Source organism: Dama dama, chromosome 27 (genome assembly GCF_033118175.1).
Source record: "Dama dama isolate Ldn47 chromosome 27, ASM3311817v1, whole genome shotgun sequence".
Taxonomy (NCBI): Eukaryota; Metazoa; Chordata; class Mammalia; order Artiodactyla; family Cervidae; genus Dama; species Dama dama.
In genome coordinates, this window is record NC_083707.1 from 4,663,270 (window position 1) to 4,951,627 (window position 288,358).

A 288,358-nucleotide genomic window follows, 5' to 3' on the forward strand; every position below is an offset into this window, starting at 1 on the left:
CAACAAGCAGAAGCGTGCACAGTTTGTTTAGATGAGACAGCAGCAAGGCAGAGATGACACTCGCAGAGGAAGGGTGCAGGCGTCCTCCCCAATGTGGAGGAGCCAGGGAAGAGGCAGTTAAGTCGTTTATATTCATCAGTTCTTCCAGGTCTTTGTTGATCGCTGATCGTTTGCCAATTATTTGGTTTCTTTTTCCACACCTGACCTAACCTGGAACCCTCCCCAAAATGTGTGCAAAACTTTTTTCAAAGATGGGTTCCAGCCCAGAGGCCTGTGGGATCACATATGGAGCGGTGTCCCCTCCATTCTGACCCCTAAGGAACCTTCCTGTGCATGTGAAATGTCTCTGTTGCCCCAGTGATGGGAGATACATGACCTCCTGATCCTTTTCTCAAAGTTTAGCCTCTCTCTGTTCCTACCATGTTGTTGCTCAGTCGCTCAGTCATGTCTGACTCTTAGGCGACCCTGTGGACTGCAGCACGCCAGGCTTCCCTGTCCTTCACCACCTCCCAGAGATTGCTCAAACTCATGGGCATTGAGTCGGTGATGCCATCCAACCGTCTCACCCTCTGTCGTCCCCTTCTCCTCCTGCCCTCCATCTTTGCCAGCATCCTACCACTGTTATCTTCAAAGTGTCCTCAGCAGACAAAGCCTGGCTATTTACCCTGTTCCTGTTGTCACTTCCTTTTCAGTGAGCAGACAGGAGGCTGGCTGTAAATACCTATCCTGGAGCCCACCTAGCCCATTTCAGGAAATGCAAACAGGAGGCTGGCTGTAACTGTCAAGCCTGAAGCCCATCTTTTCTTGCCCCGGGAAATGTAAGCAGGAGGCCAGTTGTAAACACCTAGCCTGTGTCCGTCTCTGGCCTCGCTCCTACACCTGCACCTCACTGCACAACACTGGTCCAGTGCTCTGTTTCTTAAAAAGTGAAAGTCGCTCAGTCGTGTCTGACTCTCTGTGACCCCAGGGACTATACAGTCCATGGAATTCTCCAGGAGTGGGTTGTCTTTCCCTTCTCCAGGGGATCTTCCCAACCCAGCGGTCGAACCCAGGTCTCCCACATTGCACGCGGATTCTTTACCAGCTGAGCCACAGGGAAACCCTTCTTAAAAAGGACTGCCAAATTTTATAGGCTTTGGGTCCCGTTGACCTTGGGGACACCCTTGTGCCCATAAGCATAAAAGAAAGTTAAAGGGTAGATGTTAATTTTAAAAGTTTACTGTCTTTGGTTGGTGGTGGTTTAGTCGATCAGTCATGTCCGACTCTGCGACCCTGTGACCTGTAGCCCACCAGGTTCCTCTGTCTATGGGATTTCCCAGGGAGCAATATTGGAATGGGTTGCCATTTCTTCCTCCAAAGGATCTTCCCAACCCAGAGATGGAACCTGCATCTCCTGCTTTGCAGGCAGTCTCCTGCATCACAAGCAGATCTTTTACCAATTGAGTCACCAGGGAAGCCAAGAAACACTTTCAAATGTGAACAAGGATAACAAGGGATCCTTCTTTCTGGACGATTCCAACCAGTGTTCAAGTATACTGTCCTTTCTCTCATCCTAAAATATAACCCTATCTTTCTTCCCCTTTACACAGACTCCCAGAGGGGGTGCCAGCCCCCACTGGGGTCAGGCTGTCAGCGCTGGGTTTGGGGGAGGTGCAGCGACCCTCACCTGCCCTAAAGGCCTATCGCCCAGGCAGCCCTCCGCCACCCCTTCTCCAGAGTCCCCTCCCAGACATCCTTCCCGCCCCCTGGCTGGTCCCCCCTGGGCCTGGTCTTCATCCTGGTGGGGTGAGTCCTCAGTCCTTTGATCTCCAGCTTATTCCCACCCCAAGTGACCTCAGCCAGTCTCCAGATTCATGAGGCACCCACAGAAGGGACAACCCCCGCAAACCGTACGTCCCACCCTGACTGCCGACTCAAACACACGCACCCACATCTGCCTGGACACCTAAGAAGCATGAGTGAAAGACAGCGTCTGACCTCCCCTCGTCAGGGCGACATCACCCTTCCTGCTGATCAGACCAGTCATCCTGGCCCTCCTGTTACACAAGTCCACGTGCCCCCCACGCACACTGAGGCCAGACAAACCGAAACATCGGAGCCTGGAGCGGAGAGAGGTTTACCGCAGGGCCATGCAAGGGGATGGGTGGCTCAAGCCCTAAAGAGCCTCCAGCTCCCCGAGGGTTTCAGCAAAGCATTTTTAAAAGCCAGTAAAGTGTGTGTGCTGGGGGCGGGGGTGGTCTCAGCGTTTGTGATCAGATAGGCACAAACCTCTGCTTGGCTGATGGTGAGTGAGCAGGGTGGTTGAGCTCAGTCCTCAGGCTCCAGGAGGCCTGGGGCTGTGTGCTCACTGTCAACCAGCAGTTACGATCTCCTGTTTGGTGGGGGGTTTCATGTCCGGGAAACCACTCAGGAGATGTGCGTCAGATAGTAGAGGAGCTGAGCCGAGGCCATGGGGGAGGGTCTGTCCCCGGAAGGCCCACCGTCCTGCTCCTCCCCTGCCCTCACCCCACCTCCTGCCTCTCAGCCTGCCCCTGCTCTCCCTGAAGGAACACCCCCCCACCCAGCATCTCAGCGCCGGTCAGTCTCCACCCTGGACCACCGCACTGGTTTCTAACTGGCTTCCTGCTTCTGCTTCTCCCCACTCCAGTCTCCCTCCAAACGTCTTCTCCCTGAGTGGCCGCAGTGGATGGTAAGGCCCTCTGTGTACCTGCCCCCGCCCTCTGCCCAATTCGAATCTCTAACCTGTTTCCTAACATTTTCCCCCTAGTTCTCCTCCCTCCAGCACAGTGGCTCCCGTGGTTCTCTGAACACGCAGGCATCCGGCCACCCCAGGGCCTTTGCACTTGCCGCTGAGTGTCCTGGAAGGCACGTCCCCTGCCCCGAGACGGGCACAGTGACTCCCTTCCTTCCACGCTGAACTGCACGCCTTCCCCTCCAGCACTCGCTGCCCTGGTCCCCGCCTCCCCACCCTGTCACCCCTCGCCCACACTTCCTGTGTCTTTCTGGGCCGACTCCCACTGGCTGTTATTAACTGACACAGAGGCAAGGCCTTATCTCCAGGCAGACCTCCCTCCTGTGGTCTTTCTGCCTGGCTCCCCACCCATCCTGGCACACACACACAGCAGTGAGGCCATCACGGGGACGATGGGCACCAGGGAGACAAGTCCTCGCAGGGGGACTGGGGGGGCTGGCACTGTGCAAGGGATCCCGGAGCTTCACTGAGTTCCCACAGCCAGCGCTAGAGCAGGGAGGGCGAGGTGGGGGGAGGCAGCGGGCAGAGGCTGTGCCTGGGGGCTGGAGAAGGTGGCTGTTATCTGGGCTGTCCAGACCCCTGCGTGCAGCCTGACCTCCCTGCTGTCTCCATCAAACCTGCACATCATCTGCCATCCCTCATCTCGGCCAGCATCCATCAGCCTCCCTGCCAGAGGCCTGAGTGTCCCCGGGACCCCTCCCTCTTCCTCAGCACCCCTCCCTGCCTTACCCATCCAATGGGCACCGCCTGCCCTCTGTGGTCAGCAAAGAGGGAAGCACATGGGGTCTGCAACCTCCGAATTCTGACTCCAGCCCTTTCGACAAAGGCAGCAAATATTAATCAGGGGCCCACCAGCCGGGCACCCCTCCAAGTGCCTGATGGGCAGGTAGTCATTTGTCATAACAGAGGTGCAGGTCAAGTGCCCCGCCCCGTCCACTCCAGCTGGTGCCTCAGGCCTCCCCAGACCCTGGGAGCTGCAGGGATCGGGATCTCATCCCAGAGCTGTCGTGAGGACCAGGGCTAAGGCAGGAGTTCCCTGCGTGTCGCCAGCAGCAGGTGATGCCAGCACCAGGACCAGTGGCCATGCCGCCTCGCCCCCCAGCGCAGGCCCTGCTGGGCCCGCATTGGCTCCAGGGGCAGTCTGCATTGTCCCCTCGGGCTCGGGGCAGCTCTGTCCCTGCCACACGTGTCACATGTGCGTGCTCAGCACACACTGCCCCGTCCTGGCTCCTCCGTCCTCACCCCCTCTGTCAGGCCAAGCCCTACAGCCATCAGGCCGCTCCCTTCAGAAAGCCTCCCAGACCCCCACCTCTGGGGGCGCTGCCCTCCTCGGAGCTCAGCCCCTCTGATCTCCTCCTTTGGCTTTAAGGACACAGATGATTTAAGTGCATCGTAAATAGTCCTGAAAACGTAAAAGGGGTGAAATGCTTGATCCATAAGTGTTGCTCAGTGAGACGCTGGCCTTCCTGGAGAAGGAGCCCGTGCTCAGCTCCTAGGGGCGAAGTAAGCTGCAGGCTGGCCGGTGGCCCCCATCGCTCACCCCTCATCTCCCCTGGGCCCTGCCTTCCATCTGTCATTCTGACCAGTCTTCCACGTACCACTGAAGCACCGCGACTTCCCAACCCAGTGGAGCAAAGCCACGGGGTCGATGTGCTCCCCGATTCGGGGTCAGGTGTTTGGGGAGCACATGGGGAGGATGGCTGCTTCCTGCTCTATGAGGCCTGGGAGCTCGGCCAGGGGGGCCCAGAGGCCAAGGGGACCCAGGTTGGTTCCCCGCTGAAGGCGCTGGCCGTGTCCCTGGGCCGCCCTTGCAGGACAGGGGCTGGGCTCCGAGAACGCTGGCCTGGGAGAGGGATGCACACGGGCTCAGCATGGCTGGGACCTCACCCCAGAGGTGCAGGGGCTCCTAGGGCGGGACATCACAGGAGTGCGCCAGGGTCAAGGGCAGGGACACACATCCAAGTCACAGTGGAAGGAGAGCGTGGGTTTTGAGGGTTTGCAATGGCTGGGGGCCATGTGCGGAAAAGACACTTGCCACACGGACCCACAGCTCAAAAAGCATCTCCCTGTCAGCACGCTTGAGCCCCAAGAGCTCAACAGGGTGTTGAAAACACGCCATTCAAGGTTGAGATCTCACCAGAGAACAGAAACTCTTGAAGCAATTAGAGTGGGAGGATGATACCTATTGTGTGTGTACACATTTCCTTCAAAAATACGCTGAATCCAGAATATCCTTCTGTAGTTCAAGATTGACTGGGTCTTATGGAAAGCAGTTTGCTTTTATTTTTATTAATAAAATTAAGGAGCTATAGTTAAAGAAAAATGCTAGATACATATGCGTATACATATATATATACACACTTTTTGTATAACTACAAAATCAACAAATTGATGGTAGAAAAAGGCATGAAAGATTTTTTTTTGTTTTTTCCCACACAACCAAAGTTGTACAAATCTCCTTGCCTTTCTTTTTTCTTGGATAAAAAGTGAAGTGACAGGTGGCCTCTGTGTGTGTGTGCATGTAGTCAAGAGATCTCTTTCAAATATTTTCCTTGTTTACATAACTTTTTATGTTGCACGTTGTGGAATTCATGCACCTAATTTTCTGGCACTCACAGCTACAGTGGAGCCTGTTCGGTTATTAACTGGAATTTACGGCAGAACGATCAAGCCTCAATATGTACGAGTAGATTATCTACTTTGTGGGTATCGCCAGCAACTATTCATTACAAACCAGAGATGAAAGTGATTCCAGGTCTTTCCTAAGCAAAAATATAATTCCAAAGATACATCTATTGATGAAGGGAATTTTTTTAAAAAACTCATGCAGTCTGGTCTCCTGGACATTATTTAGATTATTTTCCTGACTTCCTTCAGTGTGGGTAATTTGGAGATTTAACTGGACTGAATAAGAATGTACTGAGGGTGTACCATGCAGTAAACTTTGTGCTCACTGCTCCAACATGAAATGCTGAAGGCTGCTTCCTCTCATTATACAAAGAACAGTGGGAGATAGGTGGAATGGTCATATAACTTGCTCAGAAATATCAGAGACAATGAGGGTTGGATAGTTTATCTTTTACCTGTCAAAAGACCCATTTCAATTTTATTGAAATGAATAACATGAACCTCTGTCACTGTGCTCACAGATGCAGGATCATCTTCATGTGAAGTGTGACCCCACAGAACCACAGCTGGTGGTTCCTCCCACCAGCACGAGGGGCCCTCCAAACACCCATTCATCACTTTATCGTGTTCCTTGCTCCCTCACATACACTGTCCTTGAAGTTCCCATGAATCTGGGGGCATTACATCCCCAAATACATGCATGGTGGGATTTTATAAACACTATAAGGACAGTTTTAACTGGAACTTGGTAGGTCTGCCATTTGCAGAGACGGCCGCTGGCATCTGTGAAGTTTCTAAACAGCAGAAAGCAGGGCAAACATTGCTGTTTCCCTGTGGCCTGGACTCTCCGGTGTCCAGCCTTCACTGACATCTGTAGGTCAGAAGGCCGTCCTCCTGTTTCCTGGTCACCCCAGGAAGACATCTGGGGGAAGAAGATGAGATGCGGTTTGTGATGCTAAAGTGAAAGTCACTCAGTCGTGTCCAACTCTTTGCAACCCCATGGACTGTAGCCCAGCCAGGCTCCTCTGTCCATGGGATTCTCCAGGAAAGAATACTGGAGTGGGTTGCCGTTCCCTTCTCAAGGGGAACTTCCAGACCCAGGGATCGAACCGGGGTCTCCTGCATTGCAGGCGGATTCTTCACCATCTGAGCCACCTAAAACTGTCTTCCACGTGGAACCCAGTATATATGGAGGGGGGAGGTTTAAGAGTGACTGGAGTCAGGGACCTGGGAGTCAGGGAGCTTCCAGGGTCAGTCAGTGCCCTGAGCATCCTTGGATTCCTCCGGCTCCTCTACCCGCACCCGGCCACCCTCTACTGCAAGGAGGGAAGGCCCCAGGGAAAACCGGGAAACAGGCAAACTTCTTCAGCACAGCCAGCGTCGCTGCTCAGCTGTCTTCCTGACCTCCCCTGTCCAACTCCAGAAACCCCCAGACGAATCTTTTCCGAGGAAAGAAGCAAATATTTCTGTGACGGTGCACACAGTCCTGTTGACATCACCGGCACTGGAGCGCGCGGCTCACAGACCCCCGGTTTGTGAGGGCTGCTGGGACAGGTGGTCCCGAAGCCACACTGGGAGCTGGCTCTCCTCGCGGCGCAGCCGGCCCAGGAGACCCGGGCTGAGCCTCGCCAGGGGTCAGACTTCCGCTCCCCAGGGTGAACAGTGAAGGGTCCCCGCCGGGTCCGGGAAGCATCAGATCCGACCCCCGACCCGGAAGCCAAGTCGTGAGGACTCCAGCATCTCCGCCAGCGTCTCTCCCCAGGCCTCCTACTTTTCCACCATCAGGAGGTCGAGAATCCGGGGGGAAGGGCCATCTGACCGTGCAGGTGACTGATGTCCAAAGGACAGTCTTCCTTCGGACCAAGAGGATGACACTGACCACAAGCCAACAGATGCTCAGGCCGCAGACCCCAGGGCGCCCCCTCCCACTGGGACGCCTCTCTCCTGCCGAGAACCTGTCTGTAGGCTGGGTGCACGAGGACCCCCGGGAGTTCTCAACCCCAAGCAGGAGAGTCAGCCGGGGCAGCAGAGTCGGCCGGGCGGCCGCGCTCGGCCCCTCGCCGCCCGCGGAAAGGGGCGTGGAGCAGATGCTATCGCAGGTCCCTCCCCGCGCTCGGGCGGGGTGGTTCGAGGCTCAGCCGCGAGCGGAGGCTCTAGAGCCGCAGTTCAGCCCGGGCCGGAGTCCGCGCCGCCCAGGGCAGCCCCGCGCGGGGCCCGCGTGCACACGGAGCCCGCGAGGCGGAGCCGCCGGGGGGTGGTCGGCGCGCGGGCGGCAGGTGGGCGGCCCGGCTCCCGTCGGCCGTGTTTACCTGGCTCGCAGGAAGCCCGGGAGGCGGGGGAGGAGCGGCGGGCGCGCCCGGCCCTCGGAGCAGCCGCCAGACTGCGCCGCCGCGCCGGCGAGGACGAGCCTGCGGCCCCGGCGACCCGCAGCCCCGACCCCGAAGGCGGCGCCGGCGCTCCGGGACCCCGCGCGCTTGGGGCCCGGGCGGCGGGAGGCGGCCCGGACCCCGCGGCGCCCTCGGCCTTGGAGAGAGGATCGCCGCGCGGTGGGTGACCTCGCCGGGGGGGCGGGGGGCGGGGTGGCTTTGTCTGCGCCCCCGGAGCGGGGACGCGGGGACGGGGCGCGGGGCTCCCCCGGGGCGGCCGCGCAGGTGGCGGCAGGTGGCACCCCGGCGGCCACTGTGCGAGGGGTGGACGCGGGTGTAGACGCCGATCCGGAGCGGCGGGGCTGTCCCCGACGGGTGTCCAGGTGTGGGCAAGGCCGGGCCGGGGCCGGGGTCGCGGGCAGAGCGTGGAAGGCGCTCGGGGTGGAGTTTTGGGTGGGAGGTGGCAAAGGTCAAGGAAGCCACACTGGGCGGTGCGGGACCGCTGCGGGGACGAGTTTTAGGGCAGGCCGGGATCCCCGCCGCTTAACGTGCTCCGTAAGGATACGTCTGGGGCTTACCGCCGACTCCTGCCTACCCCCTCCCCCAGCCCGGGCGAAAACCAGTTTCCCTTTGAGTGCCGAGGGCGGCGACAGGCGACTCTCCCGGCTTCCGCCTTCCGGAGGCCGGGCCCGGCCCCGCCACGCCGCCCGCGCCCACCTGCGCGCCTGGCGCCCGAGTGTGAAGCCCCTCTGGGCCCGGAGACTGGCCGGGCGTCCAGGGGGTGCCGCGTGCTCTGCACGATTCCCGGGCACCCCGTGGCTCTGGCTCCTCTGGGCTGCTGGGGGCACTGTCTCTTTTCTCCCAGGGTCTCCTTTCTCCTCTCCTTTAGGAAGGCAGAGGGGGGTTTGGAGAAGCCTTAGAGATTCTCTGGGGATCTCAGTAGGTCTCTGGCAGGAAACAAGCGCCTTTGGGTTACTGGTTCTCCCTTTTCCAGTCGCAACAGGGTGAGAATCTACACCGTGAGTTCAGTTAACCTCTGCGGCCAGGGCTGGAGTGTGTCTGGGGAGACGCAGACCCGGTTCCGGGGCGCTGGTTGTTCTGACAGGGAGGCCACACCTGGCCTGGAGAGATTCTCAGAGGAAGGGCGCTTTAGGGTGTGTCCGATTTAAGACCTGTGGCTTTTGGACAAGACCCCCAGCTCAGGGAACGGTTTGCAGAGTGTGGCCCAGGAGTCTGGGACACCCCGAGTCAGGCTCAGTCCTGCCCCCTGCTCCCTGGGGGAGCCGCTGCAAAGTGCCGGGGGCCTTCGTGGTCCTGGGGAGCTGAGTGGGGTGCAGACCCAGCCGGAGCCAGGGCTGAGCAGCCCTTCAGGAAGGGATAGTCAGCACAGGGACGCAGCCTCACAGCTGTGTTTCTCCCAGTTCAGGGGAGTGGCCATCAGTCCTCCTATCTTTTTTTTTGCCCCCCAAATAGGATAAACCAAAACCTGAAAGGAGGGAATCCAGTTAAATATGTAAAATGGTGGCTAATAGTAGCTCCAATGGTTTAACTGTTCTGAAATGACTACCTTTACTAACTCAGGGTTAAACAAAAGCTATTTGGTTCAAATTCACTTTAAAAACTTTCCAAAGTATCCCATTTCTGCCCAAAGACAAGAATACTTTGAGTCACTTGTGCTGTGATTTGGTGTTGAATCTCTCTGGCCCGGTTTGGGTCAGGAATGGCTCTGGCCACATGCCCTGAGGAAAGGCATCTGTGAACTTGGAAAAGGGCAGAGACCAAGCTTTCTGGTGATTTTTCTTTTGCCTCCTGAATTCTTAAATGTTAATGGGAGGTTATGTTGTTTGACTTTTAGTTTCTCTCTCGAGTCTTTAAAAATCTGACACTGGATCAGCAGCTGTCCCTGGGCCTTTTCTCCCCAGGTATCCAGGTAGCATTTCTGACTACTTCCCAGTGGCCAGGCTGCCTTCTGGGAGCCACATATCATTGCATTAACAGCTGTGATACCCTGCGATGCCCTCATTTGATGTAACTACCTACTAGAACCCTCATTTTCACTGAGTAGGAAACCCAGGCACAGAGACACCCGGGGGCGCCCAGGACTCAGCTCCAGAAATCTGCCACCAGCCCCTGTTGCTGCCCTGCAGGGCGAAGAGGGCACCGTGCAACACCCACTGAGCTGCTTTCCTCTTCTCTGTCTTTAGCGTTCCACCGCTGAAGAGTGGCTACACCCAGCAAAGCGTGCATCCTCTTCAGATGGTGGGACTGGACGGCTGCTGTCCCATCTCTGTTAGTCACCTTCTCCCTAACTTCCTCAGTAAAGTTGTCAATAAAGAGGGAAAGACAGTTCTCTAATGCCGCAGCACGGCTTTTAGTAAGTCGTCCCTAAGCAGTGAATCACTTCACTAGTCCTTTAGAGCCACCCAAGGAAGCTTAAGTCAGCCTGAGCTTGGGGGCCGCTGGAGGTGGGTTTAATCAACAGTAAGTGTACAGTAATTTAACCAACAGTTAATTGTAAAGATGCTGAAGCGCCAGTATTTTGATCACCTGATGAGACGAAATGACTCATTGGAAAAGACCCTGATGCTGGGAAAGACTGAGGGTAGGAGGAGAAGGGGACAATAGAGGATGAGATGACTGGATGGAATCATTGACTTAATGGACAGGAGTTTGAGTAAGCTCCAGGAGATGGTGAAGGACAGGGAAGCCTGGCGTGCTGCAGTCCGTGGGGTCGCAAAGAGTCGGACACGACTGAGCGACTGAGCAACAGCCACAGTTATGCACAGGCAGACCCTGCTGCTCTCACGCCACGGATGCTCAGTGAGCGCAGTGCAAATGTCCCTAAATGCGTGGCCCTAGGCTTCAGCCCCAGAAACGGAACCAGCAGAGACACACACGCATGACTTAACGTGAGGAACTGGGGCCAGAGGCCTGCAGGCCGCAGGCTGGTGCTATCGGGTGTGAGCTGAGGCCGCCCTTGGAGAAAGAGCCGCCCTCACCTCACAGCCAGGCATGGATAACCAGCAGTGCATATTATGAAGCTTTCAGCAGTATCTGAGAGTCAATAACTGTTAAAAATTCATAAATATGGATTGGAACTCTGAGCATCACTAGTGTGAGGCTCTATTATAATAATAATAAAAAAGATGGATGCCTGGAGAGTGATAGACAGATAGACAGACTCTGGTGAAGTATCTGGAATGTACCAAGCATTCTAAGACTCAGCAACATAAAACAAACCACCCAAGAGGAGAAGTAACTAAGCAGGCTGGCCCAGAAGAGAAAGCCCAGGGGGCTAGGAAAATGGGAAGGGATGTTTAACCCACCAGTTCTCAGAAGCAGAAATCACATCAATGGGATAACTTTTCATAACCATCTGTGAAGATCTTACCGTCTATGCCAAGTATTGAGGAAGATAAGGAGAACTGAGAACTCATATGATTGTGAGTAGGAGTATAAATAAAAACAGACACTTTAGACAAGAACCCAGAAAAGCTGAAGACAGATGTTCCCTGTGACCCGGTGATCGCAGTTCTGAGTGCACCCTCTAGGGAGAACCTGGGCTCAGTGCACAGGGCACACACAAAGGTTACACCCAGAAGCGATTTTTTAAAATATATATATCTATTTTTTTATTTGGCTGTGCAGAGTCTTAGTTGCAGCCGGCAGGACTTTTAGCTGTGGCATGTGGGGTCTAGTTTCTCAATCAGGGATCGAACCCAGGCCCCTGCATTGAGAGTGCAGAGTCTCAGCCACTGGACTGCCAGCAAAGTCCCCTGGAAGCACTTTTAAAAACCTTGTATTTTGAGATCATTGTAGATTCACATGCAACTGTGAGAAATAATCGAGCTCCACATATCTTGCAAAACTATAGAGGACATTGTGACCAGGAAGTAAACGTTGGTGCGACTGATTGGAGGGGCTGAGATGTCAGATTTCACAGGTGACATGCTCCCATGCGCCTGTGTGTAGTTCTGTGTAATTTTATGGCACATGGATCATCGCGTGACCACACACGCAGGTGGGACCGTTCCATCACAAGGTCTGCAGGCTGCCCGTTGTGGCCACAGCCAACTTCCCCTTCCTCCACCCTACGCCCTTCGCAGCCGCTGCTCTGTTCCCCATTTTCTGTAATTCGTCATTTTGACAATGCTATTTAGGCGGAGTCATACAATGTGCCCCCTTCTTTTTGGCTGGCTTTTTTTTCAGTAAGTGCAGTGCTCTCGAGATTCTCCAAGTTGTTCAGTGTCTGGACAGCTCGTTCTTTTTTATCACTGAGTAGCATTCTGTGGAATGGATGTCCCCCACCTGCTGCTTCTCTAGTTTTTTGGTTTTAACCGTCCATCCTTCGAGGGTTTCCAGCTTGTGGCTATTTGAGGGCACCTACTATGATGTACAGGTTTTTGCGAGAACACGGTTTTCGATTTTCGCTTCTCTGGGATAAATGCCATCGCTGAGTCAAACAGCGAAGGTGTGTTTCAGTTCACAAGACCCTGCACTCTCTTTTCCCAGAAAGTCTGCAGTGTTTACATCCCACCAGCCAGGTGTGCGTGGCCCTGGGTCTCCGTGGCAGCATTTGCACAGCCATGCTTGGTATCTGAGCTGTTCTGACAGGTGTGCGCTGACCCTTCACCGTGGCTGCAGTCTGCGTCTCCATCACAGACAGCGATGCCTGTCTCTCCACGAGCGTGTCTGCCATCTGCACATCCTCCCAGGGAGCAGCCCGGTCTTGCCTTTGCCTGCTTTCTGATTGGCTTGCTTGGTCTCATTAGTTCCTTGTAGATATGCTCTGGAGACAGAGCTGGTGGTTTGCAGTTCCTGTCAGGGTAGCTTGTCTTCAGCCTAACCGCGGGTGCTTATGCAGGGAGGCGCTTTTTCATTTTGATGAGATCCATCTAATAATTTTTTTCTTTGTGTCTTGTGCAGAATCTCAGGCTACTGAGACCCACTGAATTGAAACCTGCATTGTTTGTTTATTTAATTTTGGCTGTGATGGTTCTTTGTTGCTGCGAGAGCTTCCTCTAACTGTAGTGAGCAGGGCCCTACTCTCTTAGATGCAGGGTGCAGGCTTCTCACTTTGGAGGTTTCTCTTGTTGCGGAGCATGGGCTCCAAAGCACAGACTCAGTAGCTGTGTTACACAACTTAGTGTAAGCCTAAGTTACACAACAGGCTTATTTGTTCCACAACATGTGGAATCTTCTTGGACCAGGTATCAAATCCATGTCCCCTGCTTTGGCAGGCAGATTCTTAACCACTGGACCACAAGGGAAGTCCTAATTTTTTTCCTTTTATGGATTGTGATTTGGGTGAACCCTTTGCCTAGTCTGGAAGATTTTCTCCTGGCTTCTTTCTTTCCCACAAGTTTTATACTTACAGTTTACACTGAAGTCAGTTGTCCATTTCCAGTTAGTTTTTATATGATAAGTGAGGTTTAGGTGGAGGGTTTTGGTTTTGGGTGGTTTTTGTTCCTACATAGGAATGCCACCTTGCCCCAGTACTGTTTGTTGAAAAGATGATCCTTCCTCCATAGACTTTTTTTTTCCATCTTCATCTTAAATTGTGTCCACATTTTTGTGTGGGTCTATTTCTGGGTTCCCTGCTCGGTTCCCGTGATCGTGATGTCTGTCCTGCCACTGGGATCACACTGTCCTGCTTACCAGGGCTGAAGGGTGACCCTGACCATCAGGTAACGTGAGCCCTCCCACTTCCTTCTTCTTTATCGGAGTCCTGTTAGGTGGGCTGGCTCCTGTACCGTTCTGCACATTTTAGAGTAAGCTTTATCGTGCCTACAGAACCCCTGCTGGAATATTTATAGAGTGTGTGTGTGTGCGTGCCTAGGCATGTCAAACTCTTTGTGACCCCGTGGACTGTAGCCCACCAGACTCCTCTGTCCATGGCATTTCCCAGGCAAGGACACTGGAGTGGGTTGCCATTTCCTTCTCCAGGGAATCTTCCCGACCCAGGGATCTAACCCACGTCTTCTGCATTGACAGGTGGATTCTTTACCGTCTGAGCCACAGGGAAGCCCCTGCTATTTCATATGTGTGTGTGTATATGTATACACTTTTATGATGTATCTAAAATCCACTGAGTGTTAACTGCTCAGTCGTGTCTGACTCTTTGCAACCCCATGAACTGTAATTCTCCAGGCAAGAATACTGCAGTGGGTTGCCATTCCCTTCTCCAGGGGATCTTCCCGACCCAGGGGTTGAACCTGGGTCTCCTGCATGGCAGACAGATTCTTTACCGTCTGAGCCACCAGGGAAGCCCCCAAACCGCTAAGAAGCCTAACTAATCTGCCCCGCCGCCCAGGCAGACTTACTATCTTTCTTTCTCTTTTTATAGTTTTCGATTTTCTTTTTTTGTTTTAATTGAAGTATAGTTGATTTACAATGTTACGTTCATTTCTGGTGCACTACAAGGCAATTTACTTTTATATTCTGTTCCATGTTCTTTTCCATTATAGTTTATCACAGGATATTGAATGTCATCCCTGGTGCTATACAGGAGGACCTTGTTGTTTATTTTATATACAGCAGTTGGTATCTGCTAATCCCAAGCTCCTAATTTATTTCCCCACTCCCTTCCCCCTTGGGAACCGTGAGTTTGTTTTCTGTGTCTGTGAATCTGTTTCTAGGCAGACTTATTTTCTGTAAGGACACAGGAAAACGAAGTGATGGTGTCCAGACAGGCTCCGTCAGCATCCTGGGGTCAGACCATCCCCCCAGAGGTGGGGGCCCTCCCCCCGCCACACCAATGGGGAGCCAGGTGTAGTCTGTGGCTCATCGCTGTCCCTCAGCGATGCTCTGATTACAGGCGAGGAGATGCGAATTCTCGGGGGTCAGCAGACCCTGGAGGTCCTGTGAAGCCCAGGGCGTCCTCTGCTCTGTCCAGCGTCTGTGTGATGGCCAGCGATGCCACGCTGTGCTCCTGAGGGCTCGGTAGCACATTTCCAAACCCAGGCATCCCTACACCCACATCTGACCACGTGTACCCAAGTCACTGTCCCCAGAGTGGGAGGGACGGTGGGCCACCTCCTGGCCCCCGCCGGCCCCAGGCCCCGTCCCCACGCTGCTCACGAGTGTCGGAGACCATCCAGAAACCAGGGGCTGCTATTTTAAAAGGGGCCACTTTTGAAGGAAAGAGTCAGTATGAAGACATGCAAGAGCAGCGTCTCTCTCAGCGGTGACGTGACGGCCCACCTCAGAACTGCTGCCGGCTTTGAAAAGGGGTCAGTGGCTGAGAGCTGGTGACAAGGGGGCGCCGCCCTCTGGGGTGCGAGGCAGCTTCTCCGAGTCCAGAAGCCACAGCCTTTCACAGGAAACGAGCTTCTGCTTGGAGCCCCGGCCGTTGTTCTTGGGGAGTGACACTTCTCCACGGGTCTGTGAATTTCAAGACCCGGGAGGCAGGAGCCGTTCGGCGTGTTTTAGTGAACACACTGGATTTTCGCATTGTACTGATTCTAATTACATGGTAACTAGGCTTGGATTTGGTTTATGCCTCCGAGGTGTTAAAAGTCTAGAAAACAGTGAGTGGTGGTGATGCTTCTTCTGAAAGTTGAGTTGGCCTGGTGGCTCATTGCATCAGGTTTTGCTTTGATTGGTGGCCGACGTTCATTGCGGACTGCCCCGCGGACAGCTCTGAGGGACACCCTGGGATGCCAGGTCCCGCCCCGGGACCCGCAGATGATGGCTGAGCGCTGAGGTCCCAGCTGCCGGGAGCCCCTCGGCCAGCGGCCCCCCAGCTGGAATGAGACTTCCTGTGTGTGGCGGTCGAAAAAGCAGGCAGAGATGCTAGGTGACATGCCCCGCTGTCATGGGGTTTTCTGAAATATTTATTTCAGAGCATGACTTCTGCAGTCAACTTCCCCTTGTTTCATGGGACGAGGGGGTTGGGAGGTGGAAGCTGGCAAGGGTTTGACTTTTGTCAGAGAGTGAGGATCCTCGTGGCCCCATCCTCGAGGTTTTCAGTCACGAGAGGGCGCCCACTGGCCCCCTCACCACTAATAACTGCGCCCGCAAATGTGGGCCCCGCCTTTGGGGTGTGTCAGCGGCAGAGGGTCTCCCCCAAACACGTCCGGCACCCTCTGCTGCAGCTTGCGGCCCCGCTGGGCAGGGGCAGAGAGCCAGGGGCAGAGACAGCTCCTCCAGCAAAGATGCCAGAGCCCCAGCCTCCCCAGAGACGGAGGGCCTCCCCCCGGAGCCCGCGGAGACAGTGGGCGGGGGCCGGGATTGGCTGGGAACAGGATGCGTGCGCCGCAACAGAGCCTGCAGTGGCCGGAGCCGGACCCCGAGTCTCCTCGGGGGCTGTGGACGAGGATGACGCCAACAACCACCCCCGCCTGGCAGCCACTTGCCTGCATGTCGGCCAGAGCACTCATTAAGTGCAGAGTCCTAGGCCCAAGGGTCTGGACACCACTTCGAGTCTTGGGGTCTCGGCCTAGAAATGTGCATTTCTAGTGATCACGAGGACCATTGCTCAGTGAGAGGCAGAAACGGGTGAGGAGGGCCCCAGGTGTGTCTCGGCGACACAGGTTCACCTGAACACACCTACACGAGCTCCCACTCATCCACTTTACACAATCAAGAAAGTCTACTTCCTGGTAAATGACTTTCTGTTCAAAGAATGATTCATGGAAAATCACATCCTATACTGGTGATGTGTTCTCGTGCGTATCGTTTATTTTTGATACTCTCTCCATTTAGGGGGTGGCATTCTCTTTCGTGCCTCTGAGCGCTGGCGTATCTGACAAGGAATATTTATGGATATTCATCCTCTCCATCCGGTTTCTTGGAGAGTTGGAACCTAACATTTTTGCTAAACTTGCTCTGAGACAAAAGCTCCAGAGCTGCGTTGCAGGCGCCCAGACGGGGCAGCTGCACAGTCGTTTAAATTCCCTGATTCTCCAGGACACTCGGAGGCCACACCGTGCCGTTCCAGAGGCCCTGCATGAAAGAGACGCGGCTCTGGCCCTGAAGACCATATCATAGTGTATGTCATCAGGGAGCTTGGGGTCCTAAGACAGGTTTCCCGAGGCATTGCGTTTGCTGAGCACTTTGCAAGATGAGCAAACAAAACCTGTACAGGATTCCTGACGGTTGCGGGGGGGTGGGGTGGGGGGGGTGCTGTACCAGCAGAGGGCGGGGACTCAACGGCCACTTCTGACCCTCCCAGCAGCCATGCGCCCCCTGCCTGCAGCCTGGCTGGGGGTGAGTTGGGGTGAGTTAGGTTGAGGGCCGGGGTGAGGATCTGCGGCTTCTCCAGGGATCTTTCCAGGATGCCCACTTGCCCTGCCCGGCTGTTCGCAGCAGCAGCTCCGTCCCCTGGTTCTGATCACGTTTAGTTTATAAGGGGCTCAGCACTCCATCCCGCACTTACTTTCTGGGAAATTTAGACGTTTTCCTCGTCTCCCGTCATCTGCGTGGAGGTCAGGGTGGTGTCTGCTGCGTCCCCGATGGTCAGTTTCACTAACCCTGATCATCATCATCCAGTTAACACACAGCAGAGTCTGAATTCTGCCCAAGTCACCTCCGATTCTTTGGTCACCTGATGCAAAGAGCCAACTCACTGGAAAAGACCCTGATGCTGGGGAAGATTGAGGGAAGAAGGAGAAGGGGACGACAGAGGATGAGATGGTTGGATGGCATCACTGACTCAATGGACATGAGCTTGAGCAAGCTCTGGGAGATGGTGAAGGACAGGGAAGCTTGGCATGCTGCAGTCCATGGGGTCGCAGGGAGTCGGACACAATTTAACAACTGAACAACAGCAACCACCACCACTGTCCAAGTCTATTCTTTACCAGTCAGGACATGGGACATGGTTTATTCAGCTCACTGTGTTGCCTTAAAAAACCACATCAAGCTGGAACTTAGACACAAATGATTCTCTGAGTGTGGTGGGGGTCAGGGTGTGCTTCAGTTGTTTTTATTCTGGTCCTTTTGAATGTCTGAAAATGAAATAACCCTGGACTGACGAGCTGAGACCAGGGGTTTACGAGATGGGCTGCCATCCGGCGCTGTCTTCCTCCTGGAAACAGGATAAATTATATCTCAGACTCGAGCCCAAAGCATCACTGGTTTTGAAGGATCATTTATACGGCTGTATGGAAGATGCTGTCTGTTTTAAAAGGCAGATGATGATTACTTTATTCTGTCATTATCTCTGTATGTCAAGACTCATTTTTGAAGAGAGAAGGATTTGAACCAGGTGTTAAAAGCTGGCCTTGTTCATTTCAGACAGTGTTTGGAAATTGGAATGTGAAGAGGAAAAGGACACAGCGGTGCTGACTTGGCAGACGGCCTTTCTGAAAGGGCAGTGAAGTGTCGTGTTTAAAGCCACATTAAGTAACAGTCCCAACAGTAAAACATGTGTGTTTATGTGGAAATTTTTACATAGGATTAGCAACACCAAAATAAAGTGTGTGATGGGAACTTAAAGCAGATTTTAACGTGAGGATAGATGAAAACCCGTGCAAATATTTATACTCTTTTTTAATAAAACCTCATTCTTTCATGAAGACAGGGAAGGCCCCGGCTGTCATATTTGTGGGCTCATGTGGCACAGTCACCTCAGAGCCTGGAATCTCTGAGGCTTAACTTTATTGCTTTCACAACATACGGGCTTCCCAGGTGACTCAGTGGTAGAGAATCTGCCTGCCGATGCAGGAGACACAGGAGATGCACGTTCTATCCCTGGGTCAGGAAGATGCCCTGGAGGAGGGCATGGATACCCACCGCAGTATTCTTGCCTGGAGAATCCCATGGACAGGAGCCTGGAGGGCTGCAGTCTATGGGATCGCGAAGAGTTGCACACGACTTAGCATTCATGTGGGCTTCCCTAGTGGCTCAGCTGTAAAGAATCCGCCTGCAACGCCGAAGACCTGGGTTCGGTCCCTGGGTTGGGTAGAGCCCCTGGAGAAGGGAAAGGCTGCCCACTCCAGTATTCTGGCCTGGAGAATTCCATGGACTCTATAGTCCATGGGGTTGCAAAGAGTCAGACACGACTGTGCGACTTTCACTTCACTAGCTTACATATACACACACACACAGACAACATGCGTTGAAGAAGAATTTGACAAATGTGCCCTGGACTCAATGCAGCATTTGTTCCTGGCTTTTTCTTCCTGGAGCCGCCCTCGGTGACATGAGGTCTGTGATCTGTCGGAGCTCTGCAGGGTGACGGTCCCAAACGCCACTGTTTCCCCATCCATTTCTCAGGTTAGCCTGCCCATTGTGGAGTTTTCTGCAGGCAGCTCATGTGGGTTTCATGACTAATTACAGATGTTCCGGGGTGCATAATGCAGAGTCTGGGAGGCAGGTGTAAAAACCCAGCGAGGAAGGAGACAGGGGTGTCTTTCATCCCTCACAGCAGGTGAACCCGGACCCAAATGGGTGCCGCGGACCACCAGGCTGAGGTCTCTGCACTGCATAGGCCTGGCTGCCTGTTGAGACCCTGTGTGTGTAGCCTGTCTGCACAGCTAACCAGCTGGTAACCAGGTAACCGGGCTGGTAACCAGGTAACCAGGCTGGAAACCAGGTAACCTAAAGGCCAGGCACTGCACCAGATGCAGTATGGACTGCCCTGGATTCAGCAGTTTCTATTCCAGCCCTCAGTCGCTACTCCCATTAGAGTGTGGTTCACAGCCCTTTGGAAAGGTGACTGGCGGCCAGGAGACCCTCGGGTGACAGAGCTTGTCCTGTCTCGTTTGGACCCGGCCCCCAGCTTCGGGAACCCAGCTGTCTGCGTGTCCGACATGGTGCAACAGCTTCACTCAAACCTTGTCTGGAAAGGCTCGGTTTTCAAAGCTCCCGGGGTTACCTGGCAGACGTGGGGTGCCATCCCTGCAGAAGTCAGTGCAGCCCACCCCCCACCCTGCCCCCTCGCTTCCCCAGAAGGACAGCAGAGCAGGTGACCTGTCCAGGGCCGCCCGCTGCTGGTGGTGGAGGAGACTAGACTCGGGCTTCCTGCCCCGTACTCCCCACTTCAGTCACCCTCTTGAGCTCTTCAAGTGGGTCCTGAACTGTCTTTGGATGTTATCCCCTTTTTACCCCCTCTCGGCATCAAATCAGAAATCGTTTATTCACAGAAACCATGCTTTGGGGGGAGTGTGAGTGATTAAGACCTTGAGTACAGTGTCAGCGTGTCACAGTTGATCAGATAAACACGGTATTGTAAATGCTCTCTGCCAAGATGCTTTCAGTTTGCATTTATTTCCTATAAAAGGCTTCTGAATAATCTTGATTGTGATGGAGAAATAAAGCCATGAGGTCTCCACCTTGTGGCGATAAAGCATCCTTCTTAAAAGAAATGGCAACCCACTCCAGTATTCTTGCCTGGAAAATCCTACGGACAGAGGAGCCTGGTGGGCTACAGTCCATGGGGTCGCAAAGAGTCAGACACGACTGAGCGCGCGCACACACACACACACACACACACACACACACACTCTCTGAAAGGATGCTGATCCTTTTAGGCCTTAAAGATGACACTTTAAAAAGCAGGCAGAGCCAGGTGAGAAGCTCAGGTTCAAGCTGCAAGCATACTGGCAGCCTCACGTCTGCCGTGTCTGTTGCTCTGTAGATACTTGTTGTTTATTCACTTACGTAAGTCAGCACAGGTTTTCGATAACAGAATTTTTAAAAAAGATTGACCTGTGGGCCTCCGTGGTGCCTCAGTGATGGAGAATCCGCCTGCCAGTGTGGAGACATGGGTTCCATCCCTCGACCGGGAAGATCCCGCATGCGGCGGGGCAGCGATGCCTGGTGCCACGGCTTCTGAGCTGAGCTCTAGAGGCCTGAGCACCTGGAGCCCATGCTCTGCAGCCAGAGAAGCTGCTGTGCTGAGAAGCCCGAGCTCCACAATGAAGAGCAGGCCCCCCTTGCTGAAACTGGAGCGAGCCCACACTCAGCAACAAAGGCCCAGTGCAGCCGAAAATAAATAGTTAATTTAAAAAAAGATTCACTTGTAGGACGTACTGCTATAATGCTCCATCTTTCACTGCTGCTCTGCAGCGGGGAGTGACGTCGTGGGAAACGACGGTCAAGGCTCCGCCCAGGCTGCAGTTCGTGAGTTTTGAGCTGTCAGAACGTACATTAAAACGTGTGAAATGAAGAAGAAGCTGCCCCTCTAACCCCCAGGCAGCTCTGATCCCTAATAAACCTGAGACTGCACGCACTGAGGGTCCTTTTCCTGCAGAAATTCAGCGCCCTGCCCAAGTCACCGGGTCAGCCTTGAACCTGTGACTGTGAACTTGTGTCACGCGGACTTTCCAAACCTCGTGCGTCTCATCGTCTGTGGAAGGAGGAGCGTTGGAACAGCACCCACCTCGGCCTGGACGGGAGCAGGTTGGGAGGATGGACGTCTGGAGAGGTCCCTCCCGCCCGGCGCGCGGGCAGCACCGCCAGGCTGGCCGCCCTCTGGGGCCTCCCGCCTCAGTCGAGCCCTGTCCGTTGAGTCCTGCTCTCCCGGGACAGGTCCGCCTCCCTCTGCTTTGTCTGTACCTGCCGCCGGCTCATGTTCCTCACCCTCTACAGTCCCACATGCCCCAGTGACCATGCAGAGCCCTGACATCAGCTCTGAGCCCCGTGCCTGCAGGGCCGTGATGGGGTGATGACCACACCTGCCTTCTTTTCCCCGCTCAGCATCTGGAAGCTTGCGGGAGGAGCTCGCCTGGGAAGAAGGTGCCAGGTGGGAGACTGACCCTCTCCCTGGCACGGCCGTGGGGCTGCTGGTCGGAAGCCGGAGCGGTGAGATCGGCAGTCCCAGGATTCACGTGTCCTCTGTGTTTTCAGGAAGATGAGGACTCGGGCTGTAGGTCTCTTGACCACAGACCTCACGCCAGCCTGTGGCCTGAGCAACATGTTCCTTCCCCACGCACAGTTATCAGGAACTGTCAGGTCTGACGCCAGGGAACATGTGAGTTGTTCTGGAGGTGAATTAAATACATGAGTTCCTTCCCCATGCAGTTATCAGGAGCCATCACGTCTGACGCCAGGGAACATGTGAGTTGTTCTGGAGGTGGATTAAATACACGAGTTCGACACGCCTCCTGCCCTTTGATTACTGGCTCTGACCTTGTACGAGGCCCACAACATCTTTGTTTCCTCTGTCTCCAGCGCCAGTGTCCTGGTTATGGGCACACCGGTACCTGTGATAACAGCACGCATGTGACCCCCACTGCACTGGGCTAGTGAAATATTAACTGGTCATTTCCACAACCGCTCCTGGAGTAAACATGTACAGTCCGGTACCAAAGCCTCAGAGCAAGCGGCAGAGAGCCTACGAGAAGGGGCACCCCAGAGACTGGAGCTCTGGGACTGGCTCTCTGGAAGCCCCGCCCGCTGGCCCCCAGGTGGACAGCCTGGCCAGGGGGTGCAGTGTGGCCATGGGGCCAGCGGGCGGGGCCGAGCCTGCACGCCCACGACCTAGTGAGGTCACAGGACGGGCTGTCTGCGGACGCCCCACCTACTGCGGGAGGTGTGTGTCCTGCATGTGCCTGAGTCCACTTCCCGACCATCAGAGAGCCTGTGACTGTGGGCCTGGCCGGCCAGGGACCCAACACCCCAGCTTCCTGGGAGCTGCTGTTTTCACGCAGAGTTTCATGTCTTTCTGTTGTTGTTCAGTCACAAAGTCATGTCCAACTCTGCGACCCCATGGACTGTGGCACACCATGCTTCCCTGTCCTTCACCAACTCCTGGAGCTTGCTCAGACTCATGTCCATTGAATCAGTGATGCCATCCAACCATCTCATCCTCTGTCGCCCCCTTCTTCTGCCCTCAGTCTTTCCCAGCATCAGGGTCTTTTACAACAAGTTGGCTCTTCACATCATGTGGCCAAAGTATTGTCTCCCTGTGAGAGCTATGAAAAGCTAAACATGTTGGCTAATGATATATGTATGACTATATTTACAAGGCTTTCTAAAAGTCATCCTAACTTAAGCATTAATGAACTACCGTTTGGTTTGCTGCTTTTTTCCTTCAAGGAAATGCTTTGTTGTCACTGAGAAAGGTGATGTTATGGTAGCACCTGGAGCAGAGGACTCCACTTGCGTCCTGTTCTGGTGACGACTTTCCTGCAGAGTCAGCTGATGCCCAGGGAACAGGCACAAGGGACCACAGTCAGACTCCACAATGCCGTCCTCTTGGCGTTCTGTGATTTTTGTTTTTAGTGGTTTTTGAGAACTTTTAGGCAGTGTTCTTCCGTGCTGTAAATCTGATAAGCCTGGAGAAGATAGTCGCTCAGTCATGTCCAACTCTTTGCAACCCCATGGACTATAGCCTGCCAGGCTCCTCTGTCCATGGGATTTCCCAGGCAAGAATACTGGAGTCGGTTGCCACTTCCTTCTCCAGGGGATCTTCCTGACCCAGGGATCGAACCCGGGTCTTCTGCATTGCAGGCAGAATCTTTACCGTCTCTCAGACTCGGATCACTAGTTGTGGATATTATGTGATAACCCAGTGCAAAGTGTCCCATCCCCTCAAATCTAGAAGCTGGTTTCTTCTGATACTTCCTACGTGAGACTACAGGTGGTCTCGTGCTGGAAGCTTTAGGGCGCGAGAGAGTCTGGGGGGAGCCCGAGGATCTCAGAGGTCAGCATCACATGTGTTCCTGAAACACAGGGTGGTTTCTTGGGCGTCCCGCCCCTGTTCCCACCCTAAAATGGTCTTTCCTTTTGTCTCCTGCACATGAGCGTGTGGGGGTGGTTGTTCTGGTGATGGTGGTAACTGTTTGCTATGTTCCGAGCACAGGGTGTTACAGGAATGTTTTTGACCTGAGAAATAAAAATGACTGTCTGCAGAAAGCAGGCATGAGCACTGGGGTCCTGGTGGAGAGGGGAGGCAGACGGATGGGGGTGGGAGGGGAGGAGGAGGACAGAACCCGACGGGGTAGAAGCCCTTGGTTTTGTCTCCTTCTCTGTTAGGCCCTTTGATTTTCTATGTGAGTTCCTTGCTCTTTCACACTTGCTCTCTGGGTTTTCCTTTGAAGGTCAAAGGAGCAGGCCTGTTCAGACTCCTTGCAGCCTCCGCCCACCTCTTCAGGGGCTGGGATCTGTGTGGTCTGTCAGGGTCCACACCCCAAGACAGGCTGTGCCCAGCACAGAAGGGCGGCTGGGAGCAAGCCAGCAGCTGCCGTTTGTGGGGTCCCAGGCGGATGCAGGGGGTGTGGGGGAGGCGGAGGGCCCGCCTTCAGCGCTGCAGCGTGTTCAGCCCGCCTCGCATTAGCGGCTCCCAGAAAGGAAACGTGGCGCCCCTTTGGCACCTCGAAGCCCCTTCAGCGTGTGGTTCACAGGAGCTAGGGGCCGAGAGTCATCTGGATCAGCTCAGAGGCTAGGCTCACAGTGTGGCAGCAGGGATAGCAGTAAAGGTATCACTTTACAGTAAACCTTAAAGCCTAATAAAAAGCTGAGGCTCTGACACTTTGGCCACCTGGTGCGAAGAGCCGACTCACTGGAAAAGACCCTGATGCTGGGAAAGATTGAAAGTAAAGAGAAGGGGGCGACAGAGGATGAGATGGTTGGATGGCATCACTGACTCAGTGGACATGAATTTGAGCAAACCCCGGGAGATAGTGGAGGACATAGAAGCCTGTCGTGCTACAGGCCACGGGGTCACAAAGAGTCAGACACGATTGAGCAACTGAACAGCGACAACAAAAACGCTAGGACTCCATTAAGGGTTAATACCAAAGTACATGGAACTTTGAAAACGTTGCTTTAATGATGTTGAAAAGCAGAGAGAGCAGAAGTTAGCCCCCTGGTGGGGTTTTAATCCTGCTGCCAAAGCCCATGTTAATCCTCTCCCTGCAGGGCCGGCTGTACGCGGATTCCAGTGGGTAGATGTTAAAAAACATTGACTGTGGATTCAGGGCTTCTGCGTTTTCACACCTGACCTAAGTCTGTGATCCCAGGCGACCTCAGCCTCTGGGTCCTTTGCAGCCCCTCCCTGCAGACGACATCCTGCTGCTGCTTGTACCATCAGCATTCACACGTATGCAAGTGCAAACAGGACAGAGAAAAGCTATGAATACTCTGAGCTACTGTACGTGAAAAATTGCACCCAAGTCAGTTGAGAAAGACAAATGGCCTTTGGCTCTCTCCTGATTATGAAGCAATGTATTCATTGAACATCTTTATTACAAGGAAGTTGAACTTTGACAGTTAAGATATCTGCGGATGATTGACCCTTCAGGGTCATAATATTAACTCCTTATTTGTCTCATTCTGCTGCCGGCGTCTTATGTAACATACAAGCCATTCTCTTAGGGAGAGAAGAGAGGCAGTTATGTTGTCGATGGATATATTATGCTGTCGATGTCAGGGGCCCAGGGAATTCGAGTCTGTTACCTTATTGAATCCTCTATAGATGCACTACAGGTATCTGATTTGACAGTTGAGAAATCGGGAGCTCGGAGAACCAAATTTCTAAGCTCTGCAGTAAATAGTAATTGGCGGGCGGGCATGGAATTAAAACCCAAATAATTCCTTGCACATACTTTTCGCCAGCTGTTGTTGCAAGATATTCGACAGGAAATTAAGAAAGGCGCTATCATTTTCCTCATTAAGCTTGAGGATCCACGTACAGGTGTTCATGAGGACTGCAAACAGGTGTTGTGTAATTCAGCCGTTTTCTCAAGATGACTTGCTAGAGCAAAGTCTTCTCTTTATCCTGTTGATGAACAGTCTAGAAATGGATGATATCGCAGACCGTCCAGAACACTTTGGATTGAGGCCTCGTCTCTCCCGCAGTGAATCTATGGAGACGATGATTTCATGACAGTCCCATCGCCTGTGAAAATTCACTCAGAACTGCTTCAGAAACAACCAGCTCAGCCTTTTGGTGTCCGCAGCCTCCCCTGGGTCTCAGTCTCCCCTGCTTCTCTCTTCCTGCCGCCCTCCGTCACCCCCCGTCTGGTCTGGACCCAGGAGAAGTCATGCCATGTCCTGTGCGGGGCCGTCCGTGATGGAGAAGGGCCAGGGTTAGGACTGAGCAGGAGCGTCGCTTCTGGGTCCCTGAGCTTCTCACCTCTTTCTCCTCCCTGACCTCGGAGTTTCAGCGCAGACGGCCACACACGCGGGAGCCCATGTCAAGGGCTCTGCGGAAGGTGTGCGATCGTAGACAGCTAGACGGCTGGAAGATGTTTTCTCAACCAGTCAGCACCCACCCTGGGCAGCCAGGCCACCTCCCCCACCAGAACGACACAAAGCGTGCATGGGCATGAAAACATTAAGGAAATTTTCAGTCATCCCAGTGGCTGCTTAGAAATCTCGTGTGGGCCTGAATTTGCACCTAAGGAATATGGGCAGCCGCTGTCACCTGGAGTCCTCCCTGCTCCCAGCCCTGACCCTCCTCTCCCCCTCCCACTGTGTTCCTTTCATAGTATGTCACAAAAAGCTTCCTAATAACCCAGTGATGCTTCTGACCTGAGTTCCAAGTGCATTCCTCATGAATTTTCCTTTTTCTATCTGTTTGATTAATTGCAAAAATGGAATGGAATAGAGATGACCTCACACATCCAGCTCTTCCATTCGCAGATGGCTCTTTTCAGTGTGTTACGGAGACCAGCTGCAGGGCGCCTCCATAAGCCCACCACCCTCTGTCCCCGGCGGGGTGGGGCCAGTCACCTGGAGTCAGGTCCATGACCCATCATCGGGGCTGCGCCACACGCCTCACATCCCGATGGCCTCACTGATGAGGGACCCTGAGCTGAGAACGGTCACATGGCTTTTCCTGTCTTTCTTTTCCTGCCAGTGCGAATTATGCTTTTAAGGCTAGAATCTGCCTACTCGAAATGACGCATAAATGCTCTTTCTGTTCATCTGAGACCGAGGGGAAGTTTGTACATACTCAGAAGTCTGACCTGGAATGTTTGTTTTTATCTTTTCTGTGCCCAGTAGTCTTGAGTTTTAAAAGTACTGATTAATGTATTTCGCAGACAGCCCTCCCAAGGACAACCTAAAGTTATGCTCCGAGGGGTGATGAAGCTCTGGTCAGAACACATGGCCTGGAGGAAGCCTCCCATCTGCAAGGGGCAGTGCAGGCGTCTTGTGTTTGGATCAGCTGTGCTTCAGAGCATTTGGTCCAAAGTCTGTGTCCACAAGCAACGCTCCTTGCCCCCCTGCCCCCATACTGACACATCGTACAGTATCCTGTTAGGTTAAATCTTGAGGTTTGTGTTCTGGAAGGAGGGGACAGGGTGTCAGGATTTGCCTAATACCTGCAGGGGAGGTGACTGAGGAGGTGAGGGAAAGACGGAGGCCGGGGGAGGTGCTGCCAGGGGAGAACGTGGATGGCAGAGGGCGGTTCTCTACACCAGGGCGGGGAACCCCAAAGTCCAGGCTGTCAGCTTGAGAAGAAGTTAACTACTTTTGCCTGTGATTAGTTTCAAATACAACAACTCTGTTCTTTTTTGATTTTGGAAATAACTATTTATATGTAATTGAAAAAGTTTTTATATTTATATTTTATCACTTTTATATTTGTATAAACTGAATAGTTGAAAATACATAACTATTTATGTATAATTATATAAATTGAAGTATAATTGTTTACACTGTTTTAGTTTCAGGTATACAGCACAGTGATTCAGATATATAGATATAGATAGATTCCTTTTCAGGTTCTTTTTCTTTGTAGGCTCTTACAGAATTTTGAGGGCACTCCCTGGCAGCCTCCGCACTCTCACTGCTGAGGGCCCGGGCGCCACACTTGGGCAGGGAACGAAGATCCCATAAGCTGCATGATATGGCCAAAAAATACATATTGAATAAAGTTATCCGTGCTATACAGCAGGCCCTTGCCCTCTGTCTATTTTGTACGTAGCAGTGAGTATCTGTTAATGCCAGCCTCCTAATTTATCCGTCTCCCATCAAACACACCAGTTGTTATTTGTTAAACAGAGAAATGGATGCACAGATGTTTGATGCGTTGTATTCTGTGTGTTACATACACTGTGCCCATCATCATTAATCACAGCCCTGCATGGGGGCACAGAGAGCTGGAAGTTCAGAATGACCCCCGCTCCACTTCTGGGGTTCAGACCGTCATCCTGCTCCGAGGACACACAGCCCTGTTCTCCCACTGCAGTTCAGGCCCCACGGGGACGAAAGCGAGTCCCTCCTCCCTGTTTGTGCCCGTCTTATCAAGCAAACTGCTGTGTGTGCCTCAGACCTCCATTTCCCCAATGAGATGACCCCCATAGAGGTTTTTTGGGGGGGTGATCCATGTAAGTAAATTGGGAAGGTGGATGATAGAATAGTGAAATTATCTGCAAAGGTCAACTTGCATTTTTAAAAGCATCCATTTTATTTATTTTTTAAAAGCATCATTTTTTAAATTTAAAAATACTTCATTGCTAAAAAATGCCAACCATCATCTGACAATGCAGTTTCCACAAACCTTCAATTTATAAAAAATGCAGCAGCCACAAATAGCAATAAAGCAAAGCACAATAAAACAAGGTCCGCCTGTCTACATTATAGTGCTCTTAACTGTAGCCACCACATAAACACATACATTTGAAGCACAGGTTTTTCCACGCACATGTCTTTATACATGACGCATTCGTGTGGTTCCTCTAAGTCAGCAGTGTTTTTATTGCCACTAGAGCCCCAGCTTTGATTTACGAGAGCATGCTGTCCCCACTTGGATTTACGTCATTTGAAGTTCAGCACTTAATCTGAAATTCAGATCTTGAAAGATCTGCCCCGGGTTCCACTTAGAAAATATGAAGGCAGGAAGGGTTTCCACTCCGCAGGGGCTTGGTTGTCTGTGGCCTCCCCCGGCGACAACCCACTGCACCCCACACACAGGAGGTGACGCTGTCAGATGCTATTGCCCCCTTTCTTGCCAGTTGACCTGGGGAAGAGCATCCAGCGTCCTTTACAGTCACTGAAGAGACACCCAGACATACAAGAGGTTTTGGGGGAGTTCAGATACTGGGCAATCCCCTCTTCTCTAATGAGTGTCTTTGCAGGGATGAAACTTGCCTTTCATTGGGTGTATGAAATATTTTAGAAACCCTCTCCATGTTTAGAGGACGATTCATTTTGTTGCCTTTCAAGAAGAGCTGTTCCTTGTTCAGCTGGGAGCTGGTCCTCACATGTTCTTTGAATCATCACATGATGAGGGTGACAGAGGTTGAGATGGTTGGATGGCATCACTGACACAATGGACATGAGTTTGAGCAAGCTCCGGGAGATAGTGAAGGACAGGGAAGTCTGGCTGCTGCAGTCCATGGGGTGGCAAAGAGTCAGACACAACTTAGCGACCGAACAAAGCAAACTGATGATTGAATTTTGCAAAGGTTCTTCAAGACTGGTCACCTGAGCCAGGTGACAGATCTAAGGTGATGGTGCAAGTGGTCCTCGTGGTTCCTGCAGGTCCAAGGATGCGAGCAGGAGAAGGGATCTGTGTGGGACGAGTTTGGCTGAATTCTTCAGTTACGTGCCTTTCTGGGGGAGAAAAACAGTACATTTTCTGCAAAAGTTTGGGCTAGAAAATACAAACGAGTCACATGTGCTTTTTTTTTTTTTTAAATACAACTTTATCTTCCTACAAATTCTGCAGATTTTGGGGATGCTTGTCGGATAAGCAGCCCTTGGTCGGGTCTGCTGTTTCTGTGCTTGCGGGATTCTCAAACCCACAAGCGTCCTGTGTGTGTCTGTCGAGCGTCCGAAGCTTCTCCCCGTGTCTGTCCATCTCCTTACGTCACCGACCGTGAAGTGTGACTCCATCTGGTTGTCGGGTGCACACGGTCTGTGGGCGCTCTAGAGATGGGCTGATCGAGGACGAGGAAACTCACTGAACTGTGCGTGTCCCTGGACAGAATCCGGGTCTGGGTTTTTGCAGGGATTAGAGGACAGCGACACTCCCTCGGAGACTTCAGGTGCCCCTTGAGTTTGGGGGCTTTCGTTTTCTTTCTTCAGAAATATGTGTCGAATTTGGAATGGGATTGTTGTTCTGATTGAAAAACCATGTTGGAAACTCTGAAAGTGCCAATTCCAAGACTAACGGCCTCTCTTTTCTTTCAGCATCTGAAGACCTCGGGCCTCAGGATGGGGAACCACTCAGGGAAGCGGGACTTTGGTGCCGAGAAGGGCAATAAGGTAAGGAGTGAGCCGAGCCCAAATCCTTCAGGTGCTCACACTTCCTGTGGCCACCAGGGTTTTCCCCTAAAGCCACTGGCTTGTTACCCTCCTTCCTTAGAAACTTCTAGGGCTGAGAATTCTAGTCCTGCACAGACCAAGACCCGAATTCCTCGGCCAGGACGCCAGGCCCACCGCAGTCTCACTGTGGCTGGTCGTCCGGGGGCACCTGCCCCCACGTCCCTTTCTGTGCTGTTGTTTAGGGTGTTTGGGAGATGCAGGAGAGCAAACGGGAAAAGATGCAAGTAAAAACCGTCAGAATCCCCCCAGCGACTCAGAATGAATCCTCTGTGGATTTTTAGGCTCAGATTTCCCATTCTCCACCTTATTCCATAGGCATTGGCTTCCCCGTGTGGTGAGGAGCCTCTAGGGATGACCTCTGGATCCCCAGAGGGACTGAGCCCCTCAAACCGATGATCCATCACCAGGGCACCTCCTAGTCTCGTTCTCTGTCCACTGAGGAATCGTCTCAGATCATGAGGAAATAGTCTGATGTGTGTGTGTGTGTTTCCCCCTCCTTTGTGGGGGGAAAGGTTAATTCTCCCCTGTCTTTGGTCCTTTAACTCAAAACTAGTGACAGTTCACAGAATGTCATGATGCTGAGGATGGACCGCATGTGCACACAAGTGTTTCATAAACGCCCACTGGACTGAGTTACGTCATGCTGCAGCCCCCAGACCTCTCTGCTGAGGATCTGTAGTCAGGTTTCATTTAAGAATAATGAACTTTCTGCCATGGGTGCTTCTCTGATCTATATTTGGACTCAAACATTTCTGTATCAGCCAAGTGGGTAATTTTCCATAGTCTGCTTCCATGCCATTCATGTAAATACGTGATTACATTACTGTTTTTGTTCATGTTTTATAAAGTGTTTCAAACACTTGAGAGAAAACATTGCTTTCAGGCCCAAGGCAACTAGAGGGGTTCACGTTTCTACAGGGTTGTTGGTTTGGAATTCTCCCCTCCCTGTTGACAGGAGGGCCCGTGTTCTCACTGTGTAAACGTCCTAGTGGGTACTAGTCACTGGGGACTCCTGGTATTTCTTGTAACTCGCGCTAGAACTGATGCTCTCCCTGTGAAGACAGCGGTGACTCTGAATGTTCAGTTACTGTGGTCTGGGCAGTATCTGCCCCAGGAGCACAGAGGCCCCGCTGACAGTGAAAGTGGAAAAGCAGCTCTTCTCAAGAGAGCCCCATCCTGTTAGTACCTGGTATTTTAAGGCTCAGAGCAACTGATTTGCAAGTCTGCTTCTGAAAACCTCACTGTGGCTTGCAGTTTCTTTCCTGTTGTTAGACATTGTAAAACAGCAAAACATCCTTCTCGTTGGTTTAATTTTTACCAGTCAGATTTCTGAGCAATAGGAGAGCCCATACTTAGGCTTTTGTTATCTGAAAGCTAAATTTTAACATTCTGATAATTAAAAAAAAAAAAAAATTGGTCATTTTAGACCAATCAATGGCTTCTGTGGGAAGTTGTTACATGTAACAGCCCTCTTCATTGTTGTTGTTCAGTCGCCAAGTCCTTGGATTCTGTGACCCCATGGACTGCAGCATGCCAAGCTTCCCTGTCCTTCACCATCTCCCAGAGCTTGCTCAAACTCATGTCCATTGAGTCAGTGATGCCCTCCAACCGTCTCATCCTCTGTTGTCCCCTTCTCCTCCTGCCTTCAATCTTTCCCAGCATCAGGGTCTTTTCCAGTGAGTTGGCTCTTTGTGTCAGGTGGCCAAAGTGTTGGAGCTTTAACATCATTCATTCCAGTAAGTATTCAAGACTGATTTCCTTAGGATTGGCTGGTTTGATCTCCTTGCAGCCCAAGGGACTCTCAAGAGTCTTCTCCAACACCACAGTTTGAAAGCATCAGTTCTTCGGTACTCAGCTTTCTTTATGGTCCAGCTCTCACATCTGTACATGACTCTTCTTTTAATTTTTTGTAACTTGATAGAAAATGTCTGAGGCCTTTTAGGGGGAGTGGTCTGTGGTGTTACTTGGAGTTTCAGCTTAGAACAGAAAAGATCACATGCACTCATGCCCCACTGTTTACCATCCTGCATGTTTCTGCAGCCACTCTGGGAGGCTTTCTTTTCACTTACGAGACAGTGGGTGGAGGAGAGCTTGTCCTGGGAGCAGTTGTTGACCTGTTAACAGGCAGGGGGCTGCAGGGAGAGTCACCCTGTGCATCCCCCCAGCTCTGGCTTCTTTGCTGCCCCTCTCCCCGCTGGCGTCGCCTCCACCATCAGCCCCACGTCCTCAGGCCCTCGCGGGCTGCCTTCCTGGACCCGCAGGCCTGTGCTGGGCGAAAGAGGCAGCGGTTCTGTGTAGTGACCCTCTGCCCTGTCGGGCACCCACCACCACCCACGGGGGCTCCCTGCCAGGAACACACGACCTCTGCCCCCAGGCTCCTCCCCGTGACACCCCACTCTTGGCTCACTGGCTTCTCTCTCCTGACAAAGCTGTGCCAGGATGCAGGGAGGAGCACATGAGGGAAGGGGCTCCGGCCTTTCGGTCCCTGTTCCAGTCTCACGTGTCCACGTGTGGCTCACGTCTGGCAGCGAGGCGGTTGTGAGTGCCCTTCTGGCCCGTCAGGAGCAGAGTGAGGCTGGTGGGGGGAGACCTGTCCACCAGGGGGACCAGAGGCCTTCAGGCAGGAAGGCTGCCTGCTCGCCTTCGGGTCCTTGTTTTCCTGTGTGTCCTGCAGGATTTGGTTTCCAGAAAGCCCCCCTCGCTAACTCACCGGCTCTTTCTCGGGCAGAGCATATTTACAAGGTCCTTCAGCAGAACTGGGGAAGAACTTGGCCCGGATGACCTGTCCCAGGGGACACACAGTTCTCGGCGGCCCTGCCCGCAGTCTCCAGGAGGAAAAACCGGTTCCGCAAACTAAAAATAGCACTGCCTACCCCCTTGGGAAGGCTGTGCCTGGCAGCCCAGGGCCCGTGTGCAGGTGGACGAGACTCCGGGCCCCTCTGGGTCCTGGGGGACGGGCGCCATCCGAGCCAGCCCACTTGACCCTCGGCAGAGCCCGCCAGTGCTCAGGTCCAGGTCGGTCCCTGAGGCTGCTCTGCGGTCTCCAGTGTGGCTCTGACCGCGGTCAGTCTCTCCCCTGTGGGTCTTAAGCTTTGTTTAACTTTCTTTTTTGAACATTGACCCCGGTCCATGTGGGGATCAACTTGAAGAAAGGAGCTCTAAAATCTCATTGTGTCTTTTTCTCATATGAAACTCGTGAGGCTGTTCACTGGTTACAAGCATTGTTCTTCAGTCGCCCAGTTGTGTCCGACTCTTGTGACCCCGTGGACTGTAGCCCGCCAGGCTCCTCCGTCCATGGGATTTCCCAGGCAAGAACACTGCAGTGGGTTGCCATTTCCTCCTCCAGGGGATCTTCCCAACCCAGGGATCAAACCTGAGTCTCCTGAATTGGCAGGTGGATTCTTTACCCCTGAGCCACCAGGGAGGCCTAGTTAGAAACATTATAACCCAGAAACGAGAGAAATAAAAGAGCACTTTATCTTGGCATTCCCACACGTTTTCCAAAATGATGGAATCAAATGATGACCCATTCCAACTCTGGAAAATCTAACAATAATAACTTTGAAAGCCTGCTCTTCACCTGTGGGACCTCCTTACTATTCCTGGCAGTGGGATCTGGCCCACAAAAGTTCCCCAAAGGTGCCCGGCCATGTGTCTGGGTTTTTCCATTTAATCAACTTAAGAAAAAAGATACCACGCTGAGAAACAAGGTCGAGAGCAATTGCAGAATTCAGATGCCTGTCTGAATTTTACAGCAGGGAATAACTGGTTAGTCTGTTTTGTGTTTCCAATTAAACTGATTAGCTCTTTGAACTGTTCCTCCAAGCCCAGTGGGTGCTGGCTGCCCCTCCAGGGATAATCATAGCCCTGGGGAAGCCGTTCGATATTTAATCAGCAAACCCCACTGTCTGATGCGCCCCCGGGGCGCTGTGCCTGCGACACTCTGAGAAGTGAGAGGTGGAGTTTGCAAATACACACAGAAGCACCAAGCAGCTCAGCCCTCCCCACCAGTGCGGAGATGAAAATGTAGATTTGCCAGGAAAATAGCTTTCCTGCAAACCGGCGGACATCCGGCTCTCTCCCCCGGGGGGTTCGTGCCTCAGTGCATTCCTCTATAGACCGTGACCCAGCATCATCTTGGCCGAAGTGCTGGATGCCGTCAGCGGTCTCTCTGCTGCAGAAGGCCTGTACTTGCCACCCCGGCCTCCAGAGGAGGAAGCTGCCGGTCCCGCTGTCCTTTCTCCACCCACACGGAAACTAAGAGCCCTGAGGCTCCGCTCACCGATGTGTGCGTCCTTGCCCCTCCTCAGTGCTGCTCTTGGGGGGATCCCATGCGCCCCCCGCCCACACTGCCAGCCCCAGGCCGGCACTGTTCACCAGGGGGTCCCAGCCCCGGGGCAGGGTATCATCCCTGCCACCTGCTGAGGACAGCACAAGTGGGGCTTTTAAAACCCCAAGCCAGGGTGTTTTCTCCCCACATCAGGCTTCCTCCTGTGGTTCCTCCTGAACCAACCACCGTTGCCATGACTACCGCACAGCACGGGAAGCAGGTTTGCTAAGAGACTCTTCCGTCGGGTCGGGTCGCCCAGACCCACATGATGGGGCTGCCGTGTCTTCGAACAGGGAGTCATTGCGCCGTGCTGGCAGCTGTTAGACCCATATTCAGGTAATTCCATTGTCTTAGGTGAGAATTGAATAATTATTTTTGGAAAACTCAAGTAGTTACTAAGCTAAATAAGAGACGTTTTAAAGTTTAGAGGGCAGAAAAATAGAAAGTATTTCCCTGCAGACACTTACCAATCTGATAAGCCAATAAGTCAATCTGGTAAGTCTGATACTCAGATATGCAGAAACACCTAGTAAACGTCTAGTAAAGCCTTAGATTGTGAGATGCGGGCACAGTTGCACTCTGATCTGTCTTCAACAGTCCCAGAGTCCTTTGTCTGTCTGTCTCCCTCCATCTCTGTTGGTGTGTCCATCTGTGTCACACACACACGTACACCTGTCAAGAATCCCCCTTTACCTCAACGGTGAAGCATTAAACCCCCTTCCAGGCTTCCCTGGTGCCTCGCATGGTTAAGAGTCTGCCCGCAATGCGGGAGACCCAGGTTTGAGCTCTGGGCTGGAAGATCCCCTGGAGAAGGGAATGGCTACCTGCTCCAGCATTCTTGCCTGGAGAATCCCGTGGACAGAGGAGCCTGGCGGGCTACAGTCCATGGGGTCACACAGAGTCGAGCGACCAGCACCCCACTTCCCACACTTCCCTCCCGGTGGGCAGACTGTCCGGTAGCTGCCTCGCGTCGGTTCCTCGCTGTGCAGACCTACAGGCGGGCAGTCACATGACATGCGTGGCTGAGAAGCACGTGAAATGTGGTTGGTAAACCCAAGAGCCAACTCTTTGATGTTACTGATTTTGAAAGGACTTAGATTTTAAGATCCGCATGTCTCCAGGGGCAGTGTGGTCCCACCGTGCTTGACGTGCCTACCCTTGGTTCCAGCATCCCCAGAACCTGGCAGACTCACAGGAGCTCCTTCTTTCTCAAAGTCATACGATTTCGTACAACTGTGAATATGGAGTTCAGAAGGTAAAGTCCTCTGAAAACACACCTTCATGAGTACCAGCAGCTGCAGAGGTCAGCGCTGCGAGCTCCAGCCGCAGACCTCGGCCGGGAGGGTCCCCTGTTCCCGCCCAAGGGGGCCGCCTGCTGCAGGACTGGGATACGCACATGGCAAACAGCATCCGTGCGGCTAACCGCTTCTGAGTTTCCTGCACTTCCTGCAGAGGCCTGCCCACCTGACTTGCTTAGTGCTAGGACTTCAGTGAGCTCTTGAAAAGAGAAGTAAAATCATGTAGAAAACATGCCCTTTCAAGGAGGCCTTCCAAAATCTGTGAGTGATCAATAGTCTCTGATTACAGTCATGGAGAAATCAGCGTGGGATCTGTACCTGACTTGAGGAGGAACCACAGGAGTATAAAATGAAAGACCTCGTCCAGGCTGAGCTTGTGAAATGGGCACTGAAGGAGCCAGAGCCGCCTCTGAAGGGGTGCAGTCTCCCAGCCGTCCTCTGGGCCCCAAGGGATGGCGGTGTCCCCGGGGAGGGTGACAAGCATTGCATTTGAGAGGCAGCCCTTCTCTGCAGCAGGAGAGCGCAGCCTTATGGAGTCTTCTGAGCTCGCATTTCACAGCCAGGCCCCCGACGCGCGCGGTCAGCACCCATCTGCGCTCCGAGGGGACTGAAGACCGTCTGTCGTCACAGTCTTGGGTGCAGAGCACAAGCCTACACTTGATTCTGATTCGTAAGGACTGTGAGTGGGCATTTTGTTGCCTCTGAAGAACTGAGGACACGTACACCTTTGTCAGTCAGGCAGCCACGGGCCTCACAAACAGACCTGAGTGAGGAGTGAGACACGGGTATCATTAGCGAGCAAACTGCCCCCTCAACAGCCCTCATAAAAATAATGAGGCAGCAATGAGGTGGTGCCCCGGGGAGCGTAAACCAGCAGGAGGCAGCCCAGCAGCCCTGATTCATGACCCCGCCTGGCTGCGCTCCACCCGCCCTCAGCCAGCCCTGCTCCTCCTAGCGATGGCCTCGTGGACCCCCGCCCGGGGCCCTCCCTTCAGTTCAGTTCAGTCGCTCAGTTGTGTCCAACTCTTTGCAACCCCATGGACTGCAGCACGCCAGGCCTCCCTGTCCATCACCAACTCCCAGAGTTTACTCACACTCATGTCCACTGAGTCAGTGATGCCATCCAACCATCTCATCCTCTGTCGTCCCCTTCTCCTGCCCTCAATCTTTCCCAGCATCAGGGTCTTTTCTAATGAGTCAGTTCTTCGCATCAGGTGGCCAAAGTATTGGAGTTTCAGCTTCAGCATCAGTCCTTCCAATGAACACCCAGGACTGATCTCCTTTAGGATGGACTGGTTGGATCTCCTTGCAGTCCAAGGGACTCTCAAGAGTCTTCTCCAACACCACAGTTCAGTTCAAAAGCATCAATTCTTTGGCATTCAGCTTTCTTTATAGTCCAACTCTCACATCCATACATGTGTTTTGTTTTGCAAAATGGAAAAACTACTGGAAAAACCATAGATTTGTCTAGGCGGACCCTTGTTGGCAAAGTAATGTCCCTGTCCACCTGCTAAGCTTAGGGTTTAGGGCTTGAAAGCCCAGGGGCGTGAAGTCCCCTGCAGTGCACATCTTTTGTGTCCTGTCACCCTACCATTGGGCTTATTAGGGTTGAGCAAACTTAGTTTTTTTAAGAAACTCTGAACAAATTTGTAAAGAACTTACTGAACTCATGTAAACAACATGAGTCGTTGAGTAGAAGTGACATATTGTCAGACGTTTCTCAGATGGATCATAGATTCTGTATTGCTTCTCCTCCAACTTGCCCTGCCCTCAACACACACACACACACACACACACACACACACACACACACACACACACACTCCTAAATGGAAACAAATAAACTGGGAAGCTATTAAGAAAAAAGAAAAGTGACACATTGAACACCGGTCATTAACTATAAATGACATGACAATAAACTTGTCCTCTGGATGAAGCTACAGCAGAGCACGCCCCCCGAATGGACGGCTCTCAGATGTTCAGTCCCCCGCACCCCACCCCGCCATGAGCTTTCTCTCCTCACAGTCATGTTCTTGGGCCCCCAGTAGCTGACCACACAGGATCGGGAGCCGGGTGACCTACGACGCACCTGTTTATCGTCTTGTTTTCAGCTGGTCTCACAGGCGTTCCTTCCACATTCCTTCCCTCCCCATCCCAGCCCCTAACTCCTCTGTTCCTGTGTCTGTGATGCTAAATCATTTCTGAGAGCTGACGGGACGGGACGAGGAGGCCAGAGACGTTGGCCTGTCATCAGACACGCAGCGCAGAACAAGATGAGGCAATGCTGACTTCAGTGAATAGTTTGTTTTCTTTTAAATTGGGGAAGTATTTGAGCTCAAGATGGATCCACTTGACATGAAATACCATTCAGGTTCAGTTTGGGGTTTGCATTTGATTGAGAACATGGTTGCAAGCATGGCACTGCAGATAAGATTTCATGAATTGTTAGTGACTTCATTCAAGCATGAAGCGGGTGGAAGAGTTACATTTCCCAAGAACGGAGAGTGTACTGAGCGCCCTCCTTTAGGGGGTCCGGGTGGACCAGCTGGGGAGAGGGTGTGGGTGGTGGATGGTTTTAATCTCCAGTCTCTTTCCAACTCGCCGCTTGGGGTGCCCATGGGCAGCTCCCAAGCTGCTGTTTCTGACCTTCTGCCAGGTAATTTCAGAAAGGCCACCGTGTTATTTTATCTTTGAGGACAAGTTTATTTCCAACTCTGACAGTGAAAAGTGTGTCCTTTCGTATGAAAAACTCTGGACTTGCTTTGTTATTAAGGAAAAGCTTTTTTAAAAATTAATCAAACACTCTTGCAATGTTTTAAATGAAACAAAACTTAAAAATCCAGATTTCAAAGTGATGCTTCCTGTCCTTTTCACTCATGACTAAGGCAATGTGGCTTTAAAAGTTTAAATTTGAGAGATTTTAGAGACTGGAATACATTAATGAAAATTTATCTTTCTGTGTATGTGTGTGTGTGTGTGTGTGTTGTGTGTGTGTGTTTGTGTGAGGGTGGGGGATATTTTCTTGTCCACCAGCCTCCAAACTGTAAAATACCCTTTGGCAGTTGTGTGGACATCTTCTCAGGCTCAGCCCAAGCTCTGCACTTGGACGAATCTAACACATGATGGTCCTAATTGAGATTTGATATGCACGTTAATTTAATTGTCATATGGTTAAACAGAAGTGTAGATAAACTTCATTATTGTTTCTGTGACTTTCGATACTTGAAAAACAAAGTCTTTTATTTACTACATCCTAAATTATGCTGTTGCACACATCCTATGTAACCAAATGTAAGTCGTGAGTTACAAGGCAAGTTAAATAAGGCAAGTTGTTAATTACTCTAATTCCCCTTGGAGAGTGAGGGTGGCTGCAGCCCCGGCTATTCAAAGACATGTGTGTGTTCACACTTGACCTTCTCCGAGCTGCACTAAATCACAAAAAAAAAAAGCGTCTCAGAATTTAAAAATAAAATGTTTTTGAGTGTGTTGGTGGGACGGTGCCTCTTTCAGACTCAGTCGGCACAGTGTCCTTGCCGGCACACCAGCGGCCTGGCCCCCACCCCCATCCCCCCCACCTGCACCCGCCGCTCCCCCCGCCTTCCGCCTTTGCTGCAGACCCCCTCTTCCAGCTGCTCGTCGTGTGCCCCTTGAGCTGGCGTCCGCCCACACCCCCGGGCTCATTCTCTTTCCCTGGCTGGCTCCCCTCCACCCTGCAATGCACACCCTGTGGGAACGAAGACCAGCCCACCTGTGCCCGGGCTTCCCGGGCCCCTGGGCACTGGCACGGCCAGCAAGTCAGCAGGCGCTTCACCCCCTGGTCGGCTTGGGTGCGGTCTGGTCAGTGGGAAGCATCCAAGCTGACCTCGGTAGTGAACTTCAAACCCTTCAGGGGCCCTTATTTGTGCTGGAAATATCTGACTGCGTTTGCAGAGAGTGTCCAGCACACACTTTAGATGGAGCGAGGCGTTGACCCCAGTGGTCCTGGTGATTGGCACCCGTCAGCCATGTGTGTGTCAAGTTCTTGAGAGACACTTGGTTTCTTCATCAAGTTCAGGTGACTCATCTTGCTCTTGATCGGGTGGAAACCAGCTTTGGCCTGACTGTTTCTCTGATTCCTGGAGCGAGTCTGAGCAGGTTTTCTGTTTCGGGGATTTGCCTGGATGATCGTGCATACGAAACTCAGCTACAAAGAAAAGCACCGCAGAGGCAAGTGGCAATTCCATTTTGCAAAACAAGTACGTTCCTTTCGAGCAAGGGAACCAGAACACAGGCGCAATCTGAGTTGTCTGTGAAATCTTTCTTCCTTTTATTTCTCAATCTTATTGCATTAACAGGCACATTAAAGCCTGATTTTTACTTACGAAGATTTTAGTTCCACCTTTACTAAAATGTGGGAAAAACCCAGAAAATGCATGTAGTAAAATCAGTAGTGATGAAGTCCAGCAGTGACCGTACTAGCTGAGGGTCAGACTCTGTTACAGTCACGACACGTATGGACTATTTCGTGTTCAGAATAATCTAGGAACTAGATTCTACGTGGTGTCATTATGCCCATTTTGTGTGGAAGGAGGAAACAGAGGAGGCAGAGGTGAGGCTTATATTCAGAAAAACGGTTGGAACCTGATACATCAGCCTGTTTGTCCTTTGAGCAAAGATGCCTCTTCCAGTACCAGCCTTCTGCTCTTCATCGTGTCTGCATCAAGGAAGCAGTTGAATACCCACATGCAGGCTCAGAGCAACAAGTTCAAGGAAAGTAGGTAGGAGAGGTTTTCATTCTACAAAACTAAAGGACGTGAATTCACCTTCAGATGAAGAAAGTTAGAATTTTCCATTACCTTATTCTGTTTTCAGTGATGTAGAATATCCGTTTGTGCTAAATGAATGCCCTTCTGTGAATTAGCTTTAAGTGAATTTTAATTAAACTTTCGAGTCACCCGACCATCAAACTCTTTCAGTAAAAGAGCTCCACTGAAACTCACTTCCCTCTCCCCCCACCCCATGCCCTTCCTGTGTCAGCATCCTTTTTATTCTACTTAACCAGCTGATAGAGCAGTGACTTACAGAAATAAATAGCAGGATATTTGCATTCCTAAAATAGATGTTAGAATGTCCAGTTACATAACAGGCCTCAATAGACAGTTTTACTGTGACACTAGTTAAGATTTATGTTGCTCTGACTTCTGAAAATCGGTGATGAAATAAAGTCCTGAGCTCCTTTCTTTGCATAGCTTATTTACAGAGCACTGCGATATTAATTCGGAGAAGGCAATGGCGCCCCACTCCAGTACTGATGCCTAGAAAATCCCAGGGATGGAGGAGCCTTGTAGGCTGCAGTCCGTGGGGTTGCTAAGAGTCAGACATGACTGAGTAACTTGACTTTCACTTTTCACTTTCATTTGCTGGAGAAGGAAATGGCAACCCACTCCAGTGTTCTTGCCTGGAGAATCCCAGGGGCGGGGGAGCCTGGTGGGCTGCCGTCTATGGGGTCACACAGAGTCAGACACGACTGAAGTGACTTAGCAGCAGCAGCAGCAGCAACGATGTTAGTTATACTATTAAATGGTCTTCCAGAGAGGGTGGCTTTAAAAGTAAGTAGTAAAAGGATCATTTCCTAATCCAAGATAATAGGGTCGCGAGTACCTCAGATGTGTAGTGCTAAATTCCTTTTAGTGATGCTACAGCGTTTCATTTAAACTGCCTGCAAACTAAGTGTTTATGCTTTCTAAAATATCTCTATTGAGATGTGATGCACATGCCATACAATTCACCTGTATAATGTGTACAATTCAGTGATATTTTTTAGTTTAGACATAGATGCGTGGAACTCTCACAGCAGTTGATTTTAGAACCTGTTTATCACTTCAGAAAAGAATTGTACCCTTCAGATGTCACTCATCCCCGCAGCCTCCCAGACCCTAGTCGTAAGTGACCAGTGCTTCTAGATTTCTGTACTCTGGACATTTTGTCTGAATGTCTGACTGTAACCATGTAATATGTGGTCTTTTCTCCCTGGCTTCCTTCGGGTAGTATGACATTTTCAGTGGTCATCCATATTGTAGCCTGTCGTTCTTTTTAAGGTCAATAGTATCTCTTGTATGGATATCTCACATTTTGTGTGTCCATTCATCCATTGATGGACAATTGGGTCGGTTCCACCTTTTGGCTACTATAAATAACAACCATTAAAAACAAAAACTCACAGACAAGTTTTAGTGTGGACATATGTTTTCATTTTTCTCACATAGCTTCTTAATTTTGAAAAATCCTAGATTTTTCATGTACTCATATTATCAAAAATTCTTCTTATGTTTTCCAGACAAATCTAGAAAAGGGGCCCTGGATTTGGAAGCTCATCTCATTGAGAGTCATAATGTCATCATTCTTTTCCTCTGGAGTCCACAGTATTGAGTAGGAAGCATTTTTGGTGGCTTTAGTCATAACTTTATTCAAGTTAATCACTCTAGCTATCCCTCAACCCCCCACGCCCCAGCCCCAGGCTACCACTAATGTACTTTCAGTCCCTGTAGATTTGTCTCTTCTGGACATTTCTTGTGTATGTAATCATACAACGCGTGTGTGTGTCTCACTTCTTTCACTGACATAATGCTTTTCAAGGCTCATCTGTTTTGTAACACGTGTCAGTATGTCATCCTGTTTATTACTGAATAATATTCCACTGCAGGAAAAGCCTTGTTTTACTTATCCAGTCATTGGTTGGTGGGCATTTGGGTTGTTCCCACCCATTGGGATTGTGCGTCGTGCTGCTGTGAACGTGGGTGTGTTTTTGCACAGACACATGTTTTCATTTCTCCTGGGTGTATACAGAGGACGCGCGTGCTGAATCAAATGGCAGCTCTGCTTTGGAGGGGCCAGCCAAGTCTCCCACAGCAGCTGGGCCACTTTATTACCAGAGTAAGCAGTTTTCATTTTTCTTCCTATTCTTTACTTTGATCCCATAAGCTTTCGGTGTGTTACTAGTATCTGCTGTTACTTGTCCAAATCCAGCCAAGAGCAAGAATAAGACTATGATCCTTGTTTATTTTAAGAAATAAGCCAAAAATGCTGCGTAATAAGTGCAGAGTAATCAGAAGTATTTTATGTACTTCTTAATAGTTTACAAATAATATACACTTACGCATCCAGGCACACACACACTCAGACACACACATGTACAAATGCACAGATGATTTTTTTCTGGCGCTTGTACTTTAGTACTTTAATGGTTTCAAACCATGTTTATCACCAGACTTAAGTAACAGGAATGTGTGATGGTGGTTTAGTCGCTAAGTCATGTCTGACTCTTTGCACCCCATAAACTGTAGCCCGCCAGGCTCCTCTGTTCATGGGATTCTCCAGGCAAGAATGCTGGAGTGGGTGGCCATTTCCTTCTCCAGGGGATCTTCCCAACCCAGGGATCAAACCCAAGTCTCCTGCATTGCAGGAGGATTCTTTACTGACTGAGCCCCCAGGGAAGCCAGAAGGAACACACAGGGCTTTTTCACCCACAGCAAACACCTGTAGATTCGATCCTCCTCACCATACTCTGGTCCCTGAAGCCCCCGCATGGCCCTGGCTGACTGGTCATTGGCCAGGACGGTTTCCTCGCTTCCCTGGTAGCTGAGGTCTCTGAGAAGTGACTGAAAGCACACGATGGGAATTGAAGCTAAACACATACACGGCCAGCCCTACGGGGCCTCAGTTTATTCTGAGTGTGAGAGGAATGATTTGCTTCTTGAAACAGAGAGAGGGAGTTTCCCTTAGATTCCTCAATTTTCCTTGAAAACACAGTGTTTCTGGAGCCTGGGCCTGCCTGGTTAGCACCCTGGCTTCCGCCCCAGGTGCCCGCCCGACCCCCTCCGCAGGTCGCAGCTCCACAGGCTCCTCTCTCCACCAGCAGAGTGCCTTTCTGGGAGGATCCTGGGCCGGGGGGTGTCCTGGGTGACCCCAGTGGCCAAGCCCGCACCAGCTCCCGGGAGTCACGGGCAGGGACGGGAGCTCAGGGGTGTCAGAGGACGACCACCCTGGAGCGGGGTGACATCCCAGCTCCGGGGAGGCGAGTCAGCCCCTCAGGATTCCCACCAGGGACGCTCTGCCTTCTGACCCCGGAGCTGTGCCCAACCTCTGCTTGAGGCCCCACTCGGCATCCAGGGAGAAAAGAGTGGGAAAAAACCTCGTGTCAGAAAGCGCATGTGAGATCAGTGGCCCCAACGGAAGACGGTGTGCAAGTACGCTCCCTTGTTGCCCTCGCTCTTTCTGTCTCTGGGAGTTATCACCCCGGCATTTTAGGAAGTCCTCTCTACCTTTCCTCTGATGAAACCAGAACATTTTTAAAAGTCCTCACTTCACAGGAATTTTCCAATCACACAGCTAGAAACCTCTGCGTTATGATGTTCCTTCCACACTCAGGCAAACGAAGCAGAGGGAACTTCAATTGTTTTCCAAAGGTGCCCATCTTGGGGGTGAGGGGGCTGGATTCAGGTACAAGAAATGGTCCTCAGAGACCCGGTTCTTAGCTCTTGTGCAAATCATGATTTGGTACAATCAAGACCCGACTCACTGGAAAAGACCCTGATGCTGGGAAAGACAGGGCAATAGGAGAAGGGAGCGGCGGAGGGCGAGAGGTCGGATGGCATCGCTGACTCAATGGACGTGAATTTGAGCAAGCTCTGGGAGATAGTGGAGGACAGGGGAGCCTGGCGTGCTGCAGTCTATGAGGCCAGACGGAGTCAGACATGACTTAGTGACCAAACAACAACACCCCCTCCATGATAACTAAGGTCAAAGATGTGTGTGGCACCCTGAGATTTCTCTGATGAGGGTTATAATGCTGGACGGTGCCTGGTACCCAGAGCTCTGTGGGTCCAAACCAGGCTGTGTTCTGTCAGGCAAGCCCAAGAGGCTGAATGTGGATTTGGAGTGGGTGAATGTGCCGCTGCTGAACCTGTAATGAAATCTCTGCTGGGTTTCTTCTTTCTGTTTAAGACGATGATGTCAGTCAAGCCTAAGATACGGAGGGAGCATCTGGGGGAGGGAGGGGGGTGACCAGTGAAACTTACCTTGCTCAACATCCGAGGAACTGAGTGTGGTGGATCACACCTTACATTTTTCTTAGGGTATCTCAGAAAAAGTAAATGTGATGCTCACTCAGCAAGCTGGCTCTCCCCACCCGGGACTAGTTTAAATGGAACTGATCTGGTAGTGACTGGTTGCAAAAACGTCCATTTTGTCTACAACACGGGAGCTCCCCAAGGAGGCCCACGTCATCACATTCCTCACATCGTCAGCTCCTGTGACAAGGTCCTCATGGGAATCAATGAGTGAATGGAAAGAGAATTGAGGAAATAGAACCAGATAAAACTTCCCCTGCATCTAAACCCATGATTCACACTCAAGTGTTATGGCAGTTCATGAAATGCCTTTTTTAAGGTACTGCACACCTCTCAAAACCAATCCTCACTTCTTTTTTTTTTTTTTGAAGCAATCTATAGTGTACCACGTCTCCAAGTCTAACATTTACCTGGTTTTGCAGTTTAGAATGTCACTTTTTAAATGTTTCAACACCTTTCCTTTCCTGATATGTGTTTTCTAGTTTGAATCAGAAGTTTTGTAAGCTTTTTAGCTTCTAAAAAATGTGACTGCAGTGGGTTTTTTTTTTTTTTTTTTTTACCCCTCCCCCAGAGCTTTCTTGTTATTTGTCAAAAGTTTCTATAATGATCAGCAACATATCCTCCGGGTCATTCCTCCTAAAATTGCCACCCTGAGACTATCAGTCTTATAAAAAGGCTGGGCTGACAAAAAGCATCTTTTTCTCCATAATTGTATGTGTGTGTGTCGGTAGCTGTACCAAGTAGAAGAAAATCTCTAAAATTAACAGTGATGCACTTGAAAGGACAGGGTCTGTTGCCAGGGGATTGGACATGATGGTTAGAATTATGATGAACATTGTGCCAATGTTGTTGAATAATGAATCTCATTGATAATTATGGGGAGTTTGTTTGTTGTATTTTCCCCTGAAATTCACAGGGGAAAGTAAGTGGAATCTTACACAGCTAGGCTGATGGAAGGGAAAACTGCCACAAATATTAAATGCACTCAGAGACTTACAGTCACGGACACAATATAAGCACCAGGACACACTGGGACAAGGACACTCAGGGTCTCCATGTCCCGGGCCTGACCCTCTTACCGGCTGAGCCCTTTATCACATTTTATAACTCACAGGAAGCTCTTCTTATCATAGAAATTCCATTCTATTTGAGACACATCACCTTTATTTTCTTTGTATCACTTGTGGGCATTTTGCTTATTGAAAATGTGTTCTTTATTAGGGATGTTTTTTATACTCACGAATAGTAACACTATCAGGTCTCAGAAACAAGTTTTTTCCTTTGGACAGAAATTAGTCAGTAAATTTCCCAGGGCAGCATGTACTTTCCACACACCCTGGTGCTCCATGGTGTGGGGGAGAGATGTTTACTCAAGTAGAGGGTTGGTACGGAGAAGGGAGAAGATGGGGGAGGAGGGGGAGGTACCTCTGTGGTCCTGCCTGTATCACTGCCCGGGGCTGCACCTGTGGGCGCTCTGATGGAAGGGAGCCCTCTTACCAGAGCCCAGAGGCTGCGTGAGGCATGGTGTGAGACACGAAGCTTCTCTTCACCACGATGCCACTCCAGCCTCACCCATGGATGTGAGGAAGCTGTGTGACCATATCATAAACCTCCATTCACTGAAAGCACAGTGATTTGCTTGAAATATCAGGCTTTTCCTCTGAACCATCATCCCTGCCCCTCAGCACTGTTTTACTGAGAAGGAAAACACTGTCCATTCTAGTTAGAAGACATTGATTTTGCAGGAGCATCCTGACTTTAAAACTTGGGAAAAAATATCCACAATGATTTACAGTAGCAGCTAGATTGTATTTAATTAACCACTTCTCCAATAAAGCTTATTATTTTGTAGTTAGTGAAAGATATGATATTGATGGGTTTCCCAGATGGCGCTAGTGGTAAAGAACCCACCAGCCAATGCAGGAGAGATTTGGGTTCCAACGCTGGGTGGGGAAGATCCCCTGGAGGAGAAATGGCAACCCACCCCAGTATTCTTGCCTGGGGGACCCCATGGACAGAGGAGCCTGGCGGGCTACAGCCCATAGGGTCACAAAGGGGCGGACATGACTGGGATGACTTAGCACAGCACCCGATGTTGGTACCAGCATAGAAGGGAGACGTGAAACCAACACAGGTAACAGGGATTTATAGCTGATGAAAGAATCTGTCACAAAATTCTTTCTGTTCCAGGCTTTACTCTCTTCTAAAAATAAATAGGTAGATACGAAAAAATACATACTACATTACCCTTGGCTCCCTCTGCCAAAACAGAACTTAGCCATTTAAAACTAGTCTTCAGTTCAGTCGCTCAGTCATGTCCAACTCTTTGTGACCCCATGGACTGCCGCACACCAGGCTTCCCTGTCCATCCCCAACTCCCAGAGCTTGCTCAAACTCATGTCCATCAAGTCGGTGATGCTGTCCAACCGTCTCATCCTCTGTCATCATCCCCTTGTCCTCCTGCCCTCAAGCTATTCTTAAACAGCATAAAATTGAAGCTTTCTCTCCAGCACTTGTGGGGGACCAGGCACTGTGCCAGGTTTGGGGCTTGAAAGATTTATCAGGCAAGGTCCCCATTCTCAAAATTTTACAGTGTTGGTGGGGAGACAGGGATGGGGCATATTGGTCTACAGTAGAGACCAGCTCAGATCTACAGCATGGGGGGAGGGGGGACACAAGAAGGGGACTGGAGGCAGGGAAGCCACTGGCATTGGGGTGGGGCTCGGTGAGAGCCTGAAGCCCCAGGCCAGGCGGAGGGGATGATCTGACAGATAGCGATGTGAAGTGTGCATGGAGCCCAGAGAGTGAAGCAGCAGGGAGGGGAGCTCAGCGAGGCAGGCTGCCCACGGTGTGGCCAGAAGCCAAGTTAGGCACTGTCTTTAAAAGATTATGGTTTGACTCATTCAGCCTCCAGAAATGTGTCTTGTGCAACGTTGAGCAAGCAAGCAAGGATTAAGGCAGCATCAGTCATAACAGGTCACAGGGTCCTGGGCAGGAGCCTGATCACCTGGGAGGAGTGACACTGTGATGAGGGGCTGGGTCCCTGCTGACCAGGACAGCGTGTCCTCAGGGACACCCTCTCCAGGACTCTTGGTTCAGTGACAGAGCAAGAAGCAGAGCCATATCCAGAGTGTGGCCGTATTTACATAAAGACAAAAAGGAGGAACAAGGGAGTGAACCTGGGCAATGGCTGAAATGAGCCCAGGCTGTTTTGAGGAAGACAGAGGCTAGAAGTTAGAAGTTCACCCACAGGCGGGGTTGCAGCTGGGAGGTGCCCAGGGAGCCTACCCATCTCCCTGTGACCTTTTCAGTGCCTTTTGAATTTGATGTCAAGTACAGGCTTTCCATAGGAAAATAATTAAATACAATAAAATTGATTTAAAATAGAAACTGAACCACATCTATTCTGTGCACTTAAATTTTTAAATTCAAAAAGCACCCTGGGGGGAAAAAATTGACATAAACAAGAAAAAAGACAAGGGGTACCCCCAAGCCCCCCAAAAAAGCACCTTGGTCTCCATAAAAGAGCAGAGGGAGTAGGGGAGGGGAGGGAAGAAACTCCAGCTCTGAGGGTGCATGTTCCCAGAGGAGACAGGGCAGAGACCCAGCCAGTCCAGCCCCTCCCCTCAGAAGTCCAGGTGGGCCAAGGACGTTAGTATCAGTACTTCCCCCTGGAAGGGGCTCTCCCCCAGGGCTGCCGCTGTTGTCCAGTCATTCAGTCATGTCCGTCTCTGTGACCCCATGGACTGCAGCATACCAGGCCTCCCTGTCCATCACCAACTCACGGAGTTTACCCAAACTCATGTCCATTGAGTCGGTGATGCCATCCAACCATCTCATCCTCTGTCATCCCCTTCTCCTCCTGCCCTCAATCTTTCCCGGCATCAGGGTCTTTTCTAATGAGTCAGTTCTTTGCATCAGGTGGCCAAAGTATTGGAGCTTTAGCTTCAGCATCAGTCCTTCCAATGAATATTCAGGACTGATTTCCTTTAGGATGGACTGGTTGGATCGCCTTGCAGTCCAAGGGACTCAAGAGTCTTCTCCAACACCACAGTTCAAAAGCATCAATTCTTCGGTGCTCAGCTTTCTTTATAGTCCAACTCTCACATCCATACATGACTACTGGTAAAACCACAGCTTTGACTAAACAGACCTTTGTTGGCAAAGTAATGTCTCTGCTTTTTAATATGCTGCCTAGGTTGGTCATAGCTATTCTTCCATGGAGCAAGCATCTTTTAATTTCATGGCTGCAGTCACCATCTGCAGTGATTTTGGAGCCCCCAAAAATAAAGTCTGTCACTGTTTCCATTGTATCCCCATCTATTTGCCATGAAGTGATGGGACTGGATGCCATGATCTTAGTTTTCTGAATGTTGACTTTAAGCCAGCCTATTCACCCTCCTCTCTCACTTTCATCAAGAGATTCTTTAGTTCCTCTTCACTTTCTTCCATTAGAATGGTATCATGTGCATAATTTGAGGTTCTTGATACTTCTCCCAGCAGTCTTGATTCCAGCTTGTGACTCATCCAGCCCAGCGTTTCTCATGATGTACTCTGCATATAAGTTAAATAGGCAGGGTGACAATAGGCAGCCTTGACGTACTCCCTTCCCAGTTTTGAACTAGTCAGTAGTTCCATGTCCTTTTCTCTCCCAGGGCTACCACTGGAAGAAAGTTAGAACCCAAGGGAATCAGGTTTGGTATCAATTCCATCCCATGCTTTCAGCTCACAATCCAAAACAGCGACCAAGTAGTCATGTTCCTGAGATACATGGGATGATGTCTAGCTTGTTTAATTTAATCATTTCAGTTTCTTCTGTATGAAAATACATCCTCCAGATGCTTGCATGCTCAGGCAGAGAAAACAAAGCAGAATTCCACATCCTGTACAGAAATCCACACCCTGAACTGAAATTCCATCTGACTTTGAGGATGGATGTGAATTTGTTTATCAGTTTCAAACTGTGTCAGTAAGAAGACATTTTAGAGTATTTTAAGAGTTTATGTTGTGTTGTTTTTTTTTTCTTCCCCCTTCCCAGGATAGTGAAACTAACAGAGGAGAATATGAAAAGAAGAGAAACACTCGTGACCTTTCCCGGGAGATCTCAGAAGACAGTGATGTGTTTGGTACGTAACATGAAAATGAGAAGATGTGATTTCCTATGGTGATCGTGGGCAAACACATGCTCATTTGGAGAAGGTCTTAATTTTTTAATTACATGAGTGAACTGTGAATCCGTTCTCACTGTTAGAAGAGCAGGCTGTACAGAAACCTGGAGGCTAAGTCCCCTCCATCCACCTCCTGAGAACACCCTTGCATTCTCCGCCCCTATGAGACTGCCCTGGCCACCCTCAGTCCCCGTCTCCATCTTGCTTGTGCTCTTGGTTGGGTTTCACGTGCTGTTTCATGCCCACAGACGCCAGAAATTTCCCAGGTTTCCCCTTGCTATGCGATGTTTTTCTGATCATTTATTTGATCAATTGGGTGTGGACATTAGAAGTGGTAACAGTGCACGTTAAAAATATCTAATGAGGAAGGGCAGTAGTCCCAGGGCCTGGACACGCTGGTGTTTATTTTAAATACCAAGAGTGACTCAGGAGGTGTTGGGAAATATGTTTTCTGTAAAAGTTTACTTACTCGTCGCCCTGGAGATGGAGGTTGCCTCTCACCCCAGGAGTGAACGGGCAGGTTCCCACCAATTTTTGTATATTCACTCTTGGGTCCCCCTCTGCCGCGTGATGGTGACCCTGGGTGACTCGCCCAGAGCCACAGGACAAGCTGGGGTTCGCGCAGACCTGCCCGTAGGTATCGCTCCTTTCTCCACGTGTTTGTATTCCTAGAGGCCAGCTCCTGGTGGCTCGCTTGTCAAAACGGAGGGGCTGTTCTCTGGCTGCTAAGACATACCTTAGCCACTGTCAGCCCTGCCTGCAGGTCTGCAGTCACAGAACCAGGCCTCCCCACAGGGTCTGGCCAGGTCTCTGCTTATTTCTAAGAAGAGTCTCTTCACACTTCACTTGTCAGGCAGGAAAATCCACCCCAGTTTTTTTAATTTTGCTCCTAATCTATCTGCTGTTTTTAAAAAATCCTTTCTTTTTCTGTAATCCCATCCTGTTGAGCAGCACACAAGAAGGATGGAACTAGACAGAGTACCGCTGCCCACTTTCTCAGTGTCTTAAGCTTCCATGAAAATCAACCCAAAGGCCCAGAGATGAAGCCCTGAGGATTAGCATGGTGGAGTCAAGATAGGCAGTTGGGAGAGGAGCCACTGCTTTTTGCTGATTTCCATGGGGGTTTTCTTGGGGCCTGAGCAGCCCAGTGCCTCTTGGTGGTGGGGTTTGCGCTCTATGGGGGCAGAGGAAGTGGGGGGGCAGCCTGCCTGGAGAGCAGCCTGCTTTCCTTAGGGTCTAGAGGGGGGCACAGTCTGTGAGTCTGTACAGAGCCTCTGAGTGTCAGTGACTTTAACACTAAAGCTGCCTGTAATCCTCTAGATTAAAAGGTGTCTTTAGTCTTCTATTCCAACTGCATACGTGTATAAACACATAAAAGAAAATGACAAAACAGAAACGTCCATTTTAGGTTCTACATACGAAGAAGAGCGAGTTTTTAGAGCTGTTTTGGCTAAGCTCACTTATTTTTAAAGTAGGCATCATCTTTATCATTATTCTCCAGGTTAGCTGCTTTTAGGATTATTCGTAACAACATCAGCCTTTTCTTTTGCTATCAGCATGCCCACACACAGTTCTTTTGATATATACATGTGTATAATGTCTGTATGACATGAAAACAATCTATTATAAGCCTTTTCCTTAAGTTATAAATGTGGTATAATTCCTGAAGTACTTTGAAAGGTAGCCCTCTTTAACCTTCTCAGATCCCTCTGCAATTTGGAGAATTTTTTATTATCTAGAGTTGAATGTGAAAACCAATGGAAGCGCAAACATCCCAGTCCAAAGCTAGGTCTGCTTTTTACTGGGAAGAATCGGGCCATCAGCCAGCTTCTGCCTGTCTTGTCGACTGCGCGCGCCCGGTGACTTGAACAGTAAGACCAGCTCAAATATCTGCTGATCTGAGGTTCTGCTCACAGCCCGGGCTCTCAGCCTGTCAGGGTGACCGGGGAGCAGTTCCCTGCTCGTCACCCTCAGGGCAAGAGCCGCTGTCACGGCTGAGTCACGGCCGGGGGTAAGTGTGACCGCAGAGGGGGTGGCCTGGGACAGGACCCTCCCAGGCTCCCCTGCCTCGTGCTCCGCCGTCCTGAGTCACGCAGATGTGGGCCCCGCAGGGCTGTCAGACGTCTGCTTTTGAACTTCATATAACCTCCCGATCCGAATGCCTTCCTGGGGGTCCAAAGACACCCGGCCTAAAGGCTTGGAGTGATGAGGAAGAAAGAGGCTGAAATAATCTTGGCTATCAGTCTTGACTATCTACTCTTGGGGGAAGTATATGTGAATTCTTGTCAAATTTCTGAAGTGTATACAAATGCCATTCCAACGAAATCAGCAACTGGGTCTTTCCCTGACCAGACAGAAACTCCCTAAACACAAGAAGAAACTGTGCTCCCATGATGCACCATGAGCCACGAGTCACCAGCAGCCCCTTAACCACGCTCCTCAGGCTCCTGGGCATCATTCTGTCCACGTGTCAGAGAACTCCGGGGTGGGTGAGGGGTGCGGAGAGGTCATCAGCCTTTTCCTAACCCGAGTCTGCGGAATGCGTGTCCTCGGGGTCGCGGCGGAGGTCAAGGCAGCTCTGTGAGAGTCCTACTTAGAGGCCCGATGGAGAGTTTACAGGCTCTGACTGGTGCTGACCCCACACAGGTGCTGAGTGCCGGGCTCACATGCCTGAAGCCATGAGTTGCACAGCTCCAACCAGAGGGACTTCCTCCGTGTCTGGGGAACACCTGCAGGCTTTCCTGGGCTCAGGCATGTCAGACTCTGTGACCCCATGGACTGTAGCCTGCCAGGCTCCTCTGTCCATGGGATTCTCCAGGCAAGAATACTGAAGGGGGTTGCCATGCCCTCTCCAGGGGATCTTCCCGACCCATGAATCGAACCTGGGTCCCCTGCATTTACCACTGTGCCACCTGGGAAGCCCCAGACTTACTCATCAGTTATATGTACTTTTTCATTTCCTGGGAAATTTTTACTGAATGATTTAGATCTAAGTTAATAACTCATTGGCACGCTCTTGGAAATCTTTGTGTAATTTGTCTTTGGGCCGCAGGTGGCTACACTTGGGACTGTTTTGCCTGGTCACCCAGAGAGGAAGAAACAGTTTAGGACTCAGTCACCCTATGAGAACCATGTGCTGCCTGGGCTTTGGGGAACCAGGGTGTTCTGCGGTGGGACAGTTACCAGGCTTTTTTTGAACCTCATATCCACACACTTGGCACAAACTAGCCTTGTGGTTGGAAATCCAGGCAGGAAAGAAGGTAGATGCTCACCCAACCTCCTCCACCAGCGCTCACTAGTCAGGGGGCTAAAGTAGGGCAGGTGGTTCAGCTGAGGTGGGCAGAAGACTCGGGTCTCCCTGACATGCCCAGAGGACAGAAGTCTCCAAGAGAGGGCAGCCCTGCTCTTTCCAGAGTGACCGTGGTCCCTTCCAGACATGCTGCTCGTCTCAGAGGTCAGAGCAGACGGAGTCCTGTCACGCTGGATGGACACTAGTGCAGCTCACAGGGTCGTGGGATCCTGAGAACGCACCGAGTCAGGTCAGATAATGGAGGTAGAATTGTCCAGGTTCAATGTCTAGGGGGAAAGTACTCATATTAGAAACATCTGAGTATATGCATATAAGTATAAGGACTTCCCTGGTAGCTCAGCTGGTAAAGAATCCGCCTGCAATGCAGAAGACACAGGTTTGATCCCTGGGTCAGGAAGATCTCCTGGAGGAGGGCGTGACAACCCACTCCAGTACTCTTGCCTAGAGAATCCCATGGACAGGGGAACCTGGTGGGCTACAGTCCATGGGGTCACAAAGAGCTGGTCATGACTAAGCAACTAAGGACAGCACAGCACACAGAAGAAAAAAGTTACAAAGCATATACATTGTATATTACTGAGATATATATATATATATATATATTTTTTAAGTGGCATGCGTGCGTGCTAAGTTGCTTCAGTTGTGTCCAATTCTCTGTGACCCATGGACTATAGCCCACCAGGCTCCTCTGTCCATGGGGTTCTCCAGGCAAGAATACTGAAGTGGATTGTCCTCCTCCAGGGGATCTTCCTGACCCAGGGATTGAACCGACATCTCTCACGTCTGCTGCACTGGCAAGCGGGTCCTTTACCACTATTTCAAGTGGATGGAAGCATATACACACATATGTGTAATATATACGTATATATGTGTGTTTTTATTTTACAAGGCCAGAGTTAATTTACTCTGAGAAAGCACACAAAGAAATGAAACATAAAAAAATCAGATGGAGATGAAGTAAGGCCCCACGTACATTTCTTGACTGTACAGCAGTTGCTACAGTTGAATTTGACATTTAACCTAGAGCTTCCCAGCTGCCTGATGGAAGTGAGACCTCGTCAGCTTCTCCTTTTACACAGGAGGTGGCGTCGACTCCCCGCCCCCACCTTTTAGCCGTGTGTTTGGGGCAGTGTCCGTCCTCATCTGTCTGTGTGTCGGCCTCCTCGCCAGCGCGTGGAGATGACAACAGAGCCGCCGCGAGTGAACGCCCCGGGGCTTGCAGGTCCCCCCACCCCGTCTGCCGCAGTGACAGCTGTTGTTTTCAGACAGACGTCTGTGTGTGCTCCTCAAAGGAAGCAGAGCTGTAGTTAGCACACTGCGAGGGTGTTTTCCTGTTTAAACTGTTGTCGCAGGCGATCAGGTGGCAGTCAGCGACCTCAAGGTATTTTTACGGCTTGTTGGTGATTCGTTTCATATGCAAATAGTGATCAGCTGGATAATGAGTTTCCTCTCGGCTCAAGTTGCCCTTGGTGCCAGAGCCCAGGGCCGCTCTGCATCAGGGAGCAGTAGCGGGCTCCCCACTGGACGGGGAGGACTTGTGAGCTCTGTGCAGCCCGAGATAACACCCGGCCGTTTGTCTACTCTGCCGCAGACAGATATTGCCCTAAGAATTTTCATGTAGCATTAAAAAAAAAAGTTGCACTTTTTTTTTAATTTCCAAGAATCTTCCACAAGGAAATCTTTTTGATATGCTATTTAAGTGATATTTAATATATTATGATAATTGGATTGAGTTACAAAATCCATAAGTAGCAGGCATTACTGATCTGAAATTCTGTCTCAGTTCAGTAACGAATGCAGGTGAGGGAGCCTACTCTTTCCTGCCCAGCAGACTCAGCTCAGTCCCTCCCAGACAGCATCTGTGTCCTTCAGAAACAATCACTGCACAACTTCTTCCCCGAAATATTTGAGGGCAGCCTTAATGAGCTGCTGACTATGAGCCTGACTATGACTTCGTATCTAGACAAGCGATAGAATCAGTATCCTGTGAGTGCATCTCTGGGGTAGATAAAAACCACAGAATCAAAGTCACAAGTGAAGAGAAGAGTGAAGAAGAAAATTGAAGAAGAAAAGAAGTGAAGAGAACTCAAAGGAATGTTAGAAATCATCCTGTCCACCCGCTCACTGTGTCCATAAGAGTCTGACTGCCCGGACAGGGAAGACAGAGGTGGAGCGAGACACAGGATGGCAGCCCAGGGATCCGCCCTGCTCTGAGCCCCACCAGGAGAACAGGGGCTTATCCGGGATGGTCCTTAGGGAAAGAGGCACCACTCATTTGACAGATTTGTTAGAGCAGTGAAACATCGTAGGTTATCACTTCTCTGTGCATTTGACTGAATATGATGATACCTTGTGTCTTTAAAGTACTCAGTTGTGTTCAATTCTTTGCAACCCCATGGACTGTCACGGGCCAGGCTCCTTTGGCCATGGGATTCTCCAGGCAAGGATATTGGAGCAGGTTGCCATGCCCTCCTTCAAGGAATCTTCCCAACCCAGAGATCAAACCAGGATCTCCTGCACTGCCAGGCGGATTCTCTACCACTGAGCCACCTGGGGGAGAAGGCCATGGCACCCCACTCCAGTCCTCTTGCCTAGAAAATCCCATGGACGGAGGAGCCTGGTAGGTTGCAGTCCATGGGGTCGCAAAGAGTCGGACACGACTGAGCGACTTCACTTTCACTTTTCACTTTCATGCATTGGAGAAGGAAATGGCAACCCACTCCATTGTTCTTGCCTGGAAAAGCCCAGGGACGGCGGAGCCTAGAGGGCTGCCGTCTAAGGGGTCACATAGAGTCAGATGCGACTGAAGTGACAGCAGCAGCAGCAGAGCCACCTGGGAAGCCCTGTCTTTTAAGTACATTTCTCCTTGTAGTTCCCAGGCAGTCCTCTGGGGGCACTCTCCCCACTCTCAGTTGTGTTTATTTCTGGCTGAGGCCCCCCATTGGAAAAGACCCTGATGCTGGGAAAGATTGAAGGCGGGAGAAGGGGACGGCAGAGGTTGAGATGGCTGGATGGCATCACCAATGCGATGGACATGAGTGTGAGTAAACTCGGGAGTTGGTGATGGACAGGGAGGCCTGGCGTGCTGCGGTCCATGGGGTTGCAAAGAGTCGGACATGACTGAGCGACTGAACTGAACTGAGGCCCGCAGCTCCCAGAGGTGCTCGGGTGACGCCCTCAACGTGAGCGGAGGTTCGTTTTCTGTCTGTAGGGTGTCAGGTCTGCTCTGCCGCCTCCACCCAAGCTGCTGGACCGATGTCCTGGCCTCTGGGATCATCTTGTTTCTTGAGTGAGGCTGCATCACCTGGCAGCTGGGAGTGTGGAGCAGACCTCTGGGCGGGGGGGTCAGCCTCTATGCGCTCCGGTTACCGTGTGGAAGGGACTCCGAGCACCTCAGAGCTCCAGGCTGTCGTGAGGGGTCATCAAAGTTAAACAGTCAGAAAGAGGCCGGATCAGTGCCCAGGGCAGATGCTGAGCCAGGCAGGCAGTGGCCCTCAGCCCGTCCATCCGGGCAGCCTACCTGAAGCCCCCATGACCTTTAACTAGTCCACATAAAAACGTGATATTCAATCACATGTATAGTATTTAAGTTAAGTGGGTGTGGCTGTGTGTCCGCTCCCTGTTTCTGGGTTTTCTGCTCTGAGCCTCGTTTTCCTAAAGATGAAGTAGATCATCAGAGGAAAACAACAGAAGAGAAAGGGGCGTCTAGCAATAACTCACCGAGGTCTCCAGGAGTCTGAGCACCAACTTATTCCTTTGTCCCTTTCCTTCGAGGACAGGGTGGGCCATGTTGCTGTTGTGTTCTCTGCTGACAGTGCTGGTCTACAGCCTCCAGCATCCGCATAAGCTCGTCTTGCTTACTCACCATGCTGGGTGTAAGTCACTCAGTCGTGTCTGACTCTTTGCAACCCTATGGACCATAGCCCGCCAGGCTCCTCTGTCCATGGGATCCTCCAGGCAAGAGGATTTCCATGCTCCTTCTGGAGTGGGCTTCCATGCCCTCCTCCAGGGGATCTTCCCCACCCAGGGATCGAAGCTGTGTCTCTTGTGTCTCCTGTATTAGCAACAGGTTCTTTACCACTAGCACCACCTGGGAAGCACTTACTGGCTGGCCAGCACTGACTTGGCACCTGTCAGGGCACGTGGTTCAGGCCGCCAGCACGCTCACCTGGATCCCTCCAGGAGCCCGGCCTCCATCCTCAGCGCTCATCACCCCTGCTCGCAGCCCTCCAGCCTCCCCATACCCCTGGGGCCCTGCAGGCCGGCACTCCCTGCCCCACCCCCACCTACTCCTGGCTTCTGGGGCTCAGGACCTTTGCCCGGGCAGCCCTTCCCCAGGCCTCCGCACCCAGGTGACCAGCCCCCTCAGAAGAGAGCGGCACGGGGACGGGGGCTGTGCCAGCCCCGGAAACGAGCCCTCAGCCCTCAGAGCTCGGTGTCATCACTTGAGCTGTGTCACAGCCCACCGAGGGTGGGCTCCCTGTCTGCAGTGACTCAGGGGCGGCAGGCAGCTTCCACCCGAGGGCTGGGACCCGGGGCCACGTCCCTGAGGGGACAGCGCCCTTCATGGGTACTGAGGGTCCGTGGGCCCGCTCTGGCTGCAACCGTCCAGTGGGGGTTGGCATCTCATGTGTCATCTGCCTCCCAGAGCCTGACCAGTGGCCCTCGGAAGAGCTCGGTCACCTGGTGGATGACGGAGGGGTGGGTGGGACCCAGAACCCTGCCCCCCGCCCCTCCTCTCTCTAAGGCACCTTTGCAAACTGCGGCTTTTCACCAAGGACGCCGCCGCCAGTGTGACCGCCAGCCTGAGCCCTTTACTCCTGAGGCTTTCTGCCCGTGGTGGGTGGCGGCTGAGTGAGTGGCTACCGAAGTGGGCCAGGGTGTGGGCAGGGCCGGGGGGACCTGGACGTGGGAGGGGCTGGGGGGGGGGGGGCTGGATGTGGGCGGAGCCGGGGGGGGGGCCTGGACGTGGGAGGGGCTGTGAGGGACCTGGACGTGGGAGGGGCCGGGGGGGGGGGCTGGATGTGGGCGGAGCCAGGGGGGACTGGACGTGGGCGGGGCCGGGGGGGGGCCTGGACGTGGGAGGGGCTGTGAGGGACCTGGACGTGGGAGGGGCCGGGGGGGGGGGGGCCTGGATGTGGGCGGAGCCAGGGGGGACTGGACGTGGGAGGGGCTGTGAGGGACCTGGACGTAGGAGGGGTCGTGGGGCGGCCTGGATGTGGGCGGAGCCGGGGGGGGGGCCTGGACGTGGGAGGGGCTGTGAGGGACCTGGACGTGGGAGGGGCCGGGGGGGGGGGGCCTGGATGTGGGCGGAGCCAGGGGGGACTGGACGTGGGAGGGGCTGTGAGGGACCTGGACGTGGGAGGGGCCGGGGGGGGGGGGCCTGGACGTGGGCGGGGCCGGGGGGGGCCTGGACGTGGGAGGGGCTGTGAGGGACCTGGACGTGGGAGGGGCCGGGGGGGGGGGGGCCTGGATGTGGGCGGAGCCAGGGGGGACTGGACGTGGGAGGGGCTGTGAGGGACCTGGACGTGGGAGGGGCCGGGGGGAGGGGGCCTGGATGTGGGCGGAGCCAGGGGGGGGGCCTGGACGTGGGAGGGGCTGTGAGGGACCTGGACGTGGGAGGGGCCGGGGGGGGGGGGGCCTGGATGTGGGCGGAGCCAGGGGGGGACTGGACGTGGGAGGGGCTGTGAGGGACCTGGACGTGGGAGGGGCCGGGGAGGGGGGGCCTGGACGTGGGAGGGGCTGTGAGGGACCTGGACGTAGGAGGGGTCGTGGGGCGGCCTGGATGTGGGCGGAGCCGGGGGGGGACTGGACATGGGCGGAGCCAGGGGGGGACTGGACGTGGGAGGGGCTGTGAGGGACCTGGACGTAGGAGGGGTCGTGGGGCGGCCTGGATGTGGGCGGAGCCGGGGGACTGGACGTGGGAGGGGCCGGGGTCCTGGATGTGGGAGGGGGCGGGGGGACTGGACGTGGGCGGAGCCGGGGGGCAGGTGACTGCCTGTTTGCTGGGATGTCCGAGCACGCCCCCTGGGGGCCCTCAGCGCCATGCCTCCCGTGCCGACTGTGGTCCAGGCGGGAGTGAGGCCCCCTGTGCCCCGCGGCGAGCTGGCGGGGCCTCGGCCCGCACCAGTGGTCAGATGGGCAAAGGCCCGCAGCCGGCTGCCCGGGCGCTCCCCCGCTGGCCCTGGCTTGTGGAATAGCATGTGCTGCTCAGAGTCACTTGAGGCCATCAGACTCACAAAAGGACAACGGAACCATTTCCAGAACAAAAGGGGACACAGGCCACACTGGCACAAATAGCCGCTGTGAGGGGCTGGCGGGTGGACGGCCCCGCATCCAGCCGAGGTCGGGGGCCTCAGAAGTCCCGCACCTCCTCGTGGCCCCTTTCCCCTCATCCACACCACTCTTGTGACTGGTGAGCCTGGTGGGTCTCGGGTCCCTACCTCGAAAGTACCCACGTTTGGTTTCCATCAGGAAAAGGGATCATGTCCAATCACCACCTCAAGCTGACCTGAACTCGCAACGTGGCCTCAGGAGCTGGCATGTGGCTGGGGTGCTGTCGCCTCCGGTTCTGGGGTTAACTGGAGACCCTCCTCCTCAAGGCCGAGTTACTGGCAGGGCAGGGCAAGTTCGCCTGTCTGGGCGGGTGGTCCTCCTCCCGCCAGTTCGGGAGGTGGCCATGGCCTTGTCTGTTCTTATTCCCGTGTAGGAAGGGCTCCGTGTCCTCCAGGAATCTCTGAGGGGTGGGTCCACCTTCCCTCGTTCTCACGAAGGCTGTTATGTTCAGTTCGGTCGCTGGGTCCTGTTGGACTCTTTGTGACTCCATGGACTGTAGTCCCCCAGGCTCCTCTGTCCATGGGATCCTCCAGGCAAGAGTACTGGGTAGCCATTCCCTTCTCTAGGGGATCTTCCCGACCCAGGGTTGGAACTCGCATCTCTTATGTCTCCTGCACTGGGGAGAAGGGTGGTGGGTGCTCGCACACACTTTCGCAGGAGTGTCTGTTTTGCTCGCGCACAAGCGCGGTTCCATCTCTGCAAACGTTCATGAGGAGCCATTACATCAGCCTCACTAGCAGACAGCTCCGAGGCTCCTAGACACCAAGGGACCCTGGATTTTTATTTCATATAAATGAAGTATGATATTTAGGAGATACACACACATTATCATCTGTAGTTAACGTGCAATCTGGCCCAGCAAATTGAATGTGCAGATCATTAAGTATTTTGAATATTTTGTTAACAGCGTGTATCAATAAAGTGCTGTATGTCCCTGACATGAATGTTAGATCTGTGCACAGGCTGGCCACAAACTCCTGCTTCAACTTTGCTGCTGGATTTTCCAAGCGGTACCTTCCTGCCCCATGCACTTTTAGTAACGTGTTCTGTTGCTACCTCAGAACAAATATGTTTCAGTCCTTGCAGTTGTTGGGGAACGTGGGTCTCCTGTTTCCTACATTTCACCCACTTGCCATCACTCAAGCAATTTCTCTGTGTTTTTTTCTAATAGAAAAAGAGATTAAATTCATGAGAGTAATTTTTTAAGCTGACAGTGGCCTTGCTACAGAAGAAGGAATGTATTGAAAAGTATGGGATTTTGTGATTGTTTATCCCAGTGATCCTAGTCCTTGTAGGAACACTCTAACCTGCAGAGGTTGGCAGAAGTGACCCCAGAGGTCGGAGGTCCGTGGTCGTGGTGCAGGCGCTTTCTGTTAGGAAACCTGTCTTTTAAATGTCTCCATGGGGTGGCTGTCCTCAAGCCTCGCTGCTAGCTTGCTGTAGTCAGATACTGCCAAAACTGATCAGTTAATGCCGTGATCAGGGTTGCCTTGTCCGTGGTCTCTGCTGTTTGTGTGGAGGTTGGGGAGGCCAGGCCAGGGTCCTCTGTCTGCCTGCTGCTCTCAGAGACTGCTTTATCCCCACCTGTCACCTGTTTCCTCCAGCCATCACTGTGTCCCTTCTCTAATGAGAAAGAATAAGCAGATTAACTCCCGACACGTGAGCTGATTACTTAGGACACACGATTGTAATATATCAAGAGCATATCCATCCACTGATCAATATATCCAAAGGTATCTTGTTACAAAGGGCATCCTTTAACCTTGGGAGTGCGTGTGAACACCTACACACCTACAGACACACACACATACACACACACAGATGACAACAACAGCAACAAAAATACAACCATCATAACCACTGTTGTTAAGGAAACAGACATTTCCATTTCTTCGAAGCACATTTACTTAAAAAGAAAAAATTAGAACTCTATTTAATGAATGTTTTTCTTCTCTTCTTTTAGTTTAACTTGATTTTAGCATTTCAGATCTGATCTTGTCTATTGACACATCACATAATCCTGGGTTTCCTAAGGTGTGAGCAAGAACCCCCTCAGTGGAGATGCTGCAGGCCAGGTGGGGAGGTGAGCACAGCGCAGCAGTAGGGAGGCCGCCCCCCACTCCAGGGAGGGTCCAAGCAGGGGTCTGGCCTCTATGGGGGCCTCCATGAGTCCTGGGGTCTCTCTGAGCCATCCCTGCAATGTCAGACCAACATGACCATTACCAGGTGTCGCCTCTGAGCAGCCTGGTGCCAGGAGGCCGTGCACGGCACGGGGCTGGTGGCTGGATGCTGCGAGCAGGGTTCTCGGGGGGGTGGGAGGCTGACACTTGGAGCGCAATAGAAAGGGGAGTCTGCACACAGTTTTTGTTTGGCCTTTGGCTCATCAATAGTGAGTGGGCGCCGAGGTCTCCTCTGTCCTTGAGGATCAGAGAGGCCAGCCCTGGAGGATGCCACAGGTCCGTGACAAGGCTGCAGAGCTGCCGGCTGCAGGTGTGGAGGAGCTGTGAGGGCAGGGCTGGCCCTGGCTCCTCGCACTTGCCTTTCCAGACGTTCCCTGGGTCACAGCTCCTCGCTCTGGGGCCTCACAGAACCACGTCCCAGGATCTCGCCTCCCTCTCTGCATCCTCCAGTTGCCCTCTCTGTCGGCCCCCTGGGCATCGCCCCGGGTCAGCGAGGTGCTGGCCCTGCGACGTCCACGGGGCCAAGGGGCGGGCAACTTGTCCTGAGAGGTCAGGGTCAGCTCATCAAGGTGAAGAGCCTGAAATACCTCCGTCACCTCGACTTGAAACTGGGCAGCATAGCAGGTACCGTTGGCATCTGCTGGTGTCCAGGGAGGGGACTCACACCCTGGCGGGGTGGGGTTTTCATGGGGAGGGGACTCACACCCTGGCAGGGTGGGACTTGCAGGGCCACAAGGGTGGCTCGAGGATCAGCAGAGCCGGGAATTCAGAAGCTCGGACGCTCCTGATGCCAGCAGTGCCAGGCAGTGGTGGGAGTCAGGGTCAGGGAACGTTCGGGTGGTGACTGGGCAGGGTCCAGACCCGGGAGCCCACAGGAATGGCGCTGGTTGACCTGAGGGATCCTTGGCCCAAAGGTCTGGACGTGACAGTGATGCAGGTTAACGCAGGGTCTAGACAGATGTGGACAGATCAGCCCCCAGGGGATCCGAGTCCCTCCTCCCTCTGCTGAGGGTCCCCCTGGAAAGTGCTCGGATGAGCTCACATCCCTCACACCACAGCACGGGCAGCAGCTCAGTGCTCACCAGGTACAGAGCATTCACAGAGACTAAACGCTTCGTCCCTAGCAGCCACTTTCTAAGGATGACATTTCATGCACTGCATTTAGACACATGTAGAGATTCAGGCCAGAAAGTACATTGCAGCCTGCTCCAGACCTGCTTGAGCAGTGCTGGCCTGGGTGATCACAGGTGAGCACAGGTGCTGGCCTGGGTGATCACAGGGGAGCGAGGGTGCTGGCCTGGGTGGCCACAAGTGATGAGATTGCTGGCCTGGGTGATCACAGGGGAGCGAGGGTGCTGGCCTGGGTGATCACAAGTGATGAGGACACTGGCCTAGGTGACCACAGGTGAGCGCAGGTGCTGGCCTGGGTGATCACTGGTGATGAGGACGCTTGCCTGGGTAACCACAGGTGAGCACGGGTGCTGGCCTGAGTGATCACAGGTGAGTGTGGGTGCTGTCCAGGTTGAGCACAGGTGACTGGGTGATCACAGGTGAGCGAGGGTGCTGGCCTGGGTGATCACAGGTGATGAGGACGCTTGCCTGGGTGACCACAGGTGAGCACGGGTGCTGGCCTGAGTGATCACAGGTGAGTGTGGGTGCTGTCCAGGTTGAGCACAGGTGATGAGATGCTGGGTGATCACAGGTGAGTGAGGGTGCTGGCCTGGGTGATCACAGGTGATGAGGATGCTGGGTTATCACAGGTGAGTGAGGGTGCTGGCCTGGGTGATCACAGGTGAGCATGGGTGCTGGCCTGCGTGACCACAGGAGTGAGCGTGGGTGCTGGCCTGGGTGACCACAGGTGATGAGGATGCTGGATGATCACAGGTGAGCAGGGGTGCTGGCCTGGGTGATCACAGGTGATCGCGGGTGCTGGCCTGGGTGACCACAGGTGAGCATGGGTGCTGGCCTGGGTGACCACAGGTGAGCATGGGTGCTGGCCTGGGTGACCACAGGTGAGTGTGGGTGCTGGCCTGGGTGATCACAGGTGATGAGGATGCTGGGTGATCACAGGTGAGCGTGGGTGCTGGCCTGGGTGACCACAGGTGAGTGTGGGTGCTGGCCAGGGTGACCACAGGTGATGAGATGCTGGGTGACCACAGGTGAGCGTGGGTGCTGGCCTGGGTGATCACAGGTGATGAGGATGCTGGGTGACCACAGGTGATGAGGATGCTGGGTGACCACAGGTGATGAGATGCTGGGTGACCACAGGTGAGCGAGGTAATGACAGCACCTTGCTCCCCAGGACTCGCCTCCCTGCCTGGCAGGTTGCACTGTTCATTGTTCTTCCAACTCCTCAGAAACCAGGGTCCCTCAAAAGTAGTCCAGGACTTGTAACAAATGATGCCAGATTGTATCTGAAATGAAAATGTTAAATGTCACAGTGAGATTAAGGGAGATCAATTTTTCTTCAATTTTGCAGAACTTCATAATACACCCATGTGTATTGTGTATGAATTTATTTTCATGATATGGAAATATTGACTTTCTACATATGGTAATTTCCTTATGAAATTATCAAATTATTCAAAGTTATACCACACAATATAGATTATCATAAGCAGCCATTTTGTTTAATTTCAGAATTTTCAGAAATAAGTGTTTTCATGTGTCTACCTTTATTGCATGAGTAGACAGGGAATATTTTCTATTTCTTCAGTCAGATACTTGATAAAATGTACATGGTGTCTGATTATATGGTCATGATAAATTGTTTAAAAACAATTTGTGAAAAAGGAGCTAAACAAACCAAAAAACCATGAAACTGTCAGCACACCCTTAACTAAAACAATGTGTATATGGGGACAGTTAAAGCAGCAGATAAAGACAGTTTACCTGAGACCATTTTTATAACTGGTATCTTGGAATGTTTCCTTTATTTCCAGTTATCTGTTGCATCACTTTTCTTCATCTGAAAAATCATGTCTTACTGCCTGAGAGTTTTTTTAAAGTATTTCGCTGACCATTTCTTCCCTTGCAGAGTGTTCAAGTTATTTTTATCCTTAAAAAGAGCAGTGGCTGACACTGGCTGGCACCAGACTGGCGCTGGGAGGTGCTGGGAGGCGCCTGTGAAAGGCAGACGTTGTGCGAGGCACTGCCATCTCTGCCGCTAGACGTTTGACACCATTGTTCCCTAGGCTCCCGGGGACCGACAGGGCAGCGGGGCAGATCTGTGCCCGAGGGGAGACCTCTGCATCGCGCTCTCAGTTACTGAAACGCCCGAGAGAAAACCTATCGATTGTGTTTTGCAGAGTGAGCCGTGGACAATGCTGGGCCCCTAGGCTCTTAGAGGCCACTCACTGGACCCTGCAGGTGGTCCTTTCGTTTCTAAAGCCAGCGACATGATCCCCATCCTTCCTGTACCTAGATCTCTCTCCCTGGCCTCAGTCTGTGTCTCCAGATGGAGAAGACTCTGCCTTCCAGAGGCTCCTGTGGTTAGTGAAATAGTCCAGAGAACCTCTGCTTTGCCATAAATACACCTTATCATGTTCACGGGTTCCACACACACAGAGAGGAGGGATTATACAAGGGATTATATTCACGATTATCTTCACGATTGGGACCCATTCTTAGCATTCTGCCCGCACAGGCATGAAATGAATATTGGATGGATGGATCGATAGATGTGTGGATGCGTGGACGGATGGATGGATGGATGGGTGGGTGAATGTATGGACGTGTGCATGGATGGATGGATAGATGGATGGATGAGTGCACGTCTGGATGGATGGGTGGGTGGATGTGTGGATGAGTGGATGGATGGATAGATAGATGGATGGATGTGTGGATGGATGGACTGATGGATAGATAGATGGATGGATGGATGGATGTGTGGATGAGTGGATGTGTGGATGGCTGGATGTGCAGATGGGTGGTTGGGTAGGTGGATGGATGGTGGATGGAAAACTGGGATTTTCCACAAGGTATTCCCAAGCTAGTTTTGCAACATAAAAATAGTAACAGTGACAAAATCCCCTGGCATTAACAACATGTTGTTTTATGCTCCTCGCGTGTTGTCAGAACAATGACATGAGAGGGCACCACATATTTGTTCAGTGTTGCAAATGAGATGCCCAAGGCTTTAGGAGCTTAAATCACGTGGTCAAGGTCACATAGAAAGTGGTGGTACCATCAGTCAGAGCCTGTTGGCTTTGACCCCAGCAGACTCTAGCCCTGCCGTCCAAGTTCAGTTTACCCCTACCAGCGTTAGGGGGCCTTTGCCAGCTAGTTTGCTCCCAGCCGACATGGCAGTGGTGCAGCCGCAGGGGTCTGCTCGGGGTCACCGTGAGACCCCCCAGGAGGCTGCACAAGGGACGGAGCCCTGTGAACACCAGGCCCTTCGGAATCACTGTCTTGACAGCAGCTGGATTTGGGGAGCCGGGCGTTCGATGCAGGTTTGGGGAGGAGGGCGGGTGGCCTCCCACCCGCCCCGCTTCTGCTCCGGCTCTGCGTGGGGCTCCCTCACCCATGACCCCATCCCCGCCGTGGGAGGGTTCCAGGGGCCAGCTATTTAGAGTAAATAAAAACTGTATGTTCTGTGTCTACAAAGGAGGCATTCGTGTGAGGTGGGTGGGCTGATAAGACGCGTCTGTGGCAGAGTTGTCAAGAAACCTCTGCGGGCGGCCGCATGCCTCTCATAGAAGCAGAGTCTGCCCCTGCATGACCACGGCCACAACCATGGGCCTTCTTGTTCCTCCGCCCTCCCTGGTGACCCTGAGCGCTAAGTGCCAGGGACAGAAGTATTCCACAAACAAGGGGAGTCCTCTTCGCCCTGGCCCACACTAGCAAATTCCAGGCTCCTTGGGCCCCGCCGGCCCCCCTGCAGGAGCAGCCCAGTCCCATCAGAGACACGCAGGTGCCCGGGCCCGCCTGCTCGGGTGGGCGGCTTGGCACGCATGGCCACTGCCTGTGAGGGGCGGCTCCCTCCTGCCCTTCATCCCTCTGGACCACGCGCTGTCCCCGTCGTTTTCACCTGAGGTTCCGTCCAAGGCCTTGAGCTCACAGCCTGGTTTGTGGCCATTGGTTTAAGGCAGCCCCTGGCAGGACAGGGACTGAGTGCCTGGGCCGAACTCTGGTCCAGCCTGGCGGTCTCTCGGGCAGAGCCCGCGGGCTGCTCTGTGAGGCCAGCACCTGGGGCCCGTCTCAGGGAGGAAGGGCACGGCATCTGTGTTTAACCCAAACCCGGCAGGCCCCATGCCTGGTGGCAGGGAGGTGCCTTCACTCCCACCGGGATGGAGAGAGACTGGCAGCCCACAGACAGGGTGGGCAGGATGCTTTCTTGTGTGGGCAGTCCCGTGAGATGAGACGAGATGTTCTTCTGTTGGATCACGTGTATCGGCAGGCCCGGTGTTAGCCCCACTAAGAGCAAAGTGACCTGGGCATTTGAGCAGTTTCACACCATCAACCATCATCTGGCCAGGGCCCAGGTCCACCAGACAAAACCACATCTGCCTCCTTTACAGTCGCTTCCCTGGACTCTGTTCTGGGGGGACAGATGCCTGCGGAAGGAGGCTGGGGTTCTGAGTGGTCTCTGCTGGACCGGGAAGGGGTGGGTGGGGTGAGACCACGCGTCTGCAAAGCTCTGCAGTGAGACTCCTGCAACAGCACGTCCAACCCATCCTCCCACCACAGAAGCCAGTGGAGAATCCAAATCTACAAAGACCACTTGAGAAAGTCATGTTGTCCATCAGTTTCGAGTTCTGAGCTTCTGCTTGGTTTTTTCTGGGCTGTGGGATACCTAGTCACCTTCTCTTGGTTTTTTTGGACCTAAGATCTCTTCTGCAACAGGCTGGAGTGTTGGATAACTTCTTAGGTTCCTCACCGTCTCTGTCTCCCTTAAGGTTTTCTTGACTCTCCAGAACGGTCTATGACCTCAAATGGCCTGCCCCCACCTTCTGATCCAGGTTGCCCACCCTGAAGGACCTGCTCTAGGGGTCACACATTCAGCAGGTCACTTGTCCGAGAGAAAGAGGGCCTAGAACCGTGATCTTTGTGCTAACCTGCATTGTACAGGGGCGTGGATGGTCTCAGTAATCTTTAAGAGAACATTGACGGAGGAAATATGGATGGGAAGTGTAAGTTGTAAAGCATGAGTGTAAAAGCAGCAAGTGGAAGACCAGGTCCCTAAAGATTTCCTCTGCTTTTGTGGGTTCCACGCTGGTCCTCTTAGTGAGAAACAAAGGATCTGTATGAACAGTTACAACAGCAGCGCCTTGCGGTCCACTGGGGCCTTGGATTCCTTTCTGGAGAACACTTCCTAATGCGACTGTGAGTGGGAAACCAGATGGCGAATCAGTACAGGAGAAACGGCCGCGCGCCAGGCCAGGGGCCTCCAGCCGCTCTGAAGCCCGCCTTCGTGCATTTACAGGAAAGTGCCCAAGTGCCCCAGAGCCCCGTGCCCACCCCGGCCCGGGAAGGAGAGGGCCCCATTCCATGCAGGGTCACTGTGTGACCCGTCTCCAGGTAGTTTCTGCCTTGGGTACCATGGACGTTACAGCAGGGCGGGGATGGCAGAGCGGGGCCCCGTGACCTCAGTGGGCCTCCTAAGCGCTGCCTGAGCTTCTGAGAACCTTGGTGCCAGCAGCTCGAATGTGAACTGTGTGGGCCTCAACAGCTCCTTAGACAGTGGTCTGCACTCGCCGGCACTCAGGCCCTGGGAGAGATACCAGGGAACGATTGGGGGTGGCTCCCTGTGGGCCGTCCACAGGAGACTGCACGGGAACGTGTGTCAGACCCGCCAGGGAGAGACGGCAGAGACGGTGGGAACCCATGGCCCTGAGCCAGAAAAGAACCTGTGCTGGGGCACACGCCTAGCAAGGCAATTCAATTGTGACTTTGGTTTGGGATTTTTTCCTGTAATTTAACACACGACCCCATGGACTGTATTGCGCCAGGCTCCTCTGTCCCTGGGATTCTCCAGGCAAGAACACTGAAATGGGTTGCCGTGCCCTCCTCCAGGGGATCTTCCTGACTCAGGGATCAAACCCTGGTCTCCTGCACTACAGGCAGACTTTTTTTTTCCTTCTTTTTCTTTTCTTTCTTTCTTTTTTTTTTTTTACTATCTGAGCCACCAGGGAAGCCCTAGAATAAGAAAGTAAAGTTACAGTCTGGGCTGTAAACTTAATTAGATATGCCACCCAAAGCTACTGTTTTAAAAACCAAGGTGAAAATGTAGGTACAACCATGAGGTCTGATCCCTCAAAATGAAGAAACAAATTTTATTTTCTATCTAAATATCTGAGAGATGTCATATGGGGGGGGGGGGGGAAGTACATGTATATTATAGGTACCAAAAGCTCCTCCGTGGGAAGCTGCTGGAGGTTAGTGGCAAAATGACGACTGTGAGTTCAGAGTGGAGTTCGGGGTTTGGGACTCTTGCACGGCAGTAGGGAGGGTTGTTGGAACTCTGGGGCTTCCTGGTATGTCCAGGTCCTGCCCAGAGGACCAGCAGCAAGGCTGGACTACAAGCCTCCCCTCGGTGAAGGCATGAGTGGACAGATGCAGGCTCTCGGCAAGAGGGTCAGAAAGTGACCTGAATTCATCCCTTTAATTCTGAGATGATGCCTTTCTTGTTCTTTTCTTGTACTTTCCCAAATTCCCTTTCTTCCATTTGTGTAGGCTAGTACATGATAATTTCTTGTTTTCTCTTAATGTCTTGTTCATTTCCTAAGTTATGTCTGACTCTTTGTGACCCCGTGGACTACACCACGCCAGCCTTCTCTGTCTATCTCCTGGAGCCTGCTCAAACTCATGTCCATGAAGTCAGTGATGCCATCCAACCATCTCATCCTCTGTCGTCCCCTTCTCCTGCCGTCAATCTTTCCCAGCATCAGGGTCTTTTCTAATGAGTTGGCTCTTCCCATCAGGTGGCCAAAGTATTGGAGTTTCAGCTTCAACATCAGTCCTTCCAGTGAGTATTCAGAGTTGATTTCCTTTAGGATGGACTGGTTGGATCTCCTTGCTTTCCAAGGGACTCTCAAGAGTCTTCTCCAGCAGCACAGTTTGAAAGCATCAGTTCCTCGGTGCTCAGCCTTCTTTATGATCTGACTCTCAGAGCCATACATGACTACTGGAAAGACCATAGATTTGACTAGACGGATCTTTGTGTCTTAGCAAAGATGAAAGCTTCCCAGAGTTCTGAAAATGCCAGTCTGAAGACTTCACTTCTCATTTTTGCTATTTGACTGCTCCTTGAAGCCTGGGAACCTCCCTTTATATGAGAGTGATGCACATGAATGAGCCAGCAATGATGATGTGCGGTGGACTAAGCCTCTACCATGCAGTTTTAAAGTGTATTGTTGGCAAAACCTCTAATTAGCTGAGTGATGATCATTTTTATTGTCTCTAGCTTCATTAAAGATCTGGTCAGCCGTGAATATGAAATTTTATTAAACTTCCCTGATGAAATTATAGTTGCATGATCCCTTAGGTCTTATGTTTCAAGCTATCTATTCACAGGAATAAAAAAGATTAAATTAATTATCGTGAAAAGAAGTCCACCATGACTTAGATCTTGTCAATAGAAGGTTTTCATTTTGTTGTTAAATTTAATAGACGGACTCGCCTTCACAGAGGGGGTGTCTGTATGTGTGCTAGTCTAGTTGGAGGAGGGATGCAGTCCCGCTCTGACAAACAGCAGGCACTTTCTACTCGTGTGAGCCTGAGCTGTTGCGCAGTCACCGAGTCGTGTCCGACTCCTTGCATCCCCGTGGACTGCAGCACTCCAGCATTCCCTGTCCTTCACTATCTCCTGAAGCTTCCTCACACGTCCCTTGAGTCGGTGATACCCTCCAACTGTATCACCCTCTGTGACCTTTGGAGAAATAGGAAAACTCAGAGGTGAAGCCGCAGCCGTCCTCACACTGGCCTCTCCTGGACTCAGGAGGCCGTGAGCAGCTCCCGGGGGGTGGGAACAGAGCCGCCACCACGTCGGCCCAAACCTGGGAAAAGCCGTGAGTCCCAGCCAGACCAGCACTCTCCTGGCAGAGGAGGCAGGTGCAGCCTTCCCTGAGAGCCCAGAGGTGGGAAACAGCAATACCTCCAGGGGCTCAAGCTTGTCAGCGTCTCTGACACTGACCTTCCCAGGTAGTTACTGGGCGTGGGTGAATAGCAGGTGTCACTGGACACATGCGGTGCTGGGTTAAAGGGTCAACCTGGTTATCTGGAGAAGGAATAGTTCGCTGGCCACTCCTCCCCAGCCTGTCAAAAAGAAAAGCAGAATTGGGGGCCACCCTGCACATTCTGCCTCTGGGTCTGGGGTGTGGCTTGGCATCTGTATTGTTTCTTGGATGTTTACACACACACACTCACACATATGGTTTTGATGCAAGTCAGTGATGGAATATGATTTCCAGGGATGTGATGGAAAACAGCAAAAGGTATATACAGTCTAGGTAAAAACAGTCATTTAAACATAGAACAGCACTCACTGAGTCATCACGGTTTATCTGAGACCATCTGGTATGAATACGTGATGTGTGTCATTTTCTGCTTACAGTGAGATGATGGGTAAGTGGCAGTTTTATAAACGAGCCAGGACTCAGAGCTTCCGCGTGGTCTCAGGGTGACATGTCCACTGTCAGAGCTGCAATGTGATTTTCAGGATCCCTCAACTCGGCCTTTCTGGGTGTTCAACAGGCATTAGCACATTCTGCCAAGGACAGCTGGTGTAGTAAATTGTGAGTGGATGGTTATGCATACCTGTGGGGTGAGCAGGATGGGGGTGCGGGGGTTGGCAAGGCAGCCACTCCCACCCAGCAGAGCGTTGGGGGATCCGGGGCCCTGTTGCTCGCAGAGGAGGCCCTGGCTGGGCTCCGGGAAGTCCTTGCATCTCTCCCGGTCAGTGCCTGTCTGTTAAACAGAAATGTCTCAGCCGTCGGTCATCTGCAGTTAATGTCACCCTGAGAGGCAAAACCTAGGGCCAGTTAAAGGCAGTGGGGGCCCGCATGGAGCACCCAGAACCAGGGGTGGTCTGCAGTTGGGGCCTGAGTGAGCATCACCTCCTCCGTGGAGTCCTGCTTCACCTTGCTCTGCCTCAGTTTGCTCACCTGAGTAAATGGGCTTGTAAATGACCTCTGTATGGTTGCTGGTCATACTTACAATACTTCCGGCAAGAGCTCAGCTTTCCCTCCTGGACACTGATCTATGGAAAGGGCGGCCCGGGGGGACCCCCAACATGCCCAGTCCCCGCGTGTGCCGCTACAGGAGCCTCAAGGTACTAGAGACAAGCATGTGGCCCCACCTCCCTGTTCATGACCACAGACACCACCGGAGGCTCAGGGCCCTCGGCTGGTGGGCAGGGGGTCAAGGTCAGCCTCTGGAGACCCTCCTGGTGACACCTTGCAGGCCCTGACCCTGCAGACGTGGCAGCCATGGGCCTTCCTCTGCGGTCCACATGGTCCGGTTTGCTGCAGACAGTGCAGCGCACAGGTGGACAAAACGACCTGGGAGATGAGCCCCACTTGGCAGCCGAGCTCCATGTGAGTGACTCACCCAGCACCTGTGCTCAGCTTTGCACTTGGAGAAAGGCAGGGCAGGGATGCTAAGGGCTTTATCCAGAACCTCAAAGCCGCGCTGAGGGGTTTCTCTGAACCTCTGCAAATTGCCAGAAAGAATTCAGTTGTGCAGGTGAATCCATTTCTAAGCCAGAGCTCTCTAGACCCTGGCATCCAGCCTTTTGGGATGGAAAGAATTTCTCTGTTAAAAATGGTGAAACAGTTGCCATGCTGGGAACTAAGTTCTTCCAGCCGAGAAGAGAGCAGGGTATGGGTTCTGTTGCTTGCTGCTGGAGTCTGGCCTGGGAGACAGCACTTCCAGGTTTAGTACCTCATGCCAGCCCAGTGACCCAAGGGGACAAGTCCGGCAGGGTCCCCTCCTTCAGGGACAGCACTGCCAGCTGGGAACAATTAAGGGGGACCTGAGGTGGTCCCTCTGTGAGGCTGACCATGTAGAAGCTGCGTTGAGAGAAGCTCGGCCCAGTTGCCCTGAGCAGACCTCCCGGTGGGTGGGGGCTGGGGGGGCAGGTGTCAAGGTCGGGGGGACAGGGGGTGGAGCAGGGCACACAGCGGGGCCTGGGGGAGAACTGAGAGGCCAGAGCAGCCCGTCCTGGAGGGCGAGGGAGCATGCTCCTGAGGGCTGAAGCGGGGTCGGTCCTGGGAATGGTCAAGGTCACGGTCACAGTCAAGGTCATGGTCACGCCAGAGCTGAGCGCCCAGCAGCTCCCGCTCCATAAGCTGCAGGGCCCAGCAGGGCCGTGAGCAAACCCGGCTCAGGGCTCAGTAAAGGGAGAGACGCTGGTCAGGGGCGTCGGGAGGAACCAGGGAGAAACTGACCCCGGCCTGCTGGCGGTAGGTGGGGGAGGGGAGGGGCGGGATGCCAAGGACCCACAGGCCAGGTGGTCACAGCGAGACTCTGGGCTGGAGCCTTCCCGGGGCGTGTGACATGGATGAGTTGCTCCAAACAGTCATCACTGCCCCGATGTCACTGTCCTGGTCTGTGGGGTGGGGGATAGGGGGTGTGGGCGGGGGGTCTCTGTGCCCCAGAAACCACCATCCAACTTACTAGGTCCTCAGCTTCTCAAAGACATTCGTGATTTTAATACCACCACCCCCAAAAGTGCACTTCCCTAAGTTTCCTGGAGTGGGTTTACCCATTAGATGGAGGTGTGATTTTTTTTAAAGATGTTTTCTTGCAATTTCCTGTAGAATCTGAACAGAAACTGAGAAAAGATTATAAATGCCTGTTGGGGTCCGGCCAGATCCGAGCCACTCACGTTGTGCACCAGAGTTCTGCTCCAGAATTACTGTCTAAATAAGAACTCTGCCCCTTTGATGAAAGCTGTTATGAATTGACAAATTAACACTGCACTTGTCCTTACCCAAAACGCTGCAGATCCACAGATTTTAGCTTCTCCCTGGGCTCCTTGCGTCCCGGGAGAAGCAACTTCCAGGACACAAACGCCCTTCTCTGTTGCCTCACAAATAACCATATTCAGGGACACAAAGGCCAACTGTTGTAAAAATATTAGTATTCAGATGCGCTTGTGTTTCGTTAATGCATTTAACCATGTACAATATAGCGATTGTTTCCTGTTCACATTTGCATTAATTTATATTAGCCACAGAATCTAAAGCACAGCAAGAAAAGCAGACCCTTTCTGTTGCAACCTATAAATTAGCGCTGAGTCCCTGTAAAAACGTACAGCCTGGTGCTGGCCACAGCATTCTGCAGGGTGCTTTCTCAGGACGGTGCGAGGCAGTGAGGGACCTGATACATGATAAATTTGAGTGCTTTCGTGTGGTTCATTTAATCAGTGCCATAAATGATGTGCCACATTTTAAGTGGTGGATTTGTAAGGCTTGTAGCGTGGCTGGTATAAGGCACACCCTCTTAGGAGCAGGCAAAAGACCCCAGGACCCCGGGACCTGCTGTTTGCCTGGTACTTGGTCTCCGACAGACATTTATGATGTCTGTACTCCGCTTTGGGAGCAAAGGTCAATATGTTGACTGCAGGACGAATGTCACCCATGGGACAGTCTCTTGACCCCTCTGATTTTGTTAAAGGAGTGTGCAACCATTCAGTTTTTGTTATTTATATATTTGTGGAAGTAGATGTTGTAGATGTAAAGCCTCCCCTGAATACGTGTGATGAAAGGAGAGGCCCTCCATGCAACCAGCACCCAGACTGGACGACCCTTCCTGACGCCCCGGACAGGACCTTGTCGCTGCCTTGGCTCCGCCCCTCCTACCTGTGCTTGCCCACACCTGAGCTCAGGCTGAGTCTTCTTCTCCCTTGATGTCTTGTCCTGCCCGCACCCTGTTCCTTGACTGTCTCAGCAATTTCTGGGGAAAAAAAAAAAATCCCTTCACCTCAACCCCTGAAGCCCTGCACAGGCTGGCTGGCCTGTCTCTCGAAGCATCCTCCCCTCAGCCCCTCCTCCCACCAGCCCCCCTCCCCGCCCCCCTCCACCGCATCCTGCCCCACCATCACCCCTCCTGGCCCCCACTAGCCAGCCCCGTCTCCCTCAGGCTGCACACCTGCCCCCCGGGGCTCCAAGCCTCCTTGCTCCCAGGTGAACATGCCAAGCTCCTTCCCAAGGACTGTCTTCCGGGTGTCCTTCTCTGCAGAAGCACATTGCCCCCCACCCCCAGCCCCCGAGCGGCCCACACTCTCACACTGTCCCCTCAGTAGGTCTTCCTGACACCCGTGTCCTGCTTCCTTTGCCATCATCACTCGTGTCTATGTCCTATGGCAGCCACAGCGAACGACCGCTAACAGGGACTTGACACAACAGGGATCTCTTCTCTCCCGGCTCTGGAGGCCAGAAACCTGCACCCGGATGCTTTCCCTGGCGTCTCTGGGGAGGGTCTGCCCTGGGTGTCCTACCTCCCTGTGTCCTGGAGACCCTATGTTGTGGACACGCCAGGCCACGGTCTGCTTCCACACCACGTGGCCTCATCTCCATGTGTCTGCATCCAGATGCCCTCTACTCACAGGGACACCGGTCACTGGGTCAGGGCCCACCCTACTCTAGTGTGACCCCATCTTGACCTGATAACATCTGTGAAGACCTAAGGTCCAGAGAAGTTCACATCCAGGGGTGCTGGGGCTAGGGTGTGGACACACCATCTGGAGGACACTATCCAACTCGTGTTGTTCATTTTCATCTCTGTTCATGAGACAAGGACCACATTTCTGTTGAACTAGTGTAGGACATCACGTTTGCTAGGTACTCGGTAAGGCTGGGTGGATGGATGGATGGGTCGATAAGTGGATGGATGGATGGATAAGTGGATGCGTCGCGGGGTGGATGCTGTTGGTAAATGTCAGTGAATAGGTTGCTGGGCAGTTAGATGGATGGATGCTGTTACAGGAAAGTGTGAGTATACCCACATTTTTTGTCAATGCGTCATAAACTTTGGAGAGGAAACAAACCCCAGGCTGTTCAATTATACCCACCTTTGTAATTGAGGGCAAGATGAGGGCCTGCCATGGTTGAGAGAAATGCTGTGTATTTTTGTGTAAAGGTAAGGGAGAGTGGTGTGCAACATGAGACCCCCCTTCCCACTCAAGTTCTCTGATCGTCACGGCTTACAGAGAAACCCAACAAAAACGTCCCGAATGAGTGGCTCTCTCCTGCAAGAGGCTTCTTGTGGACTCCGGGAAGTAAAGAATTCTAAACACCCCGTTTCTTTAAGGCATGAATTGGAAAAGATATGGGAGGTTCCATTTTTACTGAGAACACTAAAGATACTTTTTGCCAAACACACGCTCCCAACACCCTTGGCTTGGGCACCAGTGGCCGCTTAGATGATAAATGGGCCGTCAAGGTGCCAAGAACCCTGGAGCCTCCCAGGACAGGAGTGGCAGCACCCAGGGGCGATGTTGTGCACGGCCATGTCTGCTCCGGGAGGCCAGGTGCCCAGTCTGGAGCCCCTGAGATGATCCCCAGGGCCCCTAAGATGCAGAGCCACCACCGAGAGAGAGGCTCGGGCCGGGCGGGCCCTTCCCAGGGCAGTCAGGGGCCACACAGAGCTGCATGGCGCCCACACCCTCCGTGGATTTTGTAGGAGACGGCCAGTTCGCCAGCCGGGAAGAAAGGGGCATTGTCCATGGTCCGCTCTGCACAGCCGCATTCACATCTCGCTGTTGTTTGCAGGAGCGGCAGATGTGGTCCCGAACAATGGGGCCCCCTCGCAGGACACAGCGGTGACAGACTCCAAGCGCACAGCGGACCCGAAGAATGCCTGGCCCGAGGCCAGCCCAGCTGACCCGGGGGGCCGCCCCCACCTGGTCCGCCTCTTTTCCCGAGATGCCCCGGGCCGGGAGGACAACACCTTCAAAGACCGGCCCTCGGAATCAGACGAGCTCCAGACCATCCAGGAAGACAGTGCGGCCGCTCCCGGGGCGGTGGACGCGATGGCGGCCCAAAAGAGACCCTCCCAGAGATCCAAGTACCTGGCTTCAGCGAGCACCATGGACCACGCCAGGCACGGCTTCCTCCCCAGACACAGAGACACGGGCATCCTCGACTCCCTTGGCCGCTTCTTTGGCACGGACAGGGGTGCGCCCAAGCGGGGCTCAGGCAAGGTGAGCTCCGAGGAGTAGAGGCGCACGACACGGGCGTCCCCGGAGGAGTGAGTGGGGCGGGAAGGGGACCCACGGGTGGACTCAGCCCTGAGAGGAGGTGCAGCGTCTTGCTGGAGATGCTTACGAGCCCCTTGGTCGCGGCTTTTGAAGTTCCCACCCTCCTCCCCCCACTCACCAGGGATGCAGTCAGAACGTGGCTCCGGGTGGAGAACATTCTGAGTTCGCATCTCTGGGGTGGCGTGGGTGTGGGCGCTGCAGAAAGGGTGCCCTGTGCTGGGGTCTCCTGTGTCTCGTGCCTGGGGCTTGAGTGCCGGTTCCGCTTCTGCTCCCGCGCCCCGGGGTCAACACTGGGCTGAGCTGGTTTGTTCTTGGACTCAGTGCCGCCAGCGTCGTGTTGCTTTGTAACAATACTGCAATTGAGGACTTTGGGACAAATTTAAATTTGCCTTGAGCAGAAGTTGTCTTTTGTCTGAGTCGCAGAGGGGAATAGATGAAGTGTGTCTGTGAATCAAAACTGTATGATTTTGTTACTCTGTTCGTTTGAATATAGAATTTGCGCTTTAATTATTTAAATGTTCTGTAGATAAAAATGTATCACAAGAGAAAATTGCTCCTATTGTGGTCTGGGTTGCAGCAGGAGCTACTGGACTTGGTGAATAGATCTTTTATGGTTGACATTTCATTGAAGAGCTAATCCCCAAGTGACAATCGCATAGAAAATACATGGCATGTGTGGCACCTGATTTTAGAGTGTTGGATAGCTGGGGGATTTTGGAAAGAGTGAGGCTTTCCATAAAAGCCCCTGGTTTACTGGGTGTGCTCACAAAACTCCTAAGATGCCCCTTGCTTCTGGCTGTGTCCTGTGCTTATCCTGAAAGGCCCAGGGAGGCAAGAGGCTTCTGAGCCAAGTGTGGGCAGAGGCCCTGGACGTCTGGGGCCTGGGAGCGCGGGAATTTCTCAGATTTGCTTTAGTCTCTAGCTACAGTTCTTAAAATGACTGACGATCCTGATGTTGTTGAAGATAAAACAGATGTCAGCTGTGCCTGTATGGTGTCATGGTGTGTTGAGGTTTTCAGGCACCTGCTTGGAGCTAAGATCTGTCACGTGGCTTTCTAGTGAATAACTCAGTGTACCTTCCAGGCTTCTAGAGTTTATTTCCTGATGGTTTCCTTCTGCGTCCTGTACTTTGGGGCAGTCTTACCTCCCCCAGAAACGTGGGTCAGCTGATCCGTTTCTAATGCTAGTTTCAATCCAAGACGCTATCAAACCACACCGGATCCTGACTGCCTAACCCAGTCTTGCTATTATGCAAAGCACCCCACATGCATGCAGTGTCACCAGTTTCGAAACTTTAAACTATTCTGTTTAACCCAAAGGAAAAATACAGTTGCAGGAGACTAAACAGCTGGAGAGCATCTATTATGAAACAAGTTTCATTTCAGGGCAACAGGTTAAGCTAAAATCAGACTGTGAAAGCATTTATGTCAATTGTTGTGACCTTATCTCAAAATGACTCTATTAGACATACATGTTTTTCTTCCTTTGTGTAAAAGTTCAACATTGATTGCATAAAGTCTCATATTCCTCAACATTTTCAAAGAAAAGATGCCTCAGAAGTAGACATCCATGTCGCAAACTAGCCTTGCTAGATTATCAAGGATCTAGATTAAAACATTTCACAGGATTTAAAAACTAGAAACAATGCTGAAATAACTGATATAGTACTTTATACTATTGATACTTTAAAGTATCACTTCTGTTCACCCCTGGGTCTTGAATAAAGAAGATTTTTAAATGAACAGCTTTGCCCTTTGATGCCAATGAAATCCATTAGAATTTGAATGTAAAATCATATCCATGGTTGCTTATTACAAACACTGGCTAGGATACATTCCTGTCAAGTATCTTTGCTGAAAATATGCAGTGGGCCTTCCTGGAAATAGGCAGTGGGGCTTCCTGGACATACTTTTTAGCTCACCTGTTTTCCTGTGGATACTTTTGTTCACTTTTAAACACTGGAGGTGTGAGCATAATACACTCTATACCCACTGACACGCCTGCAGTGCCTAGAAGCCTGCAGTTTTTATTGGTGTGGGTTTGTTTCTTGGTTTTGATTTTATTTTTGCTTTGCTCTGTTGATAAACCAGGAGAGCCCTCATTTTATTAGATGCTAGAAAGGTCTTTTGGACTGAAGCATGTGAAGCCGAATGGAGCTCTTGGCTCCTGGGAAAGGGGCTGTCTGTCGCCTGTCTCCCTCCTCCAAGGACACGTGGGGGCCCCGGGGTGAGCAGCGCCCCCAGTCCTGGGAATGCACCAACACACCCACCCTTTGTGTGGCCGGGAGTTGGCATTCAGGGAAAGCACACACAAATTCCTTGAGGAGGCATATTCTTTTGAGAGCCTTAAATGAAAAGTGCATTCATGGAGACCATGCGCCTTTGTTGCGGGAGGAAAGAAAGACGGAGTTGTTGCCTTTAAGGAGCAGGTTTCCAAGTCCCTGGACCGCGGGGCCCTGTGAGGGCCAGCACTGTACCCTCAGGCTTCACCCCAAAATCACGACCCGTTAGCTTGGACAATAACCGAGGTGGCCTCAATGACCTGGGCTGCCCCCTAGAGGGACTCGAGGAGAAGGTCTGTGTCGCCTTCCTCCAGCGAGCCCGCCCTCCTGCAGGCGCTGTAAAGCTGGCTTGGGTCCTGGCGGCTATACCTGTTTCCCGCTGCTGACTTCGTAGTCAGAGCTGCGTCTGTGCACCGCCGGTCTCAGCACCCATGGCCGTCCGTGTCCAGCCTCCCCTCCCTGCCAACGGTCTTGACTGTGGGGGGTGAGAACCTTTGCTGCCATTTAGGACCCTGGGGACAAGCAGTCTTGAAAATTAGTCACAGTGTTCTATTTCCTGCCTTTTCCCTTCACTCACATTTTAGTTGTACGGTAACTGCTAACTCCTCATTGTTAACATGGTACCCTAATGCTGGAGATGTCTTCTGTAGCCCCCGGCGAGGGTGACATTTGAGGGTGACGTGAAGGACACGGCAGGAAGGGCCTGCATAAGGTGCCCCACTCCATGTGAGTCTGGCCCCGGGCTGGGGGCCAGTAGAGCTGCACTCACCTCTGCCGGGAGTGAGTCCGCTCACATCACACGAACCGTGAATCTCAGTGTCAGTTTTCCTGGCACCCACCCAGCCACTCAGCACATCGGTTTGCCGAGAGATTTGGCTGGAGACCTTTCTAGAGAAAAACCTCTTTATGCTGGGGTACTTGTTTCCGCACTCAAAGAAACACTTGCTGAGATTCACTACAGGAATTCCTTCCGAAGTATTCATGTCATTCCTCTGATCGATTATGGATCAGTTATTGATTGGCTCCCAGTGCTTCGCCGTGTCCTCCTGCGGCCTCCACACCCTCAGCGCTCCGCTGTCTCTAACCAGAGGAGAGGTCAATCAGAATGTGACGCCCTGTGTGGGTGGCGATGTGCTGGTCCTCCGAGCAAAATGTTTGTAAATTGTGTTGATGTATTTAATGCTGATTGCCTTCTGCTGTCTGTATTCCGATTTGATTTTGTGATGACCTTTTGCTTTTTATATATCTCTCCCTTTTTATGCATTTATTAAACATTTTAACAGACTAATTCATTGCACGTGAGTTTTTTAAGTTGTCTTTTTTAATGTCCCTCCCTTATTAAGCATGTGTGACTGGTACTTCCAAGGCTTCCTAACACAGCATCAGAGTGACAGGTGAGTCTGGGGCCTGCGCACCCCTTCTGCGCTCATCTTTCAAGCATCAGCTTTACACATAGCTTTCTGTTCTCTGATCCTTCAGTGAGGACGGTTCTCATTCTGCCTGATGTTGTTAGTGTTTCTCAAAAACACCAACCTGAACATGTGGGGGGAATGTCTCTACCCTCCTGTATGTCTGGGACATGGAACCCTCAACAGCATTTATTGAGCGAGTGAGCACAGAAAAACAGCCTCCAGCTGGACTCCCCGGAGGGCGCAGACCAGGCGGTCAGAGCAACACTGGAGATTCTGAGGTTGGAGTGTGAGGCAGACAGTGACTGTGTGAGGGGGAGGGCAAGCTGGGAGTCTTGGTAAGCCAGAAATAAACATGTATGCTGTGCTAGGGTGCTTCAGTGTCCCACTCGTTTTGCGACCCCATGAACTGTAGCCCGCCAGGCTCCTCTGTCTGTGGAATTCTCCAGGCACAAATACTGGAGTGGGTTGCCATTTCCTCCTCCAGGGGATCTTCCTGACCCAGGGATCGAACCTGAGTCTCCTACATTGCAGGCAGATTTTTTACTGAAGGAGACACCAGGGAAGCCCCAGAAATAAGCATAAAGGCATGGAATTAATTTTGATTTGTCTTCCATTCATCTGTACCCATACCCTACCACCAGACCCTCTTCTTAACTCATCTCCTGTTAAACTCACTTCCACTTTCTGGTGTTGATTTCCATCATCGATTTTCCTTTTGGCAAAAGGAACGGCCAATTCTTATTGGTTGACAGAGAGCTTCGCTTCACATCTGAGGGACTATCTCATCAGTAGGAAGAAAACACACCCTCAGTCTCTCGTGCGAATCACTAAGGTGCAGAACTAGAGAAGCCTCTTGTCACACTCTGGTTAATAGGTTATCTTTGAGTTTTTCCATCACGGACGTCAGCACACTTTGAAGTGCCCAGAAATCATCCTGCTTCATTAAAAGCAGTAAAAGGCGGGGAGGGGTGACACGTGATGCCTTCCTGCCTCTTCTCCTCCTACCCAGGCTTGCACCCCCACTTCTTCCGCTGGAGATAACCTCCCCTTGACCCTGAGTGTATCTGGACAAGAGGCAGAGAACCCTCCTCGGCTATCATCGTCCCTCCTGCTGCTGCAGGAGGGGCCGGTCACTGGGGGGTCACCCAGGGGGCCGTCCTGTCTCAGAGCCTCTGGCCAGTCCCAGGCTCTGTGACCAACACCCAGGAGTCCAGGCACGGCAGTGCGGGGGCTCACCACAGCCCCCAGAGCTGCCCGAAAGTGCTGCAGAGACAGCATGGTCATGGAGAAGGGACGCGGTCTGAAACAGAGGACCAGAAAGTTCCCTTTGTCTGTGGACCGGGTGCCAGCATGGACTTGTCCACAGGCCGTTCTGGGGGGTTTCACCCTCGGTGGGAGCAGCCACGCCACAGAGAGGCAGAGAGCCCTCCCGCTCACCCACCAAGGCGCGCTTCTAAACAGACACTCAGTGTCTCGCTTGTTAAGCACCCAGCGCCCAGCACTGCTTGCTAGCACAGAGCATGCCTCTTGCCTGTGCAGAAGACTGAACACGAGGTACCCAGCCAAGCACAGGCTCACCACGGACTTGCCTCTGGGAATTCTACTCTGTTCACTTTGCAATGATATTTCTAGAACACCATAGCGCTTCCCCGTGTCACAACTACCGCTTATTTCCGTGCATAACCAGCTATTCACGTCATTTTTAAAAAATCCATTTCATCTGTCGTCAGTATAAGACATCTCTTGACATCTACTACACTGACTTCATCTCTCGACCTCTGTAAGGCATCCGCTGTCTGTTTTTCTCTCTCTCTCTCTCACCATTTTGCCATCACCATCAGAGGCCCTTCCTGCAGGCCCTGTCCTTAGTCCTATCACATCCCTCAAAGCTGCTCAATTCGGCAACTGTCTCATAGGTAATAGAATAGGAAAAATGCACTCAGAGCAAATACCATTGAGGAAGATTTATAATAAAGTTTACATTGAGTCATACTCATGAAGGACTATTAAGTTCCTATTAATATTAGGCTCCTAAATGTCACCAACAGCAGAGAAGAATATGCAAGTGGTCTGCCGGAGGGACACTCTGTTGCCCTTACGATGACCTCTGTTTACTCCAGAGCAAACCAAGAGGGTCCAGCGTGACAGTCACGGTGACCCCCACATAGCGGAAAAGATGTGTCAGTCCCCGGCAGAAGCTAACACACTCACTCTGAAAGGAAAAGAATAATAAAGTAAAACTCAGCGGCATGTCAAATCCATTCCTCTGCGGTCTTGGAAAGGCCCTTTCAGCTCTTGGCCTGGAGCTGTCTTGGAAATCCCATTGAGCCTGGTGCCAGCGGCCTGTTTAAGAGAAGGTGGCCACAAAGCTACCTACGGAGTAGGTGCTAGGGCAGAACGCTCCCCTGAGCCTCCCTCTCCTCCGGTCTGTCTGTGGTCCTGTCGGTCCTCGGGGGCCGCCCCCTGCTGTCTTCTCGCTCCGCGTGCCCCCTGACACCCAGCCCCGGCTGGCCCGCCTCCCATCCTCTCACCAGGCCGCGCCCTCCCATCCTCACCCGCGCCAGCCCTCCTCCCCGCCCGGGTCCGCCCCGCGGTCAGGAGCACGCGGCCGGAGGACGTGGGGCCCGGCCCGGGCCCGCGCGGACTCAGGCGCCACTCTGTCCCTCTGGCAGGTCCCGAGGCTCAGGCAGAGCAAGAGCCCCCCGGGCCCGCAGGCCCGCAGCCCGCCCGGGCTGTGCAACATGTACCAGGTAAGACGGCTCCTCCCCGCCCGCGGCCGCACGGCCGGCTGGCTGCCGCCCCGGAGCCTCGGAGAGGCACGCGGGCCTCACCCGCAGGGCGGCTCCTGGGGACGCGGCAAAGGAACACGTGGAGACCGAGAGGCGGGGCCTCGCGAGGGAGGCGGGGCCTCGATTCTGGGTGGGCGCCCTGCAGGGCCGCGGGCGCATGAGGGCCGGGAGACGCCCGCCGCAGGCCTGGCCCAGCCTGGGGCGGCCTGTGGCTGTGGCCCATCTGCTGTAAGAACCAGCGCCAAACAGACTCTGCGTGCGCAGCAAATGCCAGGTGGATGAGCCCTTCCAGGCACGAGCCCAGTGAGCATCCTTGGGCGGAGGAGGAGGAGCCTGTGGTCGGTCCTCTGTCTCAGCTGACCCTCAGAGCGCAGGATGGGGGGCACAGGGACCTTGGGGTGACCCTGGGGAGGCGCGGGGTGCCATGTGGCTCAGACCCGCTCCCGGGGGCCCCACCCGCTGCCAGCCTGCAGGTCCCAGCAAGCACCATGTCCCAGCACTGGGCTCTCCGCCCTGGGATGACACAGGAGGAGGACGCCTGGTGCTGGAACAGGACGCGGGGTGGGGCTCAGGGACCCTCTACAGATGCAGAGGGGAGGGGCAGGAGTGGGGCGGAGGCAGGTGGGAGGGGCGCCCACTGCTGAGACCCCAGAGCCAGAAGACAGGTTGTCACCCCGTGTGATGGTGGGGCCACGGGACCCCAGACCCGGCAAGCCCCAGAGGAGGAGCAGGCGTGCCTGACAGACAGCTCCAGAAAGCCGGTCCAGGAAGGCGGGCAGGGTGGCCGTGGAGGCCCAGGACAGGAGGCTCGGAGGCGCTGGGACCCTTGGCAGACACTGGGCTGCAGGCTATGTGGGAGTCACCGTTGTCAAGCCCCCGGGGGTGAATGGAACCTCCACTCCAGGCTGCAGGGGGTTGGAGGGGTGCTGCCCCCAGAGTAAGGGGAACCGTGTTTCAGGAGTGGTCACCATGCTCCCTGCACAGAGAGCCCCCTCAATGGCTCCTCAAAGCAGCAGCCCTGCCCCCAGGAAGGCAGTTTGGGCCCAGCCCCCTGGAGGCACATGTTCTCTGCAGCACTTGGGCCTCAGCTGATTCAGACTCAGCCAGGAGGAAGCCAAGGCTGGCCCCAAACTCCTTCCTGGGGCGATGGCATGGGGGCTGAGGTACACAGTCACCCTGCGGCAGGGATGTGGGGGCAGACAGGGACCCCCTTGCACCCTGAGCCCTGAAGCCACCTGGAGCCCTGCCCTCGCTTCCACGGGTCACATCACCATCAGCAAGCAGACACACTCCGCCAACAGGCAGAGACTTTGCCAGAAATCCCAGACCCAGCACAGAGCCTGGGGGGCGAGAGGCCAGGGCTTCGGTGTTCAGGGGATAAGTAGAAACTTTCAGCAGCGTTTGGCTTTTCTCTTTTGGTGGAACAAAGGCAGCAGGACCGCCCTCCACATCTTCTTGCTAGATGCACTCAGCCCATGTGTACAAGCGGGACAGAAATGCATGCTCCCTCACCTGCAGGGGGCGCCATCCCTGGGCTCTGCAGACAGCCCCGGGGCTGAGCGTTGGGGCCTCCAGTGACAGGCCTCTGCCTTTGCTGTGTCTTCACTATGTCTCCCCCGGCACGTCAAATTCTTCATTATTTCAAGAAAGAGGTTAGATCAAATTTAAAAAAACCCAAAGGTTTACTGACTTCTCTTTATTCCCTTAAGAAACATTAATATAGCAATTACTTTCTTGACCTAAAAAAGAAAGAGGCTATGTTTATTTGAGAGAAAACAGCACCAGCCAGGAGAAAGGGCCAAAGCGCCCAGTGGCACTAAATGCTTTTCAGATACAAGAAAGGGCCGTGAAATAAAGCTTGAAGGAGACAGGGCTGCCCGCTGCGGCCACGCTGGGAACCGTGGTGCCAGGCCCAGCAACTCAGCACCGAAACGTTCCTCATCCTCCCCCCGAGGCTCAGAAACTCAGCTGGTGAGCGATGCCAGACTGACGGCCTGCAGCCAGACCTGCCGGAACATTCCACCTTCTGTCTGTCTCTGCACAAACTCTGCAGGAAGGGTGAGAAACCCCCACTCGCTGTTTGTCAAGAAACAAGCGGGCTCAGTGCCTTGGAGGCCCTTCCAGAACGGGGCTCCCATGAGGAACCCTTCGATTCCAGGAGACACATCGCTTCTCTTATTTCCACCCCAGCCTGACTCGAGGGCTGACCTGAAGGTGGCGGGGAGCCCAAGTCCATGCAGGAGCTGACCCAAAATGAGTCGGAAAAGCACAGGCTCCAAGGACAAACGAGGAGCAGGTGCACATACAGCACAGAAGACGGCTCCGTGGGGGACACGGGCCTCCTCCTCCCAGCCCCCCATCGGGTCTCCTGGTCCCTCACGCTGGGCCTCCAAAAGCCGCATCACCCATAGGTCATTTGGACTAAGGAGGCGGAAGGGCTCCTGGAGCGGGCAGCAGGGAGCCGTGCCTGGCCCCGGCCCTGTCCCGCCCGCACCTGCATGTCCAGGCCTGGAGACGCAGGCAGGGCCAGCCACGCCTCGCTCCCACGCCCGGCAGCTGCTCTTACCGGCTTCCTTAAGCCCCCGCCTGCCCCTCGCAGCCCCTGGGGAGCTGGTCGTTACGAGCCTGCAGAGGCCACTGTGGGGCCACCCACCTGAGGAGTGGAAGAGCACCCAGAGGCCTGTCCAGAGCCGCCCTCCCCACTCTGAACTTGCACCAACCGTCCCAGGGGCTGGGGCTTGTGAAGTCAGACTCCTGGCGCCTGGAAAAGCACAGAGTGTGCATGGAAGCTGAGGGTCTGCTCTCACCCTCCACCTGCGAGTGTCTGCTCTGAGCCTCCCTCCCCAGCCACTGGCAGCGACATCAGAAACAGCCATCTGTCCTGCCGATGCCCCGCGACCCCGGGCTGATGGAGGGAAATGGGGGCACCGCCCTGGTGCCGGTAAACCGGGCGCATCACGGGTGCAGCAGGCCCCCTCCTTGCGGGCCCCACGAGCCCTCCCCACAGCCCAGCTCTGGCTGCAGCCCCTGAGCTGCCCTCAGGCCTCAGCATCTCAACAGGAGAGTCAGAGTCGAGGACTGTGAGCATCTCTGTGGGCACCGACCCACGGCCATTTCCTCCCGTCTCAGGGCCCTTTCGTTACCGCGTGAGCAGCACAGCCCCTTCCAGCCCTGAGGCAGGTGCTCGGGGGCGACTCCGCGTGCCTGAGGCTTATACGACCTTGTTCTGCTCAGGGGACAGACCTCAGTCTGTCAGCCCCCAGCCCCAGGCATTGTGCTCACACGGAAAGCCTCCCAGACACTTCCCTTGTACTCAGTCTCCAGGTTTTCTGAAGCGATTTCTTCCTCATTTCCAAGGAATGGCTTGGACCAGAGTTGGTGGTTTTGACAGGCCCTGACGGTCTGGCCGTGGGGACCCAGAGCAGATTGAGCTCCCTGGGGGCCATGCTGACTTGGGGCAGGCGATCTGGCTGTCCTGGGGCTGGCCCTCTCAAGGGCTCGGGCCGGGGTCATGCCTGGGGTCTAGTCCGTGCTCCCCACCCTGAGGGGCCGCCTCCCAGCACGGCTGCCCAGGGGCCCGTGGCCTTCAGTTTCAGGAAAGCATGTTGCAACTTGGCTTTTTCTCCCAAAATAAGCCTTCCAGACTGTGCATCCGTCACACCGCCCGCTGTCGTTCTGCGTAAGGAGACGATTGAGTTCTAAGCCAAGGAAAGGTGTCCTGGGAGGCTGTTTGGTTTACGCCGCTACCAAGGCGTTAACTGGATCTTTACCCTAGGAAGTCATGTGCGTACTATAGACACACTGAGGTCTTCCAAAATGGGAGCAAAGAGAAAAGTTGGAGCAGTTAATGCCAACTTCCAGCCCTGCCTCCCGCGGACAGGAGACAAGGATGCTTGCGCGCCCACATTCAGGAGCGTCGTTGTCAGCACCAGCCCGCCGCCCTGTTTGAGAAGCAGCGCTGAGCCCCTCCTCTGGGGACCGTGAACTCCCCAGCACTGCCCGAGACAGGAATGAGATCTGGCTCCCGGGACAGTGAGGGTGGCCCAGGCATGGCAGAGGGACTCTCCTGGAGGCTGCTGGGCAGGAAGGCCCTGGGCAGCTACATATCAGGCGGTATGAGATGGCGGAGCTGCGGGTAGAAATCACAGCCATGGGCAACATCCTCATGGACCTGACGGCAGCTCCCAGCTCCGGCCGGGAGCCCTACATGGCCACCTCCTCCACCTCCCGGTCCACTCCCCGGGGTAAGGCCAGGCTGGAAGGCCTCCACCTGAGGTTAAGCCCCCGTCAGAAGCCAGCAGCCACTGCGTGTTCACAGAGCCAGTGAACACATAGACTGTGACGTGTGACACTGACTTCCCTCCAGGGTGGCCTCACACCCACAGCCTGGAGATTTCGTTCCGTCCTTGCCCGGAGGCCTCTAGTCCAGTCCTTGCATGGCCATCGACGGAGGCAAAGAATTGGTCCAGAAGAGGCCGGGGGCTTTGATTCCCTCGTTTCAGGGAAACATCTCAGAGGGAAACAGGCTGATGTGCCCCCCCGCCACCCGCTGCCTTCAGCTTCAGGACTTGCTGAGAGTCGAAACTCTCCAGCTTGGAAGCCAGGCCCTCCTATCTCGGCCCAAGCAACAACTCCCACAAAGACAGGCCACCTGCCAGCCTCCCCACTCTCTAATGGCCAAGAAGAAGCTGTCATGAGAACAGGCAGCAGGCCACCTAAAATCTCCACCTAAACCCAAGCGCTGCCTGTGCTCCTCCTGCGACTGAGAAAAGCCCACTGCTGACACGGCACGGTTTTCTCTAAGGCCAGAGAGTCCACTGCTTCAAGAAAGAGAGAGTCCACTGCTTTAATTCAACTCCATCAAGTTGATGATTCAGGAGCAAGCATATTCTTAAACTTGCCGAGGGTGAAAACACAGGGGCAGACTGCATGGATCATTCAGACTGACAAGAATTCTCTCCCCAGATTGCACAATCGAAATGCAGCAACCTTGCCAGAACGCATCTAACGCCTCCCCTGAGGCGTACCGGGGGGCTGGTTGACCAGAAGTGGAGCAATCACTTCCTCTGAAAAACTTACATAAACAAGATCGGCCTCGTTGTCCAGGGGTTTCTGGGAACGGCCGGAGCATCACGGGGTCAGGGTGTTGGAGCAAAAACACGCCGTGGTCATTGGGGCCAGCTCTGAAAGGGGGCGCGTTGCAGCTCCGACATTTTCCAGCAGATGTGTTATCTCTTCTGCAGGCTGTGACCTTCAGTTCACATGCTCTCGGAGATAATATTTTACCGGCAGCTAGCTCAAAGCCAGATGCCACAGGGGCACGTATCTGCCACAACCCTGCCTTCCAAAGACGGGCCAAGAGACGGGACAGCTGCAGATTAGTCTTTCAGCACAAGATGTTCACAACACTGCTTTTTCGGAAAGTCCTTGAGAAGGACTTCCTTAAGTCCTCCACTCCCTTCAGTCACCAAAACAAGATTTCTGGGGGAGTTTTATAAACCGCCCAGAGAAGTGTGAGGCAAGAGGAAAAGGGCAGGAAAAGAATAGCCGTTCCACCATGACTACATTTCTGGTTCTCAAATATAAAGACGACAATGTGGAAGAAGCATTTTTAGTTTTCTTAACACTTTCCCAAGAAGCAACTCTTTTACTGATCCCAAGTCTCACTCTGCTGTTCTGCCTTATCGTTGGCAGTTCAGGAAGACACCTCCACTGTTGGAGCATGTGGTTCCAAATGGGTGAAAGAGACGAGCCGCTGAATCTGGGCTTCCTAGGGTGCCATAAAGCCTAAGATTTTTATTTTGGAAAAATCAAAATGCAAATTGCAGTTTGAAAAAAGCAAAAGGCAAATTCCTTCACTCTCTAGACCACTGGTGGAACCATCTACCTTATGTATCCTTATGTTTTCTTTTGTATCCTTAATGCCGCTCTGTGGATGCAAGTGGAATTCTACCAGATTCATCCTGTAAATTGAAACACCAAGCTGTGTGTTTGTTGGACGGCTGCTTCGTTGGATGCTTTTCACCACTTCACACAGCCCCTTCAAGCAGCGATGTCCACATTTGTAAAATGAGGTGGACACAACCACGCGTCCACCCTGTAAAACACAGTGGAACCGCTTTCCTTGCTCCTTTTTTACATTGGCTCTGTCCTGGGGACACAGAGAGAAGCATGCATTCCTAGAATTCACAGGATCGACTTGACTAAGAAAGTGCCAGAAAGAAAACAGTCCTGCTTTTAGCCACTGGACAACCATCTGGACACGTCTGAGGCTGATCCACAGAGAGGTCACGTCGGGCTGCATCCTTCTGACACGGCGCCTCGACCTGTCCCTGAGTGAGGCGGGCTGCAGGGCGCGGGCCTGGGTCACCTCAAGGTCCCCGTCACAGCGTTAGGTGCTTGCTGACAGGCAGACCCGGGGCGCCTCGGAGGCACCCACCATCACAGCAGCCCCGCAGATGGTGGGTGAGGCAGCCTGGCATGGGGGCACCTGCACTGGTGACCTCCATGAAAGTGCCCGATTTCACGTTGTGCAAAGGGCAGCAGTTTCCAAGCAGCAGCCGCACACAGGGCCCACGATGCAGAAAAGATGGAGCGGGTGTCACCGCCGCGCGCCACCGGACGCTTTGTGACTGAAGGGCCGAGCTCCCCACCTCCAGCGCCCAGCGAAAGAAAGGAAAAGCGCAGGAACCGAAGTGCCTCTCACTACCGCCTGTGGCCTGAGGGGAGTTGGTGCACACTTCTGAGGGTCAAACCCGTGCTCCCCTCGCAACACACCGCAGGTCAGAGCCTTGGGCTCTACAGTAGCAGGCAGAGAGCAGGGCCTCTGAAGGCTCGTCTCTCCTGTGTGACCGCTCCAAGCCGTGAGTCTGCATCTGGGCGGTCCTCAGACGCCTGTGCGCCTGGCCTTTATCACTACTCTCCTGGCCCCTCCTCGGCACCCAGCCAGTGTCACCCATCCGGAGAAGAGAGGCCAGCAAACTGAAGCCTGGGCAGAGAGAGGGGAGGGAGCCAGGCTCTAGGGTCCAGTTGTCCTCAGGACTAACTGGTTTGACTGCGTCTAGGGTGCAGAGCTCAAGTAGGGTGGACGCAGAGGGGAGAGGTGTCCCAGACCCAAGATTCACTCATATTTCCGCCACTGGCATTCTAATGGTGGATCCAGGCTGTTATTGCTCTTCAGTCGCTCAGTCGTGTCTAGTTCCTTGTGACCCCGTGGACTGCAGCACGCCAGGCTTCCCTGTCCTTCACCGTCTCCTGGAATTTGTTCAAACTCATGTACACTGAGTTGATAATGCCATCCAACCGTCTCATCCTCTGTCGTCCCCTTCTCCTCCTGCCCTCAATCTTTCCCAGCATCAGGGTCTTTTCCAATGAGTCAGCTCTTTGCATCAGGCGGCCAAAATATTGGAGCTTCAGCTTCAGCATCAGTCCTTCCAATGAGTATTCAGGGTTAATTTCTTTTAGAATTGACTGGTTTGGTCTCCTTGATGTCCAAGGGACTCTCAAGAGTCTTCTTCAGCAACACAATTTAAAAGAATCAATTCTTCAGGAAAGATTTTAAATTCTTCTTGCAGACAAGAACTGAATCAAGATCTAGGACTCTGTTTTCCCCTGAGCACAAACCCCAGACACAGTGAGTGTTCATTTTTTCAAGCTGCAGCATTTTCTTCTGAGGGAACAATTCTATCCCTTAGTCTCTAATCAAATCCAAATGCAAATGATGATGCAGACAAATGCCTCGACCCTATTTTCATAAAATAGCCATCAGAGTCGAGGGAAGAATCTTTACCCAATCTGATGACCATTGATCTTCACTGTGTCAGGTGAAAACTAATCTCCTGTTATTACTTGCAAGTTTGAGCAAATTGGAAAATAGTGAAAAATCCTTCATGGTGTCTAAAGATGGGACTGGCAAGCCCAGTGCACGCGCTCCCCCTGCTGGTGAAGCACACATTATCACAAGTGGGGGGGAAATAAACCATAATTTTTCAAACAGGCTAATGGAAAAAGCAATTTATGTTAAACATTAATGACCGGTTGTCCTTTATCCCATGGCTTTCCTTCCATAGTATTTAGATTTTTAGCATAATATTATTTTATTTGCCAACCAAGAAGTTTGTTGTTGTTTTGTTAATTGTTACGTCAAGAAAGAGTAACATGTCAGTGGCATGTAACCCTGGTGTGCTGTGATCACTGCCAAGGTCCTGCATGGCTCACATGTCCTATGTACAGAAGGCCAGGGCTGCCTGTGGTTCGTCTGCGTGTGAACAAAGCACAGCCCTGGGTGGTAGGATTTCTTCTACAAACTTCTCTACTTTATTAGAAATCCCTGTGTAATAAGTGCTATTTTTCTGAACAACTGAAGCTTTTATTTTTTAAAAGCAGGACTAATTTTCTAACTTCGTTTCCCAAATATTCAGCTCCGTGTACTTTGGAGAGAATGTGTTGACATCCTAACCTCACATGTAGACTAGTGTGGTGTGGGGTGGGGTCCCCATCTCTGGCCCTTTTTCCTTTTCTGATCTCTCAGGGTCAGGGGTGACTGCTGCTTGCCCCTCCCCACCTCCTCTGCCCTGGCCCGGCTCTTATTTTACGGCAGGATCGCCCTTCAAGTTCCTCCTTTGCCTTTCCATCGCTGGCAAAGTGGGCGAGCTACTTGGAGCAGGATCAGTTCAGTTCAATTCAGTCACTCAGTCGTGTCCGACTGTTTTCAAGCCCATGGACTGTAGCACGCCAGGCCTCCCTATCTATCATCGACTCCCAGAGTTTACTCAAACTCATGTCCATGGAGTCGGTGGTGCCATCCAACCATCTCATCCTCTGTCGTCCCCTTCTCCTCCCGCCTTCGATCTTTCCCAGCATCAGGGTCTTTCCCAGTGAGTCGGCTCCTCACACCAGGAAGCAGGACAGCTGTGGACAAAGAGACGCCAGTTCTGGCAAATAACTGAAAGTGTGAGTGGTTCTGGCTTTTCTCTGCTTTCTGAGCAGAGAGGAGGAGCGTTCACCCATTGGGGAGTGACTAACCCATCCTGAGTCAGGAGCCGAGTCCAGGGGTCTCCCGAGGGGGATACGTGTGCACCACAAGCTCAGAGGCAGAGGCTGGGGTCCCCAGGATGGGGGCAGAGGTGGGGTCAGGGGACCGGCTGAGGCTGCGGGGCGTCAGCAGCCAGGCCGTGCCCCGGCGTCCCTGCGGGGCTGTAAGGCTGCGGAGCCCCCTGGGCGCCTGGATGGCCCCACCGTCTTGCCTACTCCTTGGCCTCCCCTCCCCTCCTCCCGCAGGACAGAAACAGACCCCCTTGTTTACCGCAAGGCATAAGGAAAGCAGTACCCGCTCCCCGCAAATTGTGAAATCTAACAAGCCAAACCATGCTGCCTTTAAAGCACGCCTCCAGCACCACCAGGGGCTCCTGCCTGCCTGGGTGACGAGGGCCGGCCCTGCCCTGACCGCGCACTGACTGCCGATGGCACAGACTGACTGCTGGTGGCCTGGCCGGAGCCTCCCCGCCCAGCACCCCCGGGCTGGACGTGAACCCCTTTCCCCAGCACAGGCGGGCCTTCAGTGCGGCCTCGGGGTCTCGGCCGCCCGGCTCACACAGAGTCAGCAGTGCTCTTCAGGCCATGGGGGAAGGAGGCTGGGCCGCACCCCCAGAGCCGCCAGCACCGCAGGGGCCACACCCAGCCAGGCTGGAAACAACCGCGTGTCAGTCAGGGGACGATGAGTGAACAGAATGCGGTTTACACGGGCCCCAGGGGATGGCATTTGAGCAGGAAGGAAGTTCGGACGCAAGCCACGGCGTGGCAGAAAGGATCCAGTCCCCACAGGACAAGCACTGCGTGACCCCACTGGTCAGGGGTCCCTGGCACGGTCAGTCACAGGGGGCATAGGGTGGGGCTTTCCAGGAGGCCAGGACCGGTGATGGGACCCGGTGTCTGCTGGGTGTAGCATTGGTTTGGGAACATGGGAAAGGGCTGGAGCTGGATGCTGTGATGGATACACAACATCGCAAATGTACGTAATGCCACCAAAATGTGCAACTAAAAATGACAAAATGGTAGGTTTCATGTTAGGTCAGTTCAGTTCAGTTGCTCAGTCGTGTCCGACTCTTTGCAACCCCATGAACCGCAACACACCAGGCCTCCCTGTCCATCACCATCTCCCGGAATTTACTCAAACTCATGTCCATCAAGTCGGTGATGCCATCCAGCCATCTCATCCTCTGTCGTCCCCTTCTCTTCCTGCCCTCAATCTTTCCCAGCATCAGGGTCTTTTCAAATGAGTCAGCTCTTCGCATCAGGTGGCCAAAGTATTGGAGTTTCAGCTTCAGCATCAGTCCTTCCAATGAACACCCAGGGCTGATCTCCTTTAGGATGGACTGGTTGGACCTCCCTGCAGTCCAAGGGACTCTCAAGAGTCTTCTCCAACACCACAGTTCAAAAGCATCAATTCTTGGGCACTCGGCTTTCTTTATAGGCCAACTCTCACATCCATACATGACTACTGGAAAAGCCATAGTCTTGACTAGACAGACCTTTGTTGACAAAGTAATGTCTCTGCTTTTTAATATGCTGTCTAGGTTGGTCATAACTTTCCTTCCAAGGAGTAAGAGTCTTTTAATTTCATGGCTGCAGTCACCATCTGCAGTGATTTTGGAGCCCCCAAAATAAAGTCGGCCACTGTTTCCACTGTTTCCCCATCTATTTGCCATGAAGTGATGGGACCAGATGCCATGATCTTAGTTTTCTGAATGTTGAGCTTTAAGCCAACTTTTTTAATCTCCTCTTTCACCTTCATCAAGAGGCTCTTTAGTTCTTCTTCACTTTCTGCCATAAGGGTGGTGTCATCTGCATATCTGAGGTTATTGATATTTCTCCCAGCAATCTTGATTCCAGCCTGTGCTTCCTCCAGCCCAGCGTTTCTCATGATGTACTCTGCATATAAGTTAAATAAGCAGGGTGACAATATACAGCCTTGACTTTCTCCTTTCCCTGTTTGGAACCAGTCTGTTGTTCCATGTCCAGTTCTAACTGTTGCTTCCTGACCTGCATACAGATTTCTCAGGAGGCAGGTCAGGTGGTCTGGTATTCCCATCTCTTTCAGAATTTTCCACAGTTTATTGTAATCCACACAGTCAAAGGCTTTGGCATAGTCAATAAAGCAGAAATAGATGTTTTCTGGAGCTCTCTTGCTTTTTCAATGATCCAACAGATGTTGGCAATTTGATCTCTGGTTCATGTTAAGTATGTTTTACCAAAATTTTTTTTAAAATGTAAAGGTGACTCAGACACTGCATGCCCCTCCCTGCCTCTGCGTGAGGGCGTCATTGCCAGCAACCAGGCGAGTTCTTAGTGCTTCTTCCTGTGTTCACCACAGAACCTTCTAGTGATGCGTAAACAGGGTCAGGACCAGCCCCAGGGTCTCAGCAAACAAACACCGGATACAGAAACCCCTTTGGAGAACTGGCTTGCTTCCCTCAGCTGCTGCTCTGATGGGTTCAGGTCAGTTCAGTTCAGTCACGTCTGACTCTTTGCGATCCCATGGTCTGCAGCACGCAAGACCTCCCTGCCCACCATGAACTCCCCGAGTTTACTCAAACTCGTGTCCATTGAGTCAGTGATGCCATCCGCACATCTTATCCTCTGCCGTCCCCTTCTCCTCCTGTCCTCAATCTTTCCCAGCATCAGGGTATTTTCCAAGGGGTCAGTTCTTTGTATCAGGTGACCAAAGTATTGGAGTTTCAGCTTCAGCATCAAGCCTTCCAATGAATATTCAGGACAGATTTCTTTTAGGATGGACTGGTTTGATGTCCTTGCAGTCCAAGGGGCTCTCAAGCGTCTTCTCCCACACCACAGTGCAAAAGCATCAATTCTTCGGCACTCAGCTTTCTTTATAGTCCAACTCTCACATCCATACATGACCACTGGAAAAACCATAGCTTTGACTAGATGGACCTTTGTTGGCAAAATAATGTCTCTGCTTTTTAATATGCTGCTTAGGTTGGTCATAACTTTTCTTCCAAGGAGCAAGCGTCTTTTAATTTCATGGCTGCAGTCACCATCCATAGTGATTTTGGAGCCGAAGAAAATAAAGTCTCTCACTGTTTCCATTGTTTCCGCATCTATTTTCCGTGAAGTGATGGGAACACACACAGTGAGACTGGCTTGTTTATGGTGTGCAGGTCTGTGAATTCTCAGACGCACATGGCTGCCACCACCATAGGGATGCATCACCCTCAAACCTCCCTTCCAGTTCTCACCACACTTCCCTCCCCATCCCTGACCCCGGCCAACCCCTGCTGTCCTCACCCTCCTCGTAGTGCAGTCTTTTGAAGCCTGTCATGTGTGTGTGAGATCGTACAGTATGCAGGCTTTTTGGAATGTCTTCTTTCACCGAGCACAATGCCTTGGAGATGCCTCTGAGTTGTCAAGTGTATCAAAATCGGCTCCTTCTTACCGCTGCGCAGTATTGCTTCGCATGGACATACTACAGTCTATCACCTCACTCAGTGAGGAACATTTGGGTCATTTACAGAGTTAGTGATTATGAGTTGATCTGCTATAAACATTATTGGGCAAGTGTTGTGTGATTGTAAGTTTTAAGGTTTAAATTACTTCCATCAAAAGAGCAGAGAAGAATACATTAATTATAAAAATGACTTCAAAAAACATGTAACTTTTCTTTTATCATTCAAAGCAGGAAGTGGGATTGCTGAGTCATATAGTAAGTGCATGGTTAACTTTATATGAGACTCAAATTGTGTTACAGAGTGAGGATACCATTTTGCATTCCCACCAGCAATGCATGTGAAGTTCAGGTGCTTTACATCCTGGCCAACACTTAATATTGTCAGTATTCTTTACTTCAGCAATCCTAATAGGGGGATAGTGGTGTCTTTGGGTGGTTTTGATTTACATCTTACTAATGGCTAATGATGTTAGGCATCTCTTCATGTGCTCGCTTGCCTTCTGCTCATCCTTTGCAATGAAGTGTTTAGTCGAGCATTTTGTCCAATTTCTAAACCTGGTTGTTTGTTCTTTTCTACCATTGATTTTTTAGAGTTCTTTACATATTGCGGTTTCAAGTCCCACATCATATATGTGATTACAAATATTTTCTCAGTCTGTAGCTTCTTTTCATTCTCTTAAAAGTGACCTGCTGGGGTCCAGCCTCGGTATGATCCAGGGGATACCCTCAGGATGAACGGTGTCGGCGAGAGAGAGAGAAGACACGTGAGACCAGCCTTGATAGGGCCAAGTCTGCGAGGGAGACAGAGAGAAAGAGAGAGAGAGTGTGTGACCAGATCGGGGGGTGCAGCTGGCAGAGTCTGGCAATCCTTTATTTTTTACTGTGGCTTTTATACCCTAAGTTAGTACATTTCTAAGGGGAAGATAGTTTAACATTACGTCAGCTTGTCCTTCACGAAACCAGGGTGTTTTCTGCATACTTCTTTGTTTATGAGGGTCTTGTACATTATCTTCTGGCCTTGGGGCCTATTAACATTTTATGCAAGTCAGGTGAATGTAAACCTATTTTCCGTTTCTGTGGTAACCTTAACTGAAAGGTAGCAGTCTCATAGGGCAACAGTACAGAGTAGAAATATAACCTTGTTAACACAAAAATTAATCCTTCTGCAGAAGTTGTCATTTGCGTTTATCTAAGAAGTTTACCCCACACTGACTCTGCAACTTTGGTGAGGCAGCTTCTGCCTAGCACTCCTGGCTGACAATTAACAACCATTTCATTGTTACCACACTAGGGCTAAGTTCTTATTTCTCTAGATCTTTAACTATATTAACAATGGTTTCTATAACACAACCTTAGCACATTAAAAGCGAAAACACAGCAAGCAAAACACAGCAAGCAAACGTCAACCCAATAACCACCTTTAGAATAATTTTTCTTATGTTTTCTAATAGGACTCTTTCACCCCTCAAAAATGCTCTATGTCTATTAGGGCTTTTATATAATCAGGTTCTTTATGCTATTTTATGATTAGGATATTATAAGCAATCATGCATATTGGTACCAAGGGCATAAATGCATTTGGCTAACAAACTACCAGCAAAGGAGTTTAAATTAAAACACTCCTTTCACCCTGGATAATCTCATAAAATACCACCACCCAGGAAACTTATTGATTAAAGTTCTAAATTGATTCTTATTTGGGAAGAGATCGGAGAAGGCCTTCTGCCTGTGTCACAGAAATTAGGGAGTAGTCTATTGAGGCAGGCATCAGAAAGACAGATATCATCTTTAAGGTGAGCGCCAGGGGCAGCTTTTCAAAATCCCTGAAAACCTGATCTGCCTTGCCTGTCAGGCTTTCTCCTCGTGACCTTGTCATGGGTGGGATCTCGTGAGCTGGCCTTTTCAAAACCCCTGAAAACTTGATCCGCCTTGCCTGTCAGGTTTTTTCCCTCATGACCTTGTCATGGGTGGGATCTCGTGTGCCGGCTCCCGGCAGTGAGCTTTGCAAAAGTTGTAAATATTGATCAGGTCCAATTTATCAATTTTGTTCCTTTTATGGATTATGCTTACAGTGTCAGGTCTGTAAACTTATTGACTACCCTCATATCATGGAGGTTTTCTTCTCCAGTGCACTCATTATAAAAATCACCAAAGTAGACACTCTGTCTCTTTTAGCGCTAGAAGCTGGTGTGTGGGGGTCAGGCATGAAACATTGTTATTGTCCACACAGCACTTCACTAACTACATCACAGCAGAAATACGTTTAATAATATCAAATCTGCGTGATACTACTGAACATTTATTTAAAACCTTTTTGTAAAGTTTAAGAAATTTTCTTAATCACAGAATGGGCCAATCGAAGTACACAATGTTTCTGTAACAAAAATTCCAACACATCCTGCAGAAAAGTGGTGTATAAACACCAAAGTAAGCCTGCATTCATTAGCTCAGTGGTGTCCAACTCTCTGCGACAGCATGGACTAAAGCCCACCAGGCTCCTCTGTCCATGGAATTCTCCAGGCAAGAATACTGGAGTGGACTGCCATTTCTTACCCCAAAATAAGCATTAGTTGTGCAAAATTCTGAGCTGTTTTCATTATTTTGGACCATTAAGGTGCTACCTAATAAATAACTTCACTTGCCAGATACATTGGATATTTAGACACAAAGATATTTTTGTGTCTAAACACAAAAGATATTTTTCTTGAAGTGAGTAACTTAAGGAAGATCTCCTGGAGGAGGGCACAGCAACCCACCCCAGTATTCTTGCCTGGAGAATCTCATGGACAGAGGAGCCTGGCGGGCTACAGTCCATGGGGTCACAAAGAGTTGAACAAGACTGAAGCAACTCAGCACATATGCACAAGTAACTTAAACAGTTTCCTAGCTCATCTGTTTTCTTTTTTAATTCTTGGTTTCACATTCTCCTTCGCTGGAGAAGAATGTGTAGGGTTGGCCAGCGGTGACAGAATCTGATTGGCCCTGGGTGACAGACAACACAACACAAGGGAGAACCAGATTACTTGCTTTCTGGCAGCATCCAGAGAGAGGATAAGCTAGAGTCAGGAGGGCGGGGGTGTTTCAGCAGTTCCTGAAATGCTCCAGTTCGCCCCTGTGGCCGACGTCTTCAATTCAAATGCCCACTACATCAGCTTCCACCCACACCATCATGCACATGTGCTTGAGTGCTGAGTTGCTCAGTCGTGTCCAGCTCTTTGCGACCCCATGGACCGTAGCCTGTCAGGTTCTTCTGTCCACGGGACTCCCCAGGCAAGGATACTGGAGTGGGTTGCCATTTCCTTCTCCAGGGGAACTTCCCGACCCAGGGATCAAACCTGAGTCCCTTACATCTTCTGCACTGGCAGGCAGGTTCTTTACCACGAGCGCCGCCTGGCAGAACACAACTCCCTGGGTTTCCTGCACAGGGAACCTGAACACCATGAAGCTCCCGGCCCCATGGGGGGAGGGAGGCTCAGCTCGTGACCCCCAGGCCTGGCTCCACCCTCTGAGGGAGGCTGTGACTGAGCTGCACAGGAAACAGGTCACTTGCTGAGCCTGCCCGGGGGAAACTGAGAACTGCAGCCTTTAGAACGCATGGCCGGGGCATACAGGAGGTGGGGTCTGGGCACAGTGGGGAGAGGCTGGGGGAGCAGGGAGCCTGGGCCCCCGCAGGACCCACAGAAGGAGGGACTTTGAACCTGAGGAGTGAGCAAGGCGCAGAGCCACAGAAGGGGGACTGGAGGGCACGTGGACACCGTTCAAAGGACAGAGAGGGACTGGACCACTCACAGCCAAGACAAGTTCTCAGAAAGTGGAGAAAGCCTGCACATGCTGTGTGGTGTGAGCTCTCAGCCGCTCCTTCTGCCCCCAGGGCTGGAGAGAAGGGGTCCAGTTTGTGAGCAGACATAGGGGGTGACTGTGGAGGGGGGACAGGAGGTGCAGAGCATCCTCTCTTTGCAAATGAATCCGGCGGGAAAGGGCGGGGCCCGGCAGGGCTGTCCCAGTCTCGGCTTTGCTGTCAACGTGGGGTGGAGACTATGTTAAATGCACAGACTATTTTAAAGAAAAACCTATAAGGGTTGTGAATGGACCCAAAGGGGGAAATAGAGCAGAGAGAGAGGCCAGGATAACGGCAGGGCTTCCGACCTGGTGGATGGTGGTGGGAGGACCATCTGCAGAGAGTCATAGACACTGATGGTGACGCGTGTGGGAACATGCCCCTGTAACTAGTGCCAGTAACACCAGTGACAATCCAGACAAGAGTCAAGTCCCAGCAGTGACACTGAGCCCATTAAATGCACTAAACTCCCGAGAAGCACACCCTAGACTTGGTGACAACAGCATCTCGTGAGCAGGAAGGGTCCTTCTGAACCGCGCCCTGAGCTGGGGATGGAGGAGGCGTCCAAGAGGCTGCGGCTCACTGTCCCGGTGGCTTTCAGGAGATCCCTGTAAGATCTCCTCTGACCTTCCAGACGTCTCCCCCTGTCTTTCAGGATGGACACCACGCGGCCAGAACCACCCACTATGGCTCCCTGCCCCAGAAGGCGCAGCACGGCCGGCCCCAAGACGAAAATCCCGTAGTGCACTTCTTCAAGAACATCGTGAGTGTTGGCGTGGGGTGGGGGAGTGGAGGCGTGTGAGCTGGAGATGGGGGCGCGGAGGGGTGAGGGGTGCCTGGCTGTGCCCCCGCCTAGAAGAGCCTAAGTATGTCCCCAGGTGACGCAGCTCCAATCCAGGGGAGAGTGATCTGAGTATATCCCCGGGGACTCTAAGCTCTGATCCATGAGGGGTCTGAGTACATCCCCAGGTGACAGCTCTAATCCGTGGGAGGCGGGGTCTGAGAATATCCCCATGGGACACAGTTATAACCCTCGGAGGGTGATAGATGGGCTCACCAGTTGTAACAAATGGACCACACAGAATCCAGGGGGTGGGCTGTGCAGAGGACAGTAGGTCATGACAATGCTTTGCAATTGCTGCACAATTTTTCTAGAAACCTAGAACTGGCTCTAAAAAAAATAGTTGCAAAAGCACAGGCTCTAGTTATAGACCTCCTTTTTCATGTTGATGGGGGCTTTAGGGACCACACACCTGAAGGTTTCCTTTCCAGGCTCCTAGTATCTGGGGCCCTTCTGCCGACCCCAGAGAGGGTCTCTGACAATCAACGTGTGACAGGGACTGTCACCAGCATGCCGGCCACAAGGGCTCGCCTCGCTGAGCGCAGAGCCCTGGGCGTGTTTCACATCCTCCCAAACACTTTCCGAGTGCTCTGGACGATCTGGGTGCCACTGGGTGATTTCAGATCCTCAAATCCTATGTTTCTCCCTCACCTGGGGCAGAATAGGGTCCCGAGCAGAGACCGAGTGGGTGGCTTCTTATACCATTGGTGCCAGACCCTCCCAGCAAGCAGCTCCCTCTAGCTGGGTGAACACAGCGGTGACAGGTGACCACAGGAGGCCCTCTCGAGGTGGTCAGGGCCGCTGTGAAGGAGGGACCCACCCCCCAGCTCACCATTCTCCTGTGTCTCTGCAGGTGACACCCCGCACACCTCCTCCATCGCAAGGAAAGGTAAGAGCTCTCAATGTGCTGAGTTGACATCGCTTGACACCCCTGGAATCCCTAAATGGGCCAGACAGGGCGCTGGACTCAGAGCTCCCTCACTTCCCCCCAAAATGTTTTGCCACGTGGAGCCCACGTAGACCTAGAACAGGCTGAGAAGCGCCTGGCCCCAGGCAGACAGCATTCCTTTCCCCTCCCTTCCTGGATCGGAAGTCCTCCGGGGCGGCGCAGGGATGCGCTGAATCTGACAAAACCTACTTCCTGCCTCAGCTCGGTGCTGTTCTGACTGCGTGTCCTGCTGTATGAAAGAGCGCCGTGCCTGCACTGATCCCTGTGTGACTTTCTCTTTCTCTTCCTCACGCAGGGGCGAGGACTGTCCCTCAGCAGATTTAGCTGGGTAGGTGCCGCGCGCCCCGCCCTCCCCTCGCCTCCCCTCCCCATCCTCTCCGCTGCTCCGCTTGCCCAGTCTCGGAGGCTCTCGAGTCCACGTTCCTTCCATCCTCCCGGCTTGTGCCCCAGCTGCTTCCCCCGAAGCAGGCCTTTCTTTCTAGCTGAGCTCACCCTCCTGTTTGCTCGCCCCAGGGGCCCACGCACCGAGGGGCTCCTAGGAGACTCTGCTGGACTCCCCAGGGAAGGAGGACCCCCGTCTTTGAGAAAGTTCCTGACTTCCTTCCAAAACGGCAGATGAGGAAGTCCAGTCCTGCAGTCTGCCTGTGCACCTGTCGGAATAGCTAACCCCACCCCCTCCAGGTGTTGACATTCTGTTGAGAAACAGCGATTCTGCTAACAAGACAAAAGGATGCTGAATTCACTTATTCAGTTTATAATAACCTAAGTGGCCCAAAAGATTTTGGTTTGGGTTTTGATGTAGTAATAACTAAAGCTTAGATATCGAGCCATCCAGAAAAACCTTTTTAGGAATTTCTGAGAACAAAGTGTCCGTGAAAATTTTAAAGGGCTGACTTGTTCAGCTTCTAGTAAAATTTGGTGTCTACACCAAATTCTAATGCTGATCTGTACTTTAACCAAATTACCTTCCAGTAAGGGCTTCCCTGGTGGTTCAGTGGTAAGAACCTGCCTGCCATTGCAGGAGCCACAGGAGACTTGGGTTGGATCCCTGGGGCGGGACGATCCCCTGGGGGAAGGCATGGCAACCCACTCCAGTATTCTTGCCTGGAGAACCCCATGGACAGAGGAGCCTGGTGGGCTACAGTCCATGGGGTCTCAAAGAGTTGGATATGACTAAGCAATCAAACAGCAGTATTTACTTGTAAATATTAGATACAGTCTTTACTTGATCAAATTTCCAGAATAAAAGGAGACCCACTAACCTCTAGGCCAGGAACTGTGTCTGTCTTGGAGACAGAAACACATTCTCCAGTGTCCTCTCTCTAGCACAGAGCCTACATCTCACTGATGCACAGTTAGTAGGCAACATAGAAATGAATGCATGAATTTAGACAGAAGGAAAGAAAGAAGGAAGGGAAGAGGGAGGAAGAAAGAAGGAAGAGAGGAAAGAGAGAGGGGAAGACAGAGGGGGGAGGGAGCGGAAGGAAGGAAGAGGGACTGCTTCATGTTGATGTTTGGCAGAAACCAACACAATACTGTAAAGCAATTATCCTTCAATTAAAAATAAGTACATTTTTAAAAAAGAAGGAAGGAGGGAGGGAGGGAGGCATCCGCCCTCAGAGAAAAGGCAGAGGAAGCTTCCGGGAACCGCTCCAACACATGATTACTGTAGTGTGAACTGAGATGTTGCTGGGACATTCATACAGATACACGTGAGCCTTTTTCTGATCTGATGGATTTGCAAAAAGTGCTGATAATGTAGAGAAATGACACAGGCCAGCAGTCACAGCCAATTAATGACGGACTTCTTGTGCCAGCAGGAGAAAAAGATGATACTGAAGAATGAAATCCATTTCTGACCCAGAAATCTTACTTCAGTGACCGCTCAACCTGCCTCTTAACTTTCTAGGCGTGGGGGAGCAGGGCAGAGCCGCTGATGACTGGGAGTGATGGGGGGAGGAGACCTTCTTTCTTCCTGTTGTTTAAGGCCCTTCCAACCCGGCAGCTAATAGAATGCCTTTGCATGCCTCTCCATGTCTCCATTTTTGTTCCCACCAATCCGTTAATTTTCTCTTTTTTCCAAAGCAAAATTCTGCTCTGTGTTCCGTGAGCCGGTCTATTGGTTTCCGAGATCCGCATGACTGTCTTCCACTTGGAGATCCTGAAAATCTCACTAGTTTTCTAAACTATGTTGTATGTTTTTCTGGCAAATTTTAGGTTGTCCAAAGATAAAAGTGACCACAAATTTGAAAGAATAATTAAGCAGATTATCAATCTGAAAACCAATCCTTGAATTTTATTCTCAGAAGCACTTTATTCTGGAGAAAATCAGCAGAGTCAGAGCATGACAGGCTCACGTGGGACCGCGCGGCTTTCTCCCATGCTGGTCCATCCTTCATCGGCTCTCTTTAACCGTCCTTGGCCCCTGCGCCCGTGACGGAGGGAGTGTGTCCGTGGAAACTGTGGGATGCGAGGGCAGCAATAGGCCTCCCTTGCGTGTAGTCCCTGAGACTCACGCACTCGACACCCCTTGAAACCAGATTTTCACGTGAAAGTGGCTGCCTCGTTCTGAGTGGCCAGCATCTATTCCCAGCGTCTATTTCTGGCTGAAAGTGAAGGAACCCACAGAAGTAGGGCTGGGGCGGGGTGGGGGGAGGGTGGGGGCCTAGACAGGTGGCCCTGGTCCAGCTCCAGTCCAAACACAAGAGAGCTGGCCCGCAAGATCCTTGAAGCCCACCTGCAGCACCTCTGGACTGGAGGGATGGACTCCACACTTCCCAAGCCCCACAACACCCTCTTGAAACCGAAAAGGACCACAAGCTGAGGCCAAGGGCTCTAGAGCTCGATCAGAGATGGTTTTACTTCATTTGTAGAATTCTCAGGAGAGGCCCGGACAAAGAGAGTCCCGCTTCTTGTTGGCAAAATGTGAAGTGAGATCCCAGAGCCTGTCCGTGGCACAAGATCTGTGCAAGGGACATGCACCCCAAGACACTGACACTCACTGTGTCTGAGCCCCAGAGCCCCCCTTCCTTCTCATGCTCACAGGGCAAGGGCCCTTTGAAACTAGAGCTTATGGGAATGCAAACTGGCCCCAGAGACACACGCCTTTACATTTCAGTAACTGTGTGTCGTTGCTACCTGCAGGAAGCCAGCTTTCTCCATCTTCCCTGAAGTGAGAGGGGTCCCCCCAGAGAAGCTGGAGGCAGAGGTGGGGCTGCCTGAGGAGCCCCCTCCCATAACAACAGCAAGCTTGAGAATTAAGAGCCACAAGCTCTGGTCTCAGAGCAGGTTGTCCATTATCTCCATGTTACAGAAAAGGAAACTGAAGCTCAGAGAGCTTCCGACAGTTGCCCAAGGTCACATAGCCAGGGAGCCGGGTTGCTGAGACCCACCCTGGTTGCCGGCCCTGGGACTGTGCCCAGGTGCACACCTGAGGATGCGGCTTTCCAGCCCGCCCCCGCTCCCTCTACAGTCACCAGCTAGCAGCCCAGAGCCCCTGGAATAACCCTGGTCCATCCACACTCAGGGCACCCACAGCGCAGCCAGAGGAGCTGGTTCTGGCCTTCGAGAGGCCCCTCCAGGCTGGAGAGTTGGGAATTGTGTCTTTGCCCTTTAAAAATGGATGAGCCCCCAGTGCCCCAAGTGTGAAGGCTGCTGAGCCCCAGGGGAGCCAATGTGAAGGGTCCGTGCCAATGGCCAGAACAGTCCCGGGGCCGGGCATTGTCTCCTGGGCTCCCGTCAGGGGCACGGCCTCACCCATCCTTCTCCAGCGTGGTCCAGGCGCCCCTTCCCCCGACGTGTGCGAGCAAAGACTCTGGAGCATGTGTGTGTGACTCTGGCTGATCCACCCTGGGACCCGCTCGGCCAGGAGAACGGCGGCCACAGCCACAGGGAAGGTCCCACCCCTGGCCAGAGGCGCCGGGCACCCAGTTTGTGGCTGAGCAGCCACTGAGGCCAGATGGACATGGACCGGGGTGGGCTGCGGGCTGTGGGCACAGACCGCGAGCCTCACCCTCTATTGCAGGGGGCTGAGGGCCAGAAGCCAGGATTCGGCTATGGAGGCAGAGCATCTGACTACAAATCGGCTCACAAGGGACTCAAGGGGCACGACGCCCAGGGCACGCTTTCCAAAATCTTCAAGCTGGTAATGTACCTTCTCCACGTGGGAGGCGCTGGGAGGGGTCCGGGGACGAGTCTGGGACGGTCTGGGGATGCCAGTCTCCAGCCCCTCCACCCGCTGCTTCTCCGGAGTTGCTCCTGCCCAGCCCTTGGGGGCGAGCATTTCTGCAGAACTCACCCGAGCAGCTGCTGCACCAGATGCCAGGCCAGGGTGCCCCAGGAAGCCTGAGGACAAGACGGGTCGCAGTGGGGCCCGAGAGGCTCGGGGGCCTGGAGGGCACCCCGTCTGGAAGGACAGGTGGCTTCCTGACCGGGGCAGCAGCGCCTTGGTCCCTGAGGGTGATGAGAGGGCAGATGGTTGCATGGGGAGACACCCCACAGACCTCGGGCATCTGCCTTCCCGGCTCACATCTGAGCCACACGCCCAGGTCCCCCGGCCTCCCTGAGGCTCGGTCTCTCCTCTGTGAGACGGGGGGATGTGTGAGGAGCTGCTCTGACAGGAGGGGTACCGTGCCGTCTGCCCGGCTCCCTGCCCAGACCCCCTCGAAACAGCCCGGCATCGCCAGTGACACGTCAGCCCTGCTCGGAAACCTGAGATCTCAGGAGGGCTCTGATGGGACAAGGCACAGCCACCCCAGGCCTGAGCCGGATGGAAGAGGGAAGGGAAGGTTCTGGACTCGGGAGGGCCAGGCCCTGGGCAGTGACCCCTCACACCAGGCCCCTCAGACTCCTTCCTTCCACAGCTGCAAGCAGGCAGAGCTTTCTTGGGGTGAGAGGGGTGGGTGCCCAGGTCCAGAGACCAAGCTCACCTGTGAGGAGATGGAACACCCTGGAGCCAGGACGCCCGAGGGCTGGGCCAGGCTGTTGTCTCCTCAGACAGAGGGGACGCGGCTGGTCCCGACCGGCAGGGCCCAGATGCCTGGACAGGCCTCGAGAAGATGGAACAGGGCAGCAGGCTCAGAGCTGGAGGGGCTCGGGAGCGGAGATGAGCCTGTGGAGCCACAGCGAGCCTCTCGAGCAGTTGGGGCCATTTCCACAAAGATTCGAGGCTCCCGGGGGTGCCTTTCATCCCTGATAATGGAACCACATTCGCACGGCGGCCTGGCAGGAACAAACGTCACCAAATCCCGGTCCCGCTGGTTTTCTCATTAGAGCGTCAGTGCAGCTGCCACCTTCACTGACTCTTGACCCAAATGAGGCCATGACTTCCCTGCTGACGTCCAGCTACAACTGCAGGCCTGACTCTTACAAAGATCTGGTCAACTCCCCTTCCAGCCAGAAGAAATGTCGTGAGGAAGACAGACGCCAGCAAGGAAGGGCAGAGTCCCCCTGTTACGGCAGGAGCAGCCTCTTGAGGACGTGGTGCTCAGGACGCCCTCAGGGCCGGGGGACCGTCCTGCACCCTCGGGCATCGCGGTGCCAGCATCGCAGCCCTGCTCTCACCCCTGTGCAGCTTCTTCCAACCGTGCCCCCAGGCCAGCGGCCCCCCGGGGGAGACCTGCGCTTCCACAGACCCCTTTCCCAGGTGTCCGTGGTCTCGGATGAGACCAGGAGTGTCTCCCAAGGCTCACCCGCTGGGTTACGGCAGGTCACGGCGAGATTTCACCCGAGAAGCTCCTGCAGTCTGTGGCGAGGCTGTGTCACCAGGAGACCGACAGCCCCACGCACCCCGTCCAAGGGCTCAGTCCCCACCAGCAAAGCGTGATGGCTCCTCAACCCCAATCACCTGCGGAAGTGTGCTTCCTGCTAAGCTCATTGAAATGTTGCGATTTTACAATTTTTGGTGAAATGCTTTGGTCAGGAACACAGACACTGTAGGTTAGTCACCTAACCTTTAATTCCATGTCCAGTCCCGTGTGTGCGGCACATCCAGTGGTCGGGATACACAGACACAACGACCTAGGCTCTGAAAGGTGCTGGACTCTGAAGGGTGCTGAGAAGCAGGACTCGGCTTTGAGGAGACTCAGTCTCTTCAGGAAGATGTTTAAATACATGAAGTGAGTGGTGGGTGACCCATTGCTAAGTTGGCTGGTGTCAGATTCAATGTGGGCAGGACTCAGTCTTCAAAATGTTGATCCTGAGGCAAATCTGATAAGGAGATAAATACTACCTCAAATGTCCAAGAAACAGAGAGCCTTACGATATGTGTCTTGATTCTGAAGTGAGAAGGTGACGACGCATATCCTGGCAGGGCTCTGGGTCTAAACCCGGAGCTGCAGTGTTTCCATCAGGTCACCTGCAGTGTCCAGACCATTTCTGAGTCCCCCAAGACTTCCGGACCAGAGCGACCAAGGGCAAAACCCAGATGTCTGCAGTTGGGAAGATGCCCGTCCTCATCAGAGTTTCTAATGCGAGCTCCCCTCTGTTGGCTGACTTTGGGGAAATGACTCAACCTCTCTGAGGAGCTTCAGCTCCTTCAACTATCAAACGGGAATGCTAAGAACACCCCCACCCCTCCAGGCTGGATTTGTTCACAAGAGGAAACAGATGTCAGAGATTTAGCTCACAGCAGATAATGAATTGTAGGCACAGTAATCAAAAAGAAAAGCCATAAACCTGCCATCTTTCATTCAAAGTTGCCCTTGGGGTGTTCAGTGGTGTCTCACGTAAGCTGCTCGGCAAGCAGGGTAGGAGGGGCACTGAGCCCGTCTCAGCACAGACTTGCTTGGTCAGATGGGGCGGCGGTCTGCTCCTGTGCACGACTAAATCACACTTTCCAGGAGGCCCTAAGGTTAATCTCGCTGAAATTCAGGACAAGAAGGGGCCAGTGCTGCCAGGCTCAGGGCTACTCCAGGACTGGCTCTGAGGATCAAGTACCCAAAGCCCAGCCAGACTCACCCGGGACCAGACCCAGGTCCACACTGAAGGGCTCGGCCCCGAGGCAGGGGGAGCATCTCTGAATGATGCCCAACACCTCCAGAGGCTAGAGTTCCACAGACTTCCCCACATGTGAAAACAAAATGCCTACAGTGAGTCAGCAATGGAGGAATGTTTTGGGGAGAAAGCAAAATTGCAAGAAATCAGAGCCATCATCTCTCTGTTGACCAAGTTAGCTATAAGACCCAGGGCCTCGTGCTTCTATTGCCTAATCTCTGGGTCACCTGGGGGATGCAAGACATGGACGAGGCCTATCTGTCATTGGATCAATAGCATATTTCACAATCATCTTTTTTTCCAGGGGCTCATAGTCTCAAGGGGATCTTTGAGAGATCAAGTTTTCATTCATAACCTACGAGAAAAGGGAAATCCAAAAAGAGACTAAAATTTGAATAAGAATTTAAATGCAAAAAAAAAAAAAAACAACCCTCCTCCGAGTTCATCTAAGTGGCGCCTGGGGTGACAGCTGCCTTCTCGAATGGACGCCTGGACAAGCTCCCTCATCTCCGTCATCCCCACCCACTTCTCCACCTCCACCACTGCCAGCTCTTCTGCAAATTGTATTTGTCCAGAAAACATGTCAACTCTTGTTTTTTTAAGACCCTGTGGTCACAGTTTGTGGACAGCTCATCTGGGAGGCTGGTTTCCTTGATGACGCAGGAGAGGGCTTGCAGGTGGGGCGGGGGCCACTCCCTGGTGGACCAAGTGGGGCTGTGCTTTCGGCATCTCGGCCTCATGCAGATGAGCCCGTCCCGGGCATCATTCATGGACCACTTCCTGCAGCCCCTGGGAATCTCTAGTCTAGATGTCAGGGGACTGTGTAATTTCCTAGGTTCTGTCTCCTCACAACAAAAATTTGAAGTGACGGACATTAAAGCCCTCGGCGTATCACAGCTAGTGTTACAGTGCCATGTTACAGCTCGGTTTTATTTAGAAAGTAAAGGAAAATACATCCTTGAGATGTGAGGGCATGCCGACACAAAAGACGCAAAGAGGAGAGAGTGCGTGTGTGCCCCGGCCCTTTGGCTCTCCTTTTTATATGCTTTTTCCTCCCCCTGGGCCTGCCCTGTGTAAACTGGGCTAGCCAGGAGTGCTGTTTGTTCTACCTGAGGTCCTCACTCTGGTCCTCAGACCTTCCTTTGTTCTATTTTTGCAGTCTTTTCCCTTCCTTGTCTTTTAGCTACCACCATTCTGGACTCCTGTTTCCTATTCTAACTACCTAACGTTCCCCCCTCAAGAGATGGGAGGCCCAATTCTTTGGGAATAGGGGCATCGAGGTCTTTCTGGCTACTTCCTGCTGAGCTGGGAGGCGAGGGGCATTGGGCCTCCCATCTCTTGAGGGTAGGATGTTAGGAGAAAACAAGCCCTCCTTTGAGACATAATAATGTATCAGTTGAGCTTTTCACCCTCAGAAACACAGTGCCCACATGCCCTGTCCTGTTTGTACTTGGATGTGCAGTGAGATAAAGGATGCTGTGAGGCTCAGAGTCAGAGACCAGCCCCATGCAGCTTCATTCCTAGGACAGACCCCGAGGAGAAAGGCCCTGCATCTGGTGACCACTGACCACAGGGCCCCAGCCCTCCTAACTCTCCATCATCTCTCTCTCTCTCACAGGGAGGACGAGACAGCCGTTCTGGGTCCCCGATGGCTAGACGCTGAAGCCCAGCTCCCCTCCCGGAACCCCGTCCCCAGCTTCTTAATACAACCGCCTCAACGCTAACCATTGTCTAAACTACCTAGTGCAGCCGGCGTCCCCCCCAACCCTGGCCACACGTGCGTCCTGCGGGCTCCTGGCCAGCAGCTCAATAGCGAAGACGGTGCAGCTGTCAGCTCCCCCTTGGAGACCAGCGAGGTCCCCGAGCGTCCAGGACGGGCGACCCTCCACGCCCGCTTTCTGCCCTGGGACCCTGCTGGGGGACGTGGCCGCCGGACCCCCACCCAGGGTGTGGAGACCGACCTGTGGCTCTGAGCTTCCTTTGGTTTCTTTCCCGCCTCCTCTCACCTCCTAAAGCGCTTCCTTTCCTAACCCATCTCAGTGGAGCGGCTTCGCGGCGGAGCTTTGGTACGTGGCAGGCGGGCGGGCAGCTGGGAGTGTCCCATGTGGTGGCCGCGGCTCACACCCCGGAGGAGCCGGATCGGCGCGTGCGGAGAAGGGACGCGGGGCGGACTCGGCCGGGCCTCGGGGGTCCCGCGACGGCGCAGGCGCGCGGGGACCGCAGCGGCCCCCCGACGACCTACTTCCTACGGAGCCCGGCTGGAGGGCGGAGGCGGCGCAGCTCAGAGCGGTGGCAGGACGTTCCGGGAGCCTCGCGGTGGCCGCAGCCATCGCGAGCGCGAAGGTGACAGGTGGCGTGCTCGGCACGGCGGTGCGCACAGCGAACACTAACCCCAGGGGAGAGAGAACCACCCCACCCGCTTCCTCCCCGAAACCCACTGACCCATACACGCGCTTTTCCCGAATCACTGCCGGACTGGGCGCCGGCCCCAGCGAGGACCGGGAGGGGTCCTCCATCCCACTCTTTTCTAACCCGAGCTGACATCTCCCGTGCTCCCCCCATAACCTACTGATTCCCACCTTTTGATTTCAGCATCTCTCCCACCAGCCCCCCACGAAGTCCCCACACTGGCGTCACAACCCCCCTTAGGATGAAAATGAGGAATAGTCAATATAATACCCAAATGCGGCCCTTTAATCCTCTTCTAATTCTGAATATTTCGCGTGGGTTTAATATAATGTCTATTAATACATAGCCTCAATGATGAGAGGGTAAGAAAAAAAATTCAGAAACAAAATCTCCAAATTGCTCGACACACACACTGCGTCTTTGAGCTGGTTGTGACTGAGTGACCTCCATTCGTGGCCACACCCAACAATGAGAGCTGTGACCATGGGTCTCAAGGAAAGTATGCACTGTTCTTGAATATTGAAATAAAGTAATACACTTTTAATGATATCTGCATGACTCGTATTCCGTGACTTTTATTCTGGTCTGCAGAATGTGAATGTGTATGCCAAGTCACGTCAGTTGTGCCCAACTCTTTGCGACCCTATGGACTGTACCCACCAGGCTCCTCTGTCCATGGGATTCTCCAGGCAAGAATACTGGAGTGCGTTGTCATTTCCTTCTTCAGGGGATCTTCCCAACCTAGGGATTGAACCCGCGTCTCTTAGGTCTCCTGCATTGGCAGGCAGGTTTTTCACCTGTAGCCACTGGGAAGCCCAAGAGGTCTGCATCACCCCAAAGCTGCAGGAAAGTTCGTTTCCAGGTGGAGCTCTGAGCGGGGGGTATGCTAGACCCCCAGCCACACCGCTCCTTCATCTCTCTGTGCTCACCTGTGGACCGTCCCACTGAGTCCAGAGGTGCTGGGAGGGTCTATCTGATGAAGGAAGCCTCTTCCCACCAGAACAGAACACTAGGGTGATCATGTTTTCTCAGACACCATGTCGATCTGCCCAGCTGCCTCTGCACCGCGTGGTCCAGACTGAGAACGATCTGTGGGCTCCTGTCTGCCCGCCCCGGGCAGAGGACAGGACGGTCGAGGGGCCCCAGCACCAAGCTCTGGGAGAGCAGGCCAGGTCAGAGATCAGGAGCGGGTCAGAGGTTAGCAGAGAGGATGTCGGCTCCATCTAGCGGGCTGGCTTTATAAACCAGGTGTGGGCTATGAACTGGGTTTGGGGTTTATGATGACAGAAAAGGGCCTGAGAAAAACACTGAAATGGGGCGGTGAGGGGGGAAGCCTCTGAAAACAAGAGCGCCAAGCCTTCCATGACCCCTTGGTGCTGTGTTAAGTTGGGGCTGTCATAACATGACCCCAGGACGGGGGGGCTGAAACAATACAAGTTTTATCTTCTCAGGCTCTGGAGGCTGGACGCTCACTGCCAAGGCGCCGGCAGGGAGTTTCCGGGGAGGCCCCCCTCCTTGGCCTGCACACACTGCCTGCTGACCAGGGCTCACGACACCCCGTGGTGTCTCTCCTTCCTTGTAAGGGCCCAGTCTCACCCTCATGACTGCATTTAAGCTGTACTTAGCTCCTGGAAGTCCTGTCACATCAGGAGTTAACACTCCAGCAAATGGATCTGGGGCACCAGGCAGCCCACAGCAGGGATGTGTTTCTCTTGCAATGACAAAGGTTTCCTAGACCTCCCAGTTGGCAAGAGTTTAATTAAATTGCAGAGCTGAGGAGAAGGGGGTGTTGCTCCAGGGTGAAGAGGAGGCTGGGCAGGAGGGCTGGGTGCCTGCACTGGGTCTGCTGCATGGAGGTCTTAGGCTTCACACTTTGGGGAACGCTGGAAAGCAGTCTCTAGAGAAGAGTCTAGGAGGGCTTCTTTGTCCTACTCTTGCAACTTCACTAAAAGTTTGAAACCACTTCACGGAGTTTGCACAAAAAGCATCAAGAGTTCAGATTACTAAACTTGAGAAAGGTAATTCAAAGCGAGCCTAGAAAAAGTGCGTGGTGAGGAGTATCTTGGGGAAGACAGCCAGCTGCTGTCCATCCTTCTCCAGGATGATGGAGGAGCCGGCTGAGGGCACTCGAAGAAGAGCTGTTTTGTGTTAATTTATAAGAATTTCTCCCCCTGGAGCTCGTTACCACGGTAACCTACAATTACTTTGTTCTGATGCTAAAATAGTGGCATAGAACCATCTCTCTTGCTTGAGTCAGGATTTAAAAATCAGGGAAGTATCTGTATATCCGCAGAAAGGAGAGTGTAGGGCTGTGAGTGTGGGCATAGAAACTGCCGTTTCTCCATTTTTCCTTAGAGACTAAAGGGATTTAACACTTTCACGGTACTTGTTTTAGTCGCTCAGTCGTGTCTGACTCTGCGACCCCATGGATTGTAGCCCATCAGGCTCCTCTGTCCATGGGATTTCCCAGGCAAGAATACTGGAGTGGGTTGCTATTTCCTTCTTGAGGGCATCTTCCTGGCCCAGGGATTGAACTCATGTCTCTTGTTTTTCAGGCAGATTCTTTACCACTTAGCCATCTGGGAGGCTCCTTTAAAGTTACATGGCAATAAAATCTCCTCAGTGATAGAAATAACATTATGGATGATACCAAATAAATTAATTATTGGCGTTTGTAAAAAATACTTCTATTCATTTGATGGTGGTGGTGGTTTAGCTGCTAAGTTGTGTCCAAATCTTTGTGATCCCATGGCCTGCAGCACGCCAGGCTTCCCTGTCCTTCATCATCTCCCGGAGTTTGTTCAAACTCATGTCCATTGAGTCAGTGATACCATCCAACCATCTCAACCTCTGTCGTCCCCTTCTCCTCCTGCCCTCAATGTTTCCCAGCATCAGGATCTTTTCCAATGATTCGTCTCTTTACATCAGGTGGCCAAAGTAGTGGAGCTTCAGCATCAGTCCTTCCAATGAATATTCAGAGTTGATTTCCTTTAAGATTGACTGGTTTGATCTCCTTGATGTCCATAGGACTCTCAAGTCTCCTCCAGCACCACAGTTTTAAAGTATCAATTCTAAGATGCTCATTCTTCTTTATGGTCCAACTCTCATGTTTCCCAGGTCTGCCCATGCACAAAATGGATTGTAAACTCACGCCCTTAACTGTGTTTAAATATCAGCAATCCTACATCATCAGAAAACCAAACATTTTGGAAAAACTCAGCTGGGCCATTTTAAGTAGCTGAGGCAATCGGTGGTAGAGGCAGCAGATGAGCCATAATCTGGTAATTTCTAGAGAACAGCCCCCTCTCCCCACCTGCCCTACTTTAAACACCAAAAGAACAATATTCCTCCTACAGACAAGGAGGAAGGAACAGCAGATTCTTTATCATTGCCTCTAAGCAAAGCCCAGGAGAAAATAAAAACCACCTTAGCTATTTCAGGCAGTATAATTGCATGAAGTGCCTACTCTGTTCTAGGAGTAAGGTGAACAAAGAAAAAGTTATCTTCAATTCACTACTTTAACAGGACAATGACTATAAACTATGAATTTCTGAAAGTTTGGAGATGCATCTTTAAAAGGGACCAGATGCTGTAGTATCAACTAACTCCATCAGTATTTCTGGGAAAACCCAAAGTCCTACATGTCTACATGAATAGAGAAGTTGGTATTATGACTGATTTTCATTTAAGTCACCTTAAAATACCTTACTAACAAGGGAAAAGTGGAAAATACCCTCAAGGATGGCATCAAGATGTCCTCAGAGTGTTTGAGCCCCATGGATCTGAACTCACTGCAAATTCAGCATTGCATTTTGTTAACCTATGCCGAAAATGTTGCCTAGAGAAAACGTCTACTTTTAAATGCTTATAACTCATCTCAAACCCAAATAAGTAAATATATAGGAGTTTTAAGATTATACAAAACTAACTTTATTATTCTTAAAGCCAGCACAGTGACTTTTGGAGTAACTATGCATTCCTAACACAAAACTGTATTAAATAAATGTTATCCAATGCAGAAATAGACCATGGGACAATTTTGAAGATTGAAAAAAAGGACTCTCCTGTAAATTAAAAACAATTAACTTTAAAAATGTCCATTAGTGGTGAATCAAGAGTGAATCACTGTCATTTTAGAAATTTGCCAAATGGATTATAAATCTTGATTTAACACAAAAGCCTTCATGCTGTGAGGCACTGCACATAAAAAAGATTAAATAGAATATTTTATGATCACTGCCTATTGTTCCTGTCACTTACTCTTTACTTTTTCATGCTTTAAGTATTTTATTAGCCCTCCATACAAAAATCTGCTGCACCCCTCCATGTAAGTGAGGGGCATCGGGTATGAGAGGAACGGGGGCTGAGACGGGGGGTGAGCTCAGATGGGACAAATGTGGCGGGTTTAGGGGCCTCATCCAGGAAAGGCTCCAGGAGGCTGAGGCACGGCTCTCGCTTCAGCACGGTGTTCGCCTCCACTGTTACAAACAATGAGATGGTTTAAAAACACTGCTTTTCAGGAGTATTAGGTAGAGACATAGAGGCTCCAAATGTGTACCAAGGCACTTTTGAAATTCCTTTCTAAAAACTCCAAAATGCCTACATTACATGAATAGAGATTAGGTGGCAAAAAGTGGTCTAAAAGTATCAGTTGTGTAATTTCATCTTTGCCTCACTGTATACAACAGATTTTAGAAAAAGAACAAATTAGCAACAGTTGGATTAACTGTGGAGGTGGGAGGAGCAGGGAAGAGAGGTCACAGTACTGACTTTGAAATAATCTGAAAAAATTAGGTAAAAAGCAGGTATAAGATATTGCTAAGAACTGGAAGGCAGTTCTGTATGTATCTTATATATGTGTGTCCAGTCACCACTGTGCGACTCCGTGGACTGTAGCCCGCCAGGCTCCTCTGTCCATGGGATTCTCCAGGCAAGAACACTGGAGTGGGCTGCCATGCCCTCCTCCAGGGGATCTTCCCCACCCAGGGACGCAACCTGTCTCCCCTGCACCTTCTGCATTGGCAGATGGCTTCTTTATTGCTGAGCCACGGGGGAAGCCCCATGTCTTACACATTTTCTTAAGATCATGTTATTTACATAAATTGGAGTGACGATTAAAAAATGTTTGTGAGTTATCAATGTCTTCTGCAAAGAGGAAAATCCACAGGAAGAAGAGAAGCCCACCTCCTTTTTAGAATCTCACCCTGTACTAGCGTGTGCCCCTCCTGCCCATGAATTCTGCTGTGACTGTACAACTCAGGCTCACATTTCCTTACAGATGGTTACGGGCGCTGGTACAAAGCCCTGTTGTGAAGAGACACTCGCTGGTTAAACACTGAGATCGGATGAAATGGAAATTCGAGGGAAGACAGGAATTGCGTTAGGCCGGGTTTGTCTCGTTCTGTCGGTGACTGGTGGTCAGAGCTCGAGGAGCTCCTATCCACTGGACCAACAGCGCAAGCTCCCTCCGTGCTGGATTCTCCGACCACAGGCCTGTCCAAGCTGCCAAGTCCTTGAGGGGCCGAGGGGAGCGGGTGGGGAGAGGCGCTGCAAAAGCTGCCCCATTTTCACCTGCTGCCCTTTGTGCAGACGTGCCTGCCTGTGCAGCGGGCATGGATGGGGCTCCACACACACCCTGACAGGAAAGAGTCCGCCTGCCACGTGGGAGACCCGGCTCCGGCTCTGACCCCTGGGTCGGGAAGAGCCCCTGGAGGAGGGCACGGCAGTCCCCTGCAGTATTCCTGCGGGAGAACTCCAGGGACAGAGGCCACAGTCCATCGGGTCACGAAGGGTTGGACACCACTGAGCACTAACCCTTCCCCTCTCCACACCCTCCAGCTTCCCCACCCCAGCTCCCGGGAACTATGCCCAGCTCCCAGGGCAGCGTCCGAGGGAAGGGGACTCGTCCTGCAGCTGCCCAGAGCTGCCCAGCTCTTTACCACGGGACTCAGCTACAGGCGGCTGCAGCCTTTCTGCAGGCACCTAAGTGACTGGGGTGGCGTTCGTTACGGTCAACAGTGGCAGCAAGGCAGGAGCTTGCAGCAAACACAGGCGGCAGGCCGGCCTCGAGGCACAGCCTGATTTTTAAGCCAGAAGCTCCTCGCGTGGGCCTCACGAGGGTGGTGCTCGTGTGCGCTGCACGGAGGCGCAGGAAAACACCACTGAAGTTCTCTGTGAAAACATATCTGAATGCATATGCCAAACTATCTTACAGTAAATATTTTAAAAGAAAAAAAATAATCACATTTCCTAACTTCATTTTTTTATTTATTGTTATTCCAAAGCAGATATGCTATGATAGATATTTTTAAAAAATACAATTATCTATCCTCAAAACCCTGGTTATGCAGGAGACTAGAAATCTCTTGTCAGAAGACTTTTTATCAACCGGTAAAGTATAAAGATCAACTTGTACTCCACTCCACCAAAAGTTCAAGTGAAATTATGTCTTTACAAAACCTTATTTTTCAAGGAATGTTTTGCAAAGAAGCAGCTTTTATAATTAGGAAGTAAATAAAAATAATACATTAATGTCTTGTGTTTGCCTGATAATAAACTGAGAAGACTCACAAAATGGATTACTGATAGGTTTTTTTTTTCTTTAACCAAAATAAAAGTAGGCTTTAGATTCACCTGGTAAGGCCTTACTTAAACAGGCTGTGCACCAATACAATTCACTGAACTATGCTTTCTATACAACTAGGAATTAAACAAACCCCTTGCAGAGACTGACCTGAGATGACATTTAATGCTAAAACCAAAATAAATAACCTAGCAAGAACAAAATTTTTAAAATTTCAATAATTTCAACTTTGGAGATATTTGTTCACCAAAATTAATCAACATTTCTAAAATATTTTAATACAAAATTATAAAAGAAAAGTGCATTAAAAGCAGAACCTTTAAAACTCTGGCACAATTACAGTTATTCTGAATATACGGACTCCAGCCAGGTACACACACTGACATTCAAGAAAAACCTCAGGATACAGAAGTCCAGTATCACAAGTCAAATAAGGCTTTTTTTTTTTTTCTTTAAAAAAATATACAATACACAAAGCAGTTTGAAAAAAAAAGTAATATTTAACAGTTTTTAGACTTAAATATTTTCACATAACAAAAGTTTTTATATCACCATCAATACTACTTATATACATATGCCAAAAGTGTGAACAAAAAAATCAAAAGATGCCCCTTCAAAAATTAACAGTGAAATGTCTTTCTTCAGGAATCTGAAATGAGCTCCTCTCTTAATATACAAAGTCCATACAATATTTATAATAAAACTGCTCTCTTCTGAAACCAGTGAGGCAATGAGAAAAAATAAAGGCAATTATTCTTAGGAAAAACAAACACAAAAAAAGCAACCCCAGCTTTATGTCACAATGACGAGGGTGTCCGTTTCTTTATTAACAAAATGAATGCAATACTGATCTGAAGTGCTCGTTGGAGGTAAAAATGCTGTCGCTCTCTCTGTAACAGGGATAGTGCTTATTTACAAAATATACTATTCAGCCACACAGAGGCCCATATATCTGCATATGTACATACGTATTTATATATAGAACATATAAATAATTTCCAAGGAGAGAGTCACGTGGAGTAAGAAGTTTCTGTCTTTGGAATGCCGTGGGACCGACGTGCGCTCTGCCCCAGCAAGGGCGGGATTTGGTTGGTTTGGGGCATGTTCAACGTGGCACCATTGATGATACTAAAGGATTCCCTGAAATAAAAAGTACACCTGCTTATGGACGAAGAGAACACCACGGGGCTCGGACCGGCTCCTATCTTCTGGGTCGCTGGGGCGCACCGGCAGCAGCATCTCCGCTCGCGGGAGCCGGCACTGCGGTCTGCCATCTGCAGTGTGGCCTGTGCTTGCTGCTGACCTGGCGGTGGGCCCGGCAGGGACTCAGGCGCGGGGCCGCCTCCAGCGGGGACAGCCGAGTCCTCACTCATGGGTCAGGCTGACTCTGTCCTCACGTCCATGCCCCAGGTGCTGCCTTCTCCTGACTGACGGGTAAGCTCTTTGTCGTGGAGAGAAGTGGTCCAGCCATCTCTCACGGTCCCAGTATACTAACATATGGTAGGCTTTAAAAAAAAAAAAAAAAAAAAGAGTACATTTCTACTCATCTCGAAACGCACACAGAAAAAAATGGAAAAAAGTTCCCTGTGTGTCGTGTTTCCTCTGAACTTCATGCACCTAGCTTATGTTGGTTTCATGAGCTACGCTTTTGTCATGGGAAGCATGAAGGAAAAGAGAACCCTCTGCCTTCCCTCACACTGACACCTGTCTTGCTGATCACACCACGATGACAGTAAGATCCGGCGGATGTCCAGCTGGCTGCACTGGCCACGGGAAGGGTGAGACTGCTGACATGGACCTGAGTTTAGTGGCTTGCAGAGACATGAGAACGCTGTGCTTCCACCTTGCCCAGCTCCTTCCTGGAAGTCGCTGAAAGTCAGTGATCTCTAGACCATTTTATAGCTAAAAAAACTACTGTGGTGACATTTATAACACTTGAGGCTTCAAAAGAGAAATCCCAAACGCTCTGTTCTCCACACTTGACTCTGGGACGTCCTCGGGGCGGCGCCCGTCAGAACACGTTGGCCAGGGCCTGCCACTCGCTCGCGGGCTCTGGGACCACCTCGTCCAGGTGCAGCGCGTGGGTCAGCGCCTCTGCGCCCTGGTCCTGCTGGCCCACAGGCTCCGGCACCACCCCTGCCGTGGGACAAAGAGCGACATGAGATGACGCACATGTAAACAAGGACAACACAGAGACGAGGCATTCCCAAACTGCTTTCTTCTCCATCCCAGTGAAGAACCGTTTGAGCTGCAGGTTTCATGGTTCTAACAATTACTGTTACTTAACATGAAGCCACACAGCTCTTGTTTGGTACACTCTCAAACTCTATGTATCGTCAAGGTTATGTTGATATGACATTGATGAGCCATCACTAATACCACTGACAAGACTTTTCTAACAGAAAGAAAAGCAAGAAGCACTAGCGTGCAGACACTAGGATGGATTTTCTCTTCCTCCAAAGCTGACCAGCATGAAGGGTCCTGCCCTGTGGCTCCCGGAGACCCTGGGGTACTCACCCCTGCACTCAGGCCTGACTGCATGCCTGGCCGCAGAACCTGAACCGGAGACACAGGCTGCGGGTCCAGCCCCTCCCAGCACAGCCCCCGCCAGGCGACTGGCCAGCACGCCCACCTCCCAGAGCCTCCAGGCACTCTGAGATGGCACGGGAAGAGGTAGACGGGGGGACACAGCAGGGCCCCACCGAGACGCCCTCACTCTGCCAGCGAGTCAGCATGGGAACAAGGTCGCCCATCTGCAAGACTACAGGGCGCAGACCCTACAGCAGCTCCCCAGCCCTCGGGACAGCGTCCAGGCCGCCGCCGCGAGGAAGGGGCCTCCCGACGCCTGCGGTGGCTGCGGGCCGCCTCACCTGCGTAGCTGTGGGCCCGCTTCATGTGCAGCTTCATGTTGCTCTTCTGCGTGAAGCCCATGACGCAGTAGTCACACTTGTACGGCCGCTCCCCCGTGTGCTTCTTCATGTGCACCTGCAGCGCGCTCTTCTGGTTGAAGGCCTTCTCGCAGAGCGTGCAGTGGAACGGCCGCTCGCCTGCGGACAGACGGCTCGGTCAGCGCCCCGAGGGACGGCCGCAAGGAGTGTACACACACACATACACACACACACACGCTCCCAGGGACACACACACATACACACTCACACGAGCTCTCAGGGACACACACACACAAGCTCCCACAGACACATAAACACACACTCATACAAGAGCTCCCAGGGACACACGCACATACACACACACACTCACACAAGCTCCCAGGGACACACACACACGCTCCCAGGGACACACACACACATGAGCTCCCAGGGACACACACACACACACACGAGCTCCCAGGGACACACACACACACACACACACACACACAAGCTCCCAGGGACACACACACACGAGCTCCCAGGAAGGGATGTGAGTTCTATAGGACCCTAGTGATGTCCCCCTGCTGTGTCACTCAGGCGGCTAACCCAGGGTCTAGCAAGGCTGCTCTGCAGGGAGACAGAAGACAAAGCTACGCAAAGTCCCGAAGTATCCAGAAATAAACAAACATGGTTCAAACAACACGCTTCCAAAAGAAAAGCTGAACAATGTTGAGAACATAGGAATAACAAATCCACTTGATTAAAGTATGGTTTATACAGTATCTTTTAAATGTTAATTGCTTTCAAGTTGATACATAAACTTACAAATGGAAGAAAAAGCTGCCAAAAATGACCTCTGCAGGGAGCCTACCTCGGTGAGCACCTGTCCTGGTGAGGATCTATCCAGGTGAGGACCTGCCCAGGAAAGCATCAGCCCAGGTGAGCACTACCTGGTAAGCACCCGCCCAGGTGAGCACCTGCCCAGGAGACCACTGTTCCAGTGAGCACTACCCACGAGAGCACTGTCCAGATGAGCACCACCCTGGGGAGCAGTGCCCAGGTGAGCACCACCCTGGGGAGCACTTTCCAGGTGAGCACCACCCTGGGGAGCACTGTCCCAGTGAGCACTACCCTGGAGAGCACTGTCCAGGTGAGCACCACCCAGGTGAGCACTGTCCAGGTGAGCACCACCCTGGGGAGCACCTACTGCACAGCCACTCTGGTCCTGGCGGCCCCGCCTCCCCAGCTGTCACACACTTCTCAGCCCCAAGACCGGGTCCTCACTTGTCCAGGGCACAAGCCTTCACTCGGCCTAGAAAGTTCTTTCCCACATGCCCTGCTTGGCTGCCTCTCATCCCCATGAGGCCCCCCGGATCAGGTGCCAGAACCCCAAAGCTACTCTGGAGGCAGTGGGTCACCGTGCTCCAGGCGGACCTCCTCAGCGATGATGAAGGAGGTCTCAGGACTGCTCTCAATGGCAGGCAGAGTCCTCGAAACCGGTCGGGATCTCTGTCCTCATCCCTGGACTGGGACCGCGACATCACACCCGAGGAAAAGAACAGCCACGGGTGAGCTGAGGGCCCTGTCAGATGAGCAGGGTGATGGAAAGGGAGACGACCCCGTGGGCGGCTCTCCCTACTAGCAGCACCGGCACAAGCAGGGCGCCCCCTGCAGACAGAGGCGGAGCTGAGGAGAGGTGGGCCGGGACTGAGGACAGGCACCCCCGCAGGCAGGGAAGTGGCCCCAGCGAGGTGACGAGGTGCCTGCGAAGGTGTGCAAACCCTGCCCGTGCGTGTGTGCCATTACACAAGGCAGTCATTTCCAGCCCTGAGTTACGGTTTTGAAGAGACGCACTATGGAGCAGCAGCACGGTGGTCTGTCACTCGAGCTCCTGGCTGGTACCCAGCAGGCTCCAGGATCTGTGCTGACAAGCAAGGGCATCTCTGAGAACACACAGCCCATGAAGGCTGACAGGCACCTGCTGACGACACACGAGGCCCAGGTGCCAGTCAGGGGCACCAGGGAGGAGGAACCCTCTGAGAGTGAGTTGGAGGCAGCCGCCAACGGGGCACCAGGGCTGGGAGAACCGTGAGAAGGCTGGGCACCAGACAGGTGGGCAGGAGCACCTGAGACCTCCACGTGCAAACAGCAACAGCCTCCATCTGGGGAAGTCAGCTACATGGTAAACTGGTGAAAAGTCAGGAGGAGACCTGAGCGGGTGGGTTGTGCTTCATGAACTGGGTGCTGTGTCACAAATGAACACAGACACGTTGCATGTGACCTTCCTGTCACGAGCGGTGGGTGGCAGGACTTCTCACCCGGGGCCCTCCCTGAGGTTACCTGTGTGGATGCGGCTATGGCGCTCCAGCTGGCTGGGCTTGGCAAAGGCCTTCTCACACGTGTCACACTTGAACACCCGCGGCTTCTGAGAGCTTAAGGAGGGACCAGCCTGATGCGTCTGCATATGCTCCTGGGGAAGACACACACACACACACACACACATGAAGGACACTGACGATCGTTAACAAAGCCTTACAGACCTGAAACGGGACAGGAAAACCAGCGCAGAAAGGCCAGTCGGCAGGAGGAGGACCCCAGGCTCACCTCCAGTCAGGACCCCGTGGAGCAGAGTCGGGGGTGGGTGAGTGCTGGGTCGTGGCCTGCCAGGGAGACCCAGGCCCCCTGAGCCCGGGGCCTCATCCTGGCCTGCCTGTCGGCCACCGTGACCCAGGGCCTCATCCTGGCCGGCCTGTCGGCCACCGTGACAGGTTTGAGAAGGCTGGCTGGGTACTTTGCAGGATGTTCCTTAACTGACTCATCTGATGTTTTCCTCACAGACCAGGGTGTGTGTGTGTGTATGTGTGTGTGTGTGTGTGGCGGGGGGTAGTGCCACTGCCATCCCATCACACCACCACACGTCCACTGCTGCACCGACTCTGATGGAGCGGTCAGGGGAAGGTGGTCTGTCTGTAACACGCGTACGTGTATGATTTTAAGTACCTTAAATTTTCTTTAATCATTTTTGTTCTTTTACTTCTTTAAAAATATTTATTCTCTATCAGACTATAACGTCCGTACTCTCTACTATGGGTGTAAAGCTAAGCACTTTATACTCCTCTGAGAAACATGAGTATTTTATTAGGAAAGTGGAGCTGCTGGTGTCACATGACCTGAGCAAGAGCACAGACAGTCTGACTGACAGGGTCAAATTCAGACAGTCATGGGCAGCACCCCAACCTCACCAACCTCCTGGCCGTGGCCTCTGCAAGGAGAGCTGCTATGATGGTCAGTGTTTCGTTTTTAAAAACAAATGTGGAGTTCTCTTTTTCAAAGCATATTAATTAATACTGGGATTTCCCATCTCAGGAAACACGGCAGGAATGGAGGTGAGAGGTGTAGCAAGCTGCAGGCCTGGAAAACGGAAGCTGGTGTGCTGCCCGAGCGACTCCTCGGCAGGCCCTGAGGAAGGAGGCTTGGGCCCTGCGTGCACCTGGGCGTCTGGGGGCCCGGTGCCCCAGTAACCGAGCACAGAGGAGGCGCCGCGGGCCAGACACACAGCCCTGCGCTGTGCCCCCACCAGGTGTCCTGGGGGCCACGTCCCAGTGCCGGGCCCGCCTCGCCCTCTCCTCTGTGCGTGTCCACAGGGGACCCGACCCTTCCCCGCAGGAGGGAGCGCACACACCCTGCCCCCACCCGAAGCGCAGCACGGGCACCTCTGTGCTCTGGCAGCAGGGCCGTACCTTGAGGTGCGTGGCGCGCTTGAAGGCCTTCCTGCACACGGGGCAGACGTGGATGCGCTCGCGCCCGTGGGCCGCCTTGCTGTGCTGCAGCAGCAGGCCGGCCGAGGTGAAGCTGCAGCCGCACTCCAGACACGCGTGCAGCCGGGCCTCCTTCTCGGGCGCGCCGCCTGGGGCCAGGCTGGCGGAGACGTCCGTTACCTGCAACAGGGCAGAATCCCAACCGAGCTGCTGAGACCCGGCTCCCAGACAACAGCCGGCGGCCACTGCAGGCTCCCGCCAACTGCTCTCACTAATCTGGGCCGCGGTTTATTAAAAAAAAGGGATGAAACAAGCGATCGAATAGTTCCGACGATGCAAGGACGCCACACGCCATGGGAAAGTGATTGGCCTGTGCCTCCTGTGTGAGGTGGGCCTGCGTCTACACAGGAGCGTCTGTGTGAGCCAAGAAAAGGAACGACAGACACTCCTGTGCTCAGCTCCCCACAAAATTGCATCTCTCCTGAGTCTTTTTAAAAAGGCCGAAAACCACTGGGAATAAATGACACTCAAGGCTGTTCTGTTACTGCAGGAAACAGCCCACCCGATACAACAAATGACACGCAGGGAAGGACACCCACTAAAAACCCTGGGGGCCCCGACACTCGTTCATCAACAGTTACAGAAACTAAGACGCACACAGGACATGTTTCTGAGTCAGACATTCCGTTCAGGGAATGTCGCCTTTACTGTAACCACAGGGACAACAGACCTTTCTGAGTCCTGAGACCTGTGAGTGCACCCCTGAACTTGAAAGTGCTCTTGTGTTAACAGCTACACAAGCCAAAAGCTAGCTAAATGGGCTCTGGTTACTCAGGCCAGATGGGGAGAAATTCCCATTGCTGATTACATTTAATTTCTATTTGAAAGAAATCCTAGTCTCACCGAAATACCAAAAACTAATTACCTTAAAATCCAATTGCTAAAACTGCTTAAGCATAAAATTTAATTCTTCAAAAAAAAAATTCAGAGATTTATTATCGGTATTTTACTTTTCTGAAAAGTTTTAGGCATTTTTAGACTCTTTATATTTAGAACTATCATTTACTAAGTGTTTTGTCCACCCCCTCCAAAAAATGCATTTTAAGAAAAGAGACTAGTCAGATGACAAACAGTTCACGTACAGACACGTGAAAATCCCTATGAAAATGTATAACAACGTGAAAGAAACATCAAAGGTATCACAGGAAATCCAACAAAAAAAACTAAACGCAAGGGAATGACCACATGCAATCTGATCAGTGGGCAAATCAAGGAGACACTGCTAAACTGAAAACCAGGTCTCACAGCTTTGGTTATGACATCTCCTTCTGACCCCGAGTCATGGAGAGAAGGAGACCCCGTGTCCACCCGGGTCCCTGCATTCGGCGCCTGCTCCTCCTTGGAAGACACGCAGCCCCAGGCGCACCGAGCCCCAGTTGGCGGCTCTCCCCACCCTCTGCAGACACGCGGCCCCAGGCACACCGAGCCCTGGCCGAAGGCTCTCCCCAGTACCCTCCAGGCCGCCCCTTCTGAAGTGAGGTGCTCTGAAAACCCTAAGAGACTGCAGACGACACGTGTGCTGTACCTGGTAGGTGATCTCCTCACAGGCAGACGCCGGCTGTGCAGGGGGGCTCACCAGGATGACCTGGGGTGAGCCCGCGCCCCCGGGGCCCGAGAGAGAAGGGTCCGTGAGTAAGGCTGGGAACTGCTGACCCTGCGGAGAAGATTACTGCTTCAGAAGCTGCGACATGACCCCACCCAGCTGTCACTAAACACGGGGACACCTGCTGGGTGCTCTGCCCCGGTTTCATAAGATGCTGTCACTGGGGGAACTGAGTAAAGGGACGGTCCACAGGATCTGTGCTACTTCTTTTAATTTCTGCAAATTCACAATTATCTCAAAAAAAAAAAAAAAAAAGCTTGATAAAAACAAACAAACAAAACCCTGGGGCTTCCCTGGCGGTCCACTGATTAAGACTCTGCACTTCAACTGTAGCCGGCTGGGGTTCGATCCCTTACGGGGAAGTAAGATCCGGCATGCTAAAAAAAAAAAAAAAAAAAAAAAGATCCAGCATGCTGCACAGCGCAGTCAAAAAAAAAAGCAACAAGAACAACAATAAAAAATTCTGAATACAATGGCGTTTACTAGCTTATTACTGGTATATCAATGGCTAATTTAAGTATCCTCAATGCAAATGCCCTGATTTAAAAGTCAACTGCCCGATAAAATAAATGCTCGACAATTAGTGATACTCACAAAAGTAGTGACTTGAATCCACTAAAAGGGCATCACATTTTTGGTTCGTATTCTTACTTGCAGACTATTGCTTTCTTTGCTGTATTTTGATTACACTGATGTGGAAGTCACACTAGTTCTCACTCCTCAAGCGCACATGCATTCTGTAAGTGCCTGAGCACTGGCTGAGGGCAGTGGGGTCTCCTCAACTGCTCAGGGGGCCTGGGGGCTGAGCGCTCTCGTGGGCCGGAACGAAGCCCCTCGCGTGCACTGTGTCCCGAGTCCCCTCAGGAGGGCTGGGCTTGCCGGCGGGGACCTCAGAGAGCACAGGGTGTGCGTCACGGCCGCGCCTGCCGTGCGGACGGACCAGGAGCAGGCCGAGGTGGCATCACCGGTGTGCACGGGGAGGAACCGAGTCGCCCCCAGGGCAGAGAGCCCGCGGGCAGCGCAGAGCCCGGAGGCGGAGGCGGGGCTCAGACAAGAGTCGGGGGAGCCTCGCCCTGCCACCTGCCGGCCACAGCCTCCGCGCAGCAGGGTGTGCATGTGGGGGCCAGCAGGCGCAGCCCCTGTCGGAACTCCACACGGCTGCCTCACAAGAGCTAATCACTGCTTCTCAGGATTTTCCCAACGGGGCTCTGGAAGGTCTGTCAGCATCTTAACCTTCAACCCAGCACACCTACTGCAGGGGTTCATCTAAGAACCTAAGTAGCAAGGAGTACTGGAATTCCCACACCACTGACAACAGCCAGGGTGCCTAGAAGCCCGCCGGTGCCCTCAGCCACAGGGCGCACAGCCTGGAAGCCCCCCGGCGCCCTCCTCTACAGGGCGCACAGGCACTGAAACGCCTGCACAGCCAGAATCACTGAAGCGAACGCAATCACAGTAAAATTAACTATGGGGGAAGAGTTTACACTCCACGATACACACGAGCTTGTTTCTGTAAAAGCGAGAACACGTGCACCCGTGTGTGCGTACAAAGGTCCAGAAGCATGTACACATGCAGACGTTCACTGCAGTTCTGTCTAGGGGGGTGGACTACTTATGCTTCTCTGCACTGTTTGGATTTTCTTATATTTCCCATTTGGCATCAAAAAATTACTTTTTAAACTTATTTGGAAAACAACCAGTTGTGTTTTGAACAGATACCTAGGAAAGAAGGTGTTTCCTGTGAGGACCCCATCGGCGGGGCCATGGCACCCACCTGAGAAGCGATGTTGAGCGTGACGGTGTCCAGCCCCCCGGACAGCAAGCCCTGGGTGTCCGCCAGGGTCAGCGTGACGCTGGCCTCGGCCCCCACTGCGGACGAGGACATGACCAGGCTCTGCGCAGAGACGGCAGACGGCGACAGCGGCGTCGTGGGAGGCAGGCTTCCAGCTGTGGCGTTAAGTTCTACGAGAGAGGCGAAGCGAGTAGATGAGTGGAGAAGCCGGTGAGTGCACGCAGGGATCGGCGCAGGAAGACAGCTCTCACGGAGGAAGAAGTCGGCCACGGTCAGCATCTACACCCCTAGGCTCACGAGACTGCACCACCAAGACCACTGCCTCTCAGATTCCAAAGCTACCTCAAGGCCTTCGTGAATACCCACGTATCTCTGAACGCAGACTCTGCCCCTCCAGCGTCACACACAGGAACAAGCAGGGAAAAGAAGAGCGGAAAGGTGACCCCACAGTCCCGCCCCTGCGGCCAGCGCAGAAGGACACTCAGACAAGCACTTCCAGGGTCCTGTCCTCATCAGGACCCTGAGTGATGACCCGCTCCGGAGTGGATGTCTGGCGACCCCACTCACGTTCACGACCCCACTGCCCTGCACGTCTGCCTAGCCTGAGACACGGGCGGTCCAAACAGCCCTCGCGGCACCCCCTGAGCCCTGACTCATGCTGCGCGGCACGCCAGCTCCCTCTGCAGAACAGAGCGCTGCTCCTCTCCCTCTGCAGCCCACGGCACGAGAAAGGCCACTGGGGCAGGCGGGGCAGAGACGGGCCTTCTCTCCACACGACAGAGACTCATGCACCTGCTGGCAAACGAGACGGCTCGGCGTGGGTTCAGGGCCCAGATCCTGGGGGGCTCCAACCAAGACACGTGTGAGCGTGACACACATGCACATGCGCGTGTACACACACAGGCCATCCTTCCGCCAGCCTGATGGCGACTCAGCGCCCACTGGCCGCAGCCACGGTGCCAGGGCCCGGGACTGGCCCTCCCGCAGAGCGCCACACGCTGCTGCCTGGGGACGCCTGGGTACGGACACCGCGCGGCCGCGGGGCCTGGCTGACCCCGGGCCTGCTCCGAGGCACGGCAGGGGCCAGGCTACTTACTTGTGGCCGGCGTCCTCCACAGATCCACACTCCCGGACTCGCACACTGTGCCGCGCAGACCTGGAACCTTCAAAAGCAGTACAACCATTAGGAGGCTGCGTGCGTCCGCTCTGAAGCACCACGCGGCTCCCGAGAACCTCGCCAGCCCCCCCCACGCGCAGCCCCGCCGGGACGGAGGGGAGTGTGGATCTGCGGAGGGGCGGCACCCTGCGCCGCCGTGCCCTCCACACGCCCGGACGCTCACACGCGGCGTGCAGGAGCGAGTCTAATGGGAGGGCGACGTGGACAGGGACCGCAGCCTCTGGCCGGGTCCAGCCAGCGGAGCGGGGGCTCCATCGGCATCACTCAGGAGAGAGCCACAGCTGGGAGAAAAAGAGCCAACCGCTCACGGCAGGTGCACCCGGGGCAGACGGCCGGGATGCCACACTTCGCCCTGACTCCCGAGACAAAGCTGACCCAGGAGCAACAGCTGACCTTCTGCCGACTGTCGGAGCAGGCGACGGGTCAAGGACGGGTAGCCCAGGAGAGCAGAGACAGCGCAAGCAGGGCCACTAACCACGCGGCACCCCAACCCCGGGCCCGGAGAGGACACCGAGCAACTGCAGGGAGGGCTGGAGTCCACACTGCAACCAGACACTGTGGTGAGCAAGCCCCAAGGAACACTCAAGACATTTCCCACAAGGAGGACGATCCTGGCTCAAGCACCGCAAGCCTCCATATGACTGAAAAGAGCCTGGTAAAGGGGTAAAGAATCCACCTGCAATGCAGGAGACACAGATTCGATCCCTGGGCTGGGAAGATCCCCTGGAGGAGGAAATGGCAACCCACTCCAGTATGCTGGCCTGGAGAATTCCATGGACAGACGAGCCTGGTGGGCTACGGTCCATGGGGTCACAAAGAATCGGACATGACTGAGTACACACATAACTGTACTTAAGTCTAGGAGAAACAAGGGCTAAACTAAAATAACCTCACAGAGAACTAGTAAATAAAAAAACGACCTCTTCTCTCACTGAAAGAAGAATTTGATTTCTTCACCAAAATTATCTTAAAAATGGACTAATGGAAGAACAAAAAGGTAATACCCACTTAAGATAAATTCCTTAAAAAGCTGTGCTAAAAAGAGGTACTGATAGTTACCTCTATCAGTAACGACTTTCTGCCTCCCAAAGGGTACTGACAACACATTCTGACTGTTCTGTAGGAAAACCCTTCACCAGGGGTGTAACCTGGAACTGACTCAAAAACAGCCTCTTTCAAAGCCAGGCACACAGCAGAACAATTGCACGTGCTTCACTCCAGACGTGAAGCTGACTCACGGTCACACTTCAGATCATGTGTAACCCCTAAACGGCGGTACCAGCTGTCTCCCCACTAAGACGCGAGGAGCCCACGCTGCTCCGGAAGCCGACCAGCCCCGACCACGTTCCATTCACACAGAGTATGAAGACCGACGCCCACCGCGTCACCCTCCTCCCACGGAGATGATGGGTCTGCAGCGTAACTGTCACAGGGTCACACTGAGCATCTGTATTCTGGTGCTCATCCTACAAGAGGCACGTTTAATCTCCAAGTCATTTCCATTTCAGCTCTTACTTGTGTGGCCTGAAGCTGGGTCCGGGACTGACTGACTCGAAGGTTAATGTTACCCATTAGGACACAGTCTCTTGACAATAAGGTATAGATGAGATCGGGTACTTAATGAGCTCTAGTGGAATGTGCAAACCTCACTAAAAACATCTGCTTGGCACCACAGATCGAGTGGTTCAACCTGTGAAGAATCTTTGCCTACAGTCAGGATTATCCAAAGGGGCCGAAGGTATTTAACAGTGCAACTAAGTGCTTATATGAAATTAATCCTGTATTTATAATAACTGATACAAATATCCTTTAATTATGAGCATGTCTTTTATTTTATAATATTAAACTCCTGAAAAAAAAATTTTTTTAAATGAGACACCAAATTAAACTAAAGGGGAATTGAAGAGAAGGAGAAAGAAAAGCTCTCAGGTGGCTCTAAAACAGTCTAAACAAAAGAAAAACTAAACCAGGAGAAAGGGGCATGCTCGCCGCTTCTACAGAAACATTCGGGCATGCGTTGGGGCCCGCGCACCGCCGTTCTGGCCCGCGCAGCATCGCCCAGCCCCCCACAGGGGGCGCTCCAGCCGGGACGCCTGAGGACCAACAGCACACAGGCCTGAAGACGCGCCGGCGCCAGGGCAGAGGCCTCCGCACGAGGCTTCCCCGACCCCCTGCGCCTCCTGATCAGAACGTCACCAACTTGAAGGAACTGCTCTCTCAACGAATGCCAGTGTCAGCAAGCCACGCAAGACGCCACTCCGTTTAGATGGACGCACCCAAGACTCTCCTTGTCCTTCCACTGATTGGCCCGAGACTCGCTAAAGACACCCAGCAGAGCCCCCAAGGGGACGGACAGTCCCTGCAGAGCCCCCGAGGGGGTGGACGGTCCCACCAGCTGCAGCAGGCTGCTCCTCAGGGAAGCAGGAGGCCCAACCCCGGAATGTTCTGGAACAGAAACCGCCACCAGAGCGTGACAGCAGGCACTGGGGCCAAACAGGAGACTCAGAGCCTCCTGTCGCTTGTCGCTTCACGTAAGCGCTCCACAGGGCGGGAGAGATGTCAGAGCCCTGGAGGCAGTGAGAACTGGTCCTTTATAGTCAGACACAAATCACGACTGTCAGGAAACATTTCCAGAAACAAGTATGCTATGTGACTTTAGCAGCATATGACATACTGCAGACGTCTTACCCATCACAGACGAAATCAGAACTGAAAACTCCCCTTAACTGAAAGCTAAACATGAAGCTTCTCACTTTAAATTAATAGGTGAAAGAATGCAGTTCTATGACACAACTCTTAGCACCCCAAAATTAAACAACAAACCAACGAAGGAGGGACAGAGTGAGTCCAAAGGAGAGACAGGAAAACAGAGGGCAGAGGTGGAAATGACTGTCAGAAGCCCGGGCTGTGGACCCGCCCCAGTCCACCAACACGAGATGCTGACGAGGCTCTCAGGCACCCCTTCAGCAGAGGGGAGGGCAGTCGGGAGGGCCCTCGGGGTCCTGAGTGGACCCTGACCGCACGCAGCCCTCGGCTCACCGCCCGACCCAGCACGGACGGCTCCTGGAGCCTCCCTGGCGGGGGACGCACCTCCCTGCAGGATACCACCTGGCCCGGGTCAGCCCGCCGGCCCCGTGACCTGCACTCGGGGCGGCCTTCCCTCCCGTGTGGCACTGGCTGTCACCCTGTACCGCCATGCGGACTCTGCGATCAATGCCGGCGCCCTGCTAGTTCCTGGGCTCCAAAACGCAGGGGCCCGCGGCTGCCTTGCCAGGTGCCCCCCCTCAGGCGCGCTCAGCATGCAGCAGGCACCGCGCTCTGCGGGGAATGGACCACCACCTGGTAAAAAGGCACGCCAAGCGAGCAGGAAAGCAAGTCTGCTCTGGGTACTGAGAAGAGCCACACAGACCTAAAGATGAAGCCTGACCCTCTAAAAGAAAAAAAATACAGGGCTGTCAAACAAGAGGGCTGAGGAGGGAATGGACACTCTGTCAGGTCCAGAAAATAGGGGCATCACCTGTGAGGCGAGGCCTCGTGGCACTGAAGCTCTGGCACTTTGATTTGGATGGAGCCCATTTACTTTTACTTTTTATTAAAGTCGACACTTTGAAACCTTAGAAAGAAGCCTTTTATGAATAATTCTGCCATCGTACGCTCAGGACAATGTAGCACAGGGTTCACCCCGCAGAGCACAGAGCACGGAGCCCGAGAGCCGTTCGGAGCCTGGGTGTGATGGAGCCATCCGGGCCGGCCTGCAGACACACACGATGCCTCGCACGCTTGCCTGAGACCATTTACCCTTACTCTGCAGAAGGTAGGAACAACCCTGAAAGGTCAGTAATGCTTGAGAGAGTTCTGGGTCCCAGAATTACACAGGAGCCTCTAATCGTCAGGAATTACACCAAACGCATGAGAACAGGAAGCCGACACAGCTGTCACCTGGAAGGACAAGTGGCCCTTCCCACTGAGGACGCACACAGCCCTTCGACGGACACGTTAAGAAGCCTTTCGGTTGTTCACTGCGTACCTGAAGAGTTCAACGTTGCGCTCTGCGAGAGAAGCTGATCATTGCTTATCGTCAAGGTGGCACCTGTGGATTGATTATTGATTGTAGGTGCTGACAATCTTATGCTTCCATTTAGTTCACTACTTCCATTAGAACTGTGTTGAATAAGATCTTGACCTAAACAGAAATTAACATTGTGATATCTGAAAGTAACATGTTAATTTACACACTGCTAAGTGTGCTAAACATATAACAACATCCCTCTAAAAATGAAAGCTATCTCATTTTTAACATTTATACAAAAAAATGAAAACAAGACTGTGAAATGCATTGCCCTCAATGAAAGTATCTGTCCACATGTTTTAACCTATGAAGTTTCTAGTAACTCTTAACAGCTCTACTTTAACTCCGTGTTTAAGCACTCATGGCTACATGCTTTGTTGAATACGACTTAAACAGAATTGGGACTATTTCCTAACATGGCGGATGACCAGCTGGAGCCTCGGGGGCCTGATGGAGGGACAGGAGGGCGGTGGCCACGGCGGCTCTGCTTCGGGAGGCTCTCTGCCCCGCAGCACCCCAGGCACACACAGTAGGCTTGCACACACCGTGACATCCTCCCACCAAGAGACTCAGGCTCCCACCAGCCTCATTAGTTTCATAATCTCATAACATGATCAGGCAGTGAGCAAATAGAGGAACAGGAACATCAAAAACCTGTTGCCTTTTCAATGAAAACCAGGCTGAATGCTTTGAAAAGACTTGGCAAAGACAAGCTGTTTTAAAAAAAATCTATTGTCAAGCCAGGTGGAAGCAAAACAAATATACGAAACTGGAGGGCAAAAAGACAGAACGGATGCTGCACTAGGCTGTACCAGCGCCGGCAGCCCTGCGCCACACGGGCGCACATCTGCAAGCGCAGACTGCTGAGCAACGCCGGAGGTGTGAGCGAGACGGGAAACGCAGCTACCACCAGCAGAGCAGACTGCAGTCAGAGGCCTGCGGGGAAAGGCTCAAAACCACGTGGCATCGCTCTCCTCTCTGCTCGACAAGGCTCTTTGTGAATAACTGGACTAGAGCTGCCAGGTAGGAGCGCTCTTACTGTGTAAGAGAGTTGGGGAGACTGACCACAGTCCTCATCTTCACCCAATGTTTACTTCTCTTCTTATGAATTGCTGAGAGGTCTACACAACTTAACTGAAGTAATATTTGTATTCTAGCATTCATAAGCATGTATAATTCCATGTACTCATGGAAAAAAAGAACATTCTACAAAATAACTGAAAATCTCTGTAAGTGGCCACAAATTAAAAGCTCTTCCAGACTTCTCAGAGTGGGCTAAGAAACTGCTGGCTTAGGAGTCCTCAGAGCCCATACTCGACACACACAATAATGAGGAGACAGGAGATAAATCTTAGGCCTTTAAAGTTTGGGCAAACTTCATCAGTTTCATCAACTAATTAAGATTTCTCCTATGATAAACCTTTTAAGCTAATTTTTAAAAAAAATTATATTCATCAAATACACTAGAAAGCAATAAAACTGAATGATCAATATAGGAAAAGACAGGAGAAACAGATGCACAATCCACAAACAAACAAAAAACCAAATTTTCTGAACCAGAAGCAAGAATTCCACACTTTGTGCTCTTTGTTTAGGACTAGCAAAACACCTCTAAAACTGAGATTACTCAAAAAAAGTTAATTTGATCAACAAAATAGCTTTCTTAAAGTAACTCTTCCATTTCCAACACTAAAATTCAAATACACACACACACACACACACACACACACATATATACAGACAGAAGAAGGTTGCTGGATTAGATAAGTTAATTTTTGCTGCATGTTAGAACCTAAAAATCAGTGCTTGTCACTAAAGAGCTCCATCTAGGAACAGTTCCTCCAATTTCTCTCACAAATTGAAAGGAATAAAGACACCTCTTAAAAGAGAAAGCTTTTGGTTTCCTTCTCAATAACTGCGCTATGCCAATAATGGTTTCTGCAGAAGCCTCGTGGAACAGAGGCGACACTCTGCGGACCTCTCTTGGGGCTGGGCCCAGGGTCTGGCCACCACACCCCCAGCGCTGTCAGGGAAAACACAGTGCTTCCGGCAATCACACCGGAACTCCAGGGAGGCTACTCTGACTCCCAGCAAGATGCTTTTTTAAAAAAAAAAAAAGAAAGAAAAGAAAAAAACAAAAGCTCACAAGGTTATTTCTATAAGACTTAAATGAGTTAATATTTATCAAAGTTACTAGAATAGGACCTGGGGCACAATAAGGGTCAAAAAAGCTGTTGCTAAATTTAAGAATTGCTCAGTTAACACGGAGTTCATAGCTAAGAAGTACGTGGACAAAGCACACCTGTAAACTGCGCTCCAAGCTAACTCAGACGAGACGAGGGGGCGGTCTGACGGCGAGCATCACAGGCCTGGTGACCGACACGGAGGCTCAGCAGGCCGGCCCAGAGGCCTGCGCTGCCAAAGGGTGTTTTCTACCCACTTACCTATTTTTCTATCGTTATTTTCTACATGATCCGAGAAGAATTCTGAAAGGTAAGGAGAGTGGGTATCTGTAATGCTCTGGGGTACCAAAAGTATACACTTAAACCAATTACACTCCTTCAGTTCAAAGGAGCATGACAAGCATTTATGAAGTACGGTTTTCTGCTCTTGATTAAACAAAAAACACGTAACCAAACTAACTGGCTCAAACTAGAAGTGGCATGGGGAACCACCATGTTTAATTCCTGCCATGAGATATGAACCGCAGGAACATTTCACTAAATGGAGTTTCCCAGATAAATTACAAACACTTCCTGAAGCACAGGATTTATGCAAAGCTGTCTCACAGGAAAAAAAAAATAAAATAAAAAATAAACAGATAAGATTTACTTAAACTGCAGGTGAACAGATTTTAAAAACTTGAAGACTCACCAGAGATGGTCAGCGTGATCTCCTGTGGAGGCCCCGAGGACGACGCGGCAGCTGGCCCGGCAGCCTGGGCCAACACCTGGCTCAGGCTCGAGTTGTTAATGGTCAGGGTGATCTCATGGGGGCCGCCGGAGGTGGAGACCAGGCCTTGTGAGGTCATCACCTGAGAGAGGTCTTGTGTCCCTGGTCACAGTTATAAAACAGAACAAAGCTGGGCTTAAAAAATCATAATGCTCTCCTTTCTCCTATTAAAACTTTAGCGAAACTAAGACTTTGTAAGATTCGAAACACAGTATCAGTCATCTCTAGGTCCTTTATCTAAAATGATTTAAAAAAAAAAAAAGAGAGAGAAAACTCTTATGTTGAAATAGGAAGCCAGTTCTATGAATGCAATAATCTCTGTGCATGTATTGGTTAAACATCATTCATCCTTAAAAAAAAAAGCTTACTGCATTCTTAGGACATGTGATGCATTTGTTAAGCTTCACACAGAGAAGAAAACAGCATCTTAGGGTCAGGTGCATGACTGTGAGCAGCGAGCTGGAGCCCAGCTGCCGGGACCAGCCGCGCGTAAGCTCTCACCGCTGCTGCTGGTGGTCAGCACCGAGTCCTGCTCCGAAAGCGGGCCTATGGTCAGGTTGGCAGAAGTCACCGTGGGCTGCAGGGACAGGCCTGAGATGGGCTGGATGACCACGCTAGCCGGGACCGTACTGTCTGGCGTCTGCAGGGAGCTGCCCTGCGGGGTCAGGCCGGTCTCCGAGGTCAGCTGCTGAGCAAGCAGGTTGCCCTGCTGTAGGGTCTGCTGCAGGACACTCGGGTCAATCTGAAAGCACAGAGGGCCTTGTAACGGAAAAGTCGCGCGGAGTGTGACTCCGACTTGGGAAGTGCAGAGGCGCTGAGCAGGCATCATACCTGCAGCGTGATGTTATTGACAGTGGAGGCGTCGATCCCGGAGATCTGGACGTTGGGCCCCACCAAGTTAGCTGCCAGCTGTAGCTGTATGCCCTCCAGGGTGGCCAAGCTCCCGTCCGTCAAAGACACCGTCCAGTCACCACCAGCTGCAAGAGACAGCAGGGATGACTGGGTGCCAGAAACCTCCTTAAACACAAAAACTCAATGCTATACAAGGATTTCCAAGTATGTTTACACACATATCAGTATGATCCAGTTAACAAATGCTAGTACTTACTTTATATCATACATATATAAATACATGATGGGAAAGATGGAGGGCAGGAGAAGGGGGTGAGACAGAGGATGAGATGGCTGGATGGTATCACCAACTCAATGGACATGAGTTTGAGTAAACTCTGGGAGATGGTGAAGGACAGGGAAGCCTGCCATGCTGCAGTCCGTGGGGTCGCAAGGAGTCGGACACAACTGAGTGAACGTCTGAACAGCATCACTAACATGTGTCCAACTTAACTGTCACAAAACAAACCCTGTGAAACAGGTAACATCCATCTTTAACACATCAGGAAATGAGGCTCAGAGAGATCACCCTGATTAAGTCCACAATGGAAAACAATGCTATCATTCTACTGGGCTTTAACTGTGCCATGGGTCATTAGACAGAGAGACAGCCACTTAAGACATCCAGTAAATATGAACATTTGCTTCACTCTTTGTAAGTACACAAAAGATAATGTTTATTTAATATTATTAGTAAATATTACCTGACTAAAATGTAATGCTTTTCAAACACTATTGTGATCGAAGAGCAATTCAATAATTGCAGTGTATTAAAAATAAGGCTTAAGAGAAGTAATATATTATGTCTGTTAAGTTTTGAGAATACCTAGAAACAGACAGGTTTAAGCCCAACAGACCAAACAGCTGAAGGATAAAATGCAGAAAGGATGGTAGAGAGAATGGGAAACGGAAAGACAGCACGTCTGAAAGATGGAATTCCATCTTCCCACTGCTTCCTGGGAAAACCTCAGGGAGGGCAGCGTGGGAGTCGGCTGGGTGGACACAGCGCATGAGTCCCCCGGGGCCTCAACCCGCGCCTCCAGCATGCGCGGCCCACCTGACACTGAGGCTGGCAGGACGGCCTGGCCCAGCAGGCTCGGCTGCAGCAGACTCTGGTCCAGCTGCCCGGTCAGCACCGGGCTGTTCATGATGAACACGCCGGGGTCGGTGGAGGGTGCGGGGGGCGCGCTCACGGGCTGCGGGCCCTCAGCCGCCGCCCGGGTCGCAGGCTTCCGGGCCTTGGGGTCCGGCTTGTAATGGAACTGCATGTGCGTCTTCCGCCGCCCCGACGTGCGGAAGCGCAGCTCGCAGTGCGGGCACTTGAAGGGCTTGGCGCCCGTGTGCAGGCGCATGTGCACCTTCAGGCTGCCCTTGGTGGAGAAGGCGTTGCTGCACACGTGGCAGCTGAAGAGCTTCTGGCCTGGAGGAAGAGAACAGAGTCAGCCCCCAGAGGACTCAGCCCTGCCTCCCCGCCCCCGCCCCTCCCCCTCCCCCCAGCCCCGGCCGGCCCCGGGCCCCGCCCCCCGCCCCGCCTCCGCTCCCGCCTAGGACCCAAGTGCTGCATCCATCTACCCCCCAACACCCCCGTGCTCCCAGGACCCCCGCTCCTGCAGGACATGTGGCTGGGAAACTTAAAAGTGAGTCAAGGTCACTGTTTAGGACCTGAGTTCGGAGTTCCATCTTTCACAACACAGAGGCACACTGCACCCTGCATCAGGGTCTCTGCTCCCCACTTTTAGAAAGGGTGAATTTGCCTATCACCATCCTCTTCTCAGCCTGAACCAGACCAGGAGGTAATCTTTCTAACTAACACAGGTATTTAAGTCTGAATGACGGCCGGTAACTCCACACTGGAGACCCAGATCCATTCCTTCAGTGCTAGATCAGGAATCTCAAATCTTTTACATTCATTTCTTCATGATTCCTGATTTTTAAGCTTTCTATAATCTTGACAAGTCTGTGTGTGCAAAATGCACAGGAACAAGCGTAAGATGCTGTTGGGAGGCACGGAGCAACATGCAGGCGTCTGCTCCTACCTGTGTGAGTCTTCACGTGGCAGTCTAGGGTGGACTTCACTGTGAAGCTCTTCCCACATTCCTCACATCTATATGGCTTTTCTCCAGTGTGGATTCGAACATGCCTAGCCGGGAAGCATTTGCAATTAGATGTTACAAACCACCTAATGCTTTTAAATTTATAGCTATCAATATGGCTTCCCTGGTGGCTCAGTGGTAAAGAATCTGCCAGCAACGCAGGAGACGAGGGTTCAATCCCTGGGTTGGAAGGATCCCCTGGAGAAGGGAATGGCAACCCAGTCCAGTATTCTTGCTTGAAGAATTCCATGGACAGAGGAGCCTGGCAGGCTACAGTTCAAAGAGTGGCTTGCAAAGAATGGGACACAACTGATCAACTAAACACCATCAGTGTACTAAATAAATTCAGCAAAATAAAAATTTTCATAAAAAACAAAAATTTTCAGCTTTACTCTACATACCACCAACAAAAAAGTAACTGCAAGACCAATGATAACAAGGCTGATTTTCTTAAAAACCAAAGAGCTCTTACAGATCAGCAGTAAGACAACAAATATCACAGGAGAAACGCAGGCAACAGACAGGCAGCTTAGAAAAGAAACACATGCATCCAAAGGCCACATGAAAAGGTATTTTCCCAGACTCAGAATCAAAGGGAGCCAGTTAAGATAACAAGATGCTGCTGTCTCGCCCGTCTGATGACCCACTGTTGGCAGGTGGCCAGGGGGCAGGCATTCAGGGACTAGGGGCCGGAAACAGCACCGGCCTGAGGCCTGTGGCGGCGGGCATCAGCCCTGACCCCGCACCCACACAGGTGCCCGCAGAGCACAGGGCGGTGGGACTCAGCGCCAAGAACTAGGCGTTCATCAACAGGGATCTGGAGGCTGCTGGCCACGCTCAGATGGGCACTTCCAACCCAGCAGCACCTCAAGTCCCCCAGCCCTCCTGACCCACAGAAGGTCCTGTGTGAAGAGGACGGGAGGACACCTGCTGGAGCTCCCAAAGCAGCCGGCTCTATCACCACCCATCCTCAACCCCGACAGCACTTCCTCTCCGTCACCCTCTACCCTCCCTGTTAGTTCCATCTCCTTAAGCGGAGGCAAGTGTCCGCCGTGCTGTCTGTAAGGAGCTTTCCAAGGTCTGGGAGCACTGCACAGTGGCCTTCCTCCTGGGAGCCCCTCCCCAGCCGTCTCCCCTGAGCTGCCAGACCTCAGTCAATCACCGCCCCGCCCCGGGGCCCTCCCTCTGGGCTATGGGCAGGTGGCACCCGGGGCCCTCATCTCAGGGCTTGATGTCCTCGGTAACGCTTAACTTTTTTCACTGCCACCACAGTCACACAGAAAAAAGCGCAGGGAAGAACCTACAGCGTAAGCGGGCTTTGGACTAACACGCTGGAGAAGCTTGAGGGAAGCCTCTAACACGCCCCAGCCCGGAACGCAGCTGGAGAAAGCGGGGTGCTCCTCAGGGCACCGGGTTCAGACGGTGCAGCAGGGGGAGCGAGGGGGCCCAGGCACCCCCGCCCCCCGGAGCCGCTGGCCACCGCACCTGACAAGGTCACTGGGCTTCTTGAAGCTCTTGGGGCAGTAGGAGCAGCAGTTGGCGTGCTTGGGCTCCGCCTCCAGCTCGGCCTGCCGGTCCTTCATCTCGCTGATGCGGTCCTTCTCGGCAGCCGACTGCACCAGCACCTGCTCCGAGACCGTGGCGCTCTCCTGCGGCGGGATCTTAGCCAGCTGCGCCGTCTCCTCCTCAGTGAAGGTGATGACCTCGGGACGTGCCTTCCTGGACGTGCTTCTTTCGGAGCCGTCCTCCTCCTCCTCCAGACCCATCTCTAAACAACACACGGGACAAAGGACCAGCTCCTAAGGGACACTGAGTCATGGCAGACCCACCGAAAATGAACATGGACCTTTAATGTAGGTGGTTAGAATCTGCAGCTCAGTTATCTGTGGGATGGAAAAGGGTTTCTTCTCACCACTGCCTATGGAGAAGGGGGCCACAGTCCCTGGTAAAGGAGCGGTACAGGGAAGGCGGCGCCCAGGCAGAGGGATCACTGACGGGGAGGATGCCGAGGCCACGGCGCCCCCACCCCTGCGGCCATGGCCCCCACCTCTGTAGCCAGGCCAGTGGTGAGCTCTGACACCAGCATCCACATGATTCAACATGTTCACACTCACAGACGTGCGTTCACCAGTATGGCACAAAGGGAGTTAGCCTGAGAAAACAAGCAGCCCAAACAGAGAGACCGAACTGATAATCAGCAAACAGCTCTCAATTAAAAAGACTTACTGAAAGGAAAAAAAAACACACACTTAAAAACATGTGTGTTTGAGTATTCTCTCAGTGAAATGTAAGGACATGTTTACGTTCATTAAAAATAGGAATAAGCTGCTGTTAAAATGTCACTGAGAAGGAAAAAAGCTTTGGCTGGGGGAGAGAAGGGACATCATTTCTGCACAGATGGCTAAAACATGTTTAAAAGAACAAGAGAAACACTAAATAGCCAAGTGGACGGTGGGCAGAGCCAGAGGAGGGAGCTTCCAACCCACTCACGGTCCTCCCGTCGTGCCCCCCGCACAGCACGTCCATGCCACAGACATCAGGCGCCGGCACTGTAAACACACAGCACAGACAGGAGCCCAGGCCCAGGACACCGTGCAAAACGGCACGACTCTCACTGTGCGCGGGACAACGTCAGTTACAAAAGTTAAAACGCCGTGCCCTGGCGTCACGTCAACATGTCAAAATACATGCACGCTGCACATGCCTATCACTGTAATTTCACTCATGGAATTGCTCAGAAGAAATCATCTGGTAAGAACACAAAGTGTAAGCATGAAATAACACTCTCAGGATTACTGCACTCGGCATGGGGACGGGGTAAAGCCTCGTCTAAGGCTGACTGAGCTGCACATGGTGTCGTGTCCCTCAGGCTGAGAGCACACACGCAGTGGGCACAGTGTCGCGGGGGGGGGGGGGCTCTCCCTGCCACACGGAAACTCTGGGCACTTGCTGCGCCTCCGTAACAGGCACTCATGTCGTGAACCACAATGCAGTCAGTGCAGCTGTGCAAACTAAGGCAGGCCTGTGCCCCCCAATGACCAGTGTGTCTGCAGTGAACATCAGTGGGACAAGGTGAAGTGGACGCCAGCACTGCATGGGGTCTGACTCCCTGTGGGTTAAGGAACTGAGACCCACCTACACGTGTGTGTGTGCACAGAAGGGAGACTGTGCCCTGCGCGACGCTGGCATTGTGGTGCAACGTGACCAGTGAGATAAACAATGTCCTGTTCGTGCCTTCCCAAACCTTTCTTTCAAACAGCATGTACTGCTTCCATAATCGGAAAGGGAAATGCTCGTGCACCAATCACCTTTGAAGTGAGCGAGCCACTAAAGCTCAGGTTAATAAACCAGAATCAGCCAAGGGGCAGTACCTCCTCCGTCCGCGTCTCCTGGCGCTGACCCGCCCGAGGCGGCTGTCTGGTGCCTCTTCATGTGCTTCTTACAGTGCACTGTGGTCCGGAAGCCCTGCTCACAGAACGGACACCTGTAGGGCTTTGCGCTCACATGCGTGGCCATGTGCCTGGTGAGGCTGCCGTTGGTAGTGAAGGCGGTGCTGCACACGCTGCAGCTGAAGGCCTTGACTCCTGCGACGACAAACGACGTGAAGACACACTTCACTACCTGAAGCCACATGTCAGAGCAAACGAGGATGCACTCAGTCAGCATAGAACTAAAGGCCACTTGCTTGCTGTGGCCTCCAATCTCCTAGGGACCGAGCGTGTCTTAGGAGGAGGTTACTTTAAAGGATGGAAGCTGATGTCATGTGTTCTAAGGATGGTCATCATGAAGCAGACAGACCACAGGATGTGCTGACAAGATGTGAAATCAGTGCTGGTGGGCAAGGAAAATGGCACAGCTCCTCTGGAAAGTGGTTTTGATCAAGCCCAGGCTTTAAACAAGTTTGAGAGCCAAACAATGGCAACAGCTCAGCTGTCCAACAATGATGAGTGGACGAGCAGGAGGTGGTCTCCCCACACAGTGGACTCTGACTCGGCCATAACGTGACTGGAGTGGGACACAAGCTACAACACACGAACCCTGAGCGCCTGCTGAGGGACGAAAGCCAGCAACAAAAGGCCGCGGGTCGCCTGGCTCCTCTGATGGGAAACGCCTGGAGGAGGCCAGTCCACAGATAGGAAGCTGGCGGCGGCTGCCAGGGGCTGGGCGTGGAGGCAATCAGGGGGTTCCTCTGGGGTGTGACGAGAATGCTCTAGAATGGGGCTGGGGGATGACAACACAACCTGTGAACACACGGAACTGCACTGTGCCCAGTGTGAGGCAGACTGACCGGTGTGCGTCTTCTCGTGGGACTTGAGGACCCCGGAGGAGACGAAGCCGCGTCCGCAGAGCTTGCACTTGTAGGGCTTCTCCCCCGTGTGTGAGCGCACGTGCTGCTTCAGGTGGCTGGACTTCTTAAAGCCTTTGCTGCAGTAGTCACACCTGGGCACAACAGAGACCACATCAGTGCACGGCGGAACCATGAGTGAGACACCCCAGGCTGGAGGAAGAGCAAGCACTTTCCACCAACAGTTATACACAGTCAGGCAGAGCTGTCAGAGAGAGGAGGTGTGCACACCAACAGTTATACACAGTCAGGCAGAGCTGTCAGAGAGAGGAGGTGTGCACACCAACAGTTATACACAGTCAGGCAGAGCTGTCAGAGACAGGAGGTGTGCACACCAACAGTTATACACAGTCAGGCAGAGCTGTCAGAGAGAGGAGGTGTGCACACCAACAGTTATACACAGTCAGGCAGAGCTGTCAGAGAGAGGAGGTGTGCACACCAACAGTTATACACAATCAGGCAGAGCTGTCAGAGAGAGGAGGTGTGCACACCAACAGTTATACACAGTCAGGCAGAGCTGTCAGAGACAGGAGGTGTGCACACCAACAGTTATACACAGTCAGGCAGAGCTGTCAGTGAGAGGAGGTGTGCACACCAACAGTTATACACAGTCAGGCAGAGCTGTCAGAGACAGGAGGTGTGCACACCAACAGTTATACACAGTCAGGCAGAGCTGTCAGAGAGAGGAGGTGTGCACACCAACAGTTATACACAGTCAGGCAGAACTGTCAGAGAGAGGAGGTATGTGCACCAACAGTTATACACAGTCAGGCAGAGCTGTCAGAGAGAGGAGGTGTGCACACCGACAGTTATACACAGTCAGGCAGAGCTGTCAGAGACAGGAGGTGTGCACACCAACAGTTATACACAGTCAGGCAGAGCTGTCAGAGAGAGGAGGTGTGCACACCAACAGTTATACACAGTCAGGCAGAGCTGTCAGAGAGAGGAGGTATGTGCACCAACAGTTATACACAGTCAGGCAGAGCTGTCAGAGAGAGGAGGTGTGCACACCAACAGTTATACACAGTCAGGCAGAACTGTCAGAGAGGAGGTGTGTGCACCAACAGTTATACACAGTCAGGCAGAGCTATCAGTGAGAGGAGGTGTGCACACCGACAGTTATACACAGTCAGGCAGAGCTGTCAGAGACAGGAGGTGTGCACACCAACAGCTATACACAGTCAGGCAGAGCTGTTCAGAGAGAGGAGGTGTGCACACCAACAGTTATACACAGTCAGGCAGAGCTGTCAGAGACAGGAGGTGTGCACACCAACAGTTATACACAGTCAGGCAGAGCTGTCAGAGAGAGGAGGTGTGCACACCAACAGTTATAAACAGTCAGGCAGAGCTGTCAGTGAGAAGAGGTGTACACAACAAGCTATACACAGTCAGGCAGAGCTGTCAGAGACAGGAGGTGTGTGCACCGACAGTTATACACAGTCAGGCAGAGCTGTCAGAGAGAGGAGGTGTGCACACCGACAGTTATACACAGTCAGGCAGAGCTCTCAGAGAGAGGAGGTGTGTGTACCGACAGTTATACACAGTCAGGCAGAGCTGTCAGAGACAGGAGGTGTGCGCACCAAGTTATACACAGTCAGGCAGAGCTGTCAGAGACAGGAGGTGTGCACACCGACAGTTATACACAGTCAGGCAGAACTGTCAGAGACAGGAGGTGTGTACACCGACAGTTACACACAGTCAGGCAGAACTGTCAGAGACAGGAGGTGTGCACACCAACAGTTATACACAGTCAGGCAGAGCTGTCAGTGAGAGGAGGTGTGTGCAACAACAGTTATACACAGTCAGGCAGAGCTTTCAGAGAGGAGGTGTGCACACCCACAGTTATACACAGTCAGGCAGAGCTGTCAGAGACAGGAGGTGTGTGCACCGACAGTTATACACAGTCAGGCAGAGCTGTCAGAGAGAGGAGGTGTGCACACCGACAGTTATACACAGTCAGGCAGAACTGTCAGCGACAGGAGGTGTGCGCACCAACAGTTATACACAGTCAGGCAGAGCTGTCAGAGAGAGGAGGTGTGGGCACCAAGTTATACACAGTCAGGCAGAGCTGTCAGAGAGAGGAGGTGTGCACACCGACAGTTATACACAGTCAGGCAGAGCTGTCAGAGACAGGACTTGTGTGCACCGACAGTTATACACAGTCAGGCAGAACTGTCAGAGAGAGGAGGTGTGTGCAACAACGGTTATACACAGTCAGGCAGAACTGTCAGAGAGAGGAGGTGTGTGCACCAACAGTTATACACAGTCAGGCAGAGCTGTCAGAGAGAGGAGGTGTGCACACCGACAGTTATACACAGTCAGGCAGAACTGTCAGCGACAGGAGGTGTGCGCACCAACAGTTATACACAGTCAGGCAGAGCTGTCAGAGAGAGGAGGTGTGGGCACCAAGTTATACACAGTCAGGCAGAGCTGTCAGAGAGAGGAGGTGTGCACACCGACAGTTATACACAGTCAGGCAGAGCTGTCAGAGACAGGACTTGTGTGCACCGACAGTTATACACAGTCAGGCAGAACTGTCAGAGAGAGGAGGTGTGTGCAACAACGGTTATACACAGTCAGGCAGAACTGTCAGAGAGAGGAGGTGTGTGCACCAACAGTTATACACAGTCAGGCAGAGCTGTCAGAGAGAGGAGGTGTGCACACCGACAGTTATACACAGTCAGGCAGAGCTGTCAGAGACAGGAGGTGTGCACAGCGACAGTTATACACAGTCAGGCAGAGCTGTCAGAGACAGGAGGTGTGCACAGCGACAGTTATACACAGTCAGGCAGAGCTGTCAGAGACAGGAGGTGTGTGCACCAAGTTATACACAGTCAGGCAGAGCTGTCAGAGAGAGGAGGTGTGCACACCGACAGTTATACACAGTCAGGCAGAGCTGTCAGAGACAGGAGGTGTGTGCACCGACAGTTATACACAGTCAGGCAGAGCTGTCAGTGAGAGGAGGTGTGCGCACCAATAGTTATACACAGTCAGGCAGAGCTGTCAGAGACAGGAGGTGTGTGCACTGACAGTTATACACAGTCAGGCAGAGCTGTCAGTGAGAGGAGGTGTGTGCAACAACGGTTATACACAGTCAGGCAGAACTGTCAGAGAGAGGAGGTGTGTGCACCGACAGTTATACACAGTCAGGCAGAGCTGTCAGAGAGAGGAGGTGTGTGCACCGACAGTTATACAGAGTCACGCAGAGCTGTCAGAGACAGGAGGTGTGTGCACCGACAGTTATACACAGTCAGGCAGAACTGTCAGAGAGAGGAGGTGTGCGCACCAATAGTTATACACAGTCAGGCAGAGCTGTCAGAGACAGGAGGTGTGTGCACCGACAGTTATACACAGTCAGGCAGAGCTGTCAGTGAGAGGAGGTCTGTGCAACAACAGTTATACACAGTCAGGCAGAACTGTCAGAGAGGAGGTGTGTGCACCAACAGTTATACACAGTCAGGCAGAGCTGTCAGAGAGAGGAGGTGTGCAAACCGACAGTTATACACAGTCAGGCAGAGTTGTCAGAGACAGGAGGTGTGTGCACCGACAGTTATACACAGTCAGGCAGAGCTGTCAGAGAGAGGAGGTGTGCACACCGACAGTTATACACAGTCAGGCAGAGCTGTCAGAAAGAGGATGTGTGCGCACCGACAGTTATACACAGTCAGGCAGAACTGTCAGAGAGAGGAGGTGTGCGCACCAATAGTTATACACAGTCAGGCAGAGCTGTCAGAGACAGGAGGTGTGTGCACTGACAGTTATACACAGTCAGGCAGAGCTGTCAGAGACAGGAGGTGTGTGCACCGACAGTTATACACAGTCAGGCAGAGCTGTGAGAGGAGGTGTGTGCAACAACGGTTATACACAGTCAGGCAGAACTGTCAGAGAGGAGGTGTGTGCACCAACAGTTATACACAGTCAGGCAGAGCTATCAGAGAGAGGAGGTGTGCACACCGACAGTTATACACAGTCAGGCAGAGCTGTCAGAGACAGGAGGTATGTGCACCGACAGTTATACAGTCAGGCAGAGCTGTCAGAGAGAGGAGGTGTGCACACCGACAGTTATACACAGTCAGGCAGAGCTGTCAGAGACAGGAGGTGTGTGCACCGACAGTTATACACAGTCAGGCAGAACTGTCAGAGAGAGGAGGTGTGCGCACCAATAGTTATACACAGTCAGGCAGAGCTGTCAGAGACAGGAGGTGTGTGCACTGACAGTTATACACAGTCAGGCAGAGCTGTCAGAGACAGGAGGTGTGTGCACCGACAGTTATACACAGTCAGGCAGAGCTGTCAGTGAGAGGAGGTGTGTGCAACAACGGTTATACACAGTCAGGCAGAACTGTCAGAGAGGAGGTGTGTGCACCAACAGTTATACACAGTCAGGCAGAACTGTCAGAGAGGAGGTGTGTGCACCGACAGTTATACACAGTCAGGCAGAACTGTCAGAGAGAGGAGGTGTGCGCACCAATAGTTATACACAGTCAGGCAGAGCTGTCAGAGACAGGAGGTGTGTGCACCGACAGTTATACACAGTCAGGCAGAACTGTCAGAGAGAGGAGGTGTGCACACCAACAGTTATACACAGTCAGGCAGAGCTGTCACAGAAAGGAGATATATACCAATGTTTAAACAAAACTGTAAGATGCTAGCAATAAAAATGTGTCAGATCAAATTCTACTTATACCCACAATGATTTTATTTCAAAGTCAGTAAAACCTATAGCAATCCTACAGCAAAACAGTTGATTAATTAGAAACTATTCCTTTAAGCATAACAGGAAACTCACTATGTTCTGTTTTCTTTATGAAGTCATAAAACTCTGCAAACCCTTCTGCTGCATTAGGGTCAGAATCACCTGAGTATCTAGACACCTGGAAATGTCAATTAATACACTGGTTGGTAAAATATTTCACGAAACAGAGCTGTTCTGAATAATATATAAACATCCAGTGTTTTTCTCCTCTCAGGTGTTGTGAAACATATTAAGGATGAAATAATTATAAATATCAAAATTCCCATTCATATATTATTAAAAACAAAATTTTAGAAAAATTATTTTATTTTATTTCCCTATTTTCTCTCTTTCCAGGCTTCCATCTGTGACAGGAAGGAACACAAAGCAGACAGCTTGGCACACAGCAGTTCTTGGAAAGTGCTGACTGTCAGGAAAGCCTAGGGAGATGTCACAGAGGAATCACAAGTAAACACTTCACTAGTCTCACCTGAAGATGTCAATGCAAAATCCCAAATTAAACATTAACAAATACTTGTTAATGTTTAAATCAGAGTGTGAATAAAATGTCCGCAGACAAAAAGGCACATTAGAAATTTAAGCCATTTCTGAAAACGAGGCAGCAGCCGCCTGCAGTGGGGACAGGAAGCCGAGAGCCTGCTGCGTGCTGACTCTGGCCACATCGCTTATTAGCCGCACAAGCTTTGGCAAGCCAGTCTCTCCGCAGAGCTTTTGTGACGCCGCAGGAATGGTGCAGTGGGCACGAGGCACAGCGGGGTGGCTGCAAGTGCAACAGCGGGAGCCTGGGCGCCTCGAGGGGCCCACGTACCTGTAGGAGCGTCGGCTCTGCTCTTCCGTCTCTTCCAGGAATGGGGGGCGCGGAGGCTGTAGGTCCATCTCCTCCTGGGGGGACTCCTGAATCAAACGAGTTGTCTAAAACGTAACGGAAGCACAGAGTGGACTACTTGAATATCTATGAATGAACATGAACACCTAACAACCAAGGATAAGCATAATCATAAATGTGGATTTAATAATGGAGAAAGCCCAATCAGGCCACTGCAATCATTTGGGCGATATAAAACAACAAAAATCATTTATACCAGTTTTATTAAAGAAATATTTATCTTCCATTAACTTGTGTAATACAAAGTTTTCCAAGAATGAAACTGATCTTTCCATATTTTCCATGTATATTAAGAGATCACTCTTGCACTTGCTCTGCTCTTACTGAGAGTGAACAAAAAGCCCCACTTTCTTAAAACATTCAGTCTCGCTTGCTACAAAGTCACAGGGTTGGGGGAAGCACTTTCCCAGTCCAGGAGCAGCAGCTAGGAAAATAGGCCCTGAAAATTTCACTGGAGGATCCAGGTCTTCCACTTGACAAAAGCTTCCCACAGAGGCTTTTAAAGAGGGAAACAACTGACGGGCCCATCACCCCACCACTACGGAAAGATCTCCGAGAACGGCAAAATCAACACCAGGACAAAAACCTACATGCCTCCAACTCAGTGAATGGTGAAAGTCGCTCAGTCGTGTCCAACTCTTTGCGACCCCATGGACTATACAGTCCACAGAATTCTCCAGGCCAGAATACTGGAGTGGGTAGCCTTTCCCTTCTCCAGGGGATCTTCCCAACCCAGGGATCAAGTCCAAGTCTCCCACATTGCAAGTGGATTCTTTACCAGCTGAGCCACAAGGGAAACCCAAGAATACTGGAGTGGGTAGCCTATCCCTTCTCCAGCAGATCTTCCTGGCTTAAGAATCAAACCAGGGTTTCCTGCATTACAGGTGGATTCTTTACCAACTGAGCTATCAGGGAAGCCCGACTTGACTAAGAAATAAAATCTCAAATGATGCATCTCAATATTTATATTCAGTCTGTTAGCATGCATTCTAACATATTTCTTTCAAGATCCCACAGATTAAAATGTTCAGGTTTGACTGCTAAAGCACCATGATATCCTTCAGATGTTACCAAAGTCCGTTCCACTATCCTGACTTCCCTGACTTTCAACTGAAAATATAAAGCCATGTGATGGGAATGAAATCTTAAAGTTATACAAAAATGTTTCAAGGGAAAAGAAGTCCTATATGACAAACATTCAACTTTTCACAGGTGATGCAACAGTGTTAAAGTTGTAATGAGCATGCATACGCTCTTAAGTGAATTTTAAAAAATTACAGTGAAGAATAAGCTAGAATTAGCTTATTCTTGTTTAACTACATTAATGGTGTCGGTGCCAGGTACCTAAAAAATTACAGTGAAGAATAAGCTAGAATCTGCTCATGAGGACACTTCTGTAACACTCACTACATTAATGGTGTCGGTGCCAGGCACGGGAAGGAGGTTCTGCTGGTGGAAGCTCGTGGAGAGGGCCTGGGACTCCAGTGTGCTAGAATCTTGTAACTGCTGGACAGGGGGGAACGGGGTCTGCTGACTGTACGTATCAGTCACTGTAAAACCTGAAACAAGTCAAAAAACATGAATTCCACCAAAAATGTTAAAGCTACACACACACACAAGAAAAACAAAAAAGACTGGTTTTACAAATTAAACTAATGGAAGTAACACGTGTGCTTTCTGAGCTAGAACCAGGGTCGTCAGTCTTATCAGCAGGCTCTGAAGTGACTTGTGTACAGGCTTGCATCCTCGCAGGGCCGGCAGACAGACCAGCCACAAGGACGCACTTACCTCTAAGTCCCAATTGCTACTCAATTTCCTTTCCTTGGCTAGAAACCACATGTAGCGTGGCTAATAAAATCACTTTCTGGAAAACCTGAACAGACTACAAAATAATGTGTGCATACACACAATATCCATGTAAGATAGCATGTGGCTTGAAATCATACATTCCAGAAGAGCATTAACACACACACAAAATCCATGCAAGAAAGCATGTGGACTGAAACCATACATTCCAGAAGAGTGTTAAAGGAAGCTCTCGAGGCTGCTGTAAAGTTAAGCCCAGCCAGGCACCGCTCATTGTTAAGCCCCAGGTGAGACCCACTACTGACCCTGAGACAAGCCGGCCGATTCGAAGGACTGCTGAGGGGGTGCCTGCTCATGAAGCTGGTCCACGTGCCCCTGCAGGGCCTGCTGTGGGGCCACGAACCTGTCTGAAGACAGAAGTAAGAGGGGCTCACAGACCTGGAAGTTACCGCAGGCCTACCAGTCTGTCCAAAGGGATAGGTTTCTTTTTTTCCAAAACTTAGCTTCCTTATTTTGAAAAGACAGTAGGAAGACAACGCAAACATAGTGTATATAAATTTATATATTTTGGGGTAAAAACTACAAAGTTCTAATCATAGACCAAACATGTTTTGGGACTGTAACAAAACAGTCAGCCAGCTGGCCAATCATCCGTTAGGCCTGTAGGAGACCCTGGGCTGGGCTCTGTCACTAAGCTCGGTGTCCCCAGGGGAGCGGACGTCTTTCTGAGTGAGACCTTCCTGCAGGAGGCAGCGGGCTGGATGAGGAGCCGAGGCTCCAGGGACAGACAGCTGGCAGCCTCACCCTGTGGAGTCTGGGAGTCGCTGGAACATAGCACACGTAATCACACAGATGAAGACGAATGAAGACCAAAGGCTTCTCGGTGTCCTCGGGGTAACAGTGAGCTACAAAGAGTACGTATTGGAAGGTCCTATGTCTACAGCTCCAGATGCCTCGCAAACGCTCACACGTACACACACAGCACAGGTCGTGACCACAACAGTCAGAGATGAGAGGACCAAGGAGGACTGGGGGATGCAGGCTGCAAACTCTTAGGAGGTAAAGCTCACCTTCCTCTGCCTCCAAAGGCTGCCCCGCCATCTGCGGGCCCAGCCCCGCCTCCTCGGCGCTCACGCCGTGCGGCGGCCCCAGCTCCAGCATGGCCCCGGGGTTGGCGGCCACAGCCTCGGCGCTGGGCTGCAGCGCCTCGCTTTCAATCTCCACCTGCATTGGGGTAGACACGTGCATGCCCTGCTGGTCCACGGTGCTGTCGTCCATGGAGGAGGCCTGCTGATGCTGCTGGAGCTGCTGGGCGAGCTCATATCTTCAAAAGGAACCAACAGTCCATGGTGTCAGGTGCGGTCAAAAACCAGGGGCATGGGCTACTAGTGCCCAAGATATAATTTACTCAGTAAATTTACTTTATCTCATTTTGAAGTCATGATGGCAATCCAGTTGAAAGTTAAATACTATTAATAATTCTGAAAGAAAAATCATGTCCCCTTATTCTTAAACACACTTTCACAGACTATATGGACTTGAAGGCAATAAGAAATTTTTTAAAGCTTAAAAAAATTCAAGAGAGGCCACGTTTCAAAGTAAAACCCTCCCGACCCAAATGGTGCAATGAACCCAAGTGCTGGGAAGAAGACCTGCATGAAATGAGGCGGAGCCGTCAGACTGCTTTCAGCACTATACACACATGCGTGGGAGACGCGCTAAGTCCTGGGACCTGCCAGGTTGTGCTCGGCCCGGTGACCAGGTCCGCAGGCTACAGCATCTGGACGGCGAGGCATGTGGCCAAGTTCATTTTCTGCAGGAGCCTTATTCCTGTTAATATCACTTTTCCATATACAAAATATACCCAGCATATTTTCAAGGCCAACAACTTTTCTTTCAAAGAGAAGAATGAGCAATGAATTCAGTGAGTGAATCAAAAAACTGAAAAAAAAAAAAAAAAAAAAAAAACCCAGGTCAAATATAGATCTGATGTGGTCAGAAATGCATTTCTGCAAGAAATGCAGATGAGACGAGATAGCCCTCTACTCAAGCAAAAATCTAAGTCAGCGGCAATGACAGATGACCTGATAGCTAAAATATATGTTCCCTTTATCGACAACTTAGAATAATTACCATGCAGGCAACACTGATGATATGCCTAGAAGTCACAGAGTCGACCAAGATTTCCTTTTTTGCAATCCTCATTACCTAATTACAGTAGACATGGTCTATCTAGCATTTTATCTACTACTGATGGTCAGTTTTAAGAGAGTTTACATTTAGCCTAACACAGACTACTTCAATATTATATTAAAAATAAAAATGTTATGATTACTCTATGGTTCTTAATAGATCCTTAAACACAGATATAGAAGCTTCACTAGATCAAGCTAGAAGTAATAATATAGGAGAACAAAGACAACTATTTCCTAAAAACACTCCCACCAAAGTCGTGGAACTACGCAGACGATTAGAAGGTGCCCAGCAGAGCCGAACCTACCTGTGGGTTTTCATGTGTTTCTTGCAGTTGAGCGAGGTCTTAAACGTCTTCTGGCAGTAGGGGCACATGTAGGGGCGGAGGTCGTTGTGGATGCCCATGTGCCGCCGGAGGCTCCCCCCCGTCGTGAAAGCGCCATTACAGATCAGACACTTGAAAGACTTCAGGCCTGTGTGCGTTCGCACATGCGCTTTGAGCACGCCTGCAGAAACAAAGCCTCTTCCACACTGAGAGCATTTAAAGGGCTTTTCGCCTGTATGGGACCTAAAAAGAATAAAGACAGTAATGAATGAGTACCTCATGCTTTCATGGTGCCTTATACTTTAGAATGCACTCTCGTAACTATCGCACTTGACACCCCCTGCCCTGAACTTCCTGATTCCAACAGGACCCCTGAGACTCTACACCAGGTGACCCATATAAAGTCCTGGGGCTCGTACATGCCTGACACAAACCCAGACCCCATGTCCTCGTCCACGCTCCATCCTCTCCTCATGACCCCTCACTGTCTCTTATGACCAGGTTTCTACTTCCTTTTCACTGTTGCTAGTGACGATAATTAATCTAAACTGATGAACATACCTGAAAAACTGTGAAAGAACATTAACCCTAATGAAACAAACCGATACTTCTCTGACAAGTTCTAGAAACTGCAAAAACTGAAAAATAATAGTGTAAATAAAATTCAGGGGCAATTTGTGGGTAAAATATTTTGGTCAAGACACTAAAGGATGAAAATGTGTGTGTGTGTCTTAGTCCCTCAGTCACATCCAACTCTTTGAGACCCCATGGGCTGCAGCCCACCAGGCTCCTCTGTCCCTGCAATTCTCCAGGCAAGAGTACTGGAGTGGATAGAATACCAATGATCAATAAACATTTGGGGGTCAAAAGTGACATTTTAAATAACAAGAGTTAACACTACCATTCTCAGTATTTCTACAAGTCACCAGGTCACTAAATCACTTTCCATCTCTGAATCTGTCACCTTACCTGATGTGTTGTTTAAGATGGCAAGATTTTTTATAGGCACGATGACAGTAAAAACACTTGTATGGTCTATCTGCTTCATTTACAAAACTGTTATTAAAATAATTTTGAAATAACTGGTTCCTTGGAATGGGCTGGATAAGACCTACAAACCAAAGGAAAATCAGGAATAATTCGCTGTCAATGTACCAAAAAAAGTTAAATGTCAAGAGGCACCTGTTACCCAGAAGATAGGAATCCTGAGAAGCTAGATTCCAATGTGGCAACTAAATGCTATTTTCATTGTGTTAGGAACTGGCTATTGAAAGAACACCTATCAGGAAACACAAAGTTAACATAAGGCAGATTTTTTTTCCCCAACATAAAGGAATATTTATGTTATCACAGTTACTTCTCTTTGTTCTAGAGCCAGTTTTTCACGGATTTCTACATTTACTTTCTATGTAAGCATCTACTGGCATCAAATTTCTACAACTATATCAACATGTAGGATAGTCCGAGTTCTCAGTCCCTTGTTTGTTCAGTATGAAGACTGTACCCTAGGTACTACAACAAACTCAAGACAGAAATAATTCCAGCATCATTTCTGTGTTCTAAAAAAGTCAGGGTTTTCATAGGAATTTTATTAAAGGAGTATCTGCAAACAGAAAAATGACCACCTTATATATTTCAGGTTTTACATACTTTCAAGGAATAAAGAATTCCCTTAGCCTGACCGTGTGATAAGTATGTCTTCATCAAGCAGCAACTTATGCAATTCAGGACAAGAATACACTGAACCCTCTGAATTATTTAATATCTACCTGGAATGACAAGGGGAAGACACACATAGTCAGCACTGGCTGGGCTGTGCCTCCTCTGTCCCAGAACAGGCCCCTGCCACACCCTCTGCCCCCTCCGCAGCCCTGGGCACTTCCACGCGAGGGTGCGCAGGCTCCTCTGACACACGGCTCTCTGGACTGCCCCTGACGGTGCAGGCTACAGCTCAACCCTGTGCCCTAAAACCCATTTCTTCCTCCCGGCTCTCCGAGGGTGCGCAGCCCATCCTCCCAGTCACGCAGGGGCCAGGACTTTGAGCATCTCTGAGCCACTTGTTAGGTTTTGCCATTCGCCAGTCCTGGAGATCACGTTAGTGAAGATTAAATACATACTATGTGAAACTGGTCTTTTGTGCTGTTTGGTTTTGTGAGCTGCTGAAACTGTGTAACAGCATCAAAGTATTCTCACCTACCACAGGCACTTCGATCAGTGTCTGTACACTAAACAACTGAACACCCCAGGGATGACAGTCCTAGGAAGCTTGGCAGAAATCATACATAAAGTCATTGCAGACTGGTGTCTGGGGGAGGATGCTCCTAAACTTGTCTTCTGAGGCTTTCCATTTCTTCTAGAGTCAATTCTGATAAGTATACTACTCTAGAAAAAATACATTTCATGTATACTTTCAAATGTATTAGCAAAAAGTTGCGGAGTATCTGCAAAGTGTTTATCTCATCTGTACCTGTGCTTATAGATTGAGTCTCACTCCTAATACTACAGACATTTTCTCAGTCTTCAGTTTACCAGAGACATGTCAAATTATCTTATTTTCTAAAAGTTGTAAAATTATGTTCACTACAATTTCATTTTGTCTTAAACTGTTATACTTATTAATTCCTTTTTGTTACTTGTTTTTCATTTTTCTACCTTTTTGAGTTATATATTTATTTTCATTCTTCTTTAATAAGAAATAATTCTTAAAAGGCTTAATTTCCCTGATAGCAGCTTTGGCCCATTCAACCTGCTTATAAAATGTTCTATTTCTTGTTTGTAATTGCAGTTTTGAGTCTTTCTTTTCCATATAATGAAAATTTAGATAGTTATTTTCTATTATGTTTTCACTGAACTATAATAAAAGATTGTTTCCTTTACAATTTCTACTTTTGAAAACCTGAAATTTCTTTATACCCCAGAATTTGATCAACTTCTTCATGCACATTTAAAAGAGCATGTACTTTGAAGTAAGTAGTTTTAAAGGTATTAAAACTGTTTTAGTATACACCCTTTTATATGTGTGCTTCAAATTCTCTTCAGTCTTGCTGTGTCTAAATTAATCTAATTGAAGACGTCTCACAATGGTGCAGAATTTGAATATTTCTCCTTTCTTCTGTTTCTGGTTTATATATTTTCATGCACCTGCTGCTGCTCCTGCTAAGTCACTTCAGTCGTGTCCGACTCTGTGTGACCCCACAGACGGCAGCCCACCAGGCTCCCCCGTCCCTGGGATTCTCCAGGCAAGAATACTGGAGTGGGTCGCCATTTCCTTCTCCAGTGCATGAAAGTGAAAAGTGAAAGTGAGGCCGCTCAGTCGTGCCCGACTCTTTGTAACCCCATGGACTGCAGCCCACCAGGCTCCTCCATCCATGGGATTTTCCAGGCAAGAGGACTGGAGTGGGGTGCCATCACCTTTTCCGGCTATGCACCTAGATACATAAAAGCTCATGACTGTTGATCATCTGATCAGTGGACTACCACTGACATTAATCCACAATATCTCTCTTTATATCATTTAAGCTTTATTTATACCAAATCATATTTTGTTTGATACTAATTTTGTTCACAGACTAGATTATCTTGCCTAAGATGACGAAATACAGGAACTGCATAAAAACGTAAATTCTTGCACAGAATTTAATGAATTTAACTTTGCTCTAAGACCTACATTTTCCCGAAAATTCTCATAAGCAGTGTTTTCTTTTTAGTTAACAAAATCATAATTTCCCTTCATTATAACATCAAGCCTAAAAAGAATTTAAAAGCTGGCAGACTTTTGTTTTCATCAGAAGGTGAAAGCTGCCCAAAGGATGATCTGTGATGCAGACGACACAGCACTCCAGGCGCCCCACCCGACAGGTTCCCCGAGGAACAGTCCTCCTCGGCGAGGACTCGGATGCCAACACCCTCACTCACACACCACTTCCTCTCACCAGGAACATAATCTGAGCAGCAGGTTAAGGGACTGACAGAACTAGGATTTTAATTTCTCTGTGGGACATACTGGCCCACAGAGCAAAACAAACTTTGCAACAACTCCCCCTGCCCCACGCGAACAGCTATCTAACCGTGCAGACCACAACACTCCCCACCTGCAAGGTACCCAAGCAGGGGACTCTTACCTACGTCTGTTATGAGAATCGGTTCCTGCAAAGGAATGTCGGGGACTGGGACATTCGCCTTGCCCACACGAACCTTGGCAGGTTTACGCTGGTGCCTCATCTTTCTCAACTCCGTGTGTTTAAAGTGAGAGGCAACGTGAGTCTTCCTGTGGCCTGAGGTTCGGAACTTCTTGTCACAGTGAGGACAAGCAAAAGGTCTGACTCCTAAACAAATGACAGTGGAATTATTCCAGACACATACATCTCAGTTAAGGTCAGCATAAAATTCTAGTATTGCAATATTGATTTGAATACTCAATTTGTCATTTCATGTTATATGTATGTATTATCTCATGGATATTATCAATTATTTCCCTTGTCTGTGTACAGTGCACTTCATAGATGTGAAGGCACATAATAAGAGCATTTTATGTATAAAAGAGCCTTTACTATTTTCAGGAGAAAGCCTAAAACGGTAAACTGGGTGTTCAAACCACCAGGAGTCCTTCAGACACTAAGACGCTAAGGGTCTGCTCTCATGTGGCCCACCACCTGTGACCGCAGTCACAGCACAGCCCCAGGCCTGTGGCCGGCATTCCACATGCGCGGGCCTCAACAGCACTTAGCCGGCCCAGCGCCGAGCAATCCAGCAGCAGGTGCTGGCGTCAGAGGCACGCGATCCTGGTCTGCGTCTGAACCCGCTGCCACGGCGGCTCCCTCCTCACTCCTAAGAGGGCGGGAAAGGCTCCCTCTTTGGGCCGTGGGCTCCATGAGGACCCGCTCATGTGGAGGTGGCTTGGCCTACAGAAGGTCACGCGGCCCCGTGACCGTCACAGGCACGAGCCCCCGTGCCCCACTGTCCCCACGCACCTGTGTGCAGGCGAATGTGCACCTTGAGGCTCCCCGAGGTGGAGAAGCTCTTCATGCAGTACTGGCACTTGAAGGCCTTGATGCCCGTGTGCGTCTTGATGTGGGCGGTCAGCGTGCTCTTCACGGCGAAGGCCCGGAAGCACTGGGGGCACTTGAAGGGCTTCTCATGGGTGTGGATGCGGATATGGCGCACCAGGTCGCTGGGCTTGCGGAACTCCTTGGTGCAGTAGGGGCACACGTGCCAGCGCACGCCGTTCTCCTCGCGGATCGACCCTGGGGAGGGCGACAGACGGGCCCAGCCTGGCTCAGAACCGTGCTAAGCCAAGCGTGGACATCCTGCTGGGGGTCGGGGGACACTCAGACCACACGCCACACGTCTGTGTGCTTTCTGCCACAGCAGAGGGTATGTGCAGTCAACTGTGGGGAAGGCAGAAATCTCCACAATAACTGAAATTTGACTGACACCCTGCTGGCGGCCGGGGGGACACTCAGACCACACGCCACACTCTGTGTGCTTTCTGCCACGGCAGAGAGTATGTGCGATCAACTACGGGGAAGGCGAAATCTCCATAATAACTGAAACGAATGACGACTATGACTGAATCCTGCAGACAATCCTAAGAGGCTCAGGAAGACACAAATCATTGGCTGAGAGAGAGAAGAACTCTAACGAGACAGGTGCTATAGCATAAATCAAGAATGAGCAGTACAGACTCATCTGCTGGAAATGCAAAGAACAGCAGATCTCATCCAAAGGCTATAAAATTAACTCAAGGAACAAGAAGAGAAGGAGTGAAGAAGTTATAGTAAGTCTTGTCTGAGCCAATCTGTTGTCACTAATAAAAAAATACAAATAAAAAAATAAAAATACTAATAAAAATGCAAATAAAATACTAGGAAATGCTAAGTTCTCATGTTATAGAAAGGAACTAGACAGTTAAAACAAAGTTAAAACTCATTTGAATGAGTTCATGATTCATGAACAAATATAGAAAATTCTTCAAATACAAAAAAACACTTTTATTCAACATTGAACCAGGCTTAAAACTATTTCCACCAGAAGAAAAATCACAAGTAGAATTTGTGGAAATATAATAAGTAAAATAATATCTAAACTGGCAAATTTCTAATTTGACAGAATCATCTTTTAAAATTTCAATTAGATTTATTCATCAGAAATGAAACAGATGCCTACAATAAGAATCCACTTGAAATCAAAAAGGTCTGGGCCATGTTGAGGAAATTCATCAGAAAATTTTCACTGTTTATTGAACTGTGTCTGTACAGACATTATTTTATTAGGGGAAGAGAAAAAGTTGTTTCCTTCTCTTTGATATCAGTAAATACAAGGAATTTTCTTTATGCGCAAGTGAATTTGCAAGGAGAGAAAATGTATATTCCTGAAAATAATCCTCTTTGCAGGAATAACACAGGAAAGGAGGTTAAGTAAAAGAATCCAAAATAATATTTTTTCTGAAAACAAGAACAAAGAAGAACATACACAAACCATGGCAGGTGGCGGGGAGAAGAGCAGGAAACAAGCGAAATATGTTTTTAAAATGAGAAAAAGATATTTATTTTATGGTGATATTTCTCATATTGAGAAAATCTAAAACTTAAGACTGCTTAAACTAATAGACAAAAACTAATTTAGAAAAGTGCAATAATTAACTAAATGTCTTACCATGACAAATCAGAAAAGCAAGGAACAAAAAGGAAGTCTCTGTTAGCTAAAGTCTGGAAATCACCTCCCTCAATCAGATTTTTTTTCAAGCAAAAATGAAAATATATCTTTAATTACGTAAGATGACACACAACTGTCACCAGGTTCTAATTATTTCTAGGAATAAAGGAGAACAGAGACACAGACTGGCAGCTGGAGCTTTGAGCCTGACTCTCTCCAAATGCACCCTGCAAGTATTTTGCTTGGCCCAGGCAGTGTTAGAAAGAGAAAACTGAATCCAAATTTCTGACCCTGTGACAAAATGTAAGATCCGGAAAACCAGTTCTTCATTCCCACATGGCAATCCTTCCTGGAGTTGGGCAATAGCTCTTCTCTTCAAACACATCAATAAATTTTAAAAGAAAAAAATATATATAGTCATCCTCAAGATGAAAAGGCATTTACTAAAATTCAACATCTAGTTTTAAGTTTTAAAAAAACTACCTAAAAACAGGAGGAGGTGAATAAAATCTATCAAGACAATGTTTGACTTATTAGGAAAATACGAAAAGCAGTCCTACTAAATTAGGTCAGGAAAAAGTTCACTATCACACTGCCATTAATTTCTCACATTTGACAGATGCTAGCCAATGTAACTAGTCAAGATACAAAAACACACAGTATACAGGAAAAGGTAAAATTATTGTTTACAAATGATATGGCTATATACCTAAAAAACTAAAACTCAGAAAAAGGCCCACATTTTAATCTATGGAAATCAATATCCTTCCTATCTACAGTCAAAATCCAGAAGAAAATTTTAAACTATTACTAAAATACAGAAGAAAAGAAAAGAAGATCTAAGTAAGTGGAAATGCATACCCTATTCTTTTTTAATTTTTTTTTACTGAATGATTCTTTAAGTTATACAGTGCTTTACAATTTTCAAAAGTTTCACATACATGATTCCATATAATCCCACACTAACCCTATTCTTCGGTACAAAGACAAAAAGTTACAGAGGCATCAGTTCACTCTGATTAAGTCACTTACATACGAATACCAGGGATTCCCAGGTGGTGCTAGAGATAAAGAACCTGCCTGCCAATGAGGAGATGCAAGAGAAGTGGGTTCCATCCCTGAGTTGGGAAGACCTCCCAGAGGAGGGCAGGGCGACCTGCTCCAGTGTTCTTGCTTGGAGAATCCCATGGACAGAGGGGCCTGGTGGGCTATGGACCACAGGGTCTCAAAGAGTCAGACACAACTAACGCGACTTAGCACAGTACATACAAATACCAATAGGAGTTTTTCAGAACTAGTTCTGGAAGTTTAGTAGATGTTTTTAAAGTACATATGAAAAAAAAACATATGGGAAAATAGTTTTTTAAAAAAAACAAAAAACTTTAAAACAAGTGAAGTGAGAAAGGACCAGATGTCCTAGTTATAAAACACACGATAAAGCTAAAACCATTTGGTATTACAACACATGAATAAAAAGACAGATTACTGGAATAAAGTCCAGAGAAGACCCACACAGGTTTGAGAGTGTAACGTATGATGAAGGTGATGCTGCATTTCAGCAGGGAAAGCACGACTTACTCAACAAATGGTGTCTGGGTAACTGAGTGCCCATCGAAACAAAAAATAAAACTAAGTCAGAGATTTGGTTTAAAATACAAAAGTATACAGATGGTAAATGGGTATATGGTGGTGATCATTTTTAGTGTAAAAAAAAAAAAAATCTAAGTGTAAAAGTGTTAGGTAAAAGGCACTTTTTCCATAATGTCAGTGTTGAAGTCTAACTGTTAACCAAATCCAAAAGTCATAAATCACTGACAAATTTGGCTATACAAAAATAAAACCTATCTCTCCCTTCTGCTATATGAAAACAAAAAATACTTCTCCCTTTTAACTCAAAAGCCAAGCAAACTAGAGAAGAACACATGCTACAGAGAATACTGTTCAGGCATCTTGCACATGTAAGACACCATGGCAAGAGAGTAAAAATCACACAGATAGCATTGCATACATCTCACCAAGAACAATAATATATAATACATAATAACATGCCTGTGCTTGCTGGGAGACACAAGACCATCGTGAGGCAGCGGCCTGGAGGGCGGACGGGGCGCACGGAGCCCGGCAGGAGCAGAAAGGTGCGTGCCCCACCGCCCACCAGTGTGTGCCATGAGGAGTTCCACCTAGTCTCAGAAAAACTTAAAAATACATGTATCTATTACATACTTACTATCTGTCAGGCACTACTGGATTCTCTTTTATTTATCCTATCACTGGCCCTTTTACAGATGAGAAAGTCGAAAGGTTAACTGACTTTATTAGAACTTCATAATGAAGATGGTTGGATGGCATCATCGACTCAATGGACATGAGTTTGAACAAACTCCAGGAGATAGTGAAGGACAGGGAAGCCTGGCATGCTGCAGTCCATGGGGTCGCAAAGAGTCAGACACAACTTAACGACTGAACAATAGCAAGTAATGATTTACATGGCACAAGTGTTATGATAAATATAAAAGTATTTGTTAAATATTTAACTCATACATAAAATACTTCTTAAAATAACAAAGCAAATTCTACTAAAAATATTCATTCTCGCAAAACTGAGTAAATCACAGTGATAGCTTTAGATGGCTGCATATGTTCAACTTGGAAATGTAATTAAGGTTAATTATCAGCTGTTAAGAAAATGTTATGACTTATGAGACAAGAATAGTTTGCTCAAGATTTTCTTAGGGTACCAGATGGTATCAACTACCCTTGAAGAAGTGTTTTTGTTTTTGGAAATGATCATTACATTAAAAGTATACTGGTTCCTGTAAGAGGAGGGACTTCTTTTAATCAAAAGGACTGTCTTTATATATAGACATGCCCCCAGTAATTTTCTCATCACAACATCAGAGATGATTAAAACCAAAAAAGCTTGCTCCAACCTATATTAAGGATCACATTTAATCTAAAATTTACTAGAACTACATAAACTTGCTCAGTACTCTAAATATTTAATGTAGTCAAGTATTTCAAAAATTAAAATTTGCATAATCTTTACAAACTCTTTAAGTACAACATTCTATATTAAAATAACGTACAACAGAGTTAACTGCAGTTCCATTCTGGAATCTCCATATCTTTATAAACTCGGTAAGTACAACACCCCACATTAAAATAATGTACAATAGGGTTAACTGCAGTTCCATTTTGAAATCTTCAGCTGATGCTCATTGCAGAAGAGAAAGCTGTTTCTAACCCTGAAGACGGAGGACAACGTGGGATGAAGTCTCCCCTTCAGCACGTCCCGGAGGCCAGCCTGGCCTGCCCTCAGCCACGTCCGAGCATCTCCGGACGTTCACGGCAACATGCAGCAACTTGTTTCACAGGGACCGTGGGCTTTCATCACTTTATCAGGTGTATGAAAAGGAAGTGTTCAAGAATGCACGGCTAACATGGGACCTTCAAGGCCACCACACAGCTGACAAAAATGTGTGGCAATGGCCCTTATTTCCTTCTTGCCTCTCCAGATCCCAGGAAAACCCAGACAATAAACTGCTTGGGTTCCATCATCCTGTTTTTCACTTGGGGAGGAAGGGTCAGATCAAAAGAGGAGGGAGAAGAAGGAGAGTAGGGCCAAGATGTTTTGTGGGCTGAAATTCAAAGATTTCACAACCACATGTTAGCAATGAGACAATACAGTCTGAGAAAGAAGTGTTAACACAGATCACAGGGTTAGTCCATGCCTCCCAAGAACAGTTAGTGCATTAAGCAAACATTTTTATAGGACCACTTCTCCCAGAAGGCAGGGATCTATCTTAACCATGAAAGACACAGTAAGGCCTGCTCCGGCATGGTGAGCCATACCGAGCCCCGTGGGATGTTCGGAAACGCACAGAACGCATTCCAGCTGCACATGAGTGACCCAGGGGACCAGGGGTCCTGCTTGTCTTCGGCACTGAGGAAGGAAGACCCCTGCTCCTACGAGGCAGCAACGTGAGCTGGCCTCCAACAACCACCCGAGTCCCCCAGAGAACGAGAGGAGGGAGAGGAAGGAGACACGTGTGATGCAGTCACGTCTGTGGGAACACACGCCGCTCAGCAGACACGAGAGTGCTGAGGGGACAGCAGGCACCCAGCTTCACCATGACATGTGCTTGTGTCCAGACGCCCGGAAGGAAGGCAGAAACGCAGGTGGGGCGGGCTTCCGAGGGCCAGGAGCCGGGGAACAGACGGCGCCATTGGGAAAGGGCCAAGGGGGGCGCAGGGGGGGCTTCAGGAGCATCAGGTGGGGGCAACAGGGTACGACGGGGCAGACACTGGCGGGAAGGACTGGCAGGAAGGAGGGTTCAATCATGGGACATCGGCCGCCCGCGGAAAAGGGGCAAGTCCAACAAGGCTCACCACAAACAAATGCTATTGGGTCGAGACGATCGGGGCCTTCAACAACACATCCCCTTCAGAAGGAAAAAGGAGGGCACGACTCTTAAATAGCAACTGACCACCCAAATGTCGGAACCTTAAGGCATGTTAAAATTACCTGGTAGGAACGGTGATTTCTTCTTTATAATCTTTTTCTCCTTTTTATCCAGCTTCTCTGGGCTTTCCTGCTCTTTCTCTTGCTCTGTGTCTGTAGGGTCAGCTGGCTCACTTGAAACGCTCGTAGCGTCTGGGGTCTGGCCCTGAGCTGCTGCGGCCTTGGTGTGGCTGGGGTCGCTCGGATGCGCTGCAACTGGAATTGAAGACAGCCCACTGTTTTCTAAGGCTTGCTGAGACAGAACAGAACTAGGAGGTTAGGAGGGGTGACGCCCGCACCTGCCCACCAAAGTCAATCACAAAGACACGAGCAAGCCTGACCTGCGGAATTCTGACTCAACCCCACCAGGAGGAAAGCCTCCATCGCCAAGCAGTCCTCTATTAACATAAGCGAAACGTCCAGCTCTGGAGGTGGAAACGTCCCTTTTGAAATCTGACATCTTACCCCTACCCAAAATCTGGTATGGCAAGCATTTGCGTTCCAAAATTAAAGGGGATTAAAATTAATTTCACTGCCTGGTAGAATTGTTGTATCAGACAACCCTGGTTGTCTATAGCACATCTGGGAATCACTGTTAAGAGACGAGAGGGGCTTCGCCCTCAGGACACCAGCTGTCACGGGGTCCTGACAGCCTGACTCTTCACCCCCCAGCCAATTTGTCACCACGAAGGTGGAGCACACAGGTCAGCGTTAACCATCAGCAAGGAAACGGAGGGGCGCGGGGGTGAGGGCCGCGGCCGTGGAATGGGCCTGGGGGAGAGCGAGAGAGGCCCCGTGCGCCCTCCTCCGCCAGCTCCATGCAAGCAGAGATGCTCACACATGGTCAGAACACGGGGCGCTGTCTCCAAGGAGCTCGGGCAAGAATCAAATAGTCCTCACCCTCTGTCACCAGGGACAGATACAAGAAAGCCCTGAAAAGCCTGTTCTTTTCCAGGAAACTCACAGAGAAAAAAGTTAGGTTTTTTAAACTTTTTGTTTATAGATTAATAAATCATTTCAAAATCTGCACTTTCCATAAGTAATCAAATAAGCATGCTTTGTTCCAATATAATCGTTTCAGTTAGGACACATCTTTCGTGAAGACGTCTTTACTGCGACAAGCCCTGAACACTGACTCCCAGCGGTGACCCTGGCCCTGGCGGACACGGACAGCAGGGGCAGCGCGTCTCACCTGCAGGATGTCCTGGTTGATGCCCACAGTGATGCTCAGCTGCTGGGCGGCCTGGGGCGGCTGGCTGGCCTCCACCGGCCCCGGCTCCGACAGCTCCAGCAACTGCTGGATGACGTCGGTCACCACCTGCGAGCTCTGCTGACCGGGAGCCGACGGGACCTGGGCGTCCGTCTGCTGGAGAGGTAAAGTCTGAAACAACGTGGCCTGAAACACACCGATGTTTCATTAAAAATGGTAAACAAGTATGCTAATTCGTACACCAATTTTTTTAAAAAAAGAAACTAGTATTATCTTCATTATGAGCATGAAAATCTAACAATATTCCAAATATGCCTCACTGACTTTTTAAGTTAGACCAAAACTGGCTCTTAAAAAAATGTATTCAATGAATTTTTCTGTAACTCTTTTAAAGTCTTTTACATGGTAGTAGAGACTATCACTTCAAGATGAGGGATTAAGCACACAAACCTCATCCCCCTGTTGGTCACTAAAATGAAGGAGAAAAAAGTTACCAAATAGAGAAAATAAGAAAGAAATCACTGTGGTCTAAAAGTTTTTTTGGTTCCTAAAAAATAGGGGCATTGGAGGAATATTAGGTCTGTAAAGCCACAGCCAAGAGTATGTAAGGGGAGAGCTGATCTGATTCCTCAGAAACCCAGAAATCTGAAAAACACACACGTAAGACGTGGGGTCAGAGAACCTGCAAGACACTGTCATGGCAGATATCAGGACAAACCCCTGCATGACATTCTCAGTGTTTTATTGAGAATGTAGATTTTTTTTAATGACTTGGATTATCATTCCAGGTAATTCACTCCACCTACATGGCTGGATTTGCCTACTGCCAAAAGAAAAGGGAAAAAAACTCTAACATTTGCTTGATTTATATATTGAAAATTTTATTTAAAACTACTCAGTCCAAAATAAAATTGAAGACCTAACTACAAGACTGATTACTCTCCAGTTTTAGAACTTCTTCACAACAGTTTCCCTAATCAAGAGTAAGCTGAGGACTCATCACAAGCCACAAATATTGTGAGAAAGGAAAAAGCCAACCCTAAATGGGAGCCCCACGCTTGCAGACTAAATACCAACTGGGCCTGCGCTGTCCACACTAAGAGGCAGCTGCCGACCTGACACCAGCTACTGGCTGGCTGCACTCATGAGGCCCCTCTGCACTCACGAGACTAGTCTGCTGTGGTCAGGACACCACGCTCCACACTTAAGACGCCGCCAGGCAGCTCAGCTGAGAGGGCAGGAGAAGAAGCAGACGGAGGCTGAGCTACCACAGTCTACAGGAAGGAGTCAAGTGGGCGTGCTGAGTCACAACCTTAACTGCATGTTAAACTGGAAAATACAACTTAGTTTCCCAAAAGTGCAAGGTTTCAGGAGAAAGAATCACCATCACATCAGACCCGGGGAAATATCACTTTAAAAAGAGAAGTGATTCTTCAATGATAACACAAGCATAAAGAATATTCAATAATCATCATCAGTTAACACTGACTGTAGGAATTACAACTTCATAACAGTGATGACGTTTGACCTTATTTCTAACTGGTTCAGATGACACCCCATAAATCAGAATCACATAAAAATTATTTTAAAGTTTCCAAAAATTTGATTTTCTTTAATTAAGCAAACAAATTAAGTAGGACCCATACTTCCATAGCGGAAACTTTCATAGCACCTTTATGATACTACTATTCAATTTTAAAGGTCATAATTAAGATGACAGATTTTGGTAAAAGAATATCTTCTGTCAATCAGCTGGCCAAGCTTACCGTTAAGACGTGAGCAGTCTCTGTAGCGCCTGCTGAATTCTGTGGTCCACCCATATGCATCTTGCTGATGTGAGTGTTCAAGCTACCTAAACTTTTAAATACACAACTACATTCTGTACAATTATAGGTAGGGCCATTCTTGACCTTAAAGAACAAAAAAGAAAAAACAATGTTTCACAATTAATTGTTAGATTAAAATATTTAAATGATGGCAAATTATAACTAACCATTCAATTAAAATGACAGAAATAACGTAACTCTTTATTATACCTTTTAAGTTAGAGAGGTCTAGAATCAATGACCTGACTCTGTAATCAATATTTTCAGTCTGGGATTAATTGAAATTTCAGTCTTTTCTATAAATCAGAACTGGCTCGGGAGTGAAAAACCACAATTTTCAGTTACGGTGCTCTAGTTAAAAAAAAAAAAAGTCTGACCTGTTCTCGATTTCTTAAATGGTTAGCGTTCAATAAAATGGTTTAACTGTTCAACAACCAAGGCCAAACAGTTAGACTTTTACTCTGAGTCTTAAACACACAAGTCAGGAGGGCAGCTGCCAGTTCCAACAGTCATGTCACATCATTGACCACTTTCTAAAACTCTGACGGAGCAGAAGTGGAGCATGGAGCAGTGATGGGAACAGGGGCCGGCATGGAGGCGGCGCCCGCCGGTCCTCGCCCAGCCCTCAGGCCCCACACCAGCCCTGTCAGCTGTGCCTGCCAGCCCTGCGCTCAGGGGAGACTCCATCCTCCCAGCACCTCGAGAAGAGCAAGTCCAGGCTTTAGGCTCGCCACAGGATTAGATAACACTCCAAGCAACCTTTAGGGGTTGTTCCCGGAACACCAGAGTCGGTCCCACTACAGGCCCCGGGGGTCTCTGGCTGGGGGTGGGCGGCCCTGGCCTTCCCTGCAGGGCTCCCGTAAGCCGGGCGGTGCTCAGCCTCCTTTCCCGGTGCTGTGTGTGCAGACACAGACCCTCGGCGATCGCCTCCACATGGAGCGGCTCCAGGAGGCTCCGACGCGGGCCAAAAGGCACCCTCACCAGTGCTCTCCCCAGGGCCCCTGGGTCTTCCACAGTGAACAGTCTTCAAAAGCAGCTTCACTGCATGAGTTCTCAGTCTGCTTGTAAACTATCAGAACTGTGTAAGCTTTTCTTCATTTTACTGTTACGTAAGGATTTACTGTTACCTAAGGATTTACCAAGGGAAAAATTAAAAGACATACACCTGCTTTTAGGACTGTGATATTTTTCATCCTCCAAAGCAATTACATAAAATAAATGATCCATGGTAAGAGTTTTGTGTTGCTTAAATACGTCTTCATCTCCAACTAGACTAAATAAGACACCAAATCACGACAGTTAACAAGAGCAAACATGAATGGGATGAAGAGAGCTACCTCCAGAAGCTGACAAATCAGTATTATCTGGAGACAATAGAACACTGGAACATCAGTTTGGCTGAAATGATCAGTTAATGTGCAGTATGGAGGGAAATCCACTGGCCAGGACTCTACTGGCAGAAAAGCTGAGTGGGGATGCACACGAGGGCAGCAATACCAGCACAGAAAAACACTGCCTCCTCAGTTCATCTCTTGTCTCTCAGTTCCTTACACTTGGAAGCATCCGTGTTTCAGGTTCACTAAAGGCATGACGTGACACAGATTGATAGACGTAACTAGCAACAGTATTATGATTATTTTCAAATGTTTATTCATCAAAGCTATAATATTGTTGGTAAAAAGACAAAAAATAGTATTTTATATTTCCATACAAGCCAAAAAGGTTCATATGTTATATATATATATAGACATATATTATTCATGTGTATGTATGTACTTGTGCATATATATACATATGTATGTATTTTGGGGAGCTTCTTAGGTGGCTCAGTGGTAAAGAATCTACCTGCAATGCAGGAGAAGTGGGTTCAATCCTTGGATAGGGAAAATCCCCTGGAGGAGGGCATGGCAACCCACTCCAGTATTCTTGCCTGGAGAATCCCATGTGAGGAGCCTGGCGGGCCAGTCCATGGGGTCGCAAAAAGCCGGACCTGACTGAGCCTGCACTGCACACACGTACTTTTTTAAACAGGGTTTGCTCCGCACAAACCCTTCATCTACATTTAGCAAGTGGCTCACCCTTCACTCTGGGGGCACCTGTGCAGCCTGTGACGTCTGCACCCCCATGAGGACCTTCCCGCTCCACCCCAGCCCGCCCACCACACGCCTACAGCCCGGGGACATGCTCACCTCAGAGTGAACCCTCTGCACGTGGGACTGGAGGTTCCCTTTCTGAGAAAAGGCGGCGGGACAGAAGGCACAGGCGTGGGGCTTCTCACCCGTATGCTTAATCATGTGAGTCTGCAGCGCTCCTTTCTGGTTAAAAGCTTTTCCACATTCGCTACACTTAAATGGCCTTTCACCTGGAGAGGGAGAAAGATGATCAAAATAAGATTCTGCACTGTGTGAGCACCTGATGGGTTAAGAGAAATACTTCTTAAGTTACCCAAACTCAAGACCGCACATCTACCCCCTCCAGGCAGAACGCCTCCCTGTGGCCGCAGACCCACACTCCCACCACCTCCTCAACATCGCAAAGGAGCACCGCGGGCCCCAGCAAGCGGTGGGAAAGCCGAGACCCCGGTCCAGGCCGGCCGGCTCCAGTGCAGAGTCTGGCCCCGAGGCCCCATCAGGGGTCCTCCAGGAGCCAGTGCGCCCCACACCTGTGTGTATCCGGACATGCCGCGTCAGCTGGCTTGGCTTCTGGAACGTCTTTCCGCAGTGCGGGCAGGAGTATGTGAAGCTGCTCCTGTCGATGTTCCTGTTGTACGACCTGGTGCCGGCCACCCTGGGATCCCGGAGGGAAAGCACGCGGTAAGTGGGGGTCCCTGTGTCCCCACTGCTTCAAAGCCAGAGACAGCTTTAAGGAGAGATCAAGCGCACACACAGGAGCGAGGAGGCTCCCGCCTCCCCGGTCCGCAGCTGCCGCCCTGCGCCCTGGCTCTCCCTGCTCCAGCCCCCACAAGCAGCCTCGCCGCATCCTGAAGGCTGGGCAGGAACCTCCAGCCTAGGCTTTCTCATCTGCAAAACAGAGACCACAGCAGTATCCTGGCCTGAAGGGTGGTCTGTTAACGATTAAATGAAGTTTTAATTATCTGTTTGCAGACACATGAAGCAGTGTTGGATACGTGCAAGCTCCAGTTAGTACAAATAAACCAACTCACTAAAAAGGATGCTACTCTGGCCCTGTGAGTTCACTCTACACACCTTCTTACCTGCCCATTACAAGTGTACTGCCAATACCTTGTTCTACAGCTGTTATTGTAATACAGCTAAAAACTTCTACCCTCAGTCTGATGTTTCATTTTTTACCTTATCTGCCTTACTGCAGACACGACACGGAACACAGGTTATAAAAGCCATCCCAGTACCACACTCCCGAGTCGCCCTGCTCCTGTTCCTAAAGCAGCGTGCCAATTTTTCATACATGGTGTAATCTTCTTTAGCTGGGAAAGGCTCCCCACCTGATCTTGTAATGTGTCTTCATGTGCTCCTTGAGCTGTGAGGACGTCTCGAACTCCTTCCTGCAGGCCTTGCAGGTGTGACTGCGGCTCCCAGCCAGCTCCTGGCGGTGCTCCTCCATGTGGATGGCCAGCTGGCTCTGCAGGGTGAACTCATCCCCGCACTCGGAGCAGATGAGGTTCTAAGGGGGAGAGGCCACCTGTGAGCACGTGGACGCGCCGGAGCATGGCTGCTTAAACCGCTGACGCACGGAGTGCGCCCTCCTGGGGAACAAACACTGCCTTGCCTCTCAAAAGATACACCGTGGGGTCCAAACACGAGGATACAAGAAATCACTTCTTTGTTGACAGAAACACAGGGAAAATGATGAGAGAACACTACAGCTTTTGAGCAAAGTGAGCTGCTTCAAACTGACTGCTGGGTAACAGCACTTTGTCCATCTACGCTGTGAAAACTCTGAAGCAGGACTTGGATGCCACAAAAAGGTCAGGAAAGAATTTAAATTAAGATGATAGTTTAACAGACTTCCTTAAAACAAGCTGACAGCTGGTAAGTTCTTAAATGGAAACACCTATCATTCTTTCCGTCTGGTTTATGTGGAAGGTCGATTATAGAACAGTCAGCGATTCCGTCCAGATGTGCCTGGCTGAGCACCTGTGGGGCTAACATAAGATACACACAGGATTTCAAAGGCTTACTGAAAAGAAGGCAAGGTGTAAAACAGCACAGTAACTTTTAATGTGCGACTTACAACATTTTGGATATATTTTCATAAATAAAATAAAATTTATTTCATCTGTTTTGTTTTGACTTCTGAAAATACAGCCACGGTAAATTTTAAATTACTCGTGTCTCAGTTAGGACAGCGCAGGTCCAATGTTCCAAAGCTGGGCCTTGGTTCACGTTAAGGCTCCTAATCACTAGCCATGTGCACCTGAGTGTGCTGACCGCCCAAGGGGTGTGAAACAGTGGTGACAGCAACACCTGCCTCACGGGGCACTCACGGGGCTGCCACAGTTAAGTCCAGAGATACACGTAAGATGCTGGACAGCTCAGCACACAGAGGCAGTGCTCAGTAATGAACTGCCGACACGGTACAAAGTGAGGCGTCCCATAATACAACTATTTATTTAAAAGATCCAAACGTGGAAAAGAACGAGCATAACCTGTCAGTGAGCCTAAACTGCTAGTTCTAAACAAAGAATACAAAGCTATCTCTTCCCACCAGACTTTCTTCTAATTACTGCACCTGATGGTCTTGTGAATGCACAGAAACCTCACTGAATGCGGCTGCTGACTGATGCTAGTCAGCGCATCCTTCGCGGAATGGATGAAGTTGAATGGGATACTTGGAGCAATCCAATGAATTCAACTTAAATAACTTTAAGTTAGTGTTAGTATTTAAAAATGTAAGGAAATAACGAACTGCTGTTTTGGTAGTATCTTGCTGATAATAAAGAAATTTCTTTCTTGCGAACTGTCAAAAATTTTTTAAAAACACCTCACAACAAAACTTGCTGCCCACCTCGAATGCAGCGGTAGGGCCACGTGTACCCTGACTCTGCAGGCAAAATACTCACCCTGCGCTGACAACTTACAGTCATGACGCAAACCATGACTTGTATCCCCCACTCCCAGCCCTGTTTATTTGCTCTGGCTCAGATCCACCCTCTTTTTTGCGTACTTTTTTTTTTTTTTTTTAACCAAATGAGCAGGTGAGTACATTTCAGGAGATATCTACATGGCTATTCCTCTGAAACTTGTCCGAACTTTCTGAGTAAACCCTGGCTTGTGTACAATTAGTTCACATGGTGAAAGCAGGATGGAGTACACACTGAACCACAACTGACATGGGCTATCGGGCGGGAGGTTTTGTAGCTGCCGCGACGTCACACCCGCCAACCCCAAGGGGCCTGGATGGGCCTCCCATCCCTCTGGGCCCCAGCAGCCTGGGTCCCGGGCACATCCCGGTGGCAGCGTGAGGCCTGGAGGGCAGCAGGCAGCCTGTCCACTGCACTGCGTTTCCTGCAGCCGGAGCTCCTGCTCATGCCTCCTGAAGAGGCAGGTGGTCCTGGGTGATGTCAGTGACTGCTGAGTGGCCAGCAGACCGTCAAGGAAACGTGTGCCTTTCTTATCAGTCCCCATCTGGCTTAAGATGAAATTTTTAAAGTCAGAGTATGCGACACGATAAACAGCAACCACCTTCAGGCTCCTTGCCTGTAACACCTGCCCTTTCTGCCCCCTCCCGGGGGCCACCGTGGCCCTTCTTTCGCGCCCCCGGGGCACCCCTCCCAAGCTGTCTCAGGAGCTCTCTGCCCTGCCCACAGGAATCTGCCTCAAGGTGCTGCTCAGTGTTCGGGAGACGCCCCAGCCGCCCCCGCAGACCCCGCCCTCCTGAGCCCAGCACAGCCCCCCCCCCCCCACCCTCCTGAGCCCAGCACAGTCACCCCCACCCCCCGCCCCGGCCCTGGGCATGGTTTCCCTGGCTCACCGCAGGGCCAGCAGGCGCCCTGTGCCGCAGATGCACGCAGAACCGGGGGAGTGGAGGCCCAACTCACAGGGCCCCCGCCGTCAGGCTTCCCCGCACGGCTGCCGGCCTCGAGCACGTCACAGCACTGCAGCCCTCCGCCGACACCCAACTCCCCCCTCCCATCACACAGGTGTCCCCAAACCAAACCTCAATGCGGACCGCCACCGAGCTGACGGGCGCTGCGGGCACATCCCACACTCCCCTCCCACCGAACACACGCACATCAGTTCGCAGCAGTGATCCCAGCATTCCATTCACACGATCCCTGTGTATGTGTGTGTGTGTCTGCGCGCGCGCCCACGCGCACCCCTGGTCAGCTCAGCCCCTGTCCCGAGGGTAGGCTTCCCGCAGCCCCCCAGCCCCTCACAGAGCAACGCAAGGCTGCGCTGGCCACGCCCAGCCCAAGGGCAACCCCACGGGCCAGGGCAGCGGATGCCACATAGCACCGCAGGGCCGAAACAGCACCCGAGACTCAGTGAGCTGAAGAGGACAGCACAGAACGCCAGCACTCGGCTGCCTTCGTGGGGCGCACAGGTCTGTGCACGCACTGCCACCCCCAGACAAGCTGCTCCTGGGAGAACTGAGGTCCAGGGCCGAAGGGGGCTTAACTCTCTACCCCTCTCTCTACTGTTTGAGTCTCACTATGTGAACTGACTCCCAGATATTTTAAAATACCATATTAAACACTTTCTGCCTTTTCAAAAGAACACATTGTCCATTTCTGGACAGTGCTACAGCTGTCCAGATTACAGCCAGGCCTACAGTCTGCAGAAGGTACAGAGGGGCACATGCTTTCTAGAATACAAGGTGGCACTCTACAAAGAGCCTGAAGAAGCCTTGTCAATTCAGTAAATCCAAATGCAGGAGTCTATTTCAGTGAAACGATGAAAGACACATCCGTTATCTGCATCGTTTATAGTAATGAAGGAGAACAAACAATTTAAATGTTAAAATAAAGGAAATGGTAGAAATATCATGACTCTATCCAGGTGCTGAAGGCTTTAGTAAAGTGGTTTAGAATAGCGATGTGGGGGAAACACTCATGGTTGACTCAGTGAACGAGGGAAAGAGGCATTCACAAATATGAAAGGAACAGAGCAGATGACATAATAGTATATAACTATATTTGCACTAAAAACACTATTCTTAAACAAACTATTATGGAAATAGATGTACACCCCCCCCCCCCCCAAAAAAAAGCCAGAAACGGCACAACTGACCCTTGAAAAGCATGGAAGGCTAGGGCCATCGACCCCACAGGTAAAAATCTGAGCATAACTTTACAGCGGGCCCTCCATGTCCACGGCTCCCCATCCTTGGTCCTGGAACCACCCAGTCCTGTCGGACGTGTTTACCTAAAAGTTCTACCCACGCTGCTCAAGGGTCAACTGTATATGCATTCTCTCCCACTGGTGTGACTATTGGTTCTTTTACTTTTGTTAATCTTCAGTTTCTAACTTTTTCCAAAATGAAAATGTATTACTTATATAATAAGATTTTAAAAGATAAAAATTATTTTATACAAAAAAATTAAAGACGTAAAAAGAGGACACAAACCTATACATGATGTACAAACTCAGTTTTCAGGATGCAGATTTTACACGTGCAATTAAATGTTGTATGTTTTTCTGTCTCAGGAGAAAACCACACCAAATAGTTACCTGTAATCACCCCTGGGTAGCTGAATTAGAGGTGACTGCTATTTTCTCTTTGCTACATTTGCATGTTCCTGACTGTCTACGGTAACAGTGAGGGGTGATATTTTACACTTCACGCGCACCCACCCAGCAGCAGGCAGGCCTCTCTGGGCAGCGTGCCCCCAACACTCTCTACTCCATCTCAAGACTGTCCCCTTTCAGACTATTACTGGGGGGCATAAACTGCTTTGTGTCTTCATGAATTTCCTCTCTTCTCCCAAATGCCCATGTGTCAGGGGATGCAGGAGCCAGGCAAGGAGACTCTACCATCTTCAGAGGCAGAAAGTTTACCTTTGGCCACTCAGAATTCTACAGAAGCTAACTTCTGTTAAGGAGAAAACAGGGGTCACCTCCGCCAGCCACTGTGGACGAACTTTGATCCTCCGAATACACCACACATTAAAAAGTCTCGCCCTAAGCTGCTGACACGACCCAAAAACAGATGCTTTACCAGGGTACCTGGAGACTGGCTGAGGCGAGTTTCAGGATAATGGGCTCCATGACACCTATACAAAAGACTTTTTCTAACTAAAAGCCTCCTGACCCAAGATGAGATGCATTTTAAAAATCAGCGAACAAAGTATAGGCCGAAATAATTACCTCTTCCTTTTCATGCAGCATAACATGTGCTTTGAGACTAGCCACTCTGGAGAATTTCTTGTTACACACGGGACAAGTAGGATCCTCCCCATTGTGGGTACATTTGTGAAGGGTCAGGTTGAACTCAACATTAAAGGTTTGGGGGCACTGGTCGCATCGATGTGGCTAGGTGGAGAGAAAAGTCGAAAAGCTACTGAAACACAATCTTTCCACAATAAACGTCATTCAAACATTAGCAAGCACCACAATCCACAGATAAGCTTTAGAAGCAACTTCTGAAGTCCTTCTGGACCTGAAGTCAATAAATCCAAAATGGACACAGGAAAGCTCCTTACAGAATTTCTCAAAGCAGTATACAGAGACATCACATTTTCATAGAAAATTATTTCTAATAAGAAATGCTGCATATAAATCTAACAGAATGAAACCTCTATGAAAGCAAAAGTGAGAGACTTCAACTTATTGGGTGGGACTTTCCCCTTCTTTTTATGACAACTCCATTGCTGTAAACAAAATCACTTCCAACGAAGTAACCATAAAACTCTCACTGGATTGTCACACGGCTGCCTAGCCCCACCTAAAATTCCCCAAATGGAAGGTGTTCTGCCACTTACTTGTACAAAGAAAATCCCTGGTATTTCTCTTGGAAATAAACAGACCCTAATGGGTCAGGATTTTCAGATTTTCCACCTGGGAGGTTAACGCCCAGTGGGTTCTGGTGTTAGCAACATATGGTCACAGCTACAACATCATCACTCGCGCCCAGAGTGAGGCTGGAGCTGCTCACACCCCGCCCTCCAGAAAAGAGCGCCCGGGCGCAAGTCCCATCCCAGAAGACTCACTGGCTCACGCTGCGCTAGCCCAGAGGGCTCGGCACTCACTCTCTTCACGGGGCTCAGCTGCCAAGTTCTAGCCACCCTGACACATCCCACCAGAGGCACTAGAGTTCAACCCCTGTGTACCAGAGGGATGCTGCCTGCGGAAACATGATCTAAAATACCTCAAATTCCTTAAGATGCAAGACCACTTGAGGGTAACACTGCCTGCCAGAGAAAAACACATCGAGACACGGGAAATTGAAAGAAAGTCATATTTTAAGATTATGTCTCTGTCCACTCACAAATAGTTTCATTAGATTCACTAGACAAGCTCTCACTTTCTCTCATCACCTAACCATGGCTAGAAATACTACAGCTAAAAACAAAACGTCAAAATCTTCATTTACATAATAAGCAATGTAGGAATAAGAAAGAATGCTGATTTGACAGTTCCTCCAGTTTCAACGCTCACATTTCCGACATCCTTCTTATAAATACATACCTTGTCATTTCGCTCGTGATCCCGCATGTGGCGTTGAAACTGGGACTCTTTTGGAAAAGATAGCAGACAGATTTCACATTTATGGAAGTTTGGAACTTGATAGTCATAATTAGTGTTCTCCGCATTCAATGTTAAAACTCCATCTATAAAATTGCATAAGTATAAACAATAAATACCAGTTGTTATTCTCAGCACATAAATGAAACTAAATTATCCTGTTACTGTTTCAAAACCAAATTATGTCAGATTTATGAGAAATTTCAGATGAAATTAATGATACCTTAAATTTCTTAAATGGACATGTTTTTCCATTAGAAATGAGACATGCTGTGATGACTGAAACAGAGATGACTATGCCCAGGGTTTTTAGAAACCTGAAACTAAACTCCTGAGGCTTGATACCCACTCAGCAACATACAAAAGCCATCATATTTCTTAACCTTGCCTGCCAGCTCAATACTGTTTCTAACTCACAACAAATCAGGAGGCACTTCTCCACTTAGTCACTGTGAGAGTTCATCAACAATCCAGTTTCTTAAATCACTCAGTAAACAAAATGCTAGTAGAAATATAAAAGCTAATTCACTAATTCAATCTACCTCTGAAAGCTGCTGCAAAGCAAGATGAAGTCAAGAGGTAAAAACTTCTGTTCTCTTTCACAGCTGTAGTTCGTGAGGTTTTAAAGGACTGAAGCACTATGGACAGCCCTCAGGCTCTACTGCATGCTTTCATAAACCCATTTAGGTTAATAGCTATAAATTTAAAGCGTTTAGTCCCTCAGTCTTGTCCAACCCTTTGCAACCCCGTGGACTATAGTCCGTTAGGCTCCTCTGTCCATGGGATTTCCCAGGCAAGAATAGTGGAATGGGTTCAGTTCAGTTCAGTCGCTGAGTCGTGTCCAACTCTTTGCAACCCCATGAATCGCAGGCCTCCCTGTCCATCACCAACTCCAGGGGTTTACTCAAACTCATGTCCATCGAGTTGGTGATGCCATCCAGCCATCTCATCCTCTGTCGTCCCCTTCTCCTCCTGCCCCCAATCCCTCCCAGCATCAGGGTCTCTTCCAATGAGTCAACTCTTCGCATGAGGTGGCCAAAGTATTGGAGTTTCAACTTCAGCATCAGTCCTTCCAATGAACACCCAGGACTGATCTCCTTTAGGATGAACTGGTTGGATCTCCTTAGCCATTCCCTTCTCCAGGGGAATTCCCCAACCCAGGGATCAAACCCGGGTCTCCTGCATTGCAGGCCAAATAAGAATAAACATGCAACAATCACAAAAATTTACCAAGAATGTCATGAAATAAAGATGTCCTGCTGCTGCTGCTAAGTCGCTGTCTGACTCTGTGCGACCCTGCAGACGGCAGCCCACCAGGCTCCCCAGTCCCTGGGATTCTCCAGGCAAGGATACTGGAGTGGGTTGCCATTTCCTTCTCCAAAAGATGTCCTAAATCTCTTCAAATCTTGAGAGTAAGTACTCTAAGTCTTATAATTTGGGCACAAATACATAATACATATTAACTATACAGAAACAGAAACATGGCACATATAACTCTCTATATCCAACTTGACCTCAAATAGTAGAATTCAGAAATTTGGAGGTAGGGTAACGGGTTAATTTTAAGATTGAAAGAAGCTCAGGAAAGTCTCCTATGTGGTGAACACAGCACTCGAGTATTTTCTCTAGACTTTTATGTCCCTATCTGAGCAGACAGCCTGGAGCTCCTGCCTTGGCCAACAGTCCCCGGGGGAAACAGCAAAATCTGCCTGAAAGCAAGAGCCATGAAACGCCCATGAATGGGAGGTGGGGTGAATCAATGCTGGAGACAGAGCAGAAGGGGAGAGAGAAGGTGGACAACAGCTTCAAAAATTCTCCTGGCAGATCCTCAAGTAAAGCAAATTCCAGCTTCAAGAAATTCTAATGTTAATTCAAGAGACTGTAACTTCATTCATAAGCAAAATGGATTGACTAAGGGCAAGATATTCATAACTTCTATTTATTCTTAACTCTATCCACATCCTATCCAAAGCCCATACACTCAAAATCTCTATACTAAACTAATGACAAATGTTCTATGACTCCTCAGGTCCAAATAAAATGATTGCTGGGACCACATTAATATGCTGTTTCCTTTGGAAAAGTCTGTTATGGGAAGAAACACTGAAGGCATGAGTGAAATACGTGTTGACAAACATGTTGTAAGAACTCAGGAGCCAAGTCTTTTAACCTAAAGGCTGAAAATGGTATTTAAAAAGCCTCTCAACTTAATTTCTAAAATGCAAAATTAAAATGCTATTTGAGGACACAGAGTAAAATAGTTTTCATAGCCTCTATGTTGAAACTACATTTAATATGCTATCTAAAATTGAGAATTAAATTGACTGCGATTGATAGATAAAACCCTAAGGGACAAAAAAAAAGGTATATTTAAAACTGAAAAATGATGTCATTTTGCTTATTGATTACGACTTTTCTAGAATTCCAGGCAGTGCACCCAGATGCTCCCCTCACACAGACACGCCCACCACTCTTCAACTGCTCACCCACCTCCTCCAACTCTCTAGCAAAAGGAAACAAAAACTGATCAAGGAAGATCAGAAACTGAGCACTTCACTTTCTTGAGAAAAACCTGGAGACCAGTTTGAAGATCAGTTTAACTCTATGTACACAGAGACCCTAAAGAGCACATGAAAACAGCTCTCTCTCCACTGCCCCAAGTAACAGAAGGTCACAGAGTCCTGCAGATTAAGTAAGACGCTGCCTCCTGCGGCTGCCGCGACAGAAGTGTAGGGACCACCCAGGAGCGCGGCCATCTCTCTAACAGGCACCCGTGCTCCTCGACACCCTATCCGTCACCCCATAATCATGCCATGCTATGACTACCCAGAGTCAGGCCCGGCTTGTGACGAAGGGGACAGAGAGCTGGCTTACACGCTGCTCTTCCCTGGAACAGGCCTGCACATCAGGCAGGTCCGCTCACCTTTCCAGCAAAGGTGGTCCACATCCCCAACCTGAAGGACCAAGGTCGATCTCTTCTACACAAAATGCCTATGATGTGACACCAGATTCCAGCAAGGCCTACTGCATTCATAGCGTTCCCGGGATTTAACTCATATATTTGCATCCCCTGACTAAAACTATTCGGTACTGTGCATTTAAGATCTCAGCTACCCATAAATTCTGATGAGGCATTTTCAATTTCTAAAGTAACTTTGCCCCAAACTTTTAACCTGATTTTATTTTGTTTTGAATAAGAATTTTCCCAAAATAGAGCTGAGCTCCCTATCTTCTGCTCTCAACAGGCACCTGCCCTACTTCCCTTTTTCCATCTTTCCCTACATTCCTCCAAGAACTAGCCCTCTAGCCATCAACTGCATGCCCTCACCGCGTCAGCCTCTGACCCCACAATGCTCTGTGACATCATCAACAGGCCTCTGTGAAGTCTGACAGTCATCACCCCTACTTCAAACCTCTAACACCTTGGCTACTCTCTACCATTCTTTCCCTCTTGTTTCCTTTAATAAAACGAAAAATTCTGTTTTCTTTTCTCCAATTTTCTACTGCTCCTCCCATCTATGTCATCATTCCTTTGGGCTTTTTCAGGTAAAACTCTGTGAAGCGTTTGGGCCCATGGACCCTTTCTGCTTTGTCACTGCATCTCCAAATCTTTGCACAGGGCCTGGTGTATAATGTGTGCCTTATAAATACTTGCTAAACACGTGGAGATGAGAGCAAAGCTAATGACTTTTTGGTCTCTTCACATTAGTTTGAGGCTCCCAGGACCAGTATGCCTATTTCCACTTTTAGCCTCATTGACTCACGCCCTCCACTCGTACCTAACTTAGCTTTAACACCCTTCCAGCTTGTCATGTATCCACCAACTGCTCTTCTTCTGCTTATATACTGTTGACCCTTGAATACCTCAGGGGTCAGGGGCGCAGATCCTCCAACAGGTGAAAACCCAGGTAACTTACAGGTGGCCGTCTATATCCATGGTTCCTCTGAATCCATGGATTCACCAACCACGAATATATGGTACTGGAGTATTTACTACTGAAAACAATCCGGTCCATGTATAAGTGGACCCACGAGCTCAGACCCACCTGTAAACTTTGCTTCTAAAGAAAGGATTTAAATTCATGTAGATGTACATTCAGACATACATGTACATTATCCAAATTTAACAAAACTACAGAACATTAAAATCATAGCAAAATAAAGCCCTAGTTATCTACAGCCTCGCCTTCCAGCTAACACACCGAACTCTAGGCTCAGGGTCTGAATACAACCCAGCTTTTCTGAGAAGGATTCAGCCCTGCTCAGTGCAACGGCTCCTATGACAATGGAAAATGTTAATTTCTGCACATATACAGAATCATCTCTGGTTATCTGTCTGCCGTTCTGCTTTTCATCTCCGCAAACGTACAGCTGATGGCAGCGCTGCAACAGCACTACGCAGGCCACAGAGCGCTGTGCAGACCCGCGAGAGCTCAGCCCGAGAGGAGTTCCGGGTTCCGACGGGCGGTGCCTGCCCGGTGCACGCCCTCTCTACTCTAAGGATCCTACAACACAGGCGTCCACAGAAGGCATGGGCCACAGGGTACAGGTCATGGAAAAGCAAAGAATGCCGGACTGGGGGTCATGAGAGCGGTCTCGAGGCAGCCGACCATCGGTGAGGGTCTCTGCAAACCAGACCACCATATGTTTGCCTGCGGCCCACTCTCAGGGCTGCTGTGAAGATCCAAGTTACAAAACATGAGAAAGAAAAAACAGCTTTCAAAAAGGTGAAATGCATGTCCAAGAGGACAGTTAAAATTAAAAAGTCAGACAAAACCAAGGACTGATGAGGATATGGAGCAGCTGGAGTTTCATATACTGTGACAAAGACTGAAATTGGAAAACTGACCAAAAGACGTCAGGCCTGAGAAGATATTACCAATGACTTCACCTAAAAAAGTTCGATAAATGGGCAAGACTAATCTAGGTTGTGCAATACCAGGACAGTAGTCAGTCTTACAGGGGTACTGATCAGATGGAGATTTCTAGAGTGCTGTAATATCCCATTTCTTAATCTAAGAAATTACATTTATAATCATATGAATTATTATTATAACCTATATAAGCTGGGTGCTGATTATATGAGAAAGCTCATGTTGTGAAAATTCACTGAACATAATTTTCATTCTTCTCTGTATGTTATATACCAACATGAAGTTTACTCAAAGTAAAGTGACAGAATATGCAACTTTCCTTTGTATTCCTGTCTTTCCTTCCAGATTGGGGTCTACTAACCAGTGTCTAGCCTTTCGGGTAAACTCAGCTTCACAGAACACAGCCACGCTCATGGGTTTACATATGACTGTGGCAGTTTTCTGGCTGCAACAGCAATTCTGACTTACAATAAAGACCTTAACGCCCACAAGGCCTAAAATATTTACCATATGGCCCTACAGAAAAAGTTTGCCAGCCCTTGTCCTGGCCAGGAAACCAGGACTCCACGCCCGCCAGCCATTACTACTGCAATCCCTGGAATGGCTGTGACCTTCCAAGCTCTGAAGCACCACAGTGACGTTCTAGAGTGATAGAGGCATTCAGGGCTGGTATACACTATCCCTTACCTTCTACAGTAAGCAGCCTTCATATTTACTTAGGTATAATCTCTTTAAAACTAAGACCTCTATCTTAGTCACTGCATAGAAAGACTGGATGTTCCCCTAAATAACAATTTTCAGATATTAACACAATAAAAGCAGTTATCTCTACATTTCACCATTCTGCCAGATACCTATGTATGTACTTCATGCCTTTTTACCCCACCTGCTAAATGTTCTCTGCCAAGCATTTTCAATCAACGCAACAATGAGCATTAGGAAATAATGATTAGCAATCACCTATTTCCTAAAAGCATGCAGAGATAGTGTTTTCTAAGTATGACAAGCATACCACCAGCAGTTTGTAAGGCGATCTGAGGCAGCATAACAAGAACTCACAATTTTCCTGGCTAGGTATTTACAAAGTCTTAAAGTATACTTGAAATTTAGATGAGGTTCTAGCACACAGACAGACATATGGACCAATGGAACAGAATTAAAGAGTCCAGAAATAAACCCACACCACTCATCACCAACTGATTTTCAAAATGGGGGTCAAGACCATTCACTGAAAGAACAGTCTCTTCAACAAATGGTTATGGGGACAAATGGACATCCACATGTAAAAGAATGTATGCGGACTCTTACTCCATACCACACACAAAATAACTTAAAATGGATCAAAGACTTCAATTTAAGGAACTAAAGCTATAAAACTCTCAGGAGATAAGAGGGAAAAGTTCAGTGACTATGTAGTGACGATAAGGCTTACTTCTTTACTTATGGCCTGTGCAGTGCTTAGTCGCTCAGTCGAGTCCAACTCTCTGTGACCCCAAGGACAGTAGCCTGCTAGGCTCCTCTGTCCATGGGGATTCCCCAGGCAAGAATACTGGAGTGGGTTGCCATGTCCTCCTCCAGGGGATCATCCCGACCCAGGGATCAAACCCAGGTCTCCCACACCGCAGGCCGATTCTTTACTGTCTGAGCCACCAGTGAAGCGCACTTACGGCCTAAAGCTAAGTATTACTTTAAGAAACATTTTTTTGCTACCAACAAGGGATTAATCTCCAAAGCATGCAAATAGCTCATACAGTTTAATATAGGAAAAACACAAAACAAAAAAAACTCAATCAAAAAATGGGCAGAAGACATAAACAGACATTTCTCCAAAGACATAGAGATGGCCAACAGGCACATGTAGAGATGTTCCATATTGCTAATGATCAGAGAAATGAAAATCAAAACTACAGTGAGCTATCACCTCATACCAGCCAGAATGACCATCATCAAAAAGTCTACAATTGCTGGAGAGGGTGTAGAGAAAAGGGAACCCTCTTACACTGTTGGTGGGAATATAAACTATAGAGAAAGTATGAAGGTTCCTTAAAAAACTAAAAACAGAGTTGCCATATGATCTTGCAATCCCACTCCTGGATGTATATCCAGAGAAAACTCTAATTTGAAAAGATATATGCACCCCAGTGTTCACTGCAGCACTATTTACAATAGCCAGATGGCCATTAACAGGGGAATGGATAAAGATGATGTGGTACATATATATATGTATATATAATGGAATATTGTTGTGTTGTGTTAGTCACTAAGTCGTGCCCGATTCTTTGCGACCCCATGGACTGCAGTCCACCAGGCTCCTCTGTCCATGAGATTTTCCAGGCAAGGATACTGGAGTGGGTTGCCATTTCCTTTTCCAGGGGATCTTCCCAACCCAGGGATCGAACCTGGATCTCCTGCACTGCAGGCAGATTCTTTACCAACTGAGCTATAAAGGAAGCCCTAGTGGAATATTCCTCAGTCATAAAAAAGAATGAAAGAATGCCATCTGCAGCAACATGGATGGACCAAGAGATTATTAACACTAAGTGAAGTAAGTTGGAAAAAGACAAATATCACATGATATCATTTATATGTGGAATCTAAAAAAAAAAAAAAGATACAAATGAGCTCATTTACAAAACAGAAATAGACTCACATTGAAAACAAACTTATGACTATTAAAGGGAATGGATGGGGGAATAAATCAGGAATTTGGGATTAACATATACACACTACTATATATAAAATAAACCACAAGGACCTACCGTGTAGCACAGAGAATTCTACCCAGTATCTTGTAATAAACTATAATGGAAAAGAACTAGAAAAATAATGTGTATAATAATCACTTTGCTGTACACACGAACCTAACACAACATCATAAATTAGCTATAGTTCAATTTTTAAAAACTGTTATCAAATTGCATTTTAACAAAAAAGGAAACATTTTTGAGCAGGCCTCCTCCCGGTCATTTTTGGAGGTTTCAGCTCTGACATCACTTTCCCTGGGAAGCCTGACTTCTAGTGGTTGTCATCTGCTGCCATAAAGTGTTCCTGCCATCAGAGAACACACACTGTCCTGGGAGCCAAGGCAGAGACTTTGTCTCTGTTGTTAACCCTTGCACCCCTAGCCATCAGCACAGCGCCCACCTATGACAAGAAGTGCTTTAAAATACTTGTTGCAGAAATGAGTTAACCCACATGCAGGGCTTTATACTGATCACAGCAGAACAATGTACTGCACACTTTGGACTCAAATGTAAATTCAAACTCAACTCTGACACTTACCAGCTGGGTACACCTTCCACATCACTTAACCTGTCTGAGCCTCATTTCTCTATCTGTAAAAATCCCCACCCTACCTTCCAGGTTTTTCTTAGTATAAAATTCACAATGTGTGACACCAAAAAACAAACAAAATAATTTCAGATCATGAAAAACATTAAAATCGTAAATTGTTAGTGCAATGGTCCCCACATCTTTTCGTTTCAAGACATTCTTAAATATCAATGAGGACCCCCCCAAATCCTAACTTTATATGGACTATACATATTGACAGCTGCCCTACTAGAAATCAAAACCAAACAACTTTTAAAACACTTATTCACTGACAAAATATGTTAACAAATATTTTTATGAAAAACATACTCTTCAAAAACAATAGGAAGAAGTTTTCACTTTTGTGAATGCTTTTCAATGTCCGGTTTAAGAGAAGGCAGGTGGCTCCTCACATCTGCCTGGACATTCTCTCGTTGTCTCCGAGTGAAATTCAGAATGGGTGGCCTCGGCCACCTTGACTCCTGCTGAGTCAGCAGTTTTGCCCCCAACGGCCTGTTTATGATCAGGGCAAATGATAGCCGAGAGAAGAAGTCCAACAGTCTTAGCACTACTAAGAAAACAGCTACCTTGCAGACCTCTAAAAGTGTCTCCAGGAATGCCCAGGGGTCGGTGAATCACATTTCCAGAACCACTGTGGTAGAGAATGGCTGATGGGGGTGGGATTAACCTTCAGAAAGGTCTGAGGAGGCTACTCCTAGGAAGCCGAAGCACAGGATCCAAAGACTGAGCCAGGGTTGGGTGCTCAGAATAGGGGTGCGGAGACACACCAGCACCGTCAACGAACAAAGGGCTGAGTGCAAGGGTAGAGAAAGTAGAGTTGGACAAAGGCCCGGGCAATGAGGGTCCTGCCCGGCGGGGATCTTAAGTTAAAGGGGTGAGACCCCCTTCGGATAGTTTGAATCCGGGTGTGGCCATCTCATTTACGTTTTAGAGCGCTGCCTCGGGCTGACAGGGGATGGATTTACTGGACAGGACAAGCAGAGACCAGTCACAAGGCTCCCACAGAAGCCGAGGCGATAACTAGTGGGCCAAGGACTCACCCTGGAGAGGGGAAAGAGGAAGGCCAACTGAAAACGCGTTTCTGAGGAGAAGCTACAGAGCCATGGGCCGTCACGGAGAATAGGAAAATTATTTTTTTTTTTAGTTTGGGACTTGAAAAGCCAGGTGAACAGGGCGTGATGTCACTAGTTTGACGGAAAAGACTGTTGGAACAGGAGGTCCCAGCCTTATCCCAATGCAAACTTTTTTCTCCACCGTCAACCTTCTTCCAAGTAGACAGTTGAAAGACACTGCACTTTTTATTTTCTGCAGAAGTCGTTATCAACAAGAAGAATCAATAAACTGCACAGAACAAGTCCTGAAGACCTCCTTCCAGACTGCATCCGCCACGCGCACGAGCTCCGAGCAGTCAGGACCCGCCCCGCACCTGTGCGGGGGCCGGCCCCGCGGGTCTCGGCCGAGGGGTTGCGCCCGCCGCCGCCCTGAGGGTGCGCCCGGCCTGCTCTCGGCCCCTGGGGCTGCGGCGGGCACAGCGGGACCCACGGCTCGGCCGTACTTCCAGAACCCCGTACCCCCGCTCCTCAAGCCCGGGCCCCCGGGCAGCGCGGGCCCGGAAGGCAGCGCCCCCGGACGCCGGCCCCGCCGCCTCGGCCCCACGTGTCAGCGGGGGGGCCCCCGCACCGGGCCCCCCCGCCGCCGGGGCCGCCCGCCGCCCCAGGGCCGGCGCTTTCTCCTCAAAAAGGCCTCCCACGACCCGCGGGAGCCTGGCCGGGCGGGCGGGGACGCGCGAGGAGGACGCGGGAGGGGGAGGGGAGGGCGGCGGCGCGCGCCTCGCCCCCGGCCCCGCCGCCCGCGCGGCCCAGGAAAGTAGGCCCAGCCCGGCGGAGGGGCCGGCCGCGCCGCGCCGGTATCATTCCGCCCGCGCCCTTCGGCCCGGCAGTCGGGCGGCGGCGGCGGCGGCGGCTGGCGGCTGGCGCCTGACGCCGAGGGGCGTCCCCCAGGGGCCCCGGGCCCCGACCCCAGCCCGCCCTGCCGCCCCCGGCCCGGCCCGCTCCCGGCCCGGCCCGCTCCCGGCGCACCCCGCGCCGCATCCGGGAACTATATTCGCGCGGAGCGGCACAGCGCGGCTGGCCGGGCCGGGGCCACTTACCGGTGTCGCCGCGCGCCTTGCTCTCCTTGGGCTTCGGGGGGCGGCCCCGCGGCATCGTCGACGGCGGCGGCGGCCCACCCCTCGGCCGCACACACACTCACACACATACACTCGGCGGAGCGCGCACGCGCGGGGACCGGCCGCGGAGGCGCGGCGCGCGCCCGGCCGGGTGAGGGCGGCGGGCGGGGCGGCCCGGGCGGCCGCCGAGCCCCGGGCGAGCGCCCGCGGGCCTCACGGCGGGAAGACGCCCGAGCGAGCTGACGGGAGAGCTCGACCCGCGCCAACTTCGGCGGGTTCCATGGCCCGGCGGGCCGCGCTAGGGGCGTTGGGCGCGGGCGCGCGGTGGGGGCGGGGAGCGGCGCCCTGCGCATGCGCGCTCTGCCGCTCGGGCCTGGGCGGACGGAGGGCGAACGGCCGCGGGCGCCGGGCGGCGGGGCCTCGGCGCGGGCGGATGGACACCCTGGCGGGCGGGTCTGCCGAGGTGCTGGGCAGCCGAACTCACCCGGCTGGTACAGCCATGGGTAAAGTAAGTGGGGAAAAGTGTGTTGGTCGCTCTGTCTTGTCCGACTCTCTGCGGCCCCCTGGACTGTAGCCCGCCAGGCTCCTGTGTCCATGGGACTCCCCAGGCAAGGATACTGGAGTGGGTTGTCATGTCCTCCTGCCGGGAATCTTCGATCCAAGGATCGAACCCGGGTCTTCCGCATCGCAGGCTGATTCTTGATCTTTTGAGCCAGCGGGGAAAGCCACAGTAGGGAAGGTGCACTTTTAAAGGGCAGAGGTGCTGAGAAGGAGCTTTTCAGGTGCAGGCAGGTAAAAGAAACCAGCCCGCCAGGGCTTCTGCCTGTGCCTCTTGCTTGATCTCCGTCCTGTGTGTTTATGTGCTTTTCTAGTTCCAGGAAAACAGCGCTTCATGTCCCGGGTTGTTTCAGGAAGGCTCTTGAAAGCATACACGTGCGATCCACAGGGGCAAAAAGCCTGGGAGCCTAAATTTACCCAAAACATCCATCTTGGGCCCAGGAAGACATACCCAGAAATCATTGATGTTCCTTTGGTGTAAGCCACTAAAATTGTGCAATTCCAAATATGTCGATCTTTTATTTTTGTTGTTGCCCACATTTTCACAAAACCCTAACAAGAAGGTGACAGCTAAGTGTTAAGTGAGGCCAAGTAAGCGGAAAGAAAGTAGTCTGACATTATCTTAGTATCCTCCGAAAAATTAATTCAACGCCGTAACTAATGACCACCAACTACATGCAGGGTATTTTGAGGGAATACCAAAACAGCCTGTCTCCCAAAATACTTGGAACCTTAAGACAAGGAGGACACAGGCCTAGTAAAAAAAAATCCACAGTGCCTTGAAAAGGACAGGACAATTAATTTCAAAAATAAATAGGAAAGACCCTCTTAATTAAAACTTAGTAAATGGTTGGGTACTAACGGATGGAAAGGGTTGGGTTTTCTATGTGGAGGCAACAGGATAAAGCAGGAAAAAACTTAAATGAAGAATTGTATCTGTTAGGTGCTTTGTTTTACATCCCACTCCTGGAAAAACTAGACATAATTGTGTAAAAGGAAACAGGCTCAGGGTATTCAACCTCCCAACGTCAGCTAGCAAGCAAATGGCAAATGGAATTTAGCAATTATTAACATTTCCTGTTATTCAGCTTCTTAGTATGTTCTATCCCTGGGTCAGGAAGATCTGGAGGAGGAAATGGCAACCTGCTCCAGTAGTCTTACTTTTGAAATCCCAAGAACAGAGGAGCCTGGTGGGCTACAGTCCATAGGGTCAAGAAAGAGACAAGATTTAGCAACACTAAACAACAAAAATATGTTTTACTGCCTTAAGTAAAATACTTCTAATCTTTACAACATTCCTTCAAGGTATTATTTTACAGATGAGATTCAGAGGAGTTAAGTAATTTGCCTAAGGCCACATAAACTTTTTTAGCTAACTTTTGTGTGTGTGTACTCAGTCAGTCATGTCCAACTCTTTGCCACCCCATGGACTTTAGTCTCCTCTGTCCATGGAATTTTTCAGGCGAGAATACTAGAATGGATTGCCATTTCCTCCTCCTGGGGATCTTCCCAACCTAAGGATCAAACCAGCATCTCTTGTGTCTCCTGCATTTGCAGGCAGATTCTTTACCACTGCACCACGGGGAAATTCTGGGGCCACATAGCCTTAGGCAAATCCAAGACCCAAATCAAATCTGCTGATCTGTTAATCCTGTGCTCCTAGCTGCATCCAATCAAAGATGTACACAAGTTTAGCCAAAATATAACAGTTCTTCCATATGAATATTAAGATTGGAGTTCTATGGAAGGGTGAGAAAATAGATTGGAGGCAGATGATAAGAATCCTTGGCCTTTTTTGTAAATCAATTTGGGTAATGATGTGTTTGTAAACGTATACCCTACAAAAAGGATTTGAAGCTCTTTATACCAGGACAAAATAAATAGATGAGGAAATTAGGATAATAGAAAAAAAATTAGAAAATCAAAGTAAAGCACCTGAACTAATAAAATCTTGTGTAGTTGTAAAAGGTAAATAGAAAATCAAACTCTTGATTTTTAGTGCAAGTAGAGATGATGAATTACAATTAGTTATTCATAAAAGAGAGCAGTATCCCTGTCACTGTGCCCCCTGTGGGATGCCACTTTCACCACACATGTATATTTACACGTACCATATTTGAGATCTTATCATCTGCGGAGACAATCTTACTTCTTCCCTTCTCATTCGGATGCCTGTTATTTTTCTTGTCTAATTGCACTGGCTAGGTCTTTCTAGCACAATGCTGAATGGAAGTGGTGAGAGTGGGTACCCTTGTCCTATTCCTGGTCGCAGTGGGAAAGCTTTGAACGTCTCACCAAGAGTATGATGTTTAACTTTCTCTTTGTCACATTCTTTCTGTACTCAATTTGTTGAGAACTTTTACCATGAAAGGTGTTGAATTTTGTCAAATGCTTTTTCTATATCTATTGAACATACAATTTCTACCTTTCATTCTGTTAACGTGGTATATCCCATTTATTGCTTTTCATTGCTTTCCAGGGATAAATTCTGCATGATCATGGTTACATGATCCTCTTACTATGCTGTTGCAATCAGTTTGCTAGTATTTTTTTAAAACATTTATTTGGCCTTGCTGGGTCTTAGTTGTGGCACTCAGGATTCTTAGTTGCAACATGTGGGATCTAGTTCCTTCACCAGGGATTAAACTCAGGCCCCCTGCATTGGGAGCATAGAGTCTTAGCCACTGGACCACCAGGGAAGTCCCAGTTTGCTAGTATTTTGTTGAAAATGTTTGCATCTATGTTCATCAGGGGTATTGGCCGATAGTCTTCTTTAATGTTCTTATCTGGCTTCAGTTTCAGGATAATCCTGGCCTTGTAAAATGAATTGGAGTGTTCCGCTCTTCAGTATTTTCCATGAGTTTGAGAAGGATTGGTCTTAATTCTTCTTTAAGTGTTTGGTAGAATTCACCAGTGAAACCATCTAGTCCTGCCCTTTTTTTTGGTGGAAGATTTTTGATTACTGTTTGAATTTTGTTACTTGTCATTTTCTCCAGATTTTCTGTTTATTCATGACTCAGCCCTGGTAGGTTGTATGTAGGTTGGTTTTCTAGACTCAGCCACTTGGATGTCTCAGTTCAATGGAGCACTGGTCTTTTCTTTTCAAGTTGATAACTGTATCAGGTATTAAAACAAGGATGTAAAACATATGCTCCCCAGAACTACCACATAGGCACAGCTAGAAAACAAGACCAGTACCATGAACGATCCCGAGAATGGCCTCCCCCTACAGACACCTGGGGTTTCCAAGGTGGCTCACTGATAAAGAATCCACCTGTCAGTGCAGGAGATGTGGGTTTGATCCCTGGGTTGGGAAGATCCCCTGGAAAAGGAAATGCAACCCACCTTAGTATTCTTTCCTGGGAAATCCCAAGGACAGAGGAGCCTGGAGGGCTACAGTCCATGGGGTCACAAGAGTAAGACATGACTTAGCAATTAAACAATTCTAGGGAATACAAAAAAAGCTGAAAGAATGGTCAAATGAACACATAACACTGACACCTAGATTCAAGAGTCAATATTGTGCCATATTTGATTTATCCATTTTTTTTTTCTTTCTTTGAAACTACCCAACAAATTGAACTTGACTCTGAAATCCGCCTGAAACAAACTGCCTGGAGTACTTCCAGAAGCAAATGGACTTAGTTTGCCACCTAAGAAATAATAACAATAACATTATAAGTAGATAAATGGTTACTGGGTACATAGTTTGGCACCTAAGAAAATTGAAATAATATGATAACAGAAATAATAATTTGTTCAGTTGCTAAGTTGTGTTAGACTCTTTGCAACCCCACAGACAGTAGCCCACCAGACATCTGTGTCCATGGGATTCTCCAGGCAAGATTACTGGAGTGCGTTGTGTTTCTTCCAGGAGATCTTCCTGACCCAGGGATCAAAGCTGCATCTCCTGCTTCCCCTGCATTGCAGGCAAATTCTTCACTGCTGAGCCACTGGGGAAGCCCTTATAACAGCTTATAACAAGTAGATTTAAAAAACGGTTACTAGCTATAAGCTAGAACTGCAGTAACACCAATCCGCCTCCTCTCATGAATTTCTCAAGAAACACTCAGTAACCCAAGAAAATGAGCACAGGCCCACACAGATGAGACAGTGTGAGGACAAGCAGGAAGCTGGGGTGAGCGGATGTTGTTGTTCAGTCTCTTAAGTCATGTCCACCTCTATGTGCCCCCATGAACTGCAGCACGCCAGGCTTCCGTGTCCTTCACCATCTCCCGGGGTCACTCCAGGACTGGTGTGCTGCAGCTGATGTGGTGAGGGGATGGGGTTTGGTAAACTAGACTGATGCCAAGAGCATGGCTGCAGCAAGCACAAGCCGCTGACGTGAAGGAGTGAAAGCATTCAGGCACCGCTCACGTAGGGAAGCAAGTGGTGCGTGGCGGGCTGCTGTCTGATAATACGGGAAGCGCGGCTCTGGGTGCAGGGATGGGGACTTGGGGGGCGGTGGTTGAGTGGCAGCTATGATGGAGTTGGGCGGCGTCACTGCAGAAGGATGAACGATTGCCTAAGAACTTCCGGTGCTTTCCTCCCAGAGCCCTCAGCGTGCTGACGGAAAACAAGAGGACTCAGGTCGCGTGAGCCCAGGAAGAGCGCCTTGCCTTTCTAGGTCTCAGACCAAACAAAGAGAAGGCCGAACGATCTGAGGTCCCGAGCAGTATTAACTCTGTGACTGCACTGTGCTTCAGCCGTAAACCATCAAACACTGTTTTTTCAGGGAGGGGCCAGGGGGTGGGGTGGCCAGTGATGACAGGTGTAAGCAGTACTCTGGACTGTAAGAAAAACAAAAGTGGGCTGGTGATTCACTGGCACACTCAATCCCCAGCGTCACTGAGGTGGCTCAGTGACACCCTGCCCCTCTCTGGGGAGACCAGGAGCACCCTACCCGCATGCCCTCAGTCCTAGACAGCCAGCCCCAAGGCTGTGCCTCTCTATGTGTGTTATCTTTCCAGTTTTTTTCTCTTGTGTATATTGTGGCAAGATACATGCATTGTTCATTTTCACTTCTGTAAACAGTTCTGTGACCATGTTACAATTTTTTAATCTCTTCTCCTGTTGGTAAAATGTAGGCTATCTCTGCATATATATATTTTTGTTATTACACATAATATGGCTCTGAACACCCTTATACATGTGTATAAATAAATATGCTGTGGTGTAGGAGTGAAGTTACTGAGATTTAAAATAATTTTCCAAAAAATAAATAATTTTCAACTCTGATTACAATAATTTACATTCTTACCAGCAGTGTGTGAAAATACCCTTATCACCATCTGGTACGACCAGACTTATTCATTTTTGTCAACCTGTGGGGTCTTATTTGAGTTTTTCTAATTTCTAGTGAGGTTGAACTTTTAATTTGTTTTTCCTCTTCACTGATTTGGCTATCCATATTTTTGCCAATTTTAAACATTAGGTTTATATTTACTATAAAATCTATAGTAACTGTATCCTGAACACTAATATTTAATGGATAAATGTCTTTCCATTCTGTGACCTGTTTGGTTTGTCATTTGAGAAATTCAAGTTTTCATTTTAACATAATTCCGTGGACCAGCCTTTTCCTCTTTCCCAAGGAGAATGCACGCTGTCCATCGTGATTCTTTCTAATTCCCTCGGAGACCTCCCCCAGCCCGAGCCTGGATCCCCCGCCTCGCGGTGAGGGGACCTGGGCGTCCATCCATGCTCTGGGCCCTCCAGTTGCCTTCCATCTGCCGAATTCAGCGTGTCCCCCAACCCTGCCTGCACCCATCACCTCGATACTGTCTGGGCTGTCTTCCCCACTAGATTTTAAATGTTTTAATCCGTTCTCCATCCAGGTGGGGAGGTTTGTAGGGGAGGCAAGGCCGCTGAGACGGGACCAGCACCGGGGTGGGCCAGGTGTGAACGCACCACCGGGGCTGCGGGGCTGTGGCTAGGCGGGGTCTAGAGACTCATCACGCAGGAGCTGCTGGGAGGGAGGGACGGGTCACCTTCAGCATCACCTGCGCCAGCATCCCAAGGCTGCCAAGCGCTGCCCCGGGCGCCTGAGCTCCCCGTGCCTGGCTCTGTCTCCAGGTCAGTACATGCGGGGAGAACAGCGTACACTTGGAGAGGAAAGAAGGAAGAGGACCGAATAGAGAAAACGCGGGAGACAGAGTTGAGGAGGAGGCGCGCCACCTGGTGGCCCATGAGGCCGCCTGCACTGCGTCCCGGCGACCCGGGCCGTCTCGGATCCAGGCCCGACCTCCAGCGTGAAGCCGAGATTGGCACATACTGGCCGCTGATGATACCAATACTCATTAAGCAACGAGTCTGAGGGTTTAATTAGCAGGTTTTGGTGTTTTGTTTTTTTTTTTTACAGTTTTACATTTTCAGAACTGAGCAGCTGATACAGGGAGCTCCCATGCACCCTTGCCCCAATATACACGTTTTTCCTATTAACACCTTGCATTAGTGTCACCTGTTGCAATTAATGAACCAATACTGACACAGTAGTATTAGCCAAATTTCATACTTTACGGCCCATTTTTGTACAGTTCTGTGGGTTTTGACAAATGCTTGTAATGAATCCATCATTATAATATCAGAGGACAGTTTCACTGATTTTGAATTTCTCAGTGTTATCCGTAATCACCCCTCTCTCCACCCCCGAATTGAATCTCTGGCAGTCACTGATCTTTTACTGTCTGTCACCTTTTCCGGAATGTCACACAGTCAGAACCATACAGTATGTGTCCTGTTTCAGATTGGCTTCTGTTCAGTTCAGTCGCTCAGTCATGTCCGACTCTTTGCAACCCCATGAATCGCAGCACGCCAGGCCTCCCTGTCCATCACCAACTTCCAGAGTCCACCCAAACCCATGCCCATTGAGTCGGTGATGCCACCCAGCCATCTCATCCTCTGTCATCCCCTTCTCCTCCTGCCCCCAATCCCTCCCAGCATCAGGGTCTTTTCCAATGAGTCAGCTCTTCACATGAGGTGGCCAAAGTACTGGAGTTTCAGCTTCAGCATCAGTCCTTCCAATGAACACCCAGGACTGATCTCCTTTAGGATGGACTGGTTGGATCTCCTTGCAGTCCAAGGGACTCTCAAGAGTCTTCTCCAACACCATAGTTCAAAAGCATCAATAGCAATGTGCATTTAAGATTTCTCCATGTCTTTTTTTTTCCCCCCAGCTTGCTAGCTCATTTCTTTTTATTGCTGAGCTGAATAACATCCCAAAGTCTGGATGAACCACAGTTTATTTACCCATTCATCTACTGAAGTGCATCTTGTTTGTTTCCAAGTTTTCATGACTATGAATAAAGCTGCTTTTAAACATCCATTCACATTTCTGTGGGGACATAAGTTTTCATTCCCTTGGGTAAATACCAAGGGGTGTGCTTGCTGGATCACATAAGGCTATATTTAGTTTGATGAGAAGCCGCCAAACCAGCTTCCAAAGTGGCTGCACTGTTTTGCATCCCCACCAACGACGAATGGAGCTCCTGTTGCCTTGCATCCTCCCAGATTCTCGTCGCTAATAGGTGTGTCCTGGTTCCTCAGTGCTGTTGTGATTTGCAATTCTCTAGCAATGTATGATTCGGAGCATGTTTTCCTATACTTATTTGTCATCTGTATATCTTCTTTGCCCATTTTTTTAAATTGGGTTGCTTGTCTTCTTGTTGAGTTTTAACTTTATTTTGGGTACCAGTTTTTTAACCAATACGTGTTTTGCAATGTATTTTAATACATACGGGCTTCCCTAGCGGCTCAGATGGTAAAGAATCTGCCTGCAATGAAGGAGACACAGGTTTGATCCCTGGGTTGGGAATACCCCTCAGAGAAGGAAACAGCAACCCACTCCAGTATTCTTGTCTGGAAAATCCTAAGAACAGAGGACCTAGCAGGCTACAGTCCATGGGGTCGCAAAGAGTCAGACACAACTTAGTGACTAATATTTAATATGTATGAAATAAATAGAGATATTTAAATAAAACACTTGATGTATCACTTAAAATAATTTGCTATACTGTTGTATGCATACATTTTCATTTATATTATTTAAATCTCTGAAAGAGAAATAGCAATCACACAGAATCATTTTTGTAGACATATGATTAAAGATAAACAACCCTCGCAGCATCCATGGAAGCTCACTTATAGACTGCAGCCTCGGTTAGGCATCTCCTTTCAAAGAGATGGGCGATTGCAACCCATGGTGCAGGGGGCTTAACACACGCTGATGTTCGTTTAGCACTGTCTGCCTGGAAGCCCACTCGTGCAGATTTAAATTATATTGATTTCTTAGTTTTTAAATACCTTAGTCCATTCAGGCTGCTATAACAGAGTACCACAGGCTGTGTGTATCATAAACAGCAGACATCTCTTTCTCATGGCTCGAGGCTGGGAGCCTGAGGTCAGGTGCTAGTGTGGCTGGGCTCTGAGGAGGCTCTCCTCTGAGTTGCAAATGACCGCCTTCCTGCTGAGCCCTCATGTGAGAGAAGGGGCAGGGGAGTGCTCTGGGGCCACGTTAACAAGGGCACTAATCCCACCACAAGGGCTCCACCTTCATGACCGAATCACCTCCAACAAGCCTCACCTCCTAACACCATCACATGGCGGGTTAGCTTTCAACACATGAACTTGGGGGAGGGACACACATGTTCAGCCCATGTGCTAAGTCGCCTTAGTCGTGTCTGACTATTTGCGATCCCATGGATTGTATCCTCTGTCCAGGCAAAAATACTGAAGTGGATTGCCATTTCTTCCCCCAGGGAATCTTCCCAACCCAGAGATAAAACCCGAATCTCATGTTTCATACACTGGCAGGCGGGTTCTTTACCACTGAGCCACCAGGTCCACCCATGTTACTGCAAACGGCATTCTTTCATTCTTTTTTATGACTAAGTAATATTCCATTGCATATATGTACCACATCTTCTTTTGATATAAAGCAAGTGATTGCTAGTGTTCTCTCTAGTTTTAACACTTACCTTTAGGTCACAGGAAATTGCTACATTAAACAGTCTGCAAAAGTTACAGGATATGTCTGACATTTTGCCACAAAAGGAAGGAAACTGAAGCTTTTGCTTTATCTTCAGCTAAGATCTCAAACAAACAAGTAGAAAATCATAAACCCACCCAAGGAGATTGTGACAACCATGTAAGGAACATGTTGTGTGCTGGTGTCTGGCCAAACACATTTAACAAGAAGTGAATATGAGTAAAATATGATGATGAAAAATATCAACAAAAGCTTCAGTCTAGGGTGAGACAACTGCCTTCACTTCAGACGAGTAACAGCAACAACCCAAGGGTGACCCAGGAGCGCGGCCTCCGGAGCGTGAGTCGCGCCCCAGAAAGCATGGCCCACTGGCACTGCCACCCCAGCGCAGCCACAAGACTGCTTCCCAAAGCTTCAGGAACAGCCGCACCACCACCTCGGAGAGAGCCATCCTTACCGCCGGTACGGCCCACAAGGCACAGGTCACCATGTTCTCATTCCACATTTCTTTAGCAGCTTGTGAGGCTGGACTTCGGTTTGCTCACTGCCCTTTCCAGTTTGTGTTTCGTGAACACTTGCTTGGATCTCTGGCCATTTTCTGTGGGGGCAGAGTCACAGGGCTGCCTTCTTCTAGTTGATCTGAAGGGTATTTTATATATTTACCATGATAACACTGCTAGGGCGATTAATCAGTAAGTCCTTCCACGCACTCCATGGTCTGTGACTGTGCACTTGGTAGAACACGTCTGGCCCCTGGAGGATGCCGGGCCCGGCACCCTCACTTTGGGAGACGCTGTGTGCGGCAGGTGTACCTGCTAGCTCTGGGGGCTGCGGGACCAACACGAGGGGGGGGGCACTCCGGACAGATGCCCCTCACTACCCCCAGCTCCTGCTGCATCTTCCCCAGCACACAAAGAGCACAAAGACGTCGTCAGGGTTAACAAGCCACACATTATGCTTCCAGAATTATTTGACATTTCGACTGCCCTGAAGTGTGAAAGGCCCTCATTGTGTCCGGACTCACATGCGCCATGACCCTCATGGGGTCCTGGTTAGACGCCTGCTTCTCCATCCTGACAGCACAAGCGCTGTCCTCTGGGAGTTTGAGGACAATGTTCCAGTTATACGCCCAGAAAAGAGCAATGTGTGCCCAGGAATCAACTCACTGAATCACTAACCTCCTACATCGTCTTTAGAGCCTGAAGGAAGATTCCTCAAAGGCGTCTTTCCCCACCCATGTGAGAGCATGGGTGGGCAGATGGAGCACCGAGCCGAGCAGGAAAGAAAGGGAAGGGTGGAACAGAGAACATGCCCTACTCCCTGGAGGCCGACATAGGACCCCCTCAAAAGACAAAGCCATAAATGTTCATTTCCACCCAAGTCATTTTTATCACATCCTGATGAAGAGCTATTTGGTGGAAACACTTGTTATTTTTCAAGGTCTTAAGGATGTGGCCGCATCCTTAGAACACGCTTCATGTCTGTTCAGGGGTGTACCCCCTTCTGCAGGTGGTTCTTTCTCCCCCATGTCAGAGCGTCCTTGACATTTTACTACTACTTCTTGTTTCGACCAATTCACTGAGCCAAACAGGAAAGAACATAGGTTTCTCCAGTTACACTAATCCAGCCTTGGGTGAAAGGGTCTCCAGAGGACACCTGGGGGGTGGGTGGGACTGAGGATGCTGTGGAAGGAGACATTGGTGGGTGGGGGGAGCTCCACGTGTGGGGGCAGGACCTGGGAGGGGGCAGTGGTAGGGAAGCATTCTCCCCCCACCCTACCCAGAGCTCCCAGTGCCCCATCATGACCGGAGCACAGAGGCGTAACTGGCAAGGGCATGATGGTGGGTGCTGGCTCACCCAGGCACACAGCCGAGGGGGACCCAAGATTCTAAGCGACCCCGCCCCCTCCCACAGACATATGGAGACTGCTGACCCTCCACCTCGAGGAGTGCTTGGCTCTCTTAAGTTGCTGCAAAAGTCAAGTCGGGCTGGCACCCATGTGCTTCAGCATCTTCCTGACTCTGGATGCATCTGTATATTTGTACATTTTCTCTTGCTTCCCCGGCAAGAGTAAACAAGAGCAGAGAGGATCCCACATCAGCTGTTCACTCACTGGTCTGCGCGTCCCCTGAAGGGGCGGGGCACAGGCCTGTCTCTCCCTCCCCATGTAAGATCCCTGTGTTCTGAAGGCAGAAGTGTTTTTAAAAATGTATTCTGGATATTCAGCATCCAGAAGCAAGATTCGATGCTGTAAAGGGCAACATTGCATAGGAACCTGGAATGTTAGGTCCATGAATCAAGGCAAATTGGAAGTGGTCAAACATGAAATGGCAAGAGTGAACATCGACATTCTAGGAATCAGTGAACTAAGATGGACTGGAATGGGTGACTTTAACTCAGATGACCATTATAACCACTACTGTGGGCAGGAATCCCTTAGAAGAAATGGAGTAGCCATCATAATCAACAAAAGAATCTGAAATGCAGTACGTGGATGCAATCTCAAAAACGACAGAATGATCTTTGCTCATTTCCAAGGCAAACCATTCAATATCACGGTAATCCAAGCCTATGCCCCAACCAGTAATGCTGAAGAAGCTGAAGTTGAACGGTTCTATGAAGACCTACAAGACCTTCTAGAACTAACACCCAAAAAAGATGTCCTTTTCATTATACGGGACTGGAATGCAAAAGTAGGAAGTCAAGAAACACCTGGAATAACAGGCAAATTTGGCCTTGGAGTACCGAATGAAGCAGGGCAAAGGCTAACAGAGTTTTGCCAAGAGAACGCACTGGTCATAGCAAAAACCCTCTTCCAACAACACAAGAGAAGACTCTACACATGGACATCACCAGATGGTCAACACCGAAATAAGACTGATTATGTCCTTTGCAGCCAAAGATGGAGAGGTCTATACAGTCAGCAAAAACAAGACTGGGAGCTGACTGTGGCTCAGATCATGAACTCCTTATTGCCAAATTTAGACTTAAATTGAAGAAAGTGGGGAAAACTGCTAGACTATTCAGGTATGAGCTAAATAGAATCCCTTATGACTGTAGAATGGAAGTGAGAAATAGATTTAAGGGACTAGATCTGATAGACAGAGTGCCTGATGAACTACGGACAAAGGTTCGTGACATTGTACAGGAGACAGAGAGCAAGACCATCCCCAAGAAAAACAAATGCAAAAAAGCAAAATGGCTGTCTGAGGAGGCCTTACAAATAGCTGTGAAAAGAAGAGAAGTGAAAAGCAAAGGAGAAAAGGAAAGACACATCCATTTGAGTGCAGAGTTCCAAAGAATAGCAAGGAGAGAGAAGAAAGCGTTCCTCAGCGATCAATGCAAAGAAATGGAGGAAAACAATAGAATGGGAAAGACTAGAGATCTTGTCAAGAAAATTAGAGATACCAAGGGAACATTTCATGCAAAGATGGGCTCGATAAAGGACAGAAATGGTATGGACCTAACAGAAGCAGAAGATATTAAGAACAGGTGGCAAGAATACACAGAAGAACTGTACAAGAACTGTCGTGTACATCTTCACGACCCAGATAATCACAAAGGTGTGATCACTCACACTGACCTAGAGCTGGACATCCTGGAATGTGAAGTCAGGTCGGCCTTAGAAAGCGTCACTATGAACAAAGCTAGTGGAGGTGATGAATTCCAGTTGAGCTATTTCAAATTCTGAAAGATGATGCTGTGAAAGTGCTGTACTCAATATGCCAGCAAATTTGGAGAACTCAGCAGTGGCCACAGGACTGGAATAGGTCAGTTTTCATTCCAATCCCAAAGAAAGGTAATACCAAAGAAAGTTCAAACTACTGCACAATTGCACTCATCTCACATGCTAGTAAAGTAATGCTCAAAATTCTACAAGCCAGGCTTCAGCAATATGTTAACCATGAACTTCCAGATGTTCAAACTGGTTTTAGAAAAGGCAGAGGAACCAGAGATCAAATTGCCAACATCCACTGGATCATTGAAAAAGCAAGAGAGTTCCAGAAAAACATCTATTTCTGCTTTATTGACTATGCCAAAGCCTTTGACTGTGGATCACAATAAACTGTGGAAAATTCTGAAAGAGATGGGAATACCAGACCACCTGACCTGCCTCTTGAGAAACCTGTATGCAGGTCAGGAAGCAACAGTTAGAACTGGACATGGAACAACAGACTGGTTCCAAATAGGGAAAGGAGTACGTGAAGGCTGTATATTGTCACCCTGCTTATTTAACTTACATGCAGAGTACATCATGAGAAATGCTGGGCTGGAAGAAGCACAAGCTGGAATCAAGATTGCCGGGAGAAATATCAATAACCTCAGATATGCAGATGACGCCACCCTTATGGCAGAAAGTGAAGAAGAACTAAAGAGCCTCTTGATGAAAGCGAAAGAGGAGAGTGAAAAAGTTGGCTTAAAGCTCAACATTCAGAAAACTAAGATCATGGCATCCGGTCCCATCACTTCATGGCAAATAGATGGGGAAACAGTGGAAACAGTGGCTGACTTCATTTTTCGGGGCTCCAAAATCACTGCAGATGGTGATTGCAGCCATGAAATAAAAAGATGCTTACTCCTTTGGAGGAAAGTTATGATCAACCTAGACAGCATATTAAAAAGCAGAGACATCACTTTGTCAACAAATGTCCGCTTAGTCAAGGCTATGGTTTTTCCAGGGGTCATGTATGGATGTGAGAGTTGGACTATAAAGAAAGCTGAGCACTGAAGAATTGATGCTTTTGAAGTGTGGTGTTGGAGAAGACTGTTGAGAGTCCCTTGGACTGCAAGGAGATACAACCAATCCATTCTAAAGGAGATCAATCCTGGGTGTTCATTGGAGGGCCGGATGCTGAAGCTGAAACTCCAATACTTTGGCCACCTGATGCGAAGAGCTGACTCATTTGAAAAGACCCTGATGCTGGGAAAGATTGAGGGCAGGAGGAGAACGGGACGACAGAAGATGAGATGGTTCAACGTATCACCAACTCAATGGGCATGGGTTTGGGTGGACTCCGGGAGTTGGTGATGGACAGGGAGGCCTGGCATGCTATGGTCCATGGGGTCGCAAAGAGTTGGACATGACTGAGCGACTGAACTGAACTAAATTCTGGATATTAATTACTTATCAGATATATGATTTGCAAACATTTTTTCTCTCATTCTGTAGGTTTTCATTTCACTTTCTTAATAATGTCCTTTTGTTATACAAGTTTTTAATTCTAATCATCTAATTTATCTAGTTTTTCTTTTATTGCTCATGTGTTTGTGCTACATCTAAGAATCAACCACAAAATCCAAGGTTGTGAATATTCATCCCTGTATTTTCTTCTAAGAGTTTCACATTCAGGTCACTGATTCACTGTGGTTTAATTTTTGAATATAGTGGAAAGTAGGGTCCAAATTCATTCCTTTGCATGTGGATGTCCATTTATTGAAGAGACCATTCTCTCTGTTGAATAATCTTGGTCCTCTTGTCAAAACCACCTGGCCACAGATATGTGCTTATTTCAGGATTCCAAAGCCCATTCTGTTGATCCACATGTCTATCCTCATGCCAGTACCACAGTGTTTTGATTACTGTAGCTTTGTAGCAGGTTTTGAAATCATAAAATGTGAGTCCTCCAACTTTGTTCTTCTTTTTTAAAATTGCTTTGGCTCCTCGGGGTCCCCTGCAATGCTATTCGAATTTTATTCGGGACTGCACTTGAATTTGTAGATAGCTTTGTCATCTTAACAACACTGAGTCTTTCAACTCATGATATGAAACATATTTCACACTATTTAGGTCTTCCTAAATTTCTTTCAGCAAAGTTTTGCAGTCTTCAGTGTACAAGTCTGTTACCTACTTGATTAAATTTATTGCTGTCTTGTATTCTTTTTGATGCAATTGTAAAAGGAATTGTTTTCTCAAGTTCCTTTTTAAATTACTCATTGGTGGTGTATATAAAAACAACTGGTTTCTGTGTGTGGTCTCTTTGCAACTTTGCTGAATTTACTATCTGTAGTAGGATATGTGTGTTTTTGTTCTTTAGGATTTTATGTATAGGATCATGTAATCTGCAGTAGAGATAGTTTTACTTCTTTCTTTCCAATTTGGGTATCTTTTTTTTTTTCTCTTGTCTAATTGCTCTGGCTAGAACTTCCAATACAACACTGAATAGCAGAGGTGAAAGCTGGCATCCTTGACTTGTTCCTTATCTTAGGGGCAAAGCTTTCAGTCTTTTTAGCTATTTAAAACAAAAAAAAAAACTTCATTTTTCCCAATTATGTACAGGATTCATGAGAGCTTTGAAATCAGATCCACACAGTTTTAATCATCAAGGACACAGGTTTTGATTTAAAAATAGCATTGTCTTCTTCTTATTCCATTTTATAAATATTTATCAACAATGTTCATAATTGTCCCATCTCTGTTTCCTGAGCCTTGCAGTAAATGAGAAGGCCTGACTCACGTGGCTCCTGCTCATTGCATTTATGGGCTTCCCCTGACAGAGACAAGGCAGCTAGTTGGCCCCAGTTCATATTCTAAATAACTAAGTACTGATCAGTGTCATAGTTAAGAGTTCCACCCATGTGAATTCTATCTAATTATCTTCCATCCAAGTTCTCATTTTTCAGATCAGTGACATCTTCCAAACACAGATATTTTAGTGAAAAGTTGAGCCATAAATTTAGTCAGTTCTGTTTCAGTTATCCATGCTTCCAAATTTTCTTTGACATAAATTGCCAAAATTGCAGTGTTTAGAACACACTGGGATCTTTTATTGCCTGGCTCTTATCGCAAAAGTCTGCCCAAAACGTGCTTATAAAGGGCATTTCCAAGGAACAAATTAATGTTGCTCTAGCCCTCCCCAGATTTGGTACATCTGTTTTGGATTCCATTATAATTTTAAAATGTTAGGGTAGGCAATGTTCTGGTGCAGTGAAATTGCCAGGGGACTCCACACAGCCCTGAAGGCTGCCAGACCATTTGAAATAACATGTCAGTGAGTTCAGAAAGACCTACTTTTAGAATACAGATGGAATGAAGGACACTTCATTCACTCTTGAGTCAAGTCCAACAAACAAGGCAAAAGATGACCATCAAAGACAGAGGGTACCAGGACATTAGAGCACTTATAGCTGGTCTACCCCAAGAACCTGTCAGTATTACAATGGGAAGCCTTATGTTTATGGAACACTCACTCTGTGCCACGTGGTGTGCTAGGAGCTCTGCACACATTATCACAACTCTAGGAGGGAGATAAGGTAAGGTAAACCTTACCAAAGAACTGATGCTAAAATTGAAGCTCCAATACTTTGGCCACTTGATGCAAAGAGCTGACTGACTGGAAAAGACCCTGATGCTGGGAAAGATTGAGGGCAGGAGGAGAAGTGGACAACTGAGGACAAGATGGTTGGATGGCATCACCGACTCAATGAACATGAGTTTGAGCAAACTCTGGGAGATAGTGAAGAACAGGGAAGCCTGGCATGCTGCAGCCCATGGGGTTGTAGAGTTGGGCATGCCTTAGCGACTGAAGATAAACCTTCTTACTAATAAGGAAACAGGCTCAGATACAATTTGCCTAGGGTCTGATTACGGCAGAACAGGGATTAGGTTTGGGGTCTTATGGCAACATCTCTCCTCCTTCCCCTACCCCAGGGGCCAGCAAACAAGGAAGGACTGAAGTGCAGGCCTGGCCTCTCCCCATCGTGTTCTGTAATTAAAGTTTTACTGGAACATTAGCCAGTCTACTCATCAAGTCATGTGGGTGAGGCTTCTGTGACATGGAGAAGCTGAGCAGTTGAAACAGGCTGTGTAGCCCCGAAAGCCTGAGACATTTACACTCTGGCCCCTTTCAGGGGAAAAAAAAATTGCAGGCCTGTACCCTCCACAGTGAGACCTACTCTTACGTCGGAGCTTCTCCTCCATCTGCCCCACGCCCATCTGACAAGAAGCCTAGAAACGCCTGCCATGTGTGCTAAGACAGAGGCTCTTGCAGCCCCACAGTTGGCAGAAACAGTCTTTCTTCCCACATTTGGTCACCATCACTAATGCACAAGTGCCTGCACATGGCCACTTCCACTTTCCAAGGTCTCCAGCAGCGACCACAGCCTCACCACAGCCACCCTCAGAGGACCTGCACTGCGGAAGCACTGAGACCGAGAGCAGGCCCCCAGTGCCAGGCAGTTCTGTATCCCCCTGAGCGTCCCTCTCCACCAAGGTCTCCGTGACCAGCACATGCAGCCCTCTGCCTCAGACACCCAGGCCATTCCTGCATCTGGATGGATAGAGAACCTGAACACCTGAGGTTTAAGCGGGCACCTTATAAAGGGTCATGAGCTCCCTGTCTGTTCTGGTACCAACTCGCCACTGGTGGGCAGGATCGTTTACGTGTGAATTTGGAGACCAGCAGCCTGGAAATTTATGGCACTGAGTAGTCAGGAGAGGAAGCTGTAAAGTGCCTGACAGAATGGCTCTAAAAATTAAGATCTCTGCTTCCTGAATCCCTGGGCTGAAAATCCTCAAATCCGGCCGTCTGGCTTAGCTCTCCTTCTGCACCACACTTATTCTTACAAGACACAGGGAAAAAAGACCAGGATGACTTTAATGCAATCCTGTCTGGGAACCTTCCTCACTCTTAGTTCCTGAGCTGAAGTAGGCTCTTCCAGTTTCCCAGGAAGTCCATCAGGAACCCATGAGAGGGGAGCCGGGCCACAGGAGAGAAGTCAGGTGTCTGGACAGCAGCCCAGCACCTCAACAGGCCATGTCCATGCTTTGCAAGAGCCCGCTCTCTTAATTCAGACAGCTCTAGGCTCACACTCTGCCCTTGCCCTGTACTGGCTGGCTAACTCAGGCCACGTACTGAATTCTCTCCATCTTGGTTTTTTACTTCAGAGCATTTGATGGAGGAACTTTTGTAAATCAAACAGCATGAGGCCCAACCTGCAGTGGACGCAGTTCTTTCTTTTTTCACCCTTTGTTCTTATCTTCCCCTAACCTGGCTTAGCAAAGTGTAAGGCCAAAGGCCTTAGAAAATCTGAAGCAATAAAGTACAAATGGGGGAGTGCAAGGCTCTGAAGAGCAAAAGGACATTTATTTAGACACCATAGGCTATTCAGCTTCATTAATCATTGTCTAACCTGATTTTCTGAAACACAGATGACACTGATGTGGACAGCTGTTATTTTCCAGAGTCAGAGAAAGTATCATATTCTTTGCTAGGTTATTTCTGCTCAGTTGGGCTCCCTCCAGACTTTTTCTGAGTTCACAGGTGGCCATGTGGAATCAGGTCATTGTCATCTGCACTTTATTTATTTTGGCCACAAGGTGTGGCTTGCAGGATCTTAGTTCTCTGCCCAGGAACCGAACCCATGCCCCCTGCATTCCCAACCACAGAGGGAAGTCCCTCATCCACACTTCAGACTGAATAAATGGGCTCAGTGACAGCAACCTGATATCTGAATAGAGAGAAAGAGTAAAACAGACAACCCCAAATGTATACAACACAAGTAATTTATAGCTTGACTTTGGCGTACCCTGTGGTTCTTTCATTGTGAGTACATCTGATTCTGTGGGAAGTCCAAACACTTCACAGAAGTGACTGCCGGCCTCTGAAGCCCACTATCAGGAAGCCCTGGAAACGGTCCAGGCTGTGACCTGACACTCAGTTTCCGCCCCCTGCCTTGGAGGTCTGATGCGTCGGACCTGAAGGCTCCCATCTTCAGCTTCAGAGGGCATTTCCTTCATCCTTCAAAAAAAAAAGAAAAACAGAACCAGAGAAATAAGCCGTGGCGTTAGAACGCGGGCGTGTCTCCACCAGGTGGCAGCGGCGCCTAATTCACCAGCTTCGGCCATTGGCTACACAGGACAGCGGACAGGGCCCCAGCCTGGAGTTTACACGTCTATGCACAGGCTTCACAGTACGTTTCCGAGGAACAGACCCTGGGCTCTGAGCCATTGGTGCTGAGTTCCGCGAGTCGGGCTGTGGCCGCGCGCCTGCGGAGGCCCAGGCCGCCGAGGTCCAGCCTGACCCGTCCCCGCATGACCGCGCCCCAGACGCCAGGTTCTCACCCAGGTCGGGTCGCCACACGCCTAGGGCACCTCGAAACTGCCCCCAGGTGTGGGCCTCCTGCCCTTCCAGTTCAGTCAGCAGACAGCCGGTGATGGCAGGTCCCAGTGACGAGAAAGGGCGGAGGGGCAGTCTCCTGTTAGCCAAACGAAATGCTAGCGTTACACTCGTACTAGAGACACTAGTAACTAATGTTACCAGAGCTCATGGCATACGCAGTCCAGCAGAGGCTTCCTCCCAGCCGCTCCCGCTCCACCGGGCACCTGGGTCCACGCAGAGCCGATCCCACTAGAGATAACCGCGTTACTCCTGTACGCCCGGGTGCACCCCTACACTTCCGGGGTGGGGCAGCGGTGAGCACACGACCTCTTGTGAGACCAGGGCTGCGGCCTTCGCGGCAACTACATCCACGGGTTCTTCCACATCATCATCGCCTCTGTGCTCCTGGGCGCTGAGGAGCGAGCCCGTGGCCTCGCGCCTCCGCCGTGAGCGCCCCCGCGCAGCCTGCTGATTGGAGGACATGAACTCTCACGTGACCCATGCCAGCCAGTCACGCGGCCGCACGTCAGCAGCCGTCAGCACGTGGCTGTCCTGAGCACCGTCGGTAAACATGGCGCCAGCCTGATACCCTCTGCCGCGGTGCGCAGCGAGTCTTCTGTTTGCTTTTGTTTCAAAGCCTTTCCCCGCCAGTTTCACCCCCAGGCGGTCCTGAATGGAGTCGAGGTGAACAAGGGGATGCTGCCCAGAGCGTTCGGGTGAACGGAGGAGTGTATCAGTGCAGTATGGTGGATAAAGCGCGTCACTGCAGGAGAGAGAAGTGGCAGGACCGGCAGACGGACACGTAAGAAGAGAAGGACGTGGAGGCCGGCCCTCCTGGCCAATGCACAGGCGGAGGGAGGCGATGGCAAAGGAGTGGGCTTGTCACTTTTAAAGAATAAATATCACCTTTGGGAATTCCCACTTTGAAACTTCAAGTCGACATGCAACCTTTTAACTCTTCAAGTCCGTCCCCCACCCCCACCACCCACTCTGTGTATTTCAGTGTTCTCGGAGCTTTCCTGGTGGCCCAGGGGGTAAAGAATCAGCCTGAGGTGCCAGAGACCCGGGATTGATCCCTGGGGTTTTCCTTTGCCATCTTATGTTGAAAACAATGCTGTAAAAGGGAGACAGCTGTGATTTCTTTAAGGCCAGTTTCATATCAGATTTCTCACCGGCAAGGAATAGGGCATATGAGCCCCCCCTTTTTGGGCAGAAGCTGACAGTGTGACTTTAGTCCAGGCTGTTCTTTATTGAAAAGCTGTACATCCTCCTCATGGCCAGAGCACAGCTATTCTGAGGCCACAGCGTTTAGCGTGAGGGAAGAGGAAAGAAGGCAGCCAGGGTGAATGGCTATGATGTTATCTAAATATTTCAGCCCCGGTCCTTATCAGCTCCAGACCTCCAAGCTCACTGTGCTGCAGAGATTGCTCTTTAAATACTTTAGCACAGAAATCTGGAATTTTAAAAAGTGAACGCCCATTGAAAAGGACCCAAGCAGGGAAGGAAATTTAAATTCCAGTCCGCGAAGCAACGTTTTGCAAAGAAGCCCTCTTTCCCAAGCCAGCTTGTTTCCAGGAGCAACCTCCCCCAGCCTGCTTGTCCCCCACATCCTTGCTGGAGGTGCTGGGTCCCAGGCAGAGTCCTCACCCACTGCCCTGGGAGGGCCCTTGCCATGTGCTCCTAAGGTCACAGAGTTTGTAAAAGTTGGAAAAGTAATGTTTGTGTTTGACTTTGTTTTGTGTGTTCTTTTACATTAGAGTTTCTTCTTAACACAAATTGTAACACTTCGAAGTTCCACAAAATCTGGGTCTGAGCTTGTTCTTGTTTTAGATAATGCATACAGATCAGTGGATGCACCCCCAGGATAATTAACTGGGAAACAGGAAGTAACCATTATATCTTCTTTATCTTTCTCTTATTTTAATCAAATAAGAAGATCAAACTTTACTAACACTGGTCAAACTGATCCCTTCCTCTCCCCCTGCACACAAGCACATGTGTGTGCACACACGTGCCGGTCTGACAGGCATAATCACCACTGAGGATCGAGTAAGCACCCAGAGGGAAGGGTGGGGGCAGGAGGCTCTCACTGGCTGTTTTCTCTCAACATTTGGGGTATACATGTAGTTTACATGTGAGAAGCATATTCATTCTCACTACTTGCAGTCAAAACACTTTGGAATGAGAACAAAAATATGTTTTTAAGGCTAAGATAAAATAGTTTTAAAATATTGTTTATATGACCCTTTAACATATGTAGTAGTGTAGTGTTAGTCACTCAGTTGTGTCTGAATCTTGTCTATCCCATGGACTGTAGCCTGCCAGCTCCTTTATCCATGGGATTTCCCAGGCAAGAGTACTGGAGTGGATAGACATTTCCTTCTCCAGGGGTTCTTCCTGACAATGACCGAACCTGGGTCTCCCACATTGCAGGCAGATTCCTTACTGTGCAAGCCACCAGGGAAACCCTTCATTATGTGTATGTTTATGGTAAATAAAGCATATTTAGTGCAGTAATTGTACACATTTATGTGAAATCAATTAGTTATTTGGGCAGATGTTTATTTTTAAAAATATGACAGAGATGCATCATCAAGTTTGGAAGGGACTTCCCTGGTGATCCAGTGGTTAAGACTCCATGCTTCCACTGCAGGGTGCACAGTTTCCATCCCTGGTCAGGAACTAATATCCTGCATGCAAAGTAGTGGCCAGAAATAAAGTATACAACTTGAGGGCTTTTAGTATATTCCTAGACTTGTGCATGCATCACCATAATAAATTTTTTTGAGTTTAGAAATTATAGCTTTAAAGTATTGTACTAACAATACCATCTCCGTGCAGAAGAAACAGAGCTAGGGCAGAAAGAGTATCCATAGATGTGCCTAAATAATGAATGTAACTGTAACTCTTTGAGTCCACTGGGATTCACCAACCACTCTTAGAATGCAGAGTTGTCTGGGAGACGGATCACAAGCTGAGTCAGCAATGGACCATTCACATCTTAGTATGAAAGATTCCAGTCACTTCCTTGTCTGCTAGCAGTCAGGCACCGTTGGAAATGAAAGCTGGGAAGAGTGAAAGAAGAGGAAAGAGAAGTTGCTGCTTGTAGAGAAGGCCAGCTGCACCAAGGACTTGCTGAACCTGGCAGCAGTGGGGTCTCACCTTCACATCTGGCTGGTGCTCAAGGCCCCTCCGCCCTCCCACCCTCCAGAGCTGACTCAGCTTCTTTTGAAATAGACACTTACAGCTTTCAAATATGGCTCAAGTCCTAGGCGTTTGTTACAACAGTGTTGTATGTACTTAAGTGTGACTTTCCTTTTTGGAATCTTGTAATCTAACTTAAAGTAACTTTAGCAGTACAGATAAATGTCATTCATGTTACATTTGGTTATGTATTCTGCCAGATATTATTTTTAAACATGCAGTACACTTTTTTCCTTATTTGAGACCATATAGGTTTTGGTTTTTTTTTTTCACTAAAATATGTCATGTCTTTCATTGGTTCCTTCCATTGGAGACTGGCCTTGGAAACTGAGACATGGGCACTGGGTGTCCTCATTCATTGTTACCGGAGCCTGGTTATTATTTTAATATACATTTTCTTGACCAGAGAATTCAAAGTTGCTCATTTATTTATTGACTCTTTTTTTCTTCTTCCTCTACCTATTCTGTCTTATGTTATTTGTATGTTTTTCTATGAGGATGTTTATCATTCTTGATTTGTAAGGAATCCTTAAAATTTAACACTGGGGGTGGGTGAGTTGGGAGGTTGGGATTGACATATGCACACACTGTATAAAACAGATAGCTGATGAGCACCTACGTACCTACGGGGAGCTCTGCTCGGCGCTCTGTGGCCACCTCAATGGAGGAAGATCCAAAACACAGTGGGTATGTGTATCTGGCTGATTCACTTAGCCGTACGGTAGAAACTGACACAGCAGTGTCAGGCAGCTATACTCCAACTAAGAAAAATTTCTAAATCTAATATTGACATAATTGTAGTACACAGTTATCCTATTTGGGCATTGGCTTTTAAGTTTTACTTATTTTTCTGGCATATAGAAGTTTAAACTTTTTAGGAGTCAAATATCTTTACCTTTTACTGTATATTCTTATTTTACTATTATACCAAAGATACTTATTCACCTATATATTTACTTCCTTGTCTTACAGCTCTTCCTTTTTTTTCATCCTTTCATCTCTAAGTATTCTTGGGTTTGTTTTATGAAAGTAGTGCTCTAAATTTGTTTGACTTTATTTACAAAGTATTAACAATTGTGCCACTGATTTAAAAAGTCATTTTTATCTTTAACTCTTATAAAAACCCTGGGCTTCTCCTCTGTCCACTAATACCCCTGCCTATTGCTGTACTACTCAATGAAGCAGACATTCTTTTTTATATCTTAAAGTATTAATACATCTTTTTATGTTTTTAATCACAGTGCAGGCACAGGGTTAAATAAAGGTTTGAGGCTGATGTGAAAAATAGCAGCCTCCGTTTCACCCTTCCCCTACCTTGTTCTTATGTGTCAGAAGAAATATTTTAAATGATTTTACTGGATTTTTTTCCTGCTAATTTTCTTGGCTGTTCTTGTTATTTCTCTACATAAACTTTGGAATTATTCTGACAAAAAAATTCCTTAAAAAATTTTATTGAAAATAAATTACATTTGAGATCACTTATTTATAATACTGATGCTTTCTTTCCTGAGAGTCTTCCCATTTACTAAAACCTTTCCTGACCCTTGGTGAACCTGTGGAATCCCCCTATCTCATCCAGACCCTCTCTGATAATTCTTTTTCAGTGTAACCCTAAGTATTGTGTGTGCATATTATTCAAATAGCAAAGATACATATATACATATAAACACACATACACATACATACACCTTTGCTATTTTAATAATATGTTTCTCGACGTGTTCTTAATCATTAAGAATAACTTTGTTTCCTCTACTTTTTTGTTTCATAGCCACCCATCTTAGCCGATGTACAGTAAACAATGGTGATAATGCAGCTGAGGTTGACTGTTTCCTGGCCACCACCTTGTCAGAACAATGCTCAAGGTCACTGGCACCAGTTGCAAAGAATAAATAATTGGTATTGGCATCCAAAATAACAGAACCTTGGGCAATACTTTATTTTTACTGTATCAAAATCTTACAGATGTGATTCCTTCAAAGCACTGTGGTCTAGTCATTCAGTGTTCAAGATGGTATCTTTAGGAAAGAACCAGAAATGTGAATGCAGAGTTAAGCCTGTAGGTTTTCATAGTGGGGTGATGATCTGTATTCTCTCCTGCCCAGCTGAGGTCGTGTTCTCGATGCCAGCGGACACGCCCGATGCCAGCACAGACGTGTCCACCCACAGGTCTCTCCCCCTCTCTCTCTCTCACACACACACACACACACACACACACATACACACACGTTCAATCAGCCACTTCTGTTCACCCACAACTCCAGCTTGAATCTCTTTTTTCCTGCTGGAGTGCTACCTACCCCATGTGACTGCTTTTCTGCCTCCCTGTGATAACTGTTTTCTTTTTGGCTTATTCTTTATAGTACAAATCACAATGGTATCATATAGCCATTTGTATAGTCTTTGGTTTTTGATTAATGGTCTGTGAAGGATACAATCTCGTCTTTGTTACTGCGGCACTTACCTTTTTTGGGAACTTTCTACACCTAATATGAGCACAGAGTGGGTGCTCCTGAACATTTGTTACGTGGAATAGAGGGAAATATTGGTAACACCTAAATGCCTAACAAATGGAGCACAGGAAGGAGTGCATTTAAATCATTAAAAGTTTATTTTCAAACAGTTTTAAGGGCAAGGGAAATTGCTTCTTTTGATGGCAGTAGGTTTGTACAAATTAAAAGTAATATAAAGGTACAAGAAAATTGCTGGAAAGAAATACACCAAAATGTCCACAGTGGTTTTTCCTGGAGTAGAGAACTAAACTTTTGTGTGTTTACTTTAAAATGGGCATGAATTCATTTTATAGTCAGGAAAAAATAGGGTTTTTTGTTTTCTTTTTAAGCTGACTTAGAATATTTAGGGCTGAGTTACTGGAAAAAGTACCTCTGAGGAATAAGAAAACAAAACTACATTTAAAAACAAGAGATTTCAATAAAATAACATTTAAAATATTTGTCCAAAGAGAATCCTGATCAGGAAAACAGGTAGCAGATTGTCATATTTCTACCCAGTGGACCACATTTGACAGAGAAGTGAATGAAAGAGAGAAACACATACTCACATGGATAGAGTGTGTAGGACAATGTTGAGGCGACAGTATATACCATTTATAGAATAAAGTCAATATATAAAATAAATTCTATAAATATTTGAAACACATAACATACACGTGCAGATGAACTGCTTATGACTTCCTACCACCCTGAACGGGGTCTGCTGGGCCCTCCCATTAGGAGGGCAGGGGGTGTCCTCGGTGGGTGGCGCTGCCCTGAAAACTCTCCCGGGAGCACGGGGCGGCCCTCCCCTCTGCAGCATCAGCTGAAGGAGGGGCTGCTTGCAGGGGACCCAGTGGTGTCCATTCTCTTTGCCAAGCGCCTTCCCATGAAGTCTGTCACCTCAGCTTGCACAGGTCTAATGTCTCCTATGTTAGGAGAAAGTAATAATTTCTTAAGTACAGAGAAGGGCTTCCCAGGTGGTGCTACTGATAAAGAACCTGCCTTCCAACGCAGGCGACATAATGGATGGCAGTTAGATTCCTGGGTCAGGAAGATCCCCTGGAGAAGGAAACAGAAGGCCACTCCGGTATTCTTGCCTAGAGAATTCCATGGACAGAGGAGCCTGTGGGCTACAGTCCATGAGGTCGCAAAGAGTAGGAAACAACTGAAGCACACACACAGACAGATATAGAGAAAACACATTTATTTGACAAACACTGGTGCCAGGGAAACAAGAAATATGGGAGCCTGACCCAGTGCAGAAGTGAAGCAGGGCACTTAAGCTCCTTACGTTTATGCCCACCCACTGATAATCTTCTCACCTGATTTTAGCCAAAAGGCTCAGCCTCCGCTCCCCGCCACCCTATCTTACTCAAGAAATCATTTCTCCCGTCGACAGAGCCATGAAGGGATCAAACAGAAGAAACTTGCTGAAAGGCAAATGGAAACGAGAAAGTATGACCCCAGTCATCTGCTAATTGGAGGTCCAGACCCAGATGACTGCGGGTGGGTGAAGGATCACCCCCAGAGTGGGCGGGGTGCCCAATTCCCCACGGCACTGCCTCCCGGGAGCATCTGAGCACACTCGCACACTTGTACCCATGCAGACACACCCACGCACACTCACAGTGCCACGTTCACACACTTACATCCATATACACAGCCTCATGCTCACATGCACTCACACACCCAAGTACACATTCGTGCACCCTCACCCTTACACATGTAAGCAGGCTGTCACACTTACACACACAGTCCCCCTGTGCTCTGCCCCACAAGTCTGGAACAAACGGTGAACTTGATTCCCACACCCCATGGTTGAGAACTGACCCACTTCAACTGTGTTTACAAAGGTTATGAGCTAAGCCAAGGAAATGATCCAGACGTAGAAAACCAACCATAGGGAACAAGATCCTCCCGACCCAGATTCCTAACAGTGCCTCCCTGGAGGGGGTGGGCTGAGCATGGGCTTCTTTCTCCCTCTCACCAGGGTGGGGCTGGTCTTGCATCTCGGTTGTCTTGCAAATTGATACTGATCATTTCAGAAGGCGTCATCAGGCATGGTTCAGCCCGGTGGCTAAAATGGCCAAAACGATGGCTCCCCTGGGCAGGCTGCATTCCACACTGCCGGCCTGACCCGGCTCTTGGATTAAAGGTCAGATTCAAACTGCACGTAGGAGCCAGCATGCGTGCCCACGTTTACAGCCCTGCCTCCCATCATGTGGCTGAAGGGTCGCCAACAGCAAATAAACATCCTGCAGTTTGGGAGTAACCATATTATATTGACACTTTAAGACCTAAAATTTAATTACAAATCCCCAGGACACCATTCGTATATGTAAAACCCATGCTTTATCTAAACCCATAAGCTGGTATGGCATGAATTTGGATTACTTTATTATTTTTTAGAAAGTCTCATTTGCAGGTGACAAAAAGATAATTATTGTGAAAGATAACTTGGTCTCTTGTTTATATTCAAGAACCCACACCGATTAAAGTGATCTTGTAAAAGGGCTTGAATAGGAGGATAAATCAGTATTGGTGTCAGTGCGTCTTATTTCAGTAATAGTCACTATGGAAACAAATCACTGACCTATTTCTCTTCAAACCCCCAAGTAAACAATAGGGTCTCCGCTTTTCTGTGTCTGCTCTTCCCTCTGGACAGGAATTTCTGGTACAGAATGTCTCTAAAGCACTTTTTACTGAAACCTATAGTTCTTCCCTCCATGCTTATTTTAGTTGTTATAAACATTCTCAGCCTCTTTGTGGATTTCTGCCATGGAGGGCGCCCAGGACGCTCAGCTCCCTCCTTCGGAATCCTGGGGGCTCTGGGCGGGGGCTCCCTGGGCCTGGCTCAGAGGCGGGGACCCACTGATGCAGGGGTGCAGATGTCAGGAGATGCCCGGTGCAGTAAGTCTGCAGAGCTCCCCTTGAGTGTCTTTTCTTACCACGCAGATCTGTAATTACAGACAAACAAGAATGTCACAGAAGGTCATTTTCCACACTGAGCTGCTGATTCAGGGAAGAACAAACGAACTATTAACATGCGTGTGTTCCTTTCCTTGTCCTCAGCCCACATCCTAAATCCATTTTACATTTGGCTGAAGCCAGAAGTTTCTAAATATAGACGCTGTTCCCTCTCCGCGCTAACGAGCGCCCCTGCGGGTCTATAGTGCCGGCGCACGCCCGCCGAGCCGGGACAGAGGCAGAGCCGGGCTCGTGGGCCCCGACCGCATCCCGCCCCGCGCCCCCAAGGACACGCTCTTGCTGAGGTATCAGAAGGAAGTACACCCTGTTTAACTTTATTGATGGCCTGCTAGGTTTATGACCTGTAAATCCCTCCTCTTCACTTGTTTATTGTGTGAGATGGAAAATTACATAATAAAAGTGGAGGGGAAAGACACACATATAGAAACAAGTTTTTTTTAAAAAAAAGACATAAAAGATACACACCCCAAACAGTGCTCTCCAAAGGGCAATAAAGAAATAAGAGATAAATCACCAGCCCTCTGTGTAATGTATTATGAATAATGAGAGCAAAGTGGTCATAGTGATTCACTTTTCTTATCTGACAATTTTTTTTTCCCATGGGAAAAGTTCTGACCTAATGCAGGAGAACTCCAAACATGGCCTAGGTATCCTGGGAAATCTTCTTGTGGTTTCACTTCAAACATTACTTTCTTTGTAATGTTTGTAATCTCTAACAGAGCCATAATATCCAAACAACCACATCAAGTTGATACGAGTTGATACAAGTTGTTTGGAAAGTGGGAAAAATATAACCTGAAACCCGGTGTGTGTTTGCAAACATGGCCCCCTTCTCCACATCTGCCCTTGTCCTGGCCCTTTGCAGTGTGCCTCTGCAGCTCCTCCCACTAAGAGGCACAGGCAGTTTCATGGCTTTTCAAATCTGGGCCTGCCTCGGGACTCTCTTGGGCCTCCAAACATGGCACAAGTGATGATCTGCTGGCTCCCAGCCTAAAGCCTCACAAAGACTCACACGATTTTACTCTCGTAGCGCCCCTGCCATGAAAACACACCTGGGACGGTGACTGCGGGCTGAGAGAGAGCACAGGAGAATTGAGGCATCCCAGCTGACCCGTAGCTGACAGCAGAGACATGAGGGACCCTAACTCAGAAGACAGTCCTAGCAGAGCCCAGCCTCAGGGGCTGACCCATGGAATCATAACTGTACTTGGCTCTCATTTTAAGCTACTAAGTCGGGCTACTTTGTTCCACAGCAGTAACTATCTGGTACACCTCTTCGGTCTCATTTAATAACTCTCCCATCCCCCAGTAAAGGCTTGATGTTTTGCAAAAAGTTCTGGTCAAAGAAACAAGAGACACAGATCCTAGTCCTGACACTCAGATATTACTTTTCTGAGTATCAGTTTCCTTGTCTATATGACAACATACAAGATGCTTCTAACTGGAGCATCTTTATGAAAGAAACTGACAAAGCAGCTTAAATTCTTACACATATTGGTGCGAATGCCTTTCAGAGGCACATCTAACAAATCTAGTCACATGACAAATACACCATTTGACTCAGCAATCCCACTTTTTTGCTCTTATGCTATGGAACTAAACACATGAATATACTAGTGTTTACTTTCAAGGGTGTCTGGTGTAGGAGGATTTGTATAGCAAAAATCAGGAAATCACCTGAATGCCCATCAGAAAAATGGTTGGACAAATAGTGGTATATTCATACATAACATTTTCTGCAGCTATTTAAAGAATTCTCTACAATAACTTTCATGAAGTATTTTTTTAAGTGAGCAAAGTGAGTTTCATGGTATAATGCCATTTATATACAAGAAACAAAACAAAAAAAACCTTCATATGAGGATGCAGTTTTTATATACTTGTTTGGTCACGAAGAATGGTTCAGAAGGATACAGACCAAGCTGATTGCCTGGGTTGGAGGCAGCAGTTTATATCAGCAAAAATGCTGAAACAACCTCAGTGCTTAGATTTGAGAGTTTAGTTTAATTACAGCAGGTTCATACAGGGGCAGACCTGGCAGATGCTGCAGGTCAGTTCTCGACACCCCAATAAACCAAATATCGCAATGGAGCAGGCCACACAGATTTTCTGGTTTCCCAGTGCCTATAAAACTCATGTTTACATTACACTGTAGTCCATGAGGTGTGAGATCACATTATGTCTAGAAACCTTAATTTAAAAATACTTTGTTACTAAAGATTTGCTAAAAAATTCTGAACATCATCTCTGCCTTCAGTGAGCTGCAATCCTTTCACAACAGTAGCATCCAAGTTCACTCATTCATCCCAGATTCCCATAACAAATATAATAGTAATGGAAATGTTTGCAACAGCATGAGAATTAGCAAAGTATGACACAGAGATGGAGAGTGAGAAAACGCAGTTGCAACATGGCACCGATAGGCTTGTGCAGGGCAGGATTGCCACAAACCTCCAATTTCATAAAAATATAGTGTCTGTAAAGCATAACCATGAAAGCACAATAAAATAAGGTCTGCCTGTAGTGAAATAATGTTTAGCTGTTAATGATATATAACACATGAAAAGAAGTGTATACAAGATATTAAAAATAATGATATTAATAAACAGGAAGCAGTATTAAAGGGAATACAGATTCATGATCTCAACATATCTCTTCAGAATCGATCCACCAATTAGCCACAGGTAACTTTTTAATGATCATGAGCTTATGAGTGGCTTACCCTTATTTTTATCTATCTATATTTTCTAATTTTGCTAAACTAACATATGTTAAAGGAGGAAGAAATAGGCCAGAGTAGAGATGTTTAGTGATTCAATAGAGTTGAGTAAAACAGAAAGAACCAGAGGGGACGGGATCTTTCATAAGCTCAATGACATCTCTGAATAATAGGGAGATGAGACTATTTTGAATTGGAAATAGCAGCTTCAGATATTTAGTGAGTTGGGTGACCGGACATCTATAATATCTCTGGCTCATACAAAGTGATGAGGACAAATGAGATAATTAATATTTATAAAGTGCGTTAACATCCTGCAGGAAATGCTACTGTATGATAATAGCATCCTTCTCAACTCAGATGGGCACACACAACCACTTTCCGATCCCACCCTTCAAGATCACCTGCTTATTTCCTAATTAGTAAGTGCAGTCTTTGTGTTTTTCCCAGATAAGAAAACCTGGATCTGAGAAAGATGTTGTATTTCTTCTTACTATAAAATTTATAAATGAAAGCAAGAGACTGTTTTTACCTTCTGAGAGTACACTTGTGCTTGAATAGATGCTTTTCATGAAAATATCAGCCTTGAGTTGCTCTTTTTCAGCCAAGTATAAAAGACCCAGAACACAACATGTGGGTTAGTTGCTCAGTTGTACTGACTCTTTGTGACCCGTGGACTGTACCTGCCAGGCTCCTCTGTCCATGGAATTCTCCAGGCAAGAATACTGGAGTGGGTTGCCATTCCCTTCTCCTGGGTATTTTCCAGACCCAGGGATCGAACCTGGGTCTCCTGCATCTCAGGCAGATTCTTTACCATCTGAGCCACCAGGCAAGAGGAGTTTCTAATTAAGAGAATGATGTAGCACAGATTGAGAGTGAAGGTAAAGCAGAGCGGGTGTGCAGGGTGAGCACTGAAGGAGGCTGAGCTGCTTCTTCAGCTTCTGCCCTCCTGTGTCTATGAGCTGGCCACCAGGTAACTCTCCCCAGAGCCTGGAGATCAAGTACCCGGACAGGAAACTCCCTGATGTTCCAGCTACAACAACCGCAGGACAAGTCATAATGAAAAGGAACATTTCAGGGAGTGCCTGCCCTCTGCTGAAAGGCACCATTCCCTTGCCTCATCTGGCCTTGGAATTAAGGAAGGAAACCTCTGCTAAAAAGCTGGATCAGAACAGGCCTGTAGGGGGAGCTCTCATGCCTGTCATCACCATCAATTACTCCAAACAGGAAGAAACAGGCCTGTATCTCCGACAGGAAGGCGCCTCCACTTTCCATCCAGCAGGAAGAAGACACCATCTCTCCACTGGACTATGACCCAGTCAATCAGACACCCCGGCAGCCCAGCCAATGGGAAGCTCCGTGCTTTGGACTCCTAGGTCCTCCAGTGAACTCTTTGGTCATTCCAGCTCTTCCCAAGAGCCCCCCTTTCCCTATAAAAGCAAATTTCCCTTCCTTGTTTCCTGAATTTTCCTGTGGTCTGCCATATCCTGAATTGCAATTCCTCTGGCTATTCCCAAAGATACTCACTTTAACTGAGAAAGAGAACTGGCTATTTTATTACTGAAGTTGCCAGTCCTGTTCCTTAGTCTTTGACAAATGCTATAAAGGCTTGTGCGGGAACCATAAGCATCCTACAGTCCAACTTAGTACATTACTAAATCATTTTTGTTTTACTATTGGGGACAAAAAAAAATCATTATTTCTTCTACTTAGACTCGTTGCAAGTCTTGTGTGTGTGCACGCTCAGTTGCTCGGTCATGTCCGACTCTATGCGACCCCACAGACTGAGCCCTCCAGGCTCCTCTGTCCATGGAATTTCCCGGGCAACAATACTAGAGTGGGTTGCCATTCACTTCTCCAGGGGATCCTCCTAACCCAGGGATCAAACCCGGGTCTCCTGCGTTGGTAGGTGCATTGTTTACCACTGAGCCACCTGGGAAGCCCAATTGCAAGTCTTAGCACATTGAAAACATTCCAACTACACAGTTGTCATTTCAAACTTATGGTTGCTGTGGGGAAAGATGGGGAGAAAGGATAGTTACAGAGTTTGGGATAGACAGATACATATGGCTATATTTAAAATGGATAACCAACGAGGACCTACTGTATAGCACAGGGAACTCTGCTGAATGTTATGTGGCAGCCTGGATGGGAGGGGAGTTTGAGGGAGAATGGATACATGTGTATGTATGGCTGGGTTCCTTTGCTGTCCGCCTGAAACTATCACAATATTGTTGATAGGCTATAGCCTTTCTTGAGGGCTTCCTGGTAGCTCAGTCAGTAAAGAATCTGCCTGCAGTGCAGGAGACCCAGGTTCGATCCCTGGGTCAGGAAGATCACCTGGAGAAGGAAATGGCAACCCACTCCAGTATCCTTGCCTGGAAAATCCCATGGACAGAGAAGCCTGGTGGGCTGCAGTCCATGGGGTTGCAAAGAGTCAGGCACAACTGAGCGACTAACACTTTGTTTCATTTTCAGTTCAGTTCAGTCACTCAGTCATGTCTGAATCTTTGCGACCCTGTGGACTACAGCACAACAGGCTATACCCCGATATAAAATAAAAAGTTAGAAAAAAAAAACCAAACTTGTCATTTTAGGACATGAAGCCATTGGGTCAAGTCTGGACGCTCGTTTCCTTCCTCGCTCTCTGGATGGCTGAGAGGCAGCCCGGCCTGTCAGTGTGTCTGTAAGTATTCCTTCCTCAAGAGTCACCACTGTGTAGTTTCCTTGGAGTAAAAGGCAGGCGTCTAAGGTGGCTTTTTTTTCTCCTCCTAACGTTGAAACTTGCCCTTCAATCACATCGCTGTTGCTCATTCAAGCCTCAATCCTGGTTGCCTCGTTTTAATATTTTATACACATATTTTATCAATGTGAGCGGTAGGGCACCGTGACTATTGCCATAGGAATGAATTGCTGTCACGAGAACAAAGCCTCAGAAATCACTCTTTAAAACTGTACTTAAAAGCAGTTATTGTTTGGGAGATGGTTTGCAGCCAGGATTAGAATTTTTTTTCCGCAGAAATTACATTCCGAAAACAATGAAAACAATCCCAGGGCTGAGAAGTGTGGCCTTTATTCAACGTCAAGTCTGTACTCACAGTCCGGCAACTGTGAACGCTCCCTTTCTCTGCATGTGAAAGATCTGGGTCAGTGGAAAAGTTGGTCCTGGATTTCATCGGGAGAGGACGTTTGTTGTTAGAAGGCGCATCTTCCTGCCAGCAGGCGAGTCTGAGAACAAGCAGTTCTGGGAGCCTTCAGGGTTAGAGCCTGTATAGAGCAGGTATCGGATTTAAAATCACCCCTATGAAACAAGCTGTGTGTGTTTTGATATTAGCAGCATGAGTAAATCACACTTTTTAAGAGGTCAAACTCTGAGTGTAAATGACAAAATTGCTGTCAGCATCACTCACTGGAACCTCTGTGCCCAGAGGCTGTGACAGCTGATTGAGCGCAGCTGCCCGCGGGGCTGTGGTTGACCCAGGTATGAGTCAGACATGCTGAGCCCAGGGTCAGGGTAGATCCGAATGACACAGAGTCTATTCTGAGGACAAACTACTAAAAGGAACTTGCTGACCAAATGTTTCAATTTGAAAAACAGAATCCTTCACTCAGGGCTAGCAGCTGGACTGGCAAGACACAGTGTTTCCCGATTGTATGGTTTGTGCAAGGCATCCCTGGGCCCTTCGTCTGGAAACTGTCCCTGCAGGCCCTCCACATGCTCTCGTGTTGTGGAGACGGCGGTGAAGAAAGGACAGAAAATCCCCAGCTCAGGACTTTAGCAACTGGTGGAGAGGGCAGGCATCTCCCCACGCAGAGGGCCGTGAAAACCAGGCTCGCTGGAACTTGCAGTGGACGCCGAGAAGAAGCAAAGGATGCTGCGAAAGAGTGTGACTGGTGGGCCTGAGTCGCACGGGGGCAGAGGCGCCGGGAGGCCCCCTGTCAGTGACAAGTCAGCCAAGACCCGACATGCCGGTGGGGAGCCCTTCGCCTGCTCGACCATGTTCAGTGTGCACATCCTTCCTTGTTGAAGGTGACATGGGGCCTGTTTGATGGCTGTCATCGAACAGTTGCCTGTGGAGTAACACCTGTGTGCCGGAGCATATGCCCAGGTGTAACTCGAGAGCAGGCAGCTAATGATTAAAGACAGAAATGAGGGATGAGATGTCCTATTTGCGGTTTTCGTGTGTCGCCAGGCTGTGTGGACGCCACAACTGGCCTGGAAAGCAGACTCCTCCAAGCTGGGTTGACCTGCTCTGCACAGGCGTGCATTTGTAGACAGAGGCACCCACTGCAGGCTCTCTGACACTGCAGAGTCACGTGGGGGTGAGTGCTGCCTAACCGCGGATGTCAGCGAACTCCTGAAAGTGTTCATGCTGGCCCAGAAACAGAGCTCCAGCATCTTCCCTTAATCTTTAATTTCCTCCCACCTGTGTTTCCATCCACTTTAGCCTTCTGATTAAGAAGGCTAAGTACTGCAGAATAGATGCCTTTGAATTGTAGTGCTGGAGAAGACTCCTGAGAGTCACTTGAACTGCAAGGAGATCAAACCAGTCAATCTGAAAGGAAATCAGTCCTGAATATTCATTGGAAGGGCTGATGCTGAAGCTGAAGCTCCAATACTTTGGCCACCTGATGCGAAGAGCCGACTCATTGGAAAAGACCCTGATGCTGAGAAAGATTGAAGGCAGGAGGAGAAGGGGATGACAGAGGATGAGATGGTTGGATGGTATCACTGACTCAGTGGATATGAGTTTGAGCAAGCTCCAGGATGTGAAGTCAAGTGGGCCTTAGAAAGCATCACTATGAACAAAGCTAGTGGAGGTGATAGAATTCCAGTTGAGCTATTTCAAATCCTGAAAGATGATGCTGTGAAAGTGCTGTACTCAATATGCCAGCAAAACTCAGCAGTGGCCACAGGACTGGAAGGTCAGTTTTCATTCCAATCCCAAAGAAAGGCAATGCCAAAGAATGCTCAAACTACTGCACAATTGCACTCATCTCACATGCTAGTAAAGTAATGCTCAAAATTCTCCAAGCCAGGCTTCAGCAATACATGAACTGTGAACTTCCAGATATTCAAGCTGGTTTTAGAAAAGGCAGAGGAACCAGAGATCAAATTGCCAACATCCGCTGGATCATCGAAAAGGCAAGAGAGTTCCAGAAAAACATCTATTTCTGCTTTATTGACTATGCCAAAGCCTTTGACTGTGGATCACAATAAACTGTGGAAAATTCTGAAAGAGATGGGAATACCAGACCACCTGACCTGCCTCTTGAGAAACCTGTATGCAGGTCAGGAAGCAACAGTTAGAACTGGACATGGAACAACAGACTGGTTCCAAATAGGGAAAGGAGTACGTGAAGGCTGTATATTGTCACCCTGCTTATTTAACTTACATGCAGAGTACATCATGAGAAATGCTGGGCTGGAAGAAGCACAAGCTGGAATCAAGATTGCCGGGAGAAATATCAATAACCTCAGATATGCAGATGACGCCACCCTTATGGCAGAAAGTGAAGAAGAACTAAAGAGCCTCTTGATGAAAGCGAAAGAGGAGAGTGAAAAAGTTGGCTTAAAGCTCAACATTCAGAAAACTAAGATCATGGCATCCGGTCCCATCACTTCATGGCAAATAGATGGGGAAACAGTGGAAACAGTGGCTGACTTCATTTTTCGGGGCTCCAAAATCACTGCAGATGGTGATTGCAGCCATGAAATTAAAAGATGCTTACTCCTTTGGAGGAAAGTTATGATCAACCTAGACAGCATATTAAAAAGCAGAGACATCACTTTGTCAACAAATGTCCGCTTAGTCAAGGCTATGGTTTTTCCAGGGGTCATGTATGGATGTGAGAGTTGGACTATAAAGAAAGCTGAGCACTGAAAAATTGATGCTTTTGAAGTGTGGTGTTGGAGCAGACTCTTGAGAGTCCCTTGAACTGCAAGAAGATCCAACCAGTCCATCCTAAAGGAGATCAGTCCTAGTTGTACATTGGAAGGACTGATGCTGAAGCTGAAACTCCAATACTTTGGCCACCTGATGCGAAGAGCTGACTCATTTGAAAAGCCCCTGATGCTGGGAAAGATTGAGGGCAGGAGGAGAAGGGGACGACAGAGGATGAGATGGTTTGATGACATCACCGACTCAATGGACATGGTTTGGGTGGACTCTGGGAGTGGTGATGGACAGGGAGGCCTGGCGTGCTGCGGTTCATGGGGTCACAAAGAGTCAGACACGACTGACTGACTGAACTGAACTGAACTGAACTGAAGCTCCGGGAGATGGTGAAGGACAGGGAATCCTGGCGTGCTGCAGTCCATGGGGTCGCAGAGTCAAACATGACTGAGCGACTGAGCAACACCCCTTGGCTGTCCTCTTGGGCCCTCGATGGCTCGGCCTGTGTAGAGCTCCTTTAGTCTGAGAAAAGCGCTCTGGAACCAGAGTCCAGCTGAGTCACCCTGGTTCCCACCGGGGCCTTCCCTGATCACCTGCCAACCCCAGGTCAGGGTAAAGCCACTCAGAACCCTCCTCCTGGGAGTGGATGTTTCCCAGGAAACCCCTGTCAGGAGGTTTGCTCCTGGCATCTTTCTAACAATCAGAAAGTCGGAACCAAACAGTCCCTGGAGTTTGGCCCCCCAGAAAAGGATGTGTGCTGCCCTTGGACGTGACCGGCCCTGCTCTCGCTCAATCACAAGGACTGTGATCTGAAGCAGGCCGCCCCAATGTAACCCCAGGGGGCTGCTCTCATGGTGCCATTGCTGTTGCTTACTGTGTGTGTGTCTCTGTGTATCAGTCACCATATTTTCTGGTAATAGCTCTGAGCAGACGTAGTATCAGTGGCCATAAAATAGAACCCCTTGTGGAAAACCCAGGAGAGCAGCACAAATAACCACCAGTGAGGCGCCATAGCAGATGAAAGCTAATTAAAAATGACTTATTAAACACCGCGTTTCATTCTCTGGAGCTCCAGAGCGAGTCCACAGTCCCCTCCCCACTCTGCTCTTTCTGGTCACCTGTTCAAACCTCTACTCGGAGGTCCTCTTGTTGCCTTGAAGCCTGGGAGATTTAGAAAGACAATGGATTGTACAATTTCATCTCAAGGACTTATTCTTGGGAAAATGACTCATGTTTATGAAGGATCTAGTCAAATGAGAAATGAATCACTCCTGCCTGTTTTGTCTCCCTTCCCAGCACAGGCTCAACGGTATTTGGAGGAAGAAGGGATCAGAGATTAATGAGAGAACCAAGCATCTGGTACCTCGAGCCCCCACGCACACAGGGACCTGCACAAAGAAAAGCTGGATGCTAACAGATTTGACCTACATTAATTTTCCAGAAGAATCTTTCCCTGGACTTCTTGGTGTTTCCATGTTTCTAGCCCAAGGCGATCACAGATGCAACCCCAAAGTTTGAGTTTATAAGCAACTTTGAAACAATCTGTAGCCCTTGAAGCTTGTGTCCTGGCAATAGGAAAACTTATCATGACAAAGATCTGCTGACGTCAGTTCCTTTTATAACTTACTTGTTGGCACAAAGAGAGACATACTCTGCAAGTTATTGTTTCCCAAGTGTGGGATCTGGGTCAGTCTGACCTACAGGTTGACAGGTGGCCCTGGAATTACCTGTGACTCTGAAGAGGAAAGAATGGAACACACCAGTACTAAGGGCCTGCGTCTGGTTTCCAGGCTCCGGAGATGGCGTCTGCTTTTTGGACAATAATCTTTAAGACATTCCTGCTTCCCTCCCACAAGGCACATGCAGGGGGCAACAGGCAGACTCTGGGGGTCTCCTGTGGAAAGTAGGAAGTTTGAGGTGCTTTGGTTAACCTCGCTCTTGTCCTGAAGGCAGGCTGACCCCCAGCCACCCACCCACCCGCCCCCAGGGCAGGAATGACAGTCGTCCCAAGGAGACGGGCTTGTCTTGTAACACAGTCTAAGGTTCAGCTGGAACACAGTATGTGATTTTATTTTCTTTTTTTCAGATTTTATTTATGTGTTTAAACTTTTTATTTTGTATCGGGTACTTCCTTGGTGGCTCAGACAGTAAAGAATCTGCCTGCAATGCAGGAGACCCAGGTTCAATCCCTGGGTCGGGAAGATCCCCTGGAGAAGGGAATGGCAACCCACTCCAGTATTCTTGTCTAGAGAATCCCATGGACAGAAGAGGCTGTCAGGCTACAGTCCATGGGGTAGCTGATTAACAATGCTGAGATGGTTTCGGGTACCCAGTGAAGGGACTCAGCCACACATAGACATGAATCCTTCTCCCTCAGATGCCCCTCTCATCCAGGCTGCCACATGAGCTGAGCAGAGCGCCCCGCGCTCTATAGCAGGTCCCTGTTGGTTATGGTTTGTTTTACACTGGAGTGTAGCTGACTTGTACGGTTGTGTGATTTTAAATAGTGGCCTCACATTGGAGCAGGGATCAGCATATCCTTTTTAAACCATCCTGCGGATCCCTCAGGCGCTAAAAATAACCTTTAACCTTTTTTTTTTTTTTTTTGCCACCGAAAGAACAGAACAGAAGCTGACAACCAGATTTCAGGGGTAAACACTGGCAGGCGACGGCTGGGGTGTCTGGGTGCCTGGCCTCGGAGGCGCAGCCGCCAGCGGGCAGCGGGCGCAGGAGGGACCCGAGGGCAGCCGTGGACAGCGGGCGCAGGCAAAGGCTCGGCGCAGGCGCAGGGCCGCACAGGCGGAGCGGCAGCGTCTGAAACCCGCGGCTCTCTCCCGGGCGGTCGGGCGGAGGCTCCCGGCCCGGCTCTCCTGCTCCCGGCCCGGCTCTCCTGCCGCTCTGGACTCGAGGCCGTCCTCCGTGGCTGTCTCCGCGGCAGAAGAGGCCTAGTGGCCTCCACAGAGCCCTCCAGGCTCTGCTTTCTCTTCCCTGCTTCTTAGGAAGAGCCAGGACATCCCTGGGCTAAAGGGGTCACGGACAAGCGGTGATTCATATCCACAAGATGTGTAACCACTCAGCTCTAGTCCTGGAGCTGGGCTTAATCTCTTTCTGGGACTTTAATGTGAGAAGGACACTATTTGTCTGCAGATAACACGAGTGAGCCACTTTAAGATCCTGATTAAAAAAGTTGCCAGTTGTATTTATCGTCGGAACCGAGCCCAGGCTGTGGGTTCCCAGGGCTGATGCTGGTGTCAGCACGTGGCCTGGACCTCTACTATCATAGTCTCCCAGGACCAGGCTGGGACCCCTGTGAGATGGAAAACTAAAGCTTGAGGAGCATATATTTGCATTTCCTTGAATTTTTGGTTTACTGTATATACAATTATGAAAAGTGAAAGTGTTAGTTGCTCAGTCATGTCTGACTCTTTATGACCCTATGGACTGTAGCCCACCAGGCTCCTAAGTCCATGGAATTCTCCAGGTAAGAATACTGGAGTGGCTTGCCATTTCCTTCTCCAGGGGATCTTCCCTAGCCAGGGATCAAGCCTGTGTCTCCTGCATTACAGGCAGGTTCTTTACCATCTGAGCCATCAGGGAAACCCCCATGTATAATAATGTATAATTATAGAAATCTGCTTTATGGGAAGTATATTAAAGTAGAAAAAAAGGGAAAAATAGTTTTGCACAATCTCATTACCCAGATATATCCACTGTTAATATTTTGCCATATCTCCTCTGGAGTCTTTATTACTGTTTTTTTTAAGCATAATTGAAATCGTTCCATATCTATAATTCTGGAAACTTTAAAAAATTTAACACGGCATAAAAATTTCCTCATGCATTAAACAATTTTGTAAACACAAAATGTAAACAAAATTTTTAATGGTTGCATAAAGCTGAAATACATGGATGGGCCACAGTTTAAATGTTCTTCCCTCTTAAATTATGGTTTTAATCACATTAATCTTGGCTCCCACTCACTGAACCCTCACTATTTGTAGACACTCTTCAGGTCCATCTATAGAGTGAAAGTGAAAGCATTAGCCACTCAGTCATACCTAACTCTTTGCAATGCCCTGGACTGTAGCCCGCCAAACCCCTCTGTCCATGGGATTTCCCAGGCAAGAATACTGGCGTGGGCAGCCATTCCCATCTCCGGAGGATCTTCCCGACCCAAGGGTGGAACTTGGGCCTCCTGCCTTGCAGGAAGCTTCTTCACCGTCTGAGCCATACTGATTCCAGGTCTCTTGATTATCTGCTCTTAATTCTCAGGTCAATGCATGGTGTGAATATGGCTATTTTTCCACTATTCAGGATGAAGAAACCAGGATCCAACAGGGGCTGCTGGTCCTAATAGAGATGCCAGAGCAGGTGACCCTACTGAGAAGGATCCCGCCTCCATCTGAGTGGCCCCAAAGCAATGTTCTACATTCATACTCCTGGGCAACCTCCCCAGGTGCCCGGCTGAGGGTGGGTCCCAGAGCTTGGACTGGGGGCAGGACAGAAAGCTCTGTCTGCCGTCCAGGCTCTCGCTGTCCAGCAGGCCCTCAGACAGACACCCACCCCTGCGCTCGCCTTCCACTTTGGGAACTTTCCGATGCACCTCCTGGTTTGTCTATAGGGACAAAACTGGGGGGTGTCCTTCTCTGCAGGCAGTACTGGGGGCCTGGCAGTTCTTTCCAAGTGGGGAGGAGGGCTTGGCGGGGGTGGAGGCAGTGGGCGAGGGCACTGCCTGCCTAGCCTCTCAGAGCCGCGTGGACTGCACCCACCTTGCACTAGCAGTTTGCAGACTTAGGTGTCTGAGAATCACTGGACAACAGAATATTGTCCTTCTTTGGAAGGAAGGAGACTCTGACACAGGCTACAACCTGGATGGATCTTGAGGTCATTATGCTCATGAAACAAGCCAGGCAAATATTGTGTAATTCATTTATAAGAGGCACCCAGAGTTGTCAGATGCATGGAGACAGAAAGTAGCCTGCTGGGTGCCAGGGTCTGGGGCAGGGTTTGGGGAGTGAGTGTCTGATGGGTGCAGTTTCAGTTTTACAAGATGAAAACATGTGGGAAATGATGAGCTAAATGTGTACATTGTGTGTTTTATCACACACACACACACAAAAAAAAACAAGCACCAGAGCTATTGTCTATTGATTTGGGCTTTGGAATCTCCTTGAAAAACTAATCTATTACAGGTGTGCGGAAACCCAGGGTCAAGAGAAAAATCACCTGGGCAGTGGCACGAACCACCTCAGAGGATGCACTTTACCACCTGGCCTGCGTCTCGCAGAGTCTGGACCAAGCCCCAGGGTCCTCTCGGGCACCACCGGAGCCAACCTTGGGCAGCATCGTCCTCTCCTCAGCCAGTACCTCTGGGGCCTGCATCCCAGACTCTCCCCTCGCCGCTGATGCACCATCCTCGGATTTCATTTCAACAGTGGGTTCCAGAAATTCACAACCATTGGAAACCACCAACCCAAAGGAATGAACAGCATTCCTGGAAAGCCCACTTGACAGATTTGGAGCTGGGGTCCGCACACCTCTCTCCTGGGGGAAGAACGGATGAGAGAGAAGGACAACAGACCCTGTGGCACGCAGACAAATCCATCGAGACAGAAGGCACATTGGTGGGAACTGGGTTTGGGGTGAGAGAAGGCAGTGTGCCTGCTGATGGCCCAGAATTTCTTATAGGAGGGACAGAATGTTCTAAACTTGGAGAGTGGTGATGGTGGCATGACCCTGTGAATATATTTTTTAAAAATTGAAAAAAACTTCAAGTGGGTGAACTCAGTGGTGTGTGAATGCTGTGATGTATCTCCGTGAAGTTAAGCACCAACAGCTCAGAATTCCTGCATTCAAGCATCTTTTCCTTTAAGATATTTCCATTTTTTTTTTTTACCAATAATTATCCAAATAATGGGGTCTGGGACTGTTGACAATTGAGGATGCTTTCTCTCTCTCTCTCTTCTTCTTCTTTTTTTTTTTTTTTTTTTACAAATTCAGACAGCTTCTGCTAGAGTTAAAATGAAAAAGTATTTTGCTTTTCAGTAAGAGTCTTCCTGAGACAAGAACCTTAACTGACAGCTGTCTCCACTTTTATATCCTTCATTTCATCCATACCCACAGTGATAAAAATCCTGCTACTATACTGAAAAGTCTTTAGAAAATTCTCCTAAATTAGGAAACATTATTTGTGACACTGGGGGTGTGATGTTGACATTGGTAAGTCAATATTGATGGATGCAGTAATTGTGACCCTTTCAGAAGTCAGATCGCAGGATCAGTCGCTTTTAAGCTTCATGACTGCAAAATCTGCCTTAACTGAACAATTTGGACATCATGTGTAAAAAGCGCGGGAGGGAAGTATCTATATTATGTTGAAAGTCACATGAACATATCACAGCAATTGCTCCTTTGAACTATATATGGTAGAAAGAACATTTCATGGCATTCAACTCCGAGATAGACAAATTGAAGGAGCCCCAGTTCCAAACATGAAACTGCAGGGCATGGAAATATCACGCCTGCTTCAAAGCAACCCTCTCCATCCATCAGCATCCCCAGGAAAACACTGGCTGACCTCGTGTGGCCAACCAGAGTTAAACGAGCTAGTTTACATGAGCTGCTCAGAACAGTGTCTAGGATATAAAAGGCACTTAATACTGTTCAGTTCAGTTCAGTTCATGCTCAGTCATGTCCGACTCTTTGCAACCCCATGAATCGCAGCATGCCAGGCCTTCCTGTCCATCACCAACTCCTGGAGTTAACTCAAACTCATTTCCATCGAGTCGGTGATGCCATCCAGCCATCTCATCCTCTGTCATCCCCTTCTCCTCCTGCCTCCAACCCCTCCCAGCATCAGGGTCTTTTCTAACAAGTCAGCTCTTCGCATCAGGTGGCCAAAGTATTGGAGTTTCAGCTTCAGCATCAGTCCTTCCAATGAACACCCAGGACTGATCTCCTTTAGGATGGACTGGTTGGATCTCCTTGCAGTCCAAGGGACTCTCAAGAGTCTTCTCCAACACCACAGGTCAAAAGCATCAATTCTTCGGCGCTCAGCTTTCTTCACAGTCCAACTCTCACATCCATACATGACAACTGGAAAAAGCACAGCCTTGACTAGACGGACCTTTGTTGGCAAAGTAATGTCTCTGCTTTTTAATATGCTATCTAGGTTGGTCATAACTTTGCTTCCAAGGAGTAAGCATCTTTTAATTTCACAGTCACCATCTGCAGTGATTTTGGAGCCCCCAAAAATAAAGTCTGACACTGTTTCCACTGTTTGCCCATCTATTTGTCATGAAGTGATGGGACCGGATGCCATGATCTTAGTTTTCTGAATGTTGAGCTTTAAGCCAACTTTTTCACTCTCCTCTTTCACTTTCATCAACAGGCTTTTTAGTTCCTCTTCACTTTCTGCCTGTTAGTTATTGTTATTACTATTACTATTACTATTATTATACTCATTCACCAAATAGCTCTTATAAGGGTCCTGGACCTGAGTTCCTGACTGTCCCTGGATTGCCTGGGTTTGTGTCTACCCTTGAGGTGGGCCTGCCCCAGGTGGGAAGTGGCCCCACTTCTGGATGAGTGGGCTACATCTCTAGATAAAGTGGCACAGAATCTGACCTTGTAAGTTGCTTAATAGGGAAAGAGCCACCACATGAGAATTTGAACCCAGGGGGAGCAGTCTAGAGGGCTCGCTGGCAGGAGGCCTGGGCTCTGGGACCCAGGCAGCAGGGTCTTCATCTGGGCAGTGGGATGATGGACGGCTGCTCTCCATCCTCCCAGAAGTGTCAGGATGGGGACATGAAAGGGAACAGGGAGGGTCTTTGGAAACTTGAGCAGACAACTCAAAACTCACATGTTGGTAATAGCAAGGTCGTTGTTCAGTTGCTAAGTCGTGTATGACTCTTTGTGACCCCATGGACTATAGCACACCAGGCTTCCTTGTCCTTCACTATCTTCCAAAGTTTGCTCAAACTCTGTTCCATTGAATTGGTGATGCCATCCAACCATCTCATCCTCTTGTCGTCCATTTCTCCTCCTGACCTCAATCTTTCCCAGCATCAGGGTCTTTTCCAATGAGTTGACTCTTCACATCAGGTGGCCAAAATATTGGAGCTTCAGCATCAGCATCAGTCCTTCCAGTGAATATGCAGGGTTGATTTCCTTTAGGATGGACTGGTTGGATCTCCTTTTTGTCCAAGGGACTCTCAAGAGTCCTCAACACCCCAGTTTGAAAGCATCAAATTCTTCAGTGCTTAGCCTTCTTTATGGTCTAACTCTCACATGGACTGACACTTATTTACTTATTTTAAAGCAGTAAAAACAAAAGAGAGTGCTTTTAAGAATTCATTTTCCCTGAGCAAGCAAATCAACGCATCTTCACCATGTTCTTTGATTCTAAATGAGTCTGTTCTGTTTAAAACCTAGACTCTCCAAGCATGGGTATATCCTACACATGGTTGTATCTTCCCTGGGGCCAGCACTAAACTGTAAATTGAAATAGAAATCGAGAACTTGAAGATGGGGTTTCCTTTTTGGAAGAATCAGCCCTCTAGTAGACCTGGTCTGAATGCAGCCAATAGCAGGATGAAGTCCTGTCTTTCAACTTGGACTCCTTGGGTATTTTTCAAAAAACTTAAGTGGCATATGCTTTTTAAAGTTAATAAAAAGATTTTTACATTGCAGTTGAGAGTCCAGCAATAAGAAGTTCAGTTCCAGCTCCCTGGAAACTCAGCGAGATGTCCTTGTTCCTTCCCAGGAAAGGGAATGAGTAGGGAACTGTGGAAACCCCACTTTGGTTCCAGAACCACCCAAGTAACCAGGAGAGGCCACCACATCAGAGGGAATTTTGGCAAAATCAGTGGGAAACAATCCTTTAAAGACACTGCGTTCCTGCAGAGGCGGTCCCCGCCCTGGTCCCACCCGACCTTGCTTTTAGTTTTCACCTTTTCATAATCGGAAACTCTGGCAGGGAACAAAGTTCATCATGGTGTTCAAAGGCTGAAGAAGTTGCAAACGTGAAGTCTTGTGCTGGTAAATAATAATGCCCATCGTGTTCCTAACTGTGCTTACTGTTTCAAGAAGAGGGCAGCTGAGAAAACATCCAAGAAGGTGGTTTTGTCTGGAGAGGAGAGAGGTGGAGATGACAGCTCCTTTCCAGAACACGAAGAGGTGATCTTAGGGCAGAATCGGCCTGTCAGTCCCTCCCGGGCCCTGTGGAGAGCAGTGAATTGGCGGGGGCGGCGGGGGGGGAGTCCTGGGCCCCTGGTCCTCAGGGCCCCCTCATCTCGTCTGTCTGCAGAATCCTCCGGGAGGGCCCACTGCGGGGAAGGCGGCTCCCCTCAGGGCAGCTCCCTCCTGGACACAGGAGGTCACCCGGTGCTCCACGGGCGCCTGGAACCAAGACGGTGCCCCAAGGTTCATCCTCCGTTTGGGTGCTGCATCTCCTCTAGGCCTTTCTGTCTTCACTGTGACACGCTCAACTCCCCCTGCTACGTCAGCCTGTGGAACAGGAACAGGAAATAGGAAAAAGTAGGAGAAAAGAACATCAAAGATGAGACTCCAGGGAAGACCTAAATTGACGGAAAACCCTTTGGCCGACCTCACTGGACGACCTCACTCAGATCCCTGACACTCTCATTTTCAGTGTTTCCGTAGATGCCTGCTTCTGTGTTGGTTTTTTAGTTGATATAATAGACTCTCTGCAATGCTCATCATGTGAGAGGATCACCCTCAGGGCTTTGTAGATACTTGCTTACTTTCTGCTCTTTCGATAAAGGCAGGTGCCATTACCAACCCTACTTTGCAGATGAATAAATGGGGTTCAGCCTGGAAAAGTGGCTCACCCGGACTGCGCAGCTGGGAGGCAGGAAAGATGGATGGCCAGCCGACCTGCTCTGCTGCTGTTGTGTAAATTGTCATTAGGTCTGTCTGCATAAATGTAAGAAAACGAACCCCCTGCCTGGGTGTGAGTATGTGGGGGTCACGTACATCCATGCAGTAAACAAGGACATGCTGTGAATTCTCCCCAACTGAGCCTAAATCAAACCCCAGCATTGCTTGTGGTGCGTGCATGCGTGCTAAGTTGCTTCAGTCATGTCTGACTCTTTGCAACCCCATGGACTACAGCCCACCAGGCTCCTCTGTCCACGGGATTCTCCAGGCAAGAATACTGGAGTGGGTTGCCATGCCCTTCTCCAGGGGATCTTCTCGACCCAGGGATTGAACCTGCATCTCTTCCGTCTACCTGCACTGGCAGGCGGGTTCTGTACCACGAGCACCACCTGGGAAGCCTCAGTGTTTGTGGGGATGCTGTATTATCTACCTTGATGAGTTCACATTTCTCTGAACTGAACCAACTTTGACGTCTTCAGACAAAGCTGGTCCCGTCAGAAGCCAGCTTCCTCTTTCCCAGCCTTGCAATGTTGGCAGGGCCAGAGGACAGTACCCTGTTCTCAGGTTGGTAAGACAAATGGGCTGTTGGGGAAGCTGGCCTGAAACCCCTGGTAAGCATCTTAATTTAATTAGGGCCCCTGCTCAGTTGAGCAATACCTCCCATTGAGGAGATAAAGAAATGAAGGCACATTTGTGGTTGGGAAAAATGAAGCGCCCATGATTAAACAGATGTGCACAATTTCCTAACATCTTCTGGTCTTGCCAACTTCTTATATGTTAATACCTAATCTCAAGAGCCCTGGGAGAGTTTTCTTTTTTTAATCACATGATTATTTTTGCATGATACAAAATGAAGAGGCAGTGTTGTTTTTGATTGGTATGTCACTGAAGATTTCATTATAACATTCATCTTAACACAAACATTGATCATTTTGATTATACATGAAGACACATTTCAACTGTCCACAGGGAAATAGTGATGCTCCTCCACGTAATTTATTTTAAGATAATTACATGGTAAATGCATGATTTGTTGACAAATGCATTTTCAAATGAGATATTATATCCTATTTGGTTTTGGCTCATTACATATACTAAAATGTAGATGGTCATTTACCTTCACATCATAGGATCAAAAACAGACAAGAAGCATAGTCATGGTCTGTTTGGAATTCTCTCATTTTGTTATTTAAGAGCAATTGATTTGTTTCTGTGATATTTATATTTGTGTATGTCTACTGTCACATGCATTTAGTTAATATGCTTTTAGATATACAGTAGAAAATTAGTCTACCTTAAATGGAAGCTGGTTATATCTTCATTTAATTCTTTGATATAAAAAATAAAACGTTTTTACCATTAGCAACAGGAAGCTGTACAAGGGGGCTGGAGTTGGAATATGATGTCCCTGGCATGAAATTTTGGGGTTTATCCTGTTGGGGGTTCGCTCTGCTTCTTGGATTTGTAGGTTTATGTCTTTTGCTACATTTGGGAACTTTTGTTCCCATTCCTTTGTTTATGCCCATTTTCCAGAGCTTAGCAAATCTTGTTTGAGACCTTCTACAGCAGAGTGGACCAGAACACATGTGCTTTTTGGAGTCAGATTCAATTCCACCGCAGCCCTGTGATTTGGGAGATCCAGGTAAACCGCGGGCCTCCTGCAGCCCCGCTTCCTGTGGGACCGCTTAGGACGCTCCGGCTGGTGAGGTGAGGGGCGCTCCCACAATGCACTGCGCCTGGGAGCCAAGCGCCTCGGGGAGTGCGGCGAGCAAACCAACGCTTTCCCTAGTGTGGGCGTCAGATCTTACAGGTTAACATCAGGTCTGCAAAATGGAAGCAAAATATTACGTTCCAAGGACCAGTGCTTGTGATCAGGCGTCTGTAGTAGAGTTCAGCAGCGCCCCCCGCACCGGTGGGCCCGCTCATGCACCGCCTCCGCTCCCAGCATAGAAGGCAGGCGGAGCGGGGATTTTGGCCTGGCTGCTGGCGGGCATCGCCTCCATCTAGCACTGACTGCTCCGCGTGTCCCAGAAGCTTCCCTCTGAGACCAGAGCCCAGTGGAAGCGTGACCCTGACCACGGCGGCCGTCTTCGACGTTTCACATCCAGTTTTCTTGTAAAATGTGGCAAATCAAAGGAGCCCACGTCTTGTCCCACCGTGGTCTCCGCCGTGGGCCTCAGAAGATCGCTGCGGGTGTGACATCCCCGCCCTTCCTAGCCAGAGGGACACGCCCAGGGGCTCTGACCTGGAGACTGGACAGCACTGGCCACGACCTGGGAGCCCTGGCTGGATGGCCAGGTTAGTGACTTGGGGCACACAGGGCACGCGGGGCACCCAGGGCTGGCCTGGCCTCTCTCCCTCTGCTTCTTGCATCTGCCCCTGTGGGTCCTGCTGACCAGCGGCGGCACGGACCCACGACTCTTTCCACCGTGAGAGCGTGTGAGTCGCAGAACGGTGCTCGCCTTTGTCCTCCGATCATCAAAGGCTGGCTTTTGGGCTCTGCTTCCACAGTGCAAAGCCAGACTCTGTCCTCCGACTGAAATTGGAGCTGGTGGATGTCCCCACGTATAGAAGAACACAAAGGTCGTGGTTTGAATGTCTTCATTTTTGTGTCTTTCTCCAACACAAGTGCCTTTTACTTTTCTCTGATACCTGTTGAGTAAAAGCATTTGTACCAGTTGATCTAGCACAGAAAGTTACATTTAATGGGATTTTGTTGGGTAGATTCACAGCCCCCATGAACAACTTTGAGAAACATTAGGAAACAGAAACTTCCACTGTGTTTTTGAGTTTTCTGTCTTCCTGCTGGCAGCTTTTAACAGTGTGAGCTAGGACGTGTTGCTTTACTTCTCAAAGCCTCAGTTCCCCCGTTTGTAAAAATGCAGATAGTAAGAGTCCCACCGTCAGAGGCGTGCTGTATGGATTACACGAGGTGGAAGACGAAGGCCCTTGGAACAGTATCTGGCAGAGAACTCCAGCAGGTTCCCACTGTGATCCAGGAGAACAGAGTGCAGCAGGCCATTCTTCCCTAGCACTCACTTGCCTTCCCGGTCTTGGTTGCTATGGTTGGATTTTGATTTGCAGGCGTGTCTGGACTTGGGTAGAAAACAAGTAGCTTTACAACTGGAGACTGGAGCCCCCAGCTTGTCCCTAATGCCTCTCAGACCCCACTGTCCACCAGCAGCCTTGCCCGGGTTTTGCTCTTTACATTTCATACCCTATTATGTACATATTCATTTATCTTTCACATTTGGAGAGATTTGCTAAAACTGGCATGGTGTCCAAATGCACTGTTTGTGCTGACTCTAGCGAGTGTGTATCACAATACTCTGAGATGTTTTTTTATGTTAGCAGATTCCTGGGTAACCCCTGTGCTGGACCCCCAGGCCCATCTCCTGGGATCCCTTCACATCTTGAAGACTTGGAGGAGGACCTTGAATTTTGCCGATTACACTTGCTCTTCCAGAAGCATTTGTTGGTTCTTCCCAGTGTCTTCTGCCCTCCTGGGCAGTCAGTGGATTACTCAATGACTTGTTCCAATATCTTCCCAGGTGTTGATTTCAAGATAAAGTCTGTAACTAGGTCCCAGGCTATCTCTTCTAAAAGGTGGTGACATCGTTCCATTAGAAGAAACTCAAGGGATCTTCTCTGTCCTCTGGGGCCCCTCCTATGACAGCTTATGTCCCTTAGTGACCCCGCCAACACCTAAAGTGGCCCAGAGTCCCCAGAAGGAACCATCCTTTGCTGAGCAATGGTCCATTGTCCCCCCTCCTCTGCTGACCTTCCTTTCTGTCCATCCATCTGTGCAGGAATGGGGCAAGACTGTTCGCAGGAACGTTCTTCAACAAAAATAATGAAGCCCTTAAGATCTATTTGGCGATGGTGTCCCCACATTTCATGATGATGGACCCAAATGTGGTCCTTTTTTCCCCATTCTGCTGGCACCCAGTAAGATTTTTACATTGTATATCTTTCAGTGCTGAGAAATTTTCCTCCACTCTATCCTTCAAACTGTTTTATAGAAATTGTTTTTTATTTTAGCTACCATACCTATGAATTCCAAGGCCTTTTATTTATTCCTTGTCCACACGTGTGTGTGGGTGTATGGATGTTTTTATTCTTTTTTTTTTTTTCATGAATGCAGCATTTGCTGACCTAATATCTACCTAACATTGATTTTTTTTAAGTTCATTTATGCTCCCTTCATAGTCATTGACTAATTCCTCTAGGTTTATTTGTTCTGTTTTATTCTCTTCCCCCACAAATTTCTAGTAATGCTTGACTATCCTCTCATATTGATGAAAAGTGAAAGTGGCTCAGTCATGTCCAGCTCTTTGCAACCCCATGAACTGGAATCCATGGAATTCTCCAGGCCAGAATACTGGAGTGGGTAGCCTTTCCCTTCTTCAGGGAATCTTCCCAACCCAGGGGTTGAACCCAGATCTCTCGCATTGCAGGAGGATTCTTTACCAGCTAAGCCACAAGGGAAGCCCAAGAATACTGGAGTGGGTAGCCTGTCCCTTCTCTAGCGGATCTTCCCCACCCAGGAATCGAACTGGCGTTGCCTGATGACTAAGGTACTAAAACCCAGATTGGTTAAGTGCATGGTGGGGCTTGTGGATGGGTAAGGGTTGCCCACACCTGGCTTCTGAATGTCTGGGAGTAGATGGGGAGGAGGTTCATAGCAAAGGGGTATTTCTAGTATCTTCTACCTGGAGACCACTCTGAATGCTGACCTTTGGCAGGGCCTGTGTCCCCAGATTCAGAGCATTTGCTATTCACTTTCCCCACTGAATAACCTTCAGTTTCCTACAATACAGAGAAGCAAGGGGTAGTGGTCCTTACCTGCCACTCAGAATGCTGGAGGGGACCCTTCGGTGGATCCCTTGAGATAAACAATCCCTCCTCCATCAGTATCTCCATCTACAGACACATTCTCTTCTCCACGAGGCCTTTACTGTCTTCCCTCTGCTCCCTAAGTTCCAGTCTCCTGTTCAAACACCTCTTCTGCTGCTGTTCTGTGTTACTGTGAATAAAACCTTTAAGACTTTTTTGCAGGGGGTTGGGTACAGAGAAGATAATCCATCTGTGCAATCCACCATGTTAAACAGAACATTTGTTTGCTTCCTAAAGTTCTTTTTAATTTCTGATTTCACTTTTTTCCTTCTCCTGAAATACTGCTCTGTTGTGTTTGTGACTGATTCCTCTAAACCGTCTACCTGCTTTATCTTTAAGTCTCCCACCACTTCTCCCCTGTTAAGGATCGGTTACGGCCTCTGTCCTGTCCAATTCTTCTAACATCCTGAAAGAGGAAATTCTCTCCAATGCTGTCCAAAAAGCTATTTGGTGGTCTGTGGTCAGCTGAATTGTTTTTCCAGAATGTAATGGAATTAAACTGCCCATCATAACTAGACGTAACTGAACACTTCGGCGAGTTGACCAAAAAAGGTTTCCTCAACCTCTTCTCCGTGTGGATGCCTATAAATAGATTCCACCAAGCTGTGGTCCTCAATCTTAATCTCTTTGGCCTTAGCACTGTCTGGTTCATGGCCTCGGGTTTCCTGAGAGAGTTTACGGAGTGGATCACGGCGTTTACCCCCACCGACGCAGAGCCTTCTTGCCATGATGGCAGACTGTGAGAATGTGCAGGGTTTTCTCCCCAGCACAACTGAATTTCATTCACTTGAAGAAATGTTTATGACGGTCAAATTGTTCAGGTCTGGTCTTTTCAGAAAGCTACCAGAGACAGGAGAGGGGTGGAAGGAAAGAAATGACGATTTCTCTACTTAAAAGTGGTGTCTTTTGTGCAGGTTTTTAAACAACTTTTTTTCAGAGAGGACACTGATAAAGCCCACAGCAGCTTAAATGTCAGTAGCTGCCTGCCGTGGCTTCTCCTGGACTTCAGCACCCCTTCTGCCCTCACCATCGTCCTCTTTTCCATCCTGGCACTGAAAGGGTTAAATATCCCAGGCCTCGATTCAAACTTTCTTCAAGTACTTTAAACTCTCAAAAGCCCAAGCAGAGATTATTATCACTTCCTGTTTGAGCCAGGCTCCTCATCATCTCTGGCAACTGTATTTCACTCTGTGTTTTCTTGGAGCCGGGAGGGCCCAGCCTCACCCTTCAAGCACCAGTAAAGCCCACAGTGCAGACCCAGATAAGTGCTTGGCCAGAACAGAGCGTTCCGCCTGACACTGGGGCTAATCACCGGCCAAAAAAAAAGAAAGAAACCTAGAGATGTTGAAAGAAAGGTGCAGTAAGAGAAAGACTTTTAATCTTTCAAAAATAAAAAAATTTAAACATTACTTCCACTAATACATTTGGAACACGTCTGAGAAAGCAATTGTCCAATTTAGACACACTCGTTGATCTGTATCATCCTGTTACATTTATATTGTGCTCTGTTCGGTCATAACATTGTTAGAAGATCACTTGCGTAATCTGAAAAGTGAGAATGGAGTTGTTTTCAAACAAGCGATGGGAGAAGTGAAAAGAAGGGAGAAGTGAAAAGAAGTGAGAAGAGTCGGCTGGTCTCACGTGTTGTTGGGGGCCTGGCGCGGGCTCTGTTCCTTCAGTGGTGGGGCCAGAACGAAGCCGGTGAGGTAGCAGGCTTCTGCTTCTCTGCGTCTCCTGACTACAGGACATACAGTTGAAGTCTGACATGCTCATTAAACTGCAGTCTCAAAACAGTTTGATCACCAACAAATGTCCCCTGGAGAGATGTTTTCGAGATGGTTCACAGTCACATTTTTAGTAAATATTTCACCTTTATCCCCCTTGTATCATCAGTTGCTTCAAAAATATGTTGTAAGTGTTCAGATAAGGGAGAAAGTTTATTTTCCTAAATGGGATGTTAAAGGATCAGTTGTATTTAGAAAGGGAAATATAGTGTGTCTTTCTTTGTAAATAAAGTAGTATCTATCTTGGTGTCTTTTTTTGAATTTTTTGTATTCAAAAATTTTTGGAAAATAGGTATTTTTCTGATAGGGGAATATTTTTCAAACTGAGTCATTCAAGTTTTTTTTATTGAAGTATAGTTGATTTACAATATTGTGTTTTGGGTGTACAGCAAAGCATTTCAGTTATATATACATACATGTATATATGTGTGTGTGTGTGTGTGTGTGTGTATACTTTTTCCCGATTCTTTTTCATTATATTACAATTTGTTGGGTATAGTTCCCTGTGCCATACAGTAAATCTTTGTTGTTTATCTATTTTATATATGGTAGTGTGCATCTGTTAATCATCCTCCCAATTTATCCCTCCCCCTGTCCCTTTGGTAACCGTAAGTTTATTTCTATGGCTGTGAATCTGTTTGTGTTTTGTAAATAAGTTCATTTGTTCTATTTTTTAGATTCCACATGCTAAGTGATATCATGTATAAGTGTCTTTCTCCGCCTGTCTTCACTCAGTATGACAATCTCTAGGTCTATCCATGTTGCTACAAATGGCATGATATAATTCCTTTTCATGGCTGAGTATTATTCCCTTGTATATATGTACCACATCTTCTTTATCCATTTCATCTGTCGATGGACACAGGTTGCTTCCATGTCTTGACTCCTGTAAACAGTGCTGCTATAAACACTGGGGTGCATATACCTTTTTGAATGAGAGCATTCATCTTTTCTGGGTGTAGATAAGGGAATATTTAATATTTTTCCTTCCAGTTTTTCTATGGAGACATAATAGACATACAGTACTGTATAAGTACTGTATAAGTATAAACTGTATAAGTTTAAGGTATATGAATATTAAACTTATTCCAAATTTCATTCTAGATGATCCCACACATTTTGTATTGAGGCTTTTCTGAGTCAGTATGGGAAGGAACCCAGAGCCTTTATTTGAGTAGGAGGCAGAATGGCAGATGTCAAACTTAAAGCCATGGCCTGCCATCTCCTGGTTGTATAGACTCTAATCTCAAAGCTTAGTATGAAATGAAGATACAGTTAGTCCTCCCAAGGGGGTTGTTGTGTGCATTGAGTGTGTGCACAATCTCTTAGCACGGAAATTGGTTGGAATTCCTACATAAAGGAAAACATGGACTTTCCCAGATATAAATGACGGTTGAGTCTTTCCTGTTGGAAATGGCCAGACAGTTGAAACTCCTTTCTGCTTCCAAAGGTAAAGACATTTATTCTATAATTTGGGACTCAAGCAGGTATAGCAGTGTCTGAACATCTGCTTCATTATCTGACATGAATAATAGCATTTGTCTTCAAGTGATTTTGCATAGGTGGTATGGGCAGGGGTCTGGGAAAAACTAATTTATGAATAGGAGGTGGCTTTGTGTTCTCAAGAAAAGTCCTTAGTAGTTACTGATGCCATTTTCAAGGTTGAAATTCTTTTCCTTTTAAAGAAGTTTGAGACACCAGATAAAAAAACATCAAAAAGTTGTAAAGTAGATTTAGTATTGAGTAGAATCCAACATTCTTCATTAATTGGGTAGTTTCAAATAGCTAATATCCATGCCTCCTTGCAGACAACAACTTGAGAGAGGATACAGGGGAGGAGATAGGTTCTGGATGGAATATGATTCATGAGACACAGTTGTCCACAGGGAGAGCCCATGGAAAGGGTACCCAGCCAGACTCCAAATCTTTCACTTTTCCTTTAGCCAACTCAGATTGTTGTTCATTTGCTCAATCGTGTCTGACTCTCTGTGACCCCATGGACTGCAGAATGCCAGGCTTCCCTGTCCTTCACCATCTCCTGGAGTTTACTCAAACCCGTGTCCATTGAGTCGATGATGCCATCCAACCATCTCGTCCTCTGTGGGCCCCTTCTTCTCCTGCCCTCAATCTTTCCCAGCATCAGGGTCTTTTCCAGCTCATATTAATATGCATAATCACATTATACATAGAGGGTAACAGTTACAACGTGTGATTGATGTACTGTTGGCAGGTTATGGGAACACACAGCCTGATTCGTAGGAGGTCAGGGTAGCCAGGGCTGGGAAGTGGCTGGAAGGGAGCAGGAGGCAGCAGGGAGGTCCTGTCCTTCCCTGGGGATTTCGTAAACCCTCCCAGCCTCTCACCAGGGAGACTGTGGCAGCGCAGCACGGGGAAATAATGCCCTTTGCCTTCCGGAGAGAAAGGCAAGGAAGTCAGACTGCCCGAGGGACCAGCCTTCCCACCTGAGTTAGAACTTGACCTTTAGATTTTCTCTTCACCATGCAGGTCAGGGCCCTGAGCCCTCGGCAGCTTGCACAACCCCAGCTTTAGCTGCAGGTGACTCTCAATCTGCCAAATGCACTGCAGCCCGTTTTCACACAACTGCAACAAGACTGTCAGTCTGAAAAAAAAGGTAACATGGAAAGAGTGATAGTGATTCACTGGGCACTCTCTCCGTGCCAGACCCTGCAGGGATGTCTCTCAAACCTCACTCTTCCCATGTGCAGTCATCCTCCTCCAGTCCACTGATGAGAAGCACGCGGCCCGGGAGGGGACAGCCTGCTCAACGTCACACAGTCACAGTGGCCCCGGCAAGGACAGCCTGTCCTTCAGAGGAGGTGATGAAATTCAGTTTCATGATTCTTGCGCCTCATCAGCCTTCTTAGTGGAAGTCACACATTCACTTTGAAGCCAGGATAAAGTGGGGAAAGAGAGACACTGTCATTCTAAATGATGTTTGGCACTTTACCATGTAGGACTGGGCACTGTAATTTCTCAAATAAGACTGTTATTATTTTGAGAATGATGAGAAGACTATATAATTCCAATGGTTGGAAAAGTTCTGAGGACCAGCCTGAGATTTCACGCAGGAAAGAAATAGCTGGCAAAGCAGATTAAGAGGCTCGTGACGGATGAGAAGAGCATGGTTGCTTCCTGCTTGCCTCATGGGTGTCCTTCTCTTCCATGCCTTGGTGCATGTTCCCAAGATCTCAGCCTTGGTTCTGTCCGAGGCCCCCAAAACTACCAGTGCATTCAGTGAGGTACATGGGGATATTATTGTCCTCTCTACTTTCCTGAGAAGGAAACTGAGACACATCAAGTTTGAGTAAGTCACATCTACACATGTTCAGTTCAGTTGCTCAATCGTGTCCGACTCTTTGCAACCCCATGGACCACAGCATGCCAGGCCTCTCTGTCCATCACCAACTCCTGGAGTCCACCCAAACCCATGTCCATCGAGTTGGTGATGCCATCCAACCATCTCATCCTCTGTCGTCCCCTTCTCCTCCCACCCTCAATCTTTCCCAGTATCAGGGTCTTTTCAAATGACTCAGCTCTTCTCATCAGGTGGCCAAAGTATTAGAGTTTCAGCTTCAGCATCAGTCCTTCCAATGAACACCCAGGAATGATCTCCTTTAGGATGGACTGGTTGGATCTCCTTGCAGTCCAAGGGACACTCAACAGTCTTCTCCAACACCACACTTCAAAAGCATCAATTCTTCGGTGCTCAGCTTTATTTATAGTCCAACTCTCACATCTGTACATGACCACTGGAAAAACCATAGCCTTGACTAGACAGACCTTTGTTGGCAAAGTAATGTCTCTGCTTTTTAATATGCTGTCTAGGTTGGTCATCATTTTCCTTCCAAGGAGTGAGCATCTTTTAATTTCATGGTTGTAATCACCATCTGCAGTGATTTTGGAGCCCAGAAAAACAAAATCAGCCACTGTTTCCACTGTTTACCCATCTATTTGCCATGGAGTGATGGGACCCGATGCCATGATCTTAGTTTTCTGAATGTTGAGCTTTAAGCCAACTTTTTCACTCTAGGCAAGGTCAAAATGTAAATCATGCATTAAACATTATGGGCTTCCTTGGTAACTCAGATGGTAAGGATTTGGCCTGCAATGCAGGAGACCAGGGTTGGATTCCTGGGTCAGGAAGATCCCCTAGAGAAGGGAAAGGCAACTCCAGTATTCTGGAGAGTTGTCTGGAGACAAAAAAGTCTCCAGAATTGTCTGGAGAATCCCATGGACAGAGGAGCCTTGCGGGCTACAGTCCATGCAGTCAAAAAGAGTCGGACATGACGGAGTGACTAACACACACTATTAATCATTATGTATACTACATCTTTCATTAAGTGGAGCAAATGCAGCCAGTTACATTTAAGTCTCTATAATTTCTATACCTCAATAACTTGATCATTGTCACCACCATAACCACCATTATCACCATCATCATCATGGTGATGGTAATCATAATCCCAAGTCCCCACCAAACACTTTCTCTATGCTTTGCACTAACATACTGTGCACTATTTTATATCACAGAAATTGATGACTTTTGAAGTCATAGTGCCAAAACTAGCTATTAGCATTTACTGAGTGCATAATATGTACCTTACGAAAGACTTTACTTATCTCATTTAATCCTCTCAACAAGCCTGCAAGAGTTGCTTCTTTCAAAGATTAGGGAACTGCAGTTAGGAGAGAAGGAATTACCCACAGCTAGCAAGAAACAGATTCACATTCAGATCTTTCAGATCGGCTGCCGGCCCTTGACCATCGCAGCATTGGCCTCCGGGACAGGGCTTCCTGTCTCCAAGTACAGAGCTAGACTAATGGACTTAGCCTAGGCAAGAGGAAATTCCCCTGGGGTGCCGTGGCAATTGCTGACGCTTTCTTGCATTCCAACCTTTGTCCTTGATATTCCATTTATTGGGGGAATGCTTCAATATTTGTAATTTATAGTGCAAATATCCTTTACCTTGCTCCCTGCAAAACACTTAAATGAGGACTGCCAGCTGGCGCACACAACAGGAGGGCAGCCACCTTTCTAATTTCTGGATGGTGTTGAGGAGGTCTGCAAATCTGGAAAACAATATAGCCATTACTAGGCAGCCGGTGTGCCCCTCCTGATGCATTGTGGGTCAGGGAGAGCCGTGTTTTGTAACCATGGAAACAAAATGAGTTTGAGAAGGCTGAAAGCAAACCTCCAGAATTCAGATTACCCTTTAAAGATGGCAGAGAGGGAAAAAGCTCTATCACCACTTAACATATAGGAACTAGTTCTAGAATATCTAGACTTTAATGAAATCAATTATCCTGGCTGTCTTGAGAGACAGGGAGAGATGTCGTGATCCACAGAAGTGTCTGATAAGTCAGCCCGCAGCCTTGAAGGGAGGTAAGAGCTGCCAGGAAGCCTTCTCCCATCCTCTGACTCCATGTCAAGGGCTTTGGGCTCACTCTGTCTTTGCAGAAAGCTGTGCCATTCAGGAACTCCATGGGAAAGACTCTGCCTTCTCCAGCAGCTCTGTCCCCCACAGTCCTCACCACGAGAGAAACTGTCCCCACCAACCTGCCCACCTCTCTCGGTAGACACCTCGGCAAGATGCATCAGGCCAAGGGACGTCCCTCGAGAGGCAGTCCTTCCTTCTCAGGCTGGCCCCTTGCTGGGTGTTCTCAGGATTAGGATTGAGGGTCATGGTCAGATCCGATGGGTCCCGAGAGTCCTGTCTAGTCTCCGTGCCTTAGAGAAGCAGGGGCCACATTTGCGGTGCTGTCCTGTTGCCTAGGCGCTTCAGTCGTGTCCGACTCATGTGACCCTGTGGACTGTGGCCCGCTAGGCTCCTCGTCCATGGGATTCTCCAGGCAAGAATTCTGGAGTGGGTTGCCATTTCCTCCTCCAGGGAATCTTCACAACCCAGGGATCGATCCCGCGTCTCTACATCTCCTGCACTGCAGATGGATTCTTTACCACTAGCTACTGGGGTCCATTTGCAGAGACAGCTGTTTAACGTCTACAGACTCCCCAGGGCCGAGGGAGCCCAGCCCTGACCCCGCGCTCTTGAGAGAGATGGACGGTGTTGTCACTTCACAACCCCACATGCTGCTCTGGTCTCACTGCTTGTCCACCAAGATAAGAACTTCCGGCTGACAGGTAGTTTTTTCAGTATATATATTTTATCCAAGAGTGTTGGTCCTATAGGAGCTTGTACACCATTATAGGAACAGAACTTGAGAAGCACTTATTTACCTTATGATATTTGATTTATTTATTCAAATTTGATTTTGTTAAAGGCTCAGTACCATGTTTTAAAAATTATTTTTGGCTGCTCTGGGTCTTTGTGGCAGTGTGCGCAGGCTCTTAGTTGCCCCATAGAGTGTGGGATCTTCCCAGACCAGGAATCGAACCTGCATCTCCTGCATTGGAAGGCAGATTCTTAACTACTGGACCACCAGGGAAGTCTCAGTAGTTCTGTTTCTTGAGAGCAGAATCTTACTAGGTGACTTGGGGTGTGACTATTAGGTGACTATTAGGTTGAGTGACTTGGGGTGTGGGGTGCCCAGAACCTCCACATCTCTGTTGCTGCCGTGAACACTTCAGGCATAAGTGGGCAGGATGCAGAGGGGCTGGGAAGGGGAGCATACCCCGCTTTTTCCTGGCCCAGGAGCTGAGCCCTCGTGGAGGGGGGCAGCCAGACCTGACCTGGGCTCCTCCCGAGGACACGGTGTGAACATTGATTCTGTGAGAGTGTAGCTGAGGAAATAGCCCGTAATGCCACAATTATGGTTCATCTGTTGCTATGGTATTTCTGTGGCCGGTTTGGATCCGTGGATGTCTTGATTATTCTCAACACCCATTTATAGAACTCTCTGCTCATCACCATGGGCTCTGACACCAACTTCATAGGGTGCTCTGGTAACAGACCCCCATTAGCATCAGCACCATCTCTCAACGCACAAGAAGCGGGTGTTGTTTCAGTAACTAAAATCAGGGAAAGTGAAAGAAAAGATATATGGCAAAGGACATTATCATTCTAATAATGGCAGCTCAGCTTTAGGTTCAATTACAGTTGACATAAATTGATGTTTTGATGTCAAAAGACACCATTTGATAGCATTGAGGTTTTGACATCTAGTTGGGGGCACAGTTGAGAGAAAATATTGTTTGAAGAACAGGTGACTGATTTTAAAGGGAGGTACAGTGAGGCTAAAGGAGGACATTGCCAACAACCTCGGCTCTCAGACCTCTGGTCTGCAAAGAAACTGTGGAGAAAACTAATTGATTCACAGTGTAGTCTTTTATGCACCGGAGCCTATGCTCAGAGAATGTTTACAAGTTAGGAATAGCAATGTATAATAATTATGTATGTATAAATAATACTGAAATACCATAATAGTGTGAGCAATAAAAAAAAATAAAAGTTCCTATTGGTAAACAAGTTACCATGTATTCATGCAACGGAATTCTATGTGCCTGTGTGTACTAAGTTGCGTCAGTCATGTCTGACTCTTTGCAACTCTATGGACTGTAGCCCATCAGGCTCCTCTGTCCATGGGATTCTCCAGGCAAGAATACTGGAGTGGGTTGCCATGCCCTCCTTCAAGACATGTTCCCAACCCAGGGATCGAACCTGTGTCTCTTTCATCTTCTGCATTGACAGGCAGAGCCTTTACCACTAGTGCTAACTGGGAAGCCCATGGAATTCTATATAACAGTGGAAATGAGTAAGAGTTATGTGCATCAACACCCACAGACAGCATCCCAACAGGCAAGAAAGAACAAAGTGCTTACAAATATTGCACTACTTATGGAGACTTCAAAACTATGCAAGACTAAGCAATATAAGGTTTGAGGGTGCATTGCTATGTGTAAGAATTATGAAGAAAACTAAGTGAATAAGAATCACAAAATTAAGCGAATAAGGAACATAAAACACAAACACACACACATATATGAACAAATCAACTATGGCCTTCAGCAATACTGGTCCAATTCTAACGCTTAAGCTGAGTGGTTAGACTTGGATGTTCGTAACATTATTCTTTGTATCTCGTATACTTTCGATATCTCCTTTGGGTTTATGAACCACAGAACTGGCCATCGACTTGCTTTCTTTCTCCACCTGCAAACCTTGATTTTCCCCTTGTCCAGTCTGGGCTGTCCCAGCGCTTGCCTCCCATCTTCACAGAAGGCGACTCACTTGGCTCAGAGGACATGCTCTGCACAAGGGAATTATAAATGATTCCCAACCCCCATGATTACCATTCAGTAATAATGAGAGTAACTAAGTGGCTGAATTCACAAATATATGCATTTCTGTCTTTAAAAAAATGCAACCGTGAACCAGAATGATAATGATTTATAAATTTTTCCACAGAAGATATTGGCAAAATCATACAAAATAGAGGATCTTTACTGACTTTCTTCCTTTATATGATTTTTCTGGAATACAACAAGAACATATTAGAGAGTTACTGTACAATTTCCCTTCCTGTCTGATGTGGAACTGAAGCGGTTCAGTTCAGTTCAGTTCAGTCGCTCAGTCATGTCCAACTCCTTGCGACCTCACGGACTGCAGCACGCCAGGCTTCCCTGTCCTTCACCATCTCTGTGAGCTTGCTCAAACTCATGTCCATCGAGTTGGTGATGCCATCCAACCATCTCATCCTCTGTCATCCCCTTCTCCTCCTGCCTTCAGTCTTTCCCAGCATCAGGGTCTTTTCCAATGAGTCAGTTCTTTGAATCAGGTGGCCAAAATATTGGAGTTTCAGCTTCAGCATCTGTCCTTCCAATGAATGTTCAGGACTGATCTCCTTTAGGATGGACTGGTTGGATCTCCTTGCAGTCCAAGGGACTCTCAAGAGTCTTCTCCAACACCACAGTTCAAAAGCATCAATTCTACGGCGCTCAGCTTTCTTTATGGTCTAACTCTCACATTCATACACCACTACTGGAAAAACCATACCTTTGACTAGATGGAGCTTTTTCAGCAAAGTAATGTCTCTGCTTTTTAATATGCTGTCTAGGTTGGTCATAGCTTTTCTTCCAAGGAGCAAGCGTCTTTTAATGTCATGGCTGCAGTCACCATCTACAGTGATTTTGGAGCCCAAGAAAATAAAGTCTGTCACTGTTTTCATTGTTTGCCCATCTATTTGTCATGAAGTGATGGGACTGTATGCCATGATCTTAGTGTTTTGAATGTAGAGTTTTAAGCCAACTTTTTCACCCTCCTCTTTCACTTTCATTAAGAGGCTCTTTCGTTCCTCCTCGCTTTCTGCCATAAATGTGGTATCATCTGTGTATCGGGATTACTGATATTTCTCCTGGGAAATCTTGATTCTAGCTTGCACTTCATCCAGTCTGGCATTTCACATGATGTACTCTGCATGTAAGTTAAATAAGCAAGGTGACAATATACAGCCTTGACGTACTCCTTTCCCAATTTGGAACCAGTCTGTTGTTCCATGTCCGGTTCTAACTGTTGCTTCTTGACCTGCGTACGGATTTCTCAGGAGGCAGCTAAGGTGGTCTGATAGTCCCATCTCTTTAAGAGGCAGAGGTACATAAAGAAACTTACTTAAGGTCTTAAAACACTGAGTGTACCCTGGGACTCAGTCTCCAAATAAGGGGCCAGCCCACCCCATCCCCCGCCCCTGCTCTCCCCTCTGATACGTCACTATGAGAGGCAGAACCAGGAGGAGTCTGGCAATGGTTCTAACACAAAGAGCACTGACTTGGGAGGCGATCGATCTGGGTTTAAGCGTTAAATTTATAATCTACAATCTCAGCCACCTGCTATGGAAGAACCATCTCTGTTTGTAGGATGGTATATTTTAATACCATGGTGAGTAGGCAGAATTCCCAACTAGATTCATCAACAGATACAAAGGTTTATGTGCAGAATCTTATGTGATCTAATTGTAGCCCAATAAGCAATGGCAGGTGCTTGCTTGGCTTTTTATCCAAAGGTGCCCCTTTCAATACCACGATCTTTTAGTTCTTCAAGCATTTTGGGGGCAGGCACCCATTAGGTGCTAATCCTCCTATGAACACCTTGTGGCTTTTGCCTGTGAGAGGCTGTCAGTAGGTGCCTGGGGCAGCAGTAGACAGTAAAGAAGAAACCAAGATGGTAGGGGTTATGGTGACCCCAAATCTTTAAAAAGAAGAAGGCTGTTGGCATCCAATTAAGTTGACTGTGCTCTTTTCCCCATGGGGACCCAGTGTGCAATGGCTGCAAACAGCCGCCTTCTTGGTAGTGTATGCAGCTTGTTACCTGTACAGATTGCCCTAAGGGAACTCGGAGACAACTCTTTCCAGTGGACCTTCATGACTGGCATGCTGGCCCCAGTCTAGGCTCCAGACAGGTGTGTGTGGTGCCTTTGGAAAGCCCAGGGGCACAGTGGCCAGGGTCCACATTGGCCAAGTCATCATGTCCATCCACACCAAGCCGCAGAAGCAGCAGCATGTGATTGGGGCTCTCTATGGGGCCAAGTTCAAGTTCCCTGGCCGCCAGAAGATCCACAACTCCAAGTGGGGATCTACCAAGTTTCATGCGGATGAATGTGAAAACATGGTGGCAGAGAAGCCATCCCGGATGGCTGTGGAATCAAGTAGGTCACTAATTGTGGCCTTCTGGATAAACGGGGCCTGCACTCGAGAAAGCCTGGTCGCTGTCCCCTCCTTACTCAAGCCCAGCAATAAATCCTACTTTCCTGTTGAAAAAAAGAAGGCTGGGAAACATCTCAAGCCCCGTCTTTGCAACAACACACTTGTTCTGGCTATATCCTAAGAAGCAGAGTAGCCAGGTCACTTCCAGGAAGCAAGCCTACCTTTGCTGGGCAGCCTTCTCTCATGATCAGACCTCCTTCTCCTGGTGCTTTTCTCCTGGGGCCCCCTCAGCCTCCAGTGCAAACCAATCTACTAGTCAGTATTCTGATCACAACTAGGACGATTCTTTCCAGCGATCTAAAGTACAAGAAATTCACTAGTGGGGGATCGAATACAGGGAGGGCCACAGGCCTGCCTGAGGACTCAGAAGCTGCCAGGAATCCAGAATTCTGGAAGGTCAAGGCACAGGAAGCAGCAGGCTCTCTCTTTGCCTGAAAAGTCTGGCCAACAATACAGCGAACAACAATACAGCGACTGTGAATAGATTCTAAGCACCACTTCCCGTCAATGAGTCAATGGGATCCCGCGTGGGAGCATCCAGCAGGTCCTGCCAGGGGTCAGGCCCAAGCTCTCCATCTGGGAGAAGGAGAACAAGGTCACTCTTCCTTTCAACTTCAGTATCAGGAACTAAGACTCTGCATCAGGTGATGGGTTTTCACTAAGACTCCATAGACTACAGCCCTCCAGGCTCCTCTGTCCATGGGATTCTCCAGGCAAGAATACTGGAGTGGGTTGCCATGCCCTCCTCCAGGGGATCTTTCCCAACCCAGGAATGAAACCCGAGTCTCCCGTGTCTCCTACGTCGCAGGAGGATTTTTTACCCACTGAGCCACTGGGGAAGCCCACACCCAAATTGGGATAGTTGTTTCCTTGTCTGAAAGCTCCCTAAAAGCAAAGATCATGCTTTGTTCAGCACTTTAACCTGTGGTTCTTTGTAAGACGCGGTTTTCCATAAGAGACTGTGTCTTTTATTTCTGGGAAAGCCCCACACAAAATAAATGTGTCGAAGGAAGAAGAGAATAACAATACTATAGCCTACGAGGCAAGTACAATTATCCTCATTCCCATGGTACAAATGGGAAATGTGGGTCTTCAAGAGTAAGTCATTTACTAAAGTTCACATAAAAAGTAAGTGAATAATCGGGCGTAAACTCAGGTTTCCAGGAAGTCCTGGGCACTGTTATGTCAGATGGTGGTGAACCTGGTCACTGGCCTTTAGTGTCTGGACCAGTTTCCTGGAGCTGGTTCACAGCCTGGGAGATACCATGCTGGTGGCTTCAAAGCACCGAGATGTATGCTCTCACAGGCCTGGAGGCCAGGAGTCCAGGAGGCAGGTGTCGGCAGAGCCAGTTCCGCCTTGCTGAGGGAGAATCTGTGCTGGGCAGATCCTTGGAGCCCCTTGGCTTGTGGACTCACAGCCCCAGCTGAGCCCCCGTCGTCATCACACAGGCCCCTCCTTGGCCTCCAGGTCCCCTCCTCTCTTCTCATAGGATGTTGTTGTTCACTCTTGTTCAGTTGCTAAGACGTGTCCGACCCTTTGCGACCCCATGGATTGCAGCACACCAGGCTCCTCTGTCCTCCACTATCTCCCAGAGCTTGCTCAAACTCATGTCCATCAAGTCAGTGATGCCATGCAACCATCTCATCCTCTGCTGCCCTCTTCTCCTCCTGCCTTCACTCTTTCCCAGCATCAAGGTCTCTTCAGTGAGTCAGCTCTTCGCATCAGGTGGCCAAAGCATTGGACCTTCCTATAAGGCTACTGGTCACTGTAATCAGGGCCCACGCTAAACCAGGATGACCTGGTCTTACCTAGTGACATCTTCAAAGACCTTATTTCCGAGTTAGATTACATTTTGAAGTTCTGGATGGACAGGAATTTGTGGGGACACCATTCAACCCAGTTCAGAGTCTCCCAGATCTGGACTAAGGGTCTTGGCCCCTCCCTGGCTTCGTGACCTCACAATCCTCACTCCCCTGGCAGTTGTGATGTCTAACTCAGGGGATAGTACATCCTGGTTTGCCCCAGATGGTCCCCGCTGCCCTGACATCCCTTTACCATTGTCCTGTTTACTCTCTAAAGTGTCTCCGTTTGAACAATAAATGACACAGTCACTCCACATGTATGAAAGTCTAACTCACAGGAGGCTCTAAACAAGTAGCACCATCTAGTATCAGAAGAGGTGGCATTCAGGGACAGGACCACGGGTTTGGTAAAGGCTTTGTCACCGGGAGGTGAAGGCTGAGCCCACAGTTAACAGCTTTGGCTACAAACCAGAAAGAACCATTTGTGTGCGGAGTGTGGAAAGGAGGATAAATCACGTGCTGGTTGGAGTGTGCAGAACTCTCCCGTGAGTAGATGCATCTCCAGCTCTGTGGACGTAGTCTCATGGGTGTATTTGACAGTTAAAGGGGCGGGGGGGGGGGGGGGTGAGGAGGAGGGGCTGAAGCTCGTTCCCGACTTCTCTGGCTTGGCACAGTCAGGCAGACAGCGCAGCTTCCAAAGTCTGCTGAATTCCTGAATGAACTGTGAAGACATTTCCCAAATCAAAGTTCATGACACTCAAGTAGGGGTAATTCCAGCTTTTCAAGACAGAGTCTAAATCACTTTCGTTTCTTATTTGTAAAGTAACCTAATTCAATTCTTCCATTAGTTCTCACGGCAAGTGTCTTGAACTTCTTCTGCATCAGAATCAGCCCCATGTTTGCCAGAAGTACAGTTTCCAAGACCCCTACCCAGACCTACTGAAGACAAGCATTCAGGATGGAGCACAGAGGACCCTGATTTTTAAATACCATTCCTGGTGATTCTCTGCTCATTCACTAGAAGCGGTAGCTGCAACCTCAGGGCACTTGTGATTCAGCTTGGACAGGAAGAAAGGAGGCCCAACCAGCTAGGGCCCAGCACACTGCCTTTACCTACTAATATTTATCACCAAATGTGGATTCAGGAACAATCCTGAGACTCTTGAACACTTTTTCTCTTATCTCCTTAAATATTGAACTCAATGACGCCTTCCCATCTTCAAATCAATTAAAATGAAAGTGTAATTTTTCTCTGTGGCTTTGTTGTTGTTATTGTTTAGTTGCTAAGTCCTGTCCGACTCTTGCAACCTGATGGATTGTAACCCACCAGACTCCTCTGTCCATGGGAATCTCCAGGCAAGAATACTGCAGCAGGTTGCCATTTCCTTCTCCAGGGCATCTTCCTGACCCAGGGAATGAACCCAAGTCTCCTGGGTCTCCTGCAGTGCAGGCAGATTTTTTTACCACTGAGCCATGCAGGAAGCTCCTTCTGGGGGTATATTAGAATACAAAATGAGGACAGCAAATTCCACCACAAACCTGAAGAAAAGTTATATCAAAGATAATAAGTGATAATAAAGTGTAAAGATTTTTCGACTCTGAAAGCACTGGTTCACAAAGGATCAGCCTGTTGGTCTTGTTCCAAGGCCTTCCAGAATAGTAATAGTAAAAACACAAAGAGTAAAATGTATATAAAAATGCAACAACACACAGGTTAAGGTTTTCCCCACCAACATGTACTAAGTGGATTACTCTGTAAACTTAGCCCCCCACTGAATCTATTTCATAGAAAAACATAAAATGTTTACAAAATCCTCCTACACCTCCCAGGGACTTAAATTTCAAATCACACCATGCTGTTTTTAAGCCCTGAGGTCAAGCAGGAAGAGATTTCTTTTATGTTGGAAAGGAATCAAGGGATTCGGGCATATTTTAGCTCATCTTTCATTTCCAAGCACTCCTTAGACATTAATAAGTGTAATCCCCTAATTTGGCAAAGAAATACAGCCCCCTCGATATCGGGCCTTTGCCTGGGCTTGAACAAAGAGGACAAGACTGCCCCAAATCTGGGAGGGGGCCGCGACTCCCCAGACCTTTGACCACCCTCGTTCCGCCAAGTTACAACTTTTCAGTTAGGAAACTAAAGAAAAGAAAAATATTTAAAATGCAATCATAAGTGTGTCTATGCATCAAGGATGGACATTTTTCTTGTCACTTTCCAAACTTTAAATGTGAATTTTTCTTCTAACTGCTGGATTTCATTCTTCTGGGGAAAAAAAGGGGAGCGCTTTAAGAACCCGAAAATGAGGCTTCCACCTAATACTAATTTTCTTCTTAGTTATAAAGGCTATTGTTTGTTTGAACAAAGAGAAATAGGAGCTATTAGCAGCTGTTTACATTATAGGAATGAGGGCACAGAGGGGGGAGGGGAGGGAACCTTGCTTACTAATGAGCCTGGGACGGGGGTTACTTGGAAAATGTAGGCCCCCAAAAGCAAAGAGGCCACTAATATCTTCTAGTCCTTCCATCCAACCAATATGCTGTATTGATCATTATTGTTAAATGCCACCAACATATTTTAGATAGATTAGGTTTAGTGTTAGAATTTAGATTAAATAAGCAGAGTCTGACTTTCAAAACCAAAACCAAAACCAACACAGCACCCTAGAACTCTGGGAGCAGGTTTGTATAGAAACACCCTGGAGCCAGGCTGAGCACCCAGGGCAGCCATGTGGGGGTCACCACCGGCCCAAGGAACCCTGGCTTCTCAGGAGGGGCCGCAAAACAGGCCCTCGATAAATATTTATAGAACAAATGAGTGAATGAATTTCACTTGAATTAAACATGACTTGTCCACGCCTGGCATAATTCCCTTTCATTCCAGTGAACGGAAGCCTGGCTGAGAGCAGGAAAGTTCCCTGAGCTGCCCAGCTGCCTGGGGGCTTTTCCGGCCTGGGCCAGGGCAGGAGGAAGCCCCAACTAACTCATAGTCACTCCTCAGAATACTTTTATTAAAGGGGAAAAAAATCACTAACGATGATATCCAGTGACAAGCTTCTGCCACCCACCCATTCCATGTTACACCTGGTCATGCGCTGGTTTCAGACTTAGGGCACAAGTGACCCAAGTCAGAATTCTCTTTTTCTTTTAATCTTTGGGGAAGAAACAGAAAAGGGGGAGAAAGCACAAGTGCAGATTAAATATGAGTCAGGTCCAGGCTTTTAATACCACTATGTTTAACTCACCAGATAATCAGAGCATTAAATGCAGGCATAATTTGTCAGCAAGCTCCCTCCATTGTTCCCTGAAGCATGTTGGGTGGGGGGTGTGGACTGATTCAATTCATGTGGGAATCGGTGTTTATATCCACGAGTCCTAATGGAAAGGCACACCGTTTTCAAACTGGAACAAATAAATCATAATGCCCTTTGCCACTAAAGCCGGGGACTTTGCGATGCCTCTCTCCCGGGTGGACGAGCAACGTTTGGAAGGATGTTTTCTTCCGTGTGGAAATCTCTACTTGCTGGCTACTGCAGCAAGTCCCGGAAGGGCTGAAGCCTCTCCACTTCGAGTTTTAGAAGTCTCCAGGAAAAGCGGATTCTGCTCTCTGCCTCTCCCTCACGACTTAACCTTTCTTTTTTTCCTTTTTCCTGTAAGAGACTTTCATTTGTTGCTTCTAGAAAGCCAGGTGCATGGCAGTCCATCTCTCCGGCAGAACCCTGTTTCCTGGTGGGTCACCCAAGGCGCTCGGGCTGCGGGCAGGGGCTGCAGAGGAGGGCTGCGGGGAGGAGGGGCCGCCGCCTGGGGACCCGCGGTCGAGGCCCCGGCCCACCCCTTCGGGCCGCCCTGAGATGGGAGGGAGTCGGCTTTTCCACGACACGCACTGACTAATCCTTCAGAGATTAAAAACCCCTTCTGTGAGCCCAGCCTTCCCCGTGGCCGCCCAGAACAAGCGAGTTCCCGGGATTTGGGGTTCCAGAAGCTCCGGCAAACAGCGTTTGCATAAAATGGGGGCGTGGGGGTAAGGGGAGAGGGAGGGCTCTCCGAGTGCCTGTTTCACACGGTTTACAGTCTGGAGTTGCTCTTAGCCCTTGTGCTTGCTTTTAAAAGTGAGGCTGTGGCATTTTGCATTTAATCCAGGCTAAAGCTCTTTGGTATAGTGACTTAAAAGGTCTTCAAATGGCCAAGACTGCGCAGCTTGGATCCCATCTTTGCAAAGGTTACGAGTCCGTTTTCTAGAAGGCCTTTGTGGGCCCAAGCACAGGCCTCTGTCCTGAAGAAAAGGCGCGGGGGTTTAACCAGGGTTCTCCAGGCCCACCCACCCCGCCCCGTCTGTGCGCCCTGCGGTCGGTCCGCGAGGCCTGCGGGCGCTGCGGGGCTGCGGGCACTCGCTTGTAGCATCCGGATGCAGGCGGAACCACCTCCACCCGCGTGGCCGCGTCCTCCCAAGAAACCGGAGCAGGATCCGGAGCAGGTCAAGGAGGCGCGGCCCAGACCGGCCAGCAGGGGACGCCGCGGGCCCTGCCGAGACAAAGGCGCGCGGCCGGGAGCCGGGAAGTGGGGGCGGTGCCCGGGGCCGGGGGTGGGGGTGGGGGGGCTCCCCTCCGCGCCCTCCGCAGCCGCAGCCCAAGCCCGCCCGCGGCCCGGGGGCTGACCCAGGGCAGCCCGGCCCCCCGGGAGGGGACGGGCGGGGGGTGAGCTGATATCTTTCCCAAGATGGTTCCCACGGGCCGCGCGGTCGCGGGCATCTGTCCCCAGGTCACCGACGGGCTTCCCCGCGTCGCAGCGCGGCCGCCCGGAGCGCTGCGAGGTGGGGACCCCAGGCCCTCATGGGCACGGCCGCCGAGGCGTGCAGGGTCCCGGGGGTCAGGTCCTCCCGCCCGCGCCTCCCGCCCCCCGGCCACTCCCCGCGGTGACCTCATTCCTGGGTCGCGCCGAGCAGCCTGCCTTCCGCGCCCGGGACCTTGCAGGCTTTTGCGTTTGCACACGCGGCGCGGGCGGCCTCGTCCTTAGAGGAGACGCCGCCTTTATTTCTGGCACCAACCCGCCCCCCCCCCCCCCACCTCCCGCCCCCCGCCACGAGCCACCGAGCAGAGTCACTTTGGCACGGCGTCACGTGGCCCTCGGGGCCGGCTTCCCGCTCCGCACCAGGTGAGCGCGGAGCCGCGCACACACCGTATGCACGGCCATCGCAGCCGGGGCCTGCGAGGTTCGGGCTGCTGCAGGCTCTAGTGCAAGTCGGGTCAAGGCGGCCTGACGGGACCTGCCACGGAGCCCGGGGCCTGGGGAGAGTCTGCGCGGGGCCCTGCGGGAACACAAAGGGCCTGTGAGTCAGGCTCCTCCCAGCCAGCGCGCAGGCTCCTCCCCAGCAAGTGGGGGACACACGGAAGCATCCTCACCCACGCGGGCCACACCTGGGGGCTCGGGATTTCTGCGCCCTCTGTCCTGCTGCCCCAAACCTTTGGGAACCCAATCCAAAACTTTAGTTTCACTGGCTCCATGGCCAGGTCTTTCCCAACACTGAAGGGGTTAGCTGGGGAAAAAAAAAAAATCAAAGCCAAGTTTTGAGATTAAATTTCCTGTGTATCTTCAATACATTAGAACAGAAATTCAGAGGGGGAAACAGCATTGGGAACGAACTTTTCTCCTGTGCCCCAGTGAACCCACAGCCCCCTCGCCCTCCCCACCAGAGTGGGGAAGATCTGAATACTGTGATTATAACAGACTGCATTGGACACATTTTCTTTTTTAAGATAAAAGTTTTATTTCAGAGAGAAGCACAAAGACGCCACTGTCGTGAACAAGCCAGGGCCTCCCGGGGGCTGGAGGACCTTCCAGATGGGAACAAAAGGCGTTGGCTCTTGATTAAGGGAAGTCACTGGTGGGCCCAGCCCCTGGGCCCCGATCCTCCCCCACCTCTGGGCCTTGGGCTCCCACTGCAGAGGTTCTTGGGCGCCAGACCTGGTCTTTCCCTCTCAGCCCCCTTACTTTTGCTAAGTCACCCCCAGGCCTCAGCCTGCTCCTGCCCCCACTCATCATCCCCATCAGGGCTCTTGTCCTCTTTAATCAATAGAAATTGATTAGAGGCCAGTCAAGAAATTCAGGCAAGGCTTTATGGGGGCCACCGCTGCAGCCAGAGGGAGGGAGAATAGCTAACAGCCCCCTTGCTAGCTCCCGAGGGGGATGGAGCTGGTTCCTTATATGGGATGCGGGCAGGGGTGTGTCCAGGGGGCTGGCTGGAGGGGTGGTTTAGATGGTCTGCACACCCTTTGCTGGTGTGGAGTGCAGGGGGCACGGGCAGGACCCTGCTTTTGCTCCTGGGTCTTCAGAAGTGACAGTTGGGTTTTTCCTATCTTAACCTGTATCTTATTGTCTGTAACTTGCCCCAACCGTACACACACAGTTATTTTTAGCCCCTTTTTATCTTGTTGCTTGAGAGCACCTTTGTCCAGGTGCAAGCATTGCAGCACTGCCGCAAAGCCCTGCAGGACTGGGTTTACCTCCTGGATTCCCGCGAGATTCTCGCCATCACCCATTAAGCCCCAGCCTTGACCTTCCTCCATTCTTAACTTTGGCTGTTGCCACCTTGAAGGGACCCCCCCCTGGAGCGTTCGTTCCATCCCCAAGTGTGGACTGAGCTCCCCGTGCAGCTCAGCACTAGACTCACTACCCTCTTGGAGGCGTCGCGTTTTCTCTAGTTCATCCTCAGCTCAAGTTTCAGAGCCACGCGACTGGGGGTGGGGGGCTCCTGAACCCTCACATTTTCAGGTTTCTGGGATCTCCAGTCCCAGGTGAAGGAGGCAGAGTTTTCTACCTGTTGGTTCCAGGAAATGATTAAAGCCTGGCTTGGACTTCCTGCTCTTTTTCACCCCTGTCTCCAACAGTTATCTGCCAGAGATGACGGTTTTCATTTCATCCCAGGCCCTCGTTCCTCTTCCTCTTACAAAGCAAGCACCACCTCCAAGCCTTGAACAAAGAAGAACCTTCCTTTTTCTTCCCAACATCCTAAAGGGAACAGTCTTCTACCTGCTTCAGCCCTGCTGACTTAAACCCATTGAATCTGGCTTCTAACTGAGTCCTTCTGTCCTTGTACAAAAAATTGGTGTCTTGGGGAATTCCCTGGCGGTCCTATGGTTAGAACTCTGCATTTTCACTGCTGAAGGCCCGAGTTCAATCCCTGGTAGGTGAACTAAGATCCCTCTACCCACAGGGCACAGCCAAAACAAACAAACAAAAAATTGCTTGTCTCAAAGATCATAGTGACTGAATCTATGTTTAGTTTTAATTTGGATTTAGTGTTCAGTGGCCAAGTCACTGTGTCTGTCCTTAACCAGGATGGATACTCGTCATCTTCAGGACACTCATCCAAATGCAGCCTCCTTGTGGAAGGGATAGTGTGTTCTGAATTAGCAGGAAATACCAAGAGTTGCCAAGAGGAAGGAGCAGAGGTAAGGTTTAAATCCAGCTATCAAACCAGAAGTGTAGACCCTGAGACACCAAAGCTCACAATCCCAGGTGCATTAGTTATCTACTGCTATGTAACAACATGTCCCCAAACTCAGAGGCTTTGAGCAACAATAAACATTGATTGGGCTTCCCCAGTGGCTCAAATGGTAAAGAATCTGCCTGCAGTGTGGGAGACCTGGTTTCGATCCCTGGTTGGGGAGGATCCCGTGGCGAAGGGAATGGCTACCCACTCCAGTATTCTTGCCTGGAGAATCCCATGGACAGAGGAGCCTGGCAGGCGACAGTCCATGGAGTCGCAAAAGAGTCGGACATGACTGAGCAACTCACACTTTCATGCAAACATTTATTATCTCACATGGTTTCTATGGATCAGAATTCAGGCCCAGCTAAGCCAGTGGTTCTGGTTCAGAGCTGCTCCAGAGATTGCATCAGGTGTTGGTTGGGACTGCAGTCATCCGGAGGCCACATCCAGGTCGCTGGCTCATGTGGCGGGCAAGCTGGTCCCTCCTGGCAGGAGGCCTTCACAGGGTTCTGCATCCATCCACAAGACTGCCACCTCCTTCTAGAATGAGCGATCAGAGGGGTGAAGGCAGAAGCCGCAGTGTCTTCAGATACACCTGGGACATCTCCCAGCCGTGTCTGCATCGTGCTATTGGTTAGTCAGTGGGGCAGGATCACCGAGGGCGTGGAAGCCTAGGGGCCCCTGCAGGTGAAGTAACTCTGGAACCCAGAGGGAACATGACTCTGTAGAACTACCTACTTCATAGTTTTCAAACCTTTCTTTATCTCTTCTTTTTTAAGTGAAACCCTTTTATCAAAACCTCCATATATCACAACTATATTTCAATAAAAATTAAAGCCAATGCAAATTGTAAATCAGCTATAATTTCAATAAATATTTTTTTTAAACGCTTATATCAGAATCGCAGTTTATGTACAAATAAAAATAGCGCCGCCCTAGTTTAAGCCACTGGAGCTGCTGGTTTCCCTCCCAAGCCCTTCATCCCTCACGCTCTCTAGGTGGGACTCTTTGCCCTCCAGAGAAGCTTCAAGGACCACTTGACTGCGGGCCGGTGGGAACAGCTTTTGGAAAGCAGTGTGGCACAGTCATTAAGATTTAAGTGCACCTGTCCTTTGTCCATCACTTCTACTTTCATCCACGTGCACTTGCAACTTTCATAGGTGCATAGAGATATAGGTAGAAACACTTAAATGCCCACTGATAGTGGGCTGCTTGCATAAATGATAGTACAGCAGGATGCTATGTGCCTATTAAAAAATTAGGAATTTTTTAATATATTGACCTGGAGAGATCTATTGTTACATCTTAGTTCCCTGACTCAGAGATCCAACCTGTGCTCACTGCAGTGGCATTGAGGTCCTATCGATGGACTGCCAGGAAGTTCTCAAAAGACTTCCATTTTTAACTGTGTACCATTTAATATTTTTAAGATCACTTTCAACCGCCCTATAGTGATTCACCTTCTTTTAGTGAAATACAATTCATATTCCATGAAATTCTTCATCTTGAAGTGTTCAATTTAATGGTTTTTAGTTCACTCGCAAGGGTGTACTGCTGTCTCTGCTATCTAATTCCAGAATGAGATGGGTCACTTGGACAATAAATGTTGTTAGGTAGAATGAGAAAGACCTCAATTGCTAGTTCCCGGTGTCCACACTGGCTTCGGTGGGCAGATCACCTAAAGGGACAGCCTGTGGAGGGGCAGTGGTCATCCCTCCCACCACTTGGACCTCTCTCCACCTTTCAGACTTTGGAAACCCCTGGAGACTGCCTTCCACTTCCATCCACAGGGGCTCACATTTTGCATTTTGTTTGCCAGGCACTTGACTGACTTGGGATTTCTCTCCACCAACTGCCATCGTCCCTTTCATTACTGGTGGGATTGTTACCAAGGCCAGCCCTGACATCCTTAGACGCCATGTGTCCGTGGACGTCTCTAATCCTCCTAGTGGCCACACCTCAGTTTCTCTAAGTGCTGAGCGCAGGGAAGCAAGAAATAGTCTATAGACTCACAACAGCAGGCGGGGGAGGAATTCCCCAACTCAGCCTAGCATTTCTGTTACTGCGGCGAGAACGGTCAGGAGGACCCCCTTCTTCTGTCTCACTCCGCAGGTCCCCTGGATCTTTGAGGCTGTCACCTTCTTTTACAAGTTTAGTCCCGAACCCGCTGACAACAATCCAGTCTTCAGGTTGGAGGGCTGTCGGGAGCCCAGGGTATCCTTGGTCGGACCCTGAGGGGTGTGGTGAGTGGCCTTTTCCATCTTGGCTGAGTCTACCTCCGGAGTCTGGGTTCTTCCTGGTGGCAGCCACACAGACACCCAGGCCTGAGCTCTCCAGTTCAGGGCTCAACACTTCCCACCAGCCACTATCTTGGGTTCGGCCAAGGGCCAACTGTGTGCACATCTCTTGGTCCCGTCCCTGGACCCAGCTCCAGCACAAGCCCTGGACTAAGTCTCGGACCTGTGGATAGCGGGCATCCACACTTTTACATCGTGCCCTGAGCCCTTAGTGTGGGAACTATTGGAGCACTAAGACGCTCGCTGGAATCACCAAATTCCAACCTTAGTTCCACATTCCTACACCAAGTACATGGGGCTTGCCTGGTGGCTCAGTGGTAAAGAATCCGCCTGCGATGCAGGAGCTGCAGGAGCCTCAGGTTCGATCCCTGGGTCAGGAAGATCTCCTGGAGGAGGGCAGGGCAACCCACTCCAGTATTCTTGCCTGGAGAATCCCATGGACAGAGGAGCCTGGCGGGTTACCATCCCTGGGGTCACGAAGAGTCGGACACGACTAAAGTGACTGAGTTCAACACACACCAAGTATATAAAGGCGCTTGCATTTGTAATCCTGATGCGCTCAGGGGCTAGCCTGATGTCTCACTGAACAAACTGAGAGAGAAAGCGACCACTGCCTGGGGGTATCTGATGCACGGACAGACCGTGTGTCCTTTATAAACACCACACAACACATAATTAAATCTCAGAACGTGTGAGGCTCATACACTTCAGTGGATTCTGAGTCATCCTGATGCCTGTTTGCAGAATCTCAGCAGAAAATGTACTCAAGGAAACAGAGAAAAGGGACTCTGAGTAAAATGTAAAGTCAGTGAAACAAAATGCTTTTGTTTATTCGTCTTCCAACCAGAAAGACCCCAGAAGGGCTAACCGATCTTGTATGTTTTTCAGGAGTTTTGTATCAATTCAAGGGTAGTGATCACCTCAGACAAATTAGTTTCTAAGAGGCATAGAATTTTCCCTATTGTTTTAGTGTAGACAGAAGAGAAACCAGAATATATAACTAAAGTTTAAGCATTATCAAATTGATTTCAGTTTGCTTTGGTTATTTTACTTCTTTATCTTCACAGTTAAGGGAAATCAAGGGAAAACATTCAAAGGAAAATTTGGGTCCCTGGACCCCTTCAGAGTGGGTTGCTGGTTTTCCACACTCTTCTTTTTGAGATTGCATTTACCCATCACTGAGAATTTAGGTGATTCCTTTTCTTTATTCTAAAAATGGGCAGGCTCTCTCTGATCCTACACAGAAAAATGTGAGCCAGCTTAGTGGCAGTGAATTGCTTGTTGTATCTTTTTTTTTCTAAATTAAAAGCGAAGAAACAGGAGTTGAGATGATGTAGGAATGAAGTGAAGTGAACTCGATCAGCCGTGTCCGACTCTTGTAGTCCTCCAGGCTCCTCTGTCCATGGGATTCTCCAGGCAAGAATACTGGAGTGGGTTGCCATTCCCTTCTCCAGGGAATCTTCCTGACCCGGGGATCGAACCCAGGTCTACCCGCATTGCAGGCAGGCGCTTTAACCTCTGACCCACCAGGGAAGCCCAGATATGGGATGGAAGTCCTCAAAATTGCTTTTGCATGCAGGAGGGAGGGCCTCTGGGTCCCCTAGCCCGGCTGACCTTCCTTCTGTGGTGACCCTGGGCTCCAGGGCTCTGCTGGGATCAGCTGAGCAGTGCACACAGGAGTCTGTGCAGATTTGGGCAGGACCGGGCAGCACCCCTTCCTCTCCGCGTAACTCACCTTTCACCCTGAGGCCAAAAGTCCCGCTCCTCTATCGGATATGTATCTATGCGTGAAAGAAAATGTCTGTAATTAGACCCTGCCTCACTCAAAGGATTGGGTCTCTAGGTCCCCAGTTGGGAAAGCTCTTCAGACAGCCAGGATGGGAGGGACGGGGCTGGGTACAGCCCTGGGGGTCTCACCGCATGCCTGGGGTGCACGGCTTGGGTCCCCCGCTTCCTCCGTCTTCCTTCCTCTTCTCTGCCAGCGTCCTCTCTGCTCCACCCAAGTAAATCCACGGTCTCAGACCCCGGTCCAAACACACCAACACCGGGAGATCTCCCATCCTAGAGGGAGGAAGGAATGGGGTAACCAGCCTGGGAGTGGCCAGGATGCAAGGACCGTGGCTGCAGGGAGCACCGGCCACGACCCAGTGGGCAAGCTTCAGACACGCTGGCCCTGAGCATCAGCTGCTGGGCCAGACATGTCCCCGTGCAGTAAAATACAAACCCTGACAGCAGTAACTCCATGAGAGCGCCCTCCACCCACCCACAGCGGGCGCACACACGTGCACACACACACAGAGACACAGGCACACACCCACACAGACACACACGTGCACACACATGCACAGACACACACATGCACATGCATGCACGGACATACATGTGCACACACCGGCACACACGTACACAGACACACATGCACACACACGCACACACCTGCATAGACACACACATACATGCACAAACACACACATGCACACAGACACACACCCACACACACAGAGACACACACACAGACACACAGACACACCCACACAGACACACACATGCACAGACATACAAATGCACACACAAGCACAGATATGCACACAGACACACACACATGCACAAACACACACGTGCACACAGACACACATGCACAGACATACACGTGCGCACACAAGCACAGATATGCACACAGGCACACGCACACACATGCACACACAGACACACACGCACATGCACACATACCCTTTCCTCTGACTCACAGCATTTTTCCCTAGTGCGTAACTGAAACCAAATGCCTCCCACTGCACACCCTGGGAGCACACAAGTCCTAAAGAGAGATGCCCTAGTGCTTATACGGTTAAAGTATGTCATCATTAAAAACACGGTTTTGAAGCCTGATGCATTGACAGTTTACAAAGGGAGATGTGAACACCTTTCTTTCCCCCCAGTTATTCACCGTAATGTCCTCCTGTTACCATAGATACGGATCCACGGAGGGTGGCAGAGTCCTTCTCAGAGATCCATCCATGCCAGCAGCCCCAGGTCGACCAGACAGTGTGTGGAAGCAGGGAATTCAGGGGCCACAGTGAAACCCCCACTGCAGCTTCTCTGTTTCCAGTGAGTGACGGCTGGACGTCAGGGGGCTCGCAAATGTGGACTCATACAAGGTTGGCAAAAGTGACAGGCTCAGAGGAACTGGCCCCAACTCGAACTAGGGCAACCCCCTCCCTTCTCCTGTCTCCGCCAAACCTGCAAGCCCTCACTCACCCGGCAGAAGCCTGCTGTTCCCCTCCAAAGGCAGAAACAGCCGTGGTTTTTAAGACCTGAGATGGTGCATCACTGTGGCTGTAACACTGGACTGAATCTTGTTCTGTATTCGATGTATCATATTCTCTGGGATAAAAAGGCATTTCAGAGCAAAACAAAACACCAAACACTGGGAAAGTAAAGAGCCGCTGGAGTTACATACGCGGGGACGAGCAAAGGTCTCCCAGAGAGTGCGGCCAAAAGAACAGGAAGCTCTCCGAAGAACAGGGGCAAATTCAGAAGAACGGGTAAGTTCAGAAGCCAGTGGTCCAGATGAATGTGGACCCCAAGGTCCGATTCTGGGTTTTGCTTTGAGCTGCAAGCTTCATCACTTTGTTCAAAAACCCCAGAGTTTTGTGTTCATAATAAATGTATCGCCTTGATCACTCCTTACAGCTTGCTTCTTACTCTTCTGTCTGCTTGATTGAGTCCAGGACTATGTATTTATGAAGTTCAAATTTGCCCTTTGAAGTGATGGAAATGTTTAGGAAAGAGTAGTGGTGATGACTGCATGACCTTGTGAATGTAATGTCACTGACCGTGCATTTAAAAATGGCAAAGTGGCACCTTTTACATTTATGTGTCTTGCCACCACAGGAAAAAAAATTTAGCTACCCAGAAATCTAACACACACACACACACACACACACACACACATCTACACATCATATATGCATGTATTTTTGTTTAAAAAGAAAAACAGAATTGCATTATTAGTTATCATGTATTTTGTTAAATACACACGACAGTGACCACTTTTTTCCCCTGAACAATTATTAAGAATAAAATGAATCGATTTACTGAAACAAACAAACCCAAGTCGCCCTTTGAGCGCCCTGGCTGGAAACAAACAACAGAAGGCAGTGTCTGCCCCACGAGCTTCTCTCTCTGGTTTAAGGTCTGGGAGGCTGCGTCACCAGGGGGCCCCGGGGCAGGGGTGGGTAAGGTGTCAGGTGTTTGGTCCAGTTGCCCCATCACCTGGGCGTCTAATGCACTCGTCTCTGGAGGATGCCATCCAAGGTACCCACAGCTGCCCTTAGTAGAGGCCAGCTTCACCTGAACCTGGTACTGCTTAGAGGGTCCTAAGGAGGTGGGGGTGGGGGGAGGTGGGCATGTGGGACAGCCTTGTTGTCCAGAGTCCGGGGAAATCTGACACGTGGTTTGTACACCTAAGCTGGTGTCTCTCTGACATCTGGGTGGAGTATTAGAGATCTACTTTCACTCTTTCCACCGTCTCTCTTCCAAAAAGAAGCAGAGAAAGCATTTGCTATGTTAGATGGTTAAGCTGACATAATTTGAATGTTCGACTAGATACCACGACACTCTCCATGGAGACTGGCACAGTGTCCATCACTAGGAAAGAAAGTGAAGATGAACATCCCAACAGAAGAGAGATTGTGCTGATTATAATTCTCCCCTTCACATTCCTGGGTGCTCACAGAGGCTCTTTCTACAAGTTTATCTTAAAGATGCCCCTTGTGAATGTGACTATTTGTGTGTGTGGACATTACTGAAAAGGCTGAAGTGTGACCAATTCTTCTTTCCATTGAGTGTGGGGATTTTTAAAACCATAGAATTTGTTTGCAGAACAAGATCCACCCGTGTAACGCCTTGCTGTGTGAGGCTGCACACAGCCCACTGCGTGTAGCGATTTCACTTGATGGTTAAAAAAGTAAGATCAGCCTTTGGCTTTCAAATGGCAACTCAACGCTGACATGAACCTGGGTCAGGACAGGATGTTTCATGGTGTATGACCATTTGTCTTGTTATTATGAATTGTTAAAAATGCTGAAAATACAGATGAATGGATGGGTGCACTGGGAAAGCTTGGTAGATTAGACATTGAGGTTTTTAACAGACATAATGAGTTTTACTTGTAGTTTTCAAAACAGGCCATCTTTTCTTCTTTTAAAAAGTTCATAACAATTCAATCAGTATTAATAACAAAGGAAAAAAAATACATATATACCACAGTGGAGCCAGTGGAGAGGCATTCAGACGGCACATTTCCTGCTGCATTTTGTGAGCTGGGAGAACTTGCTAAAAAGCAATGTTTTAAGAAAGTAGAAATCTTTTCCAAAATTACAACTAAAGTCTACTTTTGTGGTCAACTTCATTTAAATTCCTGATTTGGGGGGAAATGCAGATTTTAGGCCTCTTTAGAAATTACCTGTATAACTGAATATGTCCTAAGACTTCAGATACATTTACAGCTATTTAATATATGAGACCTTACTTTGAAGACAAAGGTCGTTACGTAAATGATAGAAGTAAAATTCTATTAGACATAGATGAATCCTCATGTAGAAGCTTTTCAAAGTGTTAATGGATAGGCTAATTATTCTTGTTAAAAATAGATTTTAGGCTTTGTCTTCTCTAATTAAAAGATATATTCTTGTTAATTCACATGCCAAAAAAAAGTCAGCCACCGTTTAACACTTGAGTTTAACATTAGCCATTAACATTAAATTTAAATAACATAACATTAAACATTAGAATTTAACTATTAGCCACTTGAATTTAACATTAAAATTGATACACTATGTAAACTATTTTGCACAAATTTCTTGCACAAACTAAATTATCTATCCCACGATGAGAAAGCAAAGGTGACTGAGGTGAGAAGTTGTGGTTTATCAGAGTAGTCACTGGACTGAGAAAGTGGTTTACACAAGCCTCTTGACCTTCTCAGTGAAAGGGTGGATCGGGTCCTTAGGATCCCTCAAAACACTAACCATTTGATTCCAAATGGGTCAAATGAAGAGGGCTGGTAATTTTCACTAGAGTGGATATGTCCACAGCTATACCTCTGTGTGCATGTGTGTGTGTGTGTGTGAGAGAGAGAGAGAGAGAAGGCAGACTTGGCTACTTTTTCCATAAGGCCTTAAATTCATTACAATTCAATGTAACTCCTTAACTGTAATCACTAATGACATCCCTGCAAAAGTAATAGTAAATAATGAAAATAAAGTTGGAGACAGTTTTGCTTTGCTTTTTTGTTATTTGTTTAAATCAGAGCATGATTTACAGTTTAGTAACAGATCAAAGGACAAAATGAGATGGGTAACTATGAATTATTTTTAAGTCCATGAGCCCCTTCAAGACAAGTCTTTGTGTCTTTCCTTTATACTAAATCTTAAGATTCATATTAACCCTTCACCAATGTTTAAATGTTTGGATGGACTGGTTCCAAATTGGGAAAGGAGTACATCAAGGCTATATATTGTCACCTTGCTTATTTAACTAATATGCAGAGCACATTGTGCTAAATGCCGGGCTGGATGAAGCACAAGCTGGAATCAAGATTGCCTGGAGAAATATCAGTAACCTCAGATGCACAGAATAACACCCTTATGGCAGAAAGTGAAGAGGAACTGAAGAGTCTCTTGATGAAAGTGAAAGAACAGAGTGAAAAAGCTGGCTTAAAACTCAACATTCAAAAAACTAAGACCATGGCATCCAGTCCCATCACTTCATGGCAAATAGATGGGGTAACAGTGGAAACAGTGGCTGACTTTATTTTCTCAGGCTGCAAAATTACTGCAGATGGTGACTGCTGCCGTGACATTAAAAGACGCTTGCTCCTTGGAAGAAAAGTTATGACCAACTTAGACACCGTGTTAAAAAGTAGAGACATTACTTTGCTGACAAAGGTCCATATAGTCAAAGCTATGGTTTCTCCAGTAGTCATGTATGGATGTGAGAGGTGGACTAAAGAAAGGTGAGTGCCAAAGAACTGATACTTTTGAACTGTGGTGCTGGAGAAGATTCTTGAGAGTCCTTGGACTTCAAGGAGATTCAACCAGTCAATCCTAAAGGAAATCAGTCCTGAATATTCATTGGAAGGACGGATGCTGAAGCTGAAACTCCAATACTTTGGCCACCTGATGCAAAGAACTGACTCATTGGAAAAGACCCTGATGCTGGGAAAGATTGAAGGCGGGAGGAAAAGGGGATGACAGAGGATGAGATCATTGGTTGGCATCACCGACTCAATGGACTTGAGTTTGAGCAAGCTCTGGGAGTTGGTGATGGACAAGGAAGCTGACGTGCTGCAGTCCATGGGGTCACAAGGAGTTGGACACGACTGAGCGACTGAATTGAACTGAATGTTTAAAATGTGGACAGATGGATGGATGCACAGGAATGGGTTAGAAGAGGAATAAAACCCAGACTTGATTGATCAGTGGTACCCTACAGATGGAAAGGAAATTTCCATTGAATATAGAATTAAGTGAGTGGTGTCAAAGGCTTCCCTGGTGGCTTAGTGGTAAAGAACCCGCCTGGGAATGCAGGATATGCAAGAGATGCAGGTTCAATCCCTGGGTTGGGAAGATTCCCTGGAGAAGGAAATGGCAGCCCACTCTAGTATTCTTGCCTGGAAAATCCCATGGACTGAGGAACTGGTGGGCTACCATCAATGGGATCACAAAGAATCAGACACGAGTTAGCGACTGAACAACATTAACAAAAGCAGTATCAATGTACTTAGCAATAGTTCTCAAAGCACGACATTTTATACATGCAAAGAAGAAAAAAAAAAAAAACAAAACTGGCACATTTGTCAAAGTGCACATTCCTGGGATACTCTTTAGATTTCCTAAGTTAGAACTGTATAACAGGGTCCAGGAACGTGCATTTAAAAAAAAATAGTTTACTTTTTATGAAAGCAATATCTATGCTTGTGGTTTTTTTTAATCAAGCAGTATAAAAGGATCTTAAAATAAAAGGCAACAGTCTCGAGTCCCACCCCTACCGACCCAACCCCAGATACCACTTCCTACTTCTGCTTGTTTTTAATTTTTGCCATGGTTCCCTATCCCACTTAGAGCTTAGAGCAAAGTTTTTTGATTGAAGCACTTAGGTCATTATCTGTTTCTGCTCTAAGAAAGAGAATTTTTGTTTAATTCTGTTAGTTACATGTGAATCTGTTAATAGTTGTCCTTAAGTATTTTGGTATTCTTTTTATCTCAAACATTGATAATATTTATGTTTGGTTCTCTTTTTTTTATTGTGTTGGTTTCTGCCATACATCATGAGGAGTCAGCCAAAGGTATAAGTATAACCCCTCCCTCTTGAACTCCCTCCCAGCTCCCAGCCGGTCCAACGGTCCAGGTTGTCACAGAGCACCGGTTGAGTCCCTGCATCACACAGCAAATTCCCACTGGCTGTCTAATTTTACACATGGTGGTGGATATGCCAGGGCTACTCTCTCAATGCGTCCCACCCTCTCCTTCCTCCACTGTGTCCACAGTCTTTTCTCTACACCTGCGTCTCCACCGCCGCCCTCGATAGGTTCATCAGGACCACCTTTCTAGACTCGAATGTGTATTTTCAGATGCTCTCTATGTGAAAGTCACTCATGAAGAGTGTTACAAAACCAGGGAAATAACACATCTTCTGTATTTTTATGATGTTTTCAGTTTCTGTGCCATAGGGTAACTGAGAGAAGCAGAAAAAGGGAAAAGAAGTCTCTCACGGGGTGACCCCACATAGACATGGAGGGAAAACTCACAACTCACACTGCTTCCCCAAGAACAAAGTGAACAAGCCATCCTGTGCTACTGCATTGGAAATCCGTCTTTTGGCCTACAGACACTCTGGGTAATTCTTTGAGGATTACATTAGCAATGTCTGACATTTCCATAGGGGGGAATAGTGAATAATTTTATGAAATGATACTCTCTTTGACAGAAAATGCATCTTGAACATTTTAATACAATATGAATGGAAATTACACAGAAACCCCACAGTCTGTTTCCATTAGTAATAGTGAGGGCATTCATGTCAGGAGACTGGAAATGTATTTCAATACAAATGCCTAGGGGCTCAGCACATTTTGTACATTTAAATTTTAAAAAGGTGTAGGTGTAGGTTCAACATGAATCACTAGAATTACGGTGCAGCTTATGGATTCTGTGCATCTCAGTAACAGATGCCCTGAAGCCGATGACTTTAACACCCATGTGTGTGACCCAAGCTACAGACTCTGCATTCATCCTCAGAACATTCAGGGGTGCTCGGTACACCTTCAGCATCTGCTCTGGGTCACTCCCTGTAAGATGAGTGTGGTGTTGGGAACACCTCCCTTCATCCCCACCATCTTCATTCCTCTCCTGTTCAGTCTACATAGTAGCCAGGTCCCACTCAGCTGAAATGGTGTGTCTGTCAGTGGTGACAATACGGAGGGTCAACCATGATTTCGTTATGTAACGCTGCAGATCAAAAGGCACATGCATGTTTAGAAAATGTGATGCTACTCCTTCAAGACTGCTGTAACACAGACTTCACACTGAACCTTTTCACAGATTAAAAGATGGATGCATCGGAAGTGGAAAATTTTCTTTGTGGTGTGCCAACCCAAATATCCAATGCACAGACAGGGAACGAAATTTCATCTCTCCCAAAGGCTCAAGAGCTCCTCATACTTCAAGAACATAGAAATTCATTTGACATGAGTAGCTCTCTGAGGGTATTTCCCTGTTTGTAGATTTGCAGTACTCCCTATTTTCAAGGCTGATGGACATTTACCTGGAGTGTGGTTGCCGTGTCCAGGGCCATCATCATCTGTCTCCATATCATTCTGGTTTACTGTTACCTGTACAGGTTATTAGATATTTTGAATAACGACATGCCTATCTCAGGCACTTGTTTAAGTCAAATGAAATCACTGAAACTATTATTTATTGAATGAGACATGGTTCAATAATTTGGAGGACCTGTAAATTAAGTCCTTAATTGATATCATCATGTGGTATTAACTCAACTAAAGATAAAGAAATGGACCTAGGCCCCTGACCTCCCAAGAGGCACGTGGGTCAGAGCCCAAGCTTCTTTCACTCGAGCTCTTACCCCTGGCTCACAGTCTCGGAGTCCTCACCCATTTCACGGGCGGGCTTGTGCATTACTTCCACTGTGAATGTCAGGTCTACCTACCTCCTCCACAGCCAGACCGCGCTGACATCCAAACTGAGAAAAGAAGCCTTTCCACATTAGCGCTCAGGCACGGGCTGTTGTGAAAATGGTTTACTTTCACATTTAGAATGAGTGAAGTCTATCATGAAGCCACAGACAGGCTACAGACAAAACTAGAAAGGGGTGTCCCCTGGGACTGCGTTCACAGACATGGGCACGTCTGCCGGGCTCTCTCCCTGGAACGAGGTGCGGTCTCCGCAAGCTGGACCCTTTCCCGAGGTCAGAGACGAAGATGGAGGAAGTTTGGCAAAGGTGATACATAGCACACGACCCGAAGGACTGGAGATGGTCTGCTGCCAAGGGAAAGGCCTGAGGAACATCATGATGGCACATTCGAGGAAGGAGGTCTGACTTATTTTACAAGCTCTCGGGTGGAAGCTGGGGAGCAGGATGTGGACACCCATGGAAGTCACCTTGAGGTTGGTTTTGGGTCAATGTATGCTCACATTTTGAAAAAGAAAGACTTTTAAGTTGAAGCTTGCTTTCTGTGGCCTGGTGAATTCTGTCGCTGCACTTGATTAAGTCCAGGCTGGGGAGTGCTTGGCGGGACTGCAGAGCACAAGGAAGACTTTGATCTGTGTTTGTGTTACATGGGCTCCCGATCTTGAGATCCCAGGGATCTAAACTGTGAGCAAAAAAGGATGCTAATCTTTTCAACCTGATTCCCTTGTGCTCAAGACCTGCCATCCACTGAAGGGTTCACATCACTTCCTTGAGTTACAGGTGGCCGTTTGGAAAGCCTGTTAGCCATCAGATGCTTTATAATGGGAAGAAAAGAAGCTGTTCATTCATCCAACAGAGAATTAGCAAGCACCTACTCTGTGCCAGGCACTGTTTTAGCCTCTTGGATTACATCCGTGAACAAAACAGACAAACATCCCTGCTCTCATGGGTCTTAACATCCTAACAGGACGGTGAAGACAATACTCAATAGACTAGAGAAAAAGTAAGCTGTATTGTGTTCCAAGAGCTGGGAGAAAGGAATGGAGGAGGAATCAGTGCACGGGGTTGCAGGTGTGGAGGAGGCGTGACAGCGAGGGTGACGGATGGGGAGGAAGAGGCCGTGGGCCCCCTTGCAGGTGAGTCTGTGGACGCCGGAACTTGCCCGCTTCCCTTGTTTGGTGCCAGTCCCTGTCACTAGCCTTACTAGCAGTGGCCCAAATAAAGAGCAAAACTGAGTGGTTGGAGCTTCACTTCTGTCACTCTTGGGTTTCCTCCCCAGGTATTTGCTGTAAGTCAGCATGAGCTTGAGTGGAGAGCAGGCAAAGAGAAGAAAGAATTCCAGGTAAATCACAGGTGGAGAGACTCACTCTGTCCCTGAGCTGCTGCTCTACAGTGTCCGGGAAAGGCCAGCCTGGAGGCTAGCCCCACGAGAGGAGGAAGAGATGTGTCAGAGTGGAACTCTGGCCCAGCAAACTAGCCCCACACGTTTGGAAGCAATTTTGCAGCACGCACTTGTGCTATAGAAAACATTCATTTCTTTGGGTCTTTTCCTCTTAACTTTTAAATATTTGCACTGTGTCATAAGAGATAGGAATGCCAGACCTCCTTACCTGCCTCCTGAGAAACCTGTATGCAGGTCAAGAAGCAGCAGTTAGAACCAGACATGCAACAATAGACTGGTTCCAAATTGGGAAAGGAGTATGTCAAGGCTGTATATTGCCACCCTGCTTATTTAACTTATATGCAGAGTACATCATGAGAAACGCTGGGCTGAATGAAGTGCAAGCTGGAATCAAGATTGCAGGGAGAAATATCAATAACCTCAGATGTGCAGATGACACCACCCTTATGGCAGAAAGCGAAAAGGAACAAAAGAGGCTCTTAATGAACATGAAAGAGGAGAGTGGAAAAGCTGGCTTAAAATTCAACATTCAATAAACTAAGATCATGGCATTCGGTCCCATCATTTCATGGCAAATAGATGGGGAAACAATGGAAACAGTGACAGACTATTTTCTTGGGCTCCAAAACCACTGCAGACGGTGAGTGCAGCCATGAAATTAAAAGACACTTGCTCCTTGAAATTAAAGCTATGACCAACCTAGACACCATATTAAAAAGCAGAGCCATTACTTTGCTGACAAAGTCCGTATAGTCAAAGCTATGGTTTTTCCAATAGTCCTGTATGGATATTAGAGTTGGACCATAAAGAAAGCTGAGCACCAAAGAACTGATGCTTTTGAACTGTGGTGTTGGAGAAGACTCTTGAGAGTCCCTTGGACTGCAAGGAGATTCAACCAGTTCATCCTAAAGAAAATCAGTTCTGAATATTCATTGGAAGGACTAATGCTGAAGCTGAAACTCCAATACATTGGCCTCCTGATGTGAAAAACTGACTCGTTAGAAAAGACCCTCATGTTGAGAAAGACTGAAGGCAGGAGCAGAAGGGGACAACAGAGGATGAGATGGTTGGATGGCATCATCGACTTGATGGACATGAGTTTGAGCAAGCTCTGGGAGTTGGTGATGGACAGGGAGGCCTGGCGTGCTGCAGTCCATGGGGTCTCAAATTGTCAGACCCGACTGTGAGTAAACTGACACCATTAAAAGGGCTTCCCAGGTGGCTCAGTAGTAAAGAATCTGCCTGCCAAGCAGGAGACCTGGATTCGATCCCTGGGTCAAGAAGATCCCCTGGAGAAGGAAATGGTAACCTACTCCAGTATTCTTGCCTGGAAGCGCTTGTGAAGTGAAAGTTGCTCAGTTGTGTCCAACTCTTAGTGACCCTGTGAACTGTGTAGTCCACAGAATTCTCCAGGCCAGAATACTGGAGTGGGTAGCTTTTCCCTTCTCCAGGGAATCCTTTCCCAACCCAAGGATTGAACCCAGGTCTCCTGCATTGCAGGCAGATTCTTTACCAGCTGAGCCACAAGGGAAGCCCAAGAATACTGGAGTTTTTCTTGCCTGGAGAATCCCATGAACAGAGGAGCCTGGCAGGCTCCATGGGGTCCCCATGCGTCCATGGGGTCGCAAAGAGATGGACACGACTTGGAGACTAAACAATGACACATCATTATAAGAGGTGTGAAAGTGAAAGAGTGAAAGAGTTAGTCACTCAGCTATCACATTATGATAGCTATTGTTAGTTTTCCTTCCCAAAATGCGGTGTCAATAGCTGGATATGTCCACTTACTCACCTGTTCCTCAAACAGTCGAATTAATGTTTTACCTTTGTCATTCTGATAGGTGAAAATTAACATCCCCCTCTCTTACTGTGTGTTTCTTTGATTGTCCTTAAACCTCACTGTCGTTCGTCCCTTTCTAGGGACTAGTCATCAGAGTGTTTTGTATCTCTCTCTCCAGTTGCCTTGTTTTTCCTGACCTTTTGACCTTTATATATTAGGGAGATTAAAACTTTATCTGGATAAATTTCACACTTTTTCCCATTTGTTTTTTAAGATATCTTTGGCCAAATTAATTATTTTTTCCTTTATATTTTCATAATCTTCATCTTGGTTAATGAACAACAATAAAATCTTCTCCACCCCTCAAATTAAGGTAATCGCTTCTAGTTTGGGCTTCCCTCACCAGCTCAGACGGTAAAGAATCTATCGGCAATGTGGGAGATCCGAGTTTGATCCCTGGGTCATGAAGATCCCCTGAAGAAGGAAATGGCAACTCACTCCAGTATTCTTGCCTGGGAAATCCTATGGACAGAGGAGCCTGGTAGGCTAGAGTCTACAGGGTCACAAAAAAGTCAGATATGACTTAGTGACTAAACAACAACAATCAAGGGTTACTCCTCTGATTTGAAATATAATCTTTATTGTGCACTTTTAAGCCTAAAGCTGGGCACGGGTTTATTTCCGTTCCGTCCATTTTCTTCCCCACATCACCCGTCTTTCTGCACACTGGAACTGTCTGTCTCAGCTGATCTGCTGGAGCCGGGCCACCCAAGGCCCGCGTCTCTTGTGCTCACTCTTGTCTAAGCTGCAGGACATTCTCGCTTTCCAACTGACTGGATTTTTCAACACAAAAATGAGATTTGGATTGAACTTGCAGTTAGAGGTTAATTTTGGGAGAACGGACTGCTCTATGTACTGAATTTTCTCATGTGACCACAAGCTATAGCTCTTCATGTTCTTCAGGAGTGTATTTTCCAGTATAATAATTTAGTTTAATGCATATACACTTTTCATTGTGTTCAATACCAGCTGTGATAGAGTCCTCAATGCTCTTGTGAATCATTATACATAAAAATATGATAGAATTTTATGTTCATATGTATATAAAGAGATAAATTTATGGCCATTTCTCTAAACAGTATTATACTTTGGCTAAATTTTTGGACTTTCCTAAGTCCACAGCCGTATAATCTATTCAAAAGGATAATATTAGCTTTTAATTTTCAGTATTTTCACATTATTTTTTTCTTGTAATAATAACTGAACCTCCCCCAGATCAAGATAACACGACTATGGCTTGTTGTCTCTCTCTTGTGTCTTCAATCACCTTCTAGAAATATTTCTAATTTTAATGAATAAAAGGTCTTCATCAGAAATGGCTGTGAAGTTTTAATTGTCATTTTAATGTCTATCTAAAGGATCATAACATTTATCTCCTTTAATATATAAATGTACTGAAATATTATTGCTTTCTGAGACCAAAACCTACTTGGTTATGGTGCATTGCTTTTTAATACACTGTAGATTTCTTTGGCTCCTATTTTAAATTAAAATTTTTTCATTAATTTTCATAAGAGATATTGATCTAAAGTGTTCCCTCTTTCTGTTTTTTGTTTGTTCACTTTGATCTCTTTATGAAATGTTTTCATATAGCATGTACTTCTAAAATGAATCGTCCTGCTCTGAGATTATTTAAAGAATTGAAACTACCTGTTTCTTGGGTTTATTGGAATATTCCTTTAAAACTACTAGATTGATCTTTCTGATAGATTTTTCATTTTGTTATGGCTTTTGGTAATTTTTTCTATTACCAATATTATTTCTAGAAATAATGGGAAAATACACATCACAAAGCTGTTTGTTGAAGCGTTATCTCTCTTAGTGAAAAACTGGAAGCAACCTGAATATCCAACAATGGGGAATTGCTAAATAAATTACCTGGGTTGTTCTCGAGATGACCAGGCAGCCCTCATTTAACATGCAAGCTACATACTGACCCAGAGGCCTCAGGACACAGAGGTGAATGTGACTCATGATTTTCACACTGTAAACAAGGCATGTGTGAAGAAGGGCGTCCATGATGAGACCTCATGGGATTACAGATGGTCTGCTTTATTCTCATTTTCCAAGCTTCCCATAAAACTGCGTGGGGATGTGAGAGCTGGCGGCCCAGTTCTTATCCTGGCTGCAGGCTTCTTGCTGTTGTTCAGCCACTCAGTCGTGTCTGACTCTTTTCGACACCATGGACCGCAGCACACCAGGCTTCCCTGTCCTTCACTACCTCCTGGAGCTTGCTCAAACTCATGTCCATTGAGGTGGTGATGCCATCCAACCATCTCATCCTCTGTCGCCCCCTTCTCCTCCTGCCTTCAATCTTTCCCAGCATCAGAGTCTTTTCCAATCAGTCGACTCTTTGCATCAGGGGGCCAAAGTATTGGAGTTTCAGCTTCAGTATCAGTCCTTCCAGTGAGTATTCAGGGTTGATGTCCTTTGGATTAACTGGTTTGATCTCCTGGCTGTACAAAGGACTCTCAAGAGTCTTCTCCAGCACCACAGTTCGAAAGCATCATTTCTTCAGCACTTGTGACTGTGGTCAAATCCCAAAACCTCTCTGTGCCTTGGGTTCTCATCTACCAGCCACCAGGATCAGACATCCTACTCCATGCATGTAAGCACACAAAAGTTTCTGGCACATAGCAAGTACAATGTTAGGTATTTGCTGGTTTTATTAAAAATATGGAAGGACAGAACAAAGTTATTTTCTTCCTCAAATGCATCCCCCTGCTCCAGTAATTGCATCTTGAGATTCCTTAATAAAAAGAAGAAAATTGCTAAAAGATAATATCAAGGTAGGAGACACGCGCTGACAAGATTTCATTTAAAAAGTAGGATGACCTCTTTTTCAAAGAAATGCTCTTCTCTAACTAAACCAGAAAACATTTGCACAAGAGCCCTGACGCCTGAAAGGTGTAGAAGGAGATGACAAGAGGGTGATCTCTGCTGGCAGACAAGAGGAACAGGTCTCCAAATAGCCTGCATCTTTCCTTTCTGTATATGTCACCATCTTGATGGGGGAAAAGCGCTCCATTCCTGGAGTGTGTGTGTGCTCAACCGTGTCAGACTTTGTGACCCAAAGAACCTCAGTCCACCAGGTTCCTCTGTCCCTGGGATTCTCCAGGCAGAATACTGGAGCAGGTTGTCATTACCTTCTCCAGGGGATCTTCCTGACTCAGGGATCGAACCCGCATCTCCTGCATTGACAGGTGGATTCCTTACCACTGAGCCACCTGGGAAGTCCTCCATTCCTGGAGCAGAGCAGCAAATAGGTGGACAATGAGTTCAAATGTTTTACAGCAATTTCAATCATTAAATCAGAGGACAGAGCTCCAAAGTGTTTTCATTTGGCAACTGTCCGGAATATTTCAGGGCTACTGAGTCAGACGGGAGGCGAGTGCGGTCTCTGGCTGAGTCGGTGATGTCTGTCTGGACACAGCACAGGGTTTCTGGTCCACGTGTCTGCGGCTGTCAGGACTTCTCCGTTCTGCTGTGACTGCCTCCGTGTCCCTTCCCCCGGGTTCGGGGGTGGGGGTGAGGGCAGAGAGCTCTTTTCATGGATGCACAAGTCTCCATCTCTGGGTCTGAAGGTAGTTTGTTCTTATCTGGGCTGGGAATTAACACCAGCCGGGCCCAGACGCCACGCTCCGAGCCCCCACGGCTGCATCTGTGAGAGGCAGGAATGGCTTTATCTCGAAGGTTTCCTGTTTACCTAAATGTTTTCAGGGAAAAGGCAAACCTCCCTGAGAACACCCTAACGATATCCGTCTTCCTCCTTCGGTCTGTCCAGCCCTCCTTGCAACTTTCCTTAAGTTAATCCTCAAGATAGCTCAGGGAACAAATGGCTGTTCCCATTTACAGACAAAGAAAGGAGCGTCTGGAAAAGCTGGATGGATAAGGGACATGGAAGCAAGACTGAAAGCAGGATCTTTAACTTTTACCATCTCTGGACCCAAGACGCTTGGCTGAGCACAGACGGTGAATCAAGCTATAATAAAAGTAGGAGCATATTCAAGACCTCCCATGGAATTTGGGAGACAGACAGGGTTCATTGCAGTGGCTACAAGCATCATCAGAGGGGCCACGGAGGAGGGCGTGGCCAGCAGGGGCTTGGGAAAGGCTGAAGGTGCAGAAGGTGTGGTCCCTGCGTTTGTTGGCCTGGCAGAGAGTGGGGGCAGCTTTCTCTTCTCAAAATCAGATGCTGTGCTGGTCTCTCTGTCCGGAGCTCAGATTGTTTTAGGGAAGAGGTTGATGGATGAGAATCACAGCTCAGGAGGGAAACAACCCTGGCAGCTGGGACCCCAGACATCATCTGTGGTGGAGTCCTGAAGTTGAAGGCCAACAAACCCAGAATGGGGAGCAGAGGAAACTGGCCCAGTTGGCACCAAATGTGCCACTGCTAGGGCCCTGGGGAGCTCACGCCAACCCACGGGGCTGCCCCCCCCACCCCCCCCCCCGCAAAGGAGCGGCAGTGGTCATATGCCTCTGGGACAGAATTCCCGCCTTTGGGAAACGAGGCATTGTAACTCAATTCTCTATAAAATTCCTCCAAGTTCTGAGTTCTGAGTCAGGGGTGGAAAGCAAGCCCTGAGAACACCCGGCCAGGTCCTCAGGGAGGTGAGTCTGGCCCAGGGGCCTCAGGGTCTTTGTAGAACAATGGGGATCCATTGACAGTGGTGAGCAGGGGAAGGAAAGCAGGGTCACTACGTCCACAAGGCTGACCCCACAGCAGGCAGAAGCGGGAGGGACTGAGGCAGGCACAGTGGCCCTTGGAATAGCCGGTTGGGGGAGAACAGATGACAAGGTCCTGGGAGGGAGAGAGGGGGCAGCGCAAGGACCGCAGCGCTGCTGGGCTTCCTAAGAGGGCAGGGAGCCTGCCCGCCCAGCTCCGTGCACAAGGAGGGTGCCCGCCGCAGCGGAGAGTTTCATGGAGAAGTGGTTTAAAAATAGGTCTGCTGGTAGCTTCCCCTGTGACTCTGCTCTTGATCTTCGTGGGGGAAGGTGGAAAGGTGATGCTGGTTATGAGCAGAGGCCCGAGGAGCTGCGGACCTCAGAAATACCTTAAGCTTGAGTTTCCTGAGCACTTAACCCGCACCACACAGCCTGCCCAATGCGGTTTTCTTCAATTTTTTATAGTGAGATAAACTGTCATGACACAAAATTAACCATTTCAAGGTGAACAATTCAGCAGGCTTCGGTCCATTCACACTGCTGTGCAACGACCACACAATGCTTCTGGGACTTCTTTGTCACCATGCAAAGCAGTCCCTCCGCCCGTCACCACCTCCCACCCCCGAGAGCCTTAAACTGGCCTTCCATCCTCTTTTGAGTATCAGAGACCCACACTCATGAGGTTTCTTGTCTTTTGCTTCTTTCATTTAGAGCTTTCATTTAGAGCTTTCATTGCTTGTCTTTTGCTTCTTTCATTTAGAGCACTTTCGACAAAGTCCATTCATAGCATAACAGGCGTCAGAACTTTAGTCCTTTTTATAGCTGAGTGATATTCCATTGTGAAACTGCAACACATTCTGTGCATCCATCATTTGATGATGGACTCTAGCGTCGTCTCCCCCTTTTGCCTGCTGAGAAAACGTGCAACGTGTTGAGAATCTCACGTGCATTATTGTTTTCAGAAACTCCCCAGGCAGCCCCATCTTCCCAGGGAGGTCAAGTGCACGGGCCACAGGAATCTGACTGTGGAGCCTGTGCTTTGAGCCTCTATCCTGCCATCAGGTGGACTTGCCCACAACACCAGCTGCAGGAAGAGAAGGTTCCCGGCCTCAGGATGTGGAAGTCTTCATGCGTGGGACTCCCTGCGGGTCAGGACCTAGACACACCCTGACCACCAGAAGGCAAATGCTACTTAGCCCAGCACCTGCTGACCTGGGCAAGATCCCACCTTCTACAGGAAAGTGGGAGCCAATGGGCCTTGTGAAGGGCCTTCTTGTGCAGGCAGGTAGGGCGGACAGGTCTCCTGGAAGATTCGACCAGGTCGTGGCTGCTGCCAGGGCAGAATTAAATTTAAAAGAGGGTGTGGAGAAAAGGGAACCCTCTTACACTGTTGGTGGGAATGCAAACTAGTACAGCCGCTATGGAAAACAGTGTGGAGATTTCTTAAAAAACTGGAAATAGAACTGCCATATGACCCAGCAATCCCACTTCTGGGCATACACACTGAGGAAACCAGATCTGAAAGAGACACGTGCACCCCAATGTTCATTGCAGCACTGTTTATAATAGCCAGGACATGGAAGCAACCTAGATGCCCATCAGCAGATGAATGGAAAAGGAAGCTGTGGTACATATACACCATGGAATATTACTCAGCCATTAAAAAGAATTCATTTGAACCAGTCCTAATGAGATGGATGAAGCTGGAGCCCATTATACAGAGTGAAGTAAGCCAGAAAGATAAAGAACATTACAGCATACTAACACATATATATGGAATTTAGAAAGGTGATAACGATAACCCTATATGCAGAACAGAAAAAGAGACACAGAAATACAGAACAGACTTTTGAACTTTGTGGGAGAATGTGAGGGTGGGATATTTCAAAAGAACAGCATGTATACTATCTATGGTGAAACAGATCACCAGCCCAGGTGGGATGCATGAGACAAATGCTCCGGCCTGGTGCACTGGGAAGACCCAGAGGAATCGGGTGGAGAGGGAGGTGGGAGGGGGGATCGGGATTGGGAATACATGTAAATCCATGGCTGATTCATATCAATGTATGACAAAACCCACTGGGAAAAAATAATAATAATAATAAAAATAAATAAAAAAATTAAAAAAAAATAATACATGAAAAAAAAAAACAAAAAAAAACTAAAAGACAAAGAATGAGGGGGAAATAAATCAAGGGTATGCTACTGGAGCAATTAGAGTTTTGGGGGGCAGCACAGGAGGGAAAGAGGGGGTCTGGAAGCCAGGACTCCCTCGAGGCAGGAGCCAGGTGTTAGGGCCTGAGGATTTCTGTGTTTTCTGCTCATGATTTCAGCACTTTGCCTGGACTGAGTGATTCGAGGCCATGCCTCCTCTAGAAAACTGCCGTGGAGCCTGCTGTGGGATCCTGGCTCTGCTGGCGGCGGTGGAGAAGGAAGGGCCGGGTGAGCACACTGAAGCTTGCCAGAAGCAGGGCTATTTTTAAGTCTGGTGGTTGTGAGCCCTCCTAAGGAGCTCAACAGATCCTTTGTAACAGCTTTAGAAAGGGACGAATCGGCCTCCAAAAGCAGAAGAAAGAGATTCACAACAGGGCTTGCACACTGGCAGACACCTTGCAGGCTCCAATCCTCACTGCAGTGTGCTAGCCAACTCCACCTAAAGGCAGTTTCTTACTTTACCAGAGCCTGACCTTCCCTTGGCTCCAGTTAGGGGTGACCATCCATGTCACCATTAGCGTTCCCTCTTCTCCCCCAACACAGCCCCTTCGGAGAGCACTTCTTATTCTATATACATACATATGTGTATATATATATATATATATATATAATCTTTAAGGCTTCCCAGGTGGCTTAGTGGTAAAGAATCCCCCTGCCAATACAGGGGATGTGGCTTTGATCCTTAGGCTGGGAAGATCCCCTGGAGGAGGAAATGGCAACCAACGCCAATATTCTTACCTGGGAAATCCCACTGGACAAAGTAGCCTGGTGGGCTCCATGGGATCTCAAGTGTCAGACACGACTTAGAGACTAAACAACACCAGCAATATATAATCTTTATTTTTGCCCCATTGAAAAGTAAAATATATAATCTTTATTTTTGCCCCAGTAGTAAAGACCAAAATTTGTTCTCAACAATAATCATTAAATATCAGGTTGCATTTATGAAAAGATAGCTCTCATTCATCTAGCATATGCAATATATGATAAATAATTATAAAAATTACACTATTGAAGTAGTTTATATCCTAATATAACATATCAATTATAGAGATTTTACACATATTTGTATGTATTTTAATATTTCCCAATCTGTTATTTGGAAAAAAATTCTATGAAGGCGAGCACTTTTTACTGGTTTATTATTTGCATTTTAGAATTGCTCTGAGGCCCTGATGAAGTTATTTCAAATGGCCTTCGCCCACACTGAGTCCTTTTTTTCTCCAAATCCCTTAAAAGACAAATAATCTGTGCCACACAGTTTAGCACATAATTACTGCTCTCTTACTCAGGCCCCTAATTGTCTGGAGTGTGGGGGGGTGTGTGTGTGTCTCCCCTCCCCCATCTCCCAATTGAAACTAGAATATTACATGCCCTTCGAGAGAGAGAAGAACTGTACCTTATAATTTCCCTGCACTTTCCCCTTCTCCACACACTACACCCTAACACAGTGCCGGCCGCAGGTTAAGACATAAATTTTGATTATTAGGTAGCTAGAAACCAATTTAGTTTCAGGATTTGAAAAAAAAAAAAAAAGCATGGTGAAATTCAGGGATAGATCATAGAGGATTCTTTGTTTCCTGTATTCAGCGAAGGGCTGGAGGGAAGCTGAAAGAGGGAGAAAAGTACATGTGTGACAAAACAGATGATTTTTAGGAAAGACGCCCACCCCTCCGGTTATAGTTTCAAGCAATTGTTGTGACCTTCACAGAGTTCATAGGGGCAATCCGTCACATGCTTTCTGATCATTTTAAAAGATTTAACTGCATACAAACTTGGAGATGGGGACCATTTTTAGAGAAGGGTAAGGAAATGGTTCCAAATTCTGTCACTGGCTCTATGTATTTAATACGTTCATGATTTATGGTCTCAGATTTTGCGTGCACTGGACATGGGTGGTGGGAGCCTGGCTAGTTAATGTCCGTAAAATGGGATGAGGCCAGGAGGACCCAGAGACCCTCAGCCCCACGGTCCCTTTTCCCAGGCCAAAGCAGTTTCAAACCAGAGTGATAGCAAGCCTGGGGACGGTCACCCATTCTTGATGCCTCTGCTGCTTCTGCAGACTCTGTCTTCAAGCCCGACTCCTCCTTGGTCTTAAGCCTCTCGGGTACCTCTGAGGGACCCACAGCTTCCCACCAGCCCCGATTCCTACCTGCAGCTCCTTATCTTGATGGGGAAGGATTTGTGTGTGGGAAAGCCTCTGAGGACAAAGAGGGGCTCTTTGAGTAAATCCAAAGTGTTCCCAGATAGGGTTCTGTTTTGATCCTTATCTGTGTAACTGTATCTCGTGGGGGAGGACTTACTCCTCCAGGTTCCATTAGCACTCAGCGACCATCCAGGCGTAAACCCCTTGGTAAGACAAGAAGGTACTCCAGAAACCATTAAAGTCTCCCAGACCTGGTTCCAAAGTTTGGCTGGATTTTAAAATTGGCCAGCTTAACATTTTGACACAATTTTTGCAGATAAAAACAATTTGGTTAGATTTGGGAGTTTTTTCAGTTTGGGGTTTCAGGGTATTTTGTTTTGTTTTGATAGTTCCCTAAAAGCAGTCTGACATTTGGGGGAAATGAACTAGTTCTGGGTTTTTCAGAGACTTTTCTTGGGCAGGGAAATGTATTAGTGATGGTACTATTCATTAAGTCTCTACATGCACAGGATGCTTCTGTTGCACATATTAAGTACAAAAGAAGGCAATAAAAGCATGTATTTTAGTCTCTAAAGTTACAGTCACCCTTTCACTGCATAATCCTATGTGTCCTTGGCAAGTCCCACAAAATGAGGTGATTATGAGAAAGTTCAAGTTGTTGTCAGCACATCCAATCACAGCGTGACTTTTTTTTTCTTTTGAGACAAGCAAACAGGTAATGGCCTTGTAATGAAAATGCCCTTTCGACCTTGAATTGTGGAGAGTCCAGTTAACCGACCAAGTTTTTTAAGAGCTGTTTTAGAATTTGCAATGGTTAATTTTGTCTAGGCTATTGTGTTCAGGTGTTTGGCCAGACACCAGACTAAATGTTCCTGTGAAGGTGTTTTTCTAGGTGTGCGTGCATGCGTGTCAAGTCACTTCAGTCGTGTTCGACTCTATGCAACACTATGGACTGTAGCTTGCCAGGCTCCTCTGTCCATGGGATTCTCCAGGCAAGAAGACTAGAGGGGGTTGTCATGCCCTCCTCCAGGGGATCTTTTCTAGGTGTGATTAACATTGAATCACTAGACTTTGAATAAGGTGGATCACCCTCAGTGCTGTGGGTGGACCTATCTAATCAGTTGAAGGGCTTAAGTGCACAGACAGTCTCCCAAAGAAAGAATTCTCAACACAGAAACCCTTCCTGAGTCTGCAGCCTGCTGTCCTGAATTCAACCTGAGGACTGCAGTATCCGCTGGTCTCCAGCCTGCCAGCCTGCACAGATTCTGAAGACCTCAGCCCCCACCATCTCATGAGCCAATTCCTTAATCTCTGTCCCTGTCTCTGTAATGTTTCTCTGGAGAACCCTGACCAATACAACTATCATGTGGTCAGATGCTGAGCATTTTGGTTACAGTAAGCAAAGAATCCTTCTCTTTCCCAAGTAGCTTGAGTGTGTGCTCAGTCTCTCAGTTGTGTCTGACTCTTCGTGACCCCAAGTGTGTATTGATTCTGTCCTATCTGTGGCTTCCCTGGTGGCTCAGTGGTAAAGAATCCGCCTGCCAGTGCAGGAGACTTGAGTTCGATCCTTGGGTTGGAAATATCCCCTGGAAGAGGAAATGGCAGCCCATTCTAGTATTCTTGCCTGGAGAATCCCATGAACAGAGGAGGCTGGCGGGCTACCGTCCATGGGATCACAAAATAGTCAGACACGACTTAGCGATTAAAAAACAAAATACAAAACTTTAGGTTATAATTACAATCACGCAGTAATCCTTAACCTCAACGACACACACTTCTAGCATTACTGTCCTGGCACCATTTTTCCAGAAGGGCTGCACTCACAGACCAGCTGTCTTTCAACTTCCAGGCCCATCTCACAAAGAGACATTTTGCACAGCGACGGCAGGGCTGCCCCACTTTCTCCAAAGGCATCTTTTATCGCTGGGTGTGTAAACGCAGGGCCTCTCACGCTGCTGTGTCGTACACCTTCTCCGTGACTTTTCTGTAATAGATGGTTGTGACCAGAGGTGCGTCCGCGGCAGTGGCAGCATCTGGAGCTGCCCCCTGACTCACCTCCATTGACTTATGAAATTGCAAATGGCCTGTTCTACCTCATCCACACACACCTGCCGCCCACCCCTCAGGCAGAAGAGGCACCTGTTCTCCTGGATTGGGTTCAGTCCCGCCCCTGCCATCAGGACCTCTTGAAGCCCCGCCCCCTGCCTCCATCAGGACCTCAACCTGGTCCAGATCCCCCAGGGATTCAGCAGAGGCCTCGGTTGCAACTGCATTTCCGTTCAGGTCCTCCCCCCATGCAGGACTCTCCTCCAAACATGCAAAGCTCTGCTCAGCAGCACTTCTTGGCGGAAGTGCATTTATCTCAGGTGATATAATGTTCACTGCACTCCTTTTCCTCCCATTTGATCCCCCAGCCGTTCTGTGTCCCAGGCAAAGGCATCACTTGTCAGGAAGCTGTGGGGAAATAACCCACGTGCTGGCTTATAGGAGGGCTGGGCGTCCCGCAGCCGACTCTCGACCCGGCTCCTGACTTGTGCTATAGACTGGATCGTGTTCCCCAAGGTCGTATACTGAAATCCTACCCCTAGTGTGATGGAGTTTGAATTTGGGGCCTTTGGGGAGTGATGAGATCTTGGGGGTGGGACCTGAGGTGATAGCCCTTAAGAGAGTAGGAGGAGGCCAGAGTTTGCTCTCTTTGCCACGTGCAGACACAGTGAGAAGGTAGCCTCTGTGAACCAGGAAAGGGGCTCTCGCCAGACACCCACACTGCCAGCATCTCGTCTTGGATGTCCAGCCTCTAGAATGGGAGAGGCAAACGTCTGTGGTTAAGCCCCCAGGCTGTGGCACTCTATGTGGCAGCCCCGGTGACTCAGACAGCTTTCA

The 288,358-nt window shown here is 49.4% G+C and overlaps 2 protein-coding genes and 1 non-coding gene across 18 annotated transcripts; 2 read left to right on the top strand and 1 right to left on the bottom strand.

The window, feature by feature from the left end:
• The first annotated feature begins 7,529 nt into the window (after nucleotides 1–7,529).
• On the top strand, nucleotides 7,530–111,363 carry MBP (myelin basic protein). Of its 3 annotated transcripts, XM_061131230.1 has the most exons (8): nucleotides 42,372–42,453; nucleotides 49,687–49,774; nucleotides 76,357–76,787; nucleotides 100,283–100,390; nucleotides 101,322–101,357; nucleotides 101,713–101,745; nucleotides 105,442–105,561; nucleotides 110,029–111,363. In XM_061131230.1, the coding sequence occupies exons 1-8, from the start codon at nucleotides 42,388–42,390 to the stop codon at nucleotides 110,071–110,073; spliced, it is 927 nt and encodes a 308-aa protein (XP_060987213.1). In that variant the 5' UTR covers nucleotides 42,372–42,387; the 3' UTR covers nucleotides 110,074–111,363. The 3 variants fall into 3 exon arrangements, with proteins under 3 accessions (XP_060987212.1, XP_060987211.1, XP_060987213.1); XM_061131229.1 differs by lacking the exons at nucleotides 42,372–42,453; nucleotides 100,283–100,390; nucleotides 101,322–101,357; ... (1 more) ...; nucleotides 105,442–105,561; nucleotides 110,029–111,363 and adding exons at nucleotides 7,530–7,656; nucleotides 29,779–29,853 and having other exon boundaries at nucleotides 76,357–80,427; XM_061131228.1 differs by lacking the exons at nucleotides 42,372–42,453; nucleotides 100,283–100,390; nucleotides 101,322–101,357; ... (1 more) ...; nucleotides 105,442–105,561; nucleotides 110,029–111,363 and adding exons at nucleotides 7,672–7,926; nucleotides 29,779–29,853 and having other exon boundaries at nucleotides 76,357–80,427.
• Nucleotides 111,364–117,654: 6,291 nt separating this feature from the next.
• On the bottom strand, nucleotides 117,655–187,341 carry ZNF236 (zinc finger protein 236). Of its 14 annotated transcripts, none has more exons than XM_061131143.1 (35): nucleotides 187,191–187,341; nucleotides 176,778–176,920; nucleotides 175,458–175,622; nucleotides 170,633–170,811; nucleotides 169,832–169,956; nucleotides 169,359–169,531; nucleotides 167,110–167,253; nucleotides 165,326–165,529; nucleotides 164,158–164,386; nucleotides 157,949–158,221; nucleotides 157,100–157,303; nucleotides 153,948–154,089; nucleotides 152,961–153,221; nucleotides 151,531–151,784; nucleotides 150,766–150,867; nucleotides 150,062–150,213; nucleotides 148,577–148,680; nucleotides 142,956–143,107; nucleotides 142,039–142,251; nucleotides 140,153–140,435; nucleotides 138,611–138,714; nucleotides 137,632–137,994; nucleotides 136,515–136,660; nucleotides 136,185–136,425; nucleotides 135,606–135,785; nucleotides 135,176–135,217; nucleotides 132,690–132,845; nucleotides 127,468–127,655; nucleotides 125,616–125,744; nucleotides 124,013–124,210; nucleotides 122,613–122,742; nucleotides 122,127–122,191; nucleotides 121,707–121,798; nucleotides 121,144–121,187; nucleotides 120,315–120,449 (listed from the first exon to the last, which is right to left on the bottom strand). In XM_061131143.1, exons 1-34 carry the CDS (start codon nucleotides 187,243–187,245, stop codon nucleotides 121,172–121,174), a joined length of 5,607 nt encoding a protein of 1,868 aa, XP_060987126.1. In that variant the 5' UTR covers nucleotides 187,246–187,341; the 3' UTR covers nucleotides 120,315–120,449; nucleotides 121,144–121,171. The 14 variants fall into 14 exon arrangements, 11 of the variants coding, with proteins under 11 accessions (XP_060987122.1, XP_060987129.1, XP_060987126.1 ...); XR_009690819.1 differs by having other exon boundaries at nucleotides 120,365–120,449; nucleotides 122,127–122,253; XR_009690821.1 differs by lacking the exons at nucleotides 121,707–121,798; nucleotides 122,127–122,191 and adding an exon at nucleotides 119,403–119,538 and having other exon boundaries at nucleotides 120,273–120,449.
• A 63,572-nt stretch (nucleotides 187,342–250,913) lies between these two features.
• LOC133047867 (small nucleolar RNA SNORA70) lies at nucleotides 250,914–251,048 on the top strand. The gene has a single exon (XR_009690874.1). It is a non-coding gene; the product is annotated as a small nucleolar RNA SNORA70 (small nucleolar RNA).
• The last annotated feature ends 37,310 nt before the right edge of the window (nucleotides 251,049–288,358 follow it).

What these genes read in the sequence shown, in the direction of transcription:
- MBP (XM_061131230.1), top strand. Translation starts at nt 42,388, where the DNA reads ATGGCAGCTCTGCTTTGGAGGGGCCAGCCAAGTCTCCCACAGCAGCTG. An exon ending in AGAAGACAGTGATGTGTTTG is followed by an intron (nt 49,775 to 76,356) that starts GTACGTAACATG and finishes TGTTGTTTGCAG; the next exon opens with GAGCGGCAGATGTGGTCCCG. An exon ending in CCCTCAGCAGATTTAGCTGG is followed by an intron (nt 101,746 to 105,441) that starts GTAGGTGCCGCG and finishes CCTCTATTGCAG; the next exon opens with GGGGCTGAGGGCCAGAAGCC.
- ZNF236 (XM_061131138.1), bottom strand. Translation starts at nt 187,245, where the DNA reads ATGCCGCGGGGCCGCCCCCCGAAGCCCAAGGAGAGCAAGGCGCGCGGC. An exon ending in ATCGGCCGGCTTGTCTCAGG is followed by an intron (nt 150,214 to 150,765) that starts GTCAGTAGTGGG and finishes GACTTGTTTCAG; the next exon opens with GTTTTACAGTGACTGATACG. An exon ending in TCAATAACATCACGCTGCAG is followed by an intron (nt 136,426 to 136,514) that starts GTATGATGCCTG and finishes CTGTGCTTTCAG; the next exon opens with ATTGACCCGAGTGTCCTGCA.